This window comes from Pipistrellus hanaki, assembly GCF_964339955.1.
Source record: "Pipistrellus hanaki genome assembly, chromosome: 7".
Classification (NCBI taxonomy): Eukaryota; Metazoa; Chordata; class Mammalia; order Chiroptera; family Vespertilionidae; genus Pipistrellus; species Pipistrellus hanaki.
Genome location: NC_140509.1, coordinates 35,119,479 through 35,377,988, shown reverse-complemented (window position 1 = coordinate 35,377,988; position 258,510 = coordinate 35,119,479). Strand labels below are relative to the sequence as shown.

Sequence of the window (258,510 nt, the reverse complement as noted above, 5' to 3'; positions counted from 1 at the left end):
CTGTCCCATAAAATTTTGAATGCACATTTATATAGTTAAGGAGTTTGAAACAGGTTATAAAACAAAGGTTTTTCCTTAGCCTCGATTTTTAGAAGACTTCACTCTTTTTAAAAATATATATATATTTGTATTGATTTCAGGGAGGAAGGGAGAGGGGGAGAGAGAGAGAGAAACATCAATGATAAGAGAGCATCATTGATCGGCTACCTTCTGCACACCCCACACTGGGGATTGAGAATACAAGTTGGGCATGTGCCTTGACCAGGAATCAAACCACGACCTCCTGGTTCATAGGTCGATGTTCAACCCTGGGCCACACTGGCTAGGCAAAGACTTCATTCTTGATTAGAGGTACAGTGCTATTCCTTAGGTTGCCAATCCTATCAGGCATGGGAGGTTGACTTGACTTCTCGAATGTATAAGAACAATTACTGAAGCTAACCTCTTCCACAGTACATCCTTTGTGTACCTCTAGTAGAGTCCATTTAAAAAGATGTTAGCCACAAACCCACAAGAAACTAAATAACTTAACTTATTGGATGGCTTTTTAAGTATTATTCACTTGGTTGTTATAGAGTACCAACAAATGACAATTTGGATGTGGTATAAAGAAAGTTTGGTTGTACTTCCAAGAAATAATTGGTCCTGAGTATTTCTTGTGGCTCTTACACGGCTGTCTTTTTGACTAGAAGAGTCCAATCTGTCACAAAATGACCTGTGGAATTTGAATGACTTGGCAGGTAAAACAGAATTTGAGGGGAGTAGAGGATGGAAGGAAGGGAGTCTGAGAGTTGGGAATCACAGAACGGGGATAGACCTTTGTGAGTATCTGATGTCCATTCCTCCTTAGAGGCGAGTCTCCTTTGAATTCCAAAGAATTGTTTTTCCTCCCCTGGGAAATTTTTTAAGATCTTCTAATAGTAGGCTCTAAATCAGGATAAGGTGATTTAAAAATGTGCGTTCACTCTTTTTGATGGAGTTCAACTTGAGAAATGGGTAATGACTGGTACTCTTAAAAACTGGTTTATTCAGCACATACTAAGTCCCACAAGCTGCATTTAACTAGCGACTGTTACGCAGCTACTGTGTTCTGAGCTAGAGTAGTATTAGCAACCCCAAGAAGAGATGTCATTTTTGGCTTTGTTCTTATGAGATAAGACAGGCCTTTGGCCATATCCACTTCCAGATTTTTTAAATAGAAAGCTTAATACTGATTCATCAAAACTGAGACACAGTAAAATCCTTGAGTGTCTACATTGTTCCCCGTGGTGGAGAGAAGCAAAGGAGAATTTTACTGATCTTCTCTGACACAATGAGTTGCTTTTCCTCTTGCATTCACACAGCACTTTTCTTGACCTAAATTTTGTACTTATTTCATTCTGTCCGATGCTGTAAAATAATGTCTCTTTTTTATTTCCTCAAGTAAAATTTGAGCCTCTTTAGGCAGAGAGTTTTTCTTCCTTATAATCTTCAAAGTACTTACCTGGTGTGTGGTACATAGTAGTTACTCAATGAATGTTTATGGAATGTTTAGATGAACCAATTGTAAGTCCATGTTGTTCTCCCAACTTGCAAAGTATTATTGATCTCTGAGGGAGGCAAAACTAAAATATATTTTTTTAAAAAGGAACTATCAACAAGTGAAACGAAAAACCAAAACAATTAAAGAATCTGATGAACAATATTAACTGGTGAATATAATAGAATCAGAAGTATGGAAGGGGAGTGGACTGACGATTCTTGGGGAAAAGGGGAGTGGGGGGTGAGGGAAGAGACTGAACAAAAACTGTGCACCTATGGATAAGGACAATAGGGGATGGGGAAAGGACAGAAGGTGGGAACCTGGTGGAGGGGAGCAATTGAGGGGGGGGGGAGGAAAAAAAGGAACACATTTGTAATAATCTGAACAATAAAGATTTATTTTAAAAATAGAAATAAAAATCAATTGGCAGAAAGAAAGAAAAAGGAACAAAAGACTCCAGGGTACAAAATTAAGTGTTAAATGTGTTAAGACAAAAGACTCTAGGAGGCCAGAGAAGAGAACCATCTTGAGCAGCTGGGAAAGATTTAATAGCGGTGAAAGCACAGATGCTCCCATTTTTGAAGGAGGTATGAATGAGTCAGAAAGGAGCTGAAAGATCCTTCAGACAAGGTAACGGCCTTTCTAAAGGCCAGAGGAAGTATGTGGAGTGACACATTCCTGGAGTAGGTTCATCTCGCAGAACCACGTTTTAGAACCCTGGGCAAATCCATTCACTGCTTCCATTTCTTTTGTAAAATGATTGGGTTGGATTTTATTAATGGCTTGTTGAAACCATTGTTTTTAAAGCAGTAGGATACCAGTCATTCTTTCTTGGTGGGATGAGGATGACACACTTTCTTGGCCATGACCTTTGAGGCCATTCCTAAGGCTCATTGGCTGGACCAACAGAACACAATTTGAAGGCCAGTGAATCAGGGGGTCTCTAAAGGCCTGGGTGGCATGATGACTCTGCCCAACCATCAGTGTGCACAGTTTGTGCAGAAAGACAGGGACACCATGGCTGGAGTAGAAAGTTGATGGCAGGAAGCATGGGAATGGACTGTGAACATCCAACACTCAAGACCAGGCCTAGCACGGTGAGCACTGGAGAATGTTATGTAAATGCATGTGGGAGTGTGATGCTGTAGGCTAGGAATGGGAGATCCACGTGCTCATAGAAGCCTTGAGTAGGGGTCAACAGTTTTTGGACTTAATTCAGCAAGAAACATGGAGCCTCCCTAGATTTTTTCCTCAGGGAAGAGGCAGGATGAGCATGATGTCTAGGGAAGAGGAGTGTGGCAGCTAACTGCATCCCTCAATCAACCTACACTTTCCCTTTAATTAGAATATAGTTTGGGTATTGCATATTAGAGAACTACTGTTAGTTTTTCTAAGATATAATTATGGTTATTTTTAGGAAATCTGTGCTGAAGGTTTTTTTAGGAATGAAGGGTTGGGATAGCTGGAACTTACTTTCAAATAATTGTATACATAATTTATATTAGGGGTGTCGAACTCAATCAGAGAAGGGGCCAAAATCTAAAATCCAGCCTAAATCGCGGGCCGAATGGTTTACTGAACAGTCATAAACTGACAATGTCATAAACTGACAGCGGAGTGCAGTGATGACAGTGCAGTGCGGGCCACATTGCAAGGCCTGGAGGGCTGGATTTGGCCCGCGGGCCTTGTGTTTGACACATGTGATTTATATGATAACGTGCAGCATATGTGCACATAAACCCATCTGCATAGATAAAACAAATATGGCAAAATGTTAATTGTTAGATCTTGTGGTAGGTATACAAGGGTTCCTTATACTTTTCTGTTTTCTTGCATATTTTCATAAGAAAAAGTTAGAGAAAAGTGGGGGAAATGTTTTTCTTTAATCCTCTTATCAGAGCAAGAGGACAATTAATAATGATACTCAAGCACATCAGGAGAGCACTTACCCTGTGCCAGGTTGTGCAGTAAAGAATTTGGCCTGACCCAGGCAAGTCTGGCTTTGTCCCTAGCTCCTGAAAAGTAATCTTTAAACCCTTGGAATTTTCCAAGTGATAAGAGTCTCTTTGTTATTCATGTTATTCAGTTCTGGACAGAGGTGGAATGTGGGAGCTGGGGGATGCCCTGGAGACTTTGTTCAACCCACTGGGCAATCACTCAACCAATCATGCCTATGTAATGAACCCCAGTAAACACTCTGGACTCCAAAACCCTGATGCACATCCCAGGTGGGCAGTACCCCACGTGTATTGTCACACATCCCTGCCAGAAGGATGACTTGTCCCGAGGACAATGGAAGCTTTCCTCTGGAACCCTCCTGGACTCTGCCCCATGTCTCTCTTCCTTTAGCGTGTCCTAATAGGCATCCTTTCCCTGTACTTACCCACACGGGTAATAGCTTTCAGTGAGGTCTGTGACTCCTTCCAGTTTTATGGCATTATCAAACCCGGGGTTGGTTTTGAGAACTCCCTGAACTTGCGATTGATGTCAGAAATGATGACAGTCTTGGGGAATGTGCCCTTTAACTTTGCAGAACACGGCATTCTCGTTTTGCATGAATATTTAATACTCGTGAGCTGGATGGCACCTACCATCTTGCCAGTTTTACAGATAAGGAGCCTCAGGAACAGACAGATAGCGAACTTGCCCAAGGTGATACAGTGAGTAGAATTTAAATGCTGGCAGACTGCCTCAGAGCTTGTGCATCTTGCTGATAAGAAAACCAGCCTGTATCAGGGACATACAATGAAAAGAATCCCAGGGTAAGTAAGGTCCGGGGAGCGATGTAGGCTGAGTCTTGTCTCCTTCTTTCTCTAACTGCAGTTCTGCACAGTAATAATGAAACTCCAGAACCAAGACTCTAAGGCAAAAGAAGACACAATGCCCTGAAAGAGAGATTCAGTGATGCGGAATACTCCACACTTGGTTTTCTTTTTTTAATTTTTAAAAATATTTATTGATGAAAGTTTTACATAGGTCCTCCTGTTCACACTTTATTTTCTAAGGCCACTAGGTGGACTAATTAATTTTATAAAGGAGTCCAAGAGTTCTGACAGAAAGGGCTTTCTCACCAACTTTTCCCTTTTCCAAGTAACAAAACTGCCACATCCCCTGTTAATAGGGGGCCTGCTGTACCATTCCAGTGGCATGGAAAAAATGTTTTCAGAGAGAGAGAGAGCAGTCCCACACCTCTCTCCACTAATTGATAATTGACAATAATCCAAAATCTAAATAACATGTGCTTCAGCATTCTAAAATAAAACTGGTGAAAATCTCCATACCCTAAATAAATTATTTAAGGGAAGATCTATGTAACAAGGGCTGCTCCTGTATACTCTCCTTTTGCAAAATTCAAAATGCTCCTATAGGAAAGTTCTAATTTTAACAGACCACTGACTTCAAGAACTTTGGTAATTTTTCTAAACCAATTAGCTGAATATACATTAAATTTTAATCAAAACATCACAAAAGCTTCCAGATAATTAGAACTGTATAAGCGCAAGCAAAATGTGTGAATGGCTGTCTGCAATAGTCACCAAATTTGGGCATTTGCTCTTTCAGTGTGTGCATTGATGTGTGAGCAATGCCTTTACACAGGTAGTGAGAGTGCTGTTCTTCTCTTGCCACTCCCAGAAAGCCTGGAGGTAAGCAATTGTGTGTGTGTGTGTGTGTGTGTGTGTGTGTGTGTGTGTTGGGGGGGGGGGCAGTGTGAGGGATAAGCAATGCCAAGAGCATATAAAAAGAGAAATCTAAGAGATTAAACCTCTGGTTTATTTAGCTGCTTTATTCTGCTAAATTGAGCCTAATGGCCAAAAGAATCTCTAAGAGGTTTTATTTATGCCTTTCTATGGACTTCCCTAAGTGGCTTATATTTCACCTAAAACAAAAAAAAAAAAAACAACTCCAAACATTGTGTCTTGAGATTATGCTTTTTTCTGATCTCTGCTATAGTCATTTTCTGATTTTTTTTCAATCATTAAAAATATTTCAGAAACATAATTATGCACTCTCTCATAGGACCTTATATAGAAAGAGAGAGAAAGAAAAGGCAAAGGGAGGAGAGGAGAAGGGAGGGGAGAGAAAGGAAGGGGAGGGGAGGGGAGGGGAGGGGAGGGGAGGGGAGGGAAGGGAAGGGGAGGGGAAGGGAGGGGAGGGGAGGGGAGGGGAGGGGAGGGGAAGGGAGGGGAGGGGAGGGGAGGGGAGGGGAGGGAGGGGAGGGGAGGGAAGGGAATAAAACAAAGGGGAAAATCACCACTAAAGGAAAATAGGCATCAGTGTTTGCACAGTTCCTCATCTATGAAATAAGAATAAGAAAAGTGTCTATCTCACAGGGTTGTTATGAGAATTAAATGATTTAATATTTTAAAGTGCTTAGGAACAGTATCTGGCATATAGTAAGCTATAGCTTTGTTTAATGAATTTTTTAAAAACACAAGTAAAAAACAAAACAAAAAAATGTTGCAGGCCCAAGTGGAATGAAGCAAGTAAGCATTAGAAAGCCTGCCTTTGTCCGCCTTACAAGTAATTAAGTACCACGAGGCAGTCTGGAGGCAGAGAGAATTGAGGTATGGTGGGAGAAAAGTGTTTTCAGCAAGTCTCAGCTAAGTGTGTTATCCCTTGGTTTATTTTCATTATATGAGGGGTGTTTTTTTGGGTCCTGCATACTTTGAAGATTGCCTCAAGGGAAAAGGTTGAATTGGGAGTCTTTGTGACTAGAATCTTTGGCCTGAAAGGTTGGCGCCTTCAACTGTTTCTCATGCCAAGCCTTTGAGATTCTGTCCCCGTTCCAAACGCAGACAGGAGCTTCCTTGCAAGTTTTTCTGAAAGAAATGAATGAGACTAAACTCCAACAGATTTCTGCCTGTATGGGCCTTTAGCCTAATTAGTTTGCTGAATTAGTGTGACGGCTGGAATGCAGAGTGCAGCAGGCCCCAGTTCTGGGGGTGGAGACACAGGAGGCCCCACAGATCATGAAGCTGGTCAGGGGCACTGGAGAGGCCGCAGGGAAAAGACTCCAGAAGAGCTGCGGCCATCTTTTGGCTGATTCCATGGGACTGTGGATTTTAACTTTAACCCATGCAACTCATATTTACAGCCAGAAAGGCTTCGGAATGCCAAACCTGGTGAGCACAAGGTATCACCTCATGTACACTTTGGGACTTCAAAAAGGTGAAGGTAATTTTAAGGTAGTCTGAAGAGCTCTTTTCTATCTTCAAAGGAAAGGGGAACATAACTGAAAATGGAAAACAACATTTTGCAGCGACAAGAGGGATCCAGGTCAAAGAAGAACGTCCAGGCCTTTAAACACTTGTACTGGACCCCATCAGATGCACGCACTTTATATAACAAATGTTTGTTACCATCCCTTTTACTTTCCTGAACTAAAGCTCATAGATCGTTTTAAACATTCAACAGACTGTTCTAACTGCAAAATGAAGAATAATTTTTTAAAGATATTTATGACACACTCTGTATATTCAATGTGTGAATGTTTTGGGCGTGACTTTACAAGAAGACATAATGGAGTGGATAGATGCACAAAATAAGTTTAGATTTAAGAAAAATAAGACATTCGGTGAATTATTGACATTTTTTTGTATTTTAAACTTTAAAATAGGGGATAAATATGTTGTTAGGTTTGCCTGGAAGCACTGTGATCAACAGCCATGGTCGTAAGGAAGGCTCAGAGGCTATAGACTACACTGTTGATGGTGAGGTGACTTTCTGAAATGGAGCACAACACTTGTTAAGGTTGCAAACTAAGCACAATGTTTAAAACTATGCAAAAAGTACTCAGAGTTTTCAGTGTGTATATGTTAAAACAGAATTAGATTCTAGGCTTAGAAATGTATAAATGGGATTTTTTAAAAATCTGCATGGTTTTTCACCAAGAGGACAGGTGAAAATCATGAGAGACGTAAGGCAAGGCTGCATTGTGTGGGACTGACTGTTCACACATTGCCAGGATATCTAGCATCCCTGCTTTCTTCCCAGGGAAAACCAGGAATCCCTTCCAGACCTTCCTCACCTACCTCCCCACTTCTGGTCATTTTGACAACTAATGACTCCACAGAAAATCAGAGCAGCCTCTGAGGGCCTAGAGCAACCCCCATTAAGAAATACACTGTCAGCCTGGCTCATTGGTTGAGTGTTGATCTATGAACCAGGAGGTCACGGTGGGAATCCCTGTCAGGGCACATGCCCAGGTTGTGGGCTCCATCCCTAGTGTAGGGCGTGCAGGAGGCAGCTAATCAATAATTCTCTCTCATCATTTATATGAAACGTGGGGTTCAGGGTACAGTCTTTTCTTCTCGAGGGTCCTTGTCTGGCAAAGTTGAAGAATAAATTTGTGGACTAAAAGATTTCTTTAGTAAAAACGTAGAAGTTTATTGTAAGCATATACAAACTTTCCCTGGGGAGGGATCTCCAAAGAGAACCCCCTGGGAGGGATCTCCAAAGAGAGCCCCCAAAATGGGAAAAGTTTGATATCTCTCTCTCTCTCTCCCCCCCCCCCTCTCTCCCCCTCTCTCTCTGGAAAAAATCCAAAATCTGTCTCTTGCCCCTTTGTCTCAGGTTTATACATGCTATAGCTCTTTATCTGAACCTGACCCTTTCTAACTGGACCCTTCCTTAATTTAGGACCCTTGTGCTTTCCTCATTGGTCACTTTGCTACATAGTATCATTTTCAAAGTCCAAAGCCCACATGGTGCCCCCATTTTTCTCTTCCCTCATCTTACAACATTCCCCTATCCTCTGTGAAAATATGTTTCCTTCTTTGCAGTATCCTGTGACTTTATATCTCTGTGAGCATAATGGTGTCTTGGAGCTATTTCTGCCCTCCACATATGCATTCCTCTCCCATGGGCCCTTCTTTATTTCGCAACTGCCTGTCCTATCTCTAAGATTCCTTTCATATGTTTCTCTCCCTCTCCCTTACTCTCTGAAACCAATAAAAATATATTTAAAAAAACAAACAAACATGGGAAATCGGAACATACTAGATAAGTAATGTGCATAAAAACACATGACTATAAATAGCAAAGACAGGATTCAAGCCCAGAATATTTGTTCTGGAAATTCTTTTTTCAATCTTGCTTCAATAACTAGAGCATGTATGGGACTATTCAGCTTAGGTTCCCTTTTGGCAGAAACTCCTCCAAGGCCCCATTCCAATGGCACCTTCTTCCTGAAACCTCTGCTGACCCTCCACAGGCAGTGTGTCCCCAGCAGTTTGTCTGTGCGCTCATCACAACGAATCGTGAGTGGTTCTCTACGTGCTGCCTGGTGTTGGATCGTGAGCTGATTCATTAAAGCCCTGGCCAGGCTCTCCTTTCTCTTTCTATCTCTAGAGCTTGCAGGTCATCAGGCACATGGAAGGTGCTAGTCACCCAGGACAGTAAAGAGGCATCTTTGTGCTGGGACCTGTGGTAAGGGCTGGGGGTGCACAGGAGGCTAGTCAGAACACATTCCCTGGTGTCCAAGCCTCCAGTTTGGTAACCGCGTGACTGTGTGAGTGCTACTCTCCGAAATGGGTAGAGGAGTGATGGTGTCAGGAGGATAGCTACACAGAGACTAAAGTCCTCTCGGGTTTGCCTTGCTTTGCACCTTAAAACTTAAAAGATTAGCCAGAATAGACTGAAACAGATACACACGGAAGACAAACTAGATTCCTGAGGTAATGAAGATATTGAGAGGGGAATGGCGTTGACAAAAAAGGAGGCCAGTAAAGGTATGTTCTTACAAGAACAAAGATGGAAAATGGTTTTCAGTAAATGGAAGTGAGGCCAACAGCATTTTATATTGATGGGGATAGGAAATTGTAAATGTGTGGATTGGCATTTTATCTGGAAGAATATTGAATAGCTTAACAGAGAAACCATTTTTGGTTTTCTAGGTGGTCAAGGAGGAAAAGAGGAACAATGTAAAGAGATAAGCCTTCAGCAGCAATATGGTAAGAGAAGGAGTAGGATTTAGCAATAAATGAGTAATGGATATGAAGTTGGAGGGAGTCTGTGGGGAAGCACGGGACTTGGTTGGAATGTCTATAAGGAGGATTCTCTCTAAGGTCGGGGGGCCTCGGCAGGGACCTTGCGGAAGGCCGCAGCCCTGTCTTGACTTTTCCAAACAAGTCTGATCCCCTGGGTGTTTTTGCTAGAATCGCTATGTTTAGTCTTTAAAGACCTGACCTTGTAGAAGCATGTGCTTTCTCAAGCATTCTTACTCTGCTAATTGTATCTAGAGCTTAATTTTAGTTCAAGCTGTTATGACAGTAAAAACCTAAGGAGGCAGGCAAACAGGGCTACTTGGTGGCGATAGCCAAGTAGTGCCTTGGTCCTCTCTTTCACAGAAACGTTAGAGTCATCATTCATCCGTCGTTCAGGGTCGCCGGTCAGCCCCAGCAGGAGTTTCTGAAGTTATCAAATAAAGTGCTATTGAAAAATTATGTAGAAAAAGAAAGAGTAGGCAGATTTGTTTTGTTTTGTTTTGTTTTGTTTTGTTTGGGGGAACAATTACATTGTCCAGTTGAGTAAGAAGTAATGGCAATTAGCTCCTATTAGAAATTATATCCATAAATACCATCAAAACATTTAAATAGCAAGTCTTGCATTTTTTTTTTCTTTTTTAACCTAAGAATAAAAAACCATCATCAACTCTGGTAAATAGTCACAATTATAAATCAATACATAAATATAAAACATAATAATAATCACCTTTATAAATAAATAACTGTGAAGAACTAGCCTATTCTTGAAACCAAGAACCAGGTTTTGCCACACAGACACCTTCCAAAAGTTATATGTACCTTCTCCCAGCACCTCCTTCCCATGAGGAGACTAGATTTGATATCTATTATTGGATTAAAAATTTCAAGAGAAGTAAAACTGCCTTTATTCATAGACAACAGGATTCTGTGTATAGAAAAGCTTAAGAACCACATGCAAAAACTATTAGAACTAAAAATAAATAAATAAATAAATAAATAAATAAATAAAATTAAAATAAATAAATAAATAAATAAATAAAATTTCAACAAGATCTTAGGCTATAGGGCCAATATACAAAAAATATATTGTATTTTTATATACTAGCAATGAACAGTCCTAAATGTTCTAAAACTGGATTTTAGCAATTATTGCAAATCTTGATAAATTAATTTAAAAATCATTGAATTGTACACTTAAAATGAGACTGTTTCATAATATGTAAGTTACATCTCAAATAAAGTTTTTTTTAATTGGGAAATGTCAAAATGGAAAGATTTTTTTTTTTTCAACAAAAGGATGATTTTGTTTATTATTTTTTCCTAACTCCTATGTTGTAATCTCCAGCATCAAATACTCTAACCCTGAGGGGGAGAGGCCTCGTTGGGGAATTCCTAGGTGCTTTCTGGAGTAAAAGTTGAGCTGTATGGCTACCAGTGTCTTAAATCTTAGCAATGACACCAGAAGGCAGAACTTTGACAATCAGCTTGCACTGCTTTTTATCTGGAAGAGCACTGAAGAGCCTGGTCACAAAGAAACAGATTAAGGTAAAGTGAAAAAGTCAAGTCAGGTAGTCAAGGACAGTTCTGGGGAAGTCAGGATCCCTAGTCCCTAACAGTGGTCAGCAAACTGCAGCTTGAGAGCCACATGCGGCTCATGAGCCGTGGTTTGCTGCTCTGTTGACTAATGAGTTTGCCGACCACTGCCCTAGGATTAGGTGGGTCACAACCTACTGGGATAAGAGTAACTTTGGAAGGAAACTCTATCTCTTTGACTCCTAAGAACCAGTCACCTCCTTGGGCCAGAAGGAGGTCTTGGCTTTAATAACCCAAAATAAATAGAACATATAGAACTTTCAACAACTCTCAACGTCTTTGCAGACAAAGATAAAAACACAATCATTGCAGAAATTTCAGTGACTCCGTTTACACCCATGGCCCTCTGCCTTTGGCTTTTCAAAGCCCTACCCACATATAATTCAAATCACCTTTGTAAATATAAAACATTCTCAGTATCTACCATAAGAATATTTAATACTTGCATGAATAATTTGTATTTCCTGTCTTGAAATATAAAAACCATCAGTGAAGTGTATTAAAATTCTGGGCTCAGAAGCAAAGTTCTCAGATAGATTTTCCCATGCTTTTGTGATTGAAATAAACAGGTGCTCAACAGGAAAAATAAAAGTTTCCTTTAAAAAAAAAATGTAACAAACTCATGAACTGATTCTAGGGCATTTTGCCTATAGCAGTTTTTATTTCCATTTTGATTTGTTATTTTTTTAATTATTATTTTTGAGAAATATTGATAGACTTGTGAAAAATACAGCACTCCTTTGTAATCCATCGTATTTTGGGACTACTGTGCTAACCAAATACTCCAAAGAGAGCTGACTGTTTGTAAAGAATAATAATAATGGGTATAATAATAGCTGCATACATGTACTATTACACAAACTTAACACAAACTTGTCCCAATTTTTTGCAAAGGAGTTTTAGTGAGGGAACTAAAGCAACTTGTCTGTGGTCACATGAGGCAGTTCAATAGATTTGCAGTGCTAGACACAGTGATAAACATTTTATATACACTATAACCTTTATTCTTCATAATGCCTCTAAGAAGAAACTATTACTCTAATTTCATAGATGAAAACAAAACAAAACAGTGGTTTAGGAATAATTCTTGTCCCAAATTTGTATTTAAAGTTGTACCAAAGCCGCTGGAAAGAGTGCGCCCTCCACTGGAGGGGTGAAGAAACCTCATCGTTACAGGCCCGGGACCGTGGCACTTCGTGAAATTAGACGTTATCAGAAGTCCACTGAACGTGTGATTCGCAAACTTCCCTTCCAGCGTCTGATGCGAGAAATTGCTCAGGACTTCAAAACAGACCTGCGCTTCCAGAGTGCAGCGATTGGTGCTTTGCAGGAGGCAAGTGAGGCCTATCTGGTTGGCCTTTTTGAAGACACCAGCCTGTGTGCTATCCATGCCAAACGTGTAACAATTATGCCAAAAGACATCCAGCTAGCACACCACATACGTGGAGAACGTGCCTAAGAATCCACTATGATGGAAAACATTTCATTCTTTTAAAAAATTTCTCTTCTTCCTGTTATTGGTAGTTCTGAACGTTAGGTTTTGTTTTTTTCCATGGGGTCAAAAGGTACCTAAGTATATGATTGCAAGTTGAAAATAGGGGACAGAAATCAGCTATTGGCAGTTTTTCCATTTTCATTTGTGTGTGAATTTTTTTAATATAAAAGCGGTGACATAAAGCATTAATGCAAGTCAAATGTTTCAGTGAACAAGTTTCAGCAGTTCAACTTTATAACAATATAAATAAATCTGTTAAATTTTTCTGGACAATGCCAGCATTTGGATTTTTTTTAAAACAAGTAAATTTCTTATTGATGGCAACTAAATGGTGTTTGTAGCATTTTTATCATACAGTAGATTCCATCCATTCACTATACTTTTCTAACTTAGTTGTCCTACATGCAAGTACATGTTTTTAATGTTGTCTGTCTTCTGTGCTGTTCCTGTAAGTTTGCTATTAAAATACATTAAACTATTAAAAAACAAAACAAAAAAAACCCCACTGACTTTTGAAAAAAAAAAAAAAAAAAAAAAAAAAGCAAGCCTGACTGGTTTGGCTCCATGGATAGAGCGTCAGCATGTGGACTAGAGGGTCCCGGGTTCGATTCCATCAAGGGCATGTGCCTTGGTTGCGGGCGCATCCCTGGTAGGGGGTGTGCAAGAGGCAGTTGGTCGATGATTCTCTCTCATCGATGTTTCTAACTCTCTGTCCCTCTCCCTTCCTCTCTGTAAAAAATCAATAAAATATATTTTTTTAAAAATTGTCATCATTGGTAACAAACATCTGCCATCCCCCAAAAGAAGCCACCCAATTTTCATTAATGATGCTGAGTTGTGACAGTTCCTCATAACTGGCAAGTTAATGGCTGGATTCAATAAGAGGGACACAAAAGGAGGCAATTCTGTGGCCTCGATGCAAAGCATGCGTTAAAAAGGTAATTTATAAGGAAGCTAGATTGAATAAATTTGAGGATGAAATAACAAAAGTTAAATTAGGCTTTAAAATTAAATTAAGGAAGTTTCAGAGTGACCAAATACAATTTTTTTTGTTTCAAATTTTCTTCTTTTGTGTTAGCATTTGTTTTTAGAATAGCCAGTTATTCATCTTTACTGGCTTCTGAAATTAAATAAATTGAGTTTAAAAAAAAAAACAGCTTTAATGAAATACCCCTGTTCTTGATGCATATGTGTCTCCATCCACAATGTTTTCTTCACAGGGTCCAAGAGCTAAAGAGTAATTTGAGGTTGTGGCCTTTCAGAGCCAGGCAAATTATCACTGTAATGGGGTCAGCAGAGGGCCAAATTGCTTTTCCTGAATTAGCATGTGAAAGGAATGTGGGCAAATTAACTGCGTATGACTAAACTCTACTTTCCTTGCTGCTAGGTGACATATTGCTAAAGCCAGATTGGTCTCCAAAAATGGAACTCTTCGGGGATCCTGTACAGGTTCATTTCCCTTTCTGGTCGTTAGTCTGCACAACAATAAGACCCACAGGTATTTACTACTCACGACATACCAGGCTCTGGTGCTTTATAGCTCTTATTATGTTCTCAAAATAAGCCTAGGAGATAAGTGATTCATCAAGATGCATTACAGAACGAAAGGAACCAATCTGAGTATTTTAAGCAAGGTGGAATTTAATACAGGGAATTGGGTGTTTACAACATCGTTAGCCGGGCTGGAGGGATGAGTTCTAGACCAAAAACATCCAGAAGTAATTCCCAGAGAAATACAGAACTGGCCCACTAAGAGAGCAACTATCTCCAAGGCCACCGAAGCTTGTACATTCACCAGCGTGTCCCAGAACAGGAAGGCAGCCAGCTTCAAGAAGCTGCTTCTACTGCCACAGCCTTTGACACCCAGGAAGCTGGAGAAAGGATACTGTGAATAAAATCCCACATCTCTAAGATCTTTGCATGCCCATGAATAACTGGCCACAGGAGATGCCAGGATGGCCTCATGTTTGCCTTCCAAATTTCAAACAAATCCATCTACCTGACAAGACCTAAATCACATCCGCACCCCTAGCTGCAAAGGGATTTGAGAGGTGCAGATTTTTAAGTTTTTCAACCTCTACTAGAGAGAAAGGATCCAAGGAGGGAGGTGGAATGTAAGATAAGGAAGGCAATCCACAGTGTTTATTCCAGATGGGTACTGTAGTACAGTCCTCATGACTCCTTTAATAGATAAGGAAACAGAGGCACAGAGACTTAAGTAAATGGCCCAAGGTCACACCAAGGTGGTCTTCTCTAGAACCTGTGCTCTTAACCACAGGACTTTACTCGTTCCCTACAGCCAGGTTGTGGTCCTCTGTCCACATAGGCTAAAAGAAAATCCCAAGGTGAAACATTTTCCAATGATAAAAAAAATCCCAACAAGGTACATCAGTAAAGAGCCAAAGCCATAGTATACCATTGTATTCTTCATACCTTTATAATACTCACAAAAATCCACTTAGCCAGTTAGATCTAGCAAAGCTCTTGAATTTCACTTTTTTCAGAATCTCTGACTATTGATTCAGATACTATGAGATACTACTGAGATCGTGTTTCAGCCTAGAAAACCAAGAATATCCAGGGGGATCCAATCCCAGATTAAATCCCCATTAATCACTAAATTCAAACACAAATCTTAGAATCTACTACTAAAATGCGGGGAGGAGCCTCTTCCAGAGAGATAAAATGAGATCTCCAGAAAATAATAGAAATGTCTTTTGTTCCCCAGCCCAGAGGTGGTGTGGCAGAGACAATGCCACGTGTTCACCAAGTCCATGTCACTTTCCTCTTGGGCCCCTTTGCAGTTAGGTTGGAGTTATGTGAGTTCTGGGCAATGGAAGCTGGGAAGCAGTGAGACTCAGTACCTGCAGGCCTGGCCATCCCTTCTGGATGGCCACGCTATGAGTTCGCACTGGTGCTGTCACAAGATAGAAAGAGCCTTGAGCTCCTTCTGAATGACTGCCAACCACATTAGACTGTGATATGAGCAAGCAATACATTTTTATTGAATTGAGCCGTGGAGGTCTGGATCTGTTTGTTACAGCAGTTAAGCTGACTAATACAGCTGACCTGAACCTTCCGCTACAGATCTTCTTAACAAAGGCAGGCCAAGTTGGATCTATAAGGGAGTATGAAAAAAAAAGGTATTACTCTCTGGATAGCCTCAATTTCGTGACATTTTATCTACCTTCTCACCAACATCAGACTCTTTATATAAAAGTTCATTCAAGAGTTGCCATCCCCTTTGCTTTGCCTCTGCTGCTCAGACCAGGGCAGCAAAGCTGAGCACAGTCCTGGAGAAGAGAAAAAAAAGAGTCAGGGAGAAAAGAACTCTACCTGAAATCGCTGGACCTTTAAGCTCCTTTGGTAGTTCCATCCCTGGAAAACAGTAACAGCCCCTTCCAGTCACTAAAATCAGATCACTGGGCTCAGCCCTCTTCCGCCTGGGGTGGGAGCAGGCAGCATAGAGAGTCGGCGGGGAGAGGGAGGGCTTGTGCGGACTCTTTGGGGACCAGTGGTGATCACTGAGGCAGCCTGCACCGGTGAGGGCTCCTTTCTGTGCACTGAAAACATGAAGAGGCTAAATCAAATTTCACCACCCTCACAAGAAAACTAAAGCTCTTTAAGAGGACCATTTATATACCATAGCGAGTTTGTGCACTGTAGATCACTTTTAGCTGTTCATTAGTGCAAATCCCCTGGGATCTTTTATGTCAGTGCTTTGGAAATTAGTCCTTGTTACTTTATGTAATTAAAAACAATAAAGCTAAGTGCCTGTTCTACTTCTTTGTAATTTGAAACAAGGACTCCCAGCCTCAGGTCCTCTCTCCAGGCCCCTCCGTGGCCTCAGAGGTAATGATAGGAATCTATGCAATATTTTCATCATATCAGAAAACCTTAGAGAACCAGGACATTTAACTTAACGCTGAATGAGCTAACTAAAATATCAAGTTTCTGTTTTTTGACTGAGATCACATCAGCTTAGTGTAATAACTATCTCAGAGGATAATTGATTGATAATTATCTCATGCTATTTGGACACTCAGAATAACAGTCATTTAATGTATTAGATTAATATAAATGGGTTAATGACTCAATAAGACTTTTAAAAAGAACAACTTTTAAGAAATAAGCTCCATGTAGGAATCTATTCCTAAGTTTAGGAATCTATCCAAAAAATGGAAATAATCCAAGTGTCTATTAAGTGGATAAATAAAATGTGGTATAACCATACAATGACATATTATTTAGCCATAAAAAGAATGAAATACTCATACATATTACAATACGATGAGCCTCAAAAACCATCATACTTAGTGAAAGAAGCCAGTCATAAAAGCATCCTATGTAATAAAAGAGTAATATGCAAATTGACACAAGATGGCTTCACCCATGTGGACACAAGATGGCCTGCAGGGGAGGGCAGTTATGGGCAGTTAGGGGTGACCAGGTTGGCAGAGAAGGGCACTTGGGGGAGACCAGGCCAGGCAGTTGGGGGGGGGGGGGGTTTGAACCCAGGCCTGCAGGGGAAGACAGTTGTGGGTGATCAGGGAAGCAGGGAGGGCAGTTAGGAGTGACTGGGCCAGCAGAGGAGGGCAGTTGGGGGAGACCAGTTCTGTAGGGAAGGGCAGTTGGGGGAGACCGGGCTTGCAGAGGAGGGCAGTTGGGGAAGACCAGGCTATCAGGGGAAGGGGGGGGGACCAGGCCTGCAGGAGGACAGTGGGGGGGGAGAGGGAACGAGGCCAGCAGGGGAGGGCAGTTAGGAGTGACCAGGCCTGCAGGGGAGGATAGTTGGGAGGGACCAGGCCAGTAGGGGAGGGCAGTTAGGGATGACCAGGCCAGCAGGGGAGGTCAATTAGGGGTAATCGGGCTGGCTAGGGAGCAGTTAGGCATCTATCAGGCTGGCAGGGGAGTGGTTAGGGGTGACCAGGCAGAGGCAGGCAAGCAGTTGGGAGCCAGTAGTCCTAAATTGTGAGAGGGATGTCCAACTGCCCATTTAGGCCGATGGGATCCCAGTGGGATCCCAGTGGGATCGGGCCTAAATGGGTGGTTAGACATCTCTTTAGGGGACCCAGATTGGAGAGGGTGCAGGCTGGACTGAGGGATACCCCACCCTCAGTGCATGAATTTTGTGCACCGGGCCTCTAGTCTACACTAATAAAAAAGAAAGATGCAAATTGACCATGTCTTTGCAATGCCCACCAGCCAATCAGGAGTGAGTATGCAAATTAACCCAAGAAAGATGGTAGGTTAATTTGCATGAACAGGTGCCAAGCTGCCGGGGGTGGGGCGGGACACTTGTGTCATCACCTTGGCAATGACGCAGGCATTCTGCACTGCCCCAGCAGCTCCAGGCCTCTGGGCAGCATGGGAAGATGGAAAGGCGGCTCCAGGCCAGAGCGAAGGCGATGCTGGCAGCCAGGGAAGGAAGGCCCATTATTGTACAAATCTTCATGCATCAGGCCTCTAGTATAATATAAGATTTCATATATATGAAATGTCCATTAGATATAAATCTATAGAAACAGAAGCTGATTAGTGGTTACAGAGTGCTGAGATGGAGAACGTAAAGTGATTGTTAACAGATATGAGATTTCGTTTTGGAGTGATGAAAATTAGGTTATGGTGATTGCTGTACAACTCTATATATACTAAAAACCATTGAATTGTACATTTAAGCAGGTGAATTTTATGGTATGTAAATTGTGTTTCTATAAGCTATTGATGTTTTTCAGAATCATAAATTTAACACCATAATTTTCCATTTGACTTGGCCCCAAATTTGCCTGAATTAATGGAATTTTTCAGCCTGGGAGTAAAGTTGGGGCAGAGAAGGGCACTTGGGGGAGAAAACAGCAACAAAAGCAAACAATAACTATGTCATCTCTCAGAGAAAAATGCTAAACTTCAGCCCTCTCTCCCCTCTTGCATTGAATCCTCTCCTTATTCCCTGCAGGAAGCTGTGAGATAGAGTGTGGCCTGGGAGAAGCTCTGTCCTCATAAAGGACCCGGGCCTCACACATTCATTCATTCATTCATTCATTCATTCATTTATTTAAAATTTATATTTATTATTGAAAGTATTACAGATGTCCCCTTTTATTCCCTCATTGAGTCCTTCCACCCCACTCCCACCCCCTCCCCAGGTTATGCATATTATATGAGGAATCTCATGAACAAAATAAACTGATGAACAAAATAGACCCAGAGACACTGAAACACGCAACAGAAGTGCCTTTTCAATTCCATGCAGAGAATAAGGCCTGTGGCCCCTCAACCACACCAAGGCCTTGGCAGCTTCCCCTTTTCCTTTTGCAGCCAATTTTACCTGGCACTACATCTGCACACATCTGCACACGTTTCCTTTTCCCCTTTGAGGCATTTAACAAATTTTTATCGTCATCAAAAAGCACAAAAGCATTCTCCTAATTATAAATTGTAAGTCAATTGTGAAAATATCAGAAAATATATAAAAGTAAAAGGAAGAAAATACAACTACCATCTAATAATAACCTTTGTTAACATTTTGGCATATTTCTTTCTAATATGTAACATACATGTGTATATACATAATTTTTACCCAGTTGACATCACACTCTAAATTCATTTTTGTAGACTATAGAATCATGAAACTAGTCTCCTCATTGGCACAAGCTGCTACAATGCCTAGAATCAAAACACAAAGCTTACAACATTCATGTTCTGGAGAAAACTCACTCCTAGCTTAATTTTATGTTTTGCTATTCAGATTTCTTCTGTCCTAGTTTTCATGTTTTTATTTTTATATTTAACCTTGTTTCATTATAAGAATTTCTATAAAACCACTTTAAAGGCTTTCCAAAGTCATTTATTTCATCATAACCATTTTTAAGTATTCGAATCAGTATTATTAAATATATTCACACTAGAGGCCTGGTGCATGAAATCCGTGCACTGGGCTGGGGTGGGTCCCTCATCCTGGCCTGTGCCCTTGGGGGATGTTGCAATCCAGGATGCTGCATGCACCAGTGACCATACTTTACATATAGGTGAAAGGCATCTTGTTGTTGTATGGGCCGCTACATTTTTTTGCCCTAATTATAAAAAGTGGTATGTAGCCGAAGCCGGTTTGGCTCAGTGGTAGAGCATCGGTCTGCGGACTGAAAGGTCCCAGGTTCGATTCCGGTCAGGGCATGTATCTTGGTTGCGGGCACATCCCCAGTAGGGACTGTGCAGGAGGCAGCTGGTCGATGTTTCTCTCTCATCGACTTTTCTAGCTCTCTGTCTCTCTCCCTTTCTCTCTGTTAAAAATCAACAAAATATATTTAAAAAAAAAAAAAAAAAAAAAAAGTGGTACGTAAATTCTTCTGAGGCAGTAATAGCATTTTCCCCATCTTATGGGTGGTAAAACTGAAGAAGAGCCCTGGCTGGTTTGGCTTGGTGGATAGAGCATCGGCCTGCGGACTGAAGGATCCCAGGTTCGATTCCGGCCAAGGGCACATGCCGGGTTGGGGGTTCGAGCCCCAGAAAGGGGAGGGCAAGAGGCAGCTTATGAATGATTCTCATCATTGATGTTTCTATCTCTCTATCGCTCTCCTTCCTCTCTAAAATCAATAAAAATATTTTTAAAAATAAAGAAAAAAAACTGAAGTGGAGAGAAGTTAAGTAATTGGCTTTGTCACACAGTTATAAGTGTCAGAATTGGGGCTGACCACAAAATGTGCAAACCAGAGTCCATTCATGTCATCGCTGCATTATTTCGTTTTTTCAGTGTTAGAGTAGCCTTGTCAGGTTTTAATTTTTAAATCAAAGAGACTGTTCCCTATATATAGGGAAGGGTTCCTAGGCCTCGCCAGGGATCAGGGCCTATATGTGGGGTGATCAGTAGGCAGAGTTATCAGGGGTCCCCATAGAGACCTGCCTCAGCTGGCAGCCTGGTGCTGCCCACTGGCCAGACCCAACCCCCAATTGCCACCACTGGTTACCTCCCTCTGGGGTGGAGGTCGACGTTCAATAGTGGAGTTGCCCCCAGTTGGGGGCAGCTCCTGCGTTGAGCATGTGGTCAATGCGCATCATAGCAACAGGTTGTTCTGCTGTTCAGTCAATTTCCATATTAGGGTAGTATTATATTGGATTGTAATCTTGCAAAACCGAAACTCTACTCCCATTAATACAACTGCTATTTCCCCCCTTCCTCTGTCTCCTGGTAATCACCATTATATTTTCTGTTTCTGTGAATTTGACTCCTTTAGATACCTCATATAATGGTGCCATAACAGTACTTGTCTTTTTGTGACCGGTTTATTTCACTTGGCATAATGTCCTTAAGATTCATCCATGCTATAGCATATTGCAGAATTTACTTCATTTTTTAAAGCTGAGTATTTCATTGCATGTATACATCACATTTTGTCTGTTTTTTCATCCATTGATGGGCATTTGGCTATTGTGAATGAAGTTGCTATGAACAGGGATGTGCAAAAATATCTCTTTGAGACTCAATTTTCAATTTTTTTTTTTTATATAGCAGAAGTGGGATTGCGGAGTCATAGGGTAGTACTATTTTGAATTTTTGAGGAACCACTGTACTGTTCTCCATCATTGTTGTACCATTATACAAACCTACCAGCAGTGCACAAGGGTTTTAATTTTCCCACCTCCTCACCAACACTTGTAGTTTTCTGTTTTTTGGATAATAGCCATCCTAATGGGTGTAAGGTAATAGCTCTTTCTAATACTATTATCTTCCAATCCATGAACACAATATGTCTGCCCATTTATTTGCCCCATCCTTAATGTCTTTCATCAGAGTTTTGTAGTTTTCAGTGTATATGTCTTTCACCTCTTTGGTTTGCTCTATTCCTGAGTATTTTATTATTTTTGTTGTTATTGTGTTTGAAATTATTTTCTTAATTTCTTTTCAGGTTATTTATTGTTAGTGTATACAAACACTAATTTTTAAATGTTGATTTTATATATTGAAACTTTCCTGAATTTGTACACTAGTTCTAACAATTATTTTTGTTTCATCTTTAAGTTTTTTACGTATAATATAATTTCATCTGCAAAAAAAATTAAGTTAATTTATTTAGATGCAATAAACTGTTTTTTTAATAGTAAATTATTTTCTGTTGTGTTGAGGCATAATTGACATAAAATATTGTATTCATTATAGGTATATAACAATCATTTGATTTATGTTTATATTGTGAAATGTATTTACTAAAGTAAATTTACATAACTTCATATACTTAGAGTTCTTTTTCTTTAGATGAAAACTTTAAAAATTTACTCTCTTGCCGAAAACCGGTTTAGCTCAATGGATAGAGCATTGGCTTGGGGACTGAAAGGTCCTGGGTTCGATTCTGGTAAAGGGGATGTACCTTGGTTGCGGGCATATCCCCAGTAGGGGGTGTGCAAGAGGCAGCTGATCAATGACTCTCTCTCATCGATGTTTCTAACTATCTCTCTCCCTTCTTCTCTGTACAAAATCAATAAAATATATTTTTTAAAAATTTACTCTCTTAACAACTTTCAAATATACAATACAGTATTGGTAACTATAGTTACCATGTTGTACATTATATCCCCAGAACTTATCTATCCTATAACTGGAAGTTTGTACCTTTTGATCACCTTCACCCATTTTCTCCAACACAGCTCCTTGCCCCCCACCACCTCTGGCAACTACCAATTTATTTTCTTTATCTATGAGTTTCACTTTTTGAGATTTCTTATATGAAGTCATATAAGGTATTATTTTTCACTGTTTGACTTATTTTACTTAGCATAATGAACCTTAAGGTTCATCCATGTTGCCTCAAGTGGCAGGATTTCCTTTCATATGACTGAACAATGGTTTATTGTGTATGGTTATTGTGTATGTATACATATATGTCATACTTAATTTTTTTGTTATGTTTTAATCCTCACCTGAGTACATGCTGAGAGAGAGAGAGACAGAGAGAGAGAGAGAGAGAGAGAGAGAGAGAGAGAGAGAGAGAGAGAGAGAGAGAGGAGAAATAGAAACATCAATGTGAAAGAGAAACATTGATTGGCTGCCTTCTGAAAGTGAACCAACCAGGAAATAAACTAGCAACCTTTTGATGCACAGAACAACACTCAATCAACTGAGCCACTCCAGCCAGGCACATATTTTTAAATCCATTCTTACATTAGTGGATACTTAGATTGTTTTCATGTGTTGGCTATTGTAAATAACACTGCAATGAATATGTAGGTACAGATATTTTTTTCAAGATAGTGATATCTCCCCCCTCCCTCCCGGCCCCCCTAACCGATACCTTGAAGTGGAATTCTCAGTAGTTCTATTTTTAACTTATTAAGGAACTTTACAATGTTTTCCATAGTAGCTATACCAATTTACATTCTTACCAACAGTGGGCAAGAGATCCCTTTTCTCCACATCCTCACTAACACTTGTCTTTTTAATACGCTTGTAGCCATTCTACAATAACAGGTGTGAGATGCTATCTCCTTGTGGCTTGGATTTGCATTTCCCTGATGGCTAATGAGGTTGAGCACCTTTACATAAGCCTGTTGTCCATTGTGTACTTTATTTGGAAAAATATCTCTTCACTTTTTCTACTCAGAATAAATTTCATATACCACTTTTTACCATCAAGAGTATTTCCTACATCATTAAAATATGTGTAAACATGATTTTAAATCAATGTCTATGACTCCATCATGTAGACGTGTTGTAATTTACAAGACCACTCTTCATTCCTTTGTTGTTGAACATTTCGGTTGTTTTAAATTTGTATTATGATGAATATTCCAAAGCATATCTCTGGGTATTTTTTTCATCACTTTTAAGACTATATATATAATAGATTCCTAGAACTGGCTCTACTAAGCTAAAGTGTATGAATACTAAGGCTTTGACACTTTTTTTTTTTTAATTTGGAAAACCATAACTTTTAAAAAAATATTGATTGAACACACATTTGTGATACGTCATATCTACCTTTTGAAAATTTACATTACATCTTACATGTTTAGATGGCTATATACCTTATATGTAGCTTTAAATACACAAATAGTAAATGAATTTTATTTTTTATAACATTGAGCTCTTTTGTTAAATTTAAAATTTATTTCCCAATTCTGCTCCTTCTTTTTGGGATGCTCAACAACCAACACCCAAAGATGGGTTTTGAGAGGCCAGGATGGGGTGGGGAGCCTATTTTGGGATATATAAGTAGGAAGCAATCATGGGCCCTGTTTTAGACAAAGCTTTTAAGGACAGAGGGTGAGAATTTTCTGAGGAAGTGCAGGAAAGCCTGACGGGCCTGAAGTAGATTGGTCTGTTTAAATGAGGTTGGTATCACAGCGGGGTGGGGGGTGGGGGAGAGTGATTGGCAAGGCAGGCGATTTGGGGTGGTCACAATGACTGGGAAGGCGCCTGGCAACCAGGGACCAGGGTGAGAAATGCTAGAGACATTGCATGGCTTTAAACTATTTCCTAAAATAATTTTCCAGCCCCTAAAGTCAATATATGTCCCACCAGCACACACTGGGCTAGTTTTGTGTTGATGCATGTAGACTCCAAGGGCTACCCTGTATTCTGTCCCTTTATTCCCTGCCTCTTCCTGTTTCTGATAGCTAAAGACACTCTCTGACTTTGGCTACTTCCCTCCAAACTCTGCCCTCAATGACTTTCTCCTCTTCTGTCAGTCTAATGTCCCCTTACCTCACTTTTTTAAAAAATATATATTTTTTTATTAAGAGGAAGGGAGAGGGAGATAGAAACATCAATGATGAGAGAGAATCATTGGTCAGCTGCCTCCTACACACCCCACACTGGGGATTGAGCCCACAAACCAGGCATGTGCCCTAATCTGGAATCCAACAATGACCTAGTTCATAGGTCTACCCTCAACCACTGAGCCATGCCAACTGGGCCCTCTGCCTCACTCTTACAAGGACACTTCTCATTAGATTTAGGGCCCACTTGACCAAACCAGGAGGCTCTCCTCATCTCAAGATTCTTAACTTAATTATATAATCAAAGGCCTTTTTTATTCCAAATAAGGGAACATTCACATACTCTGGCGACTCAGACATGCATATATTTGGCCTGGGGATGGGGTGAGAGCACACCATTCAGCTCACTACACTTTACTTCCAGAATCTTGTCCAATTTTACACCCATCTTGCTGAATTTTGTGACAGGGGCATCAGTATCCCTTGTTTACAAGCAAAGAAATGGAAATTTAGAAAAAAATAAGTAGTTGGCCGAAGTGTTCTGATGCATTTCAGGGCTAAGGTTCACTGAGAGGCTCCCTGAGGCCTGGATTCAGCATCGATAAGCTCTGCTCTGTGCTGGGCAGTTACCTGGCATTGTCCTCACCAATGCAAACGCCAGCTTTAGACAACAGTGTTCCCAAGTATACTCTGCTGGTCTCAACCTAGAAGAAGGAGACAGTCTCTTTGGTAAAGGAGCGTTCAGTCTAATACAAGAAAACATGTACTCAAGCCATTAAACATGCCCATTCACAATCAATTCTAAATAGGTACCAACCTAACCTGAGTTTAGATAGCCATGCAATGTTCCCAAAGTGCCTTTTCCCATTTTCTTAGCCCCTGGAAAAAAGTAACTTTTTTTTTTTTTCTTTTTAGCTCAGTCTAATTTATTCTCTCAACAATTGCTGAGTACCTGCTATAATTTATGGCATAACCTCCCTTGAAATTTTTTCCCCCCTATTGTGGGCATTTTTATTTCAGATACATTTGAACTCACAGAAAATAAAAAGGTATAAATATATTCTAGCATTCTCTACATCCTGGATTATTTTTTTGAACTGAATATATCGAATATTTACTTTTTGTTTTACTCTTTTTCCTTTGCTTAAATTTAAGATGAATTAAATAGCGTCAAGATTTTTCATACCTGCAACTGGATACTTCTAAAAATGTATTTTTTTTTTTTAAATAAAGCTTTTTTCACAATTCGGATTTAGGAGCGGTTTGAAACAGGGCCAGAGGTGCACTCTCAGTCAGGCCCATCGAAGCAATTATGAAATAAAGGGAATATCATGCTGCTTTTCAAAGCTAGCTCATTCTTCTACCCAGGACGCCTTTTCAACAGATCTATATTATTATGTCTCAAGAGTGATACATCTCACATAGTTTAAAAAGTTGATAGTTTAGAATCATAGCACCTTTTACGGAAGGGATAGATATCTTGATAATCTTGTGTGTATAAGGCAATAATATCTTTAAGGAACCCCCACACACAAATAACATCTTATCACTGATTGGGGAAATTTAGTGGAAATGCAGAAATTAAAAGACATTAATATGGTCACATTGCAGAGATTCTGAAAAAGAGACTCCTGTTTAGATGCTTTAAAATGTAAATAGTGCCAGCAGGGGACAAAGCCTCGCTTTACATAATGGGTTTTAGATAAACAAGTAGGGGAAATTTGCACTAATTCTATAGGGGCATAATTAAAAATAATTAGGAAAAACACTCCATATATTTTATAAAATAACTTCAAGAAAACAGACAGAGATGGATTTTGCATTTCCAGAAAATGGTGACCAAGTAGCACAGGGCTGCAAGCTTTCTTCCTTGTGTGTATATACATGCCAATTTACTGGAAGAAGAAAAAATAATAATAAAGAGAAAAAAGATACAAAAGACTGTCTCCAAAGAAGAGAAGTTATATGTTTAATGACTTGCTGGCAGCCATCAATAAGGATGCTAGCTAAAGCAACCAAAGAATGTAATATACATACTGCATATTCAGGAAAATACTAAAAGGGATGGATGGATGGATAGATAGATAGATAGATAGATAGATAGATAGATAGATAGATAGATAGACAGACCAATGGTAAAATAAAAAAGTAGGCAGAATGACAATCACTCTGGTTTTTGCTACAGTAACAAATAATGGCCAAATCTCAACGCATCTACAAACATTTATTTCTTGCTCGTGCTGAGCGTGGCTGCGCTCAATGAATCTTCTCATTTTGGGACCCAGGCTGAAACAGCAGCCCACTATTTGGGGCATGCACTACTCATCTATAACAATTCCAGTGTCTTTATTGTCTATGTTCTAGTTGTGTGTTTTTTCTATGGTCATGATTTTTGTCTTCTTGATGCTCAAATGCACTTTCTTCTTGAATTTCAACCTAAGTTGTTTTGAAACATTGCTGCTTTCTGCTAGTAAGATGGTGTCATTTACGTATCTTCGATTATTGATATTTCTTCCCCTAATTTTCACTCCTCCTTTCTCTGAGTTGAACTCTGTTTTTTTTGTATGAAATGTAGCATACTTCTCATCAGCTCACAGATTAAACAAATAGGGGGATACAATGAACACTTGTCTGACAACCTTGCCTATAGGAAACCATTCTGTCTCTCCATATTCAGTCCTGACAGTGGCTTCCTGTCCACAATACAAGGTACGCAATGGGACAAATCAAGTGCTGAGGGACACCCATTTCTTTGAGAGCAACCCATAGCTTTCATGATCAATGCAGTCAAAGCTACACTGTCTTGTCATCCATAAAACATAGACCATCCTTCTTCTGAAATTCTTTGGAGCACTTCATATCCAGTAAAAGATGGCAAAAAAAAAAGAAAGAAAGAAAGAAAAAAAGACAAATTTAGCCTAGCCAGTGTGGCTCAGTGATTGAGCATGGACCCATAAACCAAGAGGTCATGGTTTGATTCCCAATCAGGGTACATGTCAGTTTGCAGGCTCAATCCCCAGTGGGGAACATGCAGGAGGTAGCCGATAGATGATTCTCTCTCATCATTGATTTTTCTCTCTCTCTTTCTCTCTCTCTCTCTCTCTCTCTCTCTCTCTCTCTCTCTCTCTCACACACACACACACACACACACACACACACACACACACACACAGGGCTGCAAGCTTCCTCTTTCTAAAATCAATAAAAACCTATATTGAAAATATTAAAAAATGACAAATTTAAGCTGTCCTACTTTGAGCACATCATGCGAAGGCAGGGTTTTGGGAAAAGAACATAATGCTGAAAAAAATAGAAGCAGCAGGAAAAGAGGAAGACCAAATGAGAAATAGGTTAACTCCATGAAAGAAGCTACAAGCATGAGTCTAAAGGAGCTGATCAGGAGTGTGGCCTGAGCAGCACTGTGGCCTGTCTTTTCATAGAGTGGCCAAGACTTGGAGCTGACTCAATGCACGTAACACAGTACTCACAGTGGACAGCCGAAGATGAAGGACAGAACCAAACCACACAAGGGCATTGTGATTTTCTGCTAGGATGTAGCATACTTCTCAATGGCTCACATTCCATTGGCCAAAGCAAGTCCAAAGTCAATAGGGTGAGGAAATATGGCAAAGATTGAGAGGAATGAAAATTTATGGACAAATAAAATAGTCTATCACACCTAAGAATTAGAAACACCAGGCCTATTTAGCTCAATGGTTAGAGTGTCCTCCCTTGGACCCAAGAGTTCCCGGTCAAGGGCACATGTCTCTCTGTTGCAGGCTCCATACCTAGCCCCTGTCAGGGTGGGAACTGGAAGCAAACAATCAATGGTTCTCTCTTTCTCTCCCCATCCCTCCACTCTCTCTGGAAAAATATAATAATAATCAGAAAATAAAAGTATATATTTTAAAGAAAATATTGTGATTATTGAACACTTAAACAATCTAAACAGAAAACTCTTTCAGTTAGTGGTGGACCCAAATTTTATTTGTTCTTAAACTCATGCAATTTTTGTGATTATTTTTAGGAAAATATAATCAAATACTACTATTACAAAATTAGGGCCCTTGAAGCTTAAACTTAATTGCCTTCAGTTTATGTAAGGTAAAAAAAAAAATCTAATGCCGTTCATCAACAAAATTGTAGCAAAAACATATAGCCACCATTTTAAAACATATATTGGTACAGTTCTTTAAAAATAAAATACCATAATTTGTAATAGGCTAATAATTATTTATTCATTTGGACCTAAAAATACAGTAAGGTAATCTTCTGTCCTCCTGAGACCACCGAGGTCATACACTAAAAGGGAGGTGGGAATTCCCTGGAGGGCCTCATATGAAAAAAAACACATAGATTCACATTTTTATTTATTCAAAGAATCCAAACTGGCTGTCATTGCTTAATGTATTATATACCTCTTCATGGTGCTGTTGAAATGAGTATATTATTTTGGGGGGAAAAAAAGTGTGCTCCCCTCATCCCAGAATATAGGTGATGTGTGATGCCAGGTGTTTACTAAGAATTAGACATTGTTGCCCTAACCTGTTTGGCTCAGTGGATAGAGCTTCAGCCTATGAACTAAAGGGTCCCAGGTTCAATTCCAGTCAAAAGCATGTACCTTGGTTGCGGGCACATCCCCAGTGGGGAGTGTGCAGGAGGCAGCTGATCGATGTTTCTCTCTCATTGATGTTTCTAACTCTCTATCCCTCTCCCTTCTTCTCTATAAAAAATCAATAAAATATATTTAAAAAAGAATTACACATGTTTTTAGTTTAAAAAGTAATTCATTTCTTATACATTTTCTATATGACTAGATGTTATTGAAGATGATGGGGGAAGTGGTAGACCGTATTATCTTTAAGCCAGGTGAGCTCAAACTAAACCATAAGAGTGTTATATTGGGGTGTACGGTGGTAGACCCAGATCCAGTCAACAAGTTAAGACACGAGAATAAGTTGAAAGGTGGAGGCCAGACGGTCTTTACATTCTAGCCTTGACTTGGTAGGGTAGGCAGAATAATGGCCCCCAAAGAAATCCATTTCCTAATCCCCTAAACCTGTGAACATGTTACTCTACACAACAAAAGGGCCTTTGTAGATATGATTAAGGTGACAGATCCTGAGATGGGAAATTATCCTGACATATCCAGATGGATGCCCTCAAATCGTACAAATCCTTAAAAGCAGAGACTCTTTTCTGTGGTCAGAGATGATGTCAGTGTGACTGGGAAGAGAGACACAACCTGATATGCTGGCCTCCAAAAGTGAACACAGCCCTGCTGACACATTGATTTAATCTGGTGAGATCCTCACTGGACTTTTGACCTATAGAACTGCAAGATAATACGTTTGTGTTGCTGTAAGCCACTAAGTTTGTGGCAATTTGTTGAGACAGCAATAAAAAACTAATACGCTTGGTGAAGCAGAGAAGTACGTCACCTGATGACTTATGCAGATGGGTTCTTAATTCCCTAGTGTGAGTGCTCCAGGAAGATTCAATTCCCTGAACCGCATCTTTTGACTCTCACCCAAGTTTCTGAGGCTCTCCCGGTCCAAACACTGCCACGCTGTCACGGCCCACCAGGCAGTATTTCCAACCCAGAAATCTCTTCTGGTTTACCGTTTACAGTTTCCTCAATTTGTGTTTGTGAAGTAATATTTCAGATCCTCTTAGTTTAATTATTCTGCATGAGGTAAAGTGGGAAAATACAGTTTGGCAGCCCCCTGGGTCACATTCTCCAGTGTGATTAAGCTGTTTGCAGTGATCGGGGAAATAATTTTGGAAGCACGTTAATTTTCTCCCGGTATGGTGTTTAACAATGTAGTTTGCTCGTATTGCTGAAATGAAGAGCCTATAATGTTTAGTTCTTCAGTGGCCCTTGAAATACAGACGTATTTGAACTATGAAACTGCATTCTGTTGAAATCCACCTAAATATTGTTGCAACAAAAGCATGCCTGTATTTCTGTTCTTGGCTGGACATACCGCTGTGCAAAACAAGTGTCTGTCTAGCTCCAAAGGGGATACTCAGGAAGAAGCCATAAGAGGAAGCTTTAATTAAAAACAAAGGCAGAAGTGAGTCATTGGGGAAAGTTAGAAAAAGATAGCGACTATATGCAAAGGCAAGGGATGGATTAATTCCAAAATGTTGTTTAAAATCGTTTGAATGGAAATGGTCTTTGACTGGAGGTGAGAAACGGTCACTAAAAAGCTATAATGAATGGTTTTCTTTGTGCATAAAATAGACTGGAAAATGGATTCAGGCAGCAATGAGGGTGTGATAGATAAATGGACTAAATCTACTGAGGAAAAACAGAAGTCCTCCTGGAGAAAGACACTGTGAAACAATAAAGCCACTTGTCAAATAATGGATCAGAATGATGACCTTTGAATTAATTGGCATTGTCCAGTTATTGTATAATATTTTATTACACGTTAATATGTATTCTTTTTTTTAACATCAAAGGACTTAATAATGTCCAGAAGAGTGTTTAGCATTCTCACTGAGTTTAATTTCTGTATTTCAGCTGTGCATCACCACACTAACGAAATGTAATAGTAATGGAGCATTACTTTGCAAGGAATATTGGCTATTTATAATATACAGTCGTTAAAAGGAAGCATCGGCTTGCTAACAAGATTTAAACACTGGAGGTTGGCAAAAGAGAAGGTTGTGTTCCTAAGAGGAAGATATTTATTGATGCCGACTTTCTTTCCACTATAATCCAAGCAGAAGCCACAAGAATGTATTTTGTAACTCCCCTTGAGAGACAGCTAAGTGCAACAGAGAGCACTGAACTTGGTGCCCGAACACCTGGGTTCCAGTCCTCATGCCTCTGCCTCTGGCACCAACAACACTAGGAGACCTCCCAGAGCCTGTTCTCTACCTGAAAAACAGAGATAATGTTACCTATTTTTGTCTGATTCACAAATGAGGTAACATGATATGCTACAATAGGAAAGTGCATTGTAAATTTTTAAGGGTACTATATATTAGGGACTTTACATTAGGCTTAAAAGATAGATGATAGATAGATAGATAGATAGATAGATAGATAGATAGATAGATAGATAGAAGATAGATAGTTAGATAGATGATATCATTGAAACACCAATTCAGTACAAATGTATATTGTTATAATGTTTGGTATAATTTTATCAATATTTAATCTAATGATAGTTTTGAAATTTGGTTCTTATCATCTTAGGCTGTGTTTGTAGTTTATTGCACATGAATATTTGGAAAATAAATGTTGCCTTCTCCACAGTACTGCCTAGAGCTAGCCTTTTGCTTTGTTTTTAAGTTCCTTATATTGTTTGTTTACAGCCAGCTTATCTCTTCATTAAGGTACCAGAACAAATGTTAAGTTCACTGATTTGTTGACCAGAAAGTACTAACCACTTATTATGTGGGTAGCATTATACAAGGTATTATTTTGTAAACTCAGCAAAATGAGTGGTTTGATCCCCGCCCCCCATCCCCACTCCCACCCCCTTCTAAACTGACTAGCTCTTTGTCTGAATTAATCAAATCAACCAGTAAGTTTTTGGCTTTCTGTAGACACAGCTTAAATGTCACTTTCTATCTCTAAGCTGCTATTTTGAGAATTGGTGATGTGTAGGTGAAAAACACTTTACTATTCAGAAATAGAGTACTACACAGAAAGGCTTATTAGAAAGTTATTTTCACTTTGCAGTTTTTATTTCATTTTATAAAAATTTTTTTATTGGTTTCAGAGAGGAAGGAAAGAAGGAGAGAGAGATGGAAACATCAATTATGAGAACCATTTATCGGCTACTTCCTGCACGTCCCCTACTGGGGATCGAGCCTGAATCCCAGGCATATGCTCTTGACCGGAATCGAACATGAGACCCTTCAGTAGTCCACAGGCTAACACTCTATCCACTGAGCCAAACCAGCCAGGGCGCATTTAACTTTTTATTACGAAAATTATAGATATGTACATAAGCATATGGGATAATATAAGGAATCCCCCAAGCCCCTAACCCAGCTTCAACAATTAACTCGTGATCAATCTTGCTTCATCTGTACCCCCACCTAAACCTTTAGTTTAAAGCAAGCATTAGAAATTATATAATTGAATATTAAAATCCTTCAATGTGTACCTCTAAAAGATAAGATATTAAAAAAATAATAATAATAATAACCACAATAAGCCCTAGCAAGTTTGGCTCAGTTGATAAGAGTGTCGGCCTGCAGACCAAAGGGTCGTGATCAATTCTGGTCAAAGGCATGGACCTCGGTTGCAGACCCCTCTCTCGCCCAGGCCCTGGTCAGGGTGCATACAGAAGACAACCAATCGATGGGCTTTTATCACATTGATATTTATCTTTGTCTTTCCCTCTCTCTTCCAGTCTCTCTCTAAAAAATAAAAAAAGGGGGAAAATATCTTCCGGTGAGGATTAACAAAAAATAATAATAACCACAATCACACACCCAAAATAAAATTAATGTCATCAAATATTCAGTATGTGTTCAAACTTCCAACTGTTTTATAATATTATACTTTTTTTTTGCTATTTGTTTCAATCATGTTCAAAAAAGGTCCACATGTTATGATTGGTTGATCTGTCTCTTAAGTCTATTTTAATCTTCAACTCTCTCTTCTCCCCCCACCCCACCCTCGCCCCTTGCAATTCATTTGTTGAAGAAACTGGGTCATTTGTTCTGTCATCTTTTCTACAGCCTAGCTTTTACTGAGTGCATCCTGTGATATAGTTTAATATGTTCTTCAATCTTATGTGTTTCCTGAATATTACTATATGGATTAGAACTGTGCTGCCCAATATAATATGCATATGTAGCTTCTTTTAAAAAATGAACTTTTTATTTTAAGGTAGTTTAACTTACTGAAAAATGTGAAGACAGAGAGTTTACACCCAGTTTCCCCTGCATTGAATATTAAGCATTTTCTTTCAAGCAGGTAATTAACATACATATTTTATTTCTATATATTTTACTATTAAATCAAGAGTCTGAAATTTTGAATTTTTCTACATTGTGCCAATTCAACCAGTTCAAGTGGCTATTTGTTTAAGTAATGCTAACTAACCGTCTGTGTGACCTTTCACTATTCTTTTTTTAATTCTTAGAGAATTGACTAAATATTTTGACATCTTGTAATTACAAAATACCCAGAGAAAGTGAATAAAATGGCAAATATCATAAGGAGAAATTAAATTTAGTTTTGTGTATCATACATTAAAAATGTATTAAGATGAATCCTTTAATTAAGCTATACTTTCTGAATAGCTAGATAAACCAGTAGTTAAATTTTTCATTGTAAAATTTATAAATCACTTGTTATGAAAATACACAATAGTATTTTAAAAATCTAATTCTAGAGGAATAACACATTTCCAAGGATTGTCATTTCTGTACAAACTATTTGTTAAGGTTATTTTCATAGAATTTGTTTTTTAAAGATTTAGTTTCATGAAAGTTATCCATCAGGATTTCAAAGCCAGGCAAACCAAGCAAAACAACTTACCAACTATTTGACATTGGGCAAATCAATCTCTCTGCATTGTTTCCTCCTCTGTAAAATCTGTTTTAAGGCAAATTGGTTCCTATATGTAAAGTACTTAATACATATCTACATGTATGCATAACATGTATTTATATGTACATATATTAACATATATATGATATATATACACACACACACAAAATATCTAGAGTCCAGTCCATCTTAATGCTCAATTATAGTTGTCCCTTTCTTACCTTTAATACTTTATTTTCCTTCTAAATAATTTAATATTACTTTTTTTTAGTAATATTCAGAACTTAAACATTTTGTTAATTCTGATTTCATCATTCACTCCAAATTAGTGGAATTTTGCTCTAGTTTATACACATCTTTTGTATTTCTTAGTGTGTAACCTCATTCTTCCCAAGGCATTAAGATTATATTATAAGTAGAAGCAAAAATTAAAAGGGTTTCAATACTCAGCTTTTAATATTCTAAGCAGGACTTTGAATTTGCAGCAAGAAAATGCTCCTGAAATCCAGGCTTTGTCAAAAGATTCCAAAAATTTCTGTGTTGACTTTGTCCATTGAAGTTTGCTCAGCTGGCTGGAGTGTTGTCCTGTTCACAGAAGTTTCGGGTTTGATTCTAGTCAGGCCCTTATGGGAGGCAACTGATCAATGTTTCTCACATTGTTATTTCTCTCTCCCTTCTTTCTTTCTCTAAAATCCATAAAAGCATATCCTCAGGTGGGAGGGGGGTTGGGGGGAAAGCGAAGGATAGACAGAATTCAGGATAAGACCTGAGGGAAGACCTTGTAATTTAGGAAGATCATGGATAATGATAAGGAGAAATCAGGTTATCTCTTTTGGCCTAGGGCAAATTTATAGAAAAGAGAACAGAGACAGAGGTAGGAAATAAGATTCAATTCCGACCTTTCCTTTGCAGGTAGACGCCCCTATGGAAGTGGTAGTGCCTTTAATATATTGAAGAATGCTGAAAGTGAGGCTTTTTGCTTTGCTCTCTCTGTGGAAAAATGGGAGGAGACATGAGTGAGTAGCCCAGCAATGGCACTTGGTAGAAAGAAATTGTCTAGACAAGAGTCTGGTTTCCTGGCTCTCCTGGCCCATGTGCTGTGAGCTGGGGATCCAGAGTGCCTATGTGTCTTGGTGGGAAAAGCAAAGATCCAGAAAGGCTCAGTGGATTGACAAGATCCAGGGGTGAGGCAGAGACCAATGGTCCAGTAGTGGGTGCCCACACAATGCCCCACAGAACAAATGGGAGTGTGAGCAAACAGCAGTCACAATTTCAGGAACCAGACCAGACACTCAATTGCAGAGACCAACGAGGGCCCACTGAAGTCACCATCTGAATGCAAAACCCCTTCTCACCACCACTCTCTCCATCCCTGCTCCCCTCAGATAATGTCATGACAGTGTCTTAGAGCTAAGTAGAAGGAAGGAAAAATTTTATGTAATTAGCATTTTCTCAAAAGAGATTGACATGCCCCAAAGAGACTGATTAAACCACCAAAAGCTCAGTTACAGTGAATCTGTACATTTAAAACACACTCACTATCCAGTGAGTGAGGAAAGAATTTTGAGAAATCAGTTATGAGAAAAAAAAAAGTTACTAAATTTGAAACCCAATACAAATAGCAAAGGATTTGAAGACAATAAATGCCTTTCCTTACCTGGCTGCCGAGCAAATCAGATGGGACAAGTTGATGGCACGCAACTTTGTCACTGCAGGTATGACCATGGCAGATGCATGCTCTGACCTGAGCATGTTGGGAACGGGACCACATAAGCAGCAGGCACATCTCAGCTCTGGGCCAGGCAGTGAGGGCACAAACAAAAAGCCAAGTTAAAGCCAATTACAGAATGTCAGGTAGAAAAAACCAGGAGTTATGGAGAATTGGAAATCCAAATGGTAGCAGAGGACCAGATCTGAGTACAACCTCCCTTCCTGAGGAGGTACCATGGAGGCTCAGTTCTCCAGGAACATCTAGGGCCGAGGGCTAGCTGATGTTTTCTTTAATTAAATTTATTATGCAAAAGACTGGATAACATAACAACTGGTGATGGGGTGTACAGGAGAAGGTGGAAGGGCATAAAGGAGATAAATGGAGATGAGAAAAATAAAATAAAATAAGAAGACTGGATATCTAAAAACAGGTTCACTGAAAGTATGTCATAGACTGTGGCTCTTCGTCCCACAGAGAAAGCCTTAAATTAACATTAAGAATCATTTTGTCAGGGTAGAGAAATATGAGAAGGCTAAATCATAAAACTAAATAAGATCTGGATAATTAAATCAGGGGAAATTTCCTCAGAGGTTCATATTGAGGAAATAAAGTCTTTGCAAGAATTTGGGGAGCGGGGGTGATAGATGCAGGAATTCTGATGAACTATATTTTAATTCAGTTCTACTTATGGCATCTAACAGATTCTTTGATAGGTAATAAAAAGGCCCTTGCTAATGATCCAGTAGGAGCCCAGATAAGCCAGAAGACCTTTGAAACAAACACAGTAATTAGGGAGGAATGGGGGCACACAGGAAGAACAGAGAGAATAACACTTTTTAGCCTGAACTAGCCAGTGTGGTAGCTAGTTGATCAACTATCTCAGAGCATATTCACTGAGGGCCTCCCAGGGGCTCCGCTGTACTAGAGGATATAGAAGTGAATGTGGGGTGCCAGAAGAGGCTTCCTGAAAACAGTAATATCTAAGTTGAGACCTGAAAGAGAGTGGGCATTTCTTTCCTCTCCTCCCACTTCCCTCACTCCCATTTCCTGGACTGTCTATCATTCATCTGCATGCCACTTTTCCATTGCCTTCACAAAAGGCAACATCTAGGGGCCTAGGGCTACCTGATGTTTTCTTTAATTAAATTTATTATGCAAAAGACTGGATAACACAACAGTGTGGTGATGGGGTGTACTGGAGAAGGTGGAAGGGCATAGAGGGGATAAATGGTGATGAGAAAAATAAAATAAAATATTTCCAGTGTCTTCACGAAGGTGCTCCATGACTGTTGAATGAGTGAACCAAACTCCTTTAAATCCCCTCAGAACCATCCCTGGCCCTCTGACCCTCTCCTGTAGTAGAGGATGCCTTCCACGTTGCTCCCAGAAGCCCTGTGAATACCCATCACTACAGCTAGCACTCTAGGTTACCTTGATCTCTCGCCCCAGACATCTGAATCCTGAGCAGAGTGGTACTGAGACAGAAAATGGAGAGTGCAGATACATGCTAACGGGCTTTCTGAGTGCACTGTGCGTGGGTTCCTCCTACCTAGATTCCGGGAACTACTCCAGGATCTGCCCCTTCCCAGGGCTGCTCGTCAGCTTTCCCTTTGATTCTGTGAGCAAACCTGTGTTCTTCCAACAAGTTTCTTTTCTGTTTAATTAGGCAGAGTTTGCTTTCACTGCATATAATCAAACTCTACTAGTGGTTGGAAGTGCAAATTCCACTTTTGCTATGGTTTATGGGTATAGCTCAAACCAGCAAAAAAAGAAATCACTGACAAAAGTCGCGGTGTGTGTGTGTGTGTGTGTGTGTGTGTGTGTGTGTGTGTTTTCTACTACATGTATAATGCACAAGAAAAAATAGACTCTGTGCTATAATATACAGAGGTGGAGAAAAAGTAGGTTTACAGCTATGAGTATGCAAAACAGAGTCCTTCTTGTATTTTTATTTATTAATTAATAATTGTACTATTAATTATTAACCTACTTTTGCCCATCCTTATATATAAAGGGAAAACAGGCCAACTATTATTTTTTCATGGAAATCTATACGTGTCTTAAGGTTACCTGAAATTTTAATTACTCAAATGAGAGCTCTCTTTGCATAAAGTTGCCATAATTCTTTTTTAAAAACATATACTGCAATATTACACGTTTTTAAATTTTAGTTCTCTGTTAACTGGACTGACATATATTTCCCTTAAACATAATATTTACATTAAACTGATTTATTTATGAGGTAATAATAAAATAATAAAACACATCAAATTCATATATTAGAGGAAATAATATGCAATTGTAGCTTACAGTAAACTATAAACCCATTACATTTTATGAATACAAATATATGCATATTTTTATATAAACACTATGTTAATAATTTCATGATGAACTTTAGCTGTTATTTAATTTTAAATTACACTTAATAAATTAAATCAACAAGTTTATAAAAGGTGTTCATTTTAAGAAATACTTATTAAAATCCCTTAGGAATTAGCCTATAAGAACAATCACCTATGTTCTCTCTGAAAAATAATTATTTTTTGGAAGAGTCATATACAAAGGTTTTCAATAAATAATTCTGAGGGATTTTCCCATCTCTCCTTTTGACTGTGAAGGTTTATTCATTTATTTTTCTTTATTTTTCTTGCTGACACTATTACAGGTGTCCCCGGTTCCTCCCTCCCCACTTTGCCTGCCTCCACCAGCCCCCACTGCACCTTCCCTCTGGCCATCATCATACTTGTCTGTGTCTCTGAGTTTGGCTAATCCCTTCACCTTCTTTCACCCAGTCTCCCTCTCCCACTGCCCCTCTGACAGCTATGAAGTTTTAAAAGATTTAAACTGATTTCATTCTTTTTTGGGTGAATGTATATTTTGCAGGCAGAATGTTACATTGTACGCTGGAAATAATTCTAAGGCAGTATTTATAAGGGTGGCAAAAAAATTACCTAAAAATTTACCAAGAAGTCTTCACAATGCCTATAATGTACATTGTATATAATACAAGTACACAGAGAAATTTTCTAATAGTTAATATGCATCCTTTGTGTTTGGCATATTCTTGGATTAAAAATATGTTGCGTACAGAGACACCACTAATTTTTGTTGCTGCATACATTGTATTTACAACTGAGCAGAAAGAGAGAAGACACGAGTCTGGTATCACCTCCCTCCCCTTGTTCGAAGTTGCTTTGCCTTGCCTTCCATACCCTGACCTGTGTGGATCAGGCTGAAGCACTGGTCATCAGCAAGGGTTGACTTTGGGGTGATCTGAGTGTTGTTACCCTGTTTCCCCGAAAATAAGACAGTGTCTTATATTAATTTTTGCTCCCAAAGATGCGCTAGGTCTTATTTTCAGGGGGTGTCTTATTTTTCCATGAAGAAGAATATGGTACACATTTATTGTTAAATAAAAATAAAGGAAATGTATTACCTGTATACGGTACGGTAGTACAGTAGTTGTCAACACAAACCAGACAAACTGTGAATCCTACAGTATCAAGAATTTACTCATTTATTCAATGACAATCATGTCATCATCTTCTGGAACATCATCATAACAATCCAATTCCTGAATTTCCTGGTGAATTTCTTGTGACTCCATTTCTTTCAGAATCAGTGGACCAAATCTGTCATGTTTAGCAATAGCATTCTGAGACAGAGCCTGGGGGAGCCTTATTTTCGGGGGGATGCCTTATATTTCACTCAGAAGGAAACCTGTAAGCAGGTCTTATTTTCGGAGGATGTCTTATTTTCGGGGGAAACACGGTATTTAGCAAACTATCTCTGGTTGCACTTCATAAATTAATCGTTCATGAGTTGGAAAATATTTCAAAAGGTGGTCCTAGTTTTTTTATTTTAAATTCTGGGCTTTTTGATTTGTGAAAACTACTAGAAGTGGCACACACACACACACACACACACACACACACACACAATGCATAAAATAACTACATGAAAGTAAAAAGACCAAGACAGAGAGGTCTTCTGAAATAAGCTACTTTGTAGGTGTGCATGAATACATAGATATTATGCACATTATATTCCAAAATAATTTATGTTACTATAAAGTTCTTAGTCATCATTCTAAACTGGGTCCTTGATATTTCCCAGAAATCCTACTAGATCTTTCACATTTCCCACCAGCTCTTTCTCATTCCCACAGCAATCACTCACCAAACCTCAACAATACTTTCTCCTAAATATATCTCCAATCCATTTGATGTTATACATTCCTCAGGCTCCTACAGAACTCTGTTCTCCATCCCTTGATGCTTGATTATAGCATCAAACGTCTAGTGGGTTTGCCTACCTTTCTTACCATTCCTCTTCTTTCTGTATTCCCAGTAATCCATGTTGGACTTCTCTTGACTTTTAAAACATGCCACATCTTCTTCTTTCACGAGTTTCCACTTGTCTTCTTTTTTCCTGAAACAAGTTTTCTCTCTACTCTCTATTTAAACAATATCTATGCTGCAAGTTCCAAATTAAATATCCCTTTTTTAGCAAGTCATTTCCAGTTTTTAGGCCTGGCTGGGTTCCCTTCCTATATGCTCTGTCATAATAATCAGCTCACTTGATTGCTTTTGTTTGTTGAATGTATCTTCCCTGCATGTCTGTAAATTCCTGAGGATAAGGACCATGTCTTGCCTTCTATCCTGTGCTGTCTGCTTCTCTCCTGTGCTGTCAGCTCTAACTGAGAAATCCAGGGAATCTTTATCCAGTCTGGGAGAAGTTGCAAAACCTTCTCTTCTTACACTTCCTGCTTTCTTCCAAATGTTTTGTCCTTGCCAAGGCCAATGTTTTTGAAACTCAAAAGCAAAGAATTGATTCCTTTGTTCTCTGTCTTTGGTTGTTTCATCCTTCTGTCAAGACAATGGCAGATAGGACGACAGAAAAGGCTGGGGTATAGGAATGTGTCTGTGAAAGGGAGGGCCAATCAAATGTCTCAACTGTCATTCCACCGCACATTCACAGCCAGCACCTGACCCAAAGATGACATCTGTTCTCCATGACGTCTGGATCCTGTGCTGCACAAGGATCCTGTTTTCCTTCTGTGACTAAAGGTCTTATTCCCCCGGAACCAGGAATTTTGCCTGCTGACAGCTATCGGCTTTCAGCTTTCTGTGGGAATTACCCTCAGCTATAGAGAGCCTCCTTGCCTGGGTTCCAGCCCCTTGCCTTAGTCATTTCCTATCCAATCTAAAGGCCAGCCCCTTCCGCTGTGACTACATTACAACCCGTTTTCTTGGTCCATTCTGCCCAGTCCTTTCCTTCACGCTAAGTTTTGATCCCAAGAACTTCCCAGTCAATTTTCCGCACACAAACCTCTATTTCAGTCTTCTTCCTTGCTAACAAACTTGTTCTTTAGAATCCTCTCGGTTTTTTTGTTTTGTTTTGTTTTGTTTTTTTCACCCATCTCCCAGTTCCTGAAACCTAAAAAGTGTGGGGAAATTTCAGTTTGCTAGAATCTTCCCTTAAACAAGTGATATGGGAAAAGGATTATAGCTTATTTTTGTTAATTTTTTATTTTGGATACCGTCAGTGGGTATATTGTTCCAGGGAGAGGGAAAGACAGCGGAGACAAAAACTTCTGCACTTTTATTTCTTTCTAGATTGCATATTATATATAACATATGTATGTGGGGAACGCATAGAATTAAAAGTAAGAAAGAAGTGCAATGAAAGTTGCTGGCAATTTTTAAGTACAAATTATATAAATTTCTCTAAAAAATAAAGTAACTTAAGTCATTTTAAAGAGTAGAGCTGGTGTTTGTTGTGCAGATTATAAAATATCATATGACAAGACTTTTAGTGTAATTCCTTTTCCCTAAAAAACTGAAGAAAATCAAGTTGAAGAAAAAGTAAGATTAAAAGAGACAAAATTCACTGTATTTTTTTTTAAGTTCAAAGGAATGATAATGTTATTTTTTCCTGAGAGTTGGAAGGCTTTTAGAAGTCAGATAGTCTAAGTCCTGGCCAGTTCAGGAATATCTTCTGTGAGTTATTTTATTTTTGTTTAGAACACACAAACATATTTCTTTCCTTTTTCTTTAGTGTGAATTAACTGTTTGAAGTATTTTTACTTCTGTTGTTATATACGCTCACTTCCATGGGCGTAACTGTAAGGACATTTAAAATGAGAACATGTGATTACAAGCTATTTGATAAAACAATAAAAGGGATTCATTTGTAGAAGTCATTCCATTTCAAAACTACAATGTTCCCTGCTGTTTTATAAGGTTAAACTTAAATCCTTCAAAATGGTTTCATGGTGCATTCATTGACAAATATATTTCTAGTAATAATTTTATAGTATCTTGTTTTGAAGTTTAATTAATAAACTTTGTTAAATATCAACTAGAGGCTTTATGCATACAGTGCTTTTTCTTGCTCTTTGGTTTGTGTTAATGTTGATGCTTTTGCCCTATCTTTTGTTTAATTTTGCCTCTGGGATCTATTACATTTAGTTAGCACATCTAAAGGAGTTACATTGATTTACTTTGGTTTGCCCTCAAACTCATACTATACTTAACCCATATTCATGATAGTTCAGAAGGTTTTCCCTCCTTGCTGAACAGCTAACTACAAAACAGAGGTGAACAGTGTCCGAGTAATGTAGCATAATAACTCTCTTGAGCATTGCCTCATTATGGATGGATTGTGCTACAAAGAATGCATCTGTAATTTGTTTCCCTGTGTGAATGTATGTGTATGAGGAACAAGAGCTAAACTGTCCCCCTTGCCATAGAGTTTATTACGTTTTTGCCTCTTTATGAACGCTAGAGCAATTTTATTCAGAACATGAAAATTAAAACAAAGTAATAACAATTGGCCAGCCTTTATAAGTGGTTCTTATGTTCTAGGCACCATGCTGAGGGTTATACATACATTTGGCCATTTAAGTCCCATAGCCCTCTATTGAGTCGGTTGGTATTAAATACCCACATTTTATAAGTAAAATACCTGAGGCTCAGAGATGTTTAAGTAATTTGTCCAAATTCACATGGCTGAAAAATTATCACAAGTCCTATCTGGTTTTTTAGCCACTCTTTTCAAACTTTTAAAGATTTCAGCTTCAGGTCTTGACTGACTTCTCCAGAAACATCCTCTCTGCCCTTCACTTTTCCAATGTGTTTATGTAATTCAATTCCACTGCTTTTCTTCTTCTCTGCATAAGAAAAAAGAAAAGAAAAAATGCTCCACACGTCTTCCCACCACCAGCTATCCTCCCTTTTCCCAACCACCTCTCACTACTCAACACTTATCTCTTTGTTATCTACTAGAACTTGCTAACTGGATGACTAGCTGCCAAACAAAATCACAGGAGGAAAAGATAAAGCATCTCATCTTTCTCTCTTAAGCCTTTGCTCCCTTCAACTTCCTCCTCAGGGAGTGTTCAAGTTCTCCAGTTACCCCAGGCTGGCCCAGTGCTAAAAATAGCCCACTATGTGCGGTTTCACCAGTGGCATTTCCTGGGGGATGAGAGTCCCAGTCAGAACAACTGGTGAGATGAGAAGATCAAATTCTGCAAGTGACTATGGGGACACCCCATACCTCTCCCCTTTACCCACCGCTAAGATGCTCACACTTCCACAGGAATTTGTTTATAGCCAGATATAAACAGATCAAGAGGAACCCATGTGTTTCCTCGTCTCGGATGAGGATGGCATAATTTACAATTGTTTCAAGGGCATAAAACTAATGTAATCATTGAGATAGAAATATAATTCAAACCTAACTGTCAACCATACCATTGTTACAACTAAGCAGAGAAGCTTGATGAGATGTAAATGTTAATTGAATTGCTAATGTTTAGCAAACCTAATTAAACACATTGCAAATCAATGGAAGGACATTTTTTTTTTTCATACATACATAATATTTGGGGAGCTATTTTAAAAGAAAGATAACATAAAAAAAAAAAAAAAAAAAAGATTTTCTGCCAGTATAAAGATGGGGAAAATGATAAAGAAAAAATATATAAAAATCTGTACTCTCCCTCACCAATCTGTTATTATGAAATTAGAGGCCCAGGGCATGAATTTGTGCACAGCTGAGGTCCAGCCAGCCCACCCCGAAGGGGGCCCATCGGGCCAGGCTGGCAGGGGGAAGGGGCCGAGGGCTGTTGGCCGTCTGACCCCACCCCCGATCAGGGTGTTGGGGACTGATTGGGGGACAGTATGGGGGAGGAGGGCAGAGGAAAGGCTGATCAGGGCCCAGATCAGGTTGATTGGCTGCCACAGTGCATGTCATAGCCACCGGTCATTCCACCAGTCCAGTCACTGGGCTTTTATATATATAGATAACCTTTCCATACACAAAAAAATCATCTTTTTCTGATTGCAGTAATAATATGCTTACTTCTAAAATTCAATTTTAAAGAAGAATGTAAAAATTACACAAAATCCTCCACATTTAGAAAATCAAAAAATTTTTACAATATTTAATGCATACACAAAATTCATTTTCCTAACCATGGGGATTCAAAATACAGCCAGTTGGGGCCAGGATGTGAGCAGTAACTTGCTGAAAGGTTTTCTTTCCTCATTCTTAAAAATAGGTCATTAAAAGAAACTTCTTCTGGTCATTGTCAAGTGTAAATGCCACTTCCAGAAAAACTGCTGTAGCCATCTTGATATCAGATCCAGCAAGAAGCCAATTCAAAATAAGTGAGTGAAAACTTACTTGAATAAAGACACTGGCATAAGCCCACCCTTCCTATGGACTGCCAGGCATTTGAGCCTATAAAAATGCCTGTATGAGTTGAATTTTTTGGTACTGGAAGCTGAATACATCCTAACACATATTTTTTGGCCTAACAAAAATTGTAATATTTACATAGGGTTAATGACATGATTTGTTTATTTATTCATCCATTTCTTTCTTTCCCTTTAAATTGAATTTATTGGAGTGACATTGGTTCACAAAAACCACACGTCATCTGCACACCAGGAAGACAAACTAACTAACTGAAAAATGGCCAAAGGACCTGAAGTGACACTTCTCCAAAGAGGACATACAGATAGCCAATAGCCATACGAAAACATGCTCAAAGTCACCAAGCATCAGAGAGAAGCAAGGTAAAGTCACAATGAGATATCATCTTACCCCTGTCAGAATGGCTACCATCAATAAATCAACAAACAATAAGTGCTGGCAAGGGTGTGGAGAAAAGGGAACCCTCATGCACTGCTGGTGGGAATTGCAGACGGGTGCAGCCTCTGTGGAAAAGAAATTCCTTAAAAAATCACATATTCTCTTAACAATTTCTAGGTTACTAACTTGCTTTAAAAGGTATCCCCAGTTTATAGGTTATACATGTGGTCTCTTAATTTTAACTTTCAAAATATTTATTATTTTATTTAACTTTTTCCCCCCCTTATTCATACAGTATTTATTTGTCTTCCTTTTGTCAAACCCTGAGCCAACCACTTTCCCCAGGCTCCTAGGGAGAATTAGGAAAAGGAACATAGAGGGCAGACAAGACACGGGAAAAAGAACTATGGGAGGGGAGACAGCTCCTTCACATGGCGAAGAGGATGAGAAAGGCCACCATGAGGCAGAAGAGCCCCATGGCCTCTGAGAGGGCAAAGCCCAGAATGGCATAGGAGAAGAGCTGTTGCTTCAGAGAAGGGTTCCTGGCATAACCAATGATGAGACTCCCAAACACAGTCCCAATTCCAGCCCCAGAGCCTGCCACCCGTACTGTGGCAGCCCCAGCCCCAATGATCTTGGCTGCTGTGTCGATGTCCCTTAAAATGGCACTGGTTTGGCCGAAACCGGATTGGCTCAATGGATAGAGCGTCGGCTTGGGGACTGAAGGGTCATGGGTTCGATTCCGGTCAAGGGCATGTACCTTGGTTTCGGGCATATCCCCAGTAGGGGGTGTGCAAGAGGCAGCTGATCGATGACTCTCTCTCATCGATGTTTCTAACTCTCTATCTCTCTCCCTTCCTCTCTGTAAAAAATCAATAAAATATATTTTTTAAAAATGGCACTGGTTTGGAAGCTGCGGCTAGAAATAAGCGAGGTCAGGGGACGTGGGGCTGCCGCACTGCTGAGGTTCTCATGTGTCAGAGTCTCTGGTCGTTTCAGCACCACCGCAAACAGTGACCTGCTCAGCTGAGAGGCGCTCCTGACCAAGGAAGGGGTGGAGACAAACTTGGTGCAGGCACACATTTTCAGGGAGCTGTGTTTGGGAGCTGCTCCCAGTGCAGAGAAGACAGGGCTTATTTAACTTTTAAGACTAATGCAATGTTATATACTATATCATATGAGGTAGCAGTCCCACTAATGCAATGATATATATTGTACTATATCATATGAGGAAGCAGTCCCACTATACACGAGTATATCTACCCAGCTCTCTTTCATATTCTACATGTAATTATCACCTCATCAACTGTTCAATAATTTTACTTGCTTCCATCTTGCCTCTCACCTTCTCAGCAGAAGACTTCACTTATATCACTTCTAATAAACTCTTCAACTTCCCTTTTCTGCCTCCCTACGTTTTTCCTATATATATGAGAGGAGTAAGAAACTATCAGAAGGGGTACCTAAACATGCAAACATTCAGTAACCTATATTATAGTATATTATAATTATTTGCATGATTTCATAACCTTCCATCTAAACTATGAGATCATTAAGAGAATAATTATGTTTTTTTAAAATATATTTTTATTGATATTTTACAGAGAGGAGGAAGGGAGAGAGATAGAGAGCTAGAAACGTCGATGAGAGAGAAACATCGACCAGCTGCCTCTTGCACACCCCCTACCGGGGATGTGCCCTTGACCGGAATAGAACCTGGGACCTTTCAGTCTGCAGACCAACGCTCTACCACTGAGCCAAACCGGTTTCGGCAAGAGAATAATTAAGTTTTATTTACTCATATAGTCAGCAGCTTGTACCTGGCAGACAGAAGGCTTTCAGTAAATGTTTTAATGAATAAATGGCTGAATAGGTCGGTGAATAGTAACATTTCTGAACACTGATAGGGGAGACTGCATGTTGCAATTTTTTAGGTGTTTATGTTAGGGTTCTGTTTTATCTTTTCTTAAAGAGAACACATTAAATACTTATTTCTCCTAAAGAATTATTTGGTAGCAGAAGTAGCATGAGGTAAAGAATTATGAATAGTATTATAATGTATTATTTATGAAGCTCTAAATAACCATGGCATAACACAAAACACATACTAAACAACCTATCCATTTAAAGGAGTTAAAGTATGTCTCAATATTTATGATACAATGCCTTGCAATTGAGGCGGGGATACTCGGGCATGTCTCCCATGATTGGTGATAATGTTTATAAATTCAGTAATAATACAAGTAAATTTTACTTCTATATGAAACATAGGTATTATAAATGAATGTGTACCTTCCAATATATAATATAAATTCTGGAAAAAATGGACTAATTAATAATAATAATAAAGCTAAACAAATGTTTAAGGAAACATTTTAAAATATTCTGAGGATGTTTATAATTATTAGTAAAAGTTCTTTAAATTTGGAATAGATAATAAGATTTAATGAAACTGAAATATTAAGATATCATTTTAACCATTCATTTTGGATATTTTTATAATGCTTATTCATTTAATTATGTATTCTACCATTTGGCTTGAGTATTATGACCAAGTAGTTATCCCCTGAAACTTCTGTTTGTTCTAAAATATAGGCAAATAGACAAAGGGATCCTGGCCAAATAACAGTGTTTTATTCATTCATTCATCATAAGTTATACCATACAGAAGTTAGCCAATGTAAATCTTGCTTTTGTTAGAAAATGCTTTTTAAAAACTAAGATTCTTTTATATATCAAACTCATTATACATACTAGTATTCTAGAAGCTCTGTGCATGCAATTCACGCACTCTGTGGGGGGGGTCCCTCAACCCAGCCTGTGCCCTCTCACAGTCCGAGAGCCCTCGGGAGAATGTCCGACTGGCAGATTAGGCCCACTTCCCGCAGTTAGACATCCTTAGTGCTGCTGCGGAGGCAGAAGAGGCTCCTGCCACTGCTGCTTAGCTCGCCAGCCATGCCAGGCTTCTGGCTGAGTGGCACTCCCCCTGTGGGAGCACACTGACCACCAAGGGGCAGCTCCTATATTGAGCATCTGCCCCCCAGTGGTCAGTGCACATCATAGTGACCTGTCGTTCTGCCATTCGGTCTACTTACATATTAGCCTTTTATTATATAGGATAGTCAGGAAGAAATCAGAAGAGATACCTACACATGCAAACATTCAGCAAGGGTTTGACCTGAAATGGGAGTCAGAAACCAAAAGGAGGTGAGCCTAGATGAACACAGGTGGAGAGTAAATCCAGAAGCTGGAGCCAAGGATCAAAGGCAAGTTGGGCCCTAACAGACAGAGTTACTTAAAATAAAAGAAAAAAATAGCAAGCAAGTGGTAGCCAAGGCAGTGAGGGGAAAAAAAAAACAAACAAAAAAAAAACAACATAGTAAGAGAGAGAATCACAAAGGGGGCAGAGTAGTTAGCTGGGAGTGAATTAGTGCCAGAAGAGTTGTCCAAAGAGCAAGAGTGCCTGTTCAGAATTCTGCTGGACAGCTCACCTCTTCTACTTTTGTTTTTTCTTAATCTCCACATTGGAGGGGCGAGGGGGGGTTGATCTTAAGCCTTGAAGGCATGAAGAATGGCTCCTGACATTGCAACTCTCACAAACATTTTCTTTCTCTACAAGAAAAAGAGCAAAGGTCTTAACATTTCAAAATCCAAAGGTAAAAACATGCACCAAAGAAATTTTTAACACTGAGAAATTCTTTAAAATTCACAGAAGCCTTTCTCCCCCTGTATATTGTATGTTGTTTTAAATTTCATTCTTATATATATATATATATAGTGTATGTGTGTGTGTGTGTGTGTGTGTGTGAATCATTCTGTAAGTTCTATTCCAGCTCACTGATTATCCATCTCCTACTAAGTAGGAACAAATGAAAAGTATTCAAGTCAACTTTTTGCTATTTTGTTTCTTATGAAAGATTATGGTGCATTAACAAAAAGAAAACATTTACATAACTAATGGTCATATCTTACAGTTGGTATCTTGGCAAAATTAAATTTCAGAAGGAAATGGGCCAAGAATTTTTCCATGGTGGAGGTAGGCTTCATTCCCTCCTTAGATAACAAGAGAAGCACATTCCAGCTGGTGCCTGTGAATGACTGGAGAGAAATGGGCATCAGCTCTTCCCTTGTGTGAGGCTGGCAAATTAAAGTCACGATGATAGCCACCTTCATCCTATTATATATCGATTTAAATGCAAACAGAGGCCACAAGAAGTTTAAAAGTTTAGCAAAGGTAGCAATGCTGATGAATGGTGGAATCATCAGTTAAACTTGGCTCTAGTTCCCAATTAACAATTCTCACTTTAGATAAGTTATACATTTACTTTGAGCTTCAATTTCTTCAATTGTCAAGAAAATTAGAAATATGTTGTTACTACTGTAACAAAAATCCTGGCACACAATCTCAGTTGTCCAGAGATAAAATCTTTGGAGTATGAACATAATAAAGATACTGGACTGCCTTTTCCAGTCATAGAGAGAGCAGTATATTCCAACCAATTTCTTCTCTAAAGAAGAACTACTTTTTGTGAGAGGCATTAAGAGGCAGTGCTTAAGAGCACAAAGCCCCTATTTCCTCATCAATAAAGTGGGGATCATAATATCTGGTTCATAGGGTTGTTGTAAAGAGTAAATGAACACGTTAAGTGATACAAAGAACACGTTAAGCTCAGAGCTTGAATATAGTAATCAATCAAAACATGCCATAAATTATTAATATTATCATTATCATTATGAAAAAGCTATATTTCAATCTTAGATTACAATGATAAGAGACAATAATGATGTTCATTGCTTAAGTAATATAAAACTCTTAAATAATTTTAAGTTACTCAAAATAAAACACACACAACTGTTTCATATCCCTAATTTCTTGGAGAATTTTGCTTTGTAGGATCAACCTTTCTAAATGGAAGCTACACCAGATGGATGGTGATTCACATAGACTTGTGCCCAAGATACTTCATTCTACAAAAACGATTGGCCAGGTTTTCGGGGGTTTTTTTTAAGCATGAACACATTTTTTTCAAAAAGTAGGGGTCTCTGAAGGCTGAGCAGGGCACCCCAGGATGCCATGGTTTGCTCCCATTCCCAGGCTTAGCCATTATCAAACTGGACATATTCACAGAGAGCCCGAGAGCCCATGTCTTTGATCCGTGCATAATTTTGGCCATAGAACTATTTTATCTAGTGCAGGCATTTTTATTACACCCAAGTTAAATAGAAATAATCAGCTAGTGATTTGGTTGTAATGTATTAAGAACCAATTTAGGCTTTCTGACTAGGTAAACAAAGTAGAAATGTAAAATACAGCATGAAATATGTTTCTGATCTTTCCAAAGATGCGAACCCCCATATCTAACTCAAATAATCACTGAATTAAATCACCTTACTATTCAGAATTGTGTGATCATGGAGTGAAATTCCAGATCATATTGTGTATGCACAGTTAATAATGGAACTTCATGGCTTTCATGAATGAGCAAAGTAAAATATTTTACTATCTCCATTAAGCATTCAAAAGTTCATAACACTACTCAGATTATTTATGATTATAATTTTTTTTTTTTTAGCTAAAAACCAAGTATGAGTAAGCCCCTTCCCCAAAAAAGCTTAAGCTATTTCCAAGGGCATAACATTTAGAAATAACATATGGTCCCTGTAGTCAAGAATAGGTTCCTTAAATTAGCCGAAGACATTCACAGAAAAGTGAGTTGGAGGAAATAGGATCATGGGCAAGAGGGGGGGGAAATGTCATCTCTCTTCCCTCTGCTCTTCATTTTCTTTGCATGGCTGAATGTGGTTTTCATTTTCTACCCAATTCTAGAGGTAAAAGTTGAGGTGCTATTAGTCTCACAATGTATTCACATTTTGTTTAGTTACTATTTTAAATGTTATTAAAATAGAAGAGTATACCATGTCATAAAATGTGATTACTTTTATTCATTTAATAAGCATGTGTTGGATGCCTTCTCTGTGCCCAGGGCTAGGCCCTTAGGGCAGCACATATTCCCTGTTCACTATTACAATCTAGTTGCAAAGGAGAAGACAGGCATAACCTGGCGCCTTTTACTCTTGCAGTCTCTAATCTTTTCAGGATCATATTATTTACCTGATGAAAATCCTTCATTGGTTTCCCATGTCAGTAGAATAAAATCCAGACTAATTACTTTATCTCATACAGTGGTGCATGGTCATGCCTCTACCTCTCAAATTTTAGCTTTTGCCAGTACCTTCCACTGGCCTTTCAGCCTCTCCCATTTGTCTTGCTTCTTTCCAATTGAGGGCTTTACACATGCCTCTCCTGTGTATGGGGCATTCCAAAACACACACACACACACACACACACACACACACACACACACACCATAGCTAGTTCCTTCTCATTCTTCATTCTTCAGATTTCAACTTAAGTATTACCTCCTCCTGGAGAGACCGTCCCTGAAACTCACATGTAAAAATAAGTCACTTCACATGCTTTCAATTATTCTCTATAATATATATTCTATATATTTAAAGATTTTACTTTTAGAGCAGGAGCCCTGGCCGGTGGTGCTCAGTGGGTTGAAACGTTGTCCCCTGCACCAAAAGGTTGCCAGTTGATTCCTGATCAGGGCACATACCTAGGTTGTGGGTTTGATTCTCAGTGGGGATGCGTATGGGAGGCAACCAATCCAATGTTTCCTTCATACATCTATGTTTCTCTCACTCCCTTTCCCTATCTCTAAAAAAAAAAAAAAAAAAAAAAAAAAAAAAAAAAAAAAAAAAATTAGGGAGGTAGGTACAGAGATTTTCTCTGTCCTCACCATGCATATCTTCCTCCATTATTAGTACCTCCCACCACAGTGATCTATATTGATATATCCTAATCACCGAAGTTTATAGTTTACACTAGTGTTCACCAAGAGTGTTCACTGTTGGTGTTGTACATACTTGTTCATGATGAGTTTTTCCTACTTATTAGCAGTGAAATACCTGGATCATAGTAGGTGTTCAATAAATTTGCTGAATGAATGAATGGAACAGCTAGGAAATAACTGCAGGGTAGCATTTACACAAGCATATAACAATTTAGTACTAATTCTAGATGTATACTCTGGGAAAGGCTTGATCAGAAAGGAATGGAATCTGCAGTCACAAATAATTTGTCCTACATGCTAACAATTTGTTTTTGTTGTGGTTAGACATTTCCTGGTAATCACATTTTAATTCTAATTCCTGAAAGCAAGTAAATAAGACAATTATAATACTTAAGAAAAAACAAAAACCCAGGTGGGTTAACTAAGCCACTTGCCTCACACAAAGTTGAATTAGGCCACATGAAAAGTTCCTTTGCATAATCTCTTCATGACTTTGCATTTAGTTAAGTGGATTCCAAGCTAATGTAACTAACCTCTAATTTTAAAGAAATTGTAGACATGCATTTATTATTTTTCCTTTGGAGAAATTCTTGATAGAAAATTGGGTTGCTTTAGTATCTATTTAAATCTCATTAGGGCAGTGGTTAGAAGTTCCAATAACAGCTCTCTCCAAGGGTTTGAGGTTTGGCATCCACCTTTGTAGGAGCTGATTCACTCTTTTTAAACTATTTCCATGTAAAGAAATGGGACTCATTATCTTCACAAACCTAGTAATTAACTAGGCACAAGGCTTCTCTTTATATCTCACATGACTGATGAGAAAATAAATCATTCATTTTACAAATAGGTATTAGGAGCCTATGGTGCACCAATTACTATGGCAGGAGTGAACGGGTCAGAATCAGCGAGGAAGGGAAAACTGGCCTGGACACATCGTTCCATGCAGAGCTAGCTTCAGGGGTGGCAGAGCTCTGCTAAAGGGAAGTTAGGGAGGTCTTTTTTCGGGAGCTTCAAGATTTCCCTCCCCATATCCCACATTCTCTGGCAATAGACCTCCCATGGTACTGATTGATATAGGATCTGTGTTTAGGACTGGTTCCTGCCTCTCTCCTATACGTAGAGGGTATTTTTCTTTTTACCTCTCTACAATAGTGCTTCCAGTATGTCCTGGAAATATTAGGGTTTGCTGCTTCTACTCCACAACTTAAGGCTTTTATTTCCTAGGGTAAAGGTCCAGGAGATGCTTTATGCCTTTGTCACAGCAGCACCCAACCCCTTTCGGTGACCCTGCACTACTGAAGGAAGTTCTTTCTGGTCCTCCCCGCAGCACCCAATGGAAACCCAAGGAAAGGGTTTGCATTTAGGTGCTGGCTGTCTTTGTTTGTCCTGTCATACTGTCATGCCAGCCCACCCTTGGTCTTTTTATTGATTTCTGAATTTTTTATATGATATTTTTGGGTGCATCTTGCCTCTCTTTCCCATGCTGTGCCATATACAATATAAACCACTTCTTGCATTCTCTCTTTCCTTGGAGAAGCCTGTCTGTTTTTGCATTTCAGGCCTCATGTTTGCCTTTTAATCTTAGTTTTCTGATATGTTCAAGAAAATGTATGTGTTTGTAACTCATCATTATAAACTATTTCAATTGTCACAGTAGAAACTGCACTCTTCATAGCTTTCTACATCCTAAGAGAAAGCAGACATTTTCTTCATTATTTGACTATCTTATTTTTCTGGGTATAAAATGATAGATTAAAATATTTTGTTTTCATTGGTTTTATTTCTTTTTAAAATATTTTATTTCTTTCAGGGAGGGAGAGAGAGATAGAAACATCAATGATGACAGAGAATCATTGATCCACTGCCTTCTGCATGCCCCACACTGGGGATCCAGCCCACTATCTGTGCATGTGCCCTGACTGGGACTCAAACTGTGACCTCCTGGTTCATAGGTGATGCTCAACTGCTGAGCCACACTGGCAGGACAGATTTTATTTCTTTAATGAAGTGTCTCCATTGTCTTCTGGCCTGAATGGTTTCTGATGAGAAGTCTGCTGCCATTTTTGTCCTTATTTCTCAGGACATAATGTGGCCTTTCCTCTAGATTAGGGGTGTCGAACTCAATCAGAGAAGGGGCCAAAATCTAAAATCCAGCCTAAATCGCGGGCCGAATGGTTTACTGAACAGTCATAAACTGACAATGTCATAAACTGACAGCGGAGTGCAGTGATGACAGCGCGGTGCGGGCCACACTGCAAGGCCTGGCGGGCTGGATTTGGCCCGCGGGCCTTGTGTTTGACACATGTGCTCTAGATGTTATTATGATGTTTATTTTATCACTGATTTTTAGTATTTGATTATCATGTGTCAGGATTCACTTTTTTTCATATTTTTGCTGATTGAGATTCTTTAAGATTCTTGAATCTATGGATGTATAATTTTCATAAAATTTGAAGAAATTGTAGCATTGTTTTTTAAAATATATTTTCTGTTTTCCCTCCCTTCCTGGTTCAGCAATTACACATATATTATTTAACTATTTGGTATTCCACAACTCATTAATTTATTTTTTTTAATGTTCTTTTTTTATTTCATTTTGGTGTTTCTATTACTGTGTCATCGAGTTCACTAGTATCCTGCAGTGTGCAACATACTATTAATCTCATTTAGTTTCTTATTTCAGATCTTGTATTTTCATATCCAGAAATTCAAATTGCTTTTTAATACCTTTCATTCATATTCATGTTTTTCTTTAAAATCTTGGACATATGGAAAATACATGTGTATATATATTTTTAATAGTTTGTTTTTATTGATTTTTAGAGAGAAAGGAAGGAAAGGGGAGAAAGAGAGACATTAATGTGAGAGTATAACATAGATCAGCTGCCTCTTGCACACCTCAACTGGAGATCGATCCCATAATCTTGGCATGTGCCCTGGCCAGAATTGAACTGACAACCTTTTTGGCGCATAGGACAATGTCCCACCAATGGAGCTACATCAACCAGGGTCTTGAACATATGGAATATATTTAAATTAGCTATTTTACCCTCCTTGACAGCTAATTCTCCTATCTGTATTACCCCTAGGTCTGTATCTATTCATTGATTTTTTTTCTCCTGGGTATGGGTTGCATTTTTCTGCTTCTTAGTGTGCTGTTAATATTTACATTGTTGGATGTTGTATTTTGTAGTATTCACTTAAATATTGTTGGGCTTTGTTGCTTGGAATCCGATGGACCCTTCTGAGATTTGCTTTTAAGTCTGTGAAGCAGATTGGGTCTAACTTTTAGTCTAGGTTAATGTGTCCCCATTACTCAGGTACCATCCTTCCGAGGTACTTAATGCCCACGTAGCAGGAGTTTGTTTCATTCTGGCTAGTTAGAATACAGATCATTGCTTGTCTGTGTGAGCTTAATGATCATTTAGCCTATTTCTACCTGAGAGTTATTTTCCTCAGCCTCAGGCAGTTCTTTCCATAAATTCACAGGTCAGTACTCAGCCTCAAGACCTCTGAAGGGCCCTCCAAAGACCTCTGGAGCTAACTCCCCTCCAAAAGCATGTACATCTTCAGTATCTCCCTTCACAAATTCTAGTTACCTCTATCTCTCTGCCCTTCGAACTCTACCTCTGAACAGAGCAAGACTGCCAGACTTCGTTTTGGTTCTCTCACTTTACTATGGCCTGGAAACTTCCCAGGCAGTGAGCTGGGGAAATCAAAGGGGTCACTTTATTAGTCTCCGCTCTCGTAGGGATCAAATGTCCTGCACTGTCTCTTGTCTCAATGCCTAAAAAATGTTCTGTTGGTTTCTAATTGTTTAAAGCCAGTGAACAAACAGACTCTCTTTTAGTGGATGTAGCCAACTTAAATGTTTAAAGGTATTGACAATGTGGTAACATTTGTGGGTAAGTCACTCTGATTGACCAATGAAGTATTAATTGGAGGAGAGTGAGACTAGATACAAAAAAAATCAGATTAATTGCAAATAGTCTGTGCAACAGACAGCAGAAGCTTAAGTTCTAGGTAGTAGAGATGGGCGTGGATAAGAAATGATGGATATAATAAATATTTAGAGCAATGGGATCTATTGACTTATTGGGATATAGAAAAATCAAATGAGATAATGAACACAAAATCATTTTCAAACATTTATTGAATAACTACTGTGTGCCCAGCAGTATGGTAGGTTAACAGACTACAAATATAAATACAAGATAGTATCTGGACAAAGAGGGTTAACAGACTTATAAATATAATTATAAAACAATACAGGGACTGCCATAATGAAAGTACAAGCAAGTGGCTGTATTACATAAATGATGGAGTAATAACAGCAGAAAAGAGTCAAAGAAGCCCTTTAAAAGGAGGTCATAGCCGAAACTGGTTTGGCTCAGTGGATAGAGCGTCGGCCTGCGCTACTGAAGGGGCCCAGGTTCGATTCCAGTCAAGGGCATGTACATTGGTTGAGGGCACATCCCCGGTAGGGGGTGTGCAGGAGGCAGCTGGTCGATGTTTCTCTCTCATTGATGTTTCTAGCTTTCTATCCCTCTCACTTCCTCTCTGTAAAAAAATCAATAAAATATATTAAAAAAAAAAGGAGGTCATATTTGAGATAACTCTTGCAAGATAGAAACTTTTTAGACAGATAGGGAAGGAAAGAACATTGCAGGCAAAGAATAATAAAAGCATAGTGATTTCTCAGAACAGACAGTTTCACTGTGAATGAAGTTTAGAATATGTTGAATAATCAAGGTATATAAACATCAAAATGTAATATTATAAAAGCAAGATATTATTGCATTTCCAAGGATTGTTCCTCTATACATATGCATACATCATGTGAAATGTGTAAGCAAGTTTTGGTGATGCCATGGTACTCAAAGTAGACTCTGTATCATCAGTTATATAGAACAGAAGAAATCAATGCTTATGCCTACTTCCAATCCAGGATTCAAGAAATGCAATTACTAAAAATGTCTGCATTCATGTACCAAGATAATACAATCCATGCAGTCTAAAAAAAATAGAAACAAATATTTGTAATGGTTCTAAAAAATAAAAAGAATTTTACATAGCATTCTTTTTTTTTTTTAAGTTCTCTTTATGTAGGTAAATTCCCTTGGGAATCATTGTTACCCAACAAAATAATGTTCTTTCTGTTATTTGCATCCATGACTCTAAAAAACATACAGATCTCCTTCTTAATATTTCAGTTTTGAACATTCTGATGTTAACGTTGTCTTCATCTACCTGTTTCCCACTTGGAATTCCCATTGGAAGTGTGCCTGTTCTCTAGTCAAGACCCTCTCTTTAACCTTCTCCAGAAAATAACCTCCAGTCTGTTTCTGTGAAGTAGAAGGTTAGTCATCTGCAGTGCAGAGTAGCGAAGGTGTCTGTGGGTATAACTGCTTTTCAAATAGACTTTCAGCCAGCCTTTTCTTGCTCAGAATTTACCTTCTCTATCAGAGGTGCCAGACACCAATTGCTGAACCTTTGGGGTGGGAGGGGGTAAGGCTGGGGATGGGATTCTGCACTATATGTAAATCAGGCTGCTTCTTAGCTTCTTCTCACTGCAGCCTTAGCTCTTCTGAGTCTGCTAAGTTAGTTGCCATTTATCTTTCTTCTTTTCAGCTTCCTCTATTCTAGTAATATTGTTTTGTTTTTGTTCTCTTTGTCCTTGTGGGTTTAAACCTTATGTATAAAAATCCATTTACTATCACTGTAGTGGTCTTCAAGAGGAAGCTAAAAATACATGTGTTTAATACTTCCTCTTTAACTGGAAGTCCTTCAGCTCATTCCTTTTTAATATCTGTGTCTTTTATAATGTACACTAGTGGCCTGGTGCATGAAATTCATGCATGGGGCGTGTCCCTCAGCCCGTCCTGCACCCTCTCCAATCTGGGACGCCTCAGAGGATATCCAACTGCCAGTTTAGGCCCAATCCCTGTGACAGGACTGGCCTCCTCTGAGCCACATAACCCCCTGACCTCACTGCGTGGAGCAGCACCGGGCCCCGCCTCCGCTGTGCGCGTGACCATCTTGTAGTGGCTATCTTGTGACGATGTCACACGCGAGGGTCACCTAGGTCTTTATTAGTATAGATAATATAGATGGCAGTCATCTTGTGGCGATGTTGAGTGCAAAGGCCACCTAGGTTTTTATTATTATAGAAAACTTATTTGTACAATAATACACACACACACACACACACACACACACACACACACATAATCCTATATAATAAGAGCCGAATATGCAAATTATCCCCTTGGGTGGTTGTTCAACTGAGAGTTCGACCACTCATCATGATGTGTGGTGACCACCAGGGGGCATTGCAGAACATGGCGGGGATTGGCCATGTGCTGCGATCTCTTACTTGGGGTGAGGGTGATGGGACGGAAGTGTGGTAAGAATGTGGGGTGTCCACCAAGCTCGCGCTCACTCCACCTGCTACCCTCTCCCAGGACGCCAGGGCTCGTGCACCCGGGAAGCACCCACTTTGGCCTCTTATGGGCGAGCCAGGCTGCAGCTGTTGGAACCGCAGGGGCCAATCGGGCTCTCCATGTGTTCGCACAGGAGCTGGTCTGCAAGGCTGGCTGGGAGAGAGCATGCTGCCCACCTGGCTTCCGTGTGGTGCCACTGGGCAGCCTAGAGGCCCATGCTGAGCTCTGACCTCACCGCATCTCCCAGGTGATGCCCAGGGCCCAGAGGTCAGCAGTGATCTGCCCTTCCACACCAGATGCTCATGCTTTGATTACTGGCCAGGCCTAGGGACTGCACCCATGCATGAATTTCATGCACCAGGCCTCTAGTTTATAAATAAAATTCGTGCACATTAAAAGGGAATTAGTTAGAGGGACTATTTTAATATTGCTATTTGCCCTTTCTCTATAATAGAAGTGTCAGAGATGAAAGAAAATTAGTAAAATGTATATGAAAATTATATATAAATTTATTAATAAATAAACAATCACAACATGCTATAACAACAACAAAGGGTCCAGGGTGCAAGTGAATGGGATTCCTGGCTGGCATGCTGCTGACAGCAAACTGACCAATGGCCAATTCCATGAGGAATGGGGTTCCCTCCTCCCTCCTGTCAGGGTCTGGAGTGCAGGTGAATGGGATTCCTAGTTGGCAAGCCACTGACAGCAAGCTGACCAAAGGCCAATTCCGCAAAGAATGCGGCTCCCTCCTCCTTCCAGTCAGGGTTCTGGTTTGAAGGCTGGCCACTCCCCTGATCACGGAGACCCAGAGTTTCAACACACCCTGGATGGGGTCCAGAGCTCCCTCCTGCCATCGCTGTGCCCAGGCCAGGACCAGGAGGGAACTCACTCCTGCTGGCAGCCTGCAGTTTGGTCGTCCGTCTGGTTGTTTAGGTCATGACAGCCCCTGGCTTTTTATATATTAGAAGACCTACTATCACATTGCTTGATTTAAATTACTTTTTCTTCTTCTTACAGATTATGTGATTATAAAGGTTTAAAGGCTATGGCTCTTCCTGGCCTCTCAATGATGGGTCACCCAAGGGCTCAGAGCTTGGCATTTCTCTCTTTTTGTATTCATACTCCTTGAGGCGATCACTGTTGATGCATACTGATGTTGATGACTCCAAAATGTATTCATTTGACTTCTGCATTCATGCAAGATATCCAGAGAGTCACTTAATATTTTCACATGGATATCTAACAGACTCAAATTTAACCTCCAAATCAGAACTCTTTGACTACCACAACCCCACACCCTCCACAAACTGCACCCTGTCCAGCCATACAGTTATACAACCAAAAACTTGTACTGAATATCTATATGATTCCAAAACCAGAGAATACAAGATTAAACCAAACTGAAAGATTGCTGCCATGAAGCTTACACACTCAGAGATGGAGAAGACAACTAAAAAAATTTTTTTTTAAATATATTTTTATTGATTTTTTTACAGAGAGGAAGGGAGAGAGATAGAGAGCTAGAAACGTCGATGAGAGAGAAACATTGACCAGCTGCCTCTTGCACACCCCCTACCAGGGATGTGCCCGCAACCAATGTACATGCCCTTGACTGGAATCGAACCTGGGACCTTTCAGTCCGCAGACCGACGCTCTACCACTGAGCCAAACTGGTTTCAGCGACAACTAAAAATTTTCAAGTCAATATATATCTTGTGTTTATATTTACTTACATTTACCTAGGTTAAGTGCTACTTAGAAAAATATAGCGAAGGAAATTTTTGTGACGATGTCATACGCGAGGGTCACCTAGGTTTTTGTTAGTATAAAAAACTAGGTTAAGTGCTACTTAGAAAAATATAGCAAAGGAAAAGGTATGGATAGTCATGTATATTTGTGTTTTCTGTTATTTCCTCTTTCCAAAATTTCATCATTGATATCTCCTACTTTGCTCTTTTTCTTTGTGAGTTACTGGGTTTAAAATACTGCCATTTAGTAGAGTTTGAGGAGGGTGCTGAGGGAAATGCAGATGTTCCATCTTCCATCTTCACCTAGAAGTTAAAGAGTGTGAAGGGAATATTTATGAGAAGATGATATTTAGGCAGAAACCTGGAAGAAGTGAGGAAGTCAGCCATGTAGAGATCTAAAAGAAGAGCATTCCAGATGGAGGAAGCTACAAGTGAGAAAGCTCCCAAAGAAGGAGTGTTTAATGTGCTCAATGAACAGCAAGGTGTTGCTGACATGGAGCTGAGAGGTGGGATGAGAAGGGAAGACTGTTAGAGAAGGAAGTTAGAAAGGTGGCCTGATTATTGGAATCAATGGTAAGTATTCTTATTTTTATTCAGAATGAAATGGGAAGACCTTGGAAGATTTTAAACAGACATTATTAAAACTATGTTTTAAATACTCACTCTGGCAGCTGTATAATGTCCTGTAGGGAGATGAAGGCAGAAGCAGAGACATCATCAGGAGGGTATAGGCAAGAGATGATGATGACCTGACCCAGAACAGTGCCAGTGGTGTGGTGAGAAGTAGTAGGATTCTGGATATCCTTTGAAGTTAGAGCCAAAGAATTTTACTGATAGATTGAGCAGCAGAAGAGTCAAGTATATGCCAAGGTTTTTGGAGACTGAGGAAAAGAGTTGTCAATGAAACAGGAGAACCAAGAGAGGGTGGTTCCTAGAGGAAAAGTGATGGGTGTTTCAAGAAGGGAGTGATTGACTCTGTTAAGTCCTGCTAAAAAGGTGAATAAGATAAAGTCTGAGGAATGATTATTAGATTAACAATGTGGGGATCACTGATGACCTTGGCAGGATAATTTCAGAGGAATGAAGGAAATATAGCTTAACTACAGTGCTGCAGACGCTGACTTGAGGACTCAGAATAAACACATTATCTGTTGGAGCAATCTTCAAAAGCAGGCAAGAAAGAGGAGAGTCAGAGTTTAGATGGAGATGGTGATCTTACGTAGGAGACTGGACAGTTCATTCACTGCAATGGAGGGAAGCCAGAGGGCTCAGTTTGCAGTAAGTCGGGAGATGTAGCCAGAGATATGGAAGCTCATTTTTTATTGAAATAGGAAGCAAAGCCATTATTAGCTGAGAAAATGGAGACTGGACAAGTATTGGTTAAAGGAGAGAAAAGGACATATAAAATATTATCTAGGAGAGTAGAAAGGCAAATTAACTGGGAAACTTTAATAGGATTGCATAGCAGGGCAAAGTCCCACTTGAAGTCAAGAAGAAAGATTAGTTAGCTTGGGCATGTGATTTTTCTCCATCCATGTTTCATCACTCAGGTGCAAGTGAGGAGAGACTTAGATTTGACCAAGTTTGAGGTTTTTCCCAGCAAGGTTAATGGAGAGGGGCACGGGAGCTGAAAGTGTGACAATGTAGTGATTATATTGTGGTGGGCCAGCCCAGCTAATGCACTCTCGATCACTTGGTTGCTCTACCCAAAAGTCTAGTAATCATTTTAAAAATATATATATTTTATTGATTTTTCACAGAGAGGAAGAGAGAGTTAGAAACATCGATGAGAGAGAATCATCGATCAGCTGCCTCTTGCACACCCCCTACTGGGGATGTGCCTGCAACCAAGGTACATGCCCTTGACCGGAATCGAACCCGGGACCTTTTAGTCCGCAGGCCGATGCTCTATCCACTGAGCCAAACCGGTCCCGGCCTAGTAATCATTTTTGATTTCTTCCTTTCTTCTTTCCCTACGCCATCCTACCAGCAGGTCCTACTGTTATTTCCACATGGAACCTATCACCTTTTCTCAGTCTCCATGGCCACCTTGGCCTAGTCACTCGCTCCTGGTGCCAGTGTTTTGGCTGTCTATCCGGTCTCCTTGGCCCAATTCTTACTACCCAGCAACCTTTCCTCTGCACAACATCCACAGTCAGCTTCTAACGTCTTAACCAAATTATAGAGCCCCTACTTCAGCCTTGAGTGGCTTCCCACTGAACTTGTTTTAATCCAAATGGAAGCCACCAAGAACCTTGATGTCTTTTTTTTGTTTGTTTGTTTCCACAAAGCATTATGTTTTTAAGCTCTACATTGTTTCTAGCTACTGTGTCATATTCAGTAGCATGCATCCGCATCCTTCTCCTTCTTCCTCAAGTGGTAGACAATGAAGTTTTTTTTTTTTTCCTATTGGAAAAGACATCAACAAAGGGAACTCCACATCTTCTTTCACTAGCCTGTAACAAACGACCCTTCTCTCTTATGTCTCTCCTGTGTTTTCATTGTTACTTTCAAGTCATTTCTCAGAGAAGATGGGTAAAAATTGCTCTATGTCTTTCTTATGATAATGCCTCATGTATTCAGAGACAATTATTGTCTCCTGACTAATTAATTCCAACTCCTTCTACCTGTTCTCATGGGTCTTATTTATTCACTATTTTAATCATATTATTAAACTACTCTGAGCTTCTCTACTTCACAGCATCCTCAAGGTGAAGAGACATAAAATGGATGCAATACTAATTCCACAATGGCCCAATGTATGCCTAATTGAGAAAGAAATTATTTCCGACTGCTACCAAGAGTCCTTAAAGATAATAACCAGGGGCTGGGAAATCTCATCGACCTTTTTTCTTCATGCATTTTAATTATAACAATCCCTTATATGTATAAATGTTATTGTTACAAAACACCGTCTTATTTGATCTTCCAACTCAATAATGACAGGAAAAGTGTCAGAATTCTCATTGCATACATGAGTAATGTAAACTACAGAGATTAAAATAACTTTCCTGAGGTCACTGAGCTAACAGGTGGTGGAGGTAGGATTTATGATTCCAAGCATGTAGGAAGCATGCTTGATTTCAAGTATGTAAAGAGCAGTATAGCGTAAGAGAAAGAACATTAATTTGTTGCCGGAAGACTTGGAAATCAGACCTTAGCTTGGCCACTGGCGGCCCTGTGGCCAAACGGGATAACAGGGTGAATGTAAATGTATGGTTAGGGTGTAATAAAGCTTTGATTTTCATGTTTTCTTTTCTTTGTTTTGATGATTTGAATACATCTGATTTTAAAAATTGTTCCAAATTAATTTCCCTTTGCATTTCTGCTCCCATATCACCAGTGTATTCTTCTTGAAAATGTTTCCTTTGTTGTTATTTGCGTTTTCTTCCTGTCCCACCTACACAACATCACCTTGCTCTTGTTTTTTAGATATTCATTAACAAAATTAGGAAACATTTGCTATGACACTTTTGCTCTTCTTTAGATTATATAATCATCTTCAAGAGATTAATAGTATAGACAAAAGAATAAAAAGCATTAGATATTTGTGCTTCCTTATACATTTGGTTTTTGAAGCACTAAAAGAGCAAATGACCACGAGAATTGAAAAATAAGTATTTTAATATCAATGCAACTTTTGTTAGCCTAATGATGTTTTAAACCTTTAAAAGTAGGGCGGGGGGAGAACATCTGTAATACTTTCAACAATAAAGATAAGTTTTTAAAAAGTTAATATTGGCCAAAACCGGTTTGGCTCAGTGGATAGAGCGTCGGCCTGCGGACTGAAAGGTCCCAGGTTCGCTGAAACCGGTTTGGCTCAATGGATAGAGCGTTGGCTTGGGGACTGAAAGGTCCCAGGTTCCATTCTGGTCAAGGGCATGTACCTTGGTTGCGGGCACATCCCCAGTAGTGGGTGTGCAAGAGGCAGCTGATTGATGATTCTCTCTCATCAATGTTTCTGACTCTCTATCCCTCTCTCTTCCTCTCTGTGAAAACTCAATAAAGTATATTTAATTTAAAAAAAAAAGAAAATAAGTTCTGTATTTCCTCTCCAAAATTCTCAGATTACAAATATATAAAATAAAAAAAAGTTAATATTGGAGGACAAAATTTCAGAATGTGTCAATGACCCACTATTGCGATATTTTATTACACATAATTACAGTAGTTATACACCAGATTCCCCCCATATAGAGTGTTACAAAGTCTTTGCAAATTATAAGCAATGTGTAAACTTTATTTTTTTGTTACACAGGGGACATCTAAAGTTTCTGGTTAACACCCACACCTAGAAAATATCCTCTTCTCATCCACAGACTGAACATTGGTCCAGGGCCTGTGTCCAGAATTTCTGGAGACTCAGTGATTCCTGACTTATTTATGGTTTAGTTGTTAGTATTTCCTTGGATTACATGAACCAATTTAATTCTTCTTTTGCCTTAATGTGGTAAAATCTCTATCTCTTTATTTCATCTTCCCCCCACCACTCTACTACCGTGTTTCCCCGAAAATAAGACATCCTCTGAAAATAAGACCTACTTACAGGTTTCCTTCTGAGTGAAATATAAGGCATCCCCCCGAAAATAAGCCCCCCCCCGCCCCCAGGCTCTGTCTCAGAATGCTATTGCTAAACATGACAGATTTGGTCCACTGATTCTGAAAGAAATGGAGTCACAAGAAATTCACCAGGAAATTCAGGAATTGGATTGCTATGATGATGTTCCATAAGATGATGACATGATTGTCATTGAATAAATGAGTAAATTCTTGATACTATAAGATTCACAGTTTGTCTGGTTTGTGTTGACAACTACCATACTACCGTACCGTATACAGGTAATACATTTCCTTTATTTTCATTTAACAATAAATGTGTACCGTATTCTTCTTCATGGAAAAATAAGACATCCCTTGAAAATAAGACCCAGCACATCTTTGGGAGCAAAAATTAATATAAGACACTGTCTTATTTTCGGGGAAACAGGGTAATACCTGCTACAATGAAGATTTATTTATATGTATAAGGTCATGTCTGTCAGCTAGAATGCTGAGGTGAGTAGGTCAAATGGGAAATGAAAAGGAGGAGAAATGAAAATATTACTTTCCAGCCTCAGGAAAGTAATATTAACCTGGCAACAAAGGAAAAAAAATCACGCAGCATGGGAAGATTCAAGAACTTTACCTAGCGAGTATTCAACACTACACAACCAAGGCATTAGCAACGGTACTGAAAGAACGAACAAATGAACTGTCTGATAACTGACTCTGCTTTCATAGGCACTGAGCGTCATTATTACTCAGCTGCCATTGATTTGTGGTAATTGTTGCTCACTTTGGCTTTGCTTCCAGGCTTGAATGCTTTCAATGTGCTGCCATCGCTGTAATATTCAAAAGTGCGACAGAAACACATCAGACTGATATACATAATAGAAAAGAAAGAAGTTGAAACATACTTTATTTTCTCAAACTCTGATCTTCTGTCTTTACATTTAATATGTCTAGAATTGGAATATATTTTACAATGACATTAAAAATAAAACAAAAACATGCCTGCCATGGGGGGGGGGGGGGCGGGGGGTGGAGGCGTGGGATGTGGGAAAGGGGAAAATATGTTATCATTGTCTGCGCATGTGCAAACTTATATTTATCTAGAATCTATTCAACTTTGTTATTTGCTGTTGAATTTTAAATTAATGAAAATCTTGCTTATATAAAGTGAAAGCCTTTCACGAAAGCATTGAACATCTATCTGTGAAAAGCTCCCAGCTGGCTTTTAAGAAAAGTAATTATTAATTTACAAAAAAAAACCCTGTGATTTTACCCAAATAGAAAGTGCAGGAAAAACACTGGTGATTTTCAATATGCCTAGAAATTCTCCTCTGAAGCTTTATGATATTAGAGTTCAAGGTTTGAGCTTAAACTATGAAATGCAGTGGGTCATCCATAATTAAAAATAGCCTAACATCATGCAGACTTCTTGATGTCAGACATATAGATTTACTCTCCAGTGCTGATTGGCTGCTCAAAGAAACAATACAGAATTATATGGATAAGAGAATTATATTGGCAAATTAAAATAAATTACCATATTTTCCGGCGTATAAGACGACTTTTGAAACGGAAAAAAAGCCTGCTCAGATTGGCCAGAGTCAGAGAGGCGGTCTATTAAAAAAAGAACTGGTGTTGCCTCGGAAGTGGGGGATAGTCTTATACAGCGAATATAGGCCTAAAAGTATGTTTTAGCTGTAAAATTAGGGGGTCGTCTTATACGCCAGAAAATACAGTATCTTCATTTAATATAGTTTTTATTCTTGAAAACTACTGCAAAATAAACAAGGTGTCTCAATATTCCTGGCAATTGAGGGATTCATATATTTTTTTTCTGTACTTCTAAAAGATTGCTGGTTGTGACTTGAGTGTCTGTTTTTCATATACATAGATGTAAAACAAAAACAAAAACAAAAAAACTATGCCTGGCCAATGTTGCTGTGTTCTAACATTGGCCCCTCCACCAAGTGGTTTCCAGTTTGATTACCGGAACCTGGGTTGCAGGTTCAATCCTCCACTTAGGTTGGGGCTGCTTCGAGAGGCAACAAATCAATGTGTCTCTCTTACATCAATATCAATGTCTCTCTCTCTTTTTCTCCCTCCCTCTCTCCCTCCCTCCCACTCTTCCTCCCTTCCACTTGGTCTGTAAAAAATAAATAAATAAATAATTCAATGGGAAAAACATCTTAGGATGAGGATTAACAAAACAAACAAACAAAAAATGTGTTTGGATTAAATACACCTGGTTTAACTGAATTGTTTAATAAATAATTTTATCTCCTCATCCTCTAAAATTTCCAGGACATGATTGCTGCTGTAGAATGATAGTTCTGTAAGTTTCATCTGCCATACCTTTAAAAAATTATCTTTTGTAGAAAAATCTTTTTTAAGTCTTTATGAAAGGTTTTCACCAAGAAGTCTACTGAAATCAATTGGTGATGATTAAATCCACTTTAGGGATTCTTTTTAAACTTTGAGAGAGAATGGGAATTAATTGGGATTGAAACAAGAAAAAATCTTCAACTTTAAAACATTTAATACACAGCTCTGAAAAAACTGAAAACTGTATGTCTTGAGGCTAGTGATTCTGAGACAGAGGATCATTAATAAGGTAAATAGTAAACATAGCCAATAATGTAGCAGTCTTTTATTCTAGCATTAACTGATCTAAGAAGTTTTTAGTGATCTTTAAGTTCAGAGTTGCAGCAATATTGGGACTTCTTAATTTGGAATCACCCATTTAGTTAAATTCCATAACCTATCTAGAATTTGTGTTCTTTGTCAAGTATACATAGCTTTCTTAGATATTTGATCCTATATAATAAAAGCCTAATATGCAAATTGACCATTACCCTAACACACAAGATCACTGACCCCATGTGGTCAAAGATGGCTGCCCCCATGTAGACATAAGATGGCAGCCACAAGATGGCGGGCAGGGGAGGGTAGTTAGGATCAGGCCTAAATGGGCAGTTGGACATCCCACGAGGTGACCCAGGTTAGAGAGGTACAGGCTGGGCTGAGGGACACCCCTCTGCACAAATGTTATGCACCGGGCCTCTAGTATTTTAATAAATAGTTGTATCACAGTATTTTAATGCCAATATAACCTTTGGTAAAGCAAAATTTCATTATGTAAAAATGTTTAATTTTTTAAAAGAAACCAAATATCTTTGTTTATCAGAACCCTAGTAAAAAGCAGTATGGATGGAGTATTGCAACTTGATACTAGCAGATCAGATTCAGTTTCTTTGATCTGCTTAAGTTTCCACAGGAACAGATCTTAAAATAGTCCCCACATCATGCTAAGATATTGCATCTTGTCACTTTTGCCACCTGTGCTTGAACTGCCCGCCGTTGTTCAAAGGAAGCCACATGCAAGCATGACCAGACTTTATCATCTTTATCATTGTTATTATGGGCCATAAATTAGGAGAACACATTAAAAGCATTTCCTATACTCATATACTACTCTTGCAATTACAATTGCTGCTATTAAATTTAGCCTCTCTTTCCTGAACCCTGACATTTTTGTCAATGTTGCATAGATAAATGATAATTTTCTTTCAGGGAGAAAAATACTTCACTGAAACAATGAGTACAATGGAAAAGCTTATATATTGAGTTAAATTAATAACTTTAGGAAGAACATGGGAAAGGATAAGTTTTCATTTTTAAAAAGATGTTGTTTTAAAACAGTAATATTCATTCATTATAGTTACAAAACAAACACATTCTTAAAAAAAAAAAATCAAAACACACACACACACACACACACACACAAACCATCCTAGACTTTGTAGTAAAGCTTAGAATCTCTAGCTCCATTTATTGTATCAGATAATTGGCTAATAAGATGTATCCTCAAACAATAATGCAATAAAATGTTTTAGTGATAAAAGAAAGGACCCCCATTTTGAAATATATTTTGTTATTTTTTTTTAATTAAAGAAATCAAAATGGGAAACTACCAAAGGAAGAACTGAGCATAAGTTGATTCTGAGATATGGCATGAAAAACAAAGGATATGAATGGATGATGGAATTTTTTAAAAGAATGACTTCATTGTTACCATTCTTTTCACCAAAGAAACATTCCCAGGTATCAAAAATTATACAAAAAGGGAGCATAAGAACCAAAGATGGTGCTTACTTAATAAATACTATTCAAAAATAAGAAGGTGGACTTGCTCGTGAACGTCAGCTGTTTTGAAGGTTCTGGTTTGTTAGAAATGACATAGAAATAATAACACTTCCCATATAAAAATTATGATAGTGAATTACCATATAATGATTAGAATGACTAACCTACATTCTGAGATCTAGTGTTGCTGGACTAGAAAGAGGAAAGTAAAAAAGAAATTATTTACTGTGAGAAAGAATGTGATTTTTTAAAAAAATTACTTACCTTGGTATATAATGAAATTAATTTTATCAAACTGGCTTCGTGATTTAGCATAGACATTGGTAAACTAACACCTCAACCTGACCATATGGGTGAACATCTTTTTCTTTTAATGCCAGTTTCTAGCCTTAACCAAAAGCTTCACCTGAATGTGTACTATTTATTTACTATGAGAGAAAAATAAAGACCAAATATAAGACAGTTACATTTGTTAAGGCACCAAAGGGATGATTATCCTGATGTTGAACCACCAGATACAATTTGAGACTTGGCAAGAGATCATAAGGCCAAAAATGTCCACTTGGAGGCCTGAGTGATCCAGATTCTTAATTTATCCTCAGAGGATAATTTTATAAGAGTGTCACTTACAGTACTTTGACTGGGTCTGGTTTTTCAGTAACTCTACTCTTCAATGGGACAAGATGGAGGAATCTTACATATAACAACTCTCTTTGAATACCAAATAAAGGTTATGGATTCTATGTGCATAAAATATGAACCCTTACACAAAACTCTGCATATAATGTAATATCAAGATGTGCACAGATTTAAGAGCTCCTGTATACCTGATCCCAGGTGAAGAAGTTATTTTTGCAAGGTCACATATGCTATAAACTTGCTACGAGCAGCCTTTTCCCTGCCACTGAAGTCTATATAACTTCCATAATACGATAGTCTCACATGCCAGTAGGTATAATGCTTACTGGAGGATAAAACAGCAAAGGAGAGGAGCTTAGTCTGCCACTAGTAAACCGAGCGTACAAAAGGAATAAAGAAGCCCTAAGTATTAGTCAACCTGTCATCACCGACAGCCCCAAAGAAATCAAACCTAAATTTGTCGAATGCTCAAATTTTATCTCTTGATTTTATGGTGTATCGATAGACAAATGCATGTTTTACATAAGTAACTATAAAATAATTTATATTTTATTTTTCCAAATGGTTTTTAAATGTCATTATGACATTCTAACTAACTCTGGTGGCAAAAAAAAAAAAAAAAAAAAAAGCACAAAAGAGAATATACTTGGTTTCAAGCTTTTCTGCAAAAAATAGTACAGTGGTGAAAAAGAATTAGGCACAGCAGTTAAATCTCTTGCTTCGATTTTTGTTACAATTAGAGAATGCATTCATCATACAATGTCTTACTGTCAAATTGATACCAATAGCTTACACTGAAGACATTTTATGAAGCTGATAGGTGAAAATTATATGAGTCAAGCACCAAGATAAATACAAGAGCGAAAAGCTTTCTTTTCCCCTCGGGGAAAAGTCACATTTATTTAGAGTGTCAAGGTTTAAAATATTACTTAAAAATAAGCATAATGTAAGAGAGATAAACTCTAATTTGGGTGAGATAAACGTCTTATAAGTTGAAGAATGGATTTCTGCTTACAGCCAAAATGGAATAACAGGGACTAGATTTACTCTCCTGCTTGACCACAAATAAAAAAACAAAATAAAATACATAAATCATATGCTTTCAATAAATTTAACATCAGGGAATCCGTGACAGTGATCTAAGAAACAGGAAACAAATGAGATGAACAACAAAATTACCCCAGTTTATTGCCTAGGAATACGTTCTAGATTGTGGTGTGGAACGGAGGAAACCAGATGGAGACCGGGAAGTCTCCCTGAGTTCAGGTAGTATGGTTTGAAGCCAGGAGGGCCAAAGCTGATAGAGTTTGCAGGGCACAAAGGAGAAAACTGTATAAAGAGAGATATTGTATACACACTAACAAAGCTCACTCAAGAAAAAAAAAAAAAAAAGATAATTTTAATAGTAATATATTTATTCAAGAAAATGATTTTTTATCTAAAAAAAATCCTCAGAGAACAACTCTAGGTCCAGAAGGCTCTATTGGTGAATTTCACACAAATGTTTAAAGAAGATAACAATCTTGCCCTAATCGGTTTGATTCAGTGGATAGAGCAGCGGCCTGCGGACTGAAGGGTCCCAGGTTCAATTCCATTCAAGGGCATGTACCTTTGTTGCAGGCACATCTCCAATGGGGATTGTGCAGGAAGCAAATGATCGATGTTTCTAACTCTCTATCCTTCCCTCTTCCCCTCTGTAAAAAAAAAAAAAAAAAAAAAAAAAAAATCAATAAAATATATTAAAAATAATAATAATAATAATCTTATAAAGACTTCACCAGAAAACTTAAAAATAAAATACTTTCCAACTCATTCTATGAGACCAGCTTTACTCAAATTAAAAACCAGACTGAGACTATACAGACCAAAAACTACAGACTAATATTTTTCATTTATATAGATGCAAAAGAATTTTCAACAAAATTTGAGCAATTTGAATCAAAAAGTAAACTCCGAGTAGCGTTTTTTGTTTGTTTTTTCTAGAAATGCAAGGTAAGTTTCACATTTAAAAATATCTTTAATGTAATTCATCATAGTAACAAATTAAAAAGGAAGACCATATCATCTCAACTGGTGCAGAAATGTTTAATCCACTTCATTCCTGATTAAAACTCTCAACAAACTAAGAAAAGAAGGGGACTTCCTTACTGTGATAATGGGCATTTATGAAAAGCCCACAGCTACCATCAGACATAATGAAAGACGGAATGCTTTATCCCTATGCCAGCAGCAAGGCAAGTATGTCTGCTCTCACCATCTTCACTGAACATTTTATTGGAGGTTAGAAATAAAAGTTTGGACACTGGAAAGAGAATAAAACTGCCTTCAATACCCCTCTATCAGAAATACCCCTCTATCAGATCTAGTAGGCAGAAAAACAGAGGAACACAGGTGAACTCTAAAACACCAACAACTGGATATAATTGACACCAATAGACAACTTCATCCAACAACAACAGAATAAGCATGCAGTCTCAGGTTCACATTGAATATTCACCCATAGTCTGGGCTGTAAAACACACCTTAATAATTTAAAACAATAGAAATCAAACAATGTCTGCTTTCAGACCTGAAATGGAATTAAATCAATAACAGAAAGATAACTCAAAAGTCTCAAAACATGTGAAGATTAAACAGCACACTTCTAAGTAACATATGGATCAAAGAAGAATTTTTCAAGAGAATTAAAATATCTTTAACTAAATGGAAATGAAACAACTTATCAAAACATGTGAGATGCAGTGCTTAAAGGGAAATTTATAGCATTAAATGCAAATATTAAAAAAAGAAAAACAAGTCAAAATAAAAAACAACAACTAAGTTTCCACCTTAGGAAACTAAAAAAAAGTAGAGCAAGTTAAATGCAAAATAAGCAGAAGAAAGTAAATAATAAGAATTAGAGCAGAAATAAAAGAAATCATAATTAGTAGATCAATAGAGATCTACCAACAAAACCACAAGCTGTTTCTTAGAAAAGATTAAAGAAATTGATAAGCTTCTAACCAAACCAAACAACAAAGAAGGAAAAGAGTTTGGACACAAATACTAATATAAGAAATAAAAGAGGGGATTTCACTAGAGAGCCTATGGACATTAAAATAATAATACAATACTATGAACCACTCTATATCCATAAATTTCACAAACTAAGATAAAACGAACCAATTTCTTGAAAGACACAATTTACCAAAGCTCATATAAGAAACAGACAATCTGAAGAGCCCTACATCTAGTAAAGAAATTGATAACTTTCCAACACAGAAAACATCAGGCAGAGATGGGTTCACTGGTGAACTCTACAAAATAGGGAAGAAATTACAGCAAAGTTCTATAATTTATTTCAGAGAATAGAAGCAGAAAGCCTACTTCCCAACTTATTCTATGAGGCCTGCACAAGAAAGAAAACTATGAACCAATATCTCTCATGAATATAGATGCAAGCATCTTCAACAAAATATTCTTCTCTGTATTCCAGCAATGAACAAGTGAAATTTGAGACAAAAAACACAATACAATTTTCATTGCATGCCAAAACATGAAATATGTAGGTATAAGTTAACACAATATATGTTGTTCTATATGAGCAAAACTACAAAACTCTAATAAGCAAAAACAAAGAAGAACTAAAAAAATGGATAGATATTCCATATTCATGGATAGGAAGATTCAATATTATCAAGATATCAATTCTTCCCCGCTTGATCTACAGATTCAGTGCAATCCCAACTGAAATTATTTTGTGAATATTATTTTGTGAATATTGATAAGCTGATTCTAAAGTTTATATATAGAGAAAAAGACCCAGAATAATCAACACAATATTGAAGGACAACAACAGAGTTGAAGAACTGTCACTACTCACCTTCAATACTTAATATAAAGCTACAGTAATCAAGACAGTGTGGAATCAGTGAATAAATAGACAAACAATCAATTGTACAGAATGGAGAGCCCAGAAATAGACCCTTCCCCAAAAATAGACCCTTTAATAATAAATATAATTAGCTGATCTTTGACAAAGGAGCAAAAGCAATACACTGAAACAAAGATAGTCTTTTCAACAAATGCTGCTGGAACAATTAGACGCCTATATGTGAAAATAACTAAATAAATGTAGACACGTATTTTACACATTCAAAAAAATGAATTCAAATGGGGTGAAAGGGCTAATAATAATAGCCACAGCAATCCTGAGAAAGAAGAACAAAGTTGGAGGGATCACAATATCAGATATCAAGCTATATTACAAAGCCACTGTTCTCAAAACTGCTTGGTACTGGCACAAGAACAGACATATAGACCAATGGAACAAACAGAGAACCCAAATGTTAACCCAAGCCATTATGCTCAATTAATATTTGACAAAGGAGGCAAGAGCGTACAATAGAGTCAAGATAGTCTTTTCAATAAATGGTGTTGGGAAAATTGGTCAGATATGTGAAAAATAATGAAACTAGACCACCAACTTACAGTATACACAAAAATAAACTCAAAATGGGTAAAGGACTTAAACATAAGATTGGAAAACCATAAAAGTCTTAGAAGAATCTATAGGCAGCAAAATATCAGACATGTCATAGCAATATCTTTGCCAATATAGCTCCTAGGGCATGGAAACTAAAGAGAAAATAAACAAATGGGACTACATCAAATAAAAAGCTTCTGCACTGCAAAAGAAACCAACAACAAAACAACAAGAAAGCCCAGTGCATGGGAGAACATATTTGCCAATTTTATCACTGATAAGGATTTAATCTTCAATATTTACAGGGATTTCATACAACTCAACAAAAGGAAGATAAACAATCCAATCAAAAAATGGACAAAGGACCTAAATAGACACCTTTCAAAAGAGGACATACAGAAGGCCAAGAGACATATAAAACATGCTCAAAGTTACTAATCATCCGAGAGATGCAAATCAAAATGACAATGCGGTACCATCTCACACCTGTCAGAATGGCTATCATCAACAAATCAACAAACGACAAGTGCTGACGAGGTTGCGGAGAAAAAGGAACCCTTGTGCACTGCTGGTGGGAATGCAGACTGGTGCAACCACTATAGAAAACAATATGGAGTTTCCTCAAAACACTAAAAATGAAACTTCCATTTGACCCAGAAATCCCACTTTTAGGAATACATCCCAAGAAATCAGAAACACCAATCAGAAAGGATATATGCACCCCTATGTTCTAGCAGCACAATTTACAATAGCTAAGATTTGGAAACAGCTTAAGTGCCCATCAAGTGGATTAAAAAATGGTGGTACATCTATACAATGGAATACTACATTGATGTAAAAAAAAAAGAAAAAAGAAGGCACTCTTACCATTTGCAACAGAATGGATGGACCTGGAGAGCATTATGCTAAGTGAAATAAGCCAATTGGAGAAAGATAAGTATCACATGATCTCCCTCATTTGTGGAATATAATGAACAACATAAACTGGTGAACAAAAACAGAAACAGAGAAAAAAATATTTTAGAATATAATAGAAGTAATCCTGTTATTTGCAGGTTTTTAATATTTCCTACAACTTTTGTGATATTTTACAAAATAACTATGTTAGTACAGTTTTCATTTTTCTTGAAATATTATTATTACATGTAACATTATAAAAAAAATAACATAGATGGTGCCAGGTGGGTACTGGAAATATTGAGAAGAACACTTTGTAAAGCACATGATGTATACCTGAAACTAATGCAGAAGAATATTAAATGTAAACTATAATTAAAAATAAACATTTTAAAAAGAAAAAAATAAAACATGTTAGAGAAACAGTAAAAAACTATATAAGGATACAAAAAGTAAGTCTCCAATTCCCATTAAGGATTATTTGTGTATTCCAATGGTACAAGAACAGAATTTTAAAGCATTTCAATAAAATATGTTAATTAATAAAATAAATAACTGATAAGCTAGAGAGTATTATGTTTACAAAATTCTACTCTGTGAAAGACAACATCAAGAGAATTATAAGACAAGCCATTGGCTGTCTTCTAATTTACAAAACACACATCTGTTACAATGGATTTTTACCCAAAATACAGGAAAAAACCCTCTTAAAACTCAACAAGAAAATAAGCAATCCAATTAAAAAATGGGGAAAGGAATTTAACAGATACCTCACCGAAGAAAATATATAGATGACAAATAAGCAAATGAAAAGATGCTTAACATTACAAGTTAGCAGATAAATATTTCTAATGTTCATGTATAGTACCATGGGATAATACTTTTTGTTTCCAGTGCTCTTCCTTGTGGCACTTTGCATTAGTTTTTGGCACAAAAGCTATTTAGGACAACGTTTTATAGGGAATAATCCATATATATATAAAAAAGCCAAGGGCTGTCACAACCAAAATAACCAAATGGATGACCGAACAGCAGGCTGTGTGGGGCAACCAGGCTGGCAGGGGTTAGTGAGGGACAACCAAACAGCTGAACAGCAGGCTGTGTGGGGTGACCAGGCTGGCAGGGGGGCAGTTGAGGCCAACCAAGTCGGCAGGGGGAGCAGTTAGGGGTGACCAGGCAGGCAGGCAGGTGAGCAATTAGGAGCCATCGGCCCAGGATTGTGAGAGGTATGTCCAACTTCTGGGTTAGGCCCGGGATCGGCCATCCCCTGAGGGGTCCTGGAGTCCTGGATTAGAGAGTGTTCAGGTTGGGCTGAGGGGACCCTCCCCATGCACGAATTTCATGCACCGGGCCTCTAGTCTAAAATAACTACAGATCCCTTGTCTAGTAATTCATCTTAGGAACCTGCCACTTGATATCATTAGCTTTGCCTTTTCTCCCCATAAAAGTTTACTATCAGCTGAAGATTAGTAAATTTTAATGTACATTTGTATGCCCCATCACATTCTAAAATATGAAACCTGGCTGACTCCATTGTTGACTCTGGATCCATCAACCATTATTAGCTTCTGTTCTTTAGAAAGTTACTAAATTCTTTCCTTGCTATTTCTCATTTCCTCTTTACTAAAATTTGCTTATATATCCAATAAGACATTGTTATTATGTGGGCTTTATATCATACATACATACCTACTCATACATCTTAGTGTGGTTTTAGTAGAAGAAAAATAAGAGCATAAAGCATGACTTTGAATTCTGGTTTAGATGATGAAGTAAGTATGTAAATGCTATGCTCACCTCCTTGCATAACCACATCAAAAAATACAACTAGAATACAGAACAACCATCACTGGGGACCACCTCAGCCAAATGGAAGTCCTATAATTAAGAAAATATAAGAAGCCACATTGAAATTGGTAGAAGGGGTAGAGACATGGAACTGTCTGGTCCCACGCCCACATGTGGTGGTTAAAAAGCAGAAGGGGTGTCTTGGTTGCAGTGGTTCTCCCTGAGGTGTGAAGAGTCACAGCCTTGGGTTCTAGTCCCAGGAAGAGAAGTCCCCATAACTTCTGACTATGAAAACCATCAAGGATTGTAGCTGCGTGAGAGAAGAGCTCCTAGAATCCTACATGTTCCACTGAAAAGGCTCACAATGGACTCACACACTCACAGATTACGTGCTCTGAGCTCCAGCACTGGGGCAGTGGCTTGAAAGGCAGCAGGGACATACATACAGGGAGGAACTGAATTGTCTGACTTCAGGGTGAGGGCTGAGGAGACAGCTTCTCCCAGACAAAGGTGCTGGCAGAAGCCATTGTTCCTTTGCTGAGCCCTCTCCTTGCAAGTGTGGGCAGGCACCATATCTGAGTCTATATCGACCTGGCTGACACCTTTGGCCCTGCCCTGGTGATTCCTCAAGACCTCACCCCACCAATTTGCTGGCCCACCCAAGCTGCTTCCAGTAGCTTTTCCATACAAACACCCCTGTCTTGGCTCTTGCTGTGGACTTTCCTAACATCTCTCAAAATTCAACAAACACCAAACAAGAAGCATCTGGCCTCAGTGTGCCCTGAGCCTCTTACTAAGCAGCTCAAAGACCAGCATTAGTGGGAATCAGCCTCGGATCCCAGCTTAGCCTCTCCCAGGCACCTCTAAGCCTAGCTCAAGTGGCAACCATCTATCGATCCTTTTGTAGCTCATACACAGTGGCCCCAGACAGAGCATAGGCAGCATCTGACCTGGGCCTGTACCAGAGCCCCTCTCAAGAGGGTCCAGAACCAATATACACAGCAGCCAACTTCAGACCACACCAGAACAGCACCCAATCATCTCCATAAATTATACACCCAAAGGGAGGAGTCAGCAGGCATCAGAATCCTGCTAAAGTGAATCCTGCTAAAGTGAGTCCCGTGACAGAGGGTCAGCCACTGCAAACAGTTCCTTTACTGTAGTTACAGTCAGTCCTCACAATCAGTCAGCCTAAGTGTCAATCCCTCCACTGACGTGCCCACAGCAATTATGGCTCAACTACAACAAAAGGGCACACACAAACCACAAGGGACAAACCTGGAGCATTCGGCTCAGGTGACTAGGGAGACTGCACAACGGGGCACCCAAAGGACACCTACTACATAAGGCCTCTCTGCCAAGACTGGGAGATATACAGCAGCTCTACATAATACATAGAAACAAATACAGGGACCATACATCCTTCCACTTAAAATAATTCTGTAAGGAAGGCTCTGAAAGGACAGAGTTAATGTCCAAATATTACATGATATTCTGGTGTTTCTTTAAATACAACACATATTTTGTTTTCTTCCTTTAAGTAAAGTATCCTGTGAAATTAGGGCAATCTGAGGTCATTGTTAGGAACCATCTTCTATATAATAAAAGCCTAAGCAATTGTTATGGCAGAACAACCAGAACAACTGGTCGCTACAATGCACACTGACCAACAGGGGGCAGACGCTCAACGAAGAGCTGACCCCTGGTGGTCAGTGCACCCCCAGGGGGAAACCGCTGCTTAGTGGTGGTGGCAGGAGCCTCCCCCGCCTCCATGACAGTGCTAAGGAAGAAGCAGCAAGCTGAGTGGTAAGGAGTGAGGGTCCCAGACTGCAAGAGGGATGTCCATCTGCTGGCTTGGTTCCAATCCCCCTCTCCAGTGCATGAATTTTGTGCACTGGACCTATAGTACTAATATAATTCCAGATATGACCATAGTTTTTCTGTTTTTTTTTTTGTTTTGTTTTTTTTTTGTTTTTTTTTTGTGTTTTTTTTAATCTAACAGACGTATTCCAAGGAAAAACAATAGAATGTGTTAAGTGCCTGCTGTACATTCTGAATTGTTGCATATACTGGGGACATAGAAAACTACAATGGAGAGCTTGTTCTACAGAAAAAAATATTAGTGAATCAGAATAATATAAAACTGTAATATATCTGAAAGCTGGCTACAGTTGAGACATATGAAAGGGGTTCTGGAAACACAGAGGATGAACATCTAGCTGTCTGCTGGGAGGAGAGGCATACAGGCTTTCTCAAGGAAGTGAGGATTAGGTCGTGACTTGAAAACTGTTTGAGAATTGCCTGATTCTGAGATGAGGAGTCATGAGAGACCAGGATATACAGAAAATGAAAGGAGAGGTTATTTGAATAATTATTTCCGTATAGGAGGAGGTTAGAGTGCTTCTGGTCCAGTGGGCAGAGTTGAGTGTGAAGAGGTTGAGGAGGGCAGATGAGAAGGGATCTCATGTCATAGTAAGGATTGTCCAGGAGTTCATGAAGTATCATTTAATGAGTGGTATGATCTATTCTGTTAGCAGTTTACATTTCCAACCATAAGAGAACTTCTTTAGAAAGGATCCCGATGACCTTGTCCAGCCAATCAATGTCCAAGGCTTAATACAGTGCCTAGAATATGATAGTTGCTTGAAAAATGTTTAATATAAGAGAAAGTAAATAGATAAATCAATGAATGAATGTCAGAGCTAAGCTAGTTAGAATTTACTTCTGGACTACAGATCAAATTTTTTACAGTGCTAATGTTAAGTTTTATTTTAAGACATTTAAACAAGAAAAGGTTGAATATGATTGACCAAATGTGGATAATCATGAATGCTGGGAATATGGTACCTGGTGGGTCATATTTCTGTTTTTTTTTTTGTTTTTTTCAAATATTTGACATTTTTCCAGAATAAAGAGGCTTAAAAAATTGCTCCTGAGATAAGGAGAGCTGATTTCTAGGTTCCAATGTGTTGAAGCATAAATATTTTAGTTTAAAAAAGCTAAACTTTTAAAGAATATGTTTGTACTTTAAAAAAAATGAAAGTAAAAGAAAAATCATGGACACTATAAAAAAGTTTTGGAGTCAATGCAAGCCTTGACTTCTAGATTTCTAAGTTTTTTATCTAATGTTGGCTAGAGAACTTCTTAAACTTTTTCATAGTTTATGTTATAAAACTGAAACCAGTCTGTTAGAATTTAGTTGTTAAATTTCTTTAAAATATGGAAATTATATGTTCATTCCAAAAAGTACTTTGAAAAAAATGTTTTCATATTAATCTATATCACACTTGATTACTTTACAAAATTTGTTATTTTGTAGTTACTAAAAATAACTTGGTGGAATTTATTCCTACTTGTATTTGTAAAATATATACACATTGTACTAAAAACTATGGTATATAAAATTTCTATTTCAGGAATATGAATTCTTTATATTTAAATTTAAAAGGTATGGATAGCTATTGATTCATACCTCTTTCAGTGCATTCAATAAATTGAGTTATTGCTCCTAAATAAAGTTAGGTTTTAATAATTGATAATTTCTGGAGACTGGCCAGACTATCACTGAAGTCTTTGCTTTCCAGGTGTAGAGGGAAGTCTCAGCTGCTTCAGATTAGCTGTCACATCTACCATCAACCTCTGGTGAACTGTTATCTCCATGTTTTGGACAAAATGTTGTACACAGGATTGTCTGAATGAAAGCCAGTGTTGTAAATAATGATTTCAGTTGATGTACAGAGAGAAAATAAGAATGCTGCAACAAGAATAAGGTAGAAGTAAGAATGGCAGATGGAGACAAGGGACAGAGAGTAAAGATCGACTTTGGGTTCCTATTTTAACGCATATGATTTTGTCCAGGAAAAAAGAAACAGTTTCACAGCAGTAGTACAAATCACCAAAACTTGTGACGGAACTTCTTATTTTTATTATTACCATTAAAAAATTCATTTCTATTAAAATAATCTCTTAATAATAAAAAGGAAAAAGAAGAGACTACATAAGAAACTGGCTGAATAAAGGGGAAATGAGCTTTGTAATTATCTAATAGAAAAATGCTGTTAATAGGCATTTACTAATGTGTGTGTACATTTTTTTGGGACACCCTACATATGCTTCACAAACAGAAAATTCTTGCTGTTTATTACTTCATTTCTTTCCTATGGAAAAGCAGAGGAAGGAACTGTTTTTTCCTCCTTTCACACCCATTGTGTAAATCATCTCTTTGGTCTTTTGTCTAATAACCAGGAGAGCTAAAAATAAGAGAAACTGGATATCTTAATATTTGCTGTCTCAACTAAAACAAGCAAAGAATAGATTCCTTCATATTTTAGAACTCTTAAGGTCTGTCCAAATTAATTATGTATCTTACTTCGTATATTTGGTTTACCATTGGAAACTAAAGTTTGAGTGACGGAAGAGAAGGAAATCTGTAGAGATATTGAGAAAACCGAAAATTTGCTGTATCAGGGAAATAGGAAATCTTATACATATATTTACACACACACACACACAAAAACACCAAAACACTGAATGACAAAAACAAGTATAAAGTGTAACATGTGCAAACCAGAGACGTGAAGATGGCAAGAGAAAAAGGCAATATATTTTTTCCTTCTAATACGATACAGCTTACTTGATATTCTTAAGAAAGATGTTCTAGAATAATGTTCAGCTACATTATACTGGTAACTGTTGAGAGGAAATAACACATCTGCTCTTACCAGTAGATACCATTTAAAGGCTACATTAGTTTTTAAACAAATTATTATCAGTTGGTAAGTTCTGATGAACATTAAAAAATCCAATATAACCATTTCACCCACACAAATATTTTTATGCTCTCAAATGTAAGCATGACAATTATGAATGCAATGGAATTTGTAGGTGTAGCCTCAAAACCAAATTATAAGCTTTCCTTAAATTTTGAACATATACATCTCAGTTGAAAGCTCTACTTGCTATCAACAATATTTTAAATTTTAACTGTACAATAGAACTCATTCTTTAGGGTAGAAATAGCTAACCACTATTTCAACAAATACACATGACTATAGCCATCAAAGGGAACAAAGTACAGAGGCATAAGTCAAGATCTTTGCCAAGTATTTAAGTAAGAGAAGAAAAATAGAGGCAATTTATACAATAAGGTAGTAAATTAGACAGGCCTTCCTATAGGAATTTGGAAAAATGGAAACCCAATGTTTTATTAAAAAGTCAGTTTAAATCTAAATTGGCTCTTTTTTTCAATGTTGAGTTGGCTCTTACTTTCATATGTCTTCCTCTCAAAGCTGAATCTCAAGTCAGACTTGTGGGCACCCTGAAGATCTTATTCTTTTAAACAACCATTCTCCTTTCCCAACAGCAGTGTCTACTTTGGTGTCCCTGATTCCGAGTGTTCTCATTATACAGAATCCTCACTAACATGTCAGATAAACCTCCCCCTTTCCTTTCCGTGAATAAAATAATTTTTCTTCTTTGGGGTTCCTAGTTTACAAAATTGGGTACATGTAAAGGCAAGTTATTACATAACTCTTGCCATCAAATTCCCTCTTAAAAGCACATGGATAATAAATAGCACTCTTTGTTTAACACACTACCACTAGCAACTGCAACCCCTCCCCCGAGTCTACCGTCTCCCCTTCCACTGTTCTCTGTTCAGTCCAGCCCACTCTCCATCCATCAGACATCTTCATGTGATACCACATGCCTACAGACTTCTCCTTTAAGTTTCTTGCCATCTGGAACAGCTTTTTCTACTCCATCCAACGTTGCTTTAAATCTTGGGGGAATATGTTCTAAAATTGCTTTTCTACGTTAATCTTTGTAACTGTACTGTTAGGTCATGAAGGGATGTTAAAAATAAAACATATATGTCCGTGGAGATATGTCTTTCTTGTGCAAACTAGAACTCACATTAGAAAAAACAAACCCCAAGCTCCTAGGATTATTCAATTCGGAGGGGAAAAAGTTGAGTGGTGAATTACTAATAACATTTAAATAAGGGGTTACTTGATTGTTAGTAACAAACTAATTTTTTGTTAGATTAAAAGGAATTGTGCTCAAATTTAAGTGGAAAGCTTTCTCAGTGAGATATAAGGGAGACAATACAAATTGTTAAATAATGACTTGGCTTCCTCTATTCTTTCTGTAGCAGCTAAATAGTATATCTGCTCATATTTCAAATTTGATAGGTATTCAAGCTTTATAATGGGAGAAGAATATGTGTGTTGAGAGAAAATCAGAGAGATCTGAGCAGAAACATACAATATTGGGAGCAATCCAGAAGAAGGAGTGAGGTGTATTACACAAGATTCTTTTGACAGCTGTATTTTGTTGTCAGGACAGATAAGCATTAAAAAAGGAGGCAGTTTTGAAGAAAAATGTTTTCTATTTTTCCATTTCTACATTTTATAGCTATAAAAAAAGCATAATATCAAATAAAGATGGGATTTAATATATAATTTTAAAAGTTTTTGCAGAGTTTTTTTTTTTTTTTTAGCTATGTATTATTTCATGCTAGTGGAGATAAACCAATTTCATAAATGTGGTGGAATCCTTTTATTTATAAATACTATCCTATCTTGTTCCAGAAAGAACTTGAATTCCAGCAATTGATTATTTCATTAGAATAATAACTTATCACAATCAAGGCAAACTTTTTGTAAAGTATTTATCTTGTTTCATGTGATGCCAAGTGAAAACAAGTGATGAATTTCACAGAAAATTTTCTTAAATTTCACATTTCAAGAAAAGTGTGTAATTCTCCTAAGGAGACCACTATAATAAAAACACGAATCATTGGTTTTCCAAACTTTTACTATTTTTGTTAGCCTTCTTATATAAAAGGCATGAAAATCTTTTAAATTGACACTTTATTTTTGAAGTCCACGAAAAAGTTAAAAGAAACAAATAGGAAGGGATATAGAAGGAATCTGAACTATCCTTATATGCAAAAGAGAAGGCTGAGAAAAGAATTGCAAGTGCTATCCTCTTGGGACCTAAAATACAGGACTTCAAGGTAAGATTTTCTTTATATATGGTATGTGCAGTCTTTCTGTATATACATGCACAATAAATGACTTAATAACCCTACAGTTATCAAAATCCCGAAATTTATTTTATGTATAAAGAAATTAAAATGTTGTAAGGATTATTACATTTAAAAAACTAAGTAAAATTCAATTTAACATCCACTGTTAAAAAAAAAAAGTTTATTTTGGCATAAGAGAAGTTTTAATTTTTAGCAAACAATACATATTTTCTTAAAACAGACTCATAGTTATAAATTAGTTCAAAGGCAGCCATCTTCAAATTAGGTCTTTGAAAAATAAACTACAAATATTGTCAAAGGTCAGTCAAAATGACAGAAACATCATATTCAGAAAACTTCGAAGGGCTATTTTCCTTAAATTTTGGAGCTAAGTATAGAAGCAGACTCAGGGAAAGCTTTTGTAGCTTCCAAATGGAAAACATACATGAGATAATCATACAGCTTTCAATGTTTACATAACAGACACAAGATATATGTGGAAAACTTTACTCAGGGTAATTTTATATTTCATATCATAATTTGATTTATTTTCCTTCGCAAGGATAAAACATCTATTAGTAAGAATCAGACTAATACAAACATTTCAAAACCACAAGATTCTAACTATAAGCCTTAGTTCTTGAAATCTGTTTATTTGAAGAACATCATAATATAAAATCTTACACTTATTGGAAGAATATAATATTTTTAAAATAGAAAAGATGGCCTAGAAAGCATCAATCATGGAAATAAACAGAATTGCATAAAGGCATATTAAATGTCTTTTCAAATCTAATCACCTAGAAGAAGCTACTTTTCCTATAATAGTTAGAATGGAATTATTATCTTTAAAAATGCAAATATTTTCAATATTGGAAGGATAGCCATTTCAATAAATAAGTTCCTCTGATAATTAAAATGCAATGGGACAACTCTTTGTTATTTGAATTAAGGTTGCTAAAAAAAAAAAAAGGCAATTTTTACATCATATTAGTCCAAAGATGTCTAGTCTTTTTTTCTTCATCATATGTCTGATGATTTCTGGATGTTTTAGTAGAGGGCATTACACAGATGCAGTCTTGCAGTGCAGCTCAAGGCAGTTGCAGCAAGTATTTCTCACTAGGAATGCTAAGGAGCTCAGCGGGTATAAGGCTTGACGAAACAATCTAGAAAATCACAATACAGCTTGTTGGTCCTTTCCCCCACGAATAACCATTTTTTTTTTTTAGACCACATTCATAAAATGCAGTTTATTATCTAACATTTTTAAGGAGAATCTTTTGTTGAATGTTAACAAAAGAACGACTCTCCTAGTTCCCTTTAAAATGCAATCCTTAAAAACAAAAATCAACTCTCAAGTCTTTTGGAAAAGTGCTCAAATCGTCTGGAGATAAATATCACTTAGTGTCCTTGTTTTCTAACAAATGGCTTTTTCCATTGTTTCCATTAATTTCACCCATATTCGTGTTTTGTTTTCTTTTTAAAACAAACAAGGCCCCTTTCCTCATCACAAAACGCAGATGTAAGATTTAGCGTATAAAACCGGTAATTGATACTAATTTACGAAAGATTAATTTTTTTCTTCTTTTGTCAGTTTTCAAGAAGTCTTCCCGCGATTAACCGTAAACAGGAATGGTTTACACCTCAAATTAGAAGCCATTAATTAGTATGACGAAGTCCACTACAAGATACACAAGATGATTTAAATTATTTAATCACTAAATCAACCGGTTTTAAAGTGTAGCATACTGTTTCAGTACCCTTCGGAGGTTATTGATCTGTCACCAAACTACCTCCAAATCAGTTAGGATAAATGATCGGTGTTCTTTTCCTTTCTTTCATGTTTACATGATTCCTTCTGGTAAACACTTAAAAAAAAAAAAAAAAGCTTTAAGGTTCTTGAATCCCCAAATCCCTCATTAGCAGTCACTAGCTTTTTTTTGTAATCAGGAAAATAAAAAGAGTATCTGAAGTACCGATCAGGAGTTCGCTTTGCCCATATAACAATAACAGCATTTTTTTTAAAAAAAAAACGCTTAAGGCGATGGCAGTAATAGAAGATGCACGGATAGGTGGCTCCTGCAAATAACGGGCTTCAGCAAACGCCAAGCGCTTCACCACAAGGAGCCCGCATCTTTACGGCCACGCAAAGCGCCCGGAATGCACCGCACTTTGCATCGGCTGCAGAAATAACGCAGGACGAGACTCACACCGGTGCCCATCCGCTGCGTTTCTAACCCATGCACATGGCCAAGGGACAGACACCGAACACTGTTTCATTCAACTCGGGCCGGGGAGCGCGATCCATCCCGAGTTCGCCCGGCGTAGAGAGTGCTCTCTCTGCGTGCGTGTGTGTGTGTGCGTGCGTGCGAGGGAGCCCCAACCTCGGGGCATCTCCCCTCGCCGGGCAGTTTGGCTTCATTTGTTTCCTATTTCTGCTACATGGAAAGTAACTTCCATCGCAGCGCCAGGCAGCGCCGCTGAATAGAGCGGTGCTGCGGCTCCGCTTGCGTCAGATCCCTCCGCGGAGCCGGCCCCGGCCCCCTCCCTGCCTTCCTCCCGCCCGCGATCGGCCTCCACGGAGAGAAAGCGCCTCCCAGCCAGCCCGCGGCTCCGGCTCCGGCTCCGGCTCCGGCTCCATCTCTCTCCAGCTGGAAATAAATAAACAAATCGCACCTTCGGCCGGGGTGGGGGTGGGGGGGTCTCACCGCGCCGGGCGCGGGGTCGCCGGGGGCGCAGGCACTCCTTTTTCTCTCCAGGGGGCGGGAGCGGGAGCGCGGGCCGGGGCCGGGCAGGCGGCGGCGGACTCTTTTCTGCGGCGGAGGGATCCGCGGCGGAGGCGGCGGCGGCCGGAGCCGCTTGCCTGAGAGTTGTTGTTTCCTCCTCCTCCGCCTCCGCCTCCGCCGCCGTCGCTTGAATGGTGGAGCCGAGGCTGGGCTCGCGAGCACGCCAGTGACAGCTATAGGGCCGGCGGAGGCACCATCCCCGCTTCCCCTGGGCGGCGGGGTGTCCCGCCCGCGGCCCCGAAGTGACCCACAAACATGTCTTGCGAGAGGAAAGGCCTCTCGGAGCTGCGATCGGGTAAGTGGAGGGGGGCTCCCGGGGCCGCTGGGCACCGGGCGATGCCGCTCGCGGTGCTCCTCCGCCCCCCGCCGCCCGGCGGCTCAGCAGTCTTCCCCCGTTCCCCCTCTCTCTCTCTCTCCCGCGCAGAGCTCTACTTCCTCATCGCCCGGTTCCTGGAAGATGGACCCTGTCAGCAGGCGGCTCAGGTACGGCGGCGCGCGGCGCGGGCCGGGCCGGGTTCGGCGCTCGCGGGCGTGGGGGAGGGCGGCGGCGGCGGCGGCGGCGCGGGGCCGCGGCCCGGGGCGCGGGGCTCAGCTCTCCCCGCTTTGTTGTTGCAGGTGCTGATCCGCGAGGTGGCCGAGAAGGAGGTAAGGGCGGCGGCGGCGGACCGCGCGCGTCCTGCCGCCGCCGAGCGGCCGCCCTCGGGCCCGCGGCGCCGCCGCCGCCGCCGCCGCCGCCGCCGGGGTTGGGACGCGGGGCGCGGGGTCCCCGGCGGGGCGCGGGCGGGCGGGGGAGGGGCGCGGGCGGGCCGGGGCCGGGGGGCCCGGGCTCACGGGACGCCCTCTCCCCCGCAGCTGCTGCCGCGGCGCACCGACTGGACCGGGAAGGAGCATCCCAGGACCTACCAGAACCTGGTGAGGCATTCGCGCCGCGGAGCAAAGAAACTTTTCCCCGACTCGGAATAAAAATTGAATTTCCCGCAATTTTTTTTTTTTTTTTTTTTTTTTTTTTTTAACAGAGACAAAAACTTGGCCCCAGAACGGGAAAGCTCCCAAAGGCTGGGGTTGGGGGGATCGTTGGGAAGTGGGCGCGGGGGCCGCGGGGGGCAGCGGCCGGGGGGACCTGCACCCCGGGGCCGTAGGGGCTGCCGACAATTTATCGGTGATGTTTGGTTAATGGGCTAGAAATAAAGATACGTCATGAGTGTGTTGTGCAGTGCAAGGCCCGGAGGAGGAGGGGCCGGCGCGCGCGGCCGGGCGGGCGCGGGGGCGCGCGCGGCGGCGGCGGCGGCGGGAGCGGCGCGCGGGGGGCGCGCCTGCAGCTCGGCTCGCGCGGGCGGCGCGGCGCGCTCGGCCGCTGCACACAATGGCTGGGGACAGAGCTCCGGAGCGGCATTAGCCATTCACAGGCTGGCTCCTCGGCAGCGGCGGAACCGTGGCAAGACTTATCTTTTTTTTTTTTCTATTTCTTTTTTGTTTTCTTTTTGTTTTCTTTAAATTCAGAGCTATGTATTTTTTTTGTGTGTTTTTTTTGTTTTTTTTTGTTGTTGGAGGGGTTCGGATGTGTGATAGTTGGCCTTCAGAACATAACTGCATTTACCGAAACAGCGCTCGCACAAGTGTAAAAGCTTGTGATACCCTAAAAAGCCAGAAGTTGAACAGGCTTTTTTTCTAATTTTGCTAATTGCGGGGTGTTCTCTGCCCCCTTGTCCGATGAACGGTTAGTAAAGGTCACGGAAGCGGTTTGTTTTTGTTTTTGTTTTTTTGTTTTTTTAATTCTTAGCCACGTTTGTAGGGAAGATGCATCTCTGGAAGTAAAAGTTTTCCGATTTATCTTAGGATATATTTTTGTTAAATAGTTTTAATATGCCCACCACTTCATTTTTGCGGGTTTTCAAGATGGATATTTTAGTAGTTTGTAGACATTGACTTCTAAATATGGACTTAAGACTTTAGGATTGTTGTCTGCGAAAAGAGACGTATCTGTATCGGGGAGTTTAATTTTGCATGCTCTTTTCTCCTAAACGGATTTAGGTTATTTGTATGAACGCGCGCGCGCGCGCGTGTGTGTGTGTGTGTGTGTGTGTGTGTGTGTGTGTGTGTGTGTTGGGCAGTTAAAGCACTCACTCGGAGGCAAATCAAGCATTTAAAATTTATGCATGCATTGATTTTCTGAGACATTTGCAACTGATGTTGTGATGTAATTAATGACTGTTACTTAATGAGGGCTTCTGAAATATTTGGACGTTTCAAAGCTCTTAGAATTGAATGGCTCGAGTAGGGTAAAGGCATGACATGATTTTGATTTGATGACTTGTCTTTCATTTGGATGTAGAACATTTAACAAGTCCAAGTCTTTTATTCTGATTTAATATAGGCTGCTGATAAATGCCTACATCTGTTGAAATAAGCAAGGGCACTAAGGTTTAGTAAATTTAATGGAAACATTAACAGTTTGCACGTAGTGAATGATTTAGGCTAGCTTCATTCAATACTTGGCTAAAATGAATAGAACTTGAAGCCAACTCAAATTCATTAACTTAAGTATTTAAATTTTTAGATTGTAATCTTTGACAAAATCTGAAGTGTCTTGCTTGTTACTCCAAAAAACTAAAGATTATAATTTTACTTTTAAAGAATTGGACAGATTTTACAAAACTCATCTTTGCATCTTATAAAAACCAACAGCCCCCAAGTTGTTAAAGATTGCTGTGTTTTCTTGGAGACAGTTGGTAATGTTAGATTTATATTTTTAAAATGAAGTGGCTAATCTGGCCAAATAAGGGGAATGTCTTATCCTTGTAGAGTATCATTTTGTTTTCTCCAGTAACAAAAAAGGGCACCAATGTTGATTTTTTATTTAATTTAATTTTTTAGAGGGTTTCTTGTCTCTCAAATATTAGTGCATTTATATTCCTGGCTCTTTCTCAAAACTTAGGACACAATAAGTAAAGTCTTCATTGGTGTGTTATTTATCGTCATCTGCCTATTTTGCATGGAAGTGGTTCTTATTTGGAATGTTTCCATCCTTATATTAGAACAATCTTGTTGGCATTTCATGAGGAAGTTAAAATTCTCATTAGAATTCAGAGTTCTCTGGATCATTTTATTATTCATTCAGCATGTTGCTCACTCCATATCTACTGGATACAAGGCATCATTCAAGATGCTTTCATATTCATCAAACTGTAGGTGTGTAGGTATTCTGTTTAACTTTGACTTTTTAATTGAGATTTAGTTTGCTCTAAAAATATTTTGGAACAGCAGGTATCTGAGCACAGTCTTGCTTAATAGTAAGTAGGATCTTGAATTTTATGTCTAGGTGAACATGCAAAACTTTGTATAGTATTCTCTATTGTCTTAATTTATTCTTAAGACTTAAACATGTTTAACTTCGTTGCCTATCAAATTACTTTTATTTGGCATTGATTTGAAGATTATTTTGATGAGTGAAACTAAAATTACTATTTTTGATAGGTGGTTTCAGTAGTGTCTACCTGTACCTGGAAATTTGTTGTTATATTCCTGATAAATGATTAATATTTTAAAGGGAAAAATTCATATGTCAGATTAAAATTTCTAGAAAAATCTCAAATTAGTTATTTAGGATGGGAAGTAATATTTGTGTTTATGAGCTTAAAAATAGGAGGAGATTAGTATCTGCAGTCAGTCTACAGATAGAATCAGTGATTGCGTTTTGACCAAGAGGAAAGTGGAGATTTATGAGCAGTTTTAAAAGTTTACAGATTTAAAAGAAAAATTGATGTGTTTATTTCAAGTATGATTGACAAAATTTCATTGTGATTAATCCCCTCTACCTTAAGATTTAAAGTATTTTTAATAGGAAATTAAAACTTTTTTTGGCTCTATGGTATATGTCTAATTAGTGTTTTATTTTTAAAAACAAGACACCAATTTAAAGCAAAAGGAATTTTAAAAAAGTTTTATCAGAAGTCTTATTTTTTAAATGGACTGAGGCTTAGGAGACAAACTATAGAATAGGAAAACTCAAATAATTTTTGGACAATAATTTGTTTATTTCTTAGTTTGCATAGTGGAATTAGTTGGTTTGTTAATTTCCCTTTCTAGTCGCCACCTTACTGGTGGTTGCATATTTATGAAGAGATCTTGACACAGAAATTGTATGCTTTTTTACTATAATAGATTTGGGACTCGGATCACATTTCTTGATTACATGGTGTTTTGTTTTGTTTTTTCTTCTTTTCAAAACAGGATTCATGTTTTGCCAGTCTGTTAAAATAATATGATTATGTTTTGTAGTGGTATTTACTTATCTTAAAATGATACCACTTTATTAGAAATAATTCTATTTAAATTAAATGATTGGGAGCCAGGAGATGTGGCACTGTGATCAGCAGTTAACCTGTAGGTAATCTCCAGCAAGTCAGTTCCGAGGGTCCCAGTTATTCATGAAATAAGTGAATTACAACTTTTCTAATCTGAAAATCTGTTTTTGAAATAGAAATAGCAATACATTGTCCCTAATAATTCAACTCTTTCCTTTTGCAGTTTCATTATCGAAAACACAGAAAAGTAGAAATAGAGAAATTAGGCAGATTTTAACATTTTATAAATGTTTTTGATAGTGCCATTGTTAGGTTGTAGTATGATTTCTCTTTGCAAGGATGAAAATTTTTGAGACACTAACCACATTGTTCACTACCTCTTTACCCTATAATTTAGTATGTTTTTTGATATGGTTTAAGTATTAGGTTTAATAAATTATTGGTGGTCTTAGATTCTGAGATGAATAGGAACCATAGGTAGGAATTACTTAGGTATGTATCAAGTACACATTATTTAGAGTGTGCTGATTAATGTGAAAGTTAAGGTGAAAAACATAGACAAGTTTTAGGGAAAAAATATATAACACTTTAAATGTTTTTGAATCAGGGAATCTCATTCTATATTAAAGATAACAGTACTTTTCAAAACTTAACCAGTATAATTTGGGGTGGAGTGTGCCTTATGAAGTAATTGTGTGTTGCAGAGTTTCCATTTCCGTTTTTAATATGGTATCAATGAAATAGTAAGCTTAGCTTGGTAGCCTCTAAAACAGGGCTTTAATGTATCATGATCATCATAACAAATGTAATGTTAGCTGAAGGGGACAAAACTACATCTTTTCTTATCCATGCAATTATTATAATAGTACTTATGTCATTTTTAATAGTGAGATATTTATAAACATTTCAAAATTAAATAAGTACCAATTAAAATCTTAATACTCTTGAATTGGCATTATGTAAAGAGGAAGTTGTATTAGCTTCTCCCTAACTACATAGTGATGTTTTAATTGTTATCTTGTAGAATAATAAGTACAGCAGGAATCTGTTTCCCAGTCTATCAAATGGGCTAATAATAGCACCTGCATTGTAAGATTCTGTGAGTGATAACAGACTGGCACAAGTTACATGCTAATAAGGGTTTGTGTTTGCTATTACTAGAACTATAGTAGTTGTAATAAAGTTGTTCCAATTATAGCTTTCTAATGTATTATTGTTCAATTTAAGGAAAACATTATTTCAAAAACAAGTATACATAACTTTCTGAACATAACAGCTACAGTATAAAAAAGGGTACTTTAAAACTTCAGAAAATACTATTAGTATAATTACTTTCAGATTCAAGAATAAAATAATTAAGCCTATGATATAAAAAAAGTATAGTAAATACCAAAAATAAATAATTCTTTAAAAATACTAGGTAGAATATCTAGAAAACTATTGATGGTCTTTATAGTGATTCAAACAACAGTATTTTTCTGTAACAACATTAAGAAGTATTTCGGTGTTTGAAATATCTAGAATTGATTAGAGGATATATGAAGCTTTTTTCTTTTGATAGGTGACATTTAGGAATATGTGAAGGATCATCTGACTCCTATCCAGAGATTTATATAATTTAAAATCATCACAGTAGTTTGTATTCTCTTTGGGAATAGTCCGTGTATTGCCAGTGTGGCTTAATGCTATGTGTTTTTTTAATTAAAGAGTTTAATAAAGACTTTCAAAAATTCTTAAGTGTATATTAGGTTAAATACTCTGAATATCAATTTTTCAATCCACTTGTTATTTCTTTATTAGATAACTAGAAACTTCTCTCACTGCAACCATACTCCTCTCTCCCTCCGCCCCCTCAAGTTTGTGGTTATATATATCACTACATATTTGTAGCAAATATAAAATTGTATTTTACCCAACTTATTCTGGATAAATAATACCAAACAGGTTGATTTTATTCTTCCTAGTAATTCCCTCACAAAATTTTAGAATTCAGAATGTTGTCATACTAAGCAAAGGGGCAGTTATACTACACATACCCATTTAGAAACACTTTCTATTTTAAAGTTTAGTTAACTTTAAGAAAGTCATTACAATGAGTGTATTAGAAAAAAAATTACTAGTAGTAAAAATTTATGTTAAGTTGCTTTCATAATTACATATATAGAGAAAAAAGACTATTTGATAATAGGAACCAAATTGAATTTTTTAAAAATATATATTTTATTGATTTTTTTTTACAGAGAGGAAGGGAGAGGGACAGAGAGAAACATGGATGAGAGAGAAATATCAATCAGCTGCCTCCTGCACACTCCCCACTGGGTATGTGCCCACAACCAAGGTACATGCCCTTGACTGGAATCTAACCTGGGACCCTTGATTGTGCAGGCCAATGCTCTATCCACTGAGCCAAACCGGTTAGGGCCCAAATTGAAATTTTTATAAATAAGTTTAAAATGTGTAAAGTTATCAGTTTCTGTGTTTTTGTTTTGTTTATGAGCTGCTAGGTTTGTGAAATGAGTAATTTATGAAAATTAATAAATGATTTAGAAGTTATTAAATATGTTACTGAGCATATGGAATATAGATTGCAAGTATTTTATAACAGATTGGGGGAAGTGATACTACTTTTTTAAATTGAATTTGAGAATTGAGGGTACTGAAAAATCAAATTATGATAATGTAAATTGAAATATTTAGATGTAAGCAGCTTTGGTCTCTAGAGAAGGCAGTCATTATGTTTAAAGCAGGTCTACCTTTGGTTATTTGCCTTAGACACACACACACACACACACACTCACACCCTTCCCGAGTGTTTGGAGCTCAAGGATCATTTAAGGAAGAGGATGGTTGGATGAAAAGTTTTGATATTAAGAAAAATTAGGTAGCAACATGGTCTGATACAACTTCCACTTAATTAAAAGTAATTGAAATTGTAAGAGACATGAGATTTGTATTATAAGGCTAAGTTATTCATGACAGCATAAATGGTGGCAGCCTTCTACAAAGGAAGCACATAAGAAAAATCCATGTAGTGATTCTGGACTCCAGACAGCCTGTTGTCATGATGGCATGACCCATTTGGTCTCTGTCATGGATAAATAAGAGGCACATAGTCTTCTCAGACATTATAATATAAATGCAAGAAATATTTACCTTTGCTTTTGTCACTTGATACTAGTTTAGTTGTGGGGTGTGGAAATAATAAATTCAAGCAACTTGGAGAAATACACATTTTCTTAAACAGCTTTACTGCTATTGTATATGTGGTGTTAGTTATTTTGAGTACAGTGTTTGAAACTGAAACTACTAAAAATGAAACTGGGTGTTCTCTTAAAATTACTTATTTTGGCATCTTAAGCCTATACTGTTTAAGAATTTTTCATCTTTAAATTAATAAATAACGAACTTTTACAACAGAATTAGCAAATATGACTTGATTTAAAAGCAAAACTTCAAAGTGTATTTAAATAATTAAGCTTTGTTGTGTTTCAGATTTTTACATATCATTGTGTTTTGTGGAAACCTTAATTTTGGATAGGTTTGGGTGTTTTGTTTTCTGTTTTGTGTGTGTGTGTGTGTGTGTGTGTGTGTGTATGTGTTTTAGCAGAATATAGCATGTGATGAATAAAATTTGAAAGCAATACTTTATTTTCTTTAAATGAAAATTGTATTGATAATTGTATTTATCGTACAACTGAATTATCTAAATGAGTTCTTAGGTGGTTGATTAAATCGTGAGTATAAGACAGTCTCTCAAATGTGTTTATGCACAGTTATGAGTAAATAAACCACCAAGATCAATTTTTAAAAAAATCTTTTTCTTTTTTTTTTTTAAGTATATTTTTTATTGATTTTTTTACAGAGAGGAAGGGAGAGAGAGAGAGAGCTAGAAACATTGATGAGAGAGAAACATCGACCAGCTGCCTCTTGCACACCCCCTACCGGGGATGTGCCCGCAACTAATGTACATGCCCTTGACCAGAATCGAACCTGGAACCCTTCAGTCCGCAGACCAACGCTCGACCACTGAGCCAAACTGGTTTCGGCCCACCAAGATCAATTTTGACACCTAATATGACTCTATTAATTTTATTATAAAGAAATCATAGGCAACTAAGTACTTCTAAGATCAGTTTTCCAGCTTAGAAGATTTGACTTGAAAGTGATTAAATGGGTTCTAGTAAGTTTATAATAATGAAACGTGACAATGGAGGGTGTAATATTTTGAGAAGGAAACTGTAATGTAATAAAAATAAGTTAACTTGCAATCATGAGATCTGGGTTTGATTATTGTTTTTCTTTTTAAATGTATGACCTTGGACATACAGCATAACCTTTGGACTTCAGTTTTCTTTACTTGTGAAGTGGGTAAATACTTGTTTGTGAAGATAGATAAATTTGGAGAATACTTGGCAGTGTGTATGTGTATGTGTGTGTGTGTGTGTGTGTGTGTCTAGAGAGAGAGATAGAGAGAGGTAATATATTGTCCAGGATGCCTTTACAGTCACTATCAGCGCGGCTCGGAGCACGCCCTCCACCCCAGCGGACACATGGGTGGGGGTGGGGGGGGCTGTGCGTGAGCTGCAGAGGAAACACTTTCTGACTGCTTATTGCTAAGCTCCCTAAGGGCTCCTGGACTATGAGAGGGGGCTGGCTGGGTCAAGAGACCCGTCATCCTAGTGTATGAATTTCATGCACCAGGCCTCTAGTCCTATATAATAAAAGCCTAATTTGCAAATTGTCTCCTCATCCGGAAGTTCAGCCAGGGGGCAAAGTCAAGCACCCTCGACTCCTCCCCCGGGCCAGCCCTTCCCTGGCCGGCAGCAGTGGCAGGCAGCTGGGGAAGGGGGGAGCTCCCAGCTGGCAGCCTCTAGGGGCTCTACCTGTGCAGGAATTTCATGCACCAGGCCTCTAGTTTCATATATTTGTCTATGTGAAGATGTGATTAGTAAAATTACTCAGAGAAAACTTGTACACTTGCTTTAATGAATATACATAAAATTTAACATATACTTCGTAATAATGTAAAAAATTTATAATTATAACTAGAAGTTTGTTTTTTTTTTTTTCAAATATATTTTATTGATTTTGTACAGATAGGAAGGGAAAGAGATAGAGAGTTAGAAACATCAATGAGAGAGACTCATCGATTAGCTGCCTCTTGCACACCCCCTACTGGGGATATGCCCGCAACCAGGGTACATGCCCCTGACCGGAATCGAACCCGGGGCCCTTCAGTCCCCAAGCCGACGCTCTATCCATTGAGCCAAACCGGTCCCGGCTATAACTAGAAGTTTTGATAAGTTTAGGGGCTGGGTTATAAAGTGATTAAATAACAAATAGATTTTTTTTAAATTTATGAATTTTGTTTTTGTGCTAAATAGTCATAAAAAATAGTAACTATAGTCCATTAAGCTGACCTTTTATTTAATTTATTTTTAATCAACTGAGGATTTTTTTTCTTTTTTCACTAATTTTTAGAGAGAGAGGAAAGGGGAGGGGAGAAAGAGAAACATCTATTGGTTGCTTCCCTTGCTTGCCCTGACTAGAAGTCAAAACCGCAAACTAGGTATGTACCCTAACTATAAATCGAACCCACAACCCTCTGGTGTACTGATGATTCTCTAACCAACTGAACCACCCATCCAGAGCTAAGCTGACCTTTTAGTACTTAAAACTAGAACAGAGAGCAAAAGCAGGTAGCCTTTCAGTTCTGAAAAAATGCTGAGAAAAATAGATGAGACAATCTGAAAAACATTCTTTTTAGAACTAATCAGCTTTTCTAGAAATGAAGTACCTAGTCAAATTAAATCATACTAGTGGTAATTATGAGGTGGATCTTATTTTTAGAGGGACCTCTTATATACTAGACAAAGGACTGGCATTTTTCTCACAGGTAAACTTAAGTAATTGGAATTAATATATTGATCTAGTCTCACTTGGAAAAGACCCTTAAAAAGATGATCTTCCTTTTTTTCCTCCTTGTTTAGGTCTAGAAAGGTTTTATATATACTATATATATATACAGGGGTGCCTCACACAACGAACTTAATTCGTTCCAGGAGCAAGTTTGTTATGCGAAAAGTTCGTTATGTGAAACGCGTTTTCCCATAACAATACATGTTAAAAAAAATAATTCGTTCTGTAGCATAAAATATGCTAAGATGACATAAAAAAAGATAAATTTTTTGTTATTATTTTTATTTAGATACATCTAAAAACATAATTTTTTTTTAAAAAAACACACATTTTTTTAATTTTAAGACAGACTAAGTAGAGTCTACCGAATCTTGCACATCTTCATCCATTTTCTGCTTTTTGGCCGATGGTTTCATGAAAAACCTGTCCAAAGTCGTTTGTTTTTCTCTTTTCTCCAACATCTGCCGGAAATAACGGACAAGAGTATCGGAGTAAAGATCGTTGATCCTGTTTGCTTCAGCTGAATCCAGATACAGTGTATTGAGTTTAACCTAAAAGGACGACTGCCGTGATATGTGCGTGATTTAATTCGTAATGAACGATTGCCGCGATACGTGCTTAAGTTAAGCGCAGTGACTAATGACTGCCTGCAGTGCCTGCGCGGAAGGATGCAATACATCGGCAGTGATCGTGGAAGCTCAGGCGAAGCAGTCGTGGAAGCTCGGGCAAAGCGGTCGTGGAAGCTCGGGCGACTTCGTTGTGTGAAACGAAGTTCGTTGTATGAATCATGAAATGAAGTTCGTTGTGTGCGCTGTTCGCTGTGCGAGGCGTTCTTTATGCGAGGCACCACTGTATATATAAAATATGAAAGGTCAACATGTAAAAGCCTCTTGGTACTATGATCATCTCCTGATGTGGTGATTTTAAAGTCCTAGTCTTATAGATGAGGACATTGAGACTTCCAAGTAAAATGTTTTTCCCATGCTTAGTTAGGAAGCTTAAGTCTAGGCGATCTGACTTTAGGGCCCTTAACCAAACTACTGACCTTTTTTTTAAAAATTGAGTAGATAAGTTCTTACTGATAGTACATTTGGTAGAATGTAGTAGTGGCTTCCAGGTTCTTTATATTCTGTTCCACTGATAACACCTACATTTAAACCATACCTTCCACTGATAATGAGAACATTTTCTTGGCTGGAGGGGTTAGCTGTTTATATGAAGTAGCATGCTATATAGAAGCAGGTTGGTTTATCGCAAAATGCAGGAGAATAAGCCACTCTAAGAGCTCAGTTTCTTTTCTTTGGTTCTTCCTTGCTACAATTAATATTTTCGGAGGTTTTTCTATTGTTCAATTGTAATTTATAATTCTAGAAATACTTTATATAAGCAGTCTGAGAAAGGAGTGCTACATATTTATGATTGGGCCAAGATGGAGAAGTTATGAGCAGAGTTGCCTTTGTTTTGCAGAATTGTATTACCCCTAAGGCTGGAAAAGTTGCTACGTAGAACCCAAGGATCATTCTTTAGATCTGGGTAAATTATGGCTGACATGGGCAAACTGCAGATCTGTTTTTGCAAGGCTCCTAAGCTAAAGTTAATACTTTTTAAAAGAGTTGGATATAGATAGTATTTCTCATCTATCTGTTTTATATAATGTAACATACTTACTAAAAGGCTAATTATGTTTAATTCAAGTTCTAGCCATTAATTATAGACAGTTAACAAAAGATTGTTGTTACTAGTATATTAAGTGATTCTCAATTGATATTGGAGGTAGGGGCAGGGATATGAAAAGTTTGAAAAGGCTCTGGCCAGTCCATAGGTCTAGGAGTGAATCACAGTAAGGTGGCATCAGGGCTTGCATCCATTGATCAGGCTCTTGTATCTTAGTGGGAGAGGAGATGAAATTTTTATCAAAAGGGGCATGGATTTAAAAAAGTGGAGCACTACTGATAAATGTCCAGTTTTTAAAATAACTATTTTTTAATAGTAATAAAGTTTTATAGTCTTAACCCTTTTGGTGTAACCTACTTATACCTCTTTTCTAACTTTATTTTTAATTTTCCAAATAGAAGAAGAAACTTGAAAAGTTCTTTTATTCCTTTTTATTGAATTTATTGGGGTGACACTGGTTAAAATTATACAGGTTTTAGGTGCATAGTTCTATAGCACATCATCTATTCACCACCCGAAGTCAGGTCTTCTTCCATTACCATTTATCCCCCCTACACTCTCCTCCACCATACCCCCACTCTCCTCTTCCTGGCAGTCACCACAATGCTGTCCCTGGCTGTGAGTTTTTTCTTTTTCTTTCTTTTCCTATTTGCTCAATACCTCCAAATCCTCTGACCTAGCCTTCCCACCATCACCATAGCTGTCAGCCTGCTCTCTATGAGTCTGTCTCTATTTTGCTTGTTAGTTCATTTTGTTCATAAGATTCCACAGATGAGTGAAGTCACATGGTATTTGTCTTCCTCTGGCTGGTTTATTTCATTTGGCATAATGCTCTGCAGATCTATCTATTCTGTCACAAAGAGTAAGATTTCTTTTTTTATAGCCAAGTAGTAGTCCATTATGTAAATGTACCATAGTTTTTTTTATCGACTCATCTACAGATGGATAATTGGGCTGCTTCCAAATTTTGGCTATTGTAAATAATGCTGCAATGCACCAAGGGGTGGATATATTCTTTTTAATTAGTGTTTCGGGTTTCAGATTAGCTCCCAGAAGTTAAACTGCAGGGTCATAAAGCAGTTCTATTTTTTATTTTTTGAGGTAATTCCATACTGCTTTCTTTCCACAGTGGTCGTACCAGTCTGCATTCCCACTAACAGTGTACTAGGGTTTCCTTTTCTCCACATCCTTGCCAACGCATGCTTTTTGTTGATTTCTTAATGATAGCCATGCTAACAGGTGTGAGGTAATACCTCATTGTTCATTGGCCCTTTAAAAGGGCGCCTGTGTCTTTAGTGGACTTCTGTCTCTCCCTGCTGGTCAGATGCCCTGGTGCTTTTCACAGCCAAATGTTATGTGGGTGCCTCTTCCTGGCTTTTGGTGTTTTGGGCTGGGGGGTGGGAGGCGGGGGGAGCTGTTTTGATGTCCACCCCACGCTTCTCAAGGAGAGTCTGCAGCCAAGACATCCTTCTAGCACCTCAGCTGCCTCCTGTGGGTTCAGGACCAGTTCTTTTCAAGTCTCTGCCCTTCCTATCAGTCTTGATGTGGCTTCTGCAAACCCTTGGTTATGTGACTTCTCTTCAGCTAGTCTTCAGTTGGTTATTCAGGACGACTGTAATTTAGTTGTAATTCTAGTTTGTTCTTGGGAGGAGGTGAGTGCACTTCCACCTACTTTGTTGTCAGTTTGGACCTCCCTCTTTTTAAATTCAAGAGTTTAAAATTTTAATCTTAGTAATGTACAAAAGTAGGATTGATCACATTGATTTTCTTCAGCCATTTTGGTAGAGTATTAGTTTTATCTTTTACTTGTATCCTTAGATTTTTAAGTGCTCCCCTTTACCTATAGGAATTTATGCTCTTGCGCTTATTTTTTTTAATTGTGAGAATGAACTTAAAACGTTTCTTTTTCTGGCTCAGTTTAATGTCATCTTAAAACAATATAAAATCTCCTTTTTAGCTTGCTTACACACTGATATTTAGTTGTGTGTATATATGCTTACACACTGATATTTATTTGTGTATATACACACACACACACATATATATGTATATATATTGTATATTTGAAGCAATTGGTACTGTGGGGTTGGACAATCTGAATATGCGCTATGAAGTTAGCCTGCCTTGGTTTTATTCTCGTCTCTGCCATCCACTAAGTATGTGACCTTTCATGGTTTTACTTTTTTGCACCATAATTTCTTTATTAATGGGAATAATAATATATACATACCTTTTAGGGTTTTTAAAATAATTAACTTATATGTAAAACTTAACCACACTTACCCCAAGGGCTAGCATTTAGTGTACAGTCATTATGTTTTAGCTCTGTGTTATTAATATTTATCACACTTTAACTTCATAATTTGGTCATATTTTTTATGTGTTGAATATCTAAAGAGCTTGAAAGCAGCTCTAGTCATGGAAAGTAATGGGTATATTAGAACTGAAGGTATTTTGTTTTTCCCAAATGATAATGTATAAATATTTACTGAGAATTCAAGTATAGATATTTTTAAGAAGGCATTTTATTAGAATTTTACTTTTCTTTTAAGTTATTTAGTAGTGTAAATAAATAAAGTAATAGTTTATTCAAACCAAAAGGCTTAATATTAAAGATAGGAGCTTTTACTAATTTGAAAATTAAAAGTTATATATGTATAACCATATGAGCTTTTTTAAACTTTTTAATTCGTTTTTGGTTTTACTTTTTAAATAATGACCATGTATCAATAGTGGCATGGGTTATTGTTCATGAAGAATAATGTTTGGAAAAAGATAGTAGCAAATGATATTTTTTTCATTTTTTAAATTTAATCTTTATTGCACAGATTATTACAATTGTTTCTCCTTTTTCCCCCCCATAGCTCCCCTCCACCCAGTTCCCACCCCTCCTCTGCTTTTAACCACCCCCCCCCCCCCCCCCCGCACTGTCCTCATGCATAGATGTATGATTTTAGTCCAGTCTTTTCCTGCACCCCCCACACCCTTTTCTCCCTGATAATTTTCAATCCACCCCCTTTCTTTGCCCCTGACTCTATTATATTCACCAGTTTATTCTGTTCCTTAGATTTTTAATTCACTTGATTTTTAGGTCCATCTGTTGATAAATATGTATTTGTTGTTCATAATTTTTATCTTTACTTCTTTCTTCTTCCACTTCTTAAAGAATACCTTTCAGCATTTCATATAATACTGGTTTGGTGGTGATGAATTCCTTTAGCTTTTTCTTATCTGTGAAACTCTATCTGACCTTCCATTTTGAAGGATAACTTTGCTGGATAGAGTGATCTCGGTTGTAGGTTCTTGCTATTCATCACTTTGAATATTTCTTGCCACTCTCGTCTGGCCAGAAATCAGCTGACAATTGTATGGGTGCTCCCTTGTAGGTAACTAACTTTTTCTGCTTTTAATATTCTCTCTTTGTCTTTTGCCCTTGGCATTTTAATTATGATGTGTCTTGGTGTGGTTCTCTTTGGATTCCTTTTGTTTGGGGTTCTGTGCACTTCCCTGGACTTTTAATTCTATTTCTTTCACCAGGTGGGGAAAGTTTTCTGTCATTATTTCTTCAAATGCCTCTTTGTATTCCAAATCTTTGACTTGATTCTTGCGTTCCTCTAGTCTGCTGTTGGGTCTTTGTATAATATTTTTTATTTCAGTCAGTGTATGTTTAATTTCTAGTTGGTCCTTTTTCATATCCTTGAGGGTCTCGTTAAACTTATCGGCCTTTTCTAGGAAATTCTTGAAAAATCTTATAACTTTGGTTTTGAGTTCTATATCCAGTCATTTGTTCTCCATTTCTTTCATTTGTGGTCTGTTTCTTTGACTCCGCATTTTCACTGCTTCTCTGAGTTGTTAGGATAGCTTTGTGTGCTAGGTTTCCTATATGGCCCTGTGGGTCAGCCTCCCACAGTACCATACCTGAGGTGGACACTTTTGGTGCTCCCCTTTGTGGACTGAGTGTGCAGCCTTGTTGTAGTTAAGTCTTGATTGTTGTTGGTATCACTGGGAGGAATTGGCTGTATCAGCTGTGTCTATGCCCGGAAACCTTCTCTATTGGAGACTGCCTTATAGGACCAGACTTGCAAAATTGCAAAAGCCTCTGCACTCAGCTTGGATGGGGTGGAGTCTCAGGGCTGACAATTTTGGCTTCCCATCAGCCCTGCCCTTGTGCACACGCCTCCAGACCTCTGCGTTCCACGGCTCCCAAGTTTCCGCCTGACAGTCCAGTTTCCCCCTGGAAGAGCATGGATCTCCCAGGTGCTGCTCGGAACTGGGTTTCAGTGCAGTTGGAACTGGGTTTCAGTGTAGTTGGAACGGGGGTTCAGTGTAGTCAGGAGCTTTTGACTGACTCCTTCTGCTATGGAAAGGCTTCTGCAACCTCCACAGTCAGACCTCTCTGTGTGCACTTGCACGTGTGCACGCCCCCCCCTCCAGACCCCTGTCTGCTGAGACTCCCCCAAGTCTCCCAGTCTTCATGTGCCTTTCTCTACAGTCCAAACTCCGCCCGGATGAGCCCGGATCCACGGGGTTTCGGCCGGAGCTGGTGTTCAGTGCAGTTGGAACTGAGGTTCAGTGAGGGGGGCTTCCTTTCCCCTCCCACCAGCCAGGTGCCCTTCCTCTGCGTGCGTGTCTCCCTATCTCAGCGCTTTGTGGCTCCTCTGAGCTGTGAGCTTTTTTCTTTCCTTCTAGTTGTAGATTTTCCACTCAGCAAACTTCCCTGTGGTTTTGGATGATGTCCATTCTGTCTTTTAGTTGTTATTTTGAAATTGTTGTGCAAGGCAGCAGTTTAGGTGCTTACCTAGGCCTCCATCTTGGTTTCTCCAAAAAAATAATTTTAATTTTTTTTCTTTAATATGTATTGTGTGTGACACAGTTGGGACCAGAAGGACATATATGTTCCCTGTTCTCTTATAGTTTGTGGTGAACTTGAGAATAAAAGCATTAAATCTTTACACTTTAAATTGTATAATTATAAACTGATAACATAAGTTAAGGAAAAGTCACTGAGGGTATGCACCGAAGCTATATACAGACTGATTAGGGTAAAGGAAAACAAAATTACACTGGAGGGAAGATGTAAAGCATATAGAAGAGTTGTGTGAATGGGATGTGGGGAAGTGAGTGCATCACATTAGAAAAGCCTGACAAGAGAATGCAGGTAAAGAATCTGGAAGAAGATGGGCGTGTCTAATTGTAGAAAATCGGAGCTGGAGGGTGTTTGGCTGGGAATGTGCCTGGTAAAGCAGAGAACCAGGAATGGACCAGAAATGTGTGTCAGGGTTTGTAGACCACGTCAGAGATTTAATCTGCCAAGAATAAGGAAAAGCCTCTTTTAGGTAGGTGTGACTTGACCAGATACATGCTTTGGAAAGAGCATTCTTCAAAGGAAAATAGAGAATAGGCTTGAATGAGGTAGAGGGTGTGAGTAGATGTCAGAAAGATGGTAGTTTATTGCAAAGATGATTTGAAGTTGGGCTATTATTGTGGTGAAGGAGAGAGATAGCTGCATTTAAGGATAGGAAGGACAAATCAGTTGGATTTGGTGAAACTGCTTGGATATTGGGATTGAGATGGGAGGGAGCAATGGACAAATATAAAAAAATGACATCTTGGTTTGAGGGTGTGTATATGGTGTTGCTGTCTTGGGAGGGTTTTGGCATGAGTCTTAAGAGTTCATTTTTACATGGTGAGTTGAGAAGGCTTTGGGACTTCAAAGAAATATCTCTTCTAAGAAAGTTTGATATGTATCATATAAGGACTGTCCAAGAAGAGAGTATATATAGTGTAAGAAAAGGACTTCTAGAGCTGATGTCTAGGATCTCAGACCATAAAGAACTTACTGTTTAGTGGCAAAATAGAAGTCATTGTTTCTGCAAATTTCATGTGTTCATTTATTTAACAATTAAGCACTCAGAATATATATTGCATTTAGGTACTGGGTTGACAGGTAAACGGTCTCATTTCATGCTTATGCAGGACATGACCATAAATTGGTAGTTTCAGTATAGTGTCATGGGTCTTAAGAACCCCCAAAACAAGGCAAGATCATGGTAGGACCTATATATGTGTTTTTTTCAAGGAAGGTAGAAAGGAACATAACTATCATTATATTCCACTGAGGGCTGGGTATTATTAAGAAAAATTAATACAATATAAGTATTACAAAGTGTTGGGCATAGGGTCATAAAGAAACATTTGGGAAGGAGTATATAATGTGCTATGGGAACACAAAGAGGGGACAGTGGTAATATAACAGGTCATGTAAGGCAGTAGAGCTTTGACTGAGACTTGAAAGAGAGTGGTAGTGGAAGTGGGTGGGTATAAAGATTAGATTTTAAGCAGAGAGATCAGCTTGTATAAAGTCTAAAAAGCCAGGAAGCATGAAGAGTTTAAGAATTGAAAGTATCTCTTGTAACTTTAAAATGAAATTTGATTTTGAAAAATTGTAATCATCAAGAAAATATTTAGTCAGGAAAAAATGGATTCATAATATTTTATTAAAAGATGAAATTCTGCAATAAGGATTTTCAGGTTCGTTACCTGAAATGTATTTTGCAAAAAGATTCTTAATACAGGATCATCACAAAATTACCATTAAGAAGTAATGAATTTTCTTGTTAAAATAAAATTTTTACAAGGAATTTTGGTCAATTTAAAGAAGTCACATTAGAACAATTATGTACAAATTTAGATCTGGGTTATAAGTATTTTAGATGTTTTTCTTTTAAATTTTATTGTAAGCAAATTAGGAAAGATTAGAGAAAAATATAAATATATCTAAAATATTATTTTGGTGTATTTTCTTTTAAATGCTTTTTCTATTTAGCTAATCATACTCAAGCAGATATTTGAAAAAAAGTTGGTTTTTTTTTTTTGTTGTTGTTAAGATGATATTATTAGGGAAAAAGGGATATTCTAGCAATGAGTTTGGGAAATTGTGCATTAAACACAGTTTTATCTTAAGATTTTTCAGAGGTTTTAATGTCATTGCTTTGTGATTCTCAAAAGCAGAGATGCAGTGTGTATAATTTGTATTAGAACCTTTTTCAGAAGTATTTAGTCTATCAGTACTTATTGACTGTTGTATGCCACACTGTATAATTTTAAATCAGTGTGACAGTATGGCTCCATGCTATCTCCATGACAGGAGTGTATTATGAGGAAAAGTAAAGTAAGTTCCTTTCAATTAGTTTCATCTTAGAAGGATGAATACTAGCTAAATTTTTAGAAATATCATCATGGCCTTCAGAGGTTAGAGTATGACAGTTACTACAAGATGGAGTGAAATTATTTAACCCCACACATCTCCAAATTAGTTTTATAAGGAGTTCATACTAAAATTGCCATTACTAAATGAATTAGAGTAGCAATTCTCAAACTTCTTGGCTCATAACCCCTTTACATGAATAAAGATTGTTGAAGTTCCTTTGTTTATATAGATTATAATCTCATATTTATCATTTAAAAATAGAAATTTTAAAACATTTTATTTAAATTTAAATTTATTTCACATTACTATAATTGACTTATTTTTAAAATATGCAGTCATTAAATTTTATTTATAAAGCAAATTTTGTTGAGAACAACGAAAATATAATTTTATGGAGAAAAGATAGGATAGAAAATTTGTATAAAAGTTATATATATAAAAATATGACATATATGTGAATGATTATAACATAATGTAAAAATGCAAGGTAAACAGAAGAATGAGCCCTAGCTAGTTTGGCTTAATGGATAGAGCATCAGCCTGCAGACTGAAGGGTCCCAGGCACATGCCAAGGGCACATGCCTGGGTTGCGGGCTCAGTCCCCAGTAGGGGGGTGTGCAGGAGGCAGCCAATCAATGATTCTCATCATTGATGTTTCCATCTCTCTCCCTCTCCATTCCTCTCTAAAATCAATAAAATATATTTTAAAAAATAAAAACAGAAGAATGAAAAAGCCAAAGGGCCATACATCAACATTCTTTTTTATTGTTTCAGGTATTACAAATAGCAGTATATGTATCTCCCTTTTTCCCCATTGACCTTCCCCCACATTGCTATAATTAACTTTTAAAATAAAATAATTATTTTCTAAAACAAATTTGTGAGAATAATGTCATTGTTTTAACATTTTTTAGAACATATATTGGTCTGGCTTAATAGAGACAGATTCTTATATACTTTTGTATTCATTCTGTTGTAACATCACATGTCATGTGGGCTCCGGAAAACACCAAATAACTCATGAGAAAAATGGGAGTGAAAAGTAAATAGTGTCTTATTATTTGTAGTTTTTGCTGAGGAACTCCAAGAGGTTTTTTTTTAATAGACTTTGAAAACAGCTGAATTAGAGAGTATTATTATTTAGGTACTACAATGAGAAATTGTTAGTAACTTGATAACCTCTAAATATAAAGTGGTAAAATAGTATATTTTCTCTCTCTTTACACTAATATGCAAATATTGTCAATTTACTGAAAATACTGTAGGATAAGTAAATTAGCATTTATTTCATAACGTGTTTTCAAATAGTAGCATAAATTAAGCAGTGTTTTGAAGTTATTCCAGAAATGCTCCAACTTCTAGTAGGTAGAGGTTTTTTTTATACAAGTCAAAATATGTTTCAATTAATAGTTGGAATTTGACCTTTATGTTAGGTTGTAGGTAAATAATAAAACTCAGCATAGATGTTCTTTAATTTTTTAAAATTTTGTAATGAAAACATGAACTATCAAGTTTATTTAATCCTGAATTATTCTGGAGATACTCTTTATAATATCAAGCATATAAAACATTTTACTTTATAATTTTACTTTTTTGAAAATTAAAATCTTAAACTAAAGCATACCATTTTAGGTTAAAATTATATATATATATATATATATATATATATATATATATATATATATAATTCAGTATTTGCATTGACTAGCATTTGTTAATTTATAACTTGCTATATTTAGGTTACATTAATTCTTCCGTGTTTTTCTTCCTCTGTGGTTTAAATGATGGTTGGGTACCTAATCTGTTCTGTGAGTCAAGTGATTTCACAGAATAAACATGAACTCTTCTCCCAAGTAAACTGAAATGTTAACTACCCAGAACAAATTACTATATTTTATAAAGAGTATTTACTTACTATAAAGGATTATATCATTTTATTTAGCAAATATTTCATGTCTTTTATATAATAGGTGAAGTATTACAGACATTTAGCACCTGATCACTTGCTGCAAATATGTCATCGATTAGGACCTCTTCTTGAACAAGAAATTCCACAAAGTGTTCCTGGAGTACAAACTTTATTAGGAGCTGGAAGACAGTCCTTACTACGCACAAACAAAAGTAGGAAAAATTTCTAATAGCATTTAGACATTCTTATTTCTTGGCTTTGTGCCCTATCCTCGTACCTATAAATATGTGTGTTTAATAGGCTGCAAGCATGTTGTGTGGAAAGGATCTGCTCTGGCTGCATTGCATTGTGGAAGACCACCTGAGTCACCAATTAACTATGGTAGCCCACCCAGCATTGGTGAGTTAAGTTTATTTTCAAGTTGATATTCTTTTGGTAAAGAGCTTTTGAAAATAAAATTGTTTTTTATTTACTGTTAAATCAGAGAATTTCATATTATGTAAACATTCAAAGAGGATAATGCTTATCAGATTCTTATATAACTGATCTTAATAGTGAATAAGTCATCCTATATATAAAAGGCTAATATGCAAATTGTCCCCTTGACCGAGAGTTGGACAAGGGGGCGAGCGGGGCTGTCTGGCCAACTGCCCACAGCCCCTCCCCCCGGCCTGATTGGTCCCAATCAGTGCAAGCCGGCCGGACCCCCACCCATGCACATATTTGTGCACTGGGCCTCTAGTAATCCTAATATATAAAAAACCAAGGGCCCTCACAATCAAAACTGGATGGACAACTGAACAGCAGGCTACATGAGGCGACCAGGCAGGCAGGGGGGACAGTTAGGGGATACCAGGACAGCGGTCAGGAGGGCTGTTAGGGGCAATCAGGCAGGCAGAGGTAGTTAGGGGTGATCAGGCTGGCAGGGTGGGAAGTTAGGGGTGATCAGGCAAGTAGGCAGGTGAGCAGTTCGGAGCCAGCAGTCTCGGATTGTGAGAGGGATGTCCAACTGCTAGACATCCCCTAAGGGTCCCAGATTACAGAGGGTGCAGGCTGGGCTGAGGCCTCCCTCCCTCCCGCCTTGCCCGTGCACAAATTTTGTGCACCGGGCCTCTAGTCTATAATCATAAAAGTGTAATATGCTAATTGGGGGCTCCGAACCAGCTGCTGCGGTGGCAGGGACCAAGCCCCTTGCACGAGATTCGTGCATTGGGCCTCTGGTAATATAATTATGGATTGTGTATATTGTGCCTAATTTGGCTAATTAGTTCATCGGTATTTTATTTTTACAAAGAATTGTTTACTGCATCGATTTTCAACCATGCATCTTTTCCCTTAGATTGTGAAATAAAAAATGACACGAGTGAAAATAATGATAGTCATCTGGTGTGAATGCCCAGTCTTAAATATACATGTCTTATAATAGAATTGCATCTTATTGGTCATGTCACAAAATAGTGTTGTATCTAATTGGTTAATTCTTAGTACCATAAATCCTTATATATAAGTATAGGAACCTAATTTTTTTAAAAGCCACTTGGGAGCAAAAAGTGTAGACAATTATTATTATTTTTTTGTAAGTCAATATTTTACTTTTTTTAAAATCAGATCTGCAAAAAATGTTACTTTTGTGCTGCAGAATTTTAGTAATTTGTGTACCATGAGATGAAAAAGGTTGAAAATCTCTGGTTTACTAACCTGTTACTAGGTTAATTTAATTGGCGACTGTATCATAATATAGAATAGTTACAAGGGTGGAAAACAAAATGTTTGTTTTTTTGTTTTGTTTTATTTGTTTATTTATAAAGCATAGTGCATTTTTTTGCCTTTAAAATTTCAAAGAAAGGAAACGGATGCAGATAGGTCATTCTCTTGAAAATGCCTCCTAGATCCCTTTTACCTTATCAGATCCTTATTTATCATAGACTCCTACACATCTTCTGATATCTTCTTTGTCTCTTCCTTCCACAAACAGAAATATGAAAAAGTCCAGTTTATATTGTGTATTCCTCTTATTTAATTCTACTTTAGCTATGCCGCTTTTCTGATTAAGATAGTATAATAATGTTCTTTGATATTTTAATCCTATATAATAAAAGCCTAAGATACTAAGTGTCCAACTGTTTGTTCAACTGTTCAACCAGTCGCTATCATGCACACTGACCACCAGAGGACAGACACTCCAATCGTTATGTTAGCTTGCTGCTGGAGTCTGGCTGATCGGGACTGGGCAAGACAGGCCGGAAACGCCCTGGAGCCCTCCTCTGCCCCAATGGTGCACTGGTGGGGTCCCTCTTCCTGGTCTGCAACCTCGCAATCCGGGACCCCTTGGGGGATGTCAGAGAGCTGGTTTCGGGCCAATCCCCACAGGCCAGGCCAAGAGACCCCACTGAAGCATGAATTCGTGTGCCAGGCCTTTAGTGGTATTATGCTTCCTTTACCACCAAATCTAAACTTGTGAATTTTCAGAGAACTTCATTTTAATCATTTCCTCTTCTACTAACCCCAGCCTCCCACCTAGCCATCTATCCAAATTCTATTTTTTCCTTAATTTAGGGTACTCCGAAGCTGGCCTTTGATAAAAACTCAAGGGGCCAGACAACCCTGTGGTAGTCAAAGGGCAAGAGGATTGATAGTAAATAACTTTCCTGTTAATATTTACTATGAAAGTAATTACTGCGTACCAGGCAGTACTCTAGTATTTTCCCTTTTAAAACCTTAAATGGTTTATAGGAGGAACTATTATTATTTTACAGAGAATGAAATTGAGGCATGGAAAGTTTTTGCAACTTGACCGAGATTACACATTTAATGAGTCATGCAGTATTCCTTATTCTCAATAAGCTAAACTTTAATAACTTTGGGCTACTCAAGAAAATTGCTATTAGTTATATATGGTCAGATCAGTAAGTATTGCTGACATGAATATAGGGAATGTGAGTATGACAAAAATATCTTGTGTTTTGTGTTACAACAGAGAAAGTCAACTGGTATATTCGGGTAATAAGAATTAATTATTAAGTAGGTAATTGTACTTTTCTGAAAGATTTTTAAAATATTTTATTTTTATATTATATATATAAAAATTGTGTTATGATTTTTTTTCCTTTTATTCATCGGGAAAATGCTAGTTCTTTATATTTAAAAATATATACCTGTTCTAAAATGCTTGACAATTTTACCTACTTTTTTTTAACATATTTTTTAAATCTCTAAGGAAAAGCTGGATTGTCTGACCACTATGCTCTACACCTGAAACTAATACAAAATAATATTGAGTATAAACTGTAATTGGAAAATATAAAAACAGAAAAGCTAGACTAATCAAAATGACTAAGAATAGTCATTTTGGTTTAGTGTCCTGTCTCGTTAGGTTACCTTGGTGACAGCCTTGAATATCTTTCCTAGAAAATTATGAATACGATGGTATGGAAAGAAAAGTTCATCAAGATTTTTGCCTAAATAGTTTGCCTGCATGGTGATACAGTGTATCATTTCAAGTTATCACAGAATATGGGTCAGAAAACATTTTTAAAATACAAACTTTTGTAGTACTGACTTATTTCTTCTTTTTTGGGGGTTACTATTTCCATTTTCTGTCTGGCTACCTTTAAAGATTTTCTTTTCTCTTTTCTTGGTCAGTGTGGTATTACCAAATATCAGGGGGGGAATAACACAAAACCTTTATATTTATCTTTTCTTAAAATATAGATTTAAATGTTTAAAATCCACATTTTAATTTTGATATATTTGGGATATAGGGTGTTTTTTAAAATACAATTTCTATTTTGGAATAGGAAATCATTTATCAAAAAGTGGCATAAAGCCCAAAGCCAGGGATCCGTTTGTATGTTGTTGTTTTTTTGTGTGTGTTTTTTTTTTTTGACAACTATTAAACATTTCTGTACATACCCAATAAAACCTGTGATGTGCAAAAAAAAAAGAAAAGAAAAGTTGCACACATTGTTCAAAGAACTCCTGTGTCCCCCATATTCAGTATACCCTAATGTTATAATCTGGTACAGTTCTCAAAACTACTAAACCAACATTGATATATTATTAACTAAGCATTAGACCTTACTCATATCTCAACAGATTTCCCACTAACTACATTTTCCTGTTGCAGGATTTTTGGCCCGGGATACCATACTGCACGTAGGGTTTATTCATTTTCATTGAACTTGTTGCTGTAAGTCAGATAGATGATCACTTAAGATCAGTGTGGTGGTAAATTGGATTTTCCATTCTTAACTTTTTTCCAAACTATATGTGAACTATTGGACCTCTCTATTTGAATACCTCAAATTTGTCTCATACTTTAAATCTGATTTCTATTACTGTGGCCACAGCAACATTTCAAGCCTGGAGCTCTACATCATTCATTCACTTAACAAGTAAATGTTGAGTCACTACCTGATATCAGGCAGTGGACTATGAAAAATGAAATTTTCTTTTTAGAGTTGCAGGATAAACAAGGAAATATCTTCTGTTCTAAAATTTACAGATTGTCTGATTCTTTGCTCCAGTCTTATTTCTGCACTGTAGGACTTAACTCTATCAGGATTTGTAAATCAGGGTTTCTTAACCTTGATAGTGCTTACATTTTAGGCCAGATAATTTGTTGTTATGTGCATTGTATTGTGTTTAGCAGAATCCCTGCCTCTACCCAATACATTTTAGTAGCATCCACTCTACTCAATACTTCCCCACTATGATTGTGATAGCCAAAAATGTCTCTAGACATTCCCAAATGTTTCAAATAAAATTGATTCTAGTTGAAAACCACCGCTCTAAATGTTCTAAAATGCAAATATGCTCATATCCTGCCTCCTCTCTCCTGATGACTTTGAATAGGCTCAGCCCTATAATGTGGCTCACAAAACTGACTATTTCCTACTTATCCTGCCTTTTTCTAACCTGGACTTTGCTCTAGTTTTGTACACCTCTTCCACAGCCCTTAGAATCAGCCAAACTCTCTTTTATCCCTTTGTCTCTGCACATGTTTTATTTTTCTCTGCAGTGTCTCTTTTTTGTCTATTCATTTTTTAAAACTTACATGTCACTAGGTAGAATTAAGTGCCTACTGCTAGTTATCTCTAGTATAGCTTTTTTTTTTTTTTTTTTTTTTAATGTTTTTGTTGATTTCGGAGTGTAAGGGAGAAGGAGAGAGAGAAACATCAATGATGACAGAATCATTGATCTACTGCCTCCTGCACGGCCCACACTGGGGATCGAGCCCACAACCTGGGCATGTGCCCTTTACCAGAATCGAATGTGGGACCCTTCAGTCTGCAGGCCAGGGCTTTAGTATAGCTTTTATCACATAGTTGTAGCTATTTATTTACCTTTGACTTTTGTAATATTATACTTTTAAGTCCTGGAGGATAGGGATTATGTTTTATTCTATTGCTCTTTATAGACCCAATTCCTCAGCATCCTATATAATAAAAACCCAATGACCATAACAGCAGAACATCTGCTCGACAAGTCATTATCAGGTGTACTGACCACTTCTAGGTCCCTCCCCTCGGCAGACTCCAATTGCTGGATGGTGAACGGGGAACGGGGGTGGGTGGCAGTGGGGGGGCGGGACTGGTGAGTGAGCAGAACAGCTGACCTCTTGGTCCTTCCCTCTGGCCCTCAGGCTCCGATTGCCGGATGACAAATGGAGAACCAGGGTGGGTGGCAGGAATGTGGCGGTGCCAGGCCAAGGCCCCCATGGCCGGGGTGAGGCCGGTGAGCGGGTGGGAGCGGCTGGCCTCTCAGTCCCTCCCCCTGACCCTTAGAATCCTATCACCTGATAGCAAACTGGGAACTTGGGTGGGTGGTGGCATGGGGTGAGGCCGGCTGCCAGCAGCCGGGGAAGATGGCCCTGATTGCAGGCTAAGCCTAGGGACAATACCTGCGTATGATTTTGTGCACCAGGCCTCTAGTTAGTAAATATTAGACAATAGTTAAGTCATGTAATTAATTAACTGGGGTGAAACAAGAAAAGTTCAGAAGTGAGTGAGGGTAAAAACAAAATAGAATAGATGGTTGGAAGAAGAGAGAGAAATAAGTGATCCAAGGGTAGCTTTAAGGAAAAAAATGCAGAAACTGGTATTTAGAAAATGAAGGTTTATTATTAGTGAATTAAGGTATCAATTGATTACACTGGGAATATTAGAACCCATGCTTGTACAATTTAAGAAGCAACTTTTGGGCTTATCTCAGTGCTTGTTTATTTTTAAATATATTATTTAAAAATTTTTAATTATTTAGTTTTTTCAGAGGGCAGGTGAGAGAGAGAGAGAGAGAGAGAGAGAGAGAGAGAGAGATATTTGTTGATCTTGTATGTGCCCTCCAGGGTTTGAGTCTGCAACCTTGGTGTATGGGGATGACGCTTTAACAACTGAGCTATCTGGCCAGGGTTTATCTTGTTTTATTTTACTGTCTGTTTATAAATCCGGACTACTTTGTGCCTACTAGTCTGTGATGTAAATTGTAAAAATTTAACAAACTTAGTTGAGGTAGTAACTAAAACTTAGTTTATTGCCCTGGTTATTTTGTCTCTGATCCTATGCATTTATATAGCATCCTTTTGCCTTCTCTGAAATCTTTATGCATTAGTCTTGTACTAGCTGTGTCTATTTATAGGCATACCTTGGAGACATACCACTGCAATAAAGTGGCTGTTGCAATAAAGCAAGTCATAATCTTTTGCTGGAAGAAGTTCTGTCCAATTTGTAAATAATTGCAATATCTTAAATACAGTAAAACAAACTACAATAAAATGAGATGTGCCTGTATTGACTTATATATAGGAACATTTTGTCTCAGAATCTGAACTCTAGAAACAATAAGAATTGATATATTCTTTCTTTCAAGTTTATATCTTGCCACATAAATACTTAAATTTGACAGGAAATATTCATTTCTTTAAGAAAGCTTAAATCTTGTTGGCAAACTGATTAAATTTTTTTTAAAATGAAATTTTGTTTTTGGGAACCTTAGATTTCTTTTACAAAATCAGCTCTTGCTTTTAGTTACATCTCCTCTGGTCTATTCTTATTGCAGTCAAGAGATTAAACTGCAATTATTTCTAAGCTGTTTTATAATATCATACCTACTTCTTTCTTCCTAAAAGCCTTCAGCTTATTTTTCTTGGGAAATAGTCCAAAATTTTTTACCATAGTTTAAAAAGTACTAGGTAGTGTGCCCTCTAAAATGAAATTTTGTTTTTGGAAACCTTTGATTTCTTTTGCAAAAACAGCTTTTGCTTTTAGTCACATCTCTTCTTGTCTATTCTTATTGCAGTTAAGAAATTAAACTGCAATTACTTCAAAACTATCCTATATCACTAGAGGTCCATTGCACAAAATACATGCAAGGGGCTTGGCCCTCGCAGCCCCGGCTGCCTCAGCCCTTGCAGCCCCAGCTTTGTCTGGAAGGTTGTCTGGATGGTTGTTCTGCTGTTAGGTCTAATTAGCATGTTAGCACTTTATTATATAAGATATGCACTTCTTTCTTCCTTAAAGCCTTCAATTTATTTTCCTTGGGAAATTGTCCAAAATTTATGACAATGCATACTCTGTAGTATGTCCTCTATTTTTTCAGTCTCTCTTTTTTATTAATTTTATAGAGAGATGAACAGACACCAGTTTTTTATTCTACTTACTTTTGCATTCATTGCTTGATTTTTTTTATGTGCTCTGACTGGGAATTGCACATGCAACTTGGCATATCTAGATGATTCTGTGATCAACTGAGAATCCTAGCTCTCTGTCCTCTGTATGCTAACCGTAGTATACAACCTTATTAGGTTGTTTGAATACTATATTTCTAGCCTCAGAGTGTTGCATATGTTTTTTCCTTGACCTAGAATATGCTTCCATCTTTTGCTGTTCATTTTCCAGTCAAAAATAGCTGAACTTTTTCAGTTTAAATGTTGTGTTTCAGAGAAATTATTCTGATTCTCAGATAAAATCCCCTCCCCCCCAAAGTTTAGTACCCTGTACTGTATATTTCAGAATTTCCCAAAACCTTTTGTTTGATGCCACTTAATATTGTAAGTCCTTGTTTCATGTCTGTCTTCCTTGCTAGACTGCAATCTCTTAAGAGGTAAGTGCTTTGTTTTTTGTTTTTCTCTATTATATCCCTTAGCCCATACTTGGCCAAAATAGGTACTCCATAAAATGTTCGTTGACTGAGAAATGAATGGTTAAAATATTTTAAATAGCTCTGGCCAGTGTGGTTTAGTTGGTTGAGCATAATAGTCCCATGCACCTGAAGGTTGCCGGTTGGACTCCCTATCAGGGCACATGCCCAGGTTGCTGGTTCATTCCCTGGTTTGGGTGCATATGAGAAGCAATTGGTTCATGTTTCTCTTTCACATCATTCTCTTTCTCCTTTTCTGTTCCTCTCTCTCTAAAATAAATAAAAACTTAAAGATATATTTGGCATAAAACAATAGCTTTTATTTATATTTAATACTAACGGCCCAGTGCACGAATTCGTGCACCAGTGGGGTCCCTCGGCCTGGTCTGTGGAATTGGGCTGAAATTGGCTCTCTGACATATCCTGAAGGGTCCCGATTGTAAGAGGGAGCAGGCCAGGCCGAGGAACCCCACTGGTGCACATTTAGGGCCGGGGAGGGACATGGGAAGTTGGCCAGCTGAGGAGAGCTCCAAGGTGTGTCTGGCCCTTCTCAGTCTTAGTTCTGATTGGCTGGACCTCAGCAGCAAGCACACCTACCTATCTTAGCATCTGCCCCCTTGTGATCAGTACATGTTATAGCGAGTGGTTGAACAGCTTTAGCATATCATTAGCATATTACGCTTTGGTTGGTTGAATGGATGACCTGACACTTAAGTATATTAGGCTTTTATTATATAAGATTTTTATTGATTTCAAAGAAGAAGATAGAAACATCAATGATGAGAGAGAATCATTGATCAGCTACCTCCTAAATGCCTCCTGCTGGGGATTGAGCCTGCAACCCAGGCATGTAACCTGACCAGAATCAAACCCTGACTTCCAGGGTCATAGGTCAACACTCAACCACTGAGCCATGCCAGTCAGGCAAACTATCACTTTTAAAAATAAGTTTTTCTAAAGAATTATAAAATACATAAAATGTTTAAAACTTAAGATGTTAATATTATTTTCTGTTTGAAGCAGCATCAGACTAGTTTCCAGGGAAGAAAAGAGGAGACAGAATAATACAAACCAAGTAATTATACAATTTTAGTAAGTTACAATCCTAGTAATTGTAACGTCTGTTTTGTTTTTAGTGCTTGTTATGTACTTTGTTCATGATATTTTTTGTTTAACTTTTAGAATCATTGCTTTCTATATTTTATTTCAGTTAGTATTTGTGTTCTTTTTTTCAGACAAACATGGTATCTTTCAAACAAGAGGTACAGCTAAATATCAAAATTAACTATGCAGAGATTGGGAGGATAGCTAGTGTGCATAGTAATTATGTTAGTTTCAGTAGCAAAATGAGAGAAGCTTTTATGGGTATAGTGTTGCCCAGGTGATTATTTTCCTTTACTCATCCATTCTTTTTCCTTCCACCTTTTTTGGCGGGGGAGAGGAGCAGGCAAAAAGTTGATTACAGAATTATCAGGATTATCCTTTTTAATTTGCAGCCTCCTCCTACTTTAAAGTTGGGACTTTTGTATATTATAAATTTGTCTTTTTGCTATGTTGGTCATTTGTTAGCTATTGGTGTAGGGTGATATAAAGATCAGATGGTGCTATAGAAATAAATCAGTCTGTGTTGAATTATTTCCCAGATTATCTCTGGCTAGTAACTTCAGAAAAATTATTGTGGCAAGCTTATCAGTTGGCTCTAGTGAATTAAACATTAAAAGTTTCTCCTTATACAATTCCTTTCCAAATTAAATTGAATCTAAACTATCTGTGATGTATTAGAAACAAAACTTATAAATAAAATTGTTAGCCCTTTATATTTTACTAGAGGCCTGGTGCACGAATTTGCTCATGGGTGGGTCCTACTGGCATGGCACACCCCAATCAGGGTGGGGGCCGATTGGGGGGCCGCTGCCTGGGAGGAAGGGCCGAAGGCAATTGATGGGCTGGCTCAGCCCCCTGGTGGAACTCTTGATCAAGGGGACAATTTGCATATTGGCTTTTTATTTATATAGGATGGTTTTTTTAATCAAACCTGATGTGAATTCTTTGTAGCATATCATTCAATCCATTGTCAAGTAGGCAATGGTTATGCTCTGTGGTATAGTACATAATTCAGTTAGTATAATATACTTAATTTTTAATTTCCTTTTTATGGTTAAATGAACTTAAATTCCTTACATCTTTATCTGTGGACCTATTTTTCTCAGTTTTTGAATATAAGTTAATCTCTTTAGACAATTTAGATTTTTCATATTGCTTTTATGAGTTCCATGCAGTATATTGAACTATACTTTAATTAAAAAAATCAAGCAGAATGAATATATGCTCAATGGAGAAAACTTGTAAAACCAGAACAGCTCAAATATCAGTCAGTCTCACTGTTTATCTGTTATTAGTACTTTGGTATGTTTTCTTTCAGTCGTTTTTTCTAATAGTTGTCTTCCTAGGCAGCATAGTAAGATTGTGCTCTTTGGAATCAGACTCTGAATTCAAACCTGGGCTTTATCTGTGGGAAAGTTAAATTTTGTCCTTAGTTTCCTTATTGGAGACTAGAGGCCCAGTGCATGGAATTCGTGTTCTATAGTCCTTTTTCTCCCCACACTGTGTATTGTATTTTGAAGTTTATCCACATTGTTAATTGCTACAGATAAGCCTTTTTCTTTCATCAGATTCTTCAGGTCTTTCTAATAAGAGACTCTTTCTAGCTGTCAGCCCTAGTGACTTCTCTCTTCTTCATAGCCATTTGACTTCATAGCCATTGGCTTTATCATAACTTCTCTTTCAGTGAATTATATAGCAATTTTTTGATCCCCACAGTCATATCTCCTTTTCATTAGAATATATTTTTTTTTGTGGTTCTTTCTTTTTTTTAAAAAAATATATTTTATATAGAATTTTTTTTTTTTTTTTTTTTTTTTAACTTAGAGGAAGGGAGAAGGATAGAGAGTTAGAAACTTTGATGAGAGAGAACAGCAATCAGCTGCAACTGAGGTACATGCCCTTGACCAGAATAGAGCCTGGGACCCTTCAGTCCACAGGCTGGTGCTCTATTCACTGAGCCAAACCAGTGAGGGGTATGGTTCTTTAAATGAATAAAATTCTATGCCTTATCAAATACTTTATACCACACAGTATATTTGTCTGATAGGAATTCTGGAATCATCATAGAGTGTGTGCGTGTGTGTGTGTGTGTGTGTGTGTGTATAGACAACTTTTGGGATTTGGAATGAACTTGAAAGGTCATTTTTATTTAATTAGAAATTGCCCTCTTAGTTCCTGATCATCGATGTAGCATTATTTTGTGGGGAAAAATACAGTACACGCATTATATGTGTGGGTTCTGAATCCATGAATTTAACCAATCATGGATCAAAAATCCATGTTTGAAAAAAAAAATGTTAAGTCTATGATGGTTGCATCTATACTGAACATGTTCTGAACATGACCAGACCTTTTTTTTGGTCATTATTTACTAAACAGTACAATACTTATATAACATTTACACTGTATTAATTATTATAAGTAATATAGAAGCAACCTAAAATATACATGCAAATGCTATACTACTTTATATAAGGGACTTGAGTATCCATAGGGGGTGTTCTGGAAGCAATAGCCCATCTAAAGGGCATATTAGTTTGAAATTTATTTTTATATGGTCTTGCTTTATAAAAGTTTACTAAAGTTTTTTTTTAATGTAGTTTACTAAAGTTCAATTTTATGGGTTCCCAAACTCTTGTTTTATAGTTATGAATTTAGCCATTGTATTAATCTTACATTTAGAAAACATTTATTAACACAGACCATGGAGATGAAAAAGAAACCTAGGTACTGATTATTCAGAATTTATCTTTTGTACTTTAACTTAGGAATTGTTTATATGGCTATTGATTATAAGATATAGCTACTTTTGCATTTTATTTTCAGAAACTTTGGGAGCTTTTCAGGTCCTTCCTTTAAGTAGACTCACAAAATACAATAAGTTAAAATATAGTACAAAAATGAATTTAATAGAAATACTCTTAGTAAAGTACTCTGGTGTTATTTTTGACCTGAGTATCCCTTTTTCTGTATCAGAAAAGAACCCACATTGTACTGAAATACCTTCTGAGTTACATATTTTATCTTCTCTGCTTCCTGTTTAATTTTAGTAATCAGAAAAGAGCCCATGTTATACTAAAATATCTTCTGAGTTACATATTTTAGCTTCTCTGCCTCCTATTTAATTCTGGTACTGGCACAAAAATTAGTTTTCAGGTTTTGGATCTGACAGCCACACGCTTTTTTGTATTGACTATACTTTCTCCAGGGCTTTGATTTCATGAGCTCATACAAGTTAATAGGCACTAGTTCTGGGACCCTTCAGTTCTGATTGTTAAGGGGGAACAGCTTTCCTACATTGTAGTAGTCATTTTATAGCATATCATATTGTTAACAGTTAAAAAACTTTAAAAAAAACTCTGCATTTTTGTTAATTCAGAGTAATTTAAATATTTAACTCATCTTTTTAAACAATGAGGTTAATTTTGATCTTAGATAAATTATTGCAATTGCACCATGTGTCATTGTTGATTTTGCAAAGTGCTTAACAGAGGAGAAGAAAATTTAGAAGAGGGGAGTTATGGTATTTCTACTTTATGTTCATTCTTGCAGAGACTTTATTATGTATTTTTCTAATGTCCTAAAAATGTAGTTACTGTGGTTATTGCAGATGCTATTCATTTACCCCCCAGGAAACTTAGTTCAAATGGTACAGATTTGTATAGTGAGAAAAACTATGGTAACTTTGTGTTTATCTTTTTCTAAAATTTTCTCCGTTAAAAACTTGGTCCCAGCTATAGGAAGAAAGCGTCATGTTCCTGGATAGAAAGGTGTCTTTGTTTATAAGTGAAATTAAAGCTATATTTTCAACATGTTGATTTTTTTGCAGTTATATTTATTGTTAAAAGTATTATAGATGTCCTCTCTTTTCCTCCATTGACCCTACCCAGCCCCCACTTAGGCCTTCACCATGGGTTATACACATATACAGCAAATTGATGTCTTAAAAACGTTTTAGTGATCCTCAAATTAGATAATAAATAATCAAGACTAAGACATTTCAAAATGGGCACATAATAAAGTAAAATATCTGGATAAATATTAATACATCATTAGGTATAAAGTTAAAATTTTGGTACTGGCATGTAGACAGACATATTATCAGTGACCTGGTACAGAAATATGTATATAAGACAATCAAAACTTAATGGACTAAAGAAGGATTATTAAAGGAAAAGGCTGGGATAAAGAGTTAATCATCGGGGGGAGAAAAACCTTCCCTCCAAATCTTCATTACTTTATATTATATACCGAACCTCTAGCTATATTAAGGAAATTTAAGGCATCAAAAATTTAAAAATGTGAAAATGGATATTTATTGTACTGTTGGCTGGTAGGAGGACTTTTCATTTTAAAACAGCAGAAGAAATTACAAACAAAATGAAGACTATTGATAGAATTGACTAAACATTTTGAAATTGTGAGATGCCAAGAAACAGCATAATATTGAGAGCAAAGTATATTAAGGAAAATGTTACTAGAAATGTAACTGGAGAAATTAAAGTTGAAAACTTGTTTCTAGTCAATCATAATGTCAAATTTGAACACAAGTATATTGAACTTAATGCCTTGTTCTTATTTCGATTAGGAATATAGCATATCTGTTAAAATGCTATTTATGAAGGAAACCTTTGCAAATTCTAAAATTGATTGCTTTAGGTGGTAAAATTAGAGATTTTTATTTTCTATATTGAGTATGCATTAGTAGTATGATTAGAGAAATAAATCAATTCTTGAAAAATAACATGTTTGAACTAGGAAAACGTGACTTGTGGGGCAATTTGACTTATCCTAGCACCTTGAGAAGTAATCCTATCTATATAAAAGCCTAAGTGACTATTGTAACCTAACGGATGACCAAACAGCCTGTGTGGCGTGACCAGGCCGGCAGGGGGGTTCAGTGAGGGGGCGACCAAATGACCGAGCAGTAGGCTGCACGGGGCAACCAGGCACAGGGAGTGAAGTTGGGGGTGATCAGAGGGGCAGTTAGGAGCAACCAGGCTGGCGGGACGGAGTAAGAGGTTATCAGACCAGTAGGCAGAGGCAGTTAGGGGCAATTATGCAGGCAGTCAGTTAGGAGTCAGTGGTCCAGGATTGTGAGTCAGACATCCCCCAAGGTGAACTGGATTAGAGAGTGTACAGGCTGAGTTGAGGGGACTCTCCCCAGCCCCATGCACAAATTTCGTGCACCGGGCCATATATTAGAGCAACCCGAATACCAGAATGACTGGAACGACCAGTTGCTTTGACACACAGTGTGACCCTGGTTGTCCCCTACCCCCTGGCCGGCTTGGCCCTGATCAGCCGTAATTGGGGAGGGCCAGCTGGACCCCACTCGTGCACAAATTCATACACTGGACCTCTAGTATAAAAGAAAAGACTAATATGCAAATCAGCAGACCGTCTAGTCACTATGATGCATACTGTCCACCAGGGGACAGACACTTAGTGCAGAAGCTGCCCCCTGGTGGTCAGTGTGTTCCCACCATTCAGCCAGAAGCTGGGTTCATGACTGGTGAGTGCAGCAGTGATGATGACAGCGCTAAGGATGTCTGACTGCCAGCTCAGGCCTAGGTGAGTGCCTGAACTGGCAGTCAGACATCCCCTGAGGGTTCCCTGATTGCCAGAGGGTGCAAGCTGGGCTGAGGGACATGCGTGCATCGTGTGTTCTGTTGTTGTTGTCTCCTTCCCCCCCTCCCCCAGTGCACGAATTTTGTACACCAGGCCTATAGTAGATAAGAACCACCACTGGTTATATATGTGCTCCCAGTTATATCTAACATGAAGAAATCATGGGCCTTTTATCTCTAGTAATTAATTCTGTAGACTTTTGCATATAGACTTGGCTTCAAAAGTTTGTTCTGAATGATTTGCTACAAATTACACTTCTTATTTTGCTACTTTTCTCTCTTCAGACTTCAAAGAGATTGACACTCAAAATGGATAACAGTGATTTCTGGAATGTTTATTTCATTTACTGGTTTATTTACTTGGAAAACTGAGTAAATATGTTTACTTATATTTCCTTCCAAATTAAATCCATTTAGCAGGGCATTGGAAATGAAGGAGTATTTAGAAATATTTTCCATTTGGAACCTGTACGATAAAAAAATCCTCCATTTTTGTTTTATTCCTAAACCTAATTGTTTTATTAACATGTAATTTTTCATTAAATTCACCAAATATATATTGACCATCTTACTAAGTGCCAGTCACCACAGTTCTTAGACTAATCAAAGAGCAAAACAAACAGAAATCCTGCCCACATAGAGCTTATTATAGTGTAGTGGGGGATATAGGAAATAACTAGTGAACATAATAAGCATGTTAAGGTAAAGCATCAGGTGATAAGTGATGAAGAAAGAACATAAAGTGGGGTTAGGAGTTGAGGGTGGTGGTAGGGGATTGTTGCAGTTTTCAATGTGCTGATTAGGTTAGGTCTTGTTGACAGAAATATGAAGAACGACTTGAAGTGGGAAGTCAAGGGATTAGCCATATGTGGCAGGGAGTATCCTAGTCAGATGGGATAGCCAGTGCAAACATCCTAAATTAGGAGCATACCTGATGTTTTGGAAGAATGGGAAAGATTGGAGTGGCTAAAACAGACCAAATAAGGGACAGGGGGAATAGTAGTAGGTGAGGGTAGAAAGGTGATGGGATACAATATTATGCAGGGACTTGGTAGACTGGTGTATAAGGACTTTGGTGTTATTCTAAATGAAATGAAGAATGGTATACTTTTGAGCAGAGAAGTAAATGTTGCAAAGCAACCAGTTATATTCACTACAGTCTTCCTAGAGGAGGTGACATTTTAACTGGCCCTGGATATGAAAGAATTTTTCCGAGTAAAGAAGATAGAGATTTGTTTTGGCAGGCTTAATTTAAGAATATTTCTCATCACAGTACTTATGAAAATAAATGTGCTTTTTAAACCTAAGTCATATATGCTGCTTGATTTAAGGTTAAACTATTGTAATGTCATAGAATAAACTTATTTCTTTTTGACCTCTTATATCTGTTTAACCATGCTCATTTAGAAAATTGATGTTCTAGTTTAATAAAATTTAAGGAGTTCCTATAATCCAAGAGATATTTCTTTTTTCTTGTACTCAAATCCAGTTAGTCTACTAACAGTTTCTTTAGAAAGTGAATAATTACCATTTGCATTTCTGCTATAAAACTATAAATTAAATTGAACTATCTTGGGTATCTTACTATTAACTAAAATTCATTTACATACATTTTTATTTAAATGGCTCTATACTCAGTTGTAAGAAATATAAGTATGACAGAATTTCTGTCTTTAAGGCACTTAAGGTCTGGTAAGGGAAACAAACATGCAAATTGTATAGTAAAATAAAATATGAATTTACTAAATAGGAGTCCTATAACATTGTTCTCTACTTTTGTAGAAATTATTCAATCTGGTGGACTGTCAAATTTAACCTCCTCAAATTGAACTTTAACTATTGAATCATAATTGTATTTATTTTTTTAACTCATTGTATCAAGTTTGAGTTAGCAACTTATTACCTGAAAATTCTACCTAATGGTCTCTCTATAGGTCATATCTTTCAGTTGCACCAGTTTATAATTTGGTTGAGAGCAAGGTTGTGGCTAGTACCTTCTACCTTAAGATACAGTCATAGTGTAGATAGGCAGTAGTTAGTTGGTAGTGAAGCGTAACAGGCTAATATGGAATATAATTTTAACTATAAATATATTGCACTTAATGTTAGGTTTCTGGAAAGTTTTACCTGAGAAGTTGACTGGAAAGTAACTTCAAGAGGATATCTTTTTTTTTTTTTTCAGTTGACTCAATGAAAATGAACTTTAGGTGAAGATTTAGTAAAAACTGTTTAAGAGAGCAGTAATATTTTTTTTCCTCTTTACCTGAGGGAAGTATTTTTGCTCAGTAAATATTTTATCAACTCTTTATTTTCCAAATGATCTTTACAAAATATTCATTTAAAAAATTCTAACACATGATTAAGTGCTTGATCATTAAAATAATAGTTTTGATATTATAATTACTATCAAAATAATTTTTTATACCTAAACAATGTTAAATATTTTAATAAAATTTGACATTTTTAGAATTTTGTTAAATTTTGGAGGGAGGGAATTAAACTATGTTTTTGTAACGCTGTCAGTGTTTGTGATATATGTCATCACTTATTTTCTTACAGAAATGTCATTGATTCTTAGTGTTTGGATAAGTGTTTGCATTATAGTTTGGCAAGACGGTTGATGTCTGTGTTTTTGTGTGATGCCTGTTCTAAGTCAGTTTGGAACCAAAGCACTGGAGGGTGTCTTTTACCAGGCCGTTTTCTGTGTAAAGAAAGATGTGTCAGGCCTTATTAGAACTTATTGAATCACTGTATAACCAACTTAAGCCTAAATATACTAATTCATAGCTGTTAAAGCTTGTCTTAGATATTCATAGAGGTTGAAATAGATTATTGTATAGAATTTATATGTTTACAGCAGGAGAGATAATCTATCTTACATAATAAAAGTCCAATATGCTAAGTGACTGTTGGACCAGTTGCTATGACATGTACTGATCACCAGGGGGAGATGCTTAGGTCCGTAGGTTAGCTTGCTGCTGGGGTCCAGCCAATCAGGACTGGGTGAAACAGGCCAAACACGCCCTGGAGCCCTCCGGTGGTCCCTGCCTGGTCCCAGTTGTGCATCTGTGGGGTTCTTTGGCCTGACCTGCACTCTCTTGTAATCCCCCCTGTTGTAACCCAGGAACCCTTGGGGAATGTCCTCAGGCCAGGTCAAGGGACCCCACCGGGGCACCAATCTATGTACCAGGCCTCTAGTTAGAAGTTAAAATGATTGATACAGTAAAAGAACATAAGGATAATGTAATTATTTCTTGAAATATTGAGAATATTCTTCTTTAAATCTCACCAGTCACCAAGATTTTTTTATTTTTTGCTTTCAAATACACAAATAGTTTAAATATACAAACAATTATTATATTATGTATTAAAAAATACTGGTATTATGTACACTATAACTGAGCTATTTGTGCCTTGCCAATAATTGCGAGGCTCTAAATCTAGTTTAAATAGCATTTTTATATGTATTTAATTATCTTTGGGACTAAAGTCAAGTGAGAAACTATAGTCCTTACTATCCCATCTAGTGCTTACTAGATGTTACGGTTAGAAATAAAGCTTTATATTAAAAAAAGATATAGGTGAATAATGTGCCTGCTGATCAGTCAGCATATGTTTATAGAACATCTTTTGTTCATATTATCAATATAGAAGGTAAGTACAGTCATAATTTAGTTGGGAGAGAACATTTTGTGCTGTAGTGAAGTAAATTTCAGTTTAAAAGATAGTTAAAATGATTAGTTGAAAAAGAGCAAATAGAGAAGGAATCACTCACTATACAGTTGTTTGTCAAGATAACCAGTTTAATTGTAATTTTTAAAAACAAAACTGAATTCTTCTGTCTTCATTTGTAAAGTTTTTAAAACCATCACTTGGCATGTCAGGTTTAGTGTGTTTAGGAATTGCTGGATGATAAAAACTAAAAATTACTGGATGGATCCAGTTTGACTGCTTTTACAAGAAAACCTATATCATAGAGGCATTTAAAGAAATAATATCATATAAAATGAAACTAAAACTGAACAAAGAAAAGCCTGAGTTTAAACTCTACCTTCATATTTATCTTGTGACTTTGGACATGTTGTTTAATTGAATTTCATTCTTTGTAAAAGGAGGATAAAAGTGCCTAACTCACCGAATTTCAGTGTTTTTATTATGACTGTTTTGTAGACTTTAACTAGGAGCCATGTATATTAGAAAGCATTGTTATTATCAACATATGAGAAATTAGAATATGTGAATTCTTAAAAGGTAATAATTATGAAAAATAATTTATGATTTATAAATATTTTTCTCCTTTTTCTTGGTAGCGGATACTTTGTTTTCAAGGAGGCTGAATGGGAAATACAGGCTTGAGCGACTTGTTCCAACTGCAGTATATCAGCACATGAAAATGCATAAACGAATTCTTGGACATTTGTCGTCTGTGTACTGTGTAACTTTTGATAGAACTGGCAGACGGATATTTACTGTAAGTAATTTTTAAAATATCTTAATTCATATGAAGAATTGAAGAAACATTGCTTATAGTTGAACTTAAGATTAAACCTTTATTTTTCCTTTTAATAAAAAACTGGAAATTCAGGTAATTTAGCTTATTCTCAGAAGATTTTACTTAAGGCTAGGCTTTATCCAAGTTTGGAAAATTCCTAAAAGATATGTTATATCACAGTCACAGCTATATTATAGTCCCACATCATGGATAAGTGTAATTCTCAGCATTATTTCAAACATACTGTTTGAAATTTTGTAAAATGTCAAATAATAATTTTAATTCTAAACCCAAGGCATTTCCAAAGTGCGATAAGCATATTAGAGGAGACTACTAAATGTGTCTTTTTATATTACTTGTAGAAAATGGCTCGTCTATGGGAAATTTTCCTTCAAAATTGTGGCAGAAAAAATTCTGAGCATATTTGACATGCTTTATTATCTTTTGTCCTTAACCTCACTCTTTAACGTGTATGATGTTGTATTCAAAGGGGCTTGATAGGTTTATTTTTTATTCCTTTAACGTGTTGAATAGAGAAAAGCACTGGTTTTCAGTGAGAAAATTATTTTGGGGGAAATTTCAATTTATTTTTGGACACCTTAACTATTGCATCTACTAAGGATAATACTTTTCATACTAATAATACTTGTATTGATAATTAAATTATTCACAAAGTTCTTAATTTCTTTTGAAATAAAAAAATATCAAGTGGAAGTTAAAATGGAAATACCTGTCTCTGTCTTTGAAGCAAGCAGCTATGAGTTTTAAACAGTTGAGACAGTTATAGATTCCTCTTTTTAGTAAACATGCTATAAACAGATTTATTTATGTCCACTACTCCTGTACTAGTATACCCCATCATCGATAAACCAGTAGAATGTGAGAGAGATTTTTATATATATCTTTTCTCTGGTTCTAATTCTTTTCAGGTATTTGTAGGTCATTTTCTACCTTAATATTTTCCCCTTTTATCTTTTTTTTCTTTAAATTTCCATTGTTCTTTATGAAGCAGCATAAAAGTGAAAAATTTTCTAACAAAAGTTATTTTCACAGTGAAGAATAGGTATATCTATTTGCTAAAGTGTTTGACATCTGCAACAATAATTACATTTAGCTTTTTCAGAATTATTATACTAATATTTAAATTCAGTTCTCAAAGCAAAATGGAATTTTTTATTTCTAATGTTTAAAAGAATTCTTTCAAAAATAGTCTGAAATAATGAGAAGAAAGCATTACATTGTGTTTGTACTTCATTTTGGTGAGTTAAAAGTTATGCCATTGCATTGAGATTATAAAAAATATGTAATTTCTTAGTCTTTGATGTCTATAAAGTACCTTGTAGGAATTCTTTTTTAAAGATTTGAATTAGGTCAATAATCTAGAGATTTTTTTTTAAGGAAATGGAGTGAAATAATAATGCTTTTACTCTCATAAGTATAGAGTGGTAGATACAGATAGAGTTGTAAGACCCCCATTCTCAATCAAACTACAACTGTGAGTAAAGTCTAACTTACCACCTGTTTTTTGGAAATAAAATTTTATTCAAATATAGACATTAGTTGTTTATGTATTATCTATGGTTGCTTTTGCAACAGCACAGTTAAGTAGTTATTACTACAAAGCCTAAGATAATTACTATCTGCAACTCCTATTTTAAATGTATAATTCCTACTTTTAAGATATTTGATTTGGGGAACAGGAACGGTAAGTGAAGAGGAAACTGTATTCAGTTATTTTCCTTTGTTAAAGACATAAATGAAGGGAGAAAATTACCACTATTATTTTATATGGTCTCAACAAGAGTAAAAATGTTGATGTTTTACATATATACTACAATTTGCTAGTTGTGTCAAAGTCTGTCTCATTTGTAATTTTTTATTGGTAATTTGCAGTTACAGATTCCAAAGTGTTTCCTTATGAATAGAAATGCAAAAATATGAGAGTATGTTATTTAAAATTTTCTTGTATTTTTATGATTAATCCCCTCAATTGGCAAGTAGAGTAAATATGTGTTCACTGTTTATAACTTTATAAAGTGGGATGGCTGCTGGGTGGGTGTTCCCTCATTCCACTGGGAACACACTAGCCACTGACTAATGCTTTGAAAATCAGTTTTGAAAACTGATAGGACAAGGCACTAGCATAGTAGATCATGACTGATAGTAGATCATAGTATTCTCTCAAGAATAAGCCATTCACTCAAAATACCATCTTTCATTCCCGTGAGGGGTCACACTTGTTAGTTATTAGAATAGCAATTCAATAGTAGACTAACCAGTATTTCCTACTTATGTCTTATGTATCTTAAGACCTTGTACATTTATTACAAAGGTTTTTGTGCAGATATATTTGAAAGGTTTTTCCAAGGGACTAATTGTCTTTGAGTTGTTTCTGAGTAAAAATAGCTAAAGGCAGTTTAGATAGCAGTGTGGTTAAGAGCCTCAGCTTGGCATTAAGGGACTCCTAGTTCAGCTCTACTTTTTTTGTTTTTTTAAATAAATCTTTATTTTTCAGATTATTACAATTGTTCTTCTTTTCCCCCCCAAAAGCTCCCCTCCACCTGGTTTCTACCCTACCCTTACCTCCCCCACCCCCACTGTTCTCATCCATGGAATTAACAGGTTAAAGCTAGTCTTTTTAATGGCACCAACAAGTGAAATCTGACTTATAAAGCTATGTAGTAGTAGCAAGAGAAATAAGAGTTTTGTTTTTACAAGAAATGCCAAATTCTCCAAGATAGAAGTTTTGAAATTATATAATTTATTATATCTCTTGTCAAAGTAATAATCTTTGGTTGATCTTCACTATTGATGCTTCTTTTAACAAGGAAAGGTTTTAGGTCTACTTTTTAATTTTAAGGGCATCTGAGCAGAAGTAACCTATTGTATTGTTTCCAACTGTGTGCAGTTTTTTGCTTGCAAAAGTCAGTCATTCATTGTCATGTACTACTCTGCCCTGTACTTTTCATTGAACAGCTCACATAGTTGTCACTTCTAGTTTTTAGTTTAAATAAAGAAATGCATATAGTTCAATTAAACCCTTTAAAACTTGTCTTTCAGAAACTATTAAATTTTGGGGGTATAGACTTTAGATTCTGCTTTAGTCTGCATAGAATTTAATTGATTCAAAGTCCTATATCTAAAGTTATTTCATAATGTTTTCATATAAATAGGTAAGACATTTTTTCTAGGTTTTAAGGAGAATTTTAATACCCAAGTATATAATGAAGTAGAGGAGAAAGCATTGTCACAGAGACTTATAGGACTTTTGTTTACCAGACTTAACAAAGCCAAATGTGTACTAGACATTTCCTTATGCTTTATTTTTGGAGAGTGTTAGTATTTGGTAGACAAATAAAATAAGAATTACCTGTTTTGTTAGATGCAGATGTATACAGGAAGAAAAGGTCATTGTTACCACTATTTTCATAATCTCCTTAAAAGTATTAAAAGAAATAACAGTGATTCTGGAGTGTCTGCTTCTGCTTTCTTTCTCTGTCCTAAGCTAAGATGCATATTGATTGTCTTAATGGCACAATCATTATGTTCATGGCTTCTTTAGGTGTGGTGGTGGAATAAGCAAATTTAGAGGGTACTTTAAACTAAATTCCTATTCTTAGGCAAATTTAAGGTTTATTTAAGTCCCACCCTTTCTTACCAGGACTTTTCACTATGTGGGTGTGTTTTTTGTTTTTGTTTTTTTCCAGGATAGAAGAAAAGAAGCTGTTACAACATTTTTAAAAAACACACTGCTGAAAACAAAAAAAAACACAAAAAAAAAACACACTGCTGTATATTTGGTGTCACATTTTGTTTGGGAATTTAAGTAAACTAAAGCTATACATTCTTATTGTAATGTTTTCTGTTTATGCTAGGTTTGACATAGATAAATGGTAACATACTAATGAACATACTTTCACAGTAATTACAAGAGGTTTTCATTATTGAAAAGTAAAAATAATGACCCATTGCTATCTGTTTGTTTGGAATTAAATGATTTTTTTAAAAAAGCATTTTTGGTTTTGTACTTAGCTAGATTATGCATTTCTTAAAACATTGTGGCAGCCAAAACCGGTCTGGCTCAGTGGATAGAGCATCTGCCTGCGGACTGAAAGGTCCCAGGTTCAATTCCAGTCAAGGGCATGTACATTGGTTGATTTGCTTACTGTGTTTCCCCGAAAATAAGACCTAGCGCATGGAAAGAGAAGACATCCCCTGAAAATAAGACCTAGCGCAACTTTGGGAGAAAAAATTAATATAAGACACTGTCTTATTTTCGGGGAAACAGGGTATTATGCTTTTGCTAGAGGCCCGGTGCATAAAATTAGTAGACAGGTGTGTGTCCTTCAGCTCAGCCTGCACCCTCTTCAATCTGGGACCCCTCAAGGGATGTCTGACTATTTAGACCCAATCATGGTGGGATCAGGCCTAAATGGGCAGTAGGACATCCCTCTCACAATCAGGACTGCTGGCTCCCAACTGCTCGCCTGCCTTCATGAATTTCGTACATTTGCGGGGGAGGGGATAGTAGTCCCTCAGCCCAGCCTGCACCCTCTCCAATCGGACATCCCTCTGACTCCCAACCTTTCACCTGTCTGCCTGTTGGCCCCTAACTGCTTCTGCCTGCCAGCCTGATCACCCCCTGGCTTAGTCACTTTTAACTGGCCTCCCCTGCTGGCCTTATTGCCCACAACTGCCCTCCCTTGCAGGCCTGGTCTCTCCCAACTACTCTCCCCTGCTGGCCATCTTGTGTCCACATGGAAGTAGCCATCTTTGACCATATGGGGGCAGCCATCTTGTGTGTTGGAGTGACAGTCAATTTGCATATTACTCTTATAGGATGAAGAGACTGAGATAAAATGGACATGATGGTAATAACAGATTTTAATGTGGATACTTTCCAAAGTTTAAGTTTTAGTACTAGTCTTGAGTGGTTGGGAGCCCATTTGATTTGCTTCAAAACTCAATCTGAAGAACTGGTTTAATGCTTTAGACTAGAGTTTTCTAGGTAGTGTTGGCAGAATCTTGTTAGGAAGTACAGCATTTAACATGTTATATTAATACTGTGTGATTAGTTATATGTTATATCTATTATAAAGCCGATGACTAGTATCATTTGTTTTTTTTAGGTCCTCTGAACAATGTTCAGATACAGTGATGCTTTAAAGAAAAAATTAGATTGTGAGGTTGTAAAGAATTTTAATATATGCAACCTTTTAAACTGGTTGGTAAATTTTGAATCTAGAAAATGGATATATGGGGTTAATGATAATATTCTCTACCTTTTTTGTATACACAAAACTTAAAACATTTTAATAATAAAACGTAGGGGACTGTAGGGAGAGATTGGGAATAGAGTATAAGCTATAAGATGAATAAGGAAACTTTGAAAATGAAAAAAGTAAGTAAAAATAAGCCTAAAAGTTCTAATCTGTACTCTGGCTATGTGAAATTGGAATGTTTATTTGTAAATGTAGGTCTTTATAGTATGCACTATATACTTTACAGTTTTTTCTCGAGCTTAATTTGCTGTTGTAGCATAAACAAGTAATTTATATGTGTTTTCTTTTAACTGATTTCATTCAGATAAAAAATTTTCTGGTAACTGGCTTTGGGTGACTTTATATGTATGTTTAGCTGAAGATCAATGATGGAAACATTTTTAGCTTTCTAGGGGGAAAAGCCCCAAATTAGCTTACTTTTATTTTTATATAACACAATACCATAAATAGGATTAGTCAGAATTGTATATTACATTTGTTTTCTTTCAATTATTTTGTTTTCTTTAGAAATTCAGATTCTTTCACAAGATTCTAGATAAAAGTTATGATGATGGATGATAGTAATAGATAAATGTTAGCTATTGGTAACATCCTACTTCTGTTAGATGTGTGCACCTGGGTATTCTTTGTAAGTGAATAATTTAATAAAATAGCCTAATGTACAGGACAATTAGTAACACAAGTAGTAATGCTTTTCAGTCTTTAAAAATATAATTGTTGGGAAGTGGACATAAAGATATGATTTCTTTATCTGTGTTAAGAATTTGAATTAAAATATATAGTTAATTCTATTATATATTACTATTCTTATTTTAAGGGTTCTGATGACTGTCTTGTGAAAATCTGGGCAACAGATGATGGTAGATTGTTAGCTACTTTAAGAGGACATGCTGCTGAAATATCAGACATGGCTGTAAACTATGAGAATACCATGATAGCAGCTGGAAGTTGTGATAAAATGATCCGAGTCTGGTGTCTTCGAACATGTGCACCTTTGGCTGTTCTTCAGGGCCACAGTGCATCTATAACATCACTACAGGTACTTGTTTTAATTCTTGTAATGTCCTTTTTTATAATTTAAAATAAGTTTTGAGAAGTTACTTGTATAATTCATTGTATAAAGTCTACTAAGACAAAGGAATATTTCCCTTTTCTTTATAAATACATGGCTTTAGATAACTTGGAAGTCATGACCATTGTCATTTCTGGATGTTTTTAATTCTGTTATTGCTATTCGCATGGTGAAAATCGGTTTTATTATTTGGACTGTGTCGCTCTTGTAACGGTATTTTTTTTCTTTGATTGTTTTTCAGTTCTCACCTTTGTGCAGTGGCTCAAAGAGATACCTATCTTCTACTGGGGCAGATGGCACTATTTGTTTTTGGCTGTGGGATGCCGGAACCCTTAAAATAAAGTTAGTTGCTCTTCTATTTCACAGATATAACTTTAAAAGCATAAATGTTTAGAGGTTGAAATTGCAAAAGTTATAAAGTAGTTGACAATAGAAATACATTTGTTTGATCTCCTTGAGTAAGTAACATTTTGGCTCTTCATTGACCTCTCATTTTTAAGTTATCTTATTCTTTTCATGCTTCAGAGAAAGTTTTCTCATGTTAATATCTTTGTTTCTTTTTTCTCTTATCTTTATCCTAGCTCCAGCTCTTTCCTATAGACGATACCTCTCTTACTACCATTCATTTCTGTATACTACCTAGTTTTATCTGAATATCTCCTTCTGGTGCTGAGAACATAATCTTAGAGTTTGTAAAGTGTTCTTTAGAACGATTATAATTATTTGTTAGCACAACTATAAGTTGTAGGTTTTATTGTCGAAACTTAGGAAAACATAATCATTACATTTTCACTAGCAGATGCACCCTCCCTTTTGGAGGTTTTTGCATTTATATTTTTCACTTAATTTATCAAAACAAGTTGGCTGGAAAACATTATCTTTTGATTAAAGGACAATGAGGCAAAGAAAGGTTAAATGACTTTCCATACAGTTTTTAAGAATTGGCAAAGCCAGGATTAGCACACTTCCTAGGGGGTGCTGCACTGTCTACACCTGCCACCTCTCCAATGGAGGTAGTAGGTATAGGAAGTGCTCTCTTTACTCCATATAGACAGTCAGTGAATGGGAGGGAAATACATCTCGTGTTTCCACACTGTTGAAATGGCCATTTCTGTGCTTTCAGGATAGAGTCATTCAGATGAGAAAGTTTATCTCAGTAATTATCTTTTGTTTTTAAATTATCAATGAAATTGAGTTATTTAATTAAAAAATGAAATTTGTTCTTTTAAAACAGTAGAGTTTAAATAAATTCATATGTATGGACATTCCTGGAAAATACCTCTTCTAGTAGGGCATTAGGGGGCCATGCAGCTTGTGTAACAAAATAAAACAAACTGTGCTTCATTTGAAAAAAGGATTGTAGTCAAAGACATGGTTCTTTGGAGAAAGCAAATTCGTTTCACTCTAGTTGAATTCTTAATATTTGAAATGTACAAGGATTTCTGTAAACATTTAGATAAAAGTTGAAATAACTTATTGATATATATGGACAAAAGTAATAGTTAATTGTTGTTTTCCTTGAGCATTTATTTATCTCCCTATGGACATAATTGGGATACCTTTATCCTTTTCAATCTTGTTTAAGTAGAGAAGAAAAAGTAATTAGTGATCTTAAAATTAGCATGGGAATAAAAATGGTATTACAAAATTAAAATCTTAACTTTGTGCTTAAGAATTACATTGCTAAGTATAATAATACTTATCTGTATTATTGAGAAGTTATTTCATATAACTTTTATGTAGATTTATCTATAAACCCTTTACTATAGTTTTTTATGTAAAATTTTTAAAAATTTAGACATAAGTAGGGAAATATAATTTTCTGCTGTTTTTTTTAAGTCTATTATAGACATTTATAAAACTTCAATAGTTGTATTATATTTCATTGAGTTGTTGATCCATACTTTGCTTAGTGATATTAAAAAAAATTTGGGGGGGGCATACAAGGTTTTCTAGTTGTTTGTTAGTAGTATTCTTATCTATTTGATATGATAATTGTTCCTTAAAAACTTTTAAGCTAGAGTCAGGCATCAAAATAAGAGTGATTTTTGTTTTTGTTTTTGTTTTTTAGATATGGGGACACCCGTTTTCTGTATTACACGTAGTTTATAGTTAAATTACCGTATTTAAATAATACAGGTTTTAATTACTAATTGAAGGCAAAAAAAATATTATGTTATAATGCTTTTTTGTGTAAATGGCTTCAGTAATCCTCTCTACATTAATTGAAAGAATCAGTTTCATCTAATTGAAACCTGTTTTGGAAAACCAAGTTTCATGATAAATTCAAAGGATTTGATGTAGGTTTTGTATGTACATCCCCCCTGTAAAGATGCTGCTTCTTAGGTGAAGAGTCTGAGTGGCTGGGGCCCAGAAGCTGGCTCAAGAGGTCTCTAAGTAGGAGGAAGCTGTCCAAATATGTATAGCTTAGATGTAAGGAGAGAATTGGAATCCTAAAATATGCAGGTAATAATGATATCCAGTTTTTATTAAACACTTATTCTGCCAAGCTAGTACCGAGCACTTTAGATTTTTTATATATTTCATCTTTATGGCAACTCTATGAAGAAGGTATGTTACTATCTTCAGGATGTGGGGTGGTGGGAGGAAACTGAGGTGAATACTGGAAGTATATCCAGAACCCACCTTCTCTGTCTCTCTTTTTTTTAAATAAACCTTCTCTTAACCACTGTGCCAAACTAAGTAGTACTTATTAATTGATAGAATATCTAGAACTGATTGAACCTAATTAAAATACTAATAATACTAATATTATGCCAGCACTAAGCACTTTACATGGATTATACTCATTCAATTCTCTCAGCAACTCTGAGATACTTTCTCTTTTTTACCCCCATGTTACATATGAGGAGCCCGAGGTACAGAAATATTAACTTGCCTAAGGTCACATACCTGAATAAGTGGCAGAGCAGGGAATTGAACTCAGTCTCTGTCCAAAGCCACATTTTAAAGTAGTTCAAGTATGCACTTAAAAACAAATTATTTGTACCTGCTTATCTTAAATTAGAGGCCCAGTGCACAAATTCATGCACGGGTAGGGTCCCCAGAGGTTGCCAGTTGCCAGCCGAGCCTTCCTTCATTCTATGCTGCCCTCTGGTGCTCAGTGCACATCATAGCGAGCAATCGAACTTCAGAGAGGACACTTTGCATATTAGGGGTGTGAGTGTGTGTGTGTGTGTGTGTGTGTGTATTATTTGTACCTGCTTATGTGTTTTTTCCCTTTAAAAATATTAAAGCCTATTTAAAATGTCAGTGTATATGATTATTTGCATATTATGGTTATGAGTTCTAACTAAATGGTTGGTTGTCGTTTATGTGAATGGTTGTGTTAAAAATCTTTTAAATATAGTACTGTTGATCTATAGATATTAAGGAAAGTGTAGCATATTATTTGCCTTTATAATTTCACATTAACTTAAATATCAATTATTTTATTTTTTAAAATATATTTTTATTGATTTGAGAGAAGGGAGAGGAAGTGAGATAGAAACATCAATGATGAGAGAGAATCATGGATTGATTGGCTGCCTCCTGCACGCCCCCTTTGGGGTATCGAGCCCACAACCCTGGCATGTGTCGACTGGAATTGAACCCCCGAGATCTTTCAGTCCGCAGACCTATGCTCTATCCACTGAATCAAACCTTTTAGGGCTCAATTACTTTAAATTTACTTTGATAAATTTAGGTTTAAAGAATGTTTTAATAACTTTAAGTTTATCTAAATTATATTTATTTTGCTCAATTATATCAGAGCCTATAGATATTAAGAGAGAATGTTTAAAATGTTAATTTTTACAATTTCATTTCAAATTTATTTTAAAAACTTAACAATATGTGTTGTGTTCCATATCAGTAAAAAAGTCTATTGTTCAGAATATATAATTTATCGGTAGATCCAAAAAATACATTTTATTTCCCTAAATGATTACAAAATTGAAAACACTTTATATTTGAATGCTTTGGATTGTCAAAGTTGTACAGTGCATTCTGGTGAGGTTGAAGATTATTTTTGAAATTTTTTCCTAATCTGAGAAAAATTAGGTCAAAATGTATATTAAGTAGGACTTTAAAAGTAATCACTATATTTTGGAGCATTACAAATATAGATGTATTGAAGCTGGTATATAAAATTAATTTTTTTCTTACTAAAGTTGATTATAACAAACATTTTAATACCAATAGTATTAATGAGACATAATCTAATACAGTTCTATAATTAATGTAAATATAGCTGAGTGGGACCTATTTTCTACACACCATTGATTTGAATGAGCATTATAGTTGACATAAGAGTCAAATACTTTAAGATTTTTATTAAGATTCTTAATTTTTGGAGTTTTATCAGACATTTTGTGACATTAAAAGATAAACAAGGGAAGATGTTTAATGTCTAACATGGAGAAATTTTAGTTTGGTGTGTATATGCTACAGAGGCAATAACTTTTGCTTAAGTGTCCATGTTTACAAATGACTTGTTTATGTATTTGTGCTCTATCAAAATCTGTGAAACGTAAATTTGATAAGGAGTGGGTATAACTAATACCTGCACGTCTTCTGTCATAGTGGCTTTGGAGTTTTTTATGTGTGGATTGTTATGTAATCAGGAGCTCCTACAAAATCTGTATGTGGAATTTCAACAAGATCTACTGATAATGACATGATTTCAAATCTGTTTTTAGGAAGGGAGCCATCTGTTGCTTCTTATATAATTCTGTCCTTCTGTAATTATTTTTTGAAATAACAGATTTCTGGTGTTGCTATTCCCTTTGGGATATTTTTTAATTTTTTAATTTTAATTTTTTTTTTATTATAGTCCAAGACCTGCAAAATTTACAGAGCGCCCTAGACCTGGAGTTCAAATGATCTGTTCTTCTTTTAGTGCTGGTAAGATTTTTTTTTTCTCCCTAATTTTCTGCTTAAAGTTATAAATTAGATCTTTCTCTTTTCCTGGATATTATACAGGGTGGGGCAAAGGTAGGTTTACAGTTGTTGGTATGGAATAAATAATAATCCTACCTAATAAAAAAGTAATACACAAAGTAACATCACTCTGCTACACCCACAAGCCACGCCCACCAGCCAATCAGAGTGAGTATGCAAATTAACCCCAATCAAGATGGCTGCCACACAGAGACCAGGAGGGAGGGTTGGTTTCCCAGGCAGTAGAGGAAGCCAAGCTTTTCATACATGCTGGCCCGCCCAGGCCTCCACTCAAGGATACAAAGTTTCAATTATAAAAGATAAATCCCAAGAAAAATGGGCAGCCACAGAGCTGTAGAGAGCAGGCTAAGGTTGTCCCTGGTGACTGAGGAAGCCAATAGGCTTCTACTCTAGGCTACAAAGTTTCAATTATATTGTAGAAGGTGAATAAACCCCAACAGAAATGGCTGCCGCCATGGAGTGAGCAGAAGGCTTGGCTTCGCTCCAGGCTACAAAGTTTTAATTGTAGAAGGTAAATAAATTCTAGATACTAGGGCCTTTGCTTGGCTTGCTTAGGGATGTGGCTGGCCTGCAAACCACTACAGGCCCCTCTCCCAGGTCACCCCACGCCCCAAGAGAACCCCCATCCTGATCTGGGACATCCTTCAGGGCAAACGAGTTGGCCCCCACCCAGGCACCAGTCCTCTATCCTATCTAATAAAAGAGTAATATGCTGATTGACCATCACTCCAACACACAATATGACTGCCCCCATGTGGACACAAGATGGCCAGCAGGGGAGGGCAATTGGGAGGCACCAGGCCTATAAGGGAGGGCAGTTGTGGGCGATCAGGCCAGCAGGGGAGGGTAGTTGGGGGGACCAGGCCTGCAAGGGAGGGCAATTGGGGGCAATGAAGCCTGCAGGGGAGGGCAGTTAGGGGTGACCAACCCAGCAGAGGAGGGAAGTTGGGGGCAAACAGGCTGGCAGGGGAGCAGTTAGAAATCAATCAGGCTGAGAGGGCAGTGGTTAGGGGGTGATCAGGCTGGCAGGCAGAAGTGGTTAGGGGCAATCAGGAAGGCAGGCAGGTGAGCATTTGGGAGCCAGCAGTCCTGGATTATGAGAGGGATGCCCGACTGCCCTAAATGGGCAGTGGGACCAGTGGGACATCCCTCGGGGGGTCCCAGATTGGAGAGGGTGCAGGCTGGGCTGAAGGACAACCCTAACCCCGTGCACAAATTTCATTCACCGGGCTTCTAGTACAAGAATAAACTGTTTCGCTTACAACTATAATCCTACTTTTGCCCCACCCTGTATTTTCAAATGCAGTTATGTGCTTGAGGTAAGCTGCCCTAGAAAGTTCTCTGCACTGAGTAATTTGTGTGCAAAATGGTAAAAGACAACGTCACCCATAAGCAAAAGCTTTTAATGTACACAGCATATGTACATTGTGTATAAATACACAAAAACCTTTGTTTCAGAATTGAGAATAAATGGTAGAGTTCTTGATTAAGTGCTGAAATTTTCATTAGAGAAAAATAGATTTGGTAAGGCACAGGAGATTAAAAGAAAAAATGACATTTTGTAATAAAGACACCATCAGGGTCCCTGACTTCACTACAGCACTGTCATGGCCTGAGTATTTTTGTCCCCTCACTCCCATGCCGGCATCCTGACCTCAGATTTCTCAGCCTCCAGAACTGTGAGTAATAGATGTCTGTTGTTTTTGTTTTGAGAGAGAGAAGAGGGAAAGGCAAAAAAGAAAGCTGGCTTATAGTGAAACACAGTTTTGGAAAATATTTACTGTTGTAATATAACTCATATTTTTATACATATGCCAGGGAATTAAAATTAATTTATAAATATTTGAATTTTGTTAGAATTTAGTTTATATACTCATGTGACTAATATTTTTTGTAAGAAGATTATAATGCTCTAGTAGCAGAGAATAGTTTCAAAATTTATTCTATTAAGGAATACATCTTTGAGTAGGTATCTTGTTAGAAGAAAGGTACTTTAAATCTGCTTTGTGTTTTCATAGATTTTGTAGTTATCCCTTAACTAACTAAAATAAACTTGATATTTGTACAACTTTATTAATTACTTTGCTCAGTTCTTATTTGCTCTTTAAAAATTAGCTGTACAATAATGCTGACATTCAAATTAACTTGAGTTTATGTAGCAGCGTTTTGAATGGATATTAATCTTTGAAAACAAATTATGATCTGCAGATTTGAATTGATGACAAATGAAATGAAACATGAGTGGATTTAATATTTAATGTTCCTAGTACTAGTTATTTCCACATTTATTTCCAGTTTTACTTTATCTTTTCATTTCACAATTGTGGGTAGCAGTAGTGCCTAAGATAAGATTGCAAACTGATGAAGTGAATGTATTTGAATATCAGTATTCAAACATTTTTAATTTCTAACTTCTAGATTTCCACTGTTACTTCTATGAAGACAGTTGTTCTTGTAGTCATAGTACAAATGTGGGCACTATGCATGTGTTACAATACTCTAAATACAGTTTTATATATATCACTGTTCTTAACACTGAGGGAGAGTATTGATTCCAAGGAGAGAGTAAATGGAATATTTCAACTGTAATGGAAGCCAGACTGTTTATGCTATATGACAAAGTCTTAATGAGAGTTCAGAGAAGAGCAGGCTCATTTGATTAAAAACTTGTAAAGACAATTTACTGAAGGAGTTTGGCCCTAAAAGTTTGATAGATTTTAACATGAGAAATGGGCCAAGAGAGGGATTTGAATATCTAAAAGGCATGTTTTCTAGTGAGGATGACTGTCAATTTCAATTTAAGATTACATAATCTTAGTGAAACTATTTGTAGAGGAAATCTTTCTTTCCTAGTTAAAATTGTTAGCAAACTTCTTTATTTAATTCAGGTTAGTTATATACTTAGGATAAATAGGAATAGTTTTAAAGTATTAACCATTTAGTATACACTGTGGTAATGTTTGTGTTGTATTATCTAATTTTGAAATTGTGTTTTACTGTTAAATGTTTGTATACTGTTATTCTTCAGGTGGAATGTTCCTGGCCACAGGAAGCACAGACCATATTATTAGGGTTTATTTTTTTGGCTCAGGTCAGCCAGAAAAAATATCAGAATTGGAGTTTCATACTGTAAGTATTGGTGAAAAGAATTAGATGAGTACAATTTAAATGATTCTTAACAGTTTATTTTCAGGATCTTTTTTTTTGTTTATCTGTTTATATATAGGACAAAGTTGACAGTATCCAGTTTTCCAACACTAGTAACAGGTAAAATAATTATTTTTGTTACATTTAATTCCAATTTTTAAATTATGAAATAAGGATAATTTTTATAGTCAGGTTTTAATTCAAATTATATAGGAATTAATCACCTAAAAGAAAGATCTTGACTAGTTATATTGAAAAGTGTATATAGCATTTGTATGTGAACATACATCTTTATGTTTCATTTGTAATAATGTTAGTTTAGTTGGCCATTTTTAATAATAGGGATTTTTATCCACCTTGCCTATTTCCTATGTATATATCAAAGTAAAGATATATAAAAATATATAAAATATACATATCTATTAGTAGAGATTGGAAATATATCACAATGTAATATTTGAGGCAGAACTGGTTTTTCCATGTTCTGGTTTTTAAATGAAAGAAAGGTATTTCTAAGAACCTTGAATAGGATGAATCAAGGTCGTTAATATTAAAAGAAAAGTCAGTAATTTTCTATTTGAAAATATAAATTCTTGTTTTAGGGTACTAAATGGTGGCATTGAAACCCTTTTGAGTATTATTTTGAGACCTAGCCATTCATATTAGAAATTATGTGTATAAAATTTTAAAAGCCTATAATGTTTCAGAAGTTCTTAGATTTGCAGTGAATATCTGGTTGAGTATGAGAATGCTATGTAAGTAAAGATGAATGTTGTCTTTTGAGTATTTTTAAAAGCATAACTCTTATTAAGTTCATTTCAGTCGAACATATGTGATTTTTATTTTGGTGGTGGACTTCTTTTTAATGCAGGTTTGTAAGTGGAAGTCGTGATGGAACAGCACGAATTTGGCAATTTAAACGAAGAGAATGGAAGAGCATTTTGTTAGATATGGCTACTCGTCCAGCAGGGTAAGAAATCAAATTTGACATAATACATCAGTATAGATACATCATTTAAAGTATGCCATAAAACAGGTTGGTGTATCTCCAAGCTATAAAAGCATATATCATAATCGTTAAAATGATTGCTTTATGACTAGAGGTTCTACTGGAGATGAAAGGCTTTAATTTTTATAAAATGATTTTTGCACTATCGGAGAAGGCCTACTGCATTAATTTTTTTTTTTTTCCAGTTCAGTTTTGTTAAGGCAATGATGGTATTGTAAGAATAGTTTTAAGTTTCACTAGTTTTTTAAAAGCAGAGCATATTATAATGCTACATTTGTCACAGAGGGATCATGTGGTTTATCCAATGGTTTTCTCTAGCTAAAAGAAATGATATTACACCTTGTAACTGTTGTTTTGGTCTTAACCATTTTTTTCCTATTTGTTTTTGTGTAGTAGTCTCAGATGGAAGGGCAGCAGTTAAGCAGGCATGACAGTAGCAGTAAATGATGGAGAGCAGCATGACACAGAGTTCCAGGGTCCAGATAGAGTTAAAGTAGTGGCGTTTGTTCAGTTATTTTGAAGGCTTAGGAGTGCCGGAATCCTGGATTTGCTGACTTGGTGCAGTGATTTTTGTCATCATCCTATGTTTGTTCAAACTATTCTTAACTGCTAGGTGATAGTTATGTTACTGAATATAAATTATATGAAAATACATTTAGGTTTTTTTTTTTTTTTTTTTTTTTTTTAAATCAATCTTTATTGTTCATATTATTACAAAGGTTCCTCATTTCTTCCCCCCTCCACCAGGTTCCCACCCCACCCTCTGCCCCCCTCCCCATCCCCCATTGTCCTCATCCATAGGTGCACAGTTTATGTTCAGTCTCTTCCTCCCTCCCTTTCCCCGATAGTAAATCCCTTTTCAGATAGTAAATCTGTTACTTAGCATTTTCTCATATCAATAATACCTCCACATGCCCAATGATACACTTCACACAAAAGACATTTTCAAATAGGTCAACCAGCCTCATCCAGGCCCCACCCAAGGCACTCACAGATCAACACCCCAGCGCTATACTAACTCAACACATCCTGATCTAAGCCTTCATCACTTGATTCAGCAGACCCTCAAGTTCCCGCAAAAGTTTCCAGCCATGTCTGAGAGGCAGCCGTGGGCAGGTACAGGCGAGGAGCGAGCTGTTTCGGGCCTGGCTGCTCCGGGCCTGGCCTCTGTTGCTCTGGTTCGTTCCATAACCAGCTGCTCCGGGTCTGGTCACTGCCACTCCCGACCTAGTTGCTCTGGACTTGGCTGTTGCTGCTACAGGCCTGGCCGCACCAGACCCGGCTGCTCTGGGACCGGTTGCTCCGGTCCCGGCCGCTCCGGGCTGGCCGCTCCCAGCCTGTCAGCCGCTGCTCCGGGCCTGGCTGCTCTCAGCCTGGCAGCCACTGCTCCTGGCCTGGCCGCACCAGACCCGGCTGCTCCGGGCCTGGCCGCTCCCAGCCTGGCAGTCGCTGCTCCGGGCCTGGCCGCTCCCAGCCTGGCAGCCGCTGCTCCTGGGCTGGCCGCACCAGACCCGGCTGCTCCGGGCCTGGCCGCTCCCAGCCTGGCAGCCGCTGCTCCGGGCCTGGCCGCACCAGACCCGGCTGCTCCGGGCCTGGCCGCTCCCAGCCTGGCAGCCGCTGCTCCGGGCCTGGCCGCACCAGACCCGGCTGCTCCGGGCCTGGCCGCTCCCAGCCTGGCAGCCGCTGCTCCGGGCCTGGCCGCACCAGACCCGGCTGCTCCGGGCCTGGCCGCTCCCAGCCTGGCAGCCGCTGCTCCGGGCCTGGCCGCACCAGACCCGGCTGCTCCGGGCCTGGCCGCTCCCAGCCTGGCAGCCGCTTCTCCGGGCCTGGCCACTCCCAGCCTGGCAGCCACTGCTCCGGGCCTGGCCGCATCAGACCCGGCTGCTCCATACCTGGCCACTCCCAGCCTGGCAGCCGCTGCTCCGGGCCTGGCCGCTCCCAGCATGGCAGCCACTGATCCTGGCCTGGCCGCACCAGACCCGGCTGCTCCGGGCCTGGCCGCTCCCAGCCTGGCAGCTGCTGCTCCGGGCCTGGCCGCTCCCAGCCTGGCAGCCACTGCTCCGGGCCTGGCCGCACCAGACCCGGCTGCTCCGGGCCTGGCCGCTCCCAGCCTGGCAGCCGCTGCTCCGGGCCTGGCCGCACAAGACCCGGCTGCTCCGGGCCTGGCCGCTCCCAGCCTGGCAGTCGCTGCTCCGGGCCTGGCCGCACCAGACCCGGCTGCTCCGGGCCTGGCCGCTCCCAGCCTGGCAGCCGCTGCTCCGGGCCTGGCCACACCAGACCCGGCTGCTCCGAGCCTGGCCGCTCCCAGCCTGGATGCTCCGTGCTTGGCTACTGCTGTTCTGGGCCTGGCTGCTCCCAACCCGGCTGCTCTGGGCCGGGCTTCTCCGGGCCCAGCCACTCCGTGTCTGGGTGTTCCTGGACTGGCCACCCTGGGCTTGGCCGCCTCTGCCTCAGGCCTGGCTGCCACTGCCCCAGGTCTGGCTGCTCCAGTGCTGGCCGTTGATGCTCTTGTTCTGGCTGCTGCTGCTCTGGGGCCTGGCCACTGCTGCTCCGGGCCCAGCTGCCACTGCCTTGTGCCTGGCCACTCTAGGCCTGGTCGCCGCTGTTCCAACATTCTGTCCCTTTTTTCTCTTTTTTTTTTTTCTTTTTTTTAAAAAAAAACAAAACGCATTTATGTTGCAATGTTGGCTGGTGCGTTGAGTTCTGACTTAGTCTTTGATTTTTCAAGATCTTCTTTGTATTCTTTCTTAAGTAATTTTACTATCATTTGCTCTCACTTGATTTCTTCACAATGAGCACTTCTTTGGTTTCTTCCTCCTTGTCCTGGGAGCTCAGCAGGTTGGCCTGTGGCACCCCTTTGTTCTCCGCGGGCTCCCGCGCTGCTCCAGCCTGTTGCCTGGGTCGGCGCCGCCCAGGAAGCAGCCCAAGGCCTTGGCTCCGTTGCCAGTGCTCAGCAGTCGAAGGCTCAGGGGCACCCCCCCCACTGGGGGCCCCGTCACCCGGCTCCTTGCTGGCAGCCCGGCTGGCCGGTGTCCGGCAGGGGCTCCTGCTCCTCGTGGCGTTCCTCCAGTCTGGAGCTTTCTTTCTCCCTCCCACTAGGGGAGTCCAGGATCAGAGTCGACAGACTGTCCTCTGCGCACAGTGTGCGCGACTCCGGGGGCTCGGCCTTTCGCCGCGCTCCCAGGACTCCACCTCACAGCTCCGTCTCCCCCTGCCTGAGCCTGGGTCCCCAGGGACTGGCCCAGACCTGGAGTTCGGGGCGGTCTGGACTGAGGCTCAGAGCTGCCGCCGGAGGCTTTGTTTCTTCCGGCTAGGGTAATCCAGCATCAGAGTCAACATTCAGTCCTCTGCGCGCCATGTGCGCGCGACTCCCGGGGCCCCGCAATTCGCCGTCCCCCGGGATTGTCTCCCCCTGCCGGAGCCTGGGTCCCCAGGGTCTGGCACATAACTTGGGGCTCAGCGCTGCCGGTTCGGGGGTTCAGCCCAGGCTGGGGGTTCTATTTCCTTCCTGCTAGGGAACGCCAGGCAGCACCCAGCCCTCTCCTCCTCTCCGGCTGAGACCTCTCCGCGTGCGCGTGCGTGCGAGCGCGCAGCATGTCTCCGTACCTTAGGCTTTTTTTCAGCTCCTCTGATTTTCCTTCTGGTTTTCTCCCTCCTTCCTATTGTAGAGTTTTCAGTCAGTCGACTACCTGTAGCTCTGGGCAATGTCCACTCTACATTTTAGTTGTATTCCCTTGAAATTGTTGTGAGCTGCTGCGGCTAGGTGTATACCCGAGCAGCCATCTTGGATCCTCTCTAGGTTTTTGTTATATTTGTATTTTAATAAATAGTGTCAGTGTAAACAAATACTTCCTCCATCACTTTCAGTCAAAACCTTCAAGGAATAGAAGATAAAATCACAAAGATGAAAGTAACTATGGTGGCGTGGGATCGACATGACAATACAGTTATAACTGCAGTTAATAACATGACTCTGAAAGTTTGGAACTCTTACACCGGTCAACTAATACATGTCCTGATGGTGAGAAAAAAGATTAAAATTTATTTGGTATAATTAAAATTGATTGTAGAATGGAGTATGTCCATTTAGGAATAGTCTTAAGTTAGTTAAAAATCTCATAACTTTGCTAGATGGGTAATTTGCCAGAGATTGGAAATAATTTTAAAATACAATTAAATGGGTTTGGCTTGGAAATATAGATGCATGCTGGGTTTTTTTTTTTTTGGTATGTAGGGCTTCATCAATAGTATTCTCAAGTTTTAGCAAATAATAGCAAAACTCTGGACAGTGATATTAGCTCAGCTTTGGTATTATACATTGATAAAGATGAAGATTTTGCCACCTTAATAATTCTGAAAACTCAGAACTTTGAAATGTTTCCATATTGTTGGAATTTTCTTCTTTAACATTTATAATTCTTTGCTACTTCAAAAATACTTTAGGGTCATGAAGATGAGGTATTTGTTCTTGAGCCACACCCATTTGATCCAAGAGTTCTCTTTTCTGCTGGTCATGATGGAAACGTGATAGTATGGGATCTGGCAAGAGGAGTCAAAATTCGATCTTACTTCAATATGGTAATTATTAGTCTCTTTATAGCTATTAAAGATTTGGGGATTTATTGACTCAGGTACTCTGCATATCACAAAGGAAATCCATTTAAGAATAAGTTCAGACATTATTTTGACTTAAAGTTTCAAAAAGTTGCTTATTTCACATTTATTTACATGCTATATTTAAAGGAAAATTAATAGTATATGTTACAATACATATGAATATGATAACTAAGCTAATTTTTAAAATAGTTTTAATAGTGAAACTTTGGTGAGAAAAAGTATGACAATACTATAGAGATAGAATGAAAGTTTGGGAAAATGTGAAGAAATTATAAATTTTTACATTGTGTTGTTGTATTTCACCTGTTGTCCTATAGTACAACATAATTTAATTAAAATACACCCATTTTAAAACGAAAGCCAAAGAATCAGTCATTCTTTCCTTTTATCAAATTGTAGTATATTAGATATTTATTTGTGATTAAGCACTTTTTTCTCCATATTTTGATGCTTATATTGATTTTAGTATATTTTGCTGAATACTTGAATTACAGTGGTTTGATCTCACATTTTACTCTATAGTGTTTCCAAGAAGTGCTGCTTAAATATTGCTTAGTTACATTTTTTTACTCTACTTCCTATACATAAATTTTATCTTTTAAAAATAAAAACAAAAATATGTCTACTATTTTGGCATGTTTAGCTATTTTTGGAAATCAAGGATAGAAATCTTTGGTAATAAATCATAAAATAATACAACTAATATTGTGGTTGATCAGTTATTTTGCAAAAACAATTGTTTGACAAAATAGTCTTGGGAAATATAATACTTTGTCAAAAAATTTCATGAAAGTGATCCCATAGTTGATTGATAATCATAGTAAAGCTACATCTATGTAGTAAGAAATCATTGATCAAAACAGTTGAAGGAGGATTAAGCAGAAGATAATAAAAAAAGGATTTTTATTAATGAAGGAATTAATTGTAGCTGTCTTTATTGATATGCCTTAATGTACAATAAGGTAAGAAATAAGATTTGTCAAATTCTTTTCTAAAAAAACAACACTAATTTATTTGTGGTACAATTGTTAGTGATGGATGGATTTCCTTAGTGATTATATGTATAGAAGAGACTTTTTTAAAACAAATCTTTAAATATGCTTCTGGTAAAGAGTATTTTCCCTTTTCTTTCTGTCCTTGTGTTTCTGGTTTGCTTCTTTTGGGGACATTTCTATTGAATATGGAAATTAGTCATTTCTCGGTGTGTCTTTAAAGTTTCAAAAGAAAACATTTGTCTATACATTTATTACTTTATTTAGTAATTTCTTATATTTTCAAAGGGCATTGATATATTAAAGTGTTTATAGGGAAAGTTTTCTCTTACTTGAGTACTGCTGTCACCTTTAAGTTATAAAGGTGAATTTATTTGTTGTCAGGTAAGTCTATCACACTAATATTCCATTTTAAAGCAGATATAAAAGTTGAAGCACCTTGAGATTGAAATTATTTACTCTTAGATCATTACAATTTAGTGATATAATCAGGAGTAGAAGTCATCAATGTTATATTGTATACTCTTTGAAATTAGCAAAGGAGGTTAGTTATAATACTGCCTTAAAAATTATTCCTTGGTTAATGAGTTTTTTAGATAAGGATATTTTCCCTGCTCTTTTTAATAAGAAACCAAAGGCCTTTAAATGGCAGAAGAAACAAATTTATGTAATAAGTAGAATAGCATAGTATTCATAGACTCTTCAAACTGTTCAAAAAAAAACAAAAACAAAAAGGATTAAAAATAAGTCTTGCATTTAACAAAACCGAAAATAAGTTCTTTATTAACATAAAAATACGCTGTTTAATTTTTTTGATGATTTTTAAAGGCTTCCAAAGTGCTTCTACATATTATTTCATCAGTATCTTATGAAAACTTAATAAGGGTAGTAGATTTTACTATTATTGGCTTTGCAAATGGAGAAACTACACAGAGATAAATTCTTTGCCTAGAGTCAACTAGGTCACAGCTATTATAACTTAAAACCATGGTTTTCTGTCCTTTGTTAATGTTTTCTTAATGCTGTCTCTAGTTGGGTTAAGTTATTGCACAGCTAACTTCCAACTCTACCCAGTTAGTGATGTGTGCACTGGGAAAATATTTTTTAAATGAAATTACTTCCAAGTAGATCTCGTAAGATATAATTTGGCTTGACAATTTTTTACTCTTAATTTGGAGTCATCTACGTACCCTGGTTTTTGTTCTTTACTCCTTTGTGTGTGTGTTTTTTCATTGTTTTATCTGTGAGCATATGGAAGATAAAGCATCCAGCATTGCTATTAAGAAAATAAAAATAACTTGAGGGAGGAGTAGAAGCTTGTATTCTCTGTACACTATCTTAAATGTTGAATGTTGGCTGTAGTTATAACTTTTTGGCTCTCTGTAGCTAATAAGCTTTGGTGTTGCTAAAATACCATATGTTGATTGAGTACAAATTCAATTCCTGACATTAAGTTGAACTAGTAATCATAAATTCAAATAGTAAATGTTTTGTTTCCTATGTAAAGGCACTAGTTATGGTAAAAGTTTAGATCAATTATTATTATGATTTGTAATATTAGTATTTTGTGTGAGTTTTAAAATCAAACTTATAACATGAATAAGTAAGTTCACCATTAAATCTCTGGCCAGAAATTAAGGAATTTCACTGGTGCCTTTATTTATTTATTTTAAATATGTTTTAATTTATTTTAAGAGAGAGAGGAAGGGAGAGAAACTTCATGAGAAAGAAACCTTAATCTGCTGCCTCCTGCATGCCCCCTACTGGGGATTGAGCCTACAACTTGTGCCCCAACAAGTAATTTAACCAGTGAATTGTCAGTGCATGGGAAGATGCTCAACCAACTGAGCCACACTGTCCAATGCTAAATTTTGCCTTTAAAAGAACAAAAAATTTACATACAAATTCTTAAAACAGGTTTTTATTAACTATTTTTTAGAATACTGTTTCAATATTGATCACACACAGCCTCTCCCCTTAAAAAAAAAAAAATCCTCACGAGGATATTTTTTCCATTGATTTTTTTTTTTTTTTCTTGAGAGAATAGGGAGGAGGTGAGGGGGAGAGGAGAGAGAGAAAGACAGATACAAACATCGATGTGAGGGAGACACATAGATTGGTTTTGGTTGCCTCCCTCACATGCTTGGACCAGAGCCAGGGATTGAGCTTGCAACAGAGGTAGAGATGTTTGCCCTTTACCGGGAATCAAACACACAACCCTTCAGTCTATAGCCGACACTAACCACTGGGAAAACTAGCCCAGGCTCCCCCTTTTTTTGATCATTGAATTTTCTATTTGAAAGTTATACCTTTGTAAAAGGTAATGAAATAATGCAATAAGTAATTATTTTGTTTCCAAATCTTATAAATAAATTATAAAAAAGCATTGTATTACACTTATTTATTCCATAAGTTAAAATTGTTTTATGAAATTTTAGAAATTGTAAAAAATCCTGTATCATCAGAAAGCCTTTTAAAGGTGAAAGGTTGAATTTTTAAATGATTAAATGACCATGTTTAGTATATATTATGTTTTAACAACTTTTTAATGCATTTAATAAATTTGAAATATTGAGCCATTAATATTTTAATATTGCACTGATAGTCATCATTCAGGTAAATACTCTTTTTTTTCTGCAGCAAGCTATGATAACACTTAAAAATCTTATACTTTAGGCGGAAACCGGTTTGGCTCAGTGGATAGAGCATCAGTCTGCGGACTGAAAGGTCCCGGGTTCGATTCCGGTCAAGGGCACATACCTTGGTTGCTGGCACGTCCCCAGTAGGGGGTGTGCAAGCGGCAGCTGATCGATGATTCTCTCTCATTGGTATTTCTAACTATCCCTCTCGGTAAAAAATCAATAAAATATATTTTAAAAAGATCTTATACTTTATTTTAGTATCACCCAAATATATAAACAACACTTTTGAGACTGAGAGTTGAGATAAAGATTTAATTTCTTACATAGTAATACCCTAACATAATACGCCAATTTCATTTCATTTTCAAATCTTATAAATTCTCAACCTGCTAGTGAAATTTTCTATAAAAGTGGAGTGATTTTCATTATTTTTACTGCTAGCTTTATGTTTAATAGAGGAGTTGAATAATAAAAGCATTTGGAGAATAGATACTGGGTTTTTGTTACTTATAAGAAGTACATGACAAGTGACATAGGGAATGAAATGGAATGGACAGTGTATATTCCTTGTACTCTTCCTCTTGTCTCATTTTTAAAAATGAAATAATTTTAAGGTAAATTTTTAAAAGCACTTGTTGGAAAAGCATAATATATAAGGTAGAAACATTGAACCCTTATTTTTTTTCTTTAAATGAACCAAAGAAAGAAGCTAAAGAGGATATTGTCGAGGTTATAAACATAAGACAAATTTATTCTATTTTTTTTTTAATTTATTTTTTAAAAACCTGAATTCTCAAACTTAAACTTTACTTACCTACATTCTTTTTAAAACTATGTAAACTTATTCATGTTTCAGCTGAACAGTCCTTATATAACTTGAGTGTTCAGGACAAAAGTAGAGTATATTTGGACATTCTTTTGAAGGCAGATAGTGTATATTAAGAATATTCTTAACTCTCTGGGTATAGTTTGTAAGCCCACATATTTGTGTTTGGTAGTGGCAGAAGGTAAATATCAGTATAGCTTTGTTTTGATGAAAGTTCTGAACTCTAGTTTAAAAGTTCTAAACTCCAATTAATTACTGAGAAGCAGATAAATTAGTCCCGGAAATAACTTGAAAATGTATGCAAATTCACTGAATTGAATTTGTGGGCTTTTTTAATATTTTAATTCCCTGAAAGAGGTAGGCAGGTTAAGTTTATATAAGCATAAATGTCTCTAAATTTAAAAGTTGTTTGTTTGGTTTTTTTTTTAGCCCTTTTTCTCTTAAATTATCACAGCACATTTTAAGTTTTAACTATAAGTTTAATTAAATGAATATTAAATTTATTTGGAAAGTTACAAAAAGAAACTTTTAAATTTCTTAGTACTAGGCCATTTGATTTTTAGATAGTAAATAAAAGATGTTTGGATTGGTGTTTGTAGATCAACATTAGTAGTTTCCTAATTTTTGAAAATATTTCCTAATATTTGCCCCTTTTGCTTTTATCTTGCTCTCTTTTCTCTCTCTATTCTTTCTGTGTCTATGAATCTGTCTCTCATGTCTGTTTCTGTCATGTTATTCAAAGCTCTTTTCTGGTTGCCTCTTATCTGGTTCTGATTTTAACTGAAGAGTACAATATATCTTTTGTTAGCAATTTTACTGAATTTGATTGTTGCTTTGTTTTTGTTGTTTTATGAGTAATTTCCAAATAATTCATTTAATTAATTTTTTTCTTATTTTTATAACTGTTAACCTTTCTTTTACTTGAGATTTTAAAAAAATGTTCCAGTGTCCACTAATCCAGAACAATAAATTTCTCCTTGCAACGTTCTAAACAAGCAGAGGCTGCCAATCCACCACTCAGAATTTTTGCACATGCTTATTGATATTAACCTGTTCTCAGTGTGATTTCTATTTTAGTTTTGGACAATTGTAGCTGTATGTATCTAGGAAAGGGAGAACAATATAAAAAGGTATATTATATTGTGTTCTCTTGTGAATCCAAATTTCAAGATCTCTATCTCTTTTTCCTTCTTTCTTCTTTCCTTCCTATCTATCTCATTACCTATCATCACCTAACAAGATGTCATATCAGCATTCTGTGTGTTAAAAGGATTCTTTGATGCTTCCAGTCTTTTGTTTCAACCTTTCTGGGTAAGGAATTACATTCAGCCTTCTGATTATAAACTTTAGTTATTGCTGCTGTCTTTCAGATTTCTGGAGTTCTTGAGATTCTGTCTCTTTCTTATCTGTATCTTTGTATCAAAGACATACCTTAAAATTTGTTGCCATAACTGTTTGTCTCTCTGGTTTGTCACACTATATTTGGGGAATTACTGAATGTTATAATTCTTCAGTATGCTCTATGAGTATGCTATCACAAAGATAATCAAGATTTGAAAGTTATAAGGGAAAGTATTTAAATTCTGTATAATGTAAACACACAGGTGAAGACATTTTGATTAGCAAATAGAACAAGGGATGGTACTTGATTTTAACCAGTGTGCAATTTAATTAGGGAGATAAAATATACATGGAAAAAAGTATTGATAAGTATTTTCTAATGTTAGCGTGCGTATGAGCAGATAATTTCTATATCTAAAGATATAGGGGGATCACTTCAGGTGGTTGATCAAAGGTTTTGTTAGGCAGGAGGAATTGAAAGTATGCCTTGAACAATAAATAAAAATTAAATCAGTAAAAAAATAACTACAAATAAGAGGAATATTATAAATAACAAAGTAAGAAATATTAATACATGTTCATAGAGGAGTTCACAAAATATGTCTGGAATAGGGATTTTTGGCAAATTATTTATATTCCAGAAACTATAGGAAAATAGTTTGAATGCCAATAATAGTATTTCAGGTATGAAATTGAACAGGTGGGGGAAGAACTAGTTTTATTAGTGACATTATAATGAAAAATTATAGAAGTAGGTAGTAGGAAATTTGTGGAAGAAAAATTATGTATATGTATATATATGACTTGGTATTTTTATAGGAGGGTTAGGATTAGAGAGTGATAGATTTAATAAATTTGGTATTAAGCTAGATGATTTTATAATTGATATTATTGGAAATATGAAAGATGTGAAGGAAAACTGGTTCCTTTTAGTTTATTTTTATACATTTACTGTTTCATAGTTGTGGAAATGGGCAGCCAGATTTGGATATAGAATAAAAGAGAAATAGAATAGTGTTTAACTCCTCATGGAGATAGGAAAGACAGTGTAGAGAGCTTACACCTAAACTTTTAGAAATAGTTATATTTAGCAGGATAGTGAAGAGATCACAATGTCTAGAAGACACCATGTCAGAGGAACCAAAGGAGGAAAATAGATTTTAAGGAGGACTTGATTAATAGTATTGCTGCCCTCAGAGAAATCAGAATATGGTAAACAAAATGCTGTTAAATTTGAAGATGAGTTGTTTATTTTGATAATTATTTTTTTCTAAATGAAAATTAGAGTTGATTCTTCAAAATCACTTTTATACATCTACTGGCTTTACCAAGCCAGTTTCCTTTTGTATGTAAATTTATCTTGGCACCACTTATTTTAAGAAGCTATCTTTTATTCATATCTAATAATGTTACCATAAAGAATTTTCAATATTAAAGAAAACATTCATCCAGCAGTGATCTTTTAAAGTAATTTGATGACACCTAGACTGTTGGAATGTTGATTGCTTCCCTTAACATATATTCTTTGTTTACGCTGTTACTATTTTAGTAATTAAAAGGTCACCAAAATTATGACAGTGACTATCTTTAGTAACTAGTGTACATTCTTAATTAACTTTATTTTTCTCTCAGGTTGATAAACTTTTAAGGTTCTTTATATTTAAGAAAGGACACTTTCCATGTCTATTCCATAAAATTATAAGGTTATTTTAAATGACTTACTTTAAATTATGTACTGTTTTCTGGATGAGATGCTCCGTTTTAATCAATGATGTATTTAAAAATATGAATTAGACCAAAAAAATTGGCATTGATTATAGATTTGAAATTATTCCATAACAAGATGATTCTGCTTAAGAGAATTCTTATTTTTTATCTTTCTGATTTGTGTTGTGTTCCTTTAGGAGTACATACTCATATTCTGCTGTATGTACCTCATGATTGATATGATTTAGACCCTATAATTTAGTCTTCATTGTAGTGCTTTTAGCATACCTCATTTCTAAAATATCTAGTTCTTTCAAAAAGCCTTCCTGAATATTAGATTTAGGATTTTAGATCTGGATAGGACTCTAAAGATCACTTAAGTATCTCCATCATTTCACAGAGAGAGTAGATAATTTGCTTATTACTAGAGGAAAGGTCTCTTGGATCTAAGGCCCCATTCCTGTTTCCATTAATTATTCATCTTTCTACTTAACAAAAATTATATTAGAAATTATGGATAGTATTCTGCCTTAAAAAGGTTACTAATGTACTTCATTAAATATTACAATTCTATCATTATTTCTTGGAAATATTTTCAGCATTCTTTAGTTAATTTGAGAATTTTCTTACAAATGTGTTCATTATTTTAACTCGTCTGGTTCTTTCATCTTTTGCTTTAAAAAATTAAAATAACATAATAGTTGCTGGATATGTTTTTTATTTTATTTTAACTTTAAATTTTTGCACTAATTAATAAATTCTAGCTCTTGGATTTCTCAGCTTTTGTTGTAATTTAATGTATATAAGTATTATGTGGTGTTTATTAACATGTCTCATAATATTTAGTAAGCATACATGATTTTATTAGAGGAATAATTCATCTAAAATTTATTTTGAACATTTCTCATTCATTCTGTGTGTTTTTTTAATTTACTAAAGTTGTAATAGTACTAGCATAATTTATATACAATATTAAATTTATATTAACTTATTCTTTTGTATAGCATTACTTTTAATTTTATGTGATAGGTTTAACTTTAATATAGTAGAGAGAATTTTTTTTCTTTTGGTTTTTAAATATAAACCTCATTGCTTTCTCGTTAGAATACATATTCAAATAGTGCATTAAATTTTTCTTTGAGAATTCTTATACTTTTATCCCGTTTGAAGAAGATAAAATTATTTTTAGTGAGAAATATTTAACTTTTTATTTGGTTTTGTTTTCTTAATCATAGCATAGGTAATAAAAATAGCAAGGGTGTATTTAGTATATAGGGAAAGTAAAATATTTTCCCTATTTTGTATTAACTGAAAAGCCTTGTCTACATTTTGTAGTTATGTGTGTTGGTTAACTGAGGAACCATTACTAAATATAAAATTTGGCATTTTAATTAATAAGGTCACGGCATCTTTTCTAATTGGTTCATGAGTAGTGCATATTCTTTCAGTGCCTTTTTTAATGATTAAGGTTAATCCAAAAATATTTTAATATATCTTACCTATTTTTTATTTTATTGATTATACTTTCATTTTCTCCATATAAAAATCACTTTGAAGTTATATAGATGCCTTGCACACACAAAATTGATAACATCCTGCCATATTAACAATGGCATGTGTTATAATCAGAAATTTATTGGTCTTCAATGAGATTGCTATTTTTTTCTTTGCTTTTTTTGAGCTTTATATGTTCCATGTCTCCTAGGTATTTTTTAGAGATCTGTTAAGTGTAAATGTGGCAACATTGATAGATAGCATGGTTATAGGTGGATTAATTCTCAAACCACTACCCTTCCTCCCCCACAAAAAGAAAAAAACTAGAGAGCAAGATTGCCTAAACATCGCATGAAGGCTATCCTTTGGCATTGCTCAGACTTCTTTCATATCTCTTTCCACTTTTATATTCTTAGAATTGTAAATTTAAACTGACAATAATAATATAATTTTGGAAGCATTTATAATATTAGAGTGTATTTATGGAATAGTTGCTGTTTTTGTTTTCTCTTTTATGAAAGTTAATGAACCAAGATAAATAAAACATCTAATAACACATGGCCAAGGCAGTTTCTCTTTATCTTTACTTGTTTTATGTAAAATTCTTTTTAGAGTTAAACTTTGTTGATGTGGATACTTCGTTTAACTTTTTACTTGGAAAAGAAATTGAGGCTTGAATTCTGACATTTCTGCTTATAATCTTTCAATTTTGGCAAATATTGAGTTATATAGCTAACAGTGCATTAATGTTAACTTGGGGAAATATATTCTTTCTCATTTTTAAAAAGTTTTCAAGGATTTAGAATCAGTTTTCTTCCTCTGCTGTCTTACCCTCCAACTTACTTCATAATCAAGACATGTCCTGTTTCAAATAGGATTCATTTTCTTACTTTTGTGGTAAATCTTTTACTGCAGTAGACATTAGATAAGTTCAAGTTCACAAATTTTCTTTCGTATGATTAAGTTTTGAGGAAAGTTATTCTTTTCCATTATTATTACTATCTAAAACAGCATTAATAAACACTAGTGGGCTCATTCCTTCTTTTCAGCAAGCTAAAGGGGAAAACTTTTAGTTTTGAGGCAATTCCATATGTGGTATCTAAATATATTAGGGAGAGAGCCCTTCTTTTTAAAATGTTTTCTCTTTTGACCAAAATACAGACTTTTCTTGAGAAATCAACTATTCTTCTAAATTTTAATTTCACTTCTGTATTTGTTGAACTGAACATTCATCCCTATGCCATATTTTTAACATTAAAGAAAGAAAATTACCACTTCTCTCTTTTCCAAACCTTTCTTGGGATATCAGAATAATACTAATAAAATTCAGTTTGTTCTAGATCAGTGGATACCGGAACAGAGAGGAGGTGTTTCTTACCTGATAAAGTGTGTGTGTTCCGATTCTGCTAATCCAGAAATCCAATCTCATTTGTTTAAAATCAACCTTAGTTGTTATTTGTTAGGGAGTCAACTCCCTATTTTGATTTTTTTCTGAAATTCAGTCCCTAGATGTGCTTTAGATAGGGTAGAATTTTTACCTCTTTCAGAACACTGCTAAAGAAGCTTTCAACTGGAACATAGTGTGAAGAAGCACTGAGAGCAAAAAAATTCAGAGTGGTGATTGGCCACCTCTGTTTGATTGACAGGTTGCAGGGAGAAACCCATTCGTTCTGGATTAATGGAACTGGAAAGCAGAAAACAATTATCAGGTAAAAAAAAACCTTTTCTTTAACCTTTGAAATTCACCATTTAAAATATGAGTCAGACCACAAGGGAACTTATTTACCAAAAGGAAAAATAATTAGTGTCTCCTGAGCATCTTTGGCTACTACTTCCAAGAGTTACCAAGGGAAAAAGAAGCTATAGTTACTACACATTGTCAGCCTTTGCCGAAAGGGCTTGATTAAATGCAGAAAAGTTGAAAGGGCTTGTAAGGAGCAATTTCGTTTTAAGTCTGGGTTAAAGGCATGAAGCAGAATTCTATGGGTGGGGGAGATTGGTGGTGTTTTATTTCCTGAATTGTGTTTGGTCTGTGGATAAATAGAACAATTTGGTTTTCAGAGATTTAATCTGGCACTTTTCATGAATATTCACAAATTTTGTTACTATACTGTGTTCTTTATACTTATTTACTTTATTTGGATGTATACTTATATATCATCATAAAATTCTAGTAACAATAGTGACCAGTTCTTTATTTTTTAATGGCATTTTTCTGATTACTGGTTAAATACATTTCAGATTGAAGGCCAAGGACATGGTGCAGTATTTGACTGCAAATGCTCTCCTGATGGACAGCATTTTGCATGCACAGACTCTCATGGACATCTTTTAATTTTTGGCTTTGGCTCCAGTAGCAAATATGACAAGGTAGGGTATAATGACTATATATCTTAGTTTTTTTTAATCCATGGATGTTTAGTGGTTGTATATGGGGCAGGGGGTGAGAATCATTTATGCTTTCAGCATATTTGGAGAATATTTCAGCAAACAGAAGAGCGATATTTTAGCCTGGAGATTGATGTTTTGGAGAGAAGGGTGAAGACAACAATTTTTAAATCTTTCCTATAATAGACATTAGATAATAATTATATATTATTTAAATAAGTAAAAATAGATAGAACCTTTATATTTCAGAAGTAAGAACTTTATACTTAAGTATCCTGCAAGAACAATCTATATTTTAGTCTTAAAATTGGATCATGTAAACTGGGGTTGGGCGATATTATCCATAAAAGGACTTTTAAAATTATGTAAAACATTTTATTTGTATGGATACTTTCATTTATCTGGGATACAAATTTGTGGCTTTCAAATGTGTGCCATACTGATGGTAGCTAATGTTTTTAAATAATTAAGACTCTAAGATGAGTTACTAAAATTGCTTTTTTGTAGTAGAGTGGTATAAAAGATTATAAAAATTGCATAACTCATGATTTAGCTGTAATATATTCCACATTAACCATTATAAATGTTGATGTTACAGATATCTGAAGCATGAGTTCATATTAATAGTTATATGTTTTAGAAAAAATGCTTAAGTCTTAAAAAATGGGATAATGTTAAATTTTTATGTTAACGTTATATAAACCATATTCATTATATAGTTAAGGAGTTTCTTAAATTGTATAAGTGATATCATTAAAAAGTTTAATTCCGAGAATAAATTCATTGAATGTTTACCCTTTATAAAATGCTAAAAAAATAGTATTAACCCATTTGTTAATTTAAAAAGTAAGATAAAGCATGTTAGCTATGTTAAAGTAATAGTACCGTTGGATGATTTATGCCTAGATTTGATTTTATCATGTGATTTGAAATTATATAACCTATCTATTCAATCTCTTATTTCAGAGAAAATTCAAAGTAGCTACTTTTCTGATTATAAAATTCAATATATAAAATATAAAGATTTATTTATAATTAATTAAAAAATAATATTCTTTTATATTGCTCTTTAATATCATGATTTATGGTGAATTGTTTGCGTTCTATTAGAAATTTATAATGATAAATTTTATTTTTCCAATCTTTTATCCTTTCTTTTTAAAGATAGCAGATCAGATGTTCTTTCATAGTGATTATCGGCCCCTTATTCGAGATGCCAACAATTTTGTGTTAGATGAACAGACTCAGCAAGCACCGCATCTCATGCCTCCTCCTTTTTTGGTTGATGTTGATGGTAACCCTCATCCATCAAGATATCAGAGATTAGTTCCTGGTCGTGAAAATTGCAGGGAGGAGCAGCTCATTCCTCAGATGGGAGTAACTTCCTCAGGTAAATGTTCATTTTCATAGACAACCAAATTTTTCTTTTCCTACTGAAAATTTATAAAATTATTAGTTGGGTAACACTCTGTTTTCAATATATGAGAAGTAAAATGATTTTCTATACTTCCCTAAAGTTTTTGAATAATGTTTAAGGATTTCAAGATAATTAAGGAACATAGAATGTTTATAGCATTAATTTGATCTATATCCATTTATAACCTCCAGGGACTAATAGGATAAGTTTCTATATTTGATATGAGATGAGTCAACTTATTTATTAATTCAGCAACATATATTGAAAATATCATCTGTCCCTGACACCTGCTAATCTGTGGTAGTCAGTAATCACAGTTATAAACAGATACATGTTTAAAAATTGTGATAAATCTTACTAAGGGGGTAATAGTGTGATGTAAGAGACTAAGATTAGATAGTGTATTCCCATTGAAGATTGTTTAAAAAAAGAGATCAACTTATTTATCTAATGAATTTTTTTTTTTTTTTTTAAGAGAGAGGAGGAGAGAGAAATTCATTAATTGGTTGCCTCCCCTACATGCCCCTACTGAGGATCAAACTTGAAATCCTGGGTATTATGCCTTGACTAAGAATTAAAACGGGCACCTTTTGGTATGGGATAATGATCCAACCAACTGAACCATATCAGCCAGGGCAAAAATGATCAAGTTGTAGAAGTTTATATGTAAGATAGGGATGAAAAGTGTTGAGAGCTCTTTTAGTAATGTAATGAAGGTAAATGTTAAATGAGTTACAGAATTAGAGTTTAAAGGTCTATAGACACCTTCTTCTACCCTTTGGTTAGGAAACAACACTAATTTATGAAGTGAAAATAATGGACTCTATAAAGAAGGTTAAAGCCAGGTTTGAATTTATAAATCATTCTGTTATATATTAGAGTAGAAAAATGTTTGTGAGATATTTTAAGTTCTTGACTCTAGCATAATGGACAAGTATATTTAAAAGACATACATGGGATATAAAATATAAGTAACTTAAGTAATGAATACAGATCTATAGGCAGCATAGAAAAAAACTATTTCATTGCATTATAGAGAACCCACTTATTTTTTCTTAAGGATTGGTCATGAAATTTCATGAAGATGAACATATTACATAGGAAAGGCTGCTCTTGTAACTGTACATGCCCACTTAGAAAGAAGGGTGTGGAGAAACATGAAGGGAATAGTCCCTGCTGCCACTTGTAGAGAGTAGTACGGTGCAGAAGACCTGAGTATCTGGATTATTTGAAATTAAAATGTCTCAATTCAGAGACACAGCATGGCTGGGATTTTAGGCATAAGGAAATGAGGAAATGATTCATTTATTAAAATATTAGTGCTACTAATTAGTGTGATTATTTTTTTCTTCATTAACTTTTTATAAAGGGCTTTCATAAATAATGTCATTTAATCCTTATCTCTATGGTATCTCAATCCTAAGTTTAGAAAATGAAAACAAGATTCTATTTTGTCCAAGTTTAAGTATATGGAATTATAGGTACTCAAACTCAACTTGACTTCCAATTCATTGTTCTTTCTTTCATATTAAGATGACCTTGGGCCGAAACCGGTTTGGCTCAATGGATAGAGCGTCGGCTTGGGGACTGAAGGGTCCTGGGTTCGATTCCGGTCAAGGGCATGTACCTTGGTTGCAGGCACATCTCCAGTAGGGGGTGTGCAAGAGGCAGCTGATCGATGACTCTCTCTCGTCGATGTTTCTAACTCGCTATCTCTCTCCCTTCCTCTCTGTACAAAATCAATAAAATATATTAAAAAAACAAACAAACAAACAAAAACAATATAGATTTAATTTAAAAAAATCTTTAAAAAAAAAAAGATGACCTTGGAATAAAAAGTAAACTTGATTTTGAAAATAAAATAGACACTGGTTATCAATAGTTTTGTTCACAAGATAACCCATAGCAATAATTGTGGCTTCAAAGTGAGTCACAGAATTTTTAAGTTTCTAGGTAACAAGAATTCGGGTTTAACATTGTTTCTTTCATTAAGAATTAAAGAGTACAAAAATAGAACAAAAGAATTTTTTTATATACTTTTAAAATTTATTTTTATTTGATTTGAGAGAGAGAGAGAGAGAGAAACATCATTGATGAGTGAGAATCATTGATTGGCTGCCTCCTGCACACCCTCCACTGGGCATACCTGGACATGTGCCCCTTCTGGAATTGAACCATGACCTCCTGGTTCATAGGTCGATGCTCAGCCACTGAGCCATGCCAGCTAGGCAGTAATACTTTTTTTTTTTTTTTTTTGTAACTCAGCATTATTTCTAACTAAATTTCTGTTTGCAAATCTAGATCTATAATAATATTTATTTTTGAAAAATATTTGTAGCCAAAAACGGTTTGTCTCAGTGGATAGAGCGTCAGCCTGCAAACTGGGGAGTCCCGGGTTCGATTCTGGTCAAGGGCATGTACCTTGGTTGTGGGCACATCCCTCAACTGTTGGAAACAGTTGATGTTTCTAGCTCTCTGTCCCTCTCCTTTCCTCTCTGTAAAAAAAATCAATAAAATATATTTTAAAAAACATTTGTAGTGCTAGGTAAAAATAGATGATGGCTATTGTAATAATAAACTGACTCAAATGCAGTTTTGTTATATTTACAATGAATAATACACTTTAAATGTGTTTCCTCAATTGTAAACTTGAGCTATGTAAAATTACTCATGATTATTTATATATGAGATGTTTTGCTAACATCATACCAGGAAAGAAGCATCCATAGGCATTTTAACATTTACCTTTCTTCTTTTACCACTTTCTATCTATGTGATCTTGAATCAATTATTTTATTCCACTGATATTAAATATTCTATTTTTTTAACATTATAAGCTTAATATACGTATCCCTTTATTTATACCTTCGTTACTATACTTTGTAAAAAAATATATTTTGTTGATTTTTTTTACAGAGAGTCAGGGATGGGATAGAGAGAAATATCTATGAGAGAGAAACTTCAGTTAGCTACCTTCTCACACCCCCTACTGGGGATGTACCCACAATCAAGGTACATGTCCTTGACTGGAATTGTATCTGGGACCCTTCAGTCTGCAGTCCGCTCTATCCACTGAGTCAAACCTGTTAGGGTTGATTTTATTTTTTTTTATTTTTATACTATATATACATATATATATATATATTTATTTCCCTCATTTCAGAGAGGAAGGGAGAGAGAAATGGAAACATCATTGATGAGAGAAAATCATTGATTGTTTGCCTCCTGCATATCCCCCTAGTGGGGATAAAGCCTGCAACCTGGGTATGTGCCTTGACTGGGAATCGAAAGGTGACCTCCCGGTTCATAGGTCAGTGCTCAACCACTGAGTCACACCAGCCAGGCATTAATACTTCTTTATTGAAGGATATCTTTTGTGTCTTCTTCTCTTAGCCCATGTTAAAAGTCTGATCTCATCAAATATTCTCTTCTATACCTTCACACCTCATATTAATTGCTCCCTTCTCAAGTCTCATGTCAGTGCATTTCTAGATTTCATGACACTTAAATATTATTTTATTCATTGAGCAGGATTGAACATACTATCTAATAAAAGAGTAATATGCAAATTAATATGCTGCCCCCAGGCGGACACAAGATGGCCACCACAAGATGGCCAGCAGGGGAGGGCAGTTAGGAGTGACCAAGCTGGCAGAGGAGGGAAGTTGGGGGCGACTGGGCCTGCATGGAAGGGCATTTGGGGGTGGGTCGCAGGCCTGCAGGGGAGAGCAGTTGGGTGGGGGTGGGAGGTTGGGGGACCAGGCCTGCAGGGGAGGACAGTTAGGGGTGACCAGGCGTGCAGGGGAAGGCAGTTAGTCATCAATCAGGCTGGCAGGCAGAAGCAGTTAGGGGCAATCAGGAAGGCAGACAAGCAGTTGAGAGCCAGCAGTCCTGGATTGGGAGCTGGATCAGGCCTAAATGGGCAGTTGGACATCCCTTGAGGGGGGTCCCAGGTTGGAGAGGGTGCAGGCTGGGCTGAGGGACACACACTTCCATGTACAAATTTCATTCACTGAGCATCTAGTATTTGTATATCTAGCTTTGTGCTAGAATTAGAATTAGAATATTAAGATAAATAACTCAGTCCAGGCTTTTGAGGAACCCATTCTTTTGGACTTCCTTTCTGTATTGGCTGAACACTTGAGATATAAATGTACATATTTGATTAAATGAGAGAATAACTGCTAATTTTTTCAGGGATAGTTTGGGAAGATTTCACAGATGAAATGTTATGGAAATACCATTTTAGTTGGTGCTTAAAGGATAAGATAGTGATAATCACGTGTATATTTGAATCGAAAGTATTATGGTCAAAGCATAAAGATGTTTATCCCATGAGAGTAAGAGTCAAGTAGTTTCCTATGGTACAGGTGAGAGTTGATGCTGGAAAAGTAGAGTGGATTAAAACACATTAAATTCCCTCCTACCTCAATGTTTTTGTATCAACTCTTAGCCTTCTATCTGGAGTGTTCTTATTGTACCTCCCCATATGGATTACTAATTCTTCTTCTTCAAGTGTTTGCTCCAATGCTGCCTTCTCAATGAGAGTTTCTTTGACTTCTGTAATTCACCATAATTAGTTCCCATCTCCCTCCCCTATTTTCTCTTTCTAATCATCATCTTTATTTAAACATTTTTTACAATCTGTATCTATGTATGAGTTTATTGTTCAGTTTTCCCCATTAGATTGTTTGCTCCCTGAAGGTCAGGAACCTTGATGTTTCTTATTCACCACTGGATCCTCAGTTCTTTGGCATAGTCCCTAGCCCGTAATAGACACTCAAGAATTTGTTGAATAGCTAAAACCAGTTTGACTCAGAGGATAGAGCGTCAGCCTTTGGACTGAAAGGTCCCAGGTTTGATTCTGGTCAAGGGCATGTACCTTGGTTTTTGGGCACATCACCAGTAGGGGATGTGCAAGAGGCAGCTGATCGATGTTTCTCTCTCATCGATGTTTCTAACTCTCCCTTTCCCTTCCTCTCTGTAAAAAATCAATAAAATATATTAAAAAAAAAGAATTTGTTGAAAAATTAAGCTGTAAAGATTTATTTTTTTATATAAATTAGGTAATCAGATTTCCCTTAAAAAAATCCCAACACAACTGATCTCTAAGATGAAATCCTGTTATATGGCTTTAAGTATTTATTTTGGCTTTCTCACTTGCAAATTAGAGTTAATCATACATAACTAATTGAGTTATTGTGATGATTATATGAGTGGCTTAATCATGATAAGCACTCAGATATCATTTCAGTTTTCAATAGATTAAGATTGATGGGGACATGTTTCTATTTACTGCCATTATATACTGTTGATCATTTTAGATCTTCTCAAGCCAATTGTACTTTTTTTTTTTTTACTTCTGGACTCAAAGTGAGGTAATGAGTGAAATGGTTTGAATAATTGACTAAAGTATTCATTTTGTGTCTTATTACATAGGACTGAATCAAGTTTTAAGTCAGCAAGTGAATCAGGAGATCAGCCCACTGGACAGTATGATTCAAAGACTACAACAGGAGCAAGACCTAAGGCGTTCTGGTGAAGCAGGAGCCAGTAATACCAGCCGTTTAAGTAGAGGTAAGATGTGATGCTTGTATGTGAAATGTTAAAAACCCAAAAGAGCCTAAATTTTTAATGGTAGAGATAACATTAAACAATATTGTACATCTATAAAATGAAATACTAGGTGCCAAAATGATAATGTTTTTGAAAAATATTTAGTGACTGATCTAATGTTCCTAATGTAAGGCTTTAAACGCTAGATAGAATTTTTAATATGTTTATTCTCCCAAATACCCCATAATAATCATGTAGAACTTAGAAAAACTTTAAAAATAAATGTATTCAGTAATTTATGAAATGTATTAAGAGCCACATTCTCAAAACAACTAATCACTTTGTTGTATATTATTAAACTTTAAGAGAAAATTTAAAGCAAATTTATGAACCATAAATGTCCTTGGGTTTGTCTGTTTCTGCTTTTTATATCATTACCCCCAAAATACATGGTGAGCATTTTTAAAATAATTATTTTACATCATAAACAGTCAATACTTATGATTTATTAACATATCTAATAAACTGAATAACCATGTTTTATTGTTATTAAACTTTTGCCTGTGATTTAGTTCCAAATTTATTTTTTGTCACAATATAATTCCACAAGTTTCATGTGGAAGTGAGTGTAGATTTTTTTTTTCTATTATAAGCTAATGGAGAAGTATCTTTAAATATAACTTACTATATTTTTACTAAGGTTCTATAAGCTCTACCTCAGAGGTTCATTCACCTCCAAATGTTGGGCTAAGGCGGAGTGGACAGATTGAAGGAGTACGACAAATGCACAGCAATGCACCAAGGAGTGAAATAGCCACAGAGCGGGATCTTGTAGCTTGGAGTCGAAGGGTGGTAGTACCAGAGCTCTCAGCTGGTGTAGCCAGGTAAGTGAAGTTGCGGATTCTGCTGTACCCCCGTTGTTTGTATTTATTTTTAATTACAGTCTCAAAAGTACCTTTACAGCACTGTAATTTAAATTTATTTGAAGAGCTAGTTTTTTTAAATAATCATAAAAAATGCAATACATTTTTTTCTAGAATGAGTCAAGTAGTTTCATATGGTACAGGTGAGAGTTGATGCTGGAAAAGTAGAGTGGATTAAAACACATTAAATTCCCTCCTACCTCAACGTTTTTTTTATCAACTCTTAGCCTTCTATCTGGAGTGTTCTTATTGTACCTCCCCATATGGATTACTAATTCTTCTTCAAGTGTTTGCTCAAATGCTGCCTTCTCAAGGGGAGTTTCTTTGACTTCTGTAATTCACCATAATTAGTTCCCATCTCCCTCCCCTATTTTCTCTTTCTCATCATCATCTTTATTTAAACATTTTTTACAATCTGTATCTATGTATGAGTTTATTGTTCAGTTTTCCCCATTAGATTGTTTGCTTCATATGTAAAGGATATGAAGGGAAGATGTCTTAAGGTGAATCTTAAGCTGTCTTATTTAATTGTAGCTTAAAATACTCTAAAAATTTGTTATAATAAAATTTTCAATGGATTTTACTCGTTATTCATATCATTCACAAGCATAATGAAAATTATTTATTGATAATACATTATATAAATGTTTATTATAATGATTCTTTGTTGTATTTAAATATGTTTTACATGTATAAATTTAAAAGTATTGATTTGCTATAATCTTTTTCTTGAGGCTCATGCTATAAGGGAACTTTAAAACCAGTTCTTTTTTATTCTTTAGTAATTCATGAATGTGGTCCATCTGAACCCAGTGCACTATATACTATTAATACTACACTATAATTAGGAAAGAAAAAAAAAGTGAAGATTAAAATGTGAATTTGATTTTAGGTTTTTCCGTTTCTTTTTTTTCTCTTATTAATTTTAGAGAGAAAGGGGGAGGGAGAGATAGAAACGTCAATGACGAGAGAGAATCATTGATCGGCTGCCTCCTACAGTGCCCCTTGCTGGGGATCGAGTCGTAAGCCCAGCATGTGCCATTGAATGGAATTGAACCCAGGACCCTTCAGTCCATAGGTCGATGCTCTATCCACTGAACCAAAATAGGTAGGGCAAGATTTTCTACTTCTTAAAAAACTCTAAAGATAATACCGTGTTTCCCTGAAAATAAGACTTCCTCCGAAAGTAAGACCTAGCACATGGAAAGATAAGACATCCCCTGAAAATAAGACCTAGCACAACTTTGGGAGAAAAAAATTAATATTAGACACTGTCTTATTTTCGGGGAAACAGGGTAGTTATTTATAGATAGACTCTACCATACAAATTTTTTGACTTTACGATGGTGTGAAAAGGATTTGCATTCAGTAGAAACCATACTTCAAATTTTGAATTTTGATCTTTTCTTGGACTAGTAATATGTGGTATGATATTTGCTCATGATGCTGTTTGGGTAGTGGCAGTGAGTTTCAGCTCCCTGTCAGATATGTGATCATGACAGTAAACATCCTATACTCTATGTTGCCAGTATTTTTTAGGGAATTATGTTCTGAGCATGTTTAAGGTAGGCTAACTTAAGCTCTGATGTTGATTAGTTTAGGTGTATTAAATGCGTATTTTCAACTTATGATGAATGTATCAGGATTTAACCCCATCTTAAGTTGAGAAACATCTATGCTTAAAATAAATACTTTTGAATGTGAATATTTATATATAGTAAATGCTTTTTTTATTGGATAATACTTCAAATTTGTGTTAGGGTACAATTAAATCTACACCTAAAGTATACATTTGAACAATAACGGATGGAAAATATACGTATCTAAATGTCTTTTATAAAGATTAACTTTCACTTTATTTTTAGTTGGATTCCTATCCACTTTTTAATTCTAACGTTAGATTTGGGGGGATGAAGTAATTGAAAGCAAAAGAAAGAATAAGACAGACAGGAAATCAGATTATTACTTTTTACAGTTGATACAGCTATGGCTTTATCTTGTATGAACAATGTGGCTTTACTTGTCGTAAAGTGTGCTTTCTAATACTGTATTCCAATAACAGATAACATTGAGCTTCTCAGTATTTCTACCCATGGAGAAGCAGCTGGTTTAGTTTTTTAAAATGCAGAGAAGAATATATACATTGCTAAGCTGTTTATTTTCTTCCAGGAATTAGTTCACTTCTCCCCTTCTTAAAAACCTAAATATGCAGTTCCCAGTGATTATCCTTTTGGGGATATATACCAAAGGAATTAAAACTTATGTTCACACAAAAGAACATGAACACTGATGATATACACTGAGTGGCCAGATTATTATGATCTCTGAATGCATAATAATCTGGCAACTCAGTGTATAGCCTGTATAATAAAAGGCTAATATGCAAATTGTCCCCTCAACCAGGAGTTCGACCAGCAGGCAGGCTGGCCGGCCAACTTCCCATGTCCTCTCCCCCTGGCCTGGCTGGCCCGACCCCATGCATGCACGAATTTGTGTGCCCGGCCTCTAACATGCACACACATAGAGTGGCCAGATTATTATGCGTTCAGAGATCATAATAATGTGGTCACTCAGTGTATAGCAGCTTTTTTTGTAATAGCCAAAACCTAGAAATAACAGGTATGTTCTTTAATAAGTGTGTAGTTAAACAAACTGTGATATGTCCACTGCATGGAATACAACTCTTCTATAAGAAAAAGCCATAGAGAACATACTAGTGATGGCTAGACGTTGGAGGGAAGAAGGGCTGAGGAAGAGGAGATAAAGATAGGTATGATAATTAGAAGGGCACAACAAGTGATCTCTTGTGCCCTTCTAATTATCATACCTATCTTTATCTGTGGTGATGGATGGATACATAGACCTACACATGTGGTACAAGTAATCACATTCTAACGCATACATACACAAATACAAGTAAAACTTGGGAGGCCTGAATATTGATGGGTTGTATCAGTGTCAATATCCAGGTTGTGATATTATACTATAGTTTGATAAGATACTACCATGGGATATACTAGATAAAGGAATCTTACTATTTTATAAAACTAGAGGCACAGTGTGAGAAATTCCTGCACAGGCTGGGGGTGTGTGTGTCCCTCAGCCCAGCCAGCACTCTCTCCAATCTGGGACCCCCTCGATGGATGTCCGACTCTCCTACTGGGATTGGGCCTAAACAGGCAGTTGGACATCCCTCTCACAATCCAGAACTGCTGTCTCCCAACCGCTCACCTCTCTTTGACTGATTGCCCCTAACTGCTTCTGCCTGCCAACCTGATCACTCCCTAACCACTCCCTTGCCAGCCTGATCAATGCCTAATGCTCCCTCACTGGCCTTATTGCCCTAACTGCTCTCCCTTGCAGGCCTGGTCTTCCCCTGCTCCCCCCCTACACACACACACACACACACACACACACACACACACACACACACTCAATTGTCCTCCCCTGCAGGCCTGGTACCCTCCAACTGACCTCTCCTGTTGACCTGGACTCACCCAATTGCCCACTTCTGCTGGCCTGGTCACCCCTAACTGCCTCCCCTGCTTGCCTGATCACCCACAACTGCCCTTCCCTGTAGCCTGGGCCCCCTCCAACTTACCTCCCCTGCAGGCCTGCGTCTCCCCCCCAACTGCCCTCCCTTGCTGTCCTGGTCTCGCCCAACTGCCCTTCTCTGCTGGCCTGGTCACCCTTAACTGCCCACAACTGCCTTCCCCTGCCGGCCATCTTATTGTGGCATCTTGTGTTTTGGAGTGACGGTCAATTTGCATATTACTCTTTTATTAGATAGGATTGTATGTGAATCTACAGTTATCTCAATAAAAATTTTAATTTCAAAAACAAATTTCTAGGAACTAAGAAAAAAATCAAGGCTAATATTTTCATAAGATTTAAATTAACTCATTTTATTTTCCACTGAGAATTATGACCAGCAGCAAGAGATTTTGCAGTTAAAATGACATTAAGGTACTCTAGTAAAAACAAAATTAACTTTATAGAACTGTTCCAAATTTGAAAGCTAACTCACAGCTGTGAAATATTCAGGAAAAAAATTGTAGTTCAAAAACTTGAAAATTGTAAAGAATTAATGTAAAAGTCAAAATTGTGATTTTGTCCTTGTGAGTTCAGGTTACATGACATTGTAATTTACAATTAATGTTACTCAGCATTTTCTGTTTTACAATTTCACCTGAATTCTGGATAGAGTTGAAGTTTTTCAGTGGATCAAGGCTGACTGACTTTTCACTGGAAAGAATGTAGTTCTTTCATTGCTTTGGGTTATGTTCGTTCAGCCTGAAGGTTCTGTGTGCCTTTTTAATCTGTTTTTTTTTGTTGTTGTTTTTTTTTTTTTTAGAATTTCAGCTATTTATATGGCACACAAGATTATCACAGCATAAGCTCTATGCTGATGTAATATTTCCAACATAAATTCAATTTCTAACTCTATAGAGCAGTTACCTCAGGAATATAATCATGTTCCCAGAACCTAATACTTGATTTAACAACAAACATAGCAGAACCAGTAGTTTCAAGTTCAAGTAGTCGATCTTTCCCATGTTTCAGTCACCTAATGTCAAATGTCCAGAGCATATAATCTATGAATGTAAGCTCAGGAATACTTATCATATGCCTCTATCTGGAAAGAAAACATTAAGAGTAGCATTTCTTCTCTGACACCTAATACCTCTTTAGGTGAGAAATTAGTTGTAAAAGTTCAAGATGAACATGTGGCTTTTAATTTTCTTTCAGTAGGCAAGAAGAATGGAGAACTGCAAAGGGAGAAGAAGAAATAAAGACATATAGATCAGAAGAGAAAAGAAAACACTTCACTGCTCCAAAAGAGAATAAAACACCCACTGTCTCAAAGGTAAACAGTAATTACTTTTGATGTGTAATATTTGCTTTAATTTTTTAAATGGGATGCTTAATGAAGTAATATTATATAGTTATTTCTTGATTTCCTCTTTGTATTATCTATTATATTTACCATTTAAAATACTTTATTTTGCATTTCTTGCCTTCTATCATCTCTTGGCCTTTTGGATAAGATCAAGTGTACATTTCTTGGCCTTGTAGCATACCTTTTCTCCAAATGGCAATTTTTATATACCCATTAAACCTCATAAATTATATCAGAAGCCTAAGCAAGATTTTTTTTTTTTAATGTATTTTTGTTGATTTCAGAGAGAAGGGAGGAGAGAGAGATTGAAGCAATGATGAGAAGGAATCATTGATCGGATGCCTCCTGCATGCCCCCTACTGGGGATTAAACCCACAACCTGGGTTTGTGCCCCTGACCAGAATCGAATCTGGAACCCTTCAGTCCACAGGTTGATGCACTATCCATTGAGCAACACCGGTTAAGGCTAGTTTGTTTTGTTTGTCTGTCTGTTTGTTTGTTTGTTTGTTTGTTTTTAAGCTCTACCATTGGTTGCATACTGTGAAACAGTTTTGTGGTTTTGTATTGGTCCTGTTTGGTTGTGGAGTTGTCGTTTGTTTGATTTTTGCTGTGTTGCACTGATTTGTTATTGAAGACAATTAAGTCAGTTATGCTGTTGTAAATAATGGTTATTTCCTCCATTAAAAGAGGTAAATTATCTCTACTAGTTTGACCTGTAGTTTTCTCTCCCTAATCTCAAAAAATTGAAACCAGTGCTTTACAGTTGGTCAAGCAACTATCTGGAAGAGATACATACTTGCCTCCTTGAGTGTCAAGGTATCACAATTACCCATTCTTAAGATTTTTAAAAAATAGATTAGCTTGTAAGCTTTAAAGCTTTAGAATCTGAAATTGAGGAAAGCTATCTGGGGGAAAAACTGGTTTTTTAACCTAGCTTTATGCTTCTTCCTCTTATTATTTGAGTTTCATAAACCTGAATTAGTCTACTTTTCTAGAACTTTACTGTTAAGTGAAAAAGGCAAGTAGAACAGTAATATTTATAATATAACCTCTTTTTTTTTCAATGGAGAAATGTTTGAGTGTACACATAATAATATTTTGCACATTATTATTATGACATTGATCACAGATGTACAAGTAACGAGATATCCTATTTTATTTTAGAGTTTGCAGTGTTTTTTTATTCTAATAATAGTGGCTACTGCTCAGTGGTTGTTTGAACCAGGAGATCACAATTCCATTCCTAGTTAGGGCACATTCCTGGGTTGCAGGCTCAAATCCCTAGTGTTGGACGTGCAGGAGGCAGCCAATCAATGATTCCCTCTCATCATTGATGGTTCTCTCAGTCCCTCTTCCTTTCTCTCTGAAATCAATAAAAATATATTTAATAGTAGGGAATACTAACTGTGCAGATGGGAAGTATAAATTAATATAAAACTGTTTAGAAAGTAGTTATGAAGCTGATTTTTGGCGGTAGGTTTGGTGCCAAAATTATAGTGGAAATATATTTCTCTCTGATGTAAAAGTCTCAGTATGTGGTTCAGGCTTGGTATGCCCTCATTGTTAAGAACTGAATTTCTTTAATTTTTCTGACCCTTTTGTGTATGAATTTGATCTCATGACTAAAGCTATCAGCATCCTCATTTAAGAGTATAGGATGGAGAATCAAGTCAGTGAAGAAGGTGCAAATGTCACATATTCCCTCCTGAGAAAGGTTCTCTGAAGTTCCTTTGCAGCATTGTGCCAGATAGCCTGTTGGCCAAAATTTAATCTCATAAACTTTCATCAGATAAAATTTTAATTTTTTTTCTTCAAGAAGGGAGAACAGATAGATATTGGTCAGCAAACAGCTTTCCCTTATACTGCATTATTTACTTATGCATTAAAAACATTTTTGTTTTTTGACTTGAAATTTATCCTAAAAAATATAGAATTGTAAAGAAAGCTTTTACAAAATAGAACAAATAGCAATTTTTAATGAAGTGGAATTGAATAGGTAAATATATTTAAGTGAAAGTAGCAGGGTACATTATGTTCTTAATGGATTACTCAAAATTTATGAGATTATAGTTTGAATAGTTTATTTAAATAATTTTAGATATTTCTCAAATTTTTAAAAAGTTACTCAATCATGCATTATTCCTAGAGAGAATCTGTGCGGAGAATCTTGTGTCCTTGTAGTGTATGAACAGCTTTTATTTCTATTGGCTATAACTAGTAGCTGCCCCAACAAGAGTAGAACTGAAGTACAGGAAAGAGTTTTAGTGACAAGGCTGGTTGTTGGGAAGTAAATAGAGTATAGTGGTGGATTAAGGAATATGAATGGTTGAATTCAGATTGCAGTTTCATATTGCAGATATTTTTATATTGAAGGTATAAATCCTCCTTATACAAATCCGGAATCCTTTTGTGGAGTACAAAACAAGACCTAGATTTTGGGTTTTTATCTCTCTTTCCCCAGACAACAATACTTACCTAACACAGTGGATCCAAAGCACGATAGGGGGCAGGGAGCCACATGCTGTGGAAGTTATATGACTTACGTAGGGAAAGTAATGAAATGCACAGAACATCTTCAAAACAGCATAGAATTCTCATAAAGATAGGAGGGGCTATTGAAAACTTGATATAACAAGCTGTTTTGAAGAAGTTTCTACTAGATTAAGCATATTGTTACTGAAATTGCGAACTCAGTGGATGGATTGAATAAAAGAGTATTAAAGCACTAAAAAATAAGTTGGTAAGCTAGAAAGTCAAGTACTCCTCCCAGAATTTATCAACAAAGGATAAAATTATGGAGAGAATAGGGAAATATAAAAACAAATATGTATTTATGTATATGTAGAGTTTGTGAGATTAGAAGTAGTAGTATAAGTATCCTATCTAATAAAGAGGGAATCACAAGATGGCAGCAACCACAACCAATAAAGGGGGAATATGTAATGCCCTCACAAGATGGTGATGCCCACAGCCACAAAATGGCGGTGCCCAGTCCTCTCAGCCCCTCCTCATCCAGCGGAGTCCCCCAGTCCCCTTAGCCCCACCCCAGGGGAAGGCAGTTGGGGGGCGATCAGGGCAGCAGGGGAGGGCAGTTGGGGTTGATCAGCAGAGGAACAGTTACACATCAATCAGGTCGGCAGGGGAGCAGTTAAGGGGCTATCCGGCTGGCAAGCAGAGTGACTAGAGGCAGGAAGGCAGGTACGCGAGTGGTTAGGAGCCAGCAGTCCGGATTGTGAGAGGAATGTCTGACTGCCGGTTTAGGTCCGATCCCGCAGGGCCTAAACTGGCAGTTGGACATTCCCCAAGGGGTCCCAGATTGGAGAGGGTGCAGGCTGGGCTGTGGGACACCCCCTTCCCCCTTCCACCCCATGTACAAATTTCATGCACCTGGCCTCAAGTTATTTAATAAAAGTCAGAGTCTTGAAACGAGAAAATACATAGAGGGGCAAAGAGTTTTTTAAAAATAATGAACTAGAATTTCCTAGAACTTACCTCTGGCTAATATGCCAATAAGGTAAATCAGGAAAAATTAATGTAAAACCAAAATATTTAAAACCTCAACTAAGCACATTAAACATTTTGAAAGTTTCTGGGAAGAAAAAGAGAATCACCTTAAAACGAACATGAAGTGTTAATAAAATGGATTCCACTGACATATTGTATAACTATAATAGCGACAAGAAAATAGTTACGGAATCATCATCTACATTAAGAAAATTGGCTACAAAACTCCTACACAGTAGCATTTGTACCATTTTCTGGTTGGAATGGTGATAGCATAGTGGAGCCAAGGGCTAATAGTAGGGCGGTTGATTCAAGCTATTTAAAATTACCTATTAAGATGGCAGTGTCATTGGAACAAGGCTCTTGAAGCTCTGGATTGCATCCTTCTATCAACTCATCCATCTGGCAAGCCCTCACACTTAGCCATCCAGGATATCCACAAATCTGGTGGTAGAGATACTGTCCCATGTGAGGCAAGAGCTAGTGTTCTTAAACCCATCGTGGTGGGCATCTTTGCCCCAGTCACTTTTTATACCGTAATAAAGACTGTTGTAGTGCACCATGAAGTTTTGAGCAAAGCTCTTCCTGGGAACGGTGCAGGCTTCAATGTTAAGAATGTGTGTCAAAGATACTTGTGGTGGTAACATGGCTGGTGACAGCAAAAATAATACACCAATGGAAGCAGGCGGGCAGCTCAGGTGATTATCCTGAGCCATCCAGGCCAAATCAGTGCTGGCTATGTTCCCGTTGGATTATCACATCTGATGCTGCTTGCAAGTTTGCTGAGCTAAAGAGGATTAGCTGTTTTTCTGGAAGAAGTTAGAAGATGGTCCCAAATTCGTGAAATTGTTTATATAATTCCTGGAGAGCCCATGTGTGTTGAGAGTTTCTTTGACTATTCTTCTCTGGGCAGTTTTGCTGTTTGTGACATGAGATGGAAAATTGTGGAGATTATACACACACGCACGCTCGCACACGCACGCTCGCACACACGCATGTATAGAGAGAATATGCAAATTTGTCTGGAATGCCATAATGTCATGATTATTCAACAGGCTGCATGCGCAGCAGGGAGACTTGCTTGAGGCTCATGGCGCTGGGCCAGGGAAGTGAAGCTGCGTCCCCCGCCCTTCACCAGAGTCCCCTTTTTCTCCTGGATGCACACACCCAACAAACACCCCTGCGACACTGCGCCCCATCTGAGAGCACTCTGCCCGGGGACGCCACCAATGTGCCGTCCTCCCCCAAGGTCGGGGTGTCAAAGGGTGACACCTGCATGGGAAAAGGCCAGTTCTAGGGGTGTGGTTGGCAGACATCAACCGTGGGGTGTGCGCATCAGTGGTGACCCCCAGGAGGAGTCGCATACACAAATTGAGAGGGTGTGGACCCAACACGAAGGAAGGGCCTGGGCGTGACAATATAGAGTGGATGTCGGTAAGGTACCAGACCTGTATGGGCCACCGGGTAAACAACATGGGACCCCACCACCACAGACACACAGGGCGGCCCTGGGACGCTGGTCCATCCTCCCAAGCGCACAACCTCAAAGCCTTCAACAACACAGACCCAGCCTTACCACAATGGAGACCACAGGCTACCCTCACACCACAGGGAAACTGCAGTGGCTTCCTCCAGCCGTCTGTCCATTCATCTGCCTGGTCCGACCCAGTCAGGGGCTCGCATCCTGGGTGGAATGCCCCTCTTTCCCACTGAGGACAAGTCAGACCCCTACCTTGCCTGTATAAGTATGCCCGTTGCCTGCACAATCACACCTGTTGCCTGCAAATTCGGGACAGGAGCTGACAGCTCTAGGCATGGGAGCAGGCACACCAGGGAATGAGAAAGGCCTCCCTCCCCCAAGGCACACAACTGCCAGTTTAGGCCTGATCTTGCAGGGATCAGGCCTAAACTGGCAGTTGGACATCCTCTGAGGGCTCCCGGATTGGAGAAGGTACAGGTCCGGCTGAGGGGAAATTCCCTCTGTACACAAATTTCACGCACTGGGTCTCTAGTCAGTAATACAAGCAGTGGATAAGAAAGCTATTGGAGTTATCCAAATCATCAAGTCTGCCCAGAAAGCTCAAGAGACTAAATGTTTATTATTCCTAATACCTGCCACCCCATCTTAATCATTGGTGGAAGAACATCTCAAAACTGGTTTTCTCAATTGCCATTTACATTTAATATGAAAGACTGGTTAATGATAATGTTGCATAATAAAATCTTTTGGGTAAGGAAATATTTTTGTGGACCATTCATTTTCGTGTGTGTGACAGTTTTAAGTTAGTTTTTAAATCTATATATTTTAATGAAAACTTGACCAGAAAGTTTAATAAGGGGGAAAAAATATGAATGTAATATAGGTTCGAAGTTATTTTCCATCAATGCTTTAAAGATCAGGGTTCCTTTTTTCTTATTGTATGATTTATTGTGTGATGTAAGTCTGATGTCAGTATCTTTTTGAAAGTAATCTATTATATTTCCTTTATTTTTATATTCTTAAGGGTTTGTTTTTTTTTAAGTGTAGTTATTTTGTTTTTTTTAGACGTCACCTGAAGATATTTTTTTCTATTGCTTTTCAGAGTGTGAAAGGGAGGGAGGGGGAAGAGAGAAACATAGATATAAGAGAGACAAATCAGCTGGTTGCACACTTGCCCCGACCGAGGGCAGGCAGGGAGCAAACCTGCAACCCATGTATGCATTTTTGATCAAGAATCTAACCAATGATTCCTTGGTGTGCAGGCCAATGCTCTAACCACTGCACAACACCGACCAGGGCAGGTTTAAATGCTTAGGGTATTGAGTTTTATTTCTCTCACCATGTTGGACTTTATAAAAAAAATATATTTTTTTTTTATGACTTGTGTTTTCATCTGCTGCAGAACTTTTTCCACATTTATCTGTATTTAGAAGAAAGAGAGCTAGCCACCTGGTACTCGAGTCTCATAGTGACAGGGTAGTTTTGTGATCAACTTTTTGGTTTCTAGTTTGCCTCTATCAATATGCCTCACAGTCTGTGGTCCTCTTTCTCATTTGTTTTATAGGTTTGGTTGTGTGTGGGTATGGGAGAATTCAATGTTAGGCTTAGTTTATTAAGAATACTTAAATCCATATTAATAAAAAAGCAAGACTTTGATAACATCAATTAGCAAGTGAATTTCAAATACACAAACTTGTAATTTTACTTGATATAATAAAGTATTTGAACAGGTAGTCTAATCTAGTTTATGTAATATCAATATGTATGGATTTTTTATAATTAAGAAATATAACTTTTGCCCTAACTGGTTTGCTCAGTAGACAGAGCATCAGCCTTCGGACTCAAGGGTGTCCCAGGTCCGATTCTGGTTGCGGGCACATCCCCAGTAGGGGGTGTGCAGGAGGCAGCTGATCAATGTTTCTAACTCTCTATCCCTATCCCTTCCTTCCTCTCTGTAAAAAATTAATAAAATATATATTTTTTTAAATTTAACTTTTAAAGTAAAAGCTATCTTTTAAGCATTCTGTAAATAAACTTAATTTACTTTCCCCCCAGAATCATGCCCATGAGCATTTTGTGGATCTTGGAGAATCCAAAAAGCAGCAGGCAAATCAACATAGTTATTGTACCAGATCTGCATTGGAAGAGATTCCCAGACCTTCAGAAGAGATAGAAAATGGCACTAGCTCTTCAGATGTAAGATCTTATCACATGCATAGATTTGTTTTCATTTTTACTTTTTTGAAAAACTGACTTTCATTCTTCACATTGATTGGTAAAATTTATAGATGTAGCTCAGACATGAGCCTTATAATTATGGTGATAGCTTCCATTTACTGAATACCAGCTATGTATGTTCCAGGCTTGGCACACTTATGCATAATCTCAGATGCACAACATATGGGAATTTTCTGAGTATATTTTATATGCATAGGGCAATATTAACTCAAATTGACAGTATTCTACCCATAATTTAAAAGTTAGTCTCTGGTGGCTTACGTCTTAGTATGGCCAGGTAAAAATGATATGTCTAATCTGGTAAAGAGACCACATTTACTAATTACATAAACTTGACACATGACAATTTAGATATGCATACAAAACATAAAATGTATATCAGCAAGTTATTATTTGCCTTATAAAATGTTTCTGTATTTTTTAAAGGTTTATAGTATTTTTTAAATATTAAGTTACTAGAAAATATTTTTTGGTAATTTATTTTTAATTAAATGTATTGGCTTGATAATACAGGTTTCAAGAGTAGGTTTTTATACTATAAAGTCTGTATATTGCACCGTGTGCCCACCACCCAGAGTCAAATCTTCTCCTGTCACCATATATTAGGCCCCCCTTCTCCGCCTATTCTATTTTCTCTAGCAACCAAACATCGTTTTGGTTCAATATTTTGTACTTCCATGTAGTGGCTACTTTGTATTTAGCAATATATCTTCTTCCTCCTTAAAGAAGTAATATAATATACTAAGGGTAGGAATAATCAGATCATTTGTTTAGATTTTTCAGTTATATTAAATAAAGATTAAAGAGAAACAATGTGCTTGGGTAGTTTTTAATGCTGTACCATTTGAACAAAATAATACTAGTCAGGAATATTCTTTTTGTATAATAAAGCCATTTTTATAATAATTATAATACATAAAAGTTTATAATTTTAGGCTTCTAAAATCATCTTTAAAAAAAAAAGGTTAAATTGTTACAAAAGCGCAAGAGGTAAAAATGATTTGCTTTGTCACCTGTGGAATTTGATATCCAATCTAGAAGAGAAGTGATAAGTCTTCTAAAAACAACAAATAAAATATGGGGTGGGAGGCAAAAGTTGGTTTATAGTTGTGAGTACATGAAGAACCGTTTATTCTTCTATTATTTATTAATATGTTTTACATATGAACCTACTTTTGCCTTCCATGCATGTTATTTATCCAAGAGATTGCTCTAAATCAAATATTAAAATAAATATATGCTTGGATACATTTAATAAGTTGGATATATTTAATAATTGTTAAATACACTTAATAATTTTTGTATAAAAAAGGCCTATATTTGCAACTAATATATATCAGATTTTTATTTAAATATTCTGCTTTGATTGTTAATATTAGATAATACTGATATTTTCTATAATCATAGAATGTTATTTTCTAAAATTACACAATAAAATATATATTCCATATCTCACAGGAAGGTGAAGTTGTTGCTGTTAGTGGTGGAACCTCTGAAGAAGAGGAGAGAGCATGGCACAGTGATGGCAGTTCTAGGTAACTTAATGAATTTTTATTTCTCCAAATGTAATTAATATAAACTATGTAGAAAGCTGAAGATTCTTTGATTTCAAGTTGCTCCTTCAGAGATATTTTGTAGTCATCTAAAATTTAGATTTTCTTTTTGACATGTTTTCTCTACTAGCATAAAATTTTGGTTATTGCAGCTAGATCTACAAAGATGCTTTATCTTTCTAGGTGATATTTTATTATTGAATGTTATTATTTTAACACTGAACCACAAATTAGTTTCATTATGGGTTTTGAGAAATAATTTAAGCATTAAATTATGAAAGTAATGAGATCTTATAGAATTAACTATCTTATATATAGGAATTTGTTGAATACTATTAATAATTTTTTTCCAGCAGTGAGACTAAGTTTTTCTTTTTCCTGTTATCACCACCCCATTTGGTCATGTAAATGAGGATTCCTTCCATTTCTTACAGTAGTATTCCACATTATTACAGGGTGATATTCTTGGCTGACTTTGTAAGAACTTAGTAGCAAGAAGGAGTGTATCCTCTGGAGATGATAATTTTGTTTAGCTCCTCACACTTATTCCTTAGCAGCAGTATCTTTTAATAAACAATTGTCAGAGAAACCATAAGAGTGAAAGCTATAAGAATTCCTTATGTCATTGTTAGAATCAAGGGCTTTCCTATGTCCACAACAGATATGATATGCAAGTGCTCATGGTTATATCTGGTAGTTTCCTGCATTTGAAACAGGGCTGTGAAACAAATTTTTTCTTGTGGGCAATTTTATAAAGAACATGGGCTCTCAGTTTTATAGTTAGGTCTATGCTGGCAGCAGAAGATTTTTCCATAGAGCTGAGTGCTCCATGTAGTAGCATCTGTCAGTATTTGACAGGTGCTGTTTGCAGGGACTGTGGCTGGAGCAAGTGTAAATAAATGCTTGTAAGTTGAGAACAGTTTATTCTTGTATAGATGTTTGCGCTACAGATGTATTCCCATGCATCTAGTATAGTGTCTGAAAATTTTTAAGTTCTCTAGGATAATTTTCAATTTTAAAATGAAGTCTGAAGTCATACTAGAAAGCCAGTTATTTAAATTTTATCTGTGGTGTTAATTCTTGATGAGGTTTAGGTAAATACCTACCTATAAAGGACATTGGTCAGGGGTAGAAGAGATGGTGGGGGTGGAATAAAATTACAGAAAAATCTGTCCTTTCAAGATTTACCAGGAATATTTTTAGAAGAGTGAGGTCATATATCACTAAATTTGGGTAAGTAAGTTATTGATTTTAACATAGTGTAACTTAGATTTTAGGCATTTATATTTGTAAAACTGTATAAAATCAAGTAATGTCCTCATATATTAAAATTGAAACAGAAGATAACATAACTGGATTCTTTATTTTCCAACAAAATCAATTAAGCATATATTTTTTTTATGATTCTTTTTAAAAATATATATATTTTATTGATTTTTTTTTACAGAGAGGAAGAGAGGGATAGAGAGTTAGAAACATTGATGAGAGAGAATCATCGATCAGCTGCCTATTGCACACTCCCTACTGGGGATGTGCCCTCAACCAAGGTACATGCCCTTGACTGGAATCAAATCTGGGACTTTTCAGTCTGCAAACCTACACTCTATCCACTGAGCCAAACCGGTTTCGGCCAATTAAGCATAACTTTTAAGTCTGTTAAAGGAAAACTGAAAAGAAATGGCAAACATGATTGGTAGTGATAGATAAAATAATAGGGTAAGGGTTGAAGTTTTTTGAATCATGGTATGCTTTGAAGCATAAGATATATCTAAGATATATGTAAATGTTCAGTATAATTTACAATCACAACCTTTTCACTGAGCAAGAATACTTCTGATCTTGCCATGAGGGCATCAGTGCTCAACATATCCCCCTGGCAAGAGCTCTCATCTCTCAAAAAAGTAATCCCTATACCTCTTCAGTGTTGCTACCTCCTGTGCTGTCCAGAGCTATCTTTCTACTGTTATTAGAATTGAGGAAGATGATTGTGCTTGTTTTTGCACGCCCCATGATATTTTGAACATATGGAGCACTCATAAATTAATTTGGCTAAAATCACAGAAGGCACTTAAATTCATTGTTTCAATTAAAGCTGTGGCCTTGTCCTAGCCAGTTTGGCTCAGTGGATAGAGTGTCGGCCTGTGGACCAAAGGGTCGCAGGTTTGATTCTGATCAAGGGCACATACCTAGGTTACAGACTCCTTCCCGACCCGCACTCACACAGGAGGCAACCAATCAATTGTGTGTCTCTGTCTTTCCCTCTATCTTCCACTCTCCCTAAAAGTCAATGGAAAAATATCCTTAAGTGAGGATTAACAACAAGAACAAAAAGCTGTGGCCTTATTCATCATATATTTTTTTAGATATTTAAGTAAGTTAAGCCTATAGAATTTTAAGAAACTGTTTAGAAGATAATGAGTTGAAAGTTAAAGAAACATTTTTAGTTCATTAATATGTACTATTTTGTCATTTCTCTTTATTATAATCCTTTTTTTGGTTGGATTTTTATAAAAGTCAACATGTATTTTGTCTGTGTGTGTGCTTTAATTAACTTTTTTTTTCTTTTCTAGTGACTACTCCAGTGATTATTCTGACTGGACAGCAGATGCAGGAATTAATTTGCAGCCACCAAAGAAAATTCCTAAGCATAAAACCAAGAAAGCAGAAAGCAGTTCAGATGACGAAGAAGAATCTGAAAAACAGAAACAAAAGCAGATTAAAAAGGAAAGGAAAAAAATACATGAAGAAAAAGATGGACCAATATCACCAAAGAAAAAGAATCCCAAAGAAAGAAAACAAAAGGTTAATTTACATATAAACTAATATTTTCTATGAAAACAAAGCACACATTTTAAAAGAGCAATTTATGAACATTAACATTATTGAGATGTACCAGCAAAGAGTAATAGAAAAAATTTAGAAATACACAGTAGTAAAACAGAATACAGCTGGTCCTTGAATAATTTTTCTTTCAATATGCATTTGATGTAATATTATAAGATGCTGTAGGAACTTAACTCTTGTTTATATTAACTAGCCTCTTATAAATTGGTTTTATTATATGTCATTTTGACTTTGTAAGTCAGAGAACCTGTTTACAACAGTGAGCACTTAACTGTATACCAAAATATATTTCGTTTATTCAGATTTAAATGCTTACCTATGAGAGTGTTTCCTGTAGAATTATTTATTTTCTAAATATTGAACATTCAGTCTATAACATGAGTAGATTTTTCTCGACAGTCCTGTGAGTTTTATTTGTTTATGTATGTTTTTAAAAATGCTACAAAATATGCAGTTTATTAGTCTTTTAATTGCCATTACCTTTTAACAACCATTATTTTTATTGCTGAAAATAAACAGAAAGCATAGGGAGAACATCACCTGGAATAAGAATGGCAAAATTTGTCTGGCCTGTGGAGTTAGAGCCAAACAAAACTGGCAGTTTGACATTCCCCAAAGGGTCCCCATAGCAAGAGGACACAGGTCAGGCTGCGGTAACCCACTGGTCTGGGCCTCTAAATATAAAGTAGGATACTACTGCTGTAATAAGCTTTTACCAGTTTATATAGTATGAAGTGTTTATTTTATACTAGAGGCCCGGTGCACGAAATTCGTGTACTTTGGGGGTTGGTTCTCAGCCCAGCCTGTGCCCTCTCGCAGTCCGGGAGCCCTTGGGAGATGACTGACTGACAGCTTAGGCCCCCGTGGCAGTCAGACATCCTAGTGCTGGCCCGGAGGCAGGAGAGGCTCCCTCCACCACTGCTGAGCTTGCCAGCTGTGATTCACCTTCTGCCCCTGTGGGAGCACATTGATCACCAGGGGGCAGCTCCTGCATTGAGTGAGCATCTCATTTATCATCACTTATTACTGGAATTGAACCTGGAACCCTTCGTCCACAGGCTGATGCTCTATCCACTTAGCCAAACCAGCTGGTGGTCAGTGTATATCATAGCAACTGATCACTTTGCTGTTCGGTTGATTTGCATATTTTATTAACCTTTTATTATATAGGATCTATCTATTGAGCTCTTGTTTATTTCAGCTTTATAGTTATGAATTACTTTAATTTGTATTCCACTGTCTACTATTTTTTTTTTTTTTGGTCATTTCCTTTTCTTTTGTCTGGGAAAGATTTACCAAAGAGAATACCATGCTTTTGATCAGTTTTCGTCTTGTCTCTTGTCAGTGGTGATAAATGTATATGGACCCATTATTTTGCGAGGTAGATTGGTTAAAGAAACCTTATTTAGCCTTGTATCTCACCAATACGGTTAACATTTTTTTTTTTTCTAAGCTCAAGACAATTCAGATGCACCTTTGAGTTTGGCACTGTGAGAACATAATTCTTTTGTACTTTGTGGTCTCCTTTGATAATCATCTACAAACTAATACTTGGGCTCGCTCCTTCATACAATGCTGCATTTGTATTCACTACTACTGTTTGGTATATTTTAATTTCACTGTTTTGCTTATACCAGTAGTATTCTAACAGGATCTATTATGTGGGACAGATTTAAAATATAGTAAGATTACACCATAGCTGGTTTTGCTTAGTGGATAGAGCATCAGCCTGCAGACTAAAAGGTTCCAGGTTCAGTTCTGTTCAAGGGCACATGCCCAAGTTGCAGGCTCAATCCCCAGGGTGGGGGTGTGCAAGAGGCAGCCAATCGATTCTCATCATTGGTGTTTCTCTCTCCCTCTCCCTTCCTCTCTGAAATCAATAAAAATATTTTTAAGGAAAATAAAATATAGTAAGTCTAGGATATTAAAGGACATTTCCTTTCATCTGGATTTTTGTTCACATGCTTTGGTGCTAGCCTACTAGTAGACACAACAGTGGGTAGAATTGTCCTTATTCTGTAGTCTTCTTGTTATCTCAAGAAGTATTTCCCTTTTTATGCATAGAGGTGTAGCGCTGGAAAATAAAAGATCATTAAGCAATGGTATTATTGCTTCTATTAAAATATTTTCCATGTGACTAATTCTGTTTCAACTGATTAAGCAAGAAAATCAGTAAGGTAGTTACAGAGAATGCTTATAAGAAAATAGAATTCTCCAAAGAGAAAGTAAAGAAATCTCAGATGTTATCTGACATATATCCCTTATGGTTTTAGGGGCTCTGAAAACCAGACCAATACATTTTTATTGTGTGCTTATTTATAAAGCAATACAGTGGATAAAAAGATATGTAAGACATAGTTAATACTTATGCTAAAATAATGTGTGACTAACAAGTTGCTTTAATCCCCTATGGTAAAAATAGAAGAAATACCATATGTTTAGTTGCCAGATAACATTTAAAGATAATAAATCAAAAACCTTATATCTTACTTTAGAGTTTTAGATAATACTTTTAGAAGAAGTAAGATTTGAGTTGGGACTAGAAGAATTTCTATGGATAGAAAAGAAATTAAATGCCCATATTTCCAAAATTTAAAACAAATCTCATCATTAGGCTAGAAATTTTAAGGCATATTCAGTCCATTTTACTCCCTGAGTGGTTTTAAATACTGTGACAGAAATCTACTTTAACCAAAAATTATAGGTGTTTTAAGAATTATTGGTGAACAAAATTTATTGTCAAAATGATTCTTGGCTATGCCATAGTCTTACATTTATAAATATAGTTATTCCTTTGTAATGCCCAATTTATCTGGCTTTATGTAAGAGTGGTTAGCTATCCCAATCAACAGAATTTTCCTTACGGGAAAAAATACTTGTGTAGTATAATTGAGAGTCCATACTGAGGCTGGATTAATACTTTTCAGATTTTTTTTTTTTGTACTTGTTTTTCTCTTTATTAAGTCAAAGGACACCTTTTTAAAAATATACTTTAACTTAAAACCTCAATATATAAAACTGATAAAACTTTGTGTATCTAACTCTGATGTAGTAAATAGTAACAATGGCTACACAGAAACCCTGTGAATAAAATAACTGTTCAGGTGTCATCTGACTTAACATTGCAAACACATACAAAACTTATTTTCCAAGTTATCTTCTGTAGCCTGTTGTACTCTGGTTCTCCTCATCTCATTTCAAAACCTTGCTGTTATCCTAAATTCCTCTTTTTCATATTGCACATCCAGTCCATTGGAATTATTGTGTTTCTTTCTTTTAAATAAGTTCAGCATCTAATTGTTTTCACCATTTCTACTGTCACTAGTGTTAGCTACCATGAACTCTCACTTGATTTATTCCAGTAACCTTCTATCTTTCTTTCTACTTCTTACCTTTCCCCCTTAGAGTCTATTCTGTAAAGCAGGTATTGACAAACTTTTTCCATAGAGTTCCAGCTATTCTGCCATTGTAGCCTGCAAGCAGCCATAGACAATGAATGAATGAATGAATGAATGAATGAATGAATGAATATGGTGTGTTCTAATAAAATTTGATTTGTAGATAGTAGACTGGGCTTGGACTATGGGCCATAATTTGAAAATCCCTACTCTGGTGCATCTGGAGTGATCCTTTTAGAATGCAAGTCAGATCCTATCACTCTTCTGACTAAAAATCTCCAGTAGACCCATGTCACATGCATTAAATGCCCATCTTTTTTTCCTCTTTACTCTCTAGGAAGTTGTAGTTAATGAAGAGGAAAATGGATATTGAGTAGCAGTTGTAACTACCTGTTGCAAACAGTGTTCTGTGATATGCCAATATGACATTGCTTCTTATAGTGAACTTGTATTAACTCAGTAATAACTGTCTTATTTTTTAAAAAAACACAAGAGAACAAAATTTAGAATCTTCTTATGTATATAAACACAGAACCAAACAGTTTTAATCAAGTTTTTCTGCTTATAAATATTGGGTTTCAAAGTCCATTTTTCCTAAGTCTAAGGTGACAACATTCAGACCATGATGGCCTCTTATGGGTGAGCAGCAAAGTTTAAAAGGCCTAGTTTTATATTTATCACATATTTTATATTAAACATATTTTCTAAGTTATCCTTTCTAACCTGTTGTACTCTAGTCCTCCTCATCACTTAGAAAATAAGTTTTCTCACAGGCCTACTTTTATTTTTATTCACAAAAATTTAAAAGTAAGGTAACTGGCTTAACAGCATTTTGTTTGGGAAAAATCTGAAGAAATTTTTGTTGTTGTTAGAAGCTAATTGTGAGCCAGGAGTGAGAAATGGCTATTTTAAATAGGGAAGAGGAGTATTCTTGGCCTATATAGAAGTATAATGCCCAGCCATGGAAACAATTAGACTTCTGGGTCTTACCTGAGTTAGCCCAAATGAGAATATCTTAGTTGTTATGGACACATTATAACTAGGATTTAAAAAACAAACCATCAAATATGCTTTACTTTGGAAAGTTTATACAAAACTGATCGAACTTTGAGAGAAAGGGAGACTACAGAGAACATATACTTGGATGTTTATGGGAATGTCTTATCACTTAGTTTTGTTGTAAATGTTTTCTGTAGATTTTAGGTTATCTAGTTTTTTGTGTTGTTTTTTTGTGTATATGCGCAGTGATTTGGAGAGATTAAATACTCTACTGCCACTACTGCCATCTTTCCAGAATAGCTTTTTAATACCCAAAGAATATATATTGTTGTACAATGATTCCTTTTATTTATGTAAATACCTTTATTAGTTATTTTAAAACGCAGTTTACAAATGAATGCTTTTACAATATTAACTTTAAATGTTCTAAACCTTAGAGATTGGTGGTAGGAGAACTAACAGAAAATGGATTGACATTAGAAGAATGGTTGCCTTCAGCATGGATTACAGACACTCTTCCCCGAAGATGTCCATTTGTACCACAAATGGGTGATGAGGTACGTTTAAACTTTTAAAAACATCCTTTGTTTTTTCAAGTTACTTTAAACATTTTAATAGCTCTAGAAACAGAACTCTAGAAGATTGCAGTTTCTTAAAGTATCGCATTCTAGATGTTTGGAAAAAGTGAAGTTAGGAGAGCAGTGCTAATGATCTTTTTTTTTAGATTCCTGTGAATATTGTAAATCAAAATAATTGTCAAAATGGAAATTTTGATGACATTTTTAAAACTACTATTTATTTTTAATAATAGACTTTTGTTGCCAGTTTTTTAAAATTAAAATATATTTTTTGTTTAAGACTTCAGTATTTTGTTTTAATTTAATTCATAAATTTTATTTAAATACTTATAATGTTCATAATTTGTCTCTTAGATCTCTAAAAAGTTCTATTATTTTAGAATAAGAAATATTTCATTTTTAAGAAAATGTGATTGGCCATCATTTGACTATACACTTTGGACTATGAAATGAAAAATGTATGATCTTAGATCAAAGTTTCCCACTCGGATTCATGTCTCTTTGCATAAATGTTAAGAGATAGGATTATCTGGTGTGCAGTAGATGAATGGTAAGAAATCAGGAATTAAAACTGGCTTCTTTAGCAAAGCATACTAATTAACTATAGAAAGTGGCAGGTGGCAGTTGAGAGTAAAAGAAGGAAAACAAAAACTTTATATTGCATGAGTAACTAATGAACAGTCTAAAATAATTCATGTAGAGACCCTGTTTTTCAAAGAAGTTTTGAAGAGTACTGAACATTACCACATTGTTGTAATTTGTACATTGATAGATCCTAACAGATACTGCCACATCAAGAAAATGCTTGATTATATCATATTTAACTACTGTTTCAAGATGGTCAGTAAGTGTATAATTGCTATCAAAATGTCCAAGTTGTCTTTTTAGTTGTTGGTGCTTAAATAGGTAATTTCTCATTATTCAGCACGATTCATTCCTTCATATTAGAGTTCAGGCAACTGAATAATGATATTAATGGATAGAAGGAAGGTATGTAGAATAAAGAATGTCCAAAAATATTACTAAGACCTTAACATTTTAAAAAATTTTAGGAGTGTTTTTTTGTTTCGTTTTGTTTTTTAACAAGCTCTATTATTTTTTTTATTAGTAGGAAGAACTTTTGGTACCTAACTACTGTGTTCAAGTATCAGTCCTACAGGATGGTAGTCAGGAGTTACTTAAATTTGACCTCTATAGCATGAGGATAAATGGATGCCTTGCTGTTTTTATAAGGATAAAATACATATGAGAATACATTTTTCACTTTCAAGTTCTGCATATGTATAAACGACTTGCTTCAAAAATAAGGGAACGATAAACTTAATCATGATCCCTAGACATTGCTTTTTTATGCAATAAGATTAACTTATTTTGAATCAAAAAATAAAATGGTAAAATAAAAAACACCAAAAAAAGACTACTCTTCTCACTCATTCTATAACAAAATTAATGTTATTTTGAACATTTTAGGTATGATTAAATGACATTATAAAATACATGGCACAGAGGTTACATGACACATTATGGATTTCTGCTGCAGACGTGGCTGCTTAAGAGCCAGGTGAATCACAGCACATGACACAGCCACCAAATGAACCCCATCTTCGGGCTACTTGAAAATATTATTGAACTATTTACAATGAATTTTGTTCATTTATTATTATTATTAACTAGAGGCCCGGCACATAGATTCATGCCCCTGTGAGGTCCCTTGGCCTAGCCTGTGGGGATTGGGCCAAAACCAGCTCTCCAGCATCCCATGAGGGGTCCCAGATTGAGAGAGGGCAGTTCTCAGGTCACACCTCAGTATCAGGCTCCCTCCTCTCTGGTTTCAGGTGTGTCACCCGAGAACTGTAGCTGCCAAGTCACCACAGTTCAGAAGCTCCTGCAATGAGCATCTGGTGGTCATTGCGTGTCATAGCTGTCAATCTAACAGTTGGATAGTCGCTTAGGCTTTTATATATATAAAAGCCTAAGCGACTATCCAACTGTTAGATTGATAGCTATGACACGCAATGACACACACACACACACACACACACACACACACACACATATATATATATATATATATAGAGAGAGAGAGAGAGAGAGAGAGAGAGAGAGAGACAAGAGGCCTTGTGCACAAAATTCATGCACAGGTAGGGTCCCTAGGCCTGGCTGACAATCAGGGCTGATCAGGTTCCCCATGTCCACTTTACCTTGCTGTCTACATGTCGCCACCATGCAATTCCCCACCTCTCCGCCGCCTCCTTCCCTTGCTGTCTATGCACTGCTACCTTGTGGTTCCCCCCACCTCCTCCTTCCCTCACTCCCTCAGCACCCTGCCGCCACCACTGGTTGGCCACCATGTTCTGCGACACTCCCTGGTAGTCAGCACACGTCATAGCGAGTGACTGAACTCACAATTGAACTCCCAAGGGGATATGTTGCATGTTATCCATATATATATAATGCATTTAGTTTTAAAAATAGAAACAAAAACTTGAGGAAAAGAAGGGGGAAAATAAAATATTACAATAACTTTAAAGAACATGAAATTCTTGCATATTGGGTTAAAGGAAACACATTCAAGTTTTAAAATTGTAACTTTATTTACTTTTTAGGTTTATTATTTCCGACAAGGACATGAAGCATATGTTGAAATGGCCCGGAAAAATAAAATTTATAGTATCAATCCCAAAAAACAACCGTGGCATAAAATGGAATTACGGGTATGATAGCCCCAAACTATGTATTTATGGAATATGGAGAAAATTGTACTTTTACTATAAGAAACTGTATCATGAAGATACCTTTCTTAACTGAAGCAATCTAGGGAGTAGAGGGTGCTTAACATTCTAAGAAACACAAGATTGACTAAATTTGTTTACTCCCATAGTTTATAAACTGGGTACAAAATATAATTATAGTGAAAATTGACAACACTAATGTTTAAGGTAAAAATTCATGTTTGTAAATTTGTCAAGTATTTTTAGATTTAGCAGTAGTTGAAAATTACTAGTTTTAAACCTCTAAGTGTTGGAAAACTCTTATTTCATTCAAAGTTTTTGTTCTATTTTTTCTTTACTGTTTAAAATTTAAATATAGTACACAGATCTTAAGTATATACCTCAATGAATTTACACACACACACACACACACACACACACACACACAGACAGTAATTACCTAGATCAAGATTTAAATGAAGATGCTTTTTCAGTTATGTTTAGCAATTTATTTATTTTGTGAAGATGTTTTTTATTTCTTGTATCTTTCTCAGGAACAAGAACTGATGAAAATAGTTGGCATAAAGTATGAAGTGGGCTTGCCTACCCTTTGTTGCCTTAAACTTGCTTTTCTAGATCCTGATACTGGTAAACTGACTGGCGGATCATTTACCATGAAGTAAGAACTGTTGAAAAAGGCAGTAGTTTCTTAGTATTGTAGATTATTTTTCAAGATTCAGATAAATTTGAATGTCTCTTAGATATTTTTAGGTATGTGACCTAATCAGATTGTTTCTCTTTTTAATTAGATACCATGATATGCCTGACGTTATAGATTTTCTAGTCTTGAGACAACAATTTGATGATGCCAAATATAGGCGGTGGAATATAGGTAGGTAATTTTAGAAACCATAGATATTTGTTTTTAATCTAATAAATCATTTAATTTTTTTCATTATTTAGGAAAAGATAACGAAATTGTCTTGTCATTTCTGGGAATATTGATAGCAAGCACAGTATTGTGTCTATCTCTCTCTCTCAATAACGGATGGGTAGCTTGTATAGTGTGGATATGGTGGACAAAAGGATGAATATGTCCCAAGAATAAAGGTGTGGGATGTCATAAGACTGCATCTTGCTACTCAGAATGGTGCACAATTTAAAACTTAAAGATAGTTTAGTTTTTGAATTTTCTACTTAATATTTTCAGGCTGTTATTGACCACAGGTAGCTGAAATTGTGGAAAATAAAACTATGTTGAGGGGACAGGGCTATACTGTACGTGTATCTGTATAACAACTATTTAAAATTACATTAATAGTAATTAGCCTTCAAAAATGTGGAATGCTTACTTTGAATAGTGGATTCTATTCCTTGTTTAACTTTATTGTTATCATTTTACTGTATCGTTCATTTTGGTTAGGCTTACATTGTTCAGTTCTTTCTCTTTAGAATAACGTCGTCAATCTATGTAGGATCATAAGAAATAGTTACTAGGTATACCGGTTAATAATGCGGATTTTTTTTTAATAGATGGAGTTACACATATGTTGATATATATGCGATTTGATATGTATACTATTTTGTTGTACTGACAACAAGCTTCAAAACTGCATATGTCAAATTTTCTGAAGGTGTTAAATTTTTATGCTTAAAAATGTCGAATTTTATTCCAAAAAAAGCATTTGTGGGAAGTTTTAATTCTTTATTTTGAAGAAAAAGTTTTTGTATACTTCGGGAAGCTTATGAACATGCTCCATCTCCTGATACTTGTGGATGCTGGTTTAAACGCTTTAAAAGTGATGATTTTGATGTGAAAGACAAAGAATGTCCAGGTCAACAAAAAAAAGTTAGAAGACTAACAATTACAAGCATTATTGGGTGAAGATGCATACCAAACTCAAAAACAACTTGCAGAAAGATTAACCCTTTGCACTCCGCTGTCCCCTCTCAGGGGACATCGGAATTCTAGCATATCACTCGGATGTCCCCTCTCAGGGGGACATTGCAGTTTATTAGTGATTACGGGGAATTGAGTTAATTCAACGCACGTTTCCACCGCAAAGTAGCGTCGAGTAGCTGGTAGCCAATGTCCAGAATGGTTCGGAATGCAAAGGGTTAAACGTTGCTCAGCAAACAATTTCCAATGGTTTACAAGCAATGGGAAAGATTTTAAAGGAAGGATAATGGGTGCCACATCAACTGAACAAAAAACAAATAGAAAACTGAAAAGTCATTAGTAAAATGTTGCTTCAATGGCACTAAACTGCTTTTCGCATTGAATTGTGACTGGTGATGAAAAGTGGATTTATTTTGAGAATCCCAAATGCACAAAATCATGAGTTGATCCAGGTTAGTGGTAGGCAAACTTATTAGTTAACAGCCAAATATCAACAGTACAACGATTGAAATTTCTTTTGAGAGCAAATTTTTTAAACTTAAACTTCTTCTAATGCCACTTCTTCAAAATGGACTCTCCCAGGCCGTGGTATTTTGTGGAAAACCACATTTAAGGGGCCAAAGAGCTTCATGTGGCTCGCGAGCCTCAGTTTGCCAACTACAGATCCAGGTCAACTATCAACATCGACTGCAAGGCTAAATCGCTTCAGAAAGAAGACAATGCTCTGTGTTTTATGAGATAAGTAAAGTGTGGTATATTATAAGCTTCTAAAACCAGGTGAAACCGTTAATACCAATTGCTACCGACAACATATAATCAATTTGAACCACGCTTTGATCGTAAAATGACCAGAATGTGCCAGAAGACACGGCCAAGTAATTTTGTTTCATGACACATTGTCATACATTTCAAAATCAGTTAAAGACACATTTAAAGATCTTGCCTGGGAAGTATTAACCCACTGTTACATCCACAAGACCTTGCTCCTTCAGATTACCACTTGTTCCAATGGATGGCACATACACTTTCTGAGCAGCACTTCCAAACATATAAAGAAGTGGAAAATTGGGTCTCTGAATGATTTGCCTCTAAACAAGAAAAGTTTATTGGGGCAGTATCCACAATATATCTGAAAGATGGAGAAATGTATAGCTAGCGATGGATATTACTTTGAATAAATCACTTTTGATGTTTCTCTTGAAATTACCGTGATTTCTTTGATTACCAAATCCGCCATTATTAACCAGTACAACTTAAGTTAGTTAATTACAGCTAAATATGAAATATTTTGCAAATCATTATTCACTCCTAAACGTTTATCTTTATAACTCTAGAATACTTAAGAATATAATATAAAAAGTTCAGGCTTTTGAGTGGGACATAGCATAGATTCATATATGAAACTTATCATTATATTGCTGTAAGGTGGTGGTGTCAGAATGTTGGTTATTACCCTTGGTCAAGTGGCTCGTTTGGAACATTGTTCCATACACACACCCAAAAAACACACACACTAAAAAAAAAAAAAAAAAACCACCAAAAAGATTGTGGGCTCGATTCCCTGTCAGGGCACATAGCTAAGTTGTGGGCTTGATCTTAGTCAGGGTGTGTATGGGAGGCAATCAGCCAATGTTTCTCTCTCTCTCTCTCCCTCTCTCTCTCTCTCTCTCTCTCTCTCTCTCTCTCTCTCTCTCTCTCTTCTCTCTCTCTCTCTCTTCTCTCTCTCTCTCTCTTTCTCTCTCTCTCTCTCTCTCTCTCTCTCTCTCTCTCTCTCTCATAATAAAATAAAAAATATTTCCTTGGTGAGGCTAAAAGAAAAAGAATACTGCTTATTAAATTATATAGTAGCTTCTCACTAAGCTTAATTATCACTTATATGCATCTGAGGAACAATTAAGAGACTAAAATCTAATAGTAGCTCATATTTCTATTTAGATACTGGCTGTTAGAATGCTTGAATCTAAACTTGGATCTCAGTGTATATCCTCTCAGAGGTTATGTATAACTTAACATGTACTCGTGGCCCCAGCTTTTTTTTTTTAAATCAATTTCTTTTACCTTTTTAAATTTTTAAATTCATCTTTTTACCTTACTGGTAAAAAATGAGAACAAACACATACTAATTAATGTGTTCAAAGTCACATGGGTAAGTTATTTGAACTCAACCTATGCTTTTCAGGAGAAAAGTCACTAAGTACCAAAGTACTATTAAAGCCAGGAAAGGGGAAAATGTGGCAATAAAGGAAGAGAGTGGTTTGTAGTTTTCATGTGAAACAGAGGAAAGTTGAGGAGATAATTTATTAGGTCAGTTTCCCTAATATGCATTTGGGTAAGGAAGGAAAGATACTCAAAAGAGTGAGTCAGTTTTACAAAGATTAGTTGTTGTTTTTCATTTGTTTTTTATAGGAAAGGGGAAGTGTATGCATGAGTGTTATGGCGAGGGGAAATTGAGATAAAGGAAGGTAGTTTGGATTTCTGTTTTTGGTTTTGTTATTTTGAGGCTGGACTCTTGAATGTTGGCTATAGAAAATAAGAAATTAAAAGGTAGAGTATAAATATTTGTTGAGCAGAAATTATAAAACTACATTTATTTGAATGAAAAATTTTGATATAGTTTTGATGAATTAAAAATGCTACATTGTTAAAAATGCTTAGGCAAGAGTGAATTTCTTCTTACTTAATAAAGTGTAAGATATGGTACTGGAAACTGGTAAGTGAGACTTTAGGTGTGCTTATTAAATAACTTTTCCCCCAGTATTGCTGATTTATTTACTTATTTTGAAGTTTCTATATTGCTTTTTATATAACTTCTGAAATCATACAGGCAGTTTTAAGTATGTCAAGGGTATACTTTACGATAAAGGAGCAACAATAGCAGTTTTACATTTCATAGTAATGAGATGGCTTTTATTCTTATCCAGGTGACCGTTTCAGATCAGTCATAGATGATGCCTGGTGGTTTGGAACAATTGAAAGCCAGGAACCTCTTCAACATGAGTACCCTGATAGTTTGTTTCAGTGCTATAATGTTTGGTAAGGAAGTATTTATTGTATTTTAGTGCAGCCTGAGTTGCTTTGAATGTTTTCCCCATCTATCTACAATATATAAAAGCCTAATATGCTAAGTGTCTGACTTGCTGTTGCATAGGGTTGTATGCAACAGCAAGTTGCATACAACCAGTTGCTATGGCATGCACTTACCACCAGGGGCAGATGCTTCAACCAGTAGGTTAGCTTGCTCCTGGGGTCCGGTCGATTCAGAAGAGGTTAGATGGGCCAGACACACCCTGGTGCCCTCCCACGGCCCCTCTGCAACCTGCCAATCTCCTGGGGTCCCTCCCCAGCCTCTAAATATTTCTTCTAATTAATTTCCTTTCAATGTGCATGAATCCATGCACCAGGCCTCTAGTCTATCCATAAAGTGATAGAGATACTTCTTTTAAATGCTGAAGCAATTATTTTTATGACTCAATTTTATTTTAAAAATTGCATAACAGTATTTAGGTTTCTTTTACTAACAGTATTTATCTTTTCCTTTAAGCTGGGATAATGGCGATACAGAAAAGATGAGTCCTTGGGATATGGAACTTATACCTAATAATGGTAAGTGTATGTTAGGCTTTTCAAATGTGTATTATGGAATTAATTTCTTAAATAAAATACCTGATTTGTTGACTTGCTGTTGCATAGGGTTGTATTGATCTGGACTTTAAAGGCATAGTAGTGTACTGATAGACATAATCTTTACCCACTGGAATTTATGATCTAACAGGGAAGATTGAAGTTAGTTAATTACAGCTAAATATGAAATGTTTTGCAAATTATTATTCACTCCTGAAAGGTTATCTCTATTACTCCAGAATACTTAAGAATACAATATAATATAAAAAGTTTAGGCTTTTGAATGGGACATAGCATAGATTCATATCCTGGCTCTACCATCTTCTTTCAATTACATCTTGGCAAATTCCTTAAAGTCTCAAAACCAGATTCTTAGGATTCAGCCTTTGAAATTATGTAAACTAACCAGAGGCCCATTGCAGGAAGATTCCAGCAAGAACAGGGCTTCCTCTGGCCTATTCCTGCAAGAATATGGCTTCCTGCGACCAGAGTGAAGCAGAGAAGGGAGCTGTTTTTCGTTCCCATCTCTGCTGCCTCGTTCCCTCCCTTTTTCGTTGCTTTGCTACCTTCTGTGGCAATTGGCTGTCTTCAGTCTTTGCTCCAAGCCTCCATATGCAAAGTAACTGTCATCTTTGTTGGGTTAGTTTGCCTGCTCGTTCCTGATTGGCTGGTGGGCATAGTGGAGGGACAGTCAAATTGCATCTCTTTTATTAATGTAGACACCTTCCTTATGGGGCTTCTGTGGGGATTAAAAGGCACCATATGTCTAAGATACTTATTATAGAACCTAACACATGTAAAGGCTCATTGACTAGGTGATTACAATTAATAATAATATAATAACTGTCACCTTATGTATGGCCTATCACACAGAGCCTTGGAATTTTGGAGTTAGCCTTAGGCAGTGAGTATGACATCTTTCTGAAACAGAAAAGGCCAGTGTGGCTAAATACTTGAGATTGTATTTTTATTGTACCTCATTACCTATCTTTGTTTCAATTTAAGAATAAAGTACACATTATATTGTATATGCATAAAATGTTTAAAAGGATATATATTTCAGATTATTAATAAAGATTATTTATAAAGGGCAAGAATATGAGGACTTCCAAAAATTAGGTTTTACATTATTCTATATTCAATTTTTTTTAAATATTACTTTTACTACCAGATAAGAGGAAAGATTTTTTTTTAAACAGGAAAAAAATATGACATGAAATAGTAAAAATAATCATTTATGAATATTCACTAGTTATTGTATTCTAAGAAGTCAGAAAAAAGATAACTTAGAGAAAGTAAACCCAATTTGATAAACCTTAGAATTGAGAAAATCACGCTAATATTGTCCAAGACTATTTTTTTATAGAAATTATCACTTTAAAAATTTAATACCAGAAGTGAATTTTCTTCTCACTGCTAGGCTACATCTGTTTAAAATATCTTAATCAACTTTAACCATGTAACATGGCTTATATTCTGTTTTTATTGTTCTCCTTCATGAAAGTTTGAAGTCATATTGCACTATTATGAATATGAAAGAAATGACGCTGCTAATTAGTGTTGTAATGCCTCGGGTATTTATTGAAATAAATTGGTGGCATTAAGTATTATTTGTTTTCTGCCTAAATATATCTGTACTAGGGGCCCAGTGCACAAAATTTGTGTGCTGGGAGCAGGAGGGTCCCTCAGCCCAGCCTGCCCTCTTTTAGTCCAGGAGTCCTCAGGAGATGTCCTATTGATGGCTTAGGCCCACTCCCAGGGGGAGCAGGCTTAAGCCGCAGTCTAACCTCCCTCTGCGGGAGGTGACCAGGGTTGATCAGGGGAAGGTTCCACCCCCATCACCCCACTGCTGCTGCCACTACCAGCTGCTGCAGCCACAAGATGGTTTTATCTACACAGACTCTAGTTCCTTCACCAAGAAAAAATGTCTGTGTCCCCTTGAGCCAGCTCAAGGGCCAGACCTCCCGTCTGTGTCCCCACTCACCAGCTCCTGCCTGCACATGTCTCCCAAGGCAGCATGATGTTAGCTCTGGCCAGGCCTGTGCACACCTCCACCGGGTACAGAAGTCCCCGCCCATCAACTCCTGTGTTGGCGCAGCCTGTTGACCAGTTGTGACTGGGACACCATTAGGACCAATTAACATATTACCTCTTTATATATCTAGATGGGGAGGGGTGGGTTTTTTGTTTTTTTTTAATCTATTTGGATACATGTACATATGCACCTAGAGTTTTAACTGCATTTTGTGAGGAGGAAAAATTTGTATACAAATTTTTCTTATTTAAGTCTAGTTCAAAGAAAAAATTATTTGTGTGTTTTATAGACTTAGGTCATCACAAAAACCTAATAGTTCTCTTAAAGATTCAGTTAAAGATTCTACCAAAGATTTGTTCATTCATTTAAGAAACGATCATGTAAGAGCAAGAAGAATTAGCCATCAGTATTCATAATTTTCTCTGTTCCTACATTTTTTAAATTGTAAGCTTTATTTAAAGTATTCCAGAAAATACCACTTAAATTCAGTTTTGCCTTGTGTATGTTTTATTAAAATAAATACGGAGATTATATTATCTATCAAATAATAGATAACTTTTAAATTAGCCTCATTTTATACAAATACTTTCTGCTTTACCTGTAAATGATAGAGCAAATTGTGAGATAAAAATTTGGAGAAGTACTTACAACATTTTAAAAATTATTTACGCACTAGCTGGTTTGGCTCAATGGATGAGCATTGACCTGCGGACTGAAGGGTCCCGGGTTCAATTCTAGTCAAGGGCATATGCCCAGGTTGTGGGCTCGATCCCCAGTAGGGTGTGTGCAGGAAGCAGTCGATCAGTGATTCTTTCTCATAATTGATATTTCTCCCTCTCCCTTCTTCTCTGAAATCAATAAAAATATACTTTAAAAACTTATTTAAATTTTATTGACTCTTGGGACATACTTTAATGATAATAAAGAATATACTTATCAGATTGTTATAAAAATTTACTTTAGTTTTATGACAATACCAATTCTATTTTTAAAGATAACCTAAATATTACAAGATTACCACATATTTTCACTAAATTTGTATTTCTTTTTGTGTATTTTAGCTGTATTTCCTGAAGAACTAGGTACCAGTGTTCCTTTAACTGATATAGAATGCAGATCATTGATCTATAAACCTCTTGATGGAGAATGGGGTTCCAATCCCAGGGATGAAGAATGTGAAAGGATTGTTGCAGGAATAAACCAATTGATGACACTAGGTAAATAATAATAGTAGCACATCAATGTAGAAAAGCCAGCAGAAAGCAAACAGAATAATCTTTTATAATATTAAGTGAGTGTTTTTCAGACACTTGCAAGTGGAAGTTTAAAAAATGAGATCTTACACAGGACTCAGATATCTAAAAACAGTTATAAATGGAATTGCTCTAGCTAAATTTAGAGTGAGGACCCCCAGAAATGCCAAGGGTATTTCTGAAAAATTTGGTTCCTCCAGAACCCAATTTGAAAACCCTTGACATATTCAGGCTGACATGATGTAAATTGGGAGAGAATGGCTGAAAGCTGAATTGTAATTATACTTATATAGTTATACTAGTTTTTCCCTTAACTTTACAATGCATATACATAAGAGAATATTTGTAAGGGGATGGGAGAAGGTCATATTAATTGCTTTGCCTCATTAAAATAAAAATAATGACCACAAGCTATCTGGAGTTACCCTAAACTAGTAGACACATGGGATAATATTTTCATCTGAAGTATTTTATAAAATGGCAACACTTCATAAAAATTGTCTCAAAATTACTTAAAATTACCATCTTAAGTAATGTTACCCTGTTTCCCCCAAAATAAGCAGTGTCTTATATATTAATTTTTGCTCCTAAAGATGTGCTAGGTCTTATTTTCAGGGGATGTCTTATTTTTCCATGAAGAAGAATACAGTACACATTTATTGTTAACTGAAAATAAAGGAAATTTATTACCTGTATGCGGTACGGTAGTACGGTAGTTGTCAACACAAACCAGACAAACTGAATCCTACAGTATCAAGAATTTACTCATTTATTCAATGACAATCATGTCATCATCTTCTGGAACATCATCATAACAATCCAATTCCTGAATTTCCTGGTGAATTTCTTGTGACTCCATTTCTTTCAGAATCAGTGGACCAAATCTCTCATGTTTAGCCTAGGGGGGCCTTATTTTCGGGGGGATGCCTTATATTTCACTCAGAAGGAAACCTGTAAGTAGGGCTTATTTTCGGGGAAACGCGGTAGTAGTATTTTAGGATCTGATGTCATACTATATGTGCATGAGCAAAAAATGGAGCTGCCAATTAGTGTTGTATGCCCAGATTTTATCAGTTTACCGTGTGCCATTGAGTCAGTGACTTTGAGCCAAAGACTTCTGGATCTGTTTCCGCTTCTCTGCTTGCCTGATATTTTTCACAGAACTATGTTTAAAGATTAGTTAAGGTGATATGTTTTGAGAAAATAAAAGGTTATAACATTTGAATGCAATGTATTACTATATATTATAGTGTTGCTGGTAGAATGTTAAGAACATAGATTCATGAATGGCCACGTTTTAATTAGAGAAATGTGTGTGTCCTTAGTAATTACATGTATATTATTTGTCATCTTTTCTAAGCAGCCCATGAATTACAAATATCTGTAGAATTTTGCAGTGTAATTGTCTACATAATAAAAAATGAAACTCAGGGTTGCTAAATTATGTTTTTTCTATGAAAAGATAGTAGCAGTCTAATGTTATGTGGATCAGACCTTAAGTCTTAATTCATGCAGAATTGTCCATGAAGTATTTTAAGCAATACAAATATAAATTTATAAACTTATTTGTCATATTTATTTTAGATATTGCTTCTGCATTTGTGGCTCCTGTGGATCTGCAAGCCTATCCCATGTATTGCACTGTAGTGGCATATCCAACAGATTTAAGTACAATTAAACAAAGACTGGAAAACAGGTTTTACAGGTTAGAACTGTTTGCTGTAGCTATTATCTAAGGAAAGCTAAATGATTCTTTTCTCAATGGACTGGTCTTCTATAGCAGTGTTTCCCAAACTTTTGACATATGTGTACCCCTTCTATAATTTTCGTAACGCTGAGTACCCCTCGTATTCATGAGAATGTAGAATTAGGGGCAGCTAAGGACGGTGCAGTGCATATCCCCACCAAACTCCGGTGCAACGTGTACCCCACCAAACTCTTCCCGTAACCCTGGGGGTTCATGTACCACACTTTGGGAAACACTGTTCTATAGCACTTTTTCTCTAACATTAATGTATGTAAAAATCACCTGGGATTTTGTTAAAATTCAGAGTCTGATTTCATAGGTTTAGAGTAGGACCTGAGATTCTACATTTCTGAGAAGTTCCCAGCAATGTTGCTGCTGGTGGTCTTATAAACACTAAGCATACGATTCCTAGGTACAGTTTTCCCTAGTTGCTAATAGAGTTTCTGTTCACTGTCTTTATGTTGTATTTTATAAAGCAAGCCGAAGTTTTTTATTTTCCCCTAGACATTGTATTGAAATATTTGTTCGTTAATTGACTTTTTATAGAATAATATAAAAATTTGTCTTTTTTCCTTATTTTGCTTCTCTTCGGCTTATAATACTTATTCTGAATTTTCTTTTTTCAGTTATATGTTAACTTGAAATATAGAGGTGTTTTTTTAAAGACATAATTTGAATTAATTTGCATCATCACCTTCCTGAAATAATTTCAATAAATATTGAGTTCTAATCTCGGACAGGCTTTGTAGGTTTATTACCTAAAGTATCTTGTCAAAAAGTGAGTTTAAGTCTATAGTTTTGTTTTTTAAAAAATATATTTTATTGATTTTTCACAGAGAGGAAGGGAGAGGGATAGATAGCTAGAAACTTCGATGAGAGAGAATCATCGACCAGCTGCCTCCTGCACACCCCATACCGGGGATGTGCCCGCAACCAATGTACATGTCCTTGCCCGGAATCGAACCTGGGACCTTTCAGTCTGCAGACCGATGCTTTACTGCTGAGCCAAACTGGTTTCGGCTTTTCTTTTTATTACTTAAAATATAACTCTAATTTGGTACTACTTTGTTTACCTGGCAAACAAAGAATATAAAAATATAGAAATTCTTAACTATAGCCTTCTTTCTGAAAATGCCATTTGTTATTCCTTTCTGACAAAAGTAGATTTTTCTCAATAAAACATAACTGGCATTTGGGGCTGTCCTCTATCCTTTAAGTGCCAATAGCAGCCCCTATTATAAAACTAAAAATGTCTCCAGACTTTGCCAATGGCCCATGGGGGTGGTAGGGAAGCAGAGAGGCAGAATCACTCCTCATTAAGAACCACTGGAATAAAGAAAATTAAGACATTAGATTTCAGATTCTGAAGATTTTTCTGATCTTGTTAGGTGTTTCTTTGGTTGCGTCACTGATATTTATCAAAAGCATAGGAAATGATAATGTGCCTCCCAGTTATCTTACCATTGTAGCACATTTCACAAGTTTAAGAAAATAAATGGAGAAGAAATTCTTAACTATAGCCTTCTTTTTCCTAGTCTCCCTAAATTGCTAAGTCTTAGGACTATACCTAGTACTTCAGAGATGGAACAAGATATGGAGGGTAACAGGAAAGAATTGTTCTTATACAATGGTTTTTCGACTTTAGTTAGAATGTAAATATACTTTCTCATAGAAATACTGCTCATTATAAAAATTGCTAAGGTATACATATCAAGTACATTACAGATTAAATAGAATTTTTTGCATTAACCTGGCTTAGTAATAATCAAGTTTGAACACATCTTTTGGGATACAGTCCTTACATATATTTGAAACTACCTGTTTTTCTGATATGGTTATAGACCCAAATTAAACTATTGTCAATTTGCTCTGCTGGTATTAATCTAATACCTTATTTTATGCACATTTTTCTATAAGATTTTCTGAAGATACCTGTGATTTTATTATTAGAATTAGCCTTGTGAATGGTATTTTAAATCCACGAAGCATTATTGTATCCACAATTACAAATTTTTAAAATTCCATACAATTATATTTTTGTTCACACTTCAGTAAGATTATCTTAGTATTTCCACATATTGTATAATATTCTAGAAGTCATCTTTGGTTTTTCTTTAAGAAGTAAAATAATAAAACACCAAAATTTATTTTAATATTGTTAATTCAGTGTTAAAAGTAATTTTCATATACTTAATTTTCTTGGTAAGCTAACATGATTACTGTGTTTTTATATTTTTATATTACATAAGCAGGCTATCAGTTAGCTTTTCATTTTTACATGTCATTTAATTACCAGTAATATAATTAGATGAAAATTGTTTTCATTTCACATAAATGTCAGATATGCTTATTATAAAAAATGATACTATATATGACAGGAATAAGCTAAAAATAAAAATTCCTGTTCTCTTTTGCTACTCTCCCTATAGACAGTCTTTCTCCCTAAAAGAAGGAACATTGTGGATTAGATATAGTGTATCTAATCAGAAATATTCTATGCAAATACATAATGTTACTACACTTTTTTCCCTTACACAAGAAAGTGACAATATTTTGAAAATAACGTTTTAAGGTGTGTGTTTTGTACCTGATTTAAGAGTGCAATTTGAAAAGTTTCAATGTCTTGGTTTAAACTTTGTGGCTATATTTCTAAATATAATGAGGTTAATCTTTCTGTATTTTGTTTAAAGGCGGGTTTCTTCCCTAATGTGGGAAGTTCGATATATAGAACATAACACTCGAACATTTAATGAACCTGGAAGCCCTATTGTAAAATCTGCTAAGTTTGTGACTGATCTTCTTCTACATTTTATAAAGTGAGTTATTTTTCCACACATAATTATAATTACTGTAATAATAATAATATTGTCAAATGTCAAATACAATCTTTCTTATATGAATACTATCAATGCTGTGCTATACACATGGTTCCACTCAAAGCAGAGAGCAAATAATGTCTGTGTCTAAGGTAACATTTAAACATTTAGTTCATTAACTAGTATTTATGAAATCATAAAAATTGTGTTATGTACATAAACAAACATGTATCCTTTTCTAAATCTAGCTGTTGGACAATAATAATAACTATTTATTGAACATATAATGTTTAACCTAAAATAATTCTTGTAGACAAATTAATCTTAAATGTGGGAGAGATCATTATCTTGGAATTTATAGTTAAGGAAACTGAGTCTCTTAGAGGTTACCTTCACAGTCAATAATGTCTGCCATTTGATTTGAGAACCTTTAATCTTAATATTATAGTACCCTCTCAAGTTTATAAACAAGTATTTAAAGAGTCTAGCAGGAAACTAAATTTAACTTTCCAGATGATTCTTCTTTAAAGCCCACTTTACTTCCTCATTCATTGATCTTTTACCAAGAATGGTAACAAACAATCACTTTTAAGACAGCGTCACTTTTATTTACATGTCTTAGGGATTTATGTAACCATAGAATGAATTGCGCCTTCTGAATTGAAGCCAGAGGATATTTTGTATAAGATACTTCTTTGAGTTTGTATTATGGTTATTTATATTGGATAATATTTCTTGTTAAGAGGGGACAATGTATTTTCTAATTTAAATAATCAGCTGCTATCAGCTTTTATTTTTACATGAAGGGATCATCAAGGCTTTTTTTTTAAACATCTCAAGCTATTCTGTTTACCCATCATAATCAGAGGCTCCCTTTTCCTGGTATTAGTTTGCTAAGGAATGTAGGTAATTTCAATATAAGAAAACAGTAGAGAAAATTTGTAAGATAAACTTTATGCCCTTCCTCTACCTTATTCCCTAAAGAAATACATTGCCTTTCAAGTGGTTTAGGGGTTATTGTTGCAATGCCTTGCTTTTCAATAAAATTGGTAATCAAGAATTAGCTATCCTCAGAGAACTGTTTATTTAACTTGTTTACATTAGCTTATAATAATTTAACTAAAGTCTTTAGTCTGTAATTTTATAAGTGTTATGTGGATATTTACTTACATCTATTTTTCTAGAGAGAGAAAACAGTAGAATTCAGATAGAGTAAATTTATATTTTAGTGAAATTTAAGTAAAACAATTATTTTTGTATTTGGAGTAATCTATACAATTGTATTTTTTTTCTTCAAATAGTTATTGTGAAGTGCCTTGTATGAACAGACTAATATAACATTTTATTTATTTGTTTAGTTTTGTTAATCCTCACTCAAGAATAGGTTTTCCATTGATTTTTAGAAAGAATGGAAGAGAGGTAGGGAGGGATAGAGAAACTGGTGCCAGGATTGAACCTGCAACCTAGATACGTGTCCCTGACCGGGAATCAAATCCAAGACCCTTCATTGTGCGGGTGGACCCTTGATTGTTGCTAACCACTTAGCAACACCAGCCAGGGCGATGAATACATTTAAAGCATTCATATTGTATATATCTAAAAATAAATCTCTGGCAATTTTTTATATATATATATATATATATATATATATATATATATATATATATTTTGTTAAAGCCATTTTTAACTGAAAGTTTTCAAAATGTTATTTCAAAATTTTGATTATATTTTTTAATTGAGTTATTTGCCCTGATTTCAAACAATGGATATATAAAAATTATGTAATAGATTTTTTGAGATAGAAGAGTATATTTAACCTCAATATAATTTATAGACAGGTAAATCTTTAACTATGATAAGTTTAGTTATTTAAATTGGGTGAATAGAGAGTACATGAGCAGAAAGAAGTAAGGGATACCGTGTTGTAAACTCATGTGTGGGTCAGATCATGGAGGGCCTTGACTGCTGATCTAAAGAACTAGACTTTTAAAATACAGGCACTGGGAGCAAAGATCTATGAAAATATTTTTTAAAATATATTTTATTGATTTTTTACAGAGAGGAAGGGAGAGGGATAGAGAGTTAGAAATATCGATGATAGAGAAACATCGGTCAGCTGTACATGCCCTTGACCAGAATCGCACCCGAGACCCTTGAGTCCACAGGCCAATGCTCTATCCACTGAGCCAAACCGGTTAGGGCTATGAAAATATTTTAAATTTAAAATTATATGCCTTATTATTTATAATTAATTATATGCCTTAAATATTATAATTTTAAAATTTTTAATTATTGATTTTAGGGAGAGAGAAAAACACATTAATTTGTTATTCCACTTATTTATGCATTCCTTGGTTGATTCTTGTATGTGCCCTGAGAGGGCTCTAAACCCACAACCTTGGCATAATGGGACAGTGCTCTAACCAACTTATGTCCATAGCAACTCTGAAAATACTTACTTCAGTATCTAATATTAATTTATAGGGAATAGACATAAAGCATAAATAGCAGATTGGCTGCTATAGCTAACCAAGTAAGGTGATGAGGGATTAGTTTATGGAAGTGAGAAAGGCAGATGCCAAGAGATTTTGAAAGTTATACTCACAAAACTTGTCCCATGATTGGATTGATGAGGCACAGGGTGGAATAATGAAATGCTGTGCAGTACTTTGAAAATGTGGAATATGGTTTTAAAAAATACAGAAAAACGAGGAAGAGTGTCTGGGAGTGACATTTAGGTTCAGACGTGAAATTTTAATGATGGTAGGAATCTCAGAAGAGTCAGACCAAATTATAAGGAATTTGGAATTCATTTACACAAATACAATACAGAAATATAAGGTTATCATGGCAAAAGTTACAGTGTCAAGAAAAGATCACTAAGGACAAATAAAATCTTAGGAAATAAGTATGTGTAAGAATGAAAAAATTAAGAAATTAGTAGGTATTACCTTTTTCTTGTAGACTGAGTAACAAAAGAAGGTATCCCAGGCACAGCAATGATATGAGCAAAACTTGAAGATGAGAATTGGGTTGGGTTTGGTGTAAAGAAATAGGCCAGAATGGAGGCTCCACATAGATTGGAGGAGCAGGGTCGCATGTGTGCGTTGGCGTCAACCTATGAAATAAGCCTTCAGTTTTAAATTTTATCTTAAAATTGGTTTTTGTAACAAGTTTAAAGGAAAAATATCTCATGACTCTAATCTTGTATACTAATGTTTCCTTGTTATTTAGGGATCAGACTTGCTATAACATAATTCCACTCTACAATTCAATGAAGAAGAAAGTTTTGTCTGACTCTGAGGTATTTAATATTTCATTTTAATTATTACACTAGTCTTATTTTGTATAAAAAAAGAAACACATAGTAGTTTTTAAATAAATGCCATTATGGAAATTACTTTTGTTTAATGCTATAATTAATTTAATGGTTCAGAATTTTTTTGTGTTTTGTTACAAAGAATTTTTTTTAAAAGATAGGAGACTTTAATGAGTCAGTAAGTGCTTTAGCATATCCATTATAGATTTACTAAAGTGTAAAGGAAATAAATAACTATAGATTGTGGTTGACACTTGAACAACATGGGGGTTAAGGGCGCTCATTCCCCGAGCAGTCAAAAATCTGTATAACTTTTACCTCACCCAAAGTTTAGCTACTATTAACCTACTGTTGACCAGAAGCCTTACTGATAACATAAATAGTTTATTAACATCCATTTTGTATGTTATATTTATTACATACTGAATTATTATAATAAACCAGAAAAGACAAAAATTATAAAAGAAGAAAAAATACAGTTGTGTATTATACTGTATGTATTCAATAAAAATATTTGTGTATAAGTAGACAGTTTAAACACATATTCAAGGGTTCACTGTAATAATGAAACCTAGAACATTTAATCAATTAGATAAATTCTTTTTTCAAAGGAAGAAGAGAAAGATGCTGATGTGCCAGGAACTTCTACTCGAAAAAGGAAGGTAATATATTTTTTGTTTTAACAGAAGAATTTTATGGAAATTAAAATTTACAGCATTTTTTTTACTGTTAGTATTTCAAGTAAATTTCCATCAGAAAATGCATGATTATTAGAGCTAGGCAAATTATATTTTCTATTATTTGTATTACTGGATATTACCTAATTATGTAAGACTGCACTAAAAACACAAGATTTGTTTTTATGTCATTTTATTAATAATTTTTTTAACACTTTTATTTTAGGACTATCAGCCTAGAAGAAGATTACGAAATAGAGCTCAGTCTTATGATATTCAAGCATGGAAGAAACAATGTCAAGAATTGTTAAATCTCATATTTCAGTGCGAAGATTCTGAGCCTTTCCGCCAGCCAGTAGATCTCCTTGAATATCCAGTAAGTATTTTTGAAAATATTTTCTTTACCTCTCTGTTCTGCTGTATGTCTTGTTCATGAAAATTTTGCTATTTAAATTATTTTTTATGATTATAGTGTATTTCTTTATTATTTCATACATGTTCTCATTATCCATTTGGTAATAAAGAGTATCTAAGTTGGATAGTGTGGTAAAATAGAAAGAACTCCAAACTAATACTCCAAAGAATTGGGTTATGGTCCCACATCTGACTTTTACTAATTGTGCAATTTTCTCACCTAATTTTCTTTTTAATGTCTATACACACACACACACATTAATTTATTATGGCTGTTGTTATACCTACTTAACAACTTCCTTATAGGGTTATAGAGATGGTTACATTAAAATAGTTTTAAACTGAAGCGTTGTATACAACTGTAAGTTGGCATTATTATATATGTTTAGGTTAGGTCAACTCACGGTTAAAAGTTTGAGTAAACATAACTTATTTAATTTTGCAGTAGTCTTAACAATCTAAATTAGCTTAAAATATGCCTTAATTTCTTTATTTTGGTTATTAAGGTTTATACAGTTCAGATAATATTTGTGGTTTGAAATTAAAATTAAAATGTAGTATTTTTTATAAGAGACCATGAACCTTATGTGTTATTATCTGACATACGTGCTTAAGTGTATGTTCTAACTTACAGTGATGAAAATAGAATTTTCATAATAAATATCATAAATGCCTTTTCTCATTTAAAAACAAGAAATATGGAATCTTAAGTATAAAAGATAAATCTTTAATTCCAGCAATGTGATAAACTGGGCTAGTTCAAAGCCCTGCCCTCCAAAACACTCTTTAGAAGAATAGAGCTAATGCTCAATGCTCTGGTTTTCAGTTCTTTTTGTTTTGGTACCTCTGGATTTCCCTTTCTTTCTTGCAAACCCAACTTTGTTTATATAAGTTATAATTTACCCACTGTTTGCAGGGGTTTGTATTCTGGACTTTCCCCCCCCAAAAAAGTGATAGATTTTAGAAGCACAAGTATAAACACTGAGCACAGAGACTGGTGAAGCCCTATGAGCCGTGGTGAGGAAGGAAATTGAGACTCCACTGGAACTATTGAAAGTCTTTACTCTCAATGAAAATAATAGAATAATTATTCTTTCTACAAAGAAGAATGTCTCTTTGGTGTCAGAGAAATATCCCTAAGCTTGCACTATGCATGGATTTGTAGTCCAGATTTACACACCCTGTGGTGTAAATATTCATCAAGGGAAAAGAAACCAATGCCTACTAAAGCTGAACTAATGATAAAAAGAAATTGTAAACTATATAAGGGTGTCATTAGTTATTATATGACAACAGAAACAATAAATAGAAATAATAGATTATTCTGAAATATGTTTATACTATATCAGATCGAAAACACTGTACATTGTAAGATGACTGGTATTTTATGTACCACCCAAAGAAGAAAAATTGCCAATTAAACTTGGATTTGTCATTTTGGTTAAGAGATAAACGGAGGGATAAGAAGCATAAGGAAATAAAGACTAAAGGCAAAAAGAAAAATGTTAAAGCAATTATACAGAAAATACAGAAGAGACCTAAAACTAGTCCAATCAATTCATTTTACTGAGGTTGAACTGAGGCTTAGATTAAGAAGCTTTCCAAAATATGTAGCAATTTATTGACACAGTGAGAAGAGGAGGCCATTTCTCGTGTACCTAGTGCACACTAGAGATATATGTTTTGTTGTTAGATAATAGGTAATACATAGGAATGCGGTCTATCAAGTAGTAGTCAACCAGCTAAAAGTATCAGCAGACAAAAAATACAGAAAGGCCCTTGCTGATTTGGCTCAGTGGATAGAGTGTCAGCCTGCGGACTCAGGGGTCCCAAGTTCAATTCCTGTCAAGGCCATGTACCTTGGTTGCAGGCACATCCCCAGTAGGTGTGCAGGAAGCAGCTGATCAATGTTTCTCTCTCATTGATATTTCTAACTCTCAATCCCTTTTTCTTTCTCTCTGTGAAGAATAGATAAAAGTACTAGAAAGAAGAAAAAATTTTAATTTGATCTATCTCCTGTTGAATTCCTTGATGGAGGTGTGAAAACTTATAGCTCTTTACGATTTCTTAATACTGTCACAGAGAAGAAGAGGAAACTTGGATAACCTGCTTTTTATACTTAAGATTTAACTATAATGAACTATCAGCCTTACCAGTAGAATATTTAAGACAATAATGCTCTTCATACTAACCTTTTGTTTGAAAATATTATTTTACTATCCAAATCAAGATTTTAAAAATTAGCCCTTTGCACTCCGCTGTCCCCTCTCAGGGGACATCGGAATTCTAGCATATCACTCGGATGTCCCCTCTCAGGGGACATTGCAGTTTATTAGTGATTACGGGGAATTGAGTTATTTCAATGCAACTTTTTGAGACATGCATGTTTCCTTGAAGTTTTATCTTGAAATGGCACAAGAAATTAAATCAAAATATCGTAAAATTACTAAGATATATACAAGAAATGTCAGCGGGTTTTGTGTCAGACGAGAACGTGAGATGCGTGCTCACGATGGTCCGAGCACTTCGCGACGCCACTTGAGAAGAGCTATAAGGGAAGTTTGTAGAAGAAAGGTCGGTTTTCGAACATAGCTCGCACTGTATAGTGAGATATATAATTACAAATAAACAAGTCTACATCTGGAGGAAAAGATTTTCAAAGCTGAGCTCATTTTGGTTTGAAGCTTTGAGCAGTGCACATAGATTTAACAAGTGAGAAAATCGGAAAAGTGATTCTTTTCTTAGTGAATAAATTGTTTGGTGAAAGCTATTTTGGTAAATATCATCTTGTCAGTTAGTAATAACAATTAGAAACATCATACTGTACAAAATTATAAACAATAAAATATTGGTTTTTTTGCAAATATACATTCCTCGATGTCACCCAATTCATATAAGTCCAATATCATTATAATACATTACTTGGTTCCAAAATTATACTAAATAATACGAGGGTCTGTAAATGCACGTTTCCACCGCAAAGTAGCGTCGAGTAGCTGGTAGCCAATGTCCAGAATGGTTCGGAGTGCAAAGGGCTAAACTTTTTTATGGAAAGTAGCATACTAAATCTCCATTTACTTATTCAACAGAATTATATTGAGTGGCTACCATATGAACTAAGGAAAATGGAATGCTCTACATAAATTTGACATTTAACCAAAATTTTATAAAACATGAAAAATTTTCTATTATCATTTTTCTAAAATTTGGAGTTTGTAAATCCAATCCAATCTAATAAAAGAGAAGCATGCAAATTGACCACACCTTGGCTATACCCACAAGCCACACCCACCAGCCAAATAAGGATTGAGTATGCAAATTAATCCAACAAAGATGGCGGTGGCTAGGGAGCTGGAGTGAGCAGGAGGCTTGGGTTGTCCCCGGCGATGGAAGAAGCCAAGTTGCCAGCCCATCCTGGCCTGCCCTGGCCTCTGCTCAAGGCAACAAAATTTCAATTATAGAATATAAATAAATCCCAGATATCTGCTTCCTGCCAGCCCAGGCCTATGCTTGAGTTGTTGGGATGTGTAGTTGGACTGCAAACCACCACAGGCCCCTCACCCAGGCCACCCCATGCCCCAAGGGAACCCCTACCCTTATTCGGGACACCCTTCGGGGCAAACCAGCTGGCCCCCACCCATGCACCAGGTCTCTATCCAATCTAATAAAAGAGTAATATGCCAAAGATGGCTGCCATAAGATGGCCAGCAGGGAAGCGCAGTTGGGAGGGACCAGGCCTGCAAGGAAGGGCAGTTGGTGATCCAACCTGCAGGAGAGGGTAGTTAGGGGTGACCAGGCTGGTAGAGGATGGAAGTTGGGGGCGACTGGGTCTGCAGGGAAGGGCAGTGCAGAGGGGACCAGCCCAGCAGGGAGAACAGTTAGAGGCGATGAGGCTGGCAGGGGAGGCCAGTTAGGGGCCATCAGGCTGGCAGGGGAATAGTTAGGGGGTGATCAGGTTGGCAGGAGTAAGCAGTTAGGGGCAATCAGGAAGGCAGGCAGGCAGGCGAGCAGTTGGGAGCCAGCAGTACTGGATAGTTCAAGGGATGTTCCAGATTGGAGAGGCTGCAGACTGGCCTGAGGGACACGCACACACACACGCACAAATTTCATGCACTGGGCCTCTAGTATATTATAATATTTAATAACCAAGTAATTAGAGATTTTGTCAAATTGATTTGAAATCCTTAAGAATATAGAGAGGTTGGACACTGACCAGATGTTGTTACCATTCCATAAAGCAATTTTGTATCTATTCCTTCACCCTCATCTGAAGAGCCAGGCATTCAGTCTTTGGAATATTGTGTTAAGTATATTTTTTTTATTTTTAGAGAAAGAGGAAGTGGTGGGCGGGGGGGGGGGGGGGGGGGGTATCATTTGGTTGCCTCCCATATGCACTCTGATCAGAGATCAAACCTGCAACTTGGGTTTGTGCCCTGACCATGAATCAAATGGTAATCTTTCTATGCGAGGGACTATGCTAAATTGAGTTACACCACCCAGGGCTGGAATTTCTTTTTTCTTTTCTTTTTTACGACAGCCTTCTGCTAGTAAGGTACTTAATTTCTCTAAGTGGCCAAGTTATTTATACCAAATTTGGTACGTAAGGTAGACTTGTACACTGTTTTTTGCTAAAGTTAAAATATTATTAAAAGATAGTAAAGACCAATTTATTGTATGACTTGTATGAAGTGGTTCTAAAGTTATATTTAGGTGAGATACTTCAAAATATTTTAGTCATCTCATGCCAGGTGTCAGTCAGTTGTAGCATCATTCTGTACACCAAAAGGTTGTGGTCAAGACTTTGACCATGGATCAGTGATAACAAGGCCACCCTCATAATGTCAGTAGAAGCCATGCAATAACAAAGGTACTCTAAGGAACTTGAACTCCTAGTCTTCTCAATAGTTTCAAAGAGGTACTCCTCAATCCTCAAGTGTCTATGAAGGCCGAATAAAACCTGGACTTAACATTCCCACTTGGCAGTAAAAAGGAAGTTCCCTCTCTTAGCCCAAAGAGGGTTCAGAATAAAACACAAGATTTAAAAAAGATCTAATCTTAAACTCAAAATGTCCAAGTTTCAATAAAAAATCTGTTATACCAAGAAAGTCTCAAAAGGAATTAGAAGACTCTAATGGAAATAGAACTAAAAAATAATAACAAATAAAAATTCACTGAAAAGAACAGAGGAAAAACTCAGTGAGCATAAAGGTAAAAAATATGGGTAGGGAAGGTTTCTGTGTATTACCTGAACTGGTAAATATTGACACTATTATATTTTGATGATCATGTATATGTTATAAGATATCTGAACAACCACTTACAAAACTATACAGAGATTTATAGTCATGAACATTATAGACAAAACAAATGGAATTGTGAAATTTGTTCAAGTGACCTATAAAATTGGAAAAAATAAACAAAACAATTAAATGACAGGCATAATTGAAATTATATAGTGTGTCTTTCAGCTATATTGTAATCAAACAAGAAATCAGTAATGAAAAAGTAACAAGAATTTTATCAAATGTTTAAAGGTTTAACACAAATTCTACACAATCTCTTTTATATTATGAATAAGTGGTGTGTTTTGTTTTTTTTCAAGAGCGTAAAACTGGTTGGGTATTCAGAAAGCAACCACAGTCATTAATGTAGAAAATGCATTTAACAGAATGAAATACCTGTTTGTTTTAAGAATGTACATGTTGGATGTGATACGCTATAATAAAGTCAGCATGGCCACTGGAGAACAAGAACAAAGCTGGGGAGGAAGGTTTTTATACTTGCAGGTTCTAGGGAGTGGGTTCACCCAATGCTATTTGGCACCATAGTGAATCACCACGTTTTGAATGGGTGACAGAAGACAGGAGCAAGGGAAAAGTTTAGACCAGACCTTTTATTGGGATTTCAATGAGAGTGACAAGGCAGGGCAAGAGTAAACAATTTAGAATGGACTACTTTGAATAATTCCAGGGGGCATTAAGAGTTACATAAGGAGATGGAACATGTTCCCAGTGCAGCCCTTAGCTAACTTTAAGTGTAAGGTCAGTGTCTTCTCAGGTCTGTAAGGCCTCCAACATGCCAGAGCATCAAGAATACAGAAAATAAATAAAAATAGTTAATATAATTGGCCCTATAACAAATGGATGCTAAATAGACAAATACATAACCTAAGAAAACTAGGAACTTCCATAACTTGATAAATAACCTATAGCTAACATCATGCTTAGTTGTGAAAAACTGAATGTTTTCCCCACTAATATTGGAAATAAGCCAAGAATGTCCATTTTCACTGCTATTCAATATAGTACTACAAATACTAGGCAGTGTGGAACACGGCAAGAAGGGAAATAGAAGGTATGCAGATTGTTAAGGAAGAAGTAAATCTTCCAATTTTTAAAAAGCAATAATCCTGTTTGCTGCATGGTAAAATATATAATTTAAACTTGATGGTTCAAAATCAAGTTTTATTTCGAAAAATATAGCTGCATAAACCAAGGCAATGAAAAAGGTATAAATAGTACTCTTCATCCCTACTAGGAGATAATGGATTCAAATACTGTTCTGCTATTTTGTTGCTTCTTTTCTGCTTTTATTTGTCTTGTTTTTATTACTTTTTTATATGTAGTTGACTAGATGGAGACTGGGTGATTCCCCTTCTCTGTGATATGAAGTATCATATCACACCTTTGTGACACCTATTTGAATTTATGATTATGTTTCAGTGAGTCAGCAGCCTTTAGAGTTTATAGGTAGCATAAAGTTTTTTGTTTTTTGTGGGGTTTTTTTTACATCAAACTTTTATACTTTTAGTTGTAGAGCTGAGATTTTTTTCAATACTTTTTTAATCCCCTACTAACACAACTCCATTTACCTCTTTCCCAAGGAGGTTTGTGCCAGAGGCGGCTGTGGGAAACAGAACTTAACAGGTTCTTGAGTGAGAAAAATCTTGTGTTGACTGCAATATAAGGTGGAGGGCATGAAAAAAGTTCTTAGGAAAAATCTATCTTTGATGAGGAAAACAAGGAATGTTATTAAGAGTTCTAGGACTTTTGTTCATCACAGAAATTGTATGTGAATCCCTATGCTGAGATGTAATGACTTGTGGTAGTAATGATGATAATACCACCTATTTTTCCTCTCTTAGGACTACAGAGACATCATTGACACTCCAATGGATTTTGCTACTGTTAGAGAAACTTTAGAGGCTGGGAATTATGAGTCACCAATGGAGTTATGTAAAGATGTCAGACTTATTTTTAGTAATTCTAAAGCATATACACCGAGCAAAAGATCAAGGGTATATAATTAAATTATTTTCTTTAAATTGTACTTAAATTAAATGAAATTATTAGAGAAAGTTTTGTCATTTTTATTTAAATTTTAGAGCAAAGTTGATTGACTTTCTATATTCTTAATGGTATCCTACTGGAATAAAGAATTGACTTCTTTCTACTTTGTTCTTTCTATGAAATAACACTGAAGTAGTGTAGTTAAATAGATAGCACATATGTATTGTCCTAGTATATATTAGGGCTATAACACTGAAGGAGTGTATTTAAATAGATAGCACATATGTTTTGTCCTGGTATATATTAGGGCTATGTGGGCTTAACTTTTGCAGCTATTTTCTGCATTAATAGAAAGGACTATTTTGTGAATTATTCATAAAAATTAGTAAAACTTTAATTTACCTTTGTTTGGCCAGATAAGACATCACAAAGGGGTGATATGTGCACATGAGAAAGAATAGGTAGGTAGTTTTAGGTAGCAGTGGGAAATAGATTAAAACTCTCAGGGGTAGTGTCAGTATGACCAAGTTTACAGAAAATTTTGTCTATGTAAGCCATCTGATTTCATAGTAGGGCTTTTCTTTAAGAATCTCAAAGCTTGGGAGATTCCCAATCTAAATACACAATTGTAAAAATGCTCCAGTTTTATTTTTCAATAAAAGAGATTGGGAAAAAGCAAAGTTTAAATTCTAAAAACTTTTGGCTAGAAAAATGTTTAAATTATATGTCAATGTTTTCTTTTGAGAAATGTTGGAATAGTTTCTTTTTCTTCTCATAGATTTACAGCATGAGTTTGCGCCTGTCTGCTTTCTTTGAAGAACATATCAGTTCAGTTTTATCAGATTATAAATCTGCTCTTCGTTTTCATAAAAGAAATACAATAACCAAAAGGAGGAAGAAAAGAAACAGAAGCAGCTCTGTTTCCAGTAGTGTTGCATCAAGGTATTTAATTTCTTTTCAGCAGCATCAGCAGATCTATAACTTTGTCATCTAAATCTTAGAACTCAGTGTTTTTTAATATATCCTTTACTATTCCCTATATTACAGAATGATATATTTGACATGCAAGTTCCTATGATGTGGAGGATTTTTAATCTTTTAACTAAAGCTATTCTAGTGTAAGTGCTTAAATTCAAACTGCTAAATCTATACAGTAAAAGAGCATTTTTAGGATAGTAATAGCATCATGCTTTCTGTCATATATAACTATAGCATTTACAGTGATCTTTCACTAAATATTCCATATGAAATCCATATTTTAACATGTTTCATAATAGTGCAAATATTGGATCCAATAAAACTGTTTTATTCCACATAGAGATATAAGATAACTAATGATACCATTTTATTTACAGCCCGGAAAGGAAAAAGAGAGTCATAAAACCTCAACTAAAGTCAGATATCTCTACCTCTCCATTCTCTACAACTACACGATTAATACCACCAAGGCACAATGCTGTGCAAATAAACGGTAAAACAGAATCCAGTTCTATAGTTCGAACCAGAAGCAACAGAGTGGTTGTAGATCCAATTTCCACTGAGCAACCTTCTACTTCTTCAGCAGCAAAGACTTTTATTTCGAAAGCTAATACATCTGCAATGTCGGGGAAAACAAGTAAGAATCATTTACAATTTTTAAATTGAAATATATCCCATAATTTTTTTTTAAGCTTTTACTCTGCCAAAGGAAATACATTGGATTTTAATAAATTCTAGCAGATATTGTTGGTTTTTCTTTATTGTTTTACTTCTTTAAAAGAAATTATTAGTAATAAAAATAAAATTGAGGTTAAGGAGTATCAGTATAGAATAATGCTTAAAAATGGTAACTCTGATCCACAATGCCTGAATTTGAGTTCTAGTTTCTAGACTTGCTATCAGTTTGCCAAGACTTGCCTTCATAATCTTGAAGTGAGTGGATAGCTTATAAAAAGTTCTAAAATTAAGGTACTTGTTTATGCCTTTTTCCTATTTTGAAAATAGATTTCCTAAAGAAGCTTCAAGTCCTCTAGGTTTTGTCCTTTTGGTTAATTTAAGTATTTCAGGTTATATGTAATCCCAACCTTCTTGCTTGTTTTTAAATAACTCTTAGCTTTTAATGTTTCATGTGTGCATGTGTTTTAGTTCTAGAGAATTCTGTGAAACATTCCAAAACTTTGAATACTTTATCAAGTCCTGGACAACCCAGTTTTAGTCATGGCACTAAGAATAATTCTGCAAAGGAAAACTTGGAAAAAGAAAAGCCAGTCAAACGTAAAATGAAATCATCTGTACTCTCAAAGACGTCCACTTTTTCAAAGTCATCAGCTCTCATTGAACAAGGTAAGGTGCTTTTGTATCTTTCAAGGTATAGTAGATCCTTCTTTTTTTCTAATATGTTTTATTTAATTTTTTTTGCAGAGGAAGGGAGAAGGATAGAGAGGTAGAAACATCGACAGAGAGAAACATCAATCAGCTGCCTCCTGCACACCTCCTATTGGGGATGTGTCCACAACCAAGGTACATGTCCTTGACCAGAATCGAACCCGGGACCCTTGAGTCCACAGGCCGACGCTCTATCCGCTGAGCCAAACCGGTTTGGGCTAGTAGATCTTTCTTTAAAATGATGCTTTTGCTGGAATTAGCATTCTATCGATATTTTTAGGTAGCTCATTTAAAAGTCACATTCTGTATTAGTTGATAAGTTTAGTGAGACATCTTTTGATTTGCAGCCTTGTGCCAAAAGCAAACTGCGTTATTAAATTTTAAAGGCCAAGAAAATTTTTCTGTATGGAAATGAAAAAAAACTGTGGACTTGCCCACTGTGGCTCTATTGGTTGGAGCGTCATCCCTACACCAAAAAGTTTCAGGTTTGATTCCTAGACACAGCACATGCCTAGGTTGTGTATTCCACCCCTGTTTGGGACACCTATGAGAGGCAACCAAATGATGTTTCTCTCATACTTCAACCTCTCTGTTTCTCAATTATATTTAGTTAACCCATATAGCAGACTTCACTTTTTAAGAAAAATCAGTTTTTACTACATCACAAAATTCAACACATCCATCTTCACAAAATAATAATTCATCAAGGCTGTCTACAGCCAAGCCATCTATTCTAGTATACAACTTTTGGCCTTTTACAGCTATTCTTCCAAGTTCTTTCATCTGCAGATTTTAGTTTTAAAGGCATTATGTTTGAAAGAGAAAGTAAATAATATAAATCCACCCTATGATATGGTAAAACTATTATGATTTATTGGCAGCAGACACTTCAACAATAAGCATTGCTGAAATCAGTTTGCCTCGGTGGATAGAGCATAGGCCTGCAGACTGAAGGGTCCCAGGTTCGATTTCAGTCAAGGGCACGTACCTTTGTTGTGGGCACATCCCCAGTGGGGTGTGTGTGGGAGGCAGCTGATTGGTGTTTCTCTCTCGTCGATGTTTCTCACTCTATCCTTCTCCCTTTCTCTCTGTAAAAAATCAATAAAATATATTTAAAAACAAAACAAGCATTTTGTATCATGACTTTCATTGTATCTGAATCATTTCAACTTCCATGTTCTCCCCAGAAACCTCTCAAATTTTAATTTTTTTATTGAAATGTTCTCATTTTGATTAATGGTATTGGGATCTACCCACTAACATAAGGTTAAAATCAAGGAATCATCCTAACCTTGTCCTCAGCATCCAGATCTACACAGTTGTTTCTGCCTCTTTAACATCTCTAAATGCCTACCCCCCCTCACCATTCTCACTTCCATGGCCTTAATTCAAGCTTAATTTCTCACCTGGACTGTTGTCTTAATTTTCTAACTGGTGTCTCTGCCTCAGTCCTTAACACTTCATTACCAGTCCATTTTCCACATTGCAGCCAAAGTGACCTTTCTGATCATTTCTCTCTAGCATAAGTACACACTTAAATCCTTGCTTTCCAGTCATGTATGGAATCAGATTTTAATGTTTTTGCATATTATACAAGATTGTAAATTACTTGGCTGTTGCCTAACATTCAGCTTTCTTATTTGCTTTCCCCTTTTATTTCCCAGCTATTTCCTAACCTACTTGGAAGTCCTGGAATATTATTGTTCTTTTTTTCTTCCTGTGGAGTGTCTTTTTTTCCTTTTAGTTTAATGGTTTCCTGCTGCTTTTTAAGTCTTACTTTGAAATCCAATATTCTCCAGGAAGCCTTCTCCTGGGTTCTTTAGGCAAAATCAAGTACTTCTTTGTGTTCCCAGAATACCCCATTCATTGACTTCAGTGGCCCTTGCACTATTGATATTCTTTTTTATATGTGCTATCTACAGTAGACTCTGAATTCTTGTGTTTATTCATTTTTAAATCATGTAAACTTAATATATAGTGGACAATAAGTCTTTGAATAAAGAAGAAAATGACTTTGCATATGAATGTTTTATCATTTCTTTCTTTCTGAACTGAATTAAAAGTTTTAAATAATATATTAGCCTTGCTTCTGTCACTTCTGAACCCTAGTGATATAGAATATATATAGTGAATTTGTACTAATATTACAATAGGGGAAGGTCATTAGCCAATTTGATTTATAATTTTTGAGTATTACAAATACATAAGAGTACAGTACAGTATAGAAATACAATTAGCTTTAAATAACTCGATGATGACCTATTGCATAAGTATTGACATCTAAACTACTAGAAATAAGAACAGTGCTGTATAGTAAAAATATAAGCCAAATATGTAATTTAAAATTTTCTAGTAGCTACTTCTAGTAACAAACAGGTGGAATTATCTATTTAAATAAAATTTTATTTAGTCAGTTATATCCAAAATATTATTTCAACATGTAATCAGTATTTCAAAATGTATCCTACTTTCATTTTCAAACTTTCATTTCAGGTGCTCAGTAGCCACATGGTTAGTGATTAGTAGCACAGATCCAAATCTGCTTTTTTTTTTTTTTTTTTAATGAAATTATTATCTGTGTACATATACCATTGGCCCCCCCCCCCATACTTGCCCTCCCTCCCCAGAGTTTTGTGTCCATTGGTTGTACTTATATGCATGTATACAAGTTCTTCAGTTGATTTCTTATCTTTCCCAGATCTCCCTCCCCTCCCCGCTGTAATTTGACAGTTTGCTTGTTGCTTTACTTTAGCTCAGGGGTCTTCAAACTGCGGCCCGCGGGCCACATGCGGCCCGCAGAGGAGTCTGATCCGGCCCGCCAGGTTTTTTGGGCAGTGAGCGCAGCCGAGGTGTTACAGTAGGAATTAGTAGTTCATATAGTCCGGCCCTCCAGCTCTCTGAGGGACCGTGATCTGGCCCCCACTTTAAAAAGTTTGAGGACCCCTGCTTGAATTCATTTTTAAGAGAGCTGTGTTCTTAACCTTTTTTTAAAGGCTTATATATTTATATATAGTTGATGAAACCTGAAGTCCTTTCCCCAGAATTTGCACATAGGCATATTCACTCAAAATTTAGACCATTTCAAGGAGTTCTAGAGTTCCTGAATCCGATGTGTAAAACTTTTGTAGTGGGTATGTGAACTGGATATTTAGAACCCTTCTCAGTAGTTTTAATGGAAAACGAATGGAAGAAATAGAATTCTCAGGCAGTTTAAGTGTAATTGTTAGTAAATGCTTAACTGCTTTATTTGCGCGCGCACACACACACACACACACACCTTCTATCAGTGTAGAAAACCACCAATCTAAAGAAAATCATTTGTACTTTGGGGGTCATGAAATGAAGGCTTTGTCTTCTCCCTTTGCTATTGTCTCTGACCTTTTGTATTTTTTATTTTTATTTTTTAATATTTAGAAAGTAAAACTCCAACCCATGACCAAAAAATTCTCTTAGGACAAAGCATTCTTTAAAGAAGCAGTTCGATCCTTTTATGGATTTCCTTTAAAATATTTTATTGCAGATCAAATATCCACATCCAAAAAAACAAAAACTTCAAAACTTTGGAAGAAAAAAGTTAGTAGTAGTGCATGTCTGTCATCTTTTTGTTTTCTTAATCTGGAATTGTAATAGATTTTTTTTTTTTTTTTTACCACAGAAAACAGTGCATCATGATCTCCAGATCCTACATACTTAAAATTTGATGTTCTAAATTTTTTTATATTTTAATAAAGCATGGTGACCTTTATATGGAGATTGTTACATTGATACTTTGATCATGATATTGGTGGCACACATACCAGGCATACCTCGGAGATATTGCAGGTTCAGCTCCAAACTACCTCAGTAAAGCTAATATAGCAATAGAGGAAGTAATACAATTTTTTTGTTTCCTAGTGTATATAAGTTATGTTTACACTATACTGTACTCTGTTAAGTGTGCAATAGCTAAAGAAAATAATGCACATACTTTATTTTTAAAATACTTTATTGATTTAAAAATGTTAACCATCATCTGAGCATGCTGGAAAAATTATGCTGATAGACTTGCTTGCAGAGTTGCCACAGACCTTCAATTTGTTTTTGTTTTTTTAAAGTAATATCTGCAGTACAGTGAAGTGAAGTACAATAAAGTAAGGTGTGACTGTAAATAATATCATTTTAAACTGTTAGCCTTTTGTTGTTTTTCCTTATAGTAGAAAAAAAAGTAACTAGGATTATGTCATTACATGTATGTATAGTGATGGACTCATTTATGAGATTGAGGGTCAAATAAAAAAGCAATTCCAGGCCGAAACCAGTTTGGCTCAGCGGTAGAGCGTCAGTCTGCGGACTGAAAGGTCCCAGGTTCAATTCCGGTCAAGGGCATATACGTTGGTTGCGGGCACATCCCCGGAAGGGGGTGAGCAAGAGGCAGCTGGTCGATGTTTCTCTCTCATCGACATTTCTAGCTCTCTATCGCTCTCCCTTCCTCTCTGTAAAAAATCAATAAAATATATATATTTTTAAAAAGCAATTCCATATATTAAATATGGTGATGTTCCTTTTTTTTTTTTTTTTTTTTACAGATCGCAAGAACAATGCTCTTGTATCAGGAAGCATTCAAGTAAATGGCCATGGAGGGCAGCCATCTAAACTTGTGAAGAGGGGACCTGGAAGGAAACCTAAGGTAGAAATTAATACCAATAGTGGTGAACTTATACACAAGAAAAGAGGTAGAAAGCCCAAAAAGCTACAGTATGCAAAGCCAGAAAATTCAGAACAAAATAACATACACCCTATCAGAGATGAAGTAGTTCCTTCTTCAACATGCAATTGTCTTCCTGAAACTAATACTGTAAAGGAGGATCTGTTACAGAAAAAGAGTCGTGGAGGCCGAAAACCCAAAAGGAAGATAACACAAAATTTAGACTCGGGTCTCATAGTTCCTACAAGTGTTAAAATGCTAAGGAGAAGTAATCGGAAAAAGACAGATGATCCTGTGGATAAGGAAGAAGAGTTTGGGGAACTTAAAGGCTCTGAACCCCACATGAGAACTAGAAACCAAGGTCGAAGGACAGCTTTCTATAATGAGGATGACTCTGAAGAGGAGCAAAGGCAGCTGCTGTTTGAAGACACCTCTTTGACTTTTGGAACTTCTAGCAGAGGACGAGTCCGAAAGTTGACTGAAAAAGCAAAAGCTAATTTAATTGGTTGGTAACGTGTACCAAACTATTTTACTTCAAAATCATAAAGCAGGTACAATTAAGGAATAAGTAGAACTAAGGCTTCTTTTTCCTTGCTGCTGTGGTGGTTTAGGGAATATTATGATTTGATTTGCAAAAAAAAAAAAAAAAAAAAAAAAGGTAAACTTATAAGATACTTCACTTCTTTAAATGAATATATATATAAATATATACATATATATTTTAAATGTTTGCTATTTATTACCCTTAGGTAGTTATACATTTCAACATTCATTTCATTCACTGTTCAAAGAAAAAAAAAATTGAATACCTATAATAAATTCCCTGTTTATTTCTGGAAGAGACATTCTACATTTTTAAGGAGCATAATATTCCTAGTGATAGAGCATTTCATGTTAAAATGAATTATTTTTTACCAAGCCAGGTACATTTCTATTGATACAGAAGTCGTGCCCCCTAGAAAGACATACGTTATCAGAGCAGCAGTAAATTAAGAAATGTGTTTCTTCTAAAGATAAATATAAAATTTCCACAATTTGATACCCTAAAGAGTTTAATTTTAATTGTACAATGTTCATCTACAAATTATCTAGAGGATGCTTTTGCTATATTCCATTTCTGCCAAACATAAGTAAAAATGTACTGATGAAAAGGAAACATATCCACATTGGAAAACATTTGTCTAATTTTTCAGACCTTGATTCTTAATATCAATCACTTGATCTCTGTTTATTGTGCCAAAGAGTGAGAATCAGTGCAGTGGAAAGCCTGTTTTTGACTGTCAGGACAGCATATACTTTTCAGTATTGGAAAGGCTGTATATTATTCTAAAGAGCGTGTTATTAAAGAGTTATGCTGAGACGCATCTTTTTTTCTTTTCTTTTTTGGTACCAATAGTAGAAAGTAATGCACTGGTGGGTCCTTTGACAGAGATGTTTTAGAGAAAATGTTTTAAGTGGTTAAAGGATTCAAGGAAAATACAGGAAATAGGTATGGGATTTGATGTTTACTTATTGATCTGGATTAATGTCATTTTTAAACTTTAGACATATCTAATAGGCTAAAAAGAAATGTGTCTGTGTGTGTATGTGTATATATTGATATATGGGTATAATTAAATATATATACAACACATACTTATATGCTATTATCCAGATATAAATTCTTTTCTTCAGGATTTTTTAGATAGCGGTAGAATAAAAATAATTTTAAAATGTCATACTTTATAGTTTAATTTTAAGGGGAAGATTGGTTATTTTCAATTATTAAAAGTTAAAATAGGCCAAATCACTTTTTATGCAATCATGTTTTATACAGTGGTATCATTGCACATTGTGTTTTTTCTGCACTTTTTACGGTATCTTTATCACGCTGATATGTCAATATACACTCTAAAGGAAAAATTCCATTTAATGATTGTGCCTTGTATTCTATTCTTTTTTTTTTTCATCATTAGTAAAATTAAGTTGTCTATTGTAAATGATAATTATATGACTTAGGAGAATGTATTGCTATATGTACTGCTATGGAAAAGGAGAGCAGTTATTTGTTTATGGTACACTTATTTTATACCTTAAAAACCAACATAAATACCATTTCTATTGTTTAAAAATTATTGTCCATTTTTTAAAAAGTTGAAAGAATGTAGTATTTTCTGAGGACTGGTATGGTACAAAAATGTAACCAAAATTTTCAGATACTACATTTTTTTTTTTTAAGTGAGGATGGGAAAATATGTATCAGCATGACCCTGATATAGAAAAATAAAGTTTTTAATTGAACCTTGACAAAATACATTACATAATTATTTCTTTACTCAATTTCTGGTAGGAATAAATGTTAGCTATCATTTAATTGTCTTGAAGAAGAATGGAAAGCAATGCATTTGGGCTTTTAAAATCATTTATAACTAAATTTGTACAGAAATCCTGTGAAATTAAGTAAACCATTTTCCAGAACTTAACTGGGTTGCTGTGATTTTGCAGTTGAAAAATTTCAAAATTTTCAGGTTTTTTGTATATTTATTTTTTTCTAACAAATATATTTACTATATAATTAAAATTCAATAGTTAAACTCTTCATAATTCAGAAATGGATGGCTTGGATGTATAGTAAAATGAGTCTTTCAGTTAAACAATAATAGTGTATATGTTTGAAATTTGTCATTAAAGTAATTTGTTGCTTTTGAAGGCAATCTATTTGAAACATGTTATTTCCTGATGTTATCTGCATTGTGTTAGAAAAAAACAGTAGACTATAAATCCATTTTTGTAAAAAAAAAAATGTGTACAGTTTTAAAATGTACAGATAAAGGAAGCACGTACACAGTCTTAGAGTGGAATATACCTCTAATACAGTGTATGGATTAGTTCTAACTCTTGAAAAAGAAATGAGTATTTACCATTTTACCTGCAGCAAGTAAATGTATTACTCCTGTTCTAAAGACACTGTATATTTATGACCCTTACCTGGACATTATTAGACACTGGTTTCTTAGTAAAGCAAAAATTACTTGGATGAGATTATTTGTAATTGAAACACTTAAAAGATGTATTAGTAATACCAGATATATTTAGATTTTATATTTTTATAATTTAGCTTCTATACATTGCAGAAGTTGAATTGAGAAATTTAGGTCATCACCATATTTTTGTTTTGTTTGACCACTTAGAAAATATCTTCTTTGAGACAGTGACTCCTTGTACGTATTGTTGTTAGGCAAAAGGAAATGTTGGCAGTTGTCTTAGGTGAGCAATAAAAAAACTCAAGTTTACTGAAAGTTTCAGAAATACTATATAGCCTGTTACATGCATGGAAATTGTAAATCAATTTGTGTATTTTTAAGTACCTAACCCTAATATTCTCCCTTTATCCCAACATTCTCAAGTTTCACAGATGAGCATTTTAAACATTCAGTCTAATTATAGTCTCACAACTGGGCAACAGATAAATATTAAAATTTATATATTCTTTAAATTTTGCTATTTACTATTATGGCATTGGACTGTTTTCTAAATACACTTCTGTACTCAAGATTTGTTGCTCTTGTTTCCATTCTTTTTATTATTGCTTCACAGTTTGAAAACATCACAAAACTCATCTTCCCTAAATTTAATTAGAAAAACTACAGAATATTTGTGAGCTTGATTGGGTCACATCTGAGACATGAATTTGGCTAATTTAGTATCACTTGGAAATGGATTATATAAGATACACTGATCAAAATAATCCTCATGTGGCATGTATGTGTTAATACCTGGAATGGTCCCTTATCTGCAGTGCAGTAAATTACAATTAGAAATTTTAACAAATGTATTCAAATAACTTTTTTGTGTTATTAGCAACATTTACTACATGTTTTAAAATATGATTGGTAATATAAATTAGTTCACCCAATTACTAGTGTTTATTTTAATTCTAGCATTCCATTTTATACATACCAACCTACCTATAGCTCTCAGATGTCAACTGTAAGCAATTTTATTTTCAGTGTTCTAATTAATGAAAACAAATCATCATTCTGGATGTTTTTGTTTACCTAAAACTCACTTTTGAGTAGGCTTAAAAGGACCAAGACACTTGAGTATTTAAAGGGCTGTGTTCTTAGATGCAGGAAGTACATGATTTTAAAAGTTACAATATAATAGGGGAAGTACTTTTATTTTCTTTGAATTACCCCATACTTAGAAAGTAGTTTTTACATAATAGTTTTGAGAAGTGGTTTAGTTATATTTAGTTGAGAATTTATTTTCCTATTAAATTGGGAAAAAATACACCTTTTCCTCTTTTTTCTCCTTACACTTCTCCTCACTCAGTTCTCCAAATCTCCAAGTGATTTGAACCAAATACTACATTTACTAAGAAACTATTTTTGTTCTTAATTATGCTGAGCTAGTCACTTCAAATGAAGTCATTTTGTACCAATTACAGTACCCAAGACAAGGTCATATTAAGTCAGAAACCTGTAAGTACCACTTTGGACGTTCCAGAGATAAACTTTGTACACGCTGCAGTAAAATGATTAGAAAGTATCACAAGTAATAAGTACATATTTTTAGTTTTGATAGCTCTGTGTTGAAATATTTTTTAATGCAGATAAAATAATCAGGAAATTAATCTTATATGGCACAAACCAAATATAGTGGGTGGCTATGAGTTACTTCATTTAAGGAACTAAAAGAATAGGTTTGAGATGATATATAGTACACATATATGAAACAGATGTACACGTATGCTCGTTACTTTTAAGATTGTGCGTGTTGATTCATCATGATAAATATAAATTGAGACAAAATACAAAGTTACATTTTTGGACCATATTAAACTGCAAGACATGGGGTCTTATTAAAGATTTTCTAGAAAACTGTTAAATGCTGTCACACGATATTTAGACTTGTAGAATGTAGTTCAGTTTTTAAAAAAGTAACTGACCTAGAGGGTTAAAGTTGAAACTGACACATTTTCAAATTAAAATTATGCTTATTTTGTACAGAAAACAATGTTAAACCACAAGCAAATCTGTTGTATGTAATAAGTAACAGAGTTTAAAGACAAATTAATTATTTAGCTTTATTGAGGTTTTTTTCCCCTTCCTGCAACCTGGAGTATCATGTTATAAATGGCAGTCTCACACCAGAATAGTAGTACCCTTTCTTTTTGTACATATTGATTGGACCTTTCTTTACTGTTATGTGAACACTTTCTATGTTAGTTTTGATGCATAATTCTTTGAATCCTTTTATACTAGAATGTATGTGTAAGAATTCCTGTCCCTGCAATGTAGTAACTATAAACTTATTTTTAAATAAATAGAAAACTTGTTTTTCTAAACTATTTTGTAGAGCCTCATGATTTCTTTATTATTTTTTGTTTGTTTGGTAACCATGAAGTACTCAGTACATAATTTCAACAAGCACTATACCAAAGAAGCTTTTATATAAATGGTGATACATTAGATTTTCCAATGCCCTAAGTATCAAAAAGTTAAAATTACTAGCCAATCAAAGGATTGAATAGTGCAATGTTTAATTCTAAAATAACTGAAGGTTAAAGATAAATCCTTTGGCTTTTAGTGTGTATACCTAATAAGATAATCTTATTGATCTGTTACTAGGTGATAACTATTTTGATATTCAGATATTTCTGCAAGATATGTTTAAAAGGAACAGTTTGCATAAGTATTTCCAATCAAAACTTCATTTTCAGCAACTTTTTCTCTTTGTATTGACATCAACTTTATGTTCTAGGCCAGTGGTTGGAAACCGTGGCTGGCGAGCCACATGTGGCTCTTTGGCCCCTTGAGTGTGGCTCGGCGTTAGAACCACTTCTTCAAAATAGACTCGCGCAGGCCGAAAACCGACTTCTGCGTATGGGCCACGAAGTTTCATTCGCACTGTATGTGTGCACCCGCACGTGGTATTTTGTGGAAGAGCCACACTCAAGGGGCCAAAGAGCCGCATGTGGCTCACGAGCCCCCGTTTGCCGACCACTGTTCTAGGCTGTTTCCCCGTTATTAAAAAACATTAAAAACCTGTCCCTTGCATTTGTAAACTTCTCACACTTACCATGTTTACCACATGGTGATAACTTTTTTGTTTTTTGGGGAGGTGGGGCAGAAGAATAATGGAAACGATTCAAGGAGACAGCTTTCTGCCTAGCTAGGGAGTCCTGTTGGCAGCACAGCAGTGGAATGAACTGTGCTTAGAATGGAATCATCTCTTTGAGCTTCACATGGGTGGGGACCAGCTGGTTTGCCCTGAAGGGTGTCCCAGATCAGGGTGGGGTTTCCTTGGGGCATGGGGCGGCCTGAGTGAGGGGCCTGTGGTGGTTTGCAGGCCAGCCATGCCCCCTGGCGACCCAAGTGGAGGCCCTGGTATCTGGAATTTACTTTCTACAATTGAAACCTATAGCCTGGAGCAGAGCCAAACCTCCTGCTTGCTCTGTGGCCAGCAGCCATTTCTATTGGAATTTATGTATCTTCTATAACTTAAACTTTGTAGCCTGGTGTGGAGGCCTGGGCTGGCCAGGTTGTGCAGAAAGCTTTGTTTCTTCCCTTGCCAGGGGCAACACTAGCTTCCTGCTCTTTCCAGCTCTGTGGCTGTCACCATTTCTGTTTGGATTTGTTTACCTTCTATAATTGAAACTCTGTAGCCTTGAGTGGAGGCCTAGGCCGGCAAGGGCAGGCGGAAAGCTTGTCTTCCTCCATTGCCTGGGAAACCCACGCCTCCCTCCTGCTCTCTGTGGCTGTAGCCATCTTAGTTGGGTTTATTTGCACACTTGCTCTGATTGGTTGGTGGGTTTGGCCAGTGGGCATGGCTTGGCCAGTGATGGTTAATTTGCATATTACTCTTTTATTAGGTAGGATTCTGTGATAAACATGGCAGTGCAGATATCTTGAGATACTAATTTCATTTTTTTCAGATATATACACAGAAATGGGGTTATTGAAAGATATGATAGTTACATTTTTAATTTTTAAAATATATTTTTATTCATTTCAGAGAGGAAGGAAGAGGGGGGGGAGAGAGAGAGAAATATCAATGAGAGAGAATCATTGGTCGGCTGCCTCTTATATGGCCCCTACTGGGGATCAAGCCTGCAAACCAGGCATATGCCCTTGACTGGAATTTAACCCAGAACCCTTCAGACTGCAGGCCTATGCTCTGTCCACTAGGGCTTTAATTTTTTAAGAAACCTCCATACTGCTAAACTCTAAGATGAAATCATGTCCTGAATGTTTGTGCCATCAGGTATGCTTTCACAGTCGATTTTGTACATAAAATGTGTTTATATAACATGTATACATGTGCTTTTAGATTCTTTGTGAATTATAAACACAAATATTTGTGAAATAAGTTGTATAGATTGTATGCAAGTGTAGACATGAATACCGGTATCACATTTCTCTCTAACAAAATGAAGCCTGAGTGCTATCTTATATCCTTTTTTCTAAGTTTTGGGTGACATACTCTTTGTCTCTTTATACAACAATAATTTAGTAATTTTTCCAAAATATAAATTCATTTTCACTGTATATTTATTGTGTGACATCACAATCTGGCCATTCTATTTCCAGTAGACACAGTGGTTGCTTCCAGCCTTTTGCTGCTATGAACAATCTTGCTATGGGCATCATTTCCTATGCTTGCTTTTGTCCTGAGGTGAGGAGTGGGCTCAGGGGCCTGACCTCACTGGGGGAGTGAGGGCGCCCAGTGGCGGCCAGTGCTTCCGCTGGGCCTGTCTGGGGTCCTCAGAGAGGCTCTGCCTCGGCCAGTGCAGCCCTCCTCCTAGGGCTTGGCCTACAGGAGGCAGGTTGAGGCCGGGTCTCTTTGGTGTCAATGGAGATCCCAGATGGAGGACAGGCCATGGGAGGGGCCTCAGCATTTGGACTTTTTTTTTTTTTTTTTTTTTTACATTTTAAATTTCTTTATTAATTATGGTATCACATAATTGTCCTCACCCAACCATTCTCATCCCAAACCCCTCCCCACACATGCCCCCACCCCCTGTTGTCCGTGACCACTGGTTAGGCTCATATGCATGCATACAAGTCCTTTGGTTGATCTCTCCCCATTACCCCCACCCTCCCTTCCTTCTGAGGTTTGACAGTCTGATCAATGCTTCCCTGTTACCCGGTCTGTTTTTGTTCTTCAGTTTATGTTATTCATTATTTCCCCTAGATGCTTGACAGATAACCCTACTGAAGAGGAACCAGGATGAGGGCACCGCCTTCTCCCTCGCCTCACTTTATTTGAAGTATTTCAGGTTGAGGAAGGCGGCCACGGATATGGAGGACAAGTTTCTCTTTACTCATCAAGTTTAGTTTTGATTTGGTTTGTGTTTAGTTGGCCGTACCTTTCTCTTTCTGTTGAAGTCATTTTTCCTCCCTTTGTTACTACTACCCATTCTTCTATTTATTTAAGTATTTTTGTAGCTATTTCACAACTTAGGTTTACATCTGTATATTTATAATCCTTCAGTTACTGTTGACTCTACTAGAAATGGATTTTTCTCTCAAATGTTATCACCAAGCTACTTTCCATGATTAATTTATTCAGATAATTATGTTCTGATGCTGATTCCTAAACAAGGTTCTGGGATTTATTTGTATTCCTCTTGAATATTCCATAATGCCCAGGACTGTGGTAGCCATATTGTAGACTTAAAAGCTTGATAACCTATTTTTTTTTTTTTTTTTTCAGTATCCTCTTCTCATTCCTGTCATCTCCACCCAAGCATGCCTCATCTCCTCTCCTAGATCATGCACTGCCATCCTAACTGGCAACTGGTTTCTCTCCATTATAGTCAATAAGCCCCCTCTCCCCTGAAACTCCCAAGTCTTATCCTTAGTATCATTCATAGATGTCAAGGCTTGGAAATCGGGCTTCAGCCTGCCTTTCAGACTCTGCATGTCCATCCTTTGTAACCCACCCAAGTCTTCATGCCTGCTTACGTTCTTATCAAAAACAACATAATATAGCAAAAAGACACATTTTTTAACAGTCATATTATGAAAAATAAACACAGAAATAGCATCAAACATCTAGTCAGTATTTTAATTTCCAAATGTCTCCTGAATATTTTTGTTTAGTTTGTTTGAATGATCCACATAAGCTCCACACATTATAATTGGTTAATGTATCATTTATTTTGAGTTTTTTTAAAAAAATACATATTTTATTGATTTTTTTACAGAGAGGAAGGGAAAGGGACAGAGAGTTAGAAACATCGATGAGAGACATCCATCAGCCGCCTCCTGCACACCCCACTGCTGGGGACAAGCCTGAAACCAAGGTACATGCCTTGACTGGAATCAAATCTGGGACCCTTTGGTCTGCAGGCTGACACTCTATCCACCGAGCCAAACCAGCTAGGTTAAAAACCTACTCTTACCTACCCGTGTACAATGTACTTTTTTGCTAAGTTGGGCTATTCTCAAGCTGATCACTAAGATAGCACTAGCTCAATTTAATCAGTGTAATAGGTGCCTATATTATTGTTACAATGCATACATTCTCCAAAAGAACTTCTGGTTTAGACATGTAGGGGGCAGAAGGCTGACTGGTTTCTCATCTTTCAACTTCTTTCCCAGCATCAGGTTTGTTTCTTTAGTAATTAGGCTATCTCAATTCTTTTATTGTGTGTCTGACACACAACACACAAACATTCTTAACGTCAACTTCTAAACTCTTATTGTTTTAATACAGAAACTGTGGATTAAACATGTCTCAAGTGTTCCACTGGAGATCAAGTTCGCAATCCAAGCATGTGACCTTGACTGGAATCGAACCCAGGACTCTTCAGTCCGCAGGCCAACACTCTATCCACTGAGCCAAACCAGCTAGGCCCATCTATTTTAAGAAGGATAGTTGTATGTAGGGAAGAAACCTGAATGTTTCTAATTAGCTTTCAATCCAATACCAAAACAATAAAATCAGTAACTTACTGAGTTTGGGGAAAAAAACAAAAACCACTCGTAGGTCATATGTAAATGTTGCTAATGGATTTTGCACATTAAAGGTGAATAAATGTTTTTCTCTCTTTTGCCTGATATACTACATAGAGAAGCGTCTTGGAAAACTATCAATGTGGAGATTCCTAAAGAGAGTCTACTGATAGTTTTGCTGCTCTGTATGCTGCTAGCAGCTCTACCAGCAATGTTTTGTCTCAGAGGTAAAGCTTCTGCTCCAGTCTTCAAGGAAACATTTAATGTATTATAATTGTCTTTTATTTTCTTTTGACTCTTAAAAAAATAGCTATCCTTCAGAAGAGACCTTTACATCATTTAAAATAATACTTTGGGATTGTGGGGGATGATGATTAATAAATTTAGTGGCTTTTAACAATATAAAACATGCACATTTTACTATTTACGTCGGAAATTAAGTCCAAGAATAGAAATTCCCTAACAAAATGATATAATCATCCAAAAGAAAAAACACAACCAAAAATTAAAACAAAAATGAATCCAAGATCAGTATGCATTCTTTTGTAGCAGATGCTCTGTAATTAAAACTTCCCTCATCTTTTTCTTGGGGAAAAGGGAAAGATCATCTAATTTATTGAGCTTATTACAATACTTTTCAACAGTATTTGATCTGAATGCTTAAAAATTGCCAGTAGCTTTAACAACAGAAACTCTTAAAATCTTTAAAAAGTAGCCTGAGCACTGATGGCAAATGGGGGCTCAAAACAATTTTGGAGAAAAATGAGGTCACTTAATACCCTTTGGTGAAAAAGTAAGATTTCTGAAATGCTTTGCATGTATTGAATTATGAAGCACTTAATGTATTAAAATCTTTTATTTTATTTAGTTGACATTCAACTTTGAGTTATACTTCACCCTTTACTCCAAGAAACTTTTCATGACTGATTTATCATAAACTACAAAAAATTTTATTTTCATGCTATTTAATTACTTGGGCTAGAGTTGACTTATATGAATCATTATACTAATTTTTAAAAAATGTAGTTACAGTAAATATGACTAATTCAACAAAAGGAAACAGCATTTTTTTTTTATTAGCTACAAATTAATTGTTACCAAGTACAGACATGAATTTCTTAAATAGCCTTTGAGCCCAAACCGGTTTGGCTCAGTGGATAGAGCATTGGGACTCAAGGGTCCCAGGTTCAATTCAGTCAAGGGCATGTACCTTGGTTGCAGACACATCCCCATTGGGAGGGTGTGCAGGAGGCAGCTGATCGATGCTTCTCTCTCATAGATGTTTCTAACTCTCTATCCCTCTCCCTTCCTCTCTGTAAAAAATCAGTAAGATACATATTTTTTTAAAAAGGTAAACAAATCCAAATATTGTAGAAATGGCAGCAGCTACGGAGCTGGAAAGAGCAGGAAACTAGGGTTGCCCCTGGCAATGGAGGAAGCCAAGCTTTCCTCACACCCTGGACTCCGCTGGCCCAGGACTCCACTCCAGGCTACAAAGTTTCAATTATAGAAGATACATAAATTCTAACAGAAATGGCTGCCAGCCATGGAGCAAGCAGGAGACTTGGCTCTGTTCCAGGCTACAAAGTTTCAGTTGTAGGAGGTAAATAAATTCCAGATACCAGAGCTTCCGCTTGGGTTGCCAGGGGGCATGGCTAGCCTGCAAACCACCACAGGCCCCTCGCTCAGGCCGCCCCATGCCCCAAGAGAATCCCCACCCTGATCTGGGACACCCTTCAGTGCAAACCAGCTGGCCCCCACCTATGCACCAGGTCTCTATCCTATCTAATAAGAGTAATATGCAGATTGGCCAACACTCCAACACACAAGATGGCTGTCTCCATGTGGTTAAAGATCCTGCCCTTATGTGGACACAAGATGGCCACACAAGCTGGCCAATAGGGGGAGGGCAATTGGGAGGCACCAAACCTGCAAGGGAGTGCAATTGGAGGCAATCAACCCTGCAGGGGAGGGCAATTAGGGGTGACTAGGCAGCAGAGAAGGGAAGTTGGGTGCAAACAGGCTGGCAGGAGAGCAGTTAGGCATCAATCAGGCTGGCAGGAGAGTGGTTAGGGGCAATCAGGAAGGCAGGAAGGTGAGCAGTTGGGAGCCAACAGTCCTGGATTGTGAGAGGGTGCAGGGTGGGCTAAAGTACACTGCCCCCCTCCCCCATCCCTGTGCATGAATTTCATGCACCGGGCCTCTAGTAGAAATATAAAAGTTAATTACACATATACTAATATAAATTCAGTATATACAAGTGTGCACATATTTATTTCCAAAGAGTATTTCCCACAGAAAGATTTTCAAAATAGAAAGTAAACATAAGTATTCTGTGGAACTATATTAAGGATTCACAGATTTTGGGGAAAAACTCTTTATATACTAGAATATATATATATATATTCATTCAGGCAAAAGTAAACATTATAAAAAGTATAAAAATAGACAAAAAGATACAAACACAATATATTCTGGTTGGAATTTCAGAGATGTTTTTTTTTCTTCTCTTTTCCCTTTACTTCAAAAGTTAAAAATACTTTTGAAGCAGCATGTATTGTGGCACTTTTGATTTTTTGTTGCACAGTTAATGAACCTGAGAGTGTGGATGGCTGGTGATCATCTATTTGGCCTTCCCATTCTTTCGTTTCTTCTTCTTTGATTAATAATGGTTTTCCTAGAGTTTGGCCAACAAGGTTACAGACTTCTTGAGCTTTACGCCATGCATTCTCAACAGCAACAAGACAGGCTTGCCGTCTTAGGAATGAAATGCAGAGGTTATTAATATTACATTCAATGAACTGTAATACTGAAGAGTTTTAATTAATTGATAATTTAAAGATGTGCTGAACTTACCGAAGATTTTCAACAGAACCTGGAGTATGATAGAACTGGGGTTGGCTGATAACAACAGAACTATCTAGTTTTTCAACAAGAAAGTTACAAATATTTTGCATTTTTCCAAATTCAGTAAATGTAATGCAGACCTGCAAATGAAATGACACTTGAAGTTATTTTCATGCCTAATACATTATTTCAAAATTTTCTCTAAATTAGAATTTAAAAAGTAAATCCATATTACACTGAGGTCATTTTATAGCATGTAACAGATATAAAAAGCCTCGCTGATACTTGTAACTAAATTATTTTGTTATTAAATTTATTTTTGCTTATGAATTTTATCTAGTATTAACGTGAATATTTAAAACTACATTTTAAACCAGTCAGGGACTTTCTTATGAGAGAAAATTGGAGGCTTTTCCCCTTTAATTTTATTATTTGGCTGAATTCTAACTCTGATAAATTTTTCATGACTCCTTAGTCGAATCTATGCCATTAACTTCCCGATTAGCAGTAATTACATCATAGTTCACTTCGCTGCTATAAGTGAGGTATGTTTCTTCTAGTTGTTATTTTCAGATTTATATGTGGAAATATCTATTTTTTTAAAATATATATATTTTATTGATTTTTTACAGAGAGGAAGAGAAAGGGACAGAAGTTAGAAACATCGATGAGAGAGACATCAATCAGCTGCCTCCTGCACACCCCCCACTGGGGATGTGCCCGCAACCAAGGTACATGCCCTTGACCGGAATTGAACCCGGGACCTTACAGTCCACAGGCTGATGCTCTATCCACTGAGCCAAACCGGTTTCGGCGAAACATCTATTTCATTATGTCCTCTTTCTTTAAATATGTGGGAGAATCCTTATATTCAGCAAGACTTAAAACTGTAGTCTTAAAAACCTTTTTAAGGAAGCAGACTAAACCTTTCTTTTAAGGAAAGTTTACACAAGCTTAATATGTAAAACAGAAAAGTACAGATACTGGAGAGTAAGCAGGAGTAGCAGAGAGAGGGGGTGACCTGACCTTCCGAGTCATCTTACACAATGCAGAACAGTTGCCTTTATCATAAATGCTATCCAGTGAAGACTATGTTCTGTCTGATTTAAATTCTTAGTAAATAAGGTATTTTATAATCATTTTGTCAACTTCTATTATTTTAAAAAGCTTACTGGGATTTTGGTTGGGATTATACTGAATCTATATATATTTTATTAAGGAAGAACTGGTATTTTAATGATATTAAGACTTCCAAATTACTTACAAGGTATATTTCTCATTAATTAGGTCTTTTTTAATTTCTTGTAGCAATGATTTATAATTGACAGTTATAGCTCTTTCACATTTTTAAAATTAGACTCACCCCTAGGTATTTTATATTTTTGCTGCTTATCAATTCTAAGAGCTCTTTTGTAGGTTCCATCAGATTTTCTACATAGATGGTCATGTTATCCATGAATAAAGACAATTTCACTTCTCACTTTCCATTCTGGATGCCTTTTATTTCCTTTTGTTGCCTAACTGCATTAGCTAGAAAATTTCAAGTACCGGTACAATGTTGAATAGAAGTCATGAAAGTAGGTATGTTTTTCTTGTTCCTGATTTAGGCACAAGTATTTAGTGTTTTTTCACCATTAAATATGATATCAGCTATAGATTATTTTTTTTATCAGTTTGAAGAAGTTCCCTACTATTCTAGCTTGCTGAGAATTTTTATTAGGAATAGATGTTGGATTTTTGTTAAATCGTCATATGGTGTTCCTTTTTTATTTTATTAATGTAGTGAATTAGATTGGCCTGTACTAGTTGTATTAAAGTATAAAACACATTGAGATTATCATATAAATGCTTCATATCTCTGGTCAAGAAGAATCGCCATTAGTTTAGCATTTCAGTAATGAAGAAACTGAATTCCAAAACAGGGGAGATTTTAAGTGCTTTTAATAAATTCATCTTCTGGATAAATCAAATTTCGGCTATTGAAATGTTCTGCATATAAGACTTCTGAATTATAATTGCTAACCTAAATTACCACAAAGTACAGGCGAAGATCCTCCCTAAAAACATGGGCAGTTCTAATTTCCAAAGAAAGGAGGGCAGATAAAACTGAACAAACAGTCTAGTGGGCTAGATACCTTTCAATCCCAGGCAAGATTCTAGAACAGATATTTTAAAATTTAATTTATAAGAAATAAGAAAAGGGGAAAAAAAGATTTCTATCAAAGGAAAGAAAATAGGGCCTTTGGTTCATTTTGATCCTTGCTATAGGCCTCAGCACTTTGCATATTTTCTTTTCTTTTCAGTACTGCCATAACCTATTTTTGTCTTCCCCCTCAAATCTCCCTGGTTTCCTTGTTCCTGTCTCTGAAGAAATGCATACAGGGCTTCCTCCAGATAGGCCTTTGGGAATCCTATACAATATGAGGCTAATATTCAAATTGACCAAATATGTAACGACCAGTTGCTATGACATGCACTGACCACGAGGGGGCAGACAATCAATGCAGGAGCTGCCCCCTGGTGGTCAGTGCACTCCCACAGGACGTGTCACTGTCAGTCGGACATCCCCTGAGGGCTCCCAGACTGTGAGAGGGCACAGGCTGGGCTGAGGAACCCCGTCCCTCCGCCCTGAGTGAACGAATCTCGTGCACTGGGCCTGTAGTAACAAAATAAAGACATAAGAATTTAAGACTGAAATCTTGCAAGGTTCTTAGAATTATACATTCAGACTCTAATTACTGAGTTTCCTGCTGATATACTAAGTAGAAAACTCATGTGACTTCTAACTTTGCTTTGACTCCTGAAAGTGAAATTCACCAACTCTATACTATTCTCTTAATCTCTACCTTCTAAATCACTGCCAAATTATTTTTGTCCAAAGGCCAACAAATTGAACATGTAAATTTGAAAACATTAAGAACAAATGAAGATGTACTAAATTTGACTTCCTAGTTGGTAAATTACCAGAGAAATACCATAACCATAGGGGGTTTTCATTTTTCCTATATATTCATACAAGCCATAGGATATACTGACATACACTCTTCATGGCGACATTGTTGCTTACGGTCATAATAGTTGATTAATGCTACTCAGTATTTTAATTAATTACATAGATGGAACACTGATGATCAAATCAGTACTTGAAATAAAGCTGGTAGTACTAAAAATAAACACCGCTTGATAAAATTGAGATTTAAAAACGATCCCAATAGACCGGAAATACAGATCAAATCTAGTAGATAAAATCATCCAAAGATAAATGTAAAATCCTGTAATTCATTTTAAAACAGGAATAACAAAGTGTAAGATAAGGAGAAACATGATTTAAAAGCAGCATTTGAGAAAGACACTTTTTTTTTTTAGCTGTAATGGTAAACTAAAGAAAAACTTTCTCACACAAGAAATGGCCAAAGAAACTGGGGATCTTATCACTAGAGAAGAAAAAAGTATCATCAATATGATACTGAACTGCAAGTGTGTACTTCAAGAAAAAAGAATTAGCTTTGTTTAGTTCTTGGAGAGGTATACTACTAATAAAAGATGAGTACTAATAGTCAATTCTGGTTTAATGTCAGAAAATGTTACATTTATTATTTTTTTAAATTAATTTCTTTATTGATTAAAGTATCACATATTTGTCCTCAACCCCCCATTTCAATCTCCCCCTGACTCATGCCCCCACCCCCTATTGTCTTTGCCCACTGGTTAGGCTCATATGTGTGCACATAAGTCCTTTGTTTGATCTCTCCCTTTTATCCCCATCCTCCCTCTGAGGTCCAACAGTCTGACCCATGGCTCCTTATCTCATTACATAAAAGCTCACAGATATGTAACACCAAAAATGATTTTGAGAAAAATAACTTTTTATCAATACTATGAGAAACATTTCTCCTGTACATTTCAGTTCAAGAACAAAAATAAATGCAAATTATTCACACAAAGTCATGTTGTTTTCAATTATTTATAAGTTCATACCTCTGCTTCCATGTGATAAGCATTTTCCACTCTTCTAAAATCCTTTGTCACAGTTACATTTTCTGCCTGAAACAGAAAGTACAAGGGTATGATTACTAAATGTCTGGCAACAAAATGGAATTACATCCTAAATGAATGTTAAATTTTTTTTAAATATTTAATTTACAGCCTGGTCAGTGTGGTTCAGTGGTTGGGCATTGACTTATGAACCAGAAGGCCACAATTCAATTCTCGTTCAGGGCATATGCCTGGGTTGCAGGCTCATTCCCCAGTGTGGGGTATGTGGCAGGCAGCCAATCAATGATTCTCATCATTGATGTCTCTACCTCTCTCTCCCTCTCCCTTCCTCTCTGAAATCAGTAAAAAACTATTTAAAAAATATGTTTAATTTACAAATAATTTAATACAAATGTACTGAATATAGTATGCAACTTTGGGCAAGTTACTCAACTTTTTTGAGCCTTTTGAGTTTCTGGATTTATAAAATTAGGTTAATACCAAGTATATATTACACAGAATTGTTTTGAGGGTTTAATGACAAGTTTTATATATAGCGCTTGACACAGACAAGCACATGTAGATGCCTTGCTATTTTAATATAAAATATGCTATGCTATTTTAATATAAAAGTTTTCTAAAATATTGGACTCAGACCAGTTTTTGAAAATATCAATGCTTTATGAACCTCCGCATAAATTACAGGTACACAATTTTGATAAAAATATTAAATTTTTAATTTATTTTTCAAAATGATTTTTAAAATTTAGTAAAATGAGCTCTTTACTTACTCTCATCTTTGGGTATGGGCAGAACTTACGTTTTACAAAATTTCTGTATCCTTCAAAACATATGCTAAATAAATATAAAGATTATTATGCTCAATAATGATTTAATTCTATGTTCTTTTTAAATTTTATTGATTTTTAGAGAGAAAGAAACACTGGTTTGTTGTTCCACTTATTTATGCATTCATTGGCTGATGCATGTGCCTGACCAGGGATCAAACTAGAAACTATAGGGATGACACTCGAGCTACTTGGCTGGGACCTAATTATATGCTCTTTTGTAGGGGACCTACCTGAATCTGAATTTTAAGATATAAACTAAGTTCAAGCAGTTTATATTATCCAGAAAAATTAGAAAAAACTTTAACCCAAAAATCTAAAGTTCTGATTATAACTTAATGCCTGTCACTCCCATGAAAATATTTATGCGTCTTTATGCTAAAGATAACTGCTGACTGTAAGAAATTTAGAATACAGGTAAACTTAAAATGAAACTGTTAGTATATTTCTTGTGATCAGCTTTATTTACTGATTAACATGAAACTTTTCTGTCATTTAATATTCTTTTATAACATAAACATATCTTCTACCAAGACATTAAAGCAGCAATATACTCTAGTGGTTAAGAGCATGCGGTCAGAGTTCTTGGCTGGAGTCTAAACTCTGCCACTTCCTATCCGTGTGACCTTGGACAAGCTACTGCCAATGATTACTGTGATCCTGGGAGTTCTCATCTCTAAAGCAGCAACTAAATTACCAGTCTCATATGATGGGAGAATCACAGAAGATAACATTTGTAAAAGATCTAGCAATAGTAAAAAGTTTTTTTTATTATCAATAACATCCAAACTCCTCAGTATTGCACACAAGGCCTTCCTTCGTGTTCTGGGTACAGCTTTCTGCTTCAGTCTTATCGCTTGATTCCCCTCCATTTTCCCTAAGTGCTCCTGCGCCCTAGCCACAGGGGACTGTGAATAGTGTTCTGAACACTTATACTTGCTGCACTCTAGTGTGAAACTGGAATGCTTTCCTGCCAGCCACTGTTTAAGATTTGACACGTGTCATTTCCATTATGAAAGCTTTCTGGAATTCCTCAAGTAAAATGAATATTGCTTTATTTTCTTACACTTCTATATTGTCTCACGCACACACTTTGATCACAACACCTACTATGTATATTCTATTCCTATCATCAGTCTCCTTCAGTACCTAAATCTTACTCATTCTCCATTTCTGGTGCCTAGCAACATGCTTAAGGCATCCATTACATGTTTATTGAAAAAAATAGGAAGAGCTTACAGCCTGTGAGAGGAACACACAAACCAGGAAACAAAAGAATTACACATTTCACTAAGTGCTGTTTTAAACTGAACGGTGATGGGTAATGCCTAGTGATGTTTGAAGGCTGAACGAGTAAATACTGCTTAGAACTTCAAAATATTTCCCAAGAAAACCCTAAGAAACGAGGCTTATGCCCTCATACATAAAGCTATGTGATCATAAGACTATATGGTCTGTAATATAGTTGGAACTCATTGTTTATGCTTCTCTCATTTTTTCCTTTTATTCATTCAGAAACCACTTTCTAAGAATGCATCATGCGATATAGATGAATGCAAAGCAAACAAGAGGCAAAATGATCTCTACTGAGGTTTAGAATATGGAGGAGAGACAAGTAAAACAACACATGTAATACAGAATGATAAGTGGGGCGTGGAGGGTGGAATGACAGGGACTACTGTTATGTTAGGAAAATAATGCCAAGGAGGTGAACTTGGGCTAGTTCTTTGAGAAAAAAAAAGGGGGGGGTGTCAACCAGGAGAGAAGGATGACAGGAAGTGAGAGAGTTAGGCTCTCTCTATAAAGCAGAGGAGTTCGGAATATGAGGAGCTCTTTAAACAGGGGAGTGATGTTTATAAACCCAAGATCCCAAAGTTTAAAATAAACAAAGGCTTTGTGAAGACCCATTATATTAATTCTTCCTGCAAAGTAATATAAATTATTTTTTTGCATTACCTATCAAACAAATTACCTACATGACTGCTTTTCTCCATTAGCAGAGATAATTGGAAGATTACTGACCTTTGTATGTCTTGCCCTGAACACTGAATCTTAATGTAATCTTAACTGTAACCTCAACATAGTAATTTATTTTTTTTACATATTAGGAGTTATGGTCATGTGGGAGTAGTATATATTTTATGTAAGTAACAAGAATTAGTAGTAATATTCAAACAGGACTGCGGCACTGGCAGCAGTTTTTCTGGGAAAATATTTCTCTACATAGTAAAAACATTCACATTATTTTAATTAGCATTTGAATTCTTCTAAAGTGAAAAATCATTTAGAGACATTCTTTTACAACTCATTTAAAGAATAACTATGTCTGTAAATGCAGTACACGTTTATTTTCTCCTTAAAGACTTGATTTTTCGGATAGAACTTTCATAAACTCAGTGTTACTCTGGGGCAATCGCAACTGTGGCCTGTAGGGTCCCATTCCGTAAAACGAAAGAACTGAGATACTTGATCCATTCTATGGTTTCTGATTTTTTTTTTTTTTTAATGCTAATTACCCGCAGCCTGTCATTGTCGGAAGCAAGCTGTGTTTTGGTTTCAGGAATACAGGAGTTCAAATATCGCCCTGGCTGACGTTCAGAACATTACTTATTACCTAACCTCTTTAAATCTGGAAAATGAAGATATCAAAAACCTGCCTAATGAGGCGGTGCTATGGCTTAAACAAGGCTGCTTCTTTTTTTTTTATTTTTTATTCTGTTCTTAAAAGTAGGCTTAAGGTTAGATTTTACCTAGTGATTTCGCAGACATCGGGTAAGTAGGGGTATTTTATATAGGCGGCATCTACCATATAACAGATTCATTTTTTTAAAAACTTAAAACTAAAAAAGTTGGGAGAACATTTCTGGGTCTTCAAGGACCCCCCTTTCTCCGCCCCCATTACTGTTGGCCAAAAATAACGACGGGCCATTCCATGCGGAGCTTTCCATGGCTGGGAGGAAGCAGGTCATGCTTTTCACTTGCCAATCCCATGGCGCAGCATCAAAACAAAAACAAAAACAAACAACAAAAACTATTATTGTACAGGACACTGCTTAGGCACGCATGTACATCGAATGTTTCCAGTTTAACAGTTCATCATTTCAAGGGTAAAAACCAAACTATGGCAGCACGTATCGCCATATAAAAAACAAACAAACCCTACTCAGTTTGCATTATTTCAGCCGTCCCCGCGGCCAGTCATTCATTCCTCTCCCCAAGAAGGACGGGCCAGGAACTCCCCCTGCCAGGCCCCGGCCCCTGTCACCCCGCGGCCACCAAGACCCTCCGGGATGCTCAGGCCCCGCCCACCTCCCCCGGCCCCGCTCCGGGCGCCGCCGGGGCCGGGCCCTCTGCCACCCACCGGACTCCGCCGCCGCCGCCGCCGCGCCGCGCGCTCACCGGCAGGCCCTGCTGCTGGAGGCTCTGCGCGATGTAGTCCAGGCGGCGGCAGACGCTCTTCTTGGCCTCGGCGGCCGCCTCCTTGGTGCTGCTCACCCGCACCGCCACCTGCGCCCGGTCCGGGCCCGCGGACACCTCCGCGGCGCCGCTCACGTGCACCTCGCGGCCCGAGGTCTGGGCCTGCGCCGCCGCCGAGGAGGAGAGCGGGCGGCGGAGGGCGGGCAGCGTCTCTCCGCCCGACACCACGTGGTTCTCCCGGCTCCGGTCAGCCCAGGGGACCAGCTCCACGAACACCCGAGACTGAGAAGCTTGTGGCAACGACATAGTGATGGCGGCTGGGTTACCATAGCAACGCGGGGAGGGACGGCGGCCGGAGCGGCCAAAGCGCGGCAGCGGCGGCGGGGCTTCCGCGTGCGCGCGGCGCAGAGGCTGCCGGGAAGGGCGGGGAGGTCCGGGCGCTTGCGGAGCGCGGGAGCGGCGCCGGGTGGGGAGGGTTTGGCCACGTGTTCCTCGCGTGGCGCTGGCGGCACGGCTCGCCCTCGCCCTCGTGTTGAACAGCTTCACCCCCATGGCCCTGGAAAGGTGTGGTCAGCCTTCTCCTCCCGGGGAGGTCCGCCTCGCCGCGCCCTCGCCCTCACCCACCCGCCTCTCGCCCGCGGGCCTCGGAGGAAGGTCCTGAGCGACCGACCAGCGGGCGGATGGCTTTTTCGCGTGTTTCTCTGTAACTGTCTTCACCCGCGTCTCCTCTGACTCCGCCCTCCCGCCGGGCACCCCTTCTCGTCCCCGGGGCGCGGGAGGAGGCTGTGGGCACGGATGCTCCTGGCCACTTTGATTTTGGGAGTTCGAGCCCTCCAATTCGTTTTCATTGTCTCGAAAGCCACGTGGGTAGCGCGATGCACGTTTGCCACGCGGTGTTCCGGTGCTTGCACGTGGGAAGCCGAGAGAAGAGAAGGGGGAGCTGGTAGGAGGAGTAGCCGAAGCTTTGGCAGGATTTCCCAGTCGCTCGAACTGTCTCCAGAGTCCCTGGACTTGTTCTGGCTTTAAATCCGGACTGGAGCGATGGAGGCTGTACGTTCCCCGCGGACATGGCCGGCCTGTGCGACTTAGATTTTATTTATGCCCTTTTCTTGAGAGAACAGCACAACCCTCAACCCACTGATCAGCATTAGGTAGGTTTTCTTCTTACCACTAAGTATGTAAAAACATCTAGGCCTTCTGTCCCAGGAGGGAAAAAAAAAAAGTGGTTTTTTTTGTTTTTTTTTTTAATTTTTTAAGGCCGACTCTCACAAAAGGAGTTTGAAAACAAGCCTGCTGCCAATCCTCAAGTTTCTTCTGTACTATCCGCCCCCCCCCCCCCCCTAGTAAGATAATGCAGCTAAATCAAACGGAACTCTCTTCCCCTTTATTGGATTATTATTTGGTTAATTTTGTCTATATTTATTTTGATGTCGGTTGGATTCTGATGAGGGCACATGCCAGATTGTGGGCTCGATCCTCAGTGTAGGGTGTGCAGCAGGCAGCCAATCAGTGATTCTTTCTCATCATTGATGTTTCTATTTCTCCCTCCCTCTCCCTCTCTGAAATCAGTGAAAAAATATATTTAAAAAATAAAAAAGATGAGGGGGAGAATAAATTGGGAACAATATTTGTAAATTAAAAACATTTGTAAAATATTTATTTTACACGTAAGGCTAATAGCCTAATGTTTAGAGAGCTCTTACCAGAAGAAAAGAAAAGAAAAAATGGATAATGATCAGAGGCAAATTCTATCAGCTAGGCAAACTGTAACAAAATACCACACACTGGATGGCTTAACAGAAATTTATTTTCTCACCGTTCTGGAGGATGGAAGTCTGAGATGAGGTGTTGACAGGTTTGGTGTCTTCTGAAGCCTCTCTTCTTGATTTTCAGAAAACTTCACTGTGTCCTCACATGCCCTTTCCAGTGTATACAAGCATTCCTGAGATTTCCTCCTCTTCTTGTGAGACCACCAGTTCTATTAGATCAGAGCCCCACCCTAATGACCTCATTTAACTTTAACTTCCTCTTGAAAGGCCCCTATCTCTAAATATAGTCATTTTGGAGGTCAGCACTTCAACATATGAATTTGAGAGGGAGGAGCACAATTCAGTCTATAATACAAACCAATGAAGCAGAAACACTAATTATAACATGGGGGGAAAAGTTTATCCTCACCAGTAATTAAAGAATGCAGATTTAACTATAATAAAATATCCTTTTTTCTGAATTATTATTTTGGCAAACAATAAAGATAGTTGGAGTGAATATATGAGTAGATGAAAGTAATTTTGAAAGAAGAATGGAATAGTTTGTGTTGATAGAACTATCCTATCCAATAAAGAGGAAATATGCTAATTGACCATCACTCCATCACAAAATATGGCTGCCCACAGCTGAAGCCAAGTTCCCATAAGGAGCCCTAACGAGTAATTAGCAGGGGCCCGTGGGGCTTGGCAGGGGACCTCAGGCTGTATCTCCCACCCTGGCATCAGGCTGGAGGACCTCAGGCTGCATCTCCTGCATAGGTGCCAGGCCAGGGGACTTGAGACCATGCCCCCTACCCAGTGGGGCTTGATGGGGGACCTCAAGGTGCACTTCCTGTCCTGGTGCTGGGCTAGGGGAACTCAGGCTGCTCCCCCTACCCCAGCACCAGGCCAGGGGACCTGAGGCTGCGCCCCCTGCCTGGCTGGGCTTGACAGGGGACCTCAGGCCCTGCCCCCCACCCGTTGAGGCTTGACAGGGGACAGCTGGGGGACCTGAGATTGCTTGCTTCCCCCCCACCTGGTGGGGTTTGATGGGGGACCTCAAGCCATGCCCTCCACCCAGTGGGGCTTGACAGGGAACCTCAAGGTATGCTCCTCACCCCGGTCTGGGTTGGGGGGCCTCAGGCTGACCCCCGTTCTGGTGCCAGGCCAGGGGACCTGAGGCTACCCCTCCTGCCTGGCAGGGCTTGACAAGGGTGGGACTGGCCAAGTCTGGATCTAACCCAATTGGGGGTCTGGATCTCACACAATTTTGAGGTGCATGTGGGTGGGCAGGGACTTGACTCTGGGTCCCGTGGTGCGCCCCAGACTCTGACAGGAGGAAGGTTTTCATATACATTTTACTAATTTCTTTCATCTCTGACACTTATAGAGATAGGTCAAATAGCAATATTAAATTATTTCCTCTAATTAATCCCCTTTTAATGTGCATGAATTTTGTGTACCAGGCCACTAGTATAGCAGATAAAAGAGAAGGATAACTGAGAGAATGAATGTCCAGTTAACAGTGCCCTAGTTTTCTGTCAAAGTCAAGGCTGATCCTTTAGCAACCATTTTGAGTAAGATGACTCTGTTTTACACAATTTGGACCCAAAATGGGAATCTGACTTAAGCTGGGCCAGTTAGAGGGTTTTTGGTTTTGTTTTTAGAATGGAAATCCATATTTATGCCAAATTTTAAAAATCCAATCTTTCTGATGTTGGATCATAGCATACATTTATATCTATTAATAATGAAAGTGTAATATGCTAATTAGACCAGATATCCTAGTGGATGACCTTCTGGACAAGCCTGGGCTGCGAGGGAAGCCCGGGTCCTGGGTGCCGGCAGCCAGGGGGAAGAAAGGCCTACTCTTGCACGAATTTCACGCATTGGGCCTCTAGAATACATATAAAACTTGAGAGATAGCGTTGCCAGTTTGGCTTAGTGGGTAGAGCATTGGCCTGCAGACTAAAAGGTCCCAGGTTCAATTCCTGTCAAGGGCACATGCCTGGGTTGCGGGCTGGATCCCCAGTAGAGAGTGTGCAAGAGGCAGCCAATCAATGATTTCCTCTCATCATTCCTTCTCTCTTCCTCTCTGAAATAAATAAAAATATATTAAAAACAACAACCTTGAAAGATATAGATTGTTTTCCACAAACCATTTCTAGTGGAGAAGCAGAAAATGAGAGAGGTAGAGAGAGAGAGGAAATCATACATTCAGAAAGAAATGGAGATGAGATACAGGAAGAGTCCAGATGTAATTCCAATATGTTTGTGGAATTTCCCTAAGGCCTGCTTTCACTCCTTGCCCTGTAGCTCTAAAAAATAGTCCTATCCTTATCGTAAAATCTCCCCCTGCCCTTTTTTGCATAAGTAGCTTGATTCAGTTTTAATTTTATCTTAAAATTAAGAATACTGACTGAAAATATTGGATGTTAGAGGAGGAGAATTCAAAGCTCTCCTGTATAGCTTTCAGCCTTAAGGAAGTTACAGAGTTCCCCATAAAGTGAATCAGTAGGTGCCCAGCTCAAAGCTTCAACCTTTGAAACAATTTTGCTCTCTGTAGTTATTCAAGACACCCTTAGTGATGCTATCATGCAGCTGCTTTCCATTTCCACCTGGAACCTGCTGATCCAGCCAACCTATTTATAAACCTATCCATAAAAGCTTAGGCTTTTTCCTCCTCAATCTGTTCCTACAAGAATGTCCACATAACCATTGGTGTGACCTGAAAATGGTGCTCTAGTGCAACTTGGTAGGTGGCAAGGAAGTTTTGGGTTACCCGGTCCTGCAGCTTGCGTATGCCCTCTATCTTGTTCATGCTTGGTATCCCCGATGTATACTTTCATCTTTTGGTGGATTTGCTCTGTCGACCTGTATGACTTGTAATTTCTGACAGGACCCGACTTATAATGGGTGATTCCAAATATCTCATAACATTTAAGGATGGAAATATGTTTTTAAATACAATATTTAGACATTTATTAGTGACCTTCAAAGAACTGTTTCGCTGAGAACTGAATGACAGGGTTAAGGGATGAGGGCAGGACTAGAACAAGTAGGAAGAACAGTAAAGTATTTGTTACTGTTGTCTGAAGTGAGGTGCTGGTTGTTGTTTGAAAAAGTAATTAATTGGATTCAGGATTTCCAGAAATGAAAGGAGATAAGATCATACCTTATCTCACAAACATCCCAAACACTGGAAATAGCTCTCCATCTTGTCTTTTCTCATTATTTCCAGGTTTGTTTTTTTACTTTCTTATAGGTTACAGATGTTTATCTTCTGAAACCTTAAATGATGCAGGTAGAACAGGAGAGTGGGCATAGTGTGTGTTGTGTCTATGTGGACTTTTGCCAGGTTTATTTGTTTGTTTCCCCAGGCTCCCTTACACAGAGTTCCAGAGTCTAATGATATTTTCACTAACTATATAAAATTAAGAATTATCCCAGAGGAAAGTATTCTCAAGTATCGATACATCTCTACTCTCTGAGGGAAAATAAATGTGAGATTGCCTCCCCACTATATCATCTTGTTGTTATGCTGGGCTGACCTATATTTTGCTTCTGGATTGGAAACAACCTGACTGGCCACTTCAATATTTCAGATAAGCTTTTGGTTTAAATCTTTTTTTCACTTATTTTCTCCCCATTCCATTATACATTACTGGTTTCCTTTGATATTATATGGTCTTTTAATCTTAGCTTTCACATGTTTGGCTGCATAATGTAACTACTTATATTTTAATTGTTTAGGCAAAGCACTGGATGTCCCTTTAAATCAGAGGAAAAGTAATATTTTATAAATGGAGCTACTATAGTGTAGTAACAATTATGAGTAATTATGTCTTAACTGATTTATATTATTTGTATCTAACAGAATAAGAAATACTTGACAGTTCATTTACAAATTTAAGTTGTAAAACTCTCACTTGAGTAAAGATTTTTTTTCTTGATATTAATTCTCTTTGAAAGCAGTGAACTAGAAATAGCTTTGCCAATAGATATTTAAAAAAACAAACAAAAAACATTGTAACTCTTAGTTAAATGATCAACCATTAGAAAACGTATAGGGCATGCTGGGACTGGTTTGGCTCAGTGGATAGAGCGTCGGCCTGCGGACTGAAAGGTCCCGGGTTCGATTCCAGTCAAGGGCATGTACCTTGGTTGTGGGCACATCCCCAGTGCAGGGTGTGCAAGAGGCAGCTGGTCGGTGTTTGTCTCTCATCGACGTTTCTAACTCTCTGTCCCTCTCAACTCCTCTCTGTGTAAAATCAATAAAATATATTAAAAAAAATTTAGAAAAAAAAGAAGAAAAAAAACATATAGGGCACAATGAGGTAGATGTTAAACAAATGATTAAAATTATCATAGAAAAAGGATGATAAAAAAAAAAACTGTGATAAAGTAAAAGAGAAAATACCGTGGAAAAGAAAACATAGAATTTGGAAGCTAGAAGAAACATAGTCTCATTTTACAGATGAACGCATTATAGCAAACCAGAAAGTTTTCAAAATTATATTCCCCCAGTTATGGGCAGAGACAAACTAATGCTTTTCCCACTGTGCTGTGCTGCCTCCCAGTGACCAATGACTATCTGACTACACACAGGCATGTTACTGCTGGCAAACCTCTTTCTCAGAACAAATAAACAAAACATCCGATCACCACTAGCCTCCCTTGGCTTCTACAACACTCTGTTCTTATTCTACTTCCTTCTCTCTGGTCAGTTTTTACTGCATGTTCCCTTGACTTCTTTCCTCTCAATGACAGTCCTCAGCCTGCTTCTTCTCTCTCTAAATTTGTAGCTATCTTCATGGATTCAGTTTTCACCTATACTGACTCAATTTTCTTATTTGTAAAAGGAGTGAACTGGAGTGGCTTTTGTATTTTAAACTCAGGGTCAATGACAATACAAAATGATGGATGTTATAAATGTCTTATTTTAAAAATCAGCATTGTCTGTGTAAACACCTCAGCAAAAAAGATATACAGATGTTAAGTAAACGATGTTCAACATCATATGTCCTGAGCAAGTTGCAAATTAAACCTCTACACACATGTTGGAATGACAACACCAAATGCTGGCTCATTGTTCGTGGGAATGCAAAAATGGTACAGACACAGAATATACAAATCCATGTGTAAACCCTAATGTAAACTATGGACTTTTTGTGATTGTGATGTGTCAGTGTAGGTTGGTTCATCAGTTATATCAAATTTACCACTGTGGTGCCGCTTGTCAACAGTGGGAGGGATTGTGTTGGGAGGGGGTGTATAAGAGGTATATGGGAACTCTTTGAATTTTTTGCCCAATTTTTCTGTGTGTCTACAATTGCTCTAAAAATATAGTTTATTAAAAAACAAAAACAAACCACCATTGTGTTTTAAAAAGACAAAGGTATTTTGAGTAAAATGACATTCATTGTCAAGATATCTAAGCTGTGAAATTTATCTCCTATGAGGCTTAGTTCTTTTATTTTTTTAAATATATAGTTCAGAAAATATTATAGCCATATTTGGGGAACCATCTTCTTAAGAAAAATGCCTTGGTAAACTTCCATGAATGTGGATGATGAGCCTGGAAAGTAAGGTCTGAAGGAGACTACAGCACGGAGAGAACTAAAGAGTTAGGCAAAAGAAGTGAATACAGATGTGAGAGGAGGAATACCAGAAAGAAAGACAAAGATGGAATTAGAGAAAAGGTCAGATAACATAGATGAGAGGCTGGATTTTGTGGAGGATAGAAAATTCCCCGGTTGCATATAGCCGAGAACTTTAAAGATCATAGACATCTAATTTACAATATTAGCTGTTGGCCTTTGGCAATGTAACAGCTCACAGCATTGCATTACCTATGTAATGCAATGCTGTGAGTTGGGGAGAGCAAGGAAAGAACCTCTGTACAGAATGAGGAGAAGCAAGCATCTGGAAGAGTTGAGATGCGTAATATCATGAGTTAGGTAAAAGTAGAACAATAGTTTGCCATGAGAATTAAAGTGCACAGGATTTTGGGCAACAGAATTTCTCATAGGAGACTTTCTCAAAGAGAGAATGAGGTTCCAGTTGACAAATAAGATGACTATATTCACAGGAAAATTATGGGCATATTTGAATGTGTTCAGCACAATAGTTAACCCATGTAGTGTTACAGAAGACCAGAGAAAAACCAAGCAAGGCTTAGAGAAATGGAGTTACAATTTATTATTATTATTATTATTATTATTATTATTATTATTATGCACAAACCCAGAGAAAAATGTCTTTGAAATCTCTGGGCAAAAACATAGAGGAAGCTTTCCCTATTTATACTTTTTCCAGTTCTTTGCTTTCCAAATAAGTTTTTTTTTTCTGGTTCCCTTTTCAAGTTCTTAAGGAGCCCCATGAGACCACAACTAAAGGCCTGGCCTGGTACCAGCACTGATAACTCTGTCTGGGGATAGTTTATGGCCTCTCTAAAATGGGAGTAAACAGGTCTTGCAGGACCAAACAATTTAAAGGGCAGAGACTAGATTATAGGCTAATAAGAATGTATATAAGGTTAATGGCACAGGTTCAGATTGCTAGACCCCAAAAATGTCTCATTTTCCCCATCAGTAGTGAAACTTATATAAGCACTTAACTTCCAGTGGTCTTATGTAGTTCTGCATCACCTTTTGCAGCTGAGGACTGCATTGGCTTTGAGGATTATTTCTGAGTAAGGTTGTGAGGTAGGTCTGATAGATCAAAACTTTTACATGGTATCTAAAAGAATATGGAGAAAAAGTGTTTACCAGAAAATGCCATTCATTCAGTTAAGGAGAGTACTTATTAGAGGAAAAGGTTTAACTCAAATTATGTCCCTATAAGGATGCAATTCAGACAGTAATCTTCTTTGTCCCAGACTTGTAGAAAATATGCTTAAGTCACATTAATCTTAGAAAATATAATATAAACAGTAAAAGATTAACCCAAGGAGGCTTAAGGTTAGATAAATGACATTCTGAAAATTGCAACATAACTGAAAAATACAGCAACAGAATTTTCTCAGACTGTGTTCATAAAATTTAGTAGATCAGAAATACTGACTAATAGATGTGCAAATGCTCCTAAGATGCACTGGATACAAAAATTGAGAGGAAAAAAGCAGAGGAAATGACTAGCATCCTTGGATCTACCTTTCTTACTGTTATAGTTAACATCCTTCCAGACAGCTTTCCAATCTGTTTGCTTCCAGACTTTCCCACCCTAACCAATTGCATAATTCAATGACTACCTAAAGAAATGTGCTCATTTGCATTGGCAATTCAATTCATATCAAATTTAAGTTTCAAGTCTGTGAACTTCAAAATTTTTCATGAGATATTCCAGCATTTTTAACCTAAGTAACCTTTTGATATGTCTTTATATCTCATTTATAGCCAAATTAGCATATATATAACAATTTTATCTATAATTTATAGCCAACTCGCTAGTCATTTATCTATGAAGAAAATATTCTACTTTAGCTGAAACTGGTTTGGCTCAGTGGTAGAGCGTCGGTCTGCAGACTGAAAGGTCCCGGGTTCGATTCCGGTCAAGGACATGTACATTGGTTGCAGGAGGCAGCTGGTCGATGTTTCTCTCTCATCGACGTTTCTAGCTCTCTATCCCTCTCTCCTTCTCTCTGTAAAAAATCAATAAAATATATTTAAAAAGAAAAAAGAAAAAAGAAAATATTCTACTTTAATCTTAATCACTTCAAGTTCTCTCCTTCCTCTAAATGTAACCAATTTCTGTTTGTTCAGAAATTCAGGTAATGAAATGATTCTGAATATTTCAACAATGTGGCTAATTTAGTGAAAGTTGCCTACATTTAGTGTAAGTTATTTACCTTAACTGAGTTATTCTGTAGTATAATCCTATCTAATAAAAGAGCAATATGCAAATGGCTATACCTCCACTACACCTACAAGCCACACCCACCAGCCAATCAGGAGCAAGTATGCAAATTAACCCAACCAAGATGTTTGCAGCCATGGAGAAAGCAGGAGGATTGGGTTTCCCAGGCAATGGAAGAAGCCAAGCTTTTGGCAGGCCCAGGCCTCCACTCAAGGCTACAAAATTTCAATTATAGAAGATAAATAAATCCCAACAAAAATAGCAGCAGACACTGAGCTGGAGAGATCAGGAGGCTTGAGTTGTCCCTGGCGATGGAGGAAGCCAAATTTCCACAGACCTGGCCTGCCTTGGCCTTCACTTAAGGCTACAAAGTTTCAATTATAGAGGATAAATAAATCCCAACAAAAATGGCTGTGGCCATGGAGCAAGCAAGAGCCTTGGCTCTGCTGAAGGCTACAAAGTTTCAATTATATAAGATAAATAAATCCTAGATACCAGGGCCTCCTCTTGGGTCACTGGGGGGGGGGGGGGGGGGGTGGCCAGCCTGCAAACCACCACATGCCCCTTTCCCAGGCTGCCCCACACTGTCTGAACTGCACCCTTATAGGGACATAATTGAGTTAAACCTTTTCCTCTAATAAGTACTCTCCAAGGGACTCTTCCCCCAGTGCACAAATTTCATGCACTGGGCCTCTAGTTCTTAATAAGATTGAACTAAATATAATAAAGCCTCTCTTTAATAAATCAGATGAAGGCAGGCACAGGGGTTAGGGGGGATCAGGCAGGCAGAGGTGGTTAGGGGTGATCAGGCAGGCAGGCAAGTGGTTAGAGGTAAGCAGACAGGCATGCAGAATAGGTAGGGGCGATCAGGCAGGCAGAAGCAGTTAGGTGTGATCAGGCCAGCAGGCGAGTGTTTAGGGGCGATCAGGCAGGCAGGCAGAGGTGGTCAGGTGCGATCAGGCAGTCAGGAAGAGTGGTTAGAGGCAATCAGGTAGGAAGGCGAGCAGTTAGGGGTGATCAGGCAGGCAGGCATAGTTGTTAGGGGCAATCAGGTAGGCAGGCAGAGTGGTTAAGGATGATCAGGCAGGCAGGCAGGCCAGCAGTTAGGAGCTAGTGATCTTGGATTGCGAGAGGGATGTCCAACTGCCAGTTTAGGCCAGATCCTGTAGGGATCCCTGTGGTATCAGGTCTAAATCAGCAGTAAGACATCCCCTGAGAGGTCCTGGATTGCAAGAGGGTGCAGGCCGGGCTGAGGGCCATCCCCCACCCCGGGCATTAATTTTGTGTAAACCCATCCCTGCACCCCTGTCCCCATGCATAATTTTTTTTTTTTAATTTATTATTATGTTTCTAAAATCAATCTTTATTGTTCACATTATTACAAAGGTTCCTCATTTCTTCCCCTCTCCACCAGGTTTCCACCCCACCCTCTGCCCTTTCTCCACCCCCCCATTGTCCTCATCCATAGGTGCACAGTTTATGTTCAGTCTCTTCCCGCATCCACCACTCCCCTTTTCCCCCGAGAATTGTCAGTCCACTCCCCTCCTGTATCTCTGATTCTGTTATAATCAACAGTTAATATTGTTCATCAGGTTTAAATTTTTGTACCGAGCCACTAGTATAAAATAAGACAAAACAAAACAGAGTTTAGTTCAAAGACATGGGATTTATCATAATAAACAACATTTGAATAGTATGGTTACTTTAAAGATGACAAGCAGTCATGCCCAGAAGGGAAATAATATGTTGCAAGTTTGAAAGAAAATGGATTATTCAAGATGTCATTTCGTGAGAAAAAGATGATGTCTTTGATATTCAAAACACCAAAAGAGAATTTAATATAACCGTGCTACAGAAACCAGAGATACATTTGACGGTCAGAAAAGATAGGATTTAAAGGGAAAAGTAAATTACCTTGTTTTCCTCTTCCATCATAGAAAGGAGATTAGATATATAAGGACAATTGGAGTGAATTCAGAGGAGAAAGTAGAATGTATAAATCAGGTTATATAAGGAAAAAAAATAAAGCTATATACATACAGATTGTTAAATGATAAAGGAAAGAGACAGGTCATGTTCAACATAACTTAATTTAAAAAATGTAGCCATCTTGTTATACATTATATCCCAGTACTTAGCTAATTTATAATTATAACTACATAATAAAATTAGAGTGCAATTTTGGTGGAAATATAAGTTGGTACGGCCATTATTGAAGTGACTAAAAAATTAAAAATACAACTACCATTTGATCTAACAATCCCACTTCACTGTCATTGCTCCACTCTACCCCTTACCCAACACACTGTAAAGAACTGAAGACTAAGCTTTCTCTTAATGCAAGTAGAAGTAGAGGATTAGCTCAACTATTTTATTTCTGGTAAAAGAGAGTTGGGATTTAGAATAACCATTCAAAAGCAACGTTTTGGGGAGGTATTCCCTGGCCTTTAACTTGCTTATAGCTACCAATCTATTTAGCAGTTGACTCATTAGGTGACTTAGAATACATTTTATAGTGTTTTATTCTCAGAAGATTTACCAAGAAATTACATTTATTACAATTAAACATTTGATGGTTATAGTAATGATATTTTAAAGGCCAAAGTGGTATTAGGTGAATCTGACTTTCAAAAAATATCCCTTATGATAATTATTACAGTCTTGCTTTATGTCATAAAATTGTCTGCTTATAAATGAATAAGATCTTCAAGTTATATATATGCACATTAAAGTTGAGAAGCACTGTCTAGAGAAACTCGTGCCACTATTCAGAAGCTAAGTATGAGAAAATAGATTTCAGTATGTTTGTAATGAGACAATGGACAAATTGTGGTATGATCTAACTGTTAACCAGCAGTTAAAATGAATTATTTATGTGTATAAACTATGTACACAGTATTGAAAAAAAATGTATGTGTGGGAAAGATTCCTATATTACCATACCATTTTTATAGAATTTTAACATAAAAGAAACTATACTATAAAGTTTTTGGAGATTTATACCTATATGGTTAAATTATAAAAATACATGGAAATAATAAACATCAAATTTAGGACAACTCCATTCATTTGGAGAGGGCTGGTAGGGATGAGAAAAATGATAAGAGAGGAAGAATAAAGAAGACTTTAATTATATTTTTCATGTTTTATACAGGTATTTGTTATCCTTTAAATCTTCTTGTTTATCTGAAATACGTATTTTCTATCTCTATCCAGAGTGGTCAATTTCAGTTTCTTATTGTTGACTCGGTCTCAGTTTGGTGACTGAGTGTAATCAGAAAGTTGAGAAACCTTTTTGTGAAAGTTCAAGATCACTAAAGTTTTCTTCCAAGTTGTTCAGGCTATAAGATAAGTCTTATTAACAAATGACTCGAATTTGGATAACTGCCTTTAAAAATGCTTATATAGTTATTAGTGGCCCGGTGCACGATTTAAGCATATTGAAAGGAAATTAATTAGAAGAAATATTTTGATATCATTATTCACCCGTTCAGTATAATAGAAGTGTCACCAAATTCACGATCAACAGAGATAGATTGAAACACATGCATGCGATTGGCGCCAACAAGAGCTTTATAGGTATCGCGTATGCAAGAGTCAACTTTATTTTTAAATTGCCAGTGGACATAATATGTACAGGCTGGTTGGTTGGTAGGATGGAGGATGGTGAGTTACTTAGCCTTTTATGTATATATATTTCCAAGGCTTTTTACTTTAAAGTTGGTGACAACATCCAAATAAGAACAGACATATTGTGAAAACACTTTTTTTTTCATTGCTCCACTGCTTGATGGTTTAGCTATTTGCTCTCATGGCTTTTGAAGAGTAAGGGTACCAAGGAGGATTTTTGCTTTAATTTCTTTTTTAAACTTTTAAAAAAATATTTTTTTATTGATTTTTTTGTTTTACAGGGAGGAAAGGAAAGGAATAGAAAGCTAGAAACATCGATGAGAGAGAAACATCGATCAGCTGCCTCTTGCACACTCCCTACTGGGGATGTGCCCGCAACTAAGGTACATGCCCTTGACTGGAATTGAACCTGAAACCTTTTAGTCTGCAGGCCCATGCTCTATACACTGAGCCAAACCGGTTTTGGCTAGTTTCTTTTAATATCTCAGCAATAAACCTCTCAGATAATTTCTTGGTGTTTTGGCTACTATAAATAGTCATCTTTATATCCCAGAGTTACAAAAATTATATTTATCTTCTAATTACCCTTAGAGCTGACTCTTGATTTGAAACACAATTCTCTGATTTAGATGCATTCAACCTGAATAATATTTGATGCTTTTTAATCCTTTCTCTCTATTAGAATCATCTGGTGAATTGGGAAAAAAAAAAAAAAAAAAAAAAAAAAAAAAAAAAAAAGCATGGGCTTAATTTCTAAAGATTCTCGTTTAATTGGTATGATACTTTAAAAAAGACTTCCCAGGATATTTAAATTTGCCGCCAGGTTGAGAGGCTCTGATTTCACAAATGTGTTTTTTTTGTTGTCAAAAGCATTTTATTAGCTTTTCATCCCTGACTTCCAGTACCTCTGCCCCTTAGTACTATGAACAGGATGACATTAAAGTAGCATTTCCTCAGGCTAGTCCTCTGAATTCAGTTCTCTGAATTAAGTTGAGGAAACTTGAGCTAAATAAACAAAACAGAGAATTGGAGAAATGATTCAGGTTATTTAGTTAATATTCCTGTTAGCTCTAAGAAACCAGGGGAGCCTTACCTGGCTTATAGCCTAATTTGGTTTAAATCAATTGGTAATTAAAGTTGATTTAACAATGATTTGTATGGATACTTTTATCTTTGGAAACCAGGCTGAAAATTGATTAGGTACATATCTGTGTTTCTGTGTGTGTCATTGTTTCAGCAAGAAGTGTCATATATTATTCTGATTGGATTTTGTTCAGTTTTTATGTGGCTTATTGTTATTTGTAGAAGAATTATTTTATTAATGTTTCTTTGTAACTTTACTGATCAATTTTCATAGTTCTACTATATAATTAAGCAGAACATGGTCATTGTTTAGAATCTGTTTCTGTATGTTCATTGCCATGCTTGTGTCACTATATAAAGAAAATTATTTAAAGACCTGGAAAGTGAGTAGGTGGGACATTTTCTCTTGTTTTTCTAAAATGATTAGGACCATGTTGTTTTTTTCTCAATTAGATATTTTCTTTTGAATATTTTTATTTTGGAGGAAGAACCTACTGCTCCCCACCTTCTATACATTCCATAATGTTAAGTTAAATAACATCAAGCAATTGAATATCACTTAATTATTAACTTATGTGTTAAAGAACTGATTGAATATATTAATATTCTTAGGTATTGTAATAAGAATAATCAATGTTCTATCAAAAATTATTTACACAGAACCTAATTTGTGGAAGGTTTTTTTTAATATACAGAATAAAAAACTCAGAGGGACTTCCACATCTTTTCCAATCTCCTTTTCAGACAACTGATTTTCTGAACCATCTTACTTCACTTTTCAATTTTTGCTTTTTGAAATTATTTTATTACTAGAGGCCCAGTGCACATAATTTGTGCATGGAAGGGGGGGATGTCCCTCAGACCAGCCTGCATCCTCACCAATCTGAGACCCCTCTCACAATCCAGGACTGCTGGCTTCCAACTGCTTGCCTGCTTGCCATCCTGATCACCCTTAACTGCTTCTGCCTGCCAGCCTAATCACCCCTAACCACTCCCCTGCCAGCCTGATTGATGCCTAACTGCTCCCTGCCAGACTGTTTGCTCCTAACTGCCCTCTCCTTCAGGCCTTGTCCCCCCTAACTGCC

The 258,510-nt window shown here is 36.7% G+C and overlaps 2 protein-coding genes, 1 long non-coding RNA gene and 1 pseudogene across 5 annotated transcripts; 2 read left to right on the top strand and 2 right to left on the bottom strand.

The window, feature by feature from the left end:
* Positions 1-8,886: 8,886 nt before the first annotated feature.
* LOC311625337 lies at positions 8,887-13,095 on the top strand. The gene is made up of 2 exons (XR_014795479.1): positions 8,887-9,474; positions 12,211-13,095. It is a non-coding gene; the product is annotated as an uncharacterized lncRNA (long non-coding RNA).
* A 31,848-nt stretch (positions 13,096-44,943) lies between these two features.
* LOC311625850 (ATP synthase F(0) complex subunit C1, mitochondrial-like) lies at positions 44,944-45,979 on the bottom strand (annotated as a pseudogene). Its single transcript has 2 exons — positions 45,970-45,979; positions 44,944-45,302 (listed from the first exon to the last, which is right to left on the bottom strand). The product of its transcript is annotated as an ATP synthase F(0) complex subunit C1, mitochondrial-like (transcript).
* A 40,060-nt stretch (positions 45,980-86,039) lies between these two features.
* Positions 86,040-227,408, top strand: PHIP (PHIP subunit of CUL4-Ring ligase complex). 2 transcript variants are annotated; one of them, XM_084889481.1, is made up of 40 exons: positions 86,040-86,294; positions 86,424-86,482; positions 86,615-86,644; positions 86,852-86,911; positions 107,077-107,227; positions 107,316-107,414; positions 126,196-126,356; positions 132,477-132,698; positions 132,973-133,073; positions 137,566-137,636; positions 140,722-140,822; positions 140,920-140,960; positions 141,712-141,810; positions 145,717-145,870; positions 146,293-146,427; positions 157,710-157,838; positions 159,021-159,246; positions 164,713-164,850; positions 165,530-165,713; positions 170,502-170,619; positions 177,692-177,832; positions 179,333-179,409; positions 181,998-182,229; positions 187,106-187,225; positions 189,853-189,960; positions 190,512-190,636; positions 190,767-190,849; positions 194,779-194,890; positions 195,399-195,460; positions 198,575-198,730; positions 200,351-200,471; positions 203,204-203,329; positions 206,564-206,633; positions 207,260-207,310; positions 207,552-207,701; positions 214,884-215,036; positions 215,807-215,970; positions 216,384-216,643; positions 217,153-217,350; positions 221,958-227,408. In XM_084889481.1, the coding sequence occupies exons 1-40, from the start codon at positions 86,255-86,257 to the stop codon at positions 222,587-222,589; spliced, it is 5,460 nt and encodes a 1,819-aa protein (XP_084745607.1). In that variant the 5' UTR covers positions 86,040-86,254; the 3' UTR covers positions 222,590-227,408. The 2 variants fall into 2 exon arrangements, with proteins under 2 accessions (XP_084745607.1, XP_084745608.1); XM_084889482.1 differs by having other exon boundaries at positions 86,054-86,294; positions 170,505-170,619.
* A 6,858-nt stretch (positions 227,409-234,266) lies between these two features.
* Positions 234,267-243,494, bottom strand: IRAK1BP1 (interleukin 1 receptor associated kinase 1 binding protein 1). Its single transcript, XM_084889492.1, has 4 exons — positions 243,090-243,494; positions 238,846-238,911; positions 234,877-235,007; positions 234,267-234,777 (listed from the first exon to the last, which is right to left on the bottom strand). The coding sequence occupies exons 1-4, from the start codon at positions 243,411-243,413 to the stop codon at positions 234,507-234,509; spliced, it is 792 nt and encodes a 263-aa protein (XP_084745618.1). The 5' UTR covers positions 243,414-243,494; the 3' UTR covers positions 234,267-234,506.
* Positions 243,495-258,510: the final 15,016 nt, after the last annotated feature.

Excerpts from the sequence above, each read along its gene's own strand:
- PHIP (XM_084889481.1), top strand. The coding sequence starts at position 86,255 with ATGTCTTGCGAGAGGAAAGGCCTCTCGGAGCTGCGATCGG. Across the intron at positions 190,637-190,766 it reads GGCGGATCATTTACCATGAA|ATACCATGATATGCCTGACG; the intron begins GTAAGAACTGTT and ends CTTTTTAATTAG. Across the intron at positions 190,850-194,778 it reads ATATAGGCGGTGGAATATAG|GTGACCGTTTCAGATCAGTC; the intron begins GTAGGTAATTTT and ends ATTCTTATCCAG.
- IRAK1BP1 (XM_084889492.1), bottom strand. The coding sequence starts at position 243,413 with ATGTCGTTGCCACAAGCTTCTCAGTCTCGGGTGTTCGTGGAGCTGGTC. Across the intron at positions 238,912-243,089 it reads TCCAGCAGCAGGGCCTGCCG|GCAGAAAATGTAACTGTGAC; the intron begins GTGAGCGCGCGG and ends TTTCTGTTTCAG. Across the intron at positions 234,778-234,876 it reads GGTTCTGTTGAAAATCTTCG|ACGGCAAGCCTGTCTTGTTG; the intron begins GTAAGTTCAGCA and ends TTCATTCCTAAG.